Consider the following 243793-nt stretch of genomic DNA (forward strand, 5'->3'; position numbering starts at 1 on the left):
GAAACCAAAGAATGTTCAGATGTGCATAAACATCAACACTACAATTAAAGTTGTGCTGACTTGAACTTTGAAAGGTTAGACTTCCCACAATTATGTGTCAAAGCGCTGAACGACCGCTGCCACCAACTTCCTCCTGGCGACAAATTTCATTAACAAACCTGATGTATAAAGCAAATGCAGCCACAGTTCAAATGGAGGACATAAATTTTAGCCTGTGGGGTACAGGAGTCACATTACAACTAATCAACTGCACTCCCTCTATCCTTCTTCTGTTCAGATGAGTGAGGGGATATAAAGGAAATACAGTATGAAGCGTTATTTCTAATCACCATAAATTACAAGCATCCATCAGGTGAGGCTCAAATTAAAAACCTCATCTGACAAAGCAAGGGAAAAAAGCACAAGCTCAGTCATGAACCTGTTTGATTTAATAGAATCATATGTGGCCTCAAAACCAAAGTTCCACTAAGGACCAACCCAAGTGCCCTTTTGCATAAACATGTCAAACAGAGGGAAGGTGGTTCAAAATGGCAGTTTACAAACCACTTGTTGGCATCTTGGTGGCTGCACGCACTTCTTCTGTGGCCATTACTAAACAGAGGTGTACTCGTCAGTACAGTAAGATCCTTCTCTTGAACGTCACCTCTTTCTCAAAATGCAAAGATGGGGACAGAAAAATGACAAACTGTGCTCTTCAAAACAATAGTCTAGAAAGCATGACGTGACATGGTGGCTACGTCAATCTTTTGTGTACCGTCTACAGGTAAATACTTCACACTTAGAGGCATTCGCTTACATGTTAGTTTCTGTACTGCTGCCACATTTCTTGGAGAAATTTCTTGGAAAAATCCACCAATCTTCTCCAGAACAATTTAAAGCATACATTCACCTTAAAGAAATATATCCACCATGTATTATTTAATTAGAAATCGTACAAACTTAGTGACATTTACCACATTAAAAAGTGTAATTCCCAGCAAGGCATTTGAACAAATGACACAGCGCTGACATCACTTATTTATCGTAGCAGTGTCTCCTCTGGTGTCAACAAGAGCTCATCAGTCATGGCTACCTAAAAGTCTGATCATTGTCACCAGCCTTTGATTGGGCTGAAATGATCATATGTAAAAGCAAACACATCATTCATCAAATCTGTATTCATTAACAGAGTGGGTTTACAGCCACTCAGACAACCTACAGACAACCTACTCCCCTGCATCTTGATGTAGAGATCTGAATTAAAACAAGAAATTTAAAGTAAAAAACTGAACTCAGTGGTAGGTTAACCCACAGCTTCTTTCCAGCAGAGATTTTGACATGTCATAGTGGGGAATTCACTTCATTGATGGCTGGGTTCCCCTTGTGGGAAGGTTATGTAGTAGCACATGATGGCTCATTGACAAGGTTTCACTAGGTCATAACAAATGAACGCGACTGTCAATAATGTAATTTATCACACCTGTGCCACAACAAGTCAAAAGCAGAAAGTAAGAATGAAGGCCAAATAACCACAATGACGAATTGATAACTTTAGTTTTACCAGCCAGTCTTACCACAATGCTTGAAGTTAATTGTGTCTAATTTTTTTAAATTAGAAATTAACAAAAAAAAACGACTGAAACTCTACTAATCATTTCAGCAACAAATCATTTCCACGAAGCTCACAAATCCGGGACTGATGCGCCACAACATCCCGCATGCGCTCCTGTCTGTCAATCAAATCTGAGCAACTTTTGGAAGAAACCACTATCTCAGCGAGGGGTGTCTAAAACAGTCTATTTATTCTAAAGAAAATAAGACACATAATACAGGATGATTATATTATAAATACTTGTAGAAATAACAAACCAAAGGAAAAAATCTAACAAGAATAAATCCATTTTTTAGAGCTTTTGGGACACATTCTCTCATAGCTTTGGTGGGCATGAACGCTCTGATCACAAATGCACATTTTCCCTTGGATAAGAATTTTTTTTATTTTTTTTAATTTGATATGTTAAAAGACGGATTCTTAATCCAGACGTAAAAGTGTAAAATTAAGCTGCTCAGCATTTGCACAACCGAGTAAAGTCCTCACCTTTTCACAGCCACTCAACATGACAAAAAAAGAAATACAGAGGGAGTTCTGTAATTACAGCTTGATCTCTCAATGCTGAGTCTTTGTTTCCATGAAAATATAATTTATGAATATATGATCTCACATATAGAGGCAGGCATTCTTTTGCAACTATTCTATTGTGTGGGTTTTCTGTTTTGGGATTTCAACACACATGGAATTGTGAACCATAAATGAGCCACTATTATCTGAAACAAATTATAGAACAGTGTTCACAAAGACAAGGTTTTTGTTACTGACTGATATATATGTCCCCTTCACAACAGTCCAGGTTTCCAACTCCCAGGAAATGTCAAACACTTTATGAAATGGGCACAGCCTGAAAGTCAATATAGCCTACAGTATTGTGTGTGTGTGTGTATATAGTACACATATATTTACATATGTACATATTTACTGCTTACACACAATATCATATCATTGTGGATTTTAGTTCCTATGGTCCTATGGTTTGTGGAAAATAAACACCAATTGTGACATTTATTTGAGGGTAAATTATAACATATTAAGCGGCAGTTGATTACATTGACTGAAATAGTCAGCCCCCATTTACAGCCCAACTGATATTCAAAAGTCCTCATGATTCAGTTGTAGTGCTGTGGTGGCCCAGGTATTATGACCCACAGTTGCAAAATAAAACCAATTCAATTTGGGTGAATTTTAGGTATTATCATTTCACCACCAGAAATGAGGTATTAGGTGTTATTAATATTTCACCCTCCTGGGTCACCACCTGAGCCCCAATGTCCTTGCAGAACATCCAGATTTAAGACATGTACGGCATCACACCGAAAAGCCAATTTAGCCTTTTCAGGTCAACCTATGAAACTAATTAGTGTAATTGATCTAATTATTAGTGAAAGTGCACATATTTAACATTTGTAAAAATGTTTAAAAGTGGATGATTAAGAGTACTCTGAAACACCTCTATAAAACAAGGTAAAGAGAGAGTGCAATGGAACTTGTCCAATTAATCAAATAAGAGTGGCAATTAACTAAGTGAGTGCTTAAAGGCTGCAGTGAGAGGAGAGAGGACAATTGATTTTCTCTGAAAGTACTCATGGACACTCATTTTATTGGATATAAAGTATGAAGATGGTCAAGAGGCTGAATCCAGATATTCAATGCAATGGGCCTGTAGCTGAATTTAGAACTTTAAGGAATTATGGACTATGAAGAAAATATTGTTAGAACAAATCAAGAAGAAAACATATTCATGAACATAAAGACATCATCTTTTGCAAATAATATTTTGGCCTTGTACTAAACCTGTGGCAGGGGGTTTAAAGACAAGAAACACATTCAATCAGAGCGGCCTTGGAAGCAGCTCTGCCTAGATTAATTTTATTGAACAGATGGCATTTCAATTTTGAACTTTTGCACTGGTGCAAAAAAAGCTTTGGAGTGTCAGGCTGTTTTTCTCACATCACTGACAGAAGCTGCGCATCAGATGAAGGGGATGTGTGAAATAGCATTCCCAAGCATTTCTGTCTCCATGCTCAGGACACAAACACTCAGATGCAGACACGGTGCGGAGGCTGGACCATGCTGCTCCATCAGATGTTAAAACAAGAAAATATCAAAAGCAGGGAATTCAGCAGAAACTCTTCCCTGAATGTACCACCATTTCATCGTAATACGTTTTATTTCATGCAGCACAGATGTGTCTGGTTTTGTGAAGTTGCATGTGCTTATGTAAATGCGTAATATAATAAACATAGAGAGGCTAATCGTGGTGGACTTGTCATATCAAAAACAGGGAACCAGTCAGTTTTTTAATGACATTCTACCACCATCCGCTGATATTGCCCCACATTAGCAGCATCATGTTCTCAATTTTCCCCCAGTAGCATTGCTTGTCCTGGCAGCCAGCTTGCCCACGCAGGCACGAGTCGAGAGGACAACTGGAGAAAGATCACAGTTCAGGCTCAGTCAGATGGAAAATATGGAAATCGGGCGGTGGATGGACGGACCGCTGTGTGTTCCCCCTGTTTCAGCAAGCTGCCACAGTTTGACTGACAAACTGACTTTTTGAGAGGCCTGTGCCCATTCCAGTCAGAGTTTATTGAAGGTGATTTTGATCTCCTCCATGAGGCCACAGCAGTGGTGCTGCCATCTGTCACCTTGATTGCATGGCAGCCTCTCTAGGGGGAGCGCCATGGCTCCTGATCGTTTACAGATTGTGCTGCTTTCGCCTCCATAAGGGCCACATGCACAGGGCCAGATGGTGAGCATACACGCTTATTATGAGTCTTTATCTCTGTGCAGGAAGGAGTGGAACCATTAGGCCTCCCTCAGGATCTCCACTCCTCTCTACAGCCATGCTGTTCCTCCACAAATACAGTCCTCTTCTTCAGCTGTCACTGGCCTGCAACAATACACACACACGAACAAGCAAACACATCGTACACAGGACCGCTTGTCAAGAAAAAAAATAAACAGATCTACTCAGGGCATGTGAGGGTTACATTAGTACACCTGCACACATGCACACTAACACCTGTTTCTAATCCCAAATAATGGGGTAGGATGTCATGTGGCACTATGATAGGCAGGGATGGGTGTCGGTGACGTTTGTTGTTATGGTTACACAGTGACACGCAATCAGATCTGTCATTTGATGTGTGACATGTAAGACTATTGACATATGCTGTGAATGTCGCACCTCTACATAATATGCTGACAGCATCCGGCAGGATCATGGCAAAGGCTGTGAGGCCACATGGGCCTAGGATAAGAGCTTCTAAAGAGGTATTGTAAATTGTCATAATAAAATCATCAGTGCACTATGCAGTGCAAGAGAGTCGGGGTGCACAAATGTCCATTCATGCATGAGTCTGATTCAAGCAGATTCAGCCTGGTATGAGACATTGGCAGGAGGCTGTTGTCCCTATTCCTGACATATGTACTGCATGACCAGGAGGGTGAAGAGTATGTTCAGTATTAAAAACTGACATGTGTAACGTCACTACTCATTTGTCATGCTCCTTTTGTAGTCCAAAGTTCACTCACTTAAATTCAGTGTTTGGTAAACTGTGTGATTTTACAGTCAGGCAAAATGGAACTGATCATTATTCAGGCATTTACTTTGTAATGCCTTAATGAACGTAACTGAGCTTTCATGAGAGATAATATCCCAATTGATCACAGATTAACAAAGAGCATTTCAGTGCACATTTTAATGCAATAGGCTTAACTACTCAAAGCATGGCTTAATTTCTCTCAATTATGTTTAATCAAATGTTTGGAATGCTTCAGCAAAGATATGCTATTGAAGTGCGTAGCAAAGCGTGACCTAATGACTGAAGAAACACTTCATTGCATAAATAAAGTCTCAAAACCTTTACCATTCCATAGCCACTGAAAATTCCTCTAAATTACTGGTAGTTCATTAAAAGAGATGCCAGAGGAACACGAAGTATGCCCTCTATTGTCCTTTGCTGTCCCTGATTTTCTGTCCTGGAGCAATACGGCAATGTGCTGCACTTTTAGGACAACAGCCGGCTATCTGTGAGGGTGAGCCCCCTCGTCAGTCTCCAGCACGGTGCACAAACTGACATACTGTACGCCAGCCTGTGGTCATATTTCAGCTCAGAGCAAAGCGGAAATGCTCCATGGCCACAGACTGCGATATGACTTTGGTCAAACCAATGCAGCATTGTAAATAAAAAATCTATTGCATGTTAATTTAATACAAATATTGCAAAGATGTTGATCCACTACCTGCTACAAGTCCATACAAGAATGCTCTGTCTACAGAGACAGAGCATTCCATCAACTAAATGATCTCACCCAGCAATAATATCACCACATTAAACATGTACATAATCACTCATGAAAAGAGGTCAACAGGGCCTTTAGGGGGTGTACTGTTCAGGCTGGACTGCACCTGAACAGGACCCAACTGCAGATCAGTGGGGTATCACTGAAACTGCCACAAGCACCTGACCCTTCCAGGCCTGTCACCAATGGAAGGTGTCACCCAAAAAACAGCAGTTAAATTAACCTCTGCGGGCTCCAACCAAACGCAGCCTGCAGCATGCCAGCAAAGACTAACCCGACCCCTTTCAGGCTCTGCCCATTCCACTGAAGCACTGGTGAAACAACGTTGGGATGGCACAAGAGTGAAGTGAATATAACATCAAATCATTCTGTAAAGACGGAGAAAAAGTAAATGTCACATTCTTCACAATGCATCTCGATGATGTCTTAAATGGGATTTTATGACCAAACGTCCATGCTATTGAAGAGGCGTTGCCAGACCCCCATGGAAACATACCATTGGAGAACACCAGAGCTGAGTGACTTAGAGGAAGCTTCCCCTTGTTTGCGTTGGAATTAGCTCTGGGAGCACATACACACTTACACACCCATTTCAGCACACACTCACTCTCAGGCTTTTTCACCCTTCTGCATCAATCTGTTCCCAAGCTGTTCCCACATTTTGGTGAATTTCCCAGGCTTATTCCTTGGCAGCCATGGATACTGGGGCTGATTACTTTAGCGTGAACCCATCAAGTCTGCCCAGGTTGCAAGCGCAAAAACCAGCTACCTTGAGCTTCTTAAAGAGATAGTAATTTTGTAAGTGCAAAGTCATAAGAAACAACATTAGCATTAGTTTAACACAAAACCGGCAATCTCTTCCAAGACACCCCAGCCCCCACATTTGATCTTTAATGCAGAACAACCATCAGCAACAAATCCAAACCTCATTAAAGACTCTCAATTCAATATCTATTCTGGCACTAAGTCCAATGCAGATTTTCCTCCCTCTTTATGTCTCATAAATTACAGTTCTGGTGCACTGTGCAAATATTACCAAGCTGTAAGACAGCTGTGCCCCATTAAAATGTGTTATGGTTGCTGATTTCCTACAGCACATGGTCATCTCGCCAAATCTACAGTCAGTAATTAGAGGAGATGAAATGTTTAATTGTGCCTTAATTTTGATAAAATTTGTCTGTCAACCATCCTATAATCAGGCATTATGCTCACAAATCAATGTCAGCAGATTTAGGCAGGGAGACATCCACTAACTTGACAGACATGTCACCGGCCTGCTCTAACTGCCATGGAAAGAGGATGGTGTATTAATGCAGATCAGAGTACTGAGACAATAAAACAGAGGTCTTCATTTTACCATCACAGATAATAGAGGGCTTTCTATTACTGCCCAGACAAGGGCCTATACAGTTTGATTATGTACGTGTCTGTGCATATATATGAAAGAGTGGTGATAATCAGGTGAATACATAACGTAAAAAAAAAAAAAAAAACAATGGCTGTGCCTGTGAAGAGATAACAAGGTGGGAGCTTGTGGGTGATCTTGTCAACATCACAGGACAACAGGAAGAAATCATTCTCTGACAGATGGATGACAGGAGTGGGAGAAGGTCAGGATGGGAGGGAAACAAAGCCTTCCGCACTGACTGGGAAAGAGTGTTTGATTTCTCAGCGTAGTTTAGCACCCTTCAGCCAAAGCATGGCGCAGTCAGGCTGATCAGGGCTGTTTGTGGGGATACAGCAACTCAGGATGAAGCAGCAGAGATGACTATGTAAACGCTCTGAAAATTAGAAAAAAAAAGAGTGAAGTGATGGTATCTGACTGATAATACTAACACAACACTTCAGCCTTTGATGAGGATCAGTGGCTAGAATGTTGGGTGAATATTTAGCAGCTCAGTAAAAACTCTTTTTCTGTCTCATACTTTATAATGAAACCGTGCAAGTGTTTTTGTGGAATAGCCCTCAGTAAAGGACAGCAGCCGTTTTGCATATTTATGATCAATGTTTTCCCTGAGAGGCAACCCCCTCCCTTGGGGCATTATGGCTGATTATTGTCATTTCAATGCAGCCAGTTATTCACCAACATGCACAGCATAAAACACATTATTACAAAGGGCCATGACAGGAAATGAGATCTGGGGTAGGGCTCCAGGAGCAGCCCTTTCTAATCACAGTGGCCAACTGTCATCCTCTGCATCCACTCGTCTGCCATAGCTTTAACCACCAGTGTGGAAGGATTTCACTGCAAACTTTGGAGTGAATCTGCAGTGGTAGGACATCCTGCATAACATGTGGCACCCATGATAATTACGGCAGAATTAACACAGGCGGGTTTATGGCCCTTCTGCCGCCAGGAGATGGCTGCCAGATAGACACAGGCCTCGTGTTTGAGCAGCATACTTGGGTCCAGACGCCCACCCGTCTCCAACACTTCTCACTACAACAACTGTTCTGGAGGAGAGGACCACTTTCAGCAGAGCTGCCTGTCACAAGCCCTCTCATCCTCACAGCAAAGTCTGCATAAATTGAGAAAAGCTCTTGGAAAATGGCAAATTACAGACACAGTGGAGCCAAATGAATATTGTTAGTGGAAGACTTATACTCTGTATTTCAACCACCTGCTTCAAATGTTATCAGGGCCTTAAATGGATGTTTGTGCCAACTCAAGATGGATTATTTTGGTGCTTAGGAGGAAATTTTTTTAGTGTTTTCTCAAAAATAATATAATTGACATGTAATTAGAATAGATCCAACATTTAGATTACATATAGGGATACGTATATATACGTAAACATGCACACGCACATATTCATATATATACTGAATATATATACTGAACTTGATAGCTGGGCCATCAAAGGGCCATCAAAGCTTTTGTGTTCTCTCACTTCACATGGAAACGCCACTACTACAAGGGAGACAACATCAATGAAGAATAGCGAACCATCCTCTCGTCCTTGATTTCCTGGGTTTTTGTTCTGAGATTAAAGAAGAACATTTGTAATTTGCATTTAAAACATCATGATCAGAAATAATTACCCTCCTCCTTCTGTATTTCTTGCACAGCAAATGAATCAGATTACAGGCCTTGCTGAGCTCTGGCTTCTTATGGCCTTGTTGCACTGACAATATTTGAAGTTTCCTGCAGTAACTTCATTAGGCGTATTTTGTCCAGAATTAGTGGAGCGTGCTGAAAATTGCTAATGACAGATGTTTCTCCACACTGTCACACTCCTTGTGTCATTTGATTTGGAAAGCAACATACGGTGTTCTGCTCCATCAGTATGTCAGAGACTGTCTGCAAACAGCTGGTCATAACTCAGTTCAGTGAAAACCATTACTTTCCAATGAAGTGCTGGACACGTTCCAAATTGGGTTTTGGCATGGCCTCAGCTGCACCCGTGATGCAGTGCAGCCCTGTATCGCAGGTACACACGGAGCAGAGAAGGAGGGGTGAGGGGAGCAGGTGAAGAGGTTTTCTGTGATCCTTGTCTCTCTGCTCTCTAGCCTGGCAGGGGACTCAGATAGTGGATTACGTTTGTGAGAGCAGTTTGAGTGAATGAACAAAGACACGATTCAATTTTTATATCGCCCATGTGAGGCTTAATTCAGTGAGGCAAAAACTTCTTTGCATTTAAAGACAAAAGCGCATAACTGATACAGTAAAGTCTGTTAGGGTATAGATTCAGATCAGAAATTTCAGAATGTATTGTACAATTTCAAAAATGAGAGATCAAACAGTTATATCTTGTCTCTTTACTGGTGTCACATGAATTTTAATTTATCCTTTACATTCCTTCTAAAACAAATCTTTATTTTTATTTTTGCTGCTTTGCTTTGGAAGTGGCTCCACAATCTCCAGTCTTCCATTTAACAGTTCTGCCTTGAAGCATAAGACAGTCTGTTTATTTGCATCTAGATGAGCTCCTCGACATCTTTACTCAGAGTTTCCTGCTTCTTCTGCTAGTTCTTCAGTTTGCCATCAAGCTTCTGGTTTTCGACTGACAGCTTCATCTTCCTCCAGTTTTCTCCTTTTTGTCTCGGCTCTAAGTTTCTTTTCTTTCCAAAGTTCAAATTATGTACAGAACACGTTGAAGTTATTAAGGTTTTCACTCTTAGCCCTCTCTCCCTAAACTCTCTCTCTGGAGCATTTGCTGCAGCTGCTGCATATAAAGATTAATTGTGTCCTTATTTATCTAGTCTGATTTGATCTCAGCTGAGTGGTCCACCATGTCTCTTGTCTCTTGTCATGTTTCGTGACAAGCGTCTCTACAATCTCCAGTCTCCAGTTTTTGGCTTCTCTCTATGTCCTCATTTGACTATGAGCAGAAAAGCAAATATATATTTTTTCCAAATGTTTTATGTACCTGCTATGAAATGTAAAAAAAAATCAAAAAACAAAAACTTGAACATATTGGATATAGAGAAATATACAATTTATACACAAAATTTCACCATAATGTTTTGATCATTGCAATATTCATGCAATTAAAAGGTAAAGATCCTAGTCATTAGGCTACAAAGCTCTGGCCAGGAAGACTGTGCCAGAACATCTCACAGCTCAGCTGCTGCCTGCATACAACAGAAGTGTCATTGACACCTCACTCCATCTCTAAAGATAAGGCAGTTATGACGTTCTCTGTTCCCAGGCTTGTCGAGTCTCAGTGTTCGTCACAATTTGGCCCAAATAGTAAAGATCTCAGCAGCAAATCAGCACGCTGACAACATATGGTAAATTCATCAAAAATCATTCAGCTTTGAGCCATCTTTTTTTAATAAAAAAAAAAACGAGCGAAAAAAGTGCGTTTGCCTTTGAAATTTCTATTATAAAAAATAAAACATTTTAATGAGATGTGTTCTGAGGTAATGCCAAAGCATCAAATCCAACAATTCAGCGCAGCTCTTTGAATCTTGTGCATTAATTGGACATACATTTTTTTTATTTCTGAGTTACTGAGTTACAACACTTCTGTCACTTCCTGTTTGGGTTTAGGCAGAAATATTACTTGGTTAGGGTTCAACGACAATGGTGGTAAGGGCTAAAACACTTCACAATGCGACCGTTCCCTTCATGGACACCATTTTCATAATTCACATGCAATTACTCCCACGCATATTCTTTGAGTGTAGCAATGGGTGCACACCTGCCTGCATGAACAGAAGATTCACGGGCACGGGACAGTCAGATCAATCATGTTTATCTTTATGCATTTGGCAGACTTACAGGTAGGCAGTTTGAGTAAGGTAATGATTTGCACTACATGATTTTTGTATGTGGCAAAGAAAACTTGTGTCACTTGCATTTGCTTTCTCTTACTCTGTAGATGTCTACCACATCCAAAAGGCTTTAAGAAATCCCCTCAGAAAGACAGACCCCTTTGCTTTGTATTATGTTTATGCATTTTGCAGGCGCTTTTATCCAAAGCAACTTACACTGGTAGGCAGGTCAGGTAAGGGGGTCTTGCGTAAGGACCCCTACTAGAGGTAGTACCTTTCATGCAGGGAATTTGAACCCAGTTCTCCCTCATGAAAGGTGGCAATCTTACCACTACACTATCCCAGTCAGTGATTCATGCATTATACGTCACTGTCATTCTGGTCTTAGTGTTAAAAGAAACAAAAGCACCCAGGAGATTTTTGTTGCTAAGAACATGAAGCACTTCTATTTACTGTGGTAATTCTGTGACCTTTGGCTTATTCTGGTCTTTATGTGTCTTCACTGAGGGTATAACTGTGTAAATGTTCAATTGAGAAGCTGACAAAAGGGAACAGAATTGGATTAACGAAGACAAATGTGTGAACTCGGTTGTATGAATGTGGCCTTTTAGTCCCTTTGGATTGTGTTGCTGCTGCAAAGGCCTGTTCTCTCAATCATTGTAATAAGGCTGATCCCAGTCAGAGCTTTGACAGCTCAACGATGATCGTGTCCTCATTCTATTCTGCACAGGAGCAGACAAAGTGATTGGGTGAACAAACTGCAGCCCATCTATGAAAGCACCACAAACTGTATACACAAGTGGATTTGACCTGATATCAGTTACAGTGAAGTTTATATTATGCTCATTTCAGGTTAATTTCATGGCTTTGTTTTAGGGTCTAATTGAGTAGATTACAACATTTCTTATAACCTCCTGTCTCTTTAAAGCTTTGTCTTCGCAAAAAGCCTGTTCTGCTCTGATTGGTCAGCAGACCCAAGAAAAATTAGGCAAAAGAACACAGATTAAGTACCATCACCCTAATTCTGTGTATGTGGGTTTCTGATAGCCTTCTTTAAATTCAGCTGGTTGATTCCAAACTGCAGTAACAAAAAAATGACTAGATTACAAGAAAGAACTGTGATGACATCAGTGGATGTGTCATATCCAACAGGTTGGAAAGACAGAATGTACAAAGCCTTTTATTGATGATGCATCCTTGATTAAAATGATTTTGCTCAAAATTAGAGTAAATCATTCAAGAATGACTCAAGGACCAGAGCTTATTTGGCCAAGAACGAGGAAAGAGCTGTGTTTGGAGAGCTGTATTTGGCTATGCTAACACAAAAGCAAGCAAGAGCACTATATCATGAAAGGCAGTGTGACCACACAGTAGCTCATGCTCACATCTTATTCACGGGTTTCAAATCAGTCTAAGTTTCCACAGTTTCTAAGTGCTGCTAAGCATTACAATTATGACAAAGCTTTGCCAATCAAAGGTTATGGTAGCATTTGTCACATTTGCCTCTCTTTGTGCCAACTACAAGGATTTTCCTGTTACCAAGATGACATAGAAGTCTGCTTTGTTACACAGGACGGTCGTTGTTTGCTCTTTCTCAGATTATAGAAGTACTCTCCAGGTTTGATATAAATGATTTTACTGACATCTAAGCTAACATCTTTTTGAGCCATCATTGAAGATGATTATCTTGAGGCAAAGTGTTAAACCAGCGGGCTCAAGACCACAACACATAGTCTGGAGGCTAACAATCAATTATCTTATGAAGAGTTGTGGCCATGGCTCTGTGGTCGTCTCTGTGGTTAAACCAACAGATTAACAGTTTGATTGTAGAGAAACAGGTGTGTGTGAACAGGTAAATAAGAAACACATTGTAAAGCACTTTGAAGAACATAGATAATGTTTTGAAGGTGATATGATTGTGGAGCATTTACGAACTTGAATGTAATTTCATACATTTTGAGAAAATTAAGCTGCATTGCAGGGTGAAGGACTTTGCTAGCAAAAATTCAACTAATTCACTGTGATTTCATTTCTAGTTGCACAGAGGGCATATTAGACCTGTTGGACTTTGTAACTTTGCAGATTTTTTACATGCAAGAGATGATTATGAGAAACATCACACATTAAAACTTTCATTGTCATTTTTGTGTCTTGCCCTGGATGGCAATCACAGCATGTTCTGTGCATCTGTGCCAGCGACAGCTGTGGCTGAGCATCGCTGTTTATGCGTGGTAGGCATTTTAAAGCACTTTTAAAGCAAAAAGAAATCTATGTTGAACAAATGTGAAATTAAAAACACAAATCTTCAATGGTTTTCTAACATTCAAACAGATGTTTGAACTTTAAAGAAAAAGTTACAGCCCTGATCTGTGGTTGTCTGTTTGTCCAATTCGTGTGAATTTGATATGTCGTTAATGTCATGAATTCAATTACATCTGGTACAAACATACACATACACATAATTTAGTGGTTAAAGTTCGGAATCACTGCAAAAGTGTGTGGGTGATAAGTTGTTATGTATCATAAGCCACGCACATATTTCCATATTTCTGGATATTAAAAACTGGTAATATAAACGCCTAAATTTTAACTGAAACTCACAAATTTCTCATCCTTTCAAGCTCTTTTTACTTCTCTCATATGTATAGACACATACATAGTGACATAGCAGAGTTTCTAATGATACAATCCGGACCATTAGCTAACTGACAGCTCCTGCTTACAGTCAACCATGTGTTCAGTTGGAAAAATTATTATTTGCATATAGAGCTCCAAAATTAGATTTGATCACAAGTGGTAATTTCTCATGTATGTGAAGAGGCATTTTAATACCAGGTGTAAACTGCCGTGCTTAAAGCTGTCGATGTAAGATCACCCGAGCCTCTTTTATTCAGAATCTTTGCTTCAATGTGATTTCATAATGTTTTACAAACGCATTGTGCTGACTATTATTCAAAAGGATTCTAAAAATGTTTCCCATTTGGTCAGATTTAAATCTGAGTGTAATCTGATTTTTTTTCCTGATTTTTGTTTCTACATTGCTGTCACATAATTTCAGAGCTGACTTACCCGGTAACTTTAAAGATTCAACAACAACAATAGAAAAAAATTAAAAATTAGACAAAGTCTTTACTACAGATATCATATTGATCGGGGTGGACATGGATTTGAGTAGCATCAATTCCAGTGTTGATTTTCCGGCATTCACAATTCACATAATGTTAGAATCTGCCAGCTTTAACTATTTAAGTAGGCAGCCAGGACAGAATAATTAAAGTTTTCTGAGTGTCATCCATAAACCCCATGAGAAACAGTTATGGCCATTTTTATTTTGATGGCAACTGGATGCAATAGTTTATTGATAAGACATTTTTCTATGAAGTGTTATGCATTTATCGCTGGTAGTAGTCAGAAATGATTCTATCCAAATGAATATTAGTCTTATACTTGATTCAGATGGAATCTAATCATACCTACCACTCAGAAACGGATGTGAGACTAAATGCTTAAGGAGTAAATAATTCAGTTTTCTTTTATGGTGAGAGATTGTCTTTTTGCTCATGGAAACACGTATAATTCTTTTGTTTCAAATACAAGAAGCTTCAGTGATGTGCACAGTGGTGCTATCTCATCATCTCCACTGTCATTGTTATCAGACCATAAGCAGAACAGTCATACAGCACATCTTTAAGGACTGTTGTCCCATTAGGTTGCGAAGATGTCGCTACAAGGTTAAAACCCTTTTTTTCTTGTACTAATGTTGCTTCTGTGGAGAACAATAATGTGATGCTGTTTGGCCATGAAGAAGTGAAAACGCAACATTATTTGTGCTTTCATGGTCACATAAGCATTGAGCACACTACCCACAAAGCACGTTATGTCTCTGCTTTTAATGGGATGTTATTTATTTGAGTTGTAAAGAGGCATGTTTAATCGAGCTCTGCAGCGCAATACAGAAGCTCTCTTGCTTTATAGGTGCCATATCAAGGCAAAAGTGACAGCGTTAATAATGCGAACATAACTAATTACCTTTAATAAATGAGATGTTTTACCATTTTACTAAGCTGATCCTTGTCTTCAATTCCCTGACCCAAAACTGACAATTGTGTTAATTACATCTGATGAGGTTAGTTGACACAAATTTTTATTTAACTACATTACAGTGAAAGGAGGAAGACGTCGCCCTTGGAGTCATCAACTCAATCAACGCTAATGACTCTAATGCTTCTTTGAATTTAATACTTATCGCACCTAATTGAGGCTCAACCCACAAAAATCAGAGGGGAAAGATGGAGAGATACTGCATGGGCAAAATTCCTGCTGGAGTTTTTAGCGTTGTTCAACACTGTTGTGTCACAGAGGGGTTCAGGATATTCTTAAATAAGCCACAAAATCAAATCAGTTTGACAAAAATAAGTAGTCAGTGGTGACATTTTACGATTTGAGGAATGAAAGAGGAATCGTTTTTATCACACTTTTCTTTTTTATCTGTCCATTTATCTCTTGACCTTCATATTGTCTCCACTGATGTCTCTCATGCTCTTTAGCAGTTCAGATTTCCATGTTTAGCATCTCTCAAGTCACTCTAGCATGCTCTGAAGCTCTACTTTGATTTCACAAGGATCCTCCTCAAAACAAAAACTCACATTTATCTCTGTAATTGGCCTCAGCGATAAAGTGGATAATGGGGTTATTACTGCATTCTTTCTTTCAATTCTTCCCCTCAACCGCCCTTCTCTTTCTCTGTATTTCTCTAGCTTTTTTTTTCCTTTTCATAAAACTGTTGAGCTGGTAAGTTCATTGCAGAGGCACGTATGCACTCTGGAAAGGTAATCTAGAAGCCAGTTGAGCCATGACAAATAGGGACAGCTGGCCTAATTGAATCATTTGAGCTAAGACAGCTCAACTTGGTTATCCCCTCTGCAGCCCACACTGATATTAGTGGAGGAATCATTAGCCATGAAATCATGTCTGCTCTCTCTGACTGTATCCTTTATGACATGACAGCCAGCCCAGCCTGTCTCTTTTGCTCTCACACCAAGACGAGCCTTTATCATAAACAGGCAGAGATGGAGGCAACCAGGGTTGAATAGGATGTCTTTTTTTATTTCTGGATGCTTGTTCTTAATAGATTACTTCACAAGATACCATGTGTAGTGCATTGTGGTTACATCAAAGCATTAGATTTTAACAAACATTTGATTTCATCCTTAGGTCACGTTGCGATGTATTGTACTTCCCCAGGGTTCCAAATTTAAATCGATATCAAGCTTTTTAAGATATCTTCCTATCGTCCTTTTGTAAAACATTTTCTTGTCACACTTCACACCCCTTAATGAGACACAATTACATTCATTCCCGGAGACCATTTGTGAATAATGCAATCAGGTGTTCATGATGGGCTCCAGTGAAGGATTAGAGGGCCTCTCGGTGGAAGAAAAGAGGGATGCCACATGTTCTGAGACCCCTCCTGTCTCACAGCCTGTTTTCTGTGGTTCCTCTCCACAGGACCCCCCTTCATGCCAGGCAGTGCCATGGGCATCAATAGAGCTGCTGGGATGAAGAAGCCAGACAGACATCTCCACTGAGAGGGGGGTAAATAATTAGTGCGTGATTTCTTGTGATCATTTCAATTGAATACAAATTTTTTTTGATTTGTTTAAATAATAAAATATCCCAAAGAGCGCAAAAGGCTCTCTCTATTGTGTATTCATTATCCCCCTTTGGAGTATACTGATGCAGGACTTGAGTCAGAGTGACTATAGACTCAATGGATGGTCCATGTGCTCTGTATAATAATGGACATCCATCCCAGAGTGAGCATGCCTGGCTTAATGGAGCTCAGACTGGGGATACTGTGCAATGTTCAGGCCCATTTCCTTTTGACTCACATTCCAGTGGGGATGGCATGACCCCAATGAGACGCCTGCTTTCCCCAGGTGGCAGTGAGCGATGCTCTTCCATTGCAAAGGGGCAGGGGAGCGAAGAGACCCCTCTTTGCCCAGTGGGTTGGGCCGAAAAAAACAGACACCCACACAGGCTTGCACATCTCTTCCACACCCTCAGTTGTACACTTTACACCCACAGGGTCTCCAGCCTACTTTCAAGGAAATTTTGACACAAGCAATTATTTAGCGTTAGGGAGTGACAGGTCTATTCCAGGTTTCAACAGGCCCACAGAGGAGAAGCGGGCTGACAATTGTATAGAATTACCCTTCGGGGGTTGAGGCAGTGCCCCAGACTAAGTGAGCTGCATGTCTATCTGCCTCTCCTTTTCCCCCTCAGGGCTTTTTAGATGAGCACCCAGCCTCTCCCTGGATGTTTACACATCATTAAGGCTTTCCTGTCTCATCTCGGTTCCGTCCTTTACAGAGCAGGGCTGCAGTAGGTCCGAGGTGGAGGCAAAGACAGTTTCTGGTCAAGCGTGAGAGAGAGACAACAGGGCTGCAGAGGAGGCAGCAGAGCAGACAGTGAGAAAACACTTCAGTTTATGTCAGGAGGAGTCGCTTGTGTGCTGTTAGAAAGTTTTAAGAAAAATCTGCTGTCCAGACTTTCAAGCATGTTTTTGAGAAATAGTTTTTGTACTGTTAAGCCCAGACTTTTGCCATAGTCTTTTTCCTTTTCTCCGACACCATATCAGTATTAACCATATAAACTGCAGCATTTTCAAAGTATGCCAATCATATCAGGAATATTCATTATCAAAAAAAGTAAAGCAATTAACAATTGTCTGCATGCATCGGAAGAGCTTTTAAAAGAACTTTACAATTCTGACTTCAGAAAGAAAAAGCAGTAGCAAGAAAGTCTGGTGTGTGGCAGACACGTTAGACAACACTGGTAATGAAGCATTGGCAGAAAGTGATAATTATTTTAATTAATGATAATGGTTTTAATGATTCAACATTTTGGCTAATTGATTATGATTGATTGCACATTACTAAACAAGGAAAGTGAATCAGGGAGGTAATCAGGGAGATGACAGCACGGGTCAACACTACAGCGTGACGGAACATACACTACACATGCTAATCAGACCCAGAGAGACGAAGAGGGAGAGACGGGCAGATGGAGGAAGGGATGAAGAGGAGAGCAGAAAGAGGAATTAAACAGACTTACAGATAAAAAAAATCCACAGAATAGAAAGCATTATGATTATGAAAAGAGCTAGGAACCTGGTAAACTCTGACTTCTCACTGCATTTGATCACCAGCATCTAATAGTGCATCTCTGTCGGTAATTTCTGCAATCCAGTTACAGAGAGCAAAAAAAAAGGGAATAAACAGAGCTTTGTTGTGGATTCTAGGTGTGAACAAGTGCACACTTCCTTGTGCAAGAGGTATCAGTGACAATAGTGTCTCTTCACAGCTACTTGAAGCGTGTTTGTGTCAGGGAGGAGGCATCACATCGCCTGCATCCTCATTGTGCTAAAGAGAATCACCCCATGACCCAGCCAATGATTAACATTTGAGGATGGAGTTCCTCTCCTCTACTCCATCTCCTCTTCTGGTGCTTTTCTCCATCATGCAGACACTCCTCAGAGGATTTAGCTGCTTCTCAGACTCCCCACTCCATCTCCATCATCAGTTGCTATTGTTTAAGTCTCTAAGCACAGCCCACACAAGGGCCCATAACATGCAAATCTGTCCCCTTGATTTCACTTTGGAGAGATGGTGAGTGGAGTGGTGAAGTGTCCCGCCCTTTGACCCCTCCTCCTCTCTCTCTGTCTGTGGATGGCCTGGGTTTGAGTTTAATTAATGAAATGTATGATAATGTGATTTCTTTAATAGAATGACATAGTCTAATGGTGTTGTGTGATTATGATTAATATGGCACTTTGGTGGGAGAGAACATCAGCCAACAGCTAAATGAGGACCTTCACTCTCCAGTTGCAGTGCTGGACACATTTCAGCCCTGCTTTGGTCCTCTCAGAATGACGTATCGAGCTCAGCCTGTGGAATTTACCACATCTTGCACCTTACCTTGATGCTTCTTGGTGCTTTTTAAAGTATTAGTTTGGCATTTTTTGGTAAAAGTATTTGCAACTTATAAACACATAGATTCACATAGATTTAGTTAATTCAGTGAATGAGACCGTTCCCATTAGATGCACATGACTCATAACATCAGACTATCAACATTTGGAATTTCTTCTTCTTTTCAATTTCAAAAGCCTAAAGCCAATCAAATAGTCTGTACCCAAGTTCTGTAACTCACGCCACATGTGGTGACACATTAGAAACTCAGTCAAACAGGTGAATGTATCTGAGCAGCTGGCACTATTTACAAGTTTGATAAAGGCTATAAGGACATTGCACTATAAGGAAAAAGATAAACAGCTGGCACAAATATATTTTATGAAGCTGTGATGCTGTCTGTGAGATCACTACTCAAAGATAAAGTTCAAACAGTGTTTGCTAATGTAGAACAAGGATGACTTAAAAGTGCCTTAGGCTTGAACATCAGATCAATACAGATCTTACAGTGTAGTCATGAACCCAGCATTGTGACCTACATCACAGCTTTCCCCGGCTGGGCGTGCACCTTATAACCAACATAAATACATGTCACGGCAATACAGCCCACGACAACTGTGATTGCTCCCTTTGGCATGCTGTATTTACACAGCATACTACTTTATTTAGATATAATGCCCTGCTGAAAAAAATCAATTGTGTTAGGTTTGCTTTTATTTGTCATATCATAACCAGTTTTTGTACTTGCTGCTATATGCTGTTTTTTCAAAGCTCTGACACTCACTGTGTAGACTAAATCTGTTCAACTGTAGTACATAAAATCTCCGCTGACGTCTTCCATTTATTCTGTGTTGCAGTACTTTCAGTAACAGTGACTGTTGGTCAACACTTATCAGTCCCCCGTGAACCTGAGATACATCCAGAAGGCTACATTCTGTTTCCAGTATCCAATGACTGAAGTAACTGCAAATAAACCTTCCTGCCAATAAGGGGCTTTGGGGGTCTGAGCACTGGCTATTGCAAAGGTGTTAATGCTCTCTACAGTAAATGTCACTTTCATGAGATCTGTGTTGATCTGACAAGAACCATAAAGATTTGGGCTTAGTTTTCACATTATCACTTGCGTTAGATAGAAAGAAAGATAACCTCATATGAACACTAAAAAGACTAATGTCTCATCAACAGATCATTCATACTATATATCCTCTTGCAATGATCCCACGGTTCAAAGGTCACTATTTTCTCTTTCAAATCCGGACTAGTGAGGCGGCAGTCAAGCGTGGATCATATTATCCTTGAAGAGATTAATGTAGCTGGGTGTATGAAAAGGTAATGATGTGGACAAAGGGACACTTATTTTCTTTCTGATTTCTGTCAGGTATTTTCTTCACCTTCACATTCACATTCAGCCCAATTTGACCATATGGCAGGAAAACTTAAGGCTTTAGCTTTGCACTTCAGAAGTGACATTCATCTTTAGCACCTAATCGAACGTGATAAATCAAGATAAACACTCGTCTTTCAGGAACCTTCCATCACACCCACCTGTCTGAAGGTTGCTTGAAGGACACAAGTGAAGCCATTGCCTGGAAATACAGCAGGTTCAAAGGAAGTGAGTCTCCACAACCGTTTGTCACTCTGATATCTGGTAAATGTGATAATTAATACTGTAATTTCACTAAACCCACTCTGTGAGGTCTGTAATTAAAACTGATGTACCTACTTAGCACACCAAGCATCACAGGTGGGCCCAAATTAATCTGCAAATAGAGCTAAATTGCCTGTGCTTAGCATTTTTGTCAACGTCACTCACTTTGGGGGGAAATATCTGTAATTAATTCTGATATAACAAAGCCATAAATTTGAGGTTAAATGCAGCCTTGACAACAGACGCGATGACAGCAAGAGACCTCATCAAGACGTCCCAGATGGGATCCGAGACTCTGCTTTCTCCCAAGAACTTGGCCGAGTCTTCAACCGCTTGCCATAGTAAATACAAGACCAGAGATATTTCAGAGATAGACTCTTGTTTCTTTTTTCTACTTTCTCTCTCTTTTTGAGAAAAATGGAAATAAACTGCAGCGAAAGTCTGCTTCCAGGCTACAGAGTGGAAAACAAGATGATTTGTCCTGGATGGAAGCCAAATGAATGAATGCATTTTCATTTTGACCTGCAATGAGACAAAGCTGCATCCACACAAGTAATTACAGGCTTGCATAGTCATGCGAGTTTTTACTCTTTCCTAACATTTCAGTGGTACTTCAGATTTTACCATATGCATTAAAAAGGTTTTAAGAATTCCAAGTCACACCTGGTTCAAATCCTTTTAGGAACATAGTGACGAATAAATAGTAACTTACTCGAGAACAGATTTTTTTTGGATGTTTAGTGCCTTAAACAGATCAGTTCACTAAATTACCTCAGCAGCCAGAAACCTTTCCACATATAGAAAAACCTCAAATCATCATACACTACAAACCTATTCAATAAGCCTATGGATCGTTTGAAGTTGAGGTGAACTAAAACTAAATTCTTCTACTTTGAATGCACAATATGGGTCATTGTTTTATCCCGGATTTTTGTTTTGGTGTCAGACACAGCACGAGCTGCCACATGGCCATTACTGAGGGAAAAGATTACCAGATTAAACTGAATGGCAGTCAAATCAAAGAAATAATCACATATTTATGAATATTTAATATGGTCATGGCAAATAAGGCAAGTAATTAGAAGATTCCGAAAATTAGCAAATTGTTATTTCATGGTAATGAGAGATCTTCAGCTTTTTCTCATGAATAATTTATGAAAGAACCAAAAAGTTCAGCAGGGAAGAAAAGAAGAAGTCGCTTTGATAAGGCATGTGTGCACGTGTGCCGAGATGCAGAAATGCACAGATTTGCTTCACTTCCTATTGTTTTGTTCAGTTTGTCACTTGTTATTTATTAGGCTGGCGATGGCAGTTAAATGTTTAACGCAGCCGGCTGTGTGGTTGTTTTGGAAGAAGAGGTGATACTGGCATCACAATCAAACTCCTGTTCATGGCCACTTTGCTCAAATAGTAAAATAGCTTCTATCCAAACAGCAGTTGCCTACAAATGAGAAATCATAGGCAAAATGGTGAAATGGTACAAATGTGCCATCAGCAGTCAAACATTTACAAAATGACAGGATTTTAGTAGGAAATATAGAAGTGGGCAAACAGTGAAAATCCTGGTGTACAGGAGGGGGGGGGGGGGCGTCTCCTGCTAAAGGGGTTAAAATGAAGGTGGGGGAGAGGAGTGGGTGGGGCAGGAAGGGCAGCGAGTCAGAAAACAAGAGCAAAACAAATCTGTGATCTGGAACTCAGAGAGCAGCCACTCAAGAGGGATTAATGAGAAGTAGGAGGCTGTGAAATTATGTGGCCTTTGAGTGGGGAGAATGGCCCTAGCCGAGCATGGCCCTGAAATGAGGTGAGACAAACTTCACCTGATCCACAATTAATGGCATCATGCGGATGGGTGACACAGAGTCACATCAGGGATGGGAGGGAGGAGGAGGGGTACGGGCGAGAAGCACAATTCACTTTGTGGAAATTATCCCCCCTCCAAAAGGAGCAGTCATCAGAAACCGAGACTCAGTGAGGGGAGGAAAGGATTTTACACACCTGTCCTTTTAAAGAGGTAGTAGCAGGGAATTGTGGAAAGATTGATGCTTAACAAGGACAGACAGTGGCTGGGGATGGAGACAATTAACAGAAAGAAAAAACATAAACACTGGAGGAAAACGGGGTAGAGTTGATTGCACACGAGGTGTGAAGCAATAACAGGAGCACAAATGATTAAGTGGTGTTAGGGACTGGGAACACTTGTTTGCAAGGACAATCTTTGTGTGCTTTTGTTGTCTGCCGGCTGCCTTTATCTTTGTGTAACTCTCCATCTGATGAAATGTGTTTAAAGAGATGAATTGGGATCGGAGGAGCCGTCCTGACATGATTATGAGGGATTCATCTGCAGCCATCTGCCACCCTTATGAAGGGGGGGGGGGGGGGGGGGGGGGGGGTAGTAGAAAGGGAGGGAGGGATGTGCAGACCTTCTGTTAGGCAGCCCTGCCTCAGACCCACCATTACACAGGCCTCTGGCTGTCAGTTTAACATGGAGACTTGCTTTGTTGCTGTATGTGAAGGTGAGCTTTGGATCCAGTGGGGTCATTAAACTCTTTCTTTTCACGAAAGATTCAACAGTAACTTAAACCATGAGCTTTGATGTGTAGAGGCACGATAAGTGCTCACAGCCATGTATCATGAACTGAAATGTTATCCCTTTCATTATATTTTCCAGGTACCACTTGTATCAGCTATATTGCGGCTTGGAAATGGCACCTACAGACTACATCATGTTCACACACCAGTTGGAGGAGAGGGCACAGCAGATGGGTCCATTGCTCATCACAACGTCCACTTGTTCTAAAGGGAAAAGCGGGGGCCTCAGACAGCATGTCTTAAGTTGTGTAATAGGCTTTTAGTGTCACAAATGAAAGTCACACATTTGCTTTTTATTTTCTCAGGTTGTTTGCTTCTCCCCTGATTTTCTTTGGACTGAGAAATTTGCTCACACTGCTCAACACTGCGATAAAAATGGAATCCGAATAAAGGGTATATCATAAACCAACCTGTTCTTATATAGGAGAACAGAATTTTGGCCAAAACACAAGATCCATCACTTTTTCTATACAGTATTGTTTCTTAATGCTCCGTCTCTGATTTGTTACTGTAGTTTAAATGGCATCTTCCAATCAGTTTGATTTTGCCATCTATCTCTATAACATTAAGCTTTTACTGGTTTCTATCAGTACTTCGCTCCACATGAGAAAAATCAGGCAGGTCTCCTGTGTTTTAGCACTAACCCACTGTGTGACTGAGCCATCGCTTCATATCACAGGTCAACGTTACGGTGCTTAATTATGTGCCGGCTGCTTGGGGCCTCTAATAACCTGTCATTGAGGGGAATTTGAATGTCACACCATTTTGTTGGGCCCTAATGGCAGCAGGCAGATCCACTGATGAGCCGTTTTTGGACAATTACTGAGGATATTCAAATCACAGCTCTTGATATGTGGTGAGAAACCTAAAAGAGGTTTGACCAAGTGTGTACGCGCACGTCCACACTTGTTGTATCTTGACCCAGCAACCCACCTCTGTTGACCCATAAAGAAGCTGCTTCTGCTCTCCCCTGCTGCTACTGCTCAAACTGTTTCACTGTAGCCAGAAAGCTTTTATTATCCATCTAATCCAGATATCAGCGATTTCATCAAGCCGGGAAGATATGCATATCATGAATTATTTTGACACTGGGACCTTTTAATTTTCGCTGGCAATATTTCATCCCACCAATCAGTGCCTGGAGTGGTTGTCGCCGGGTGGACGTGGCAGTGTCAGAGGACGAGACTCCCCCCGGTGGATTCAAATCATCCGGGGGACAATAATGAGCTATGGCCACAATTACGAGCCGCCTGTGTGCGCATGCATCTCATCAAGACCCCCAAGCTGCTGCAGGAGGGGTGTGCAGAGATACACAATGCAGAAAATATACATCAGACCGTATAGATTCAATATAACAGATTTGACATGATTAAAAAAAAAGAAGAAAGACGAACTTAATACTAATTACAATCAGTGATGTTCAGTCAGGTGACATGATGGTAGGCAATTGGTCGAGAGCAATCAGTTTATCAACTACTTGCATTTTACTACTTGTAGGCTGTGTTTCAGAAGCATTTACAGCAGTTTTGCTGCATCTCTATTATTTGTCTTCTGCAGTCATTAATCAGATTACCATTGGTGGAAAATACTGGAGAACAGTTAACACTTTGCCACTTTATATGAGTACCTTCATTTTATGCCATTTTATAGGCCTCGTCTATGGCCATACAGTCTCACATTAACTTCTGTGCTATTGTGCATTATTAGCATTTCACACACAAAACCTATAATAGTTTTATAACATATACACATTTTCAACACTGTAGAAATTCATTGTTACATAAAAATACACTTGATTTAATGCTTTATAATCAAGTATTATCATTTTAGATGCTGTAACAGAACTACGCACCAGTCTGTTTGATACTTAATAGTCTCATTTATGGTGCATTTTGCTATTAATACTGTAGATTTAGACTGTAGATTGGATACAGAACATATACACATCTTAGCATTTTTATATCTCCTATGTGTATTGCATCACATCTGACATACATGCAAAATATTGGACCGCTTTGTAGTGTCATGTTTTGCAAAAGAAGATTTACTTTAAAGTATTTACTGGTGGTTAGCATTATCAGAGGTGATTTATCATTTTATAATGGCAGGAGTCGTTCTGTATTTTTGTATTTTTTCTTTTTAATTTAAGCAGATTTTCAAAGGTGTCAATTCAAATCTAAAGTTTATTCTCATTACTAATCCATAGCTGATCAATGTATGTATCAATACAGGCAACAGTCACACTTTAAACTAAAACATCAGCAGATGTGCCATATTTTAAAGATGTGACACTTCCATGAGGATTCAGCGACCTAATTCCCAACATTTGTATTGTCTCACACTCTTACAAAGACAACATATGAACCCACAGAGATGCACTACATTCCTATAGCGCACTGGGCCTGCAGGTGTGCCTGTGCTGTGCGCACTGTGCAATTTAATACTCTTCACCCAGCTCCCTGCAGAGCGGGTATTACGTGAGCAAATTGGATGCTCAAACAGTCAGTCCGTGACCTTCCCTCATCCTGGATGTTGACCCCCGTATAAAGAGAGACATTACATCTCGTTACACAACAACACGGCGCCCGCGCTTCGCTCCAGATAAAGAGAAATGTCTCAATTAAATCTTCACCGGGGCCCCCCGCTGAAGAGTTATCGCTGCCCCGGTAGCGCTGATCGCCACACTCACACATCCTCAAAAGTTATTTGACATAAATTGCCGGAGTCACATCATTTCCTGCCACACTCTGAGCGGGATTTACGGCTGATCCCATTGACTGGGAGCTGAACCTCCAATAAAACTCCTCAAGAGCCTGCGGGGCCGCGTGAGTCGCACCTATCTATACCCCCCCATCAGTCAGACCCTCCCTTCCGCGCGCAGATTAACCATGCAAATACGCACAGGTGGGAGGGTGATACCGACAACACATTTATGCACATGTATTCAGCTGGGCTGATAAGGGGAAGAGGACTATGCACAAGGCAGTCTGATTGTGTTTTATCAGATGGCGGATGTGAGAAAGGCAGGAATATAGAGGGGAGAGAAATTATCTGAAGCTTTGATTTGAATTTTAGGGGTGAGTGCTGCATGTGCTCTCTGGAGGATAGGTGCAAAAACTTCTGAGGGGAGCAATATCATTAGATAGCCACATACAAGCCCGTGAAGAAAATAATATGAAACTGGAAGTTGCGGAACATCAGTGCTCAGGCGCTGAGGAGAAAGGTGCGCACTATATTAAGCACTAAAAACAACCTTAAGGCTGCAGTAATCCCCTCAGATCTGACTGAGGTGAATAATGCGTGTTAAAGACTGCAGCCTGTTAACGACTATGACAGTTCTTCCTGAAGATCAAAACCACCAGATGGAAATGTAGTTTGAGCATGGGGCACTCAATAACCATCATGAGTCATCTAATTACAAACAAGTGTTTTTAATGACATGTGATGAGGATATGGAGAGGACCACACACACTTAGAACAAATAGAAAGTCTGCACACCCCCGTGTTTGACCACTGTGAATGTACACCTGGTAGTTTAAGTGTAAGGTGGTAATTTGAAGGTACATACTGCACAGTGTTTGCAGCAGACCAAAGGGAGAACTGAAACTCAAGTTTTAAAGTGTATCAATGCTCTCAGTGCTCCTATGACTGCACTGTCATGGGATTTAATTACTTTTATTAAGATGAATAAAAAGAAATCGGATAGCTAAGTTGGTCAAAGTGGCTTTTAAGGTGAGGCGCAGCCACCTACAAGACTTTGATAAGAGTTTAGCCTTTTTATTACTGTAGCAGTTAGAAAAAACATAATTTGTAATCTACAGCCAAATTAAACACTTTTTGCATTTTATTTTCGTATGTTGTGATTAGCATTGTGTATTTCTTGGTTTGTCTTTTACTGGCAACTGAGCACTGTCATGGGTGTTTTGGCTGGAGACCCGTGTGTTGATACCTGCTTGCATTACAAATACTAAGCTTCCTCTGAGTTGGTAATTAAGTTCAAAGCTTCACAACTGAAATAAAAAAAAAATTGGGATGTATTCAGCAGGTGGATCAAAACCTCCAGACCACTGACCAAATTGACTTTAAAGTGAGAATGTCGTAAAAACAAGTGTGTCTCTTCGATTTCAATCTGAACACTGAACGTACCAGAGGAACTAAAAGCCTAAATCTGAGCTTTCTCCAACAACCTCCCAGTGTGGCCACAGGTTTAGAACAGAAGTGGCCTCAGGAAATTTAGATGCGTTTTGTCAGCATTAACATTAAACATTATTTCTCGTCACTGTCCATCTGGATGATGCGGCAGATAAGTGAAGGCCCACTCTGCAGCTTGGCACAGCATTTTATTGGAGGCTCAGGAGCAGCATCAGCAGCATCAGTGGCTCCAGGGCTTCCAGCTGGGGGTGGCCGCTGCCTCTATCTGCCTACCAGCACCGCGGCTGGGGAAAGTGGTGGGCAGAACACGGGATTGCCCCAAGGAACCTCGCTTGTGCACCAGTACAGAAAACTGAATTTCGCCTCTCGCTCTCTGCTAGGAATGTTTGCTGCCCTCAGCAATCCAATTTGTCAAAGTGAGGACTGGATCTCCGATGTGAGGACACCGCGTGCCACAAAGATGAAATAGTCATGAATACACACAATACTGAGAACTGAAAGGTCAACACATATTACCGACATAAAAAAAGAAGAAAAAAGCGAGACAGACAAAAATACGCTAAAAATAAGACGCAGAAGACCAGATTAGTTTTAGTTGATCGTTATTTGCATTAACAGTGTATGGGATTCTACAGTTTTAAGATCTGCACACGTTATAATACATCTGCTTACAGTGGAAGTCTGTACACAAGAATTAACATTTTTGAGGACTTTGTGACTCTGTCAACCTTACATCTGTGACAAATGACTAACCATTAGCACAGAAGGACAGTTCTGACCAATTTTCAAGTATTTCTTTGCAGAATGAGCTAAGACACCAAATATTAAAAAGAAACGAAATTATGTAACAGAGACTAACTGTGACAATTGAAAAATAAGGTAGAAACTGTAATACTGCTGACAGTTGTTACTTTCAACAAACACCTTCTATATAAAAACGTTATTTTATAGGGTGCAGTTGAGCGATGACGGCATAAAATGTTAAAATTATTGCTTTTCCACACAGAATATCCACCAACGGTTCAGGCTCTTCTGTGCCATTCCCCTGTTTGACTTCAACCAAGTGTGACGTCTCTGCACCACCAAAGACTAAAAGGGGCCCGGTCAGCACTGTGTGTAATAACTGTTAATGACACATGTCAGAGTAATTAAACCTGGACTGAGTCTCAAAGTTGCAAATGCTAAAGAATTAGGAAATCCCCTCACTAAAAACATCGGCTGCTACAAAATCTCGTGATAATTTGTGACTTAAAATGCAAACCAGTATCAATAAAACTGAAAAAAAGATAAGAAACAGAAAAAAAAAAAATCCTTCAAGCCAGGTCTGAGATTTTTTTTGGGAATGAGGCACCATTTACAAAATGTACATAACACCCCCCCTACTGCTCATGTGACAGCATTAGTGAGTCCTCTGAATGTGTGAGTGTGCACCAACGTGAGCTTTGCTTTAAGGACACTATTGGCTAAACTGAAATTGAAACTGAACAAAAGCGCTTACGATAATGCAAAAACAGTGAAATTCCAGGTACCAATGGAAAATTCTTTGACGAGCAGGTATCTGACAGGTTTGTCTTCACCGTGCTTATCTGGGTTTCTTTCTTTTTTTTTCCCCTTTCTAAAACAGCAGAGGACCACAATGCTGATGTGAGATAGGCGGCTGAAAGCCCAAATTCTGTGCAATCAACACAAAGAGCTGTCAGTCAATTCACAGCCAACCACAGAGCTCACATTTGATTTCTCCTTCATTATTATTATCATTACATCATCACAGGAGCCCTGATATTTTGACAGAAACAACTAAACGCTTGGAGGGGATCGTGTGTGTTCTTTAACACAACAAGTCCAAAAGTTGCTCTTTCAAACCACAATTCAGTCTAACATTTATGAAGCAGCGGCTGAATGAGCTGCGCTCTCTCGCTGGTGTCTAATTTCTCCACCGTAGCTAGCTAAGCTGCTGCAAGGAAAGCACACGCATTACCATGATCGGAGCTTTCCAATCATTTGAATGAATTATGAATAAATAATTACAACAAAAAGTCCGAAAAGGCACACACAATAATCACAGATGTAGGCATCAGGCAGGATTGGCACAAAACAGTAACAGCATACTAAAGAAACTGAAGGGGGAGGGGGAAAAAGGGACACAGTCGGGAAATTAGAAGACGAAATATGTGTGCAGTAAAGAGACAATGATAGGGAATAGATGCAAGGAAACAAGCAACCAAAATCATGCACAAAAAAAGAATAAACTCCCAATTTTCGACCTCAGAACAGTCAAACTCGCCTGCCCCATGTCAACTCAGTCAACAAAGCCATACACATTTTCAGAAAGCTATTTGGTTCTGTTCGATATAAAGTCCTCTGGCTAGGTTTTTTAGATACATATGCAGTTAGTATATAGTTGTGCGCATACAGCCAGTGGTGGGTTTGTAGCTCAGTATATACAGAAGTTACAGTTACTGCAGGTTCCACTTGGCAGTCCAGCACTCGTAGCGCACATGTGGCCGGGCTCAGTGTGTTCTGGAGGGGGGGGCGGGGGGGGCAGTCTAGAGTAGTGAGGCAGGGCTTAGTCCAAGGACTAGGCTGAGAAGGGCTAAGGCTGCAGCCGGATGGTAACTTTGATGAAACGGGAAGCAAAAAGGGAGAGAGACACAGGAAGATGTCACCAGTAGAAAGAGCGTGAGAGGAAGTTGGCGGCCGTGCTGAGCCAGCCGATGCCGTCCGTGATAGATCCGACACGTGTGACAGCCTTGTCCTGCTCATCGGATGGACTCTCATCCTCAGGCAGGTAATCCGGGATGTCTGTGTTCTCCTCTACCAGCACTGCGGAGTCCTCCTGGAATGGTACCACCAGCTGTACCAAAGACAGGGGGGAAAATAAATAAATAAATAAATGAAAAAAATATATATATGCTGTTGGGTTTTTTTTTTTGTTTGTTTTTTAAAAGGTATGCATACATGTTATCTTCCCAAAACATTAACTCTTGAATGTAAAGCTTAGCTGTTTGACAGTGGAGTGGATTGTATATCAACTATTGAACTTAAGACACATGACTTGGCCAGGTCTGACCCCTGCTGGCCATAAGATATATCACAACTTATGTTACCTTTGTTTCTCTCATTTATTTAGCCAACATGCATTCAAATACCCTCTGCTTTAGGACTTCACATGTTGTTAAAACCAGGATTTGCAAATATTTTTTTTTGCCACTGTGGGATTTGGAGATTCTGCTTGACACTGGTAATTCTATGAAAACTTGGAACGAGGGGTGGCTACGTCTCTGGTGAAAGGCAACCAGCCTAGAGGCTGAGGCAGAGATGTGACTAGCTAATCGTGTCACTGTGAATGAGTCTCAGCCTCAGGCAGGGGGTTGCACTTCCTGTACACAGATATGCACAACATTCTGCAAGCGCACTGACCTATCATCTGACTTCTGGTGAGAAATTTATTTTATGTACAGCAGTTTGATGCAAATGCAAGTCCTTACCTCTCCTCCATCCTCCGTCCTCACCACCTGCTGAGCCTTCATTACTTTGGTGGAGTTAATTGCTGTTCCCAATGCCTGCGAGAGGACATTTTTTTTCATTTGTGTTAATAAGTGTGATCATGAAGTATATTGAGGAAATGCTATATGCTGCTTTTATTCATCAATTGGAAGTGCAGGAGAAGCCACAATGAGTGTATAATCCTATAGGTGTCCTGTTATGGACGGTTTACCAATTACTAAGGTTATGAAATCCAACAAATTCATGAAAATGCAAGTAGATTTTGCTCTTCTTTAGATATGAAAAAAAAAAGAAGAAAAAGGCTACCATAATTTCTTTGTCAGACCTTTAGCAGGGAGCAGATTATCCCAATTTTAATAACATCAAAAGCCATGAAAGTAATCCGTCAGAGCAGGCCATGATGAAACGCTGCTTATCCCACGAACTGAAAATAGGATCAAGGTGTTTTCTTTGTCCGGACAGATAGTTACCTCAGCCTTAAGGTCAGAACGGATCCTGACAACACATCGCTTAACAGCCATCTGGAAGGTGAAGCTGATGACTCCTCGAATCTTTAACAAGGCCTCCTCGCACAGGCTCCTCCGAGTCTGACAACAAAATGAAGGCAGGTGAAAGTCACGAGCAGACGTGTAAAGCAACAAAGCTCTTAGTTCAGGGGTGATTGCATCTTGAAAGCACACAATGTGTTTAAATTTACATGTGATGTCAAGTTTAAACAGAATATAAAGCACCACTGTCCACCACTGCATGTATGCTTTTGAAAAGCTCAGTTTATACATCGGTTATTTCCAGCTGCTACAGCCTCCTGAGGCTGTCTGTCTGCTGTAATGTAATCTGGCTGGGTGCAGGCTTCCAGCAGAGCAACACTCAGATTCAATCTCAACACCCTGCTGTTCAATGGCTGGCATTTACAACCTGAACCCTTCGCCCTCCTATCAGGTGCCAGATAGACACCCCAAAGATGCTTTGGCAACACTGTGATTATGACAGCAGTAAACACGCTGATCTAAAGGGAGACTTCTGCCCATCAACAGACACCCGGTGTGTGCGAGTATGACAGATGTGGACCAATATGGTGCAGAAAGTCCCGAACGTGCTCTGTGAACACTTACGGAGTCGTCCAGTCCATCAATGTGTAGCACTACAGTTTTGGCCTTCTTGTTGTTGGAGCCCAGGAAGAAATGGGCTTTGCGCCGGCAGGAGGAAGCAGCCGCTTCTGCCTTTTCGGCCTCTTCTTTACCAGCCGACTGCAAAATCTCGTATATCTCAGAGGCCAGCAGTTTGGTCTCCCCAGGCGATGCACTCCTTTTGGAGTAAGAGAAAGAAAAATTCAACGACAGAAAGAGACGCAGAGATGGAAAAATTGACATATAACCTTATATTTTGCCAATGTGACTCATGCACACATGGGTGGCAAGTGCCACTTAACTGAATGGAGTTATGTAATACTGTTTGTCTACGTTTTCAACGGTGCTGAATGTAGGCAAGACCGAATCTCATGCATAGTCCATTACCATTATACCCAATTTATTTATATTTTGCTTCCAATGATCCAGACTGTCTTGTAATATTTTAAATTGTTCTTGAGCTCAAGTTTTTCTTCTGTGGACATCGGCTGATTTTTCACTCATCCTCAGTCCAGTTGTTGCTCCTGACCATTTTCAGGGGATTGTGTTTCTTGTTTGTTAATCACTTAACACTGATTAATGAATCAATACTGATAAATAATCTAAAAAAAGGAACCTAACTCATAAGATGAACCAGTGTCGTGTCTACAGATAACAGACAACTTAAGAACCAATCCTAACTCTTATCTTTGAGCACTTTGTTACCAGCAGACTGCCACAAAGACACTGCCCTTGACAGCATCTTGACAGAGAACGGAACAAAAGGCAGCCAACATCCAAAGAAGAGCTTTGGGATGTCCTTCAGAAGCACGGAGAACTGTTCCTGAAGACTACTTAAAGAAGGACAAGAAAGCTTGTCTGAGAGGGTTCAGGCTGTGTTGAAGAATAAAGGTGCTCATACCAAATACTGACATTCAAGCTCATTAGAACTGTTTTTGTCTCATATACTCTATACTTATTGAAATGAGGGGAGGCTCAAGCATTTCTTGAAGAAACTACATGAGGTCAGTGGCAGCATTTGTGCATGGATTGATGATTTATAAGGGATACTGTGATACCCCCGCAGGCCACACTGCAGTATCTGTCACCAAGTCGTCACTCTTTCTATCGTCACGTCATGTGACATTGGCTGTCTGGCACAGCTGCCCTCCGGGAGCCCGTTGGTGCACAGACACCGCACAACGCTTTCCTAACGTAGCTCTACGGAAGCCTGTCAGCCATACATTAAATCAAACGCTCCATTCGGTCCAGTTGTCTATTTCACACTTTCCACACAGAAGAGGCAACAAGTTCTTAAAGTTCTTCAGATCTTAAGTAGTTGAGAGATTAGAAGTTAGATTCACGCCTGTTTGTGCAGCTATGCTAGACACTCCCCCTGAGCTATGTGTTCCCACTCTGCCCAGCTAAGGTCGACCTCTGACCAAAGTCAGAGAGACAGGACAGAGAACACGATGCAAGCCTCGTCTTATCGCCAAACTCGCACCAACTGAAGTGGCTGGTTTACCTCGGGGCCAGCTTTGCCAAAGACTCTCAGGTAAAACTAGCTACTTGGAGTATGATGTCTTCTTACAACATGACGTGGGTTACTAGAATGTGTGCATCATCATCTTTACACGCACGCACAAAAATCTTTCCAGATAGAAATGATTTGCAATGCTTGAAAAATTAAATAAATGCCCGTAAATATATGCAAAAGATGACAGAATACATTAAAATCTTTACCAAGCACAAACGACATTTCAAGTTTTTTTTGTGTCCTCCGCTAATTCGACTTTAACCAAATTTATCTTGACACAGCAAACGGAGGAAAGTCATCCTGCCTGGAAAATCTGCAGCTTTGCAAATGCTGCCAATGCAAAACCAAAAAAACAAAAAAAAAAACCTTGGTTATGGTTTTATGAAAAGAAAGTGCACTGTGAGCATGTGTGTGTGTGTGAGAGAGAGAGAGCGAGAGAGAGAGAGAGAGAGAGAGAGAGAGAGAGACGTGGCAACAAGAACTTGCTTCTGCATGACATTCTGCAAACTCAGCATCATGCCCAGTTCGCTCTTCATCTTCTCCCTGTTGGCTCGACATTCTGCCAGGTAACGCACGGCCTGCAAGGACAAGGGCAACTGTTATCTATCCAGCGCTAAAAGCCCACAGACGCTTCGTGATATCACAGCGGAGAGCTCTTTTAAAACAGATGCGCATGTGCAGCAGTAAATATATTACATAAGCACTACAAAAACACTTGCACCGGCTATGTGTTTACAGTTTCAGGTTTCTGTCGGGAGAGAGTATTACATAAAGCCACTTAAATGTGTGTTCGCAGTACAGAACAATGTACAGAACAAAAAAGGTGGTTGGGAGTGGAAGGGAGGAGAGCAGGCTTTGCGCTGTGTTCACTGTGCCTCACAACAGACAGCAGATGTCACCATTGCACAAATATGCAGCCATTTTAATGCCACCATGTGTGAAGTTGTGACTGGAGCACACACAGAGGTTAAAGAGATGGCCTTAGGGCTGTTGTGAAAACCCTGCTCTGACACCCCGAGACAGTAGGGGGGGCAAAAGACATGAATAGAAAACTAAACAGCACAGCCAATTAAGAATCCTAGATGATAACTAAAGGTAAGTTGAATCCAACAAGCTGCTGTAGATATTTCCAACCAGAAGGCAGTCATGTCTTTCTTTGTATGATGACAGAAAGCCATCAAACCACGGAGAATCCTTTATGCACTGGTTACCCTCTGTATGGCATAGCGGGTGTGAATGGACGCCGCTTACCAATAATGCGGAGTAGACGACTTGTGGGTTGGGGTGGTCAAAGAAAAGGATGAGACCTGGCAGACAGCCTTGGTCTTCAACTATGGCTCTTCGGTTTAAGGGGTCTGCAGCAAGATCCCGCAGCTGGTTCACCACCGTCAGTGCATCCACCTCCGCACTCATGGTGCCTCTTGTTTTGATGACATGCGCATCAAACCAACCTCCTTCTCTCTACTGAAAACACAAAGTTGGGATAAATCAGTGAATTTGCTTTGCACAATGAAATAATCAAGAGAGTTCATATATTATTATTATTACTATTATCATTAATTAACAGTTTAATTTTCTTAATTAAATGTCTAAGCTTAGATCTGTAAACTTGTAGCTTTTTCTGACCAGAGGCAAAAAAAAACATGATTAAAATGTGTAAAGATCGCATTCAACAGCAGTTACGATACTAAGTATCACTGACATTGAATAACTATTTAACTGTATGAGTCTAATGCTTTAGAACCCATTTATTGAATTTTTTCCAAGGTTTATATTATAACCAACCAATGACAAGTGGCCCTACAACATCTGACTGGTTAGTGACAAACGATTAGGTTACCGGTTTTATTGACAAACAGATAAACCTACAGATGTCAAATGAAAGCATATAGCTTAACATGCTTTGTTGGATTCTTCTCAGCTCGTGAGGTTCATGCAACGGTGTTACGACGTTCTCATCACATTCATTTTCCTAAATCGCAACACAAATGCTCATTTCTGCTAAACACACCTTCTACGACCCTCAACCTCACCTCAAATAAAGCCCTACACAGCCGATTCAGCAGCTAAGCTAAGCTAGCAATCGTTGCATGTCAATTATAGCATACCTTTACGTCGGTTTTCACGAAAACGACAAGTCAAACTCCGATCGTCTAAATCACAACGAATACAAAGCGACGTAAGAATAACCACTTATATCGCGATACGACCTTACAAACAAATGAAACGGAACAGTGTCACAAACGCTAGGCCTGTGCCTCCTTCCTCCCTGCGTTTCTTTAGCTAGCAGCTGTACATGGTGTTTGGGTTTTGTGGCACACGAATAGGTGCAGCTGTTTTGTGATCACGGACATCCCAGTGTTCCACCGGGATCTCGGCAATTTAGTGTGACATTCCTCCGTCGGGAAATGCAGGAAGGTATAACGAGCGTCCAAAGATTTTACGGCACCTGATTGGATATTATAGTTTGATTGACTATTATAATGACAAATCATCAGAGAGCTTTGGTTTTCCAGTCAATACTAGTTGGTTAATTGGGTCGTCACTCAATATAATGAACCAATGGGGTTGTTGCAAGGATGCAGCTCAACTTGGGTTATTCCTATAATCCAATTGGCTCCAAACGCATCCCAAAAGCTCTTCCCACACAAGTCTTCTCCTCTAGTAAATGTATGTCGGCTTTGCAAGGTGGTAAAACTCCAGAAAGTTGTCAATCAGTCGTCCGGTAAGTTATTTTCAGATACACACAGCCGACATTTGTTACAGAATGTAACTTTCTATCGTGTAGCGTTAGTCTGTCATAAATCACAGGTTGCTGGCGCAGAGTGTGTTTAAGACAAATCTCAATAGATCTGTCTGTGGTAAATTGGAGTTAGCCAGAACGCTATCGTTAGCATCAGTTACCCTCGTTGCCCGCTAACGCAAAGTCATAAAACTCGTTTAATTTAGCTGTATAAATACAGCAGCTTGTTTCGTATACGATTTCGGTTACAACTAAGAGCACGGGGACTGCGTCATTATTGCGGCTGTGTTGTTAAAACTTTGTTGCGTAAAAACTTTTACCCTCATGCTTATATTGACAGTGTAAGGATACACTTATGGTCAGAGGAAAATAAGGCGCTTCCTTCATCTTAGTGGGCCCCTGGCGTTTAAGAGCCGTTCAGTTGCAAAGTGTCAAAACAAACTAACTTTAATGATAACTGTAACGTCAAGAATTGCAATGGGCTGAATATTGGCTTTACATTGAAGTTTTGTTCTCTCTTTTTCCATTTTGACCTCTTTGACAGTTCTACTATGGGAGCTTATCTTCTGGAAACCTGGATGGACAAATTCTCTTTTCTTACTGGCTCAAATATTGACGGTTATGATGATAGTGGAGTGAGAACTGTGTTGCTTTTCTAAGTGAGCGTTGACCAACCAAAGCCTGATGTCACGTCCACGTTTTCTGTATTGTAGCTTTTCAACATGGGCTGATAGTGGAGTTTAAAAGCCTCTTGACTCTCTTTGTCTTGTGTTTAAAGGTAACTCAACCTGATTTTTTTTTTTGTTGTTGTTGTTTTTATTTCTTTCAGGTACCAATTAGTGATCATGTTGGTCTTGATGCATTTTACAATCAGTCCTTGTGAAACTCATGACCAGAAATGAGTGACGGTGCACGGATCGAAATGGACCTGGTATGTGATGACGGCCTGTCGATATTTTGCTGGTATTTTCACTCAGATGCATCCTGGGTGGAGTGTAATTGGCAGTTGTAGCAACATAAATCTCCTGGCAAATATTTCCTTTTTGCAGGCTTTTGGATCATCAAAGCCCTATGGGTCATCAAGAAGTATTGTAAGGAGAATAGCTTCGACTCTTCCCATTAAACCCTGTCCCAGAGTTCATTTCCAGGTAAGGCAGAGGCGCCTTTTCATCTTGTTTGTGTGAAACAAAAATCGAAAATCTTTGGATTTGTTGTGAATGTCTCCTGATTTTTCTCTCTTTCCATATCTCCTTACTGTTGAAGCTGTGCACCAACAAACTGCATGCGCCTCTTCAGTATTTGTTTACCTCTGCTCGTCTGGCTGTTTTCATTTGTGAACCATAAACAGAGAGTGAAGTCATACCAAATGATATTTGTCACATGAGCCGATCTCTGACTGTGTGAAAAGGATTGTCCACTCGGCTTTAAGGAGTTTTCAGCTCAGTGATTCATTTCGAAACTTTTGTCTTCAACACTGTGCTGTTTCTTCTCTTCTTTTCCTCTGTCTTCAGCTGCCCTCCTTAACAATGTGGACTGCAGTTTGTCTGCTTTAGGTCAGTTTGCTCAGCAACCTTCAACAACCTTGAGCTGGCTACAGACTCACTGAGCTACAACAACCTTTTATTAACAATCTTTAGGTCCTCTCTACACACTCTTTATCTGAGCTGCCCGTCTTTTATTTTTGTTTGTTTTGTTTGCATTTGATTTTTTTTTCATAGTTATTATATATTTTTTTCTAAACTAAACCTCTTTTTTTTCGTAATGACCCTTTTTCCAAAGAATTTGCACCTCCTCGCATATGCGGCCATTTGCAGGTGATTTTTAAACCCACATATCCAATTGAAAATAATAAAAAGACAATACATCAAGTGTTGAAACTGATGTTTTCCTGAAAAATTCTTGTTTTGAATGTGATGCCAGCAACACCTTAGATGCATTTTTCAGTTTAGCGCCCTGACTCTTTTACTGCAGAGTCGCGTTGTTGGGAGCAAAATGTAGTTTGGCATCGTGAAATAAGCAAAGAAATAAGCAAACTGTCATAATTTTTGTCCGGCGGAAAAAACATGCATTTGGGGATATTTCTTTGTTACATATTGTTTCTTCTTTCCATGGCAGAGCTGTAACTTCAATATGTGTATGCGGTGAAAGTAGTTTTTAGAAGAGCTCTCGAGGCCATTGGTTATTCCCACTCCTTTACTGGGATGCCCCCTTTTATACCCCAACCTGTTAATGACCCTAACGCGGTCATTTTGGAATTGCTGTGCTCAAATTCCAAGTTTCAGTTTCAACACTTGATTCGTTTGGGTCTTTCACAAATGTTTGCCTCGTGGTTTTGTTTCATTGTAGAGCCCCAGACTTTTTGGAAGCAGGGTCAAAGCGGTTGGAAATGTAGTGCTGTAACGTGTGCTGGTGTGAGTGTAGATAACTCCTGAGTGTATTTATCTGAACTTTTGTCCCAAATGTTTTACGTGCTTTTATTTTTTTTACTTCACTGCCAGCTTTACCCGTACTCCGAGGATGCTGGTGTCATTATCGGCACCAGGAGGCAGAACGGCCCGGTGGCCTCTCTGGCTGATGTTGCCTGGATCGACGGGGACGAAGAGGACGATGAAGACCACTTCGACAGACCCAGGTGAGTGCGTGGTAGTGATCTGTAAGAAACATCCTGCAGAGCAGAAGGTTTAAGGGTTGATGTGCCTCTGTGAGAAGTGTTTTAGTAACGCGTGACCTCGTTGTAACAGGGCACGGATCCCACCAGGGCTCATGTTTCGAGCCCACCAGCCTCGTCCTCAGAGAAAACCCTTAAGCCGTCAGAGGTCACTACCCAGCCTGCATCAGGAAGCCCCGGACCCGCAGGGGTCAACAATCGCCAACAATGAGGCCTTTCAGAAGATCAGTGCGCTAGAGACTGAACTTGCAAAACTCAGAGCTCAAATAGCTCAAATTGTCCTGACTCAAGAAAAAACTGCACAGTCGGGTACCTTTTTTTTTTTTTTTGGCATTTAGTTAATTCTTTGAGGGATTTGTTTGTCTTTTTGTTTCTCTGTAATACTGCATCTTCTCCTCTAGATGGCAGCAGAACGTCACATATTACAATGGCTTCTGAGCCTTTTCTTTCTTTTCCTTTTCGCAGCAGCTGCCACCACGGGGGCACCTCCTCCACCTCCTGGTAACCTGCCTCTTCCTCCTCCTCCTCCTCCTCCACCCCCACCACCACCCCCTCCCCCACCCCTGGGTCTACAGCGGACATTTTCAACCATCGATTTGATAAAAGCGCGCAGAGGAAAGACGGTTTTGGAATCGAGGCCAGCAGAAATCCCCAGCATGCTCGATGTCCTAAAGGACATAAACAAAGTAAAGCTGCGATCTGTGAAAAGGTTTGTCTCGGTTTTAGTGGTTATTGGTTATGGTGCATCACATGTTTTTGTAAGTCAGATGCAGCCGTGTCAAAGCTCTATGTGACCCTGTTCGTGTTTAACATCTCCTCTGACCTCACTGCACGCCGCTTACAGTTAACCTGTAATTATTATTATTTGTATATGTCAGAGTAGTGCAGCAGGGAACACTATCGTATCATCAAACTTCATAATCCTTGTTACGTTTGTAGTCGTCCGGTGGAAGATGACACCAGAGCAAAGTCCAAGGAGCCAGCAGACGCTGCAGCTCTCATCGCAGAGGCCCTGAAGCGCAAGTTCGCCCATCGCTATCGACAGAACAGCGGGCAGGACGACAAGGACGACTTCAGCCTTCCGGTCAAAGAAGTGAAACCTGTGACAGAAACACCACTGGTGAGAGATGTAGGATTCAGAGCTGGAGGGAGCGTGTTGGAGGAAAACACTCAACCTGCTGTGTTTTTTAGGGTTTTTGGCATGCAGTGTTTCTCATCTCCTTTCCTCTGTGATGTCTTCACAGTTTGGGCAGCACATGCTGAAAGCAACTGGAAAGAGAAGGATGCTCTGAGCAAGCGAACCTGAGCTTAAGGTCCAGATGTTGTGTGGACATTTTGAAGTGCCTCGTTGACCTTTTAAGTATCAGCAGTCTCTGTGGAACGACAAGGGATTTTAGCCCGATTCAGTCTGGCTGGGCCAAGTATCAGTCATCTCATATTGTTGCACGTGCTGATCATCCCGATCGCCTGTTATGCACTTTTATAACCTCTATCAGCTTTCTGTTTTGTTTAGTCTTTTAAGTTAATGTCAACGGTAGAGGATTACTAATGTTATTTCTTTCGATCATTCCTTAGATTTTCGTTTAACGCGTTGCACATTGCATGGGTGATCAGTTTTACGTCCCCATTTTTAAGGGTGTGTAAAGGCTGTGTAGTTTCTCTATCATGGAAGAAAGAACTGCTTTCTGACGTGGGGGATTTTGTGCTGTATTGTTTAAATACATATTTGACTTGTAGACTAATTTATGATTAGGTTTTGTTTATTTATGCTATAGTTGAAATAGATCGTTGAGCTTTTAACAGTAAATTATGACGAGTTGTCCGTTTTTGATTCCAGAGGTTGTCAGTCAAGGTTTTAAGAGTTGAAACCATCTTATTTGCTGGGCCTGTATTGACTTATACTGGTTAAAGTAAATGCCGTTTGAGTTGACGTTAGTCCTATGATTTGCCTTTGGGAGCCAAAGACCATCCAAAGATGACTTTGAAGGTTCTGCCTTGCTAAATAAATTTTTATTTTAAAACATGTTTTCCCCTTTTTATTTTTAATTAAATTTTATTTCCAATGGAATTTATTTTTTTATATAGAGAAACTGTATTGGAACTGATATAGGGTCCATTAGCAGTGTTTTCTTGTGCTATCGGTACTCACCTCTGCTCATAGACGTTTCCCCTGTCCTCTGCATTGACATCACGTTCAAACGAGAACAGCTGGCCCTACGGCATCCACAACCATCAGGATCCTAAAGGTGTAAGTTGTATTATAATGCCAGCAATCGTCACAATTTATTGGCTCTTTTTGGGCTCACTTGGAATTCTGAGTTGCATGAGATTTTAAGGCATTGTTCTGTTCAAAGTGATCGGCTGCACGTTTGTGGGATTTCTGCAGCTTCAAGTCAACACTATAAGGGAAAGTGGACTGGGTGTCAGTAATTGATTTCAATTTACAGTTCAAGATTTCTTAGTTGTCTCACGCAGAAATTTGTCAAAGCTCTTAATAAAATTGAAGTTTCTTCTGGCTCTTCTTTCTGGACTTGTTTTATTTGGATGTGAAGCAATGAGTTGAGTTGAAATGTGGCCCAGTTGGTTCGGTCAGTTGGTTTTACTTAATTAAAATGGAAATGTACTTAATAAATCCCTAAAGGGAAATTATCCTGCTATAGTGTAAAAAAAAAAAAAGTCATAAACATACAGTAGCACTGTTGGTGCTGACAGGAATGACCTCTTGCACGGCTCGTTGTTGAAGTGGAGCTGAGGAAGGCTCTGACTGAACACACTCCAGTGTTTTCCCACTACGTCATGTTGTAGATGTGCTGGGTGGTCCAGTGCGTTAAGTTTTCTTTTTTCCCCCCATTTGGGATGTTGGGAGTGACAAATATTTAAGTTTTAGGTCTCTATGCAAGCATTTTATAGAAAATAGCTTAAGGGTATTTATCAATATAAATTCTTTAGGGCCGCCTGTAATCAAAACAGGCCACAGAAAAATATTAACACTGAACTGAAATGATTTTGTTAAGTCACTTGGTTATACATTCGAGTCATGAAAGTCAACAACAGGTTTTATTATTCAAATTGTAACTGCAACAGGCATGTATCAAAAAAGGTCAATACAGCAAAGCCTTTACAAAACCTGGCTCCACACCGAAGTCTTCCCAAAAAATGGCTGTCGCAACAAATTGTAAACAGTTTTATCAACAGTCTTACAGCACTTACAGCAAAAATACAAATCAGCTAAAGTAAGAAAAGCACCTGTTATCGTTCAAAATGTCTCAACACAAAACACAATCTGTGCCACTATACAGAATCAAAAGAGAAACTAAACACGATGGAATGTTCAAATCCTCTCGCCTATTTTGTTTCCATACAAAAAAAAAAAGGAAAAAAACCAAGAAAGGACAGCTGGAGTTGTTCCTCACAACAACAAAAAAAGGCAAAGGGATTGGACAGTGCATTCAAAGACAAGCACACCATGCACTTGATGGGAACAGGAGTTGGTTTGGTCACTTAGCATAGTTTGTGCATAGTTATAAGGCATCAGTCAAGCAGTCCTTTAGGTTTCATGTGGCTGTGAGAGACATTCTGCGAAGAGGGAGTCTCCTTCAGTTGATCTGAGCCAACAGCAAAAAGAGCAACCTTGCATCGTCCTTAGTCACCTCCTCCCTCCCCCCCTCTTCCTCTAAACAGAGACTGGCAAAACCCTGAGCGAGTTGAGTTGCATGGAGTGGAGTTCCAGGCGAGGTGCATGCGACTTGACCAGCGTCCCAGTCTGGCAGGGAAGCTTCCAGAGCTCAACCAGGGCTGGATAATACCTTTAACGGGGTGTCGTCGAAGGAAGGTCATGGAGACGAAGCTGTACGTCCAACATCATCGTTATTTGGAGTGCAAGAACATGGTAGCACAGGTGGAGTCATTTATGGCATCTGGTGAGTTTGAGAAAGGTTCTGCTCATGGCTTTAACAGTGGGATGACAGTTCAAACGAGTGGTTCTTTACATCTGTGCTTCGAAGGCAAACCGTGGAGCCGACATGATTCACTTCAGTTCATGGGAAAGGTACAACAAACAAGGAGATGCGTAAACAGTCTTCATAGAGGCAGCAGAAGGACCGGGCTCGTCACATTTTTTTTTTCTTTTTCTTTTTACATGAGGAAGAATCTTCAGTACAAATGCAACATGTCATTACTCAAAAGTCTCAGGAGGGTCTCATATCATAATACTCCAGTTGTCTCAATCAACTCAGTTCAAATCATTCTTCAAATCTTTGTTTTCAAATGGCACTTCAAAATACCAGGAAAAAAAAGAAAGTCTTTTTCAGTTTTTATACTGCTTTCCCCTTAAGGTTCACCAACAAAACAAAAGTGGCGTGTTCAGTCAGTAATGCCAAAACTACAGTGGACAAATAAATAAAACGGAGCAAATAAAAGAAAAAAATACAGCAGTAGCCAAATGAGGTATCTATGTATTGCTCTATGCCAAAAAGAGGAATTAAAAATTAAATAAATTAAATAAAATCAGTGGTTTATCAAGATGGGAGGCCAAAGCAACAAAACATAAACAGGGTGTTAGGTGCAGGTGGGGCAGCGGCGGGACTGCAGACCAGTGGGTGCCCCACCCGGACCTCAGTGTGTGGTGCGGCCCTGAGGCCGGGGTCAGGAGGCTGAGGTGAAAGGGCACACAAGGAGTGTCAGGATTCTCTGCTTCCCTGAGGTATTTCTTTGGAGCTGGTTCCTCCTGTGGCAGCATCTCCTGTGTCTGCGCCGGGCCCTGGCTCCTCGGAGACGGGGGTTTGTTCCTGCAGCAGGCCGCCCCAGCTGGCTTTGTTCAGCCCCATGTGGCCTAGCATGGTCTGAGACAGACGTGTGTCGGAGAAACGGGCCCATTCTGCAAACAGCGGCTCCGCCACGTACGTCATGAAGCCTGAAAGAGGAGGGAAAGGTGTCACATCCAGGTTAAGTAACAAGCTACGAATAGCGAATTCGGTTCCCATACTTGCCTATTTGAATGTTGCCAACTGTGTTCCTCTCTCTGTCACAAAACGGACTGATGTCAAGTTTGTGCTTCTTCTCAATGTCTCCTTTATGAATCAGGCAAAATAATGAATTCATTTGTGAGCTATTATACAGCACAATATGTTCTGCACAGAACAAAAGAACGACTGGGGACAGGAAAAAAAAAAAGAAAGGCACAAAACAAGTTACAGAACAATGAAAAGAGCAAGCACCAAACAGACAGATAACCTTGTTGGAAGAACTCCTCTGTCACTTTCTCGCTCCACTGTTTGCTCAGCTCCCAGGGTCTGCAGGGGTTACAGATGTCCGCGCACTTCAGAGCCATCTACACACGAAGGGGGTAAAAACAAAACTGAAACTGTGGCCTGCTGGAGTCGAGCGATTTCACAGGAGATGAGGAAATAACCGACCTGCAGGATGAAGTGACGGTGACTGGCGTTGCTCAAGCACAGGTTGTCCTGGTCCAGGTGCATGCGAAACCTAGACAGGTAGTCGTTCTGCCTGCTGATGTCTGTGGCCAGGATTAAGGAGCCCAATTCCCTCTCCATGTTCAGACTGGGATGTCAAAGAGTAGAGTGCATTTAAATCAACAAAATGACCGTTTTAAGCATATAATGAGACATCTGTTCATGGTTTCTTCTTATAGCACAGCAGAGCTCTGTTAGTGTGCCAACTAGCATGGCGTGGAGCACAGTCTGACTTTCTTTGGTGCTCTAAACAACACTTGAGTGTCCAACTGACCTGTCCTCAGCAGGCAAATGGGAGAACAGTTCAGTCTCTCTGAAGAGACCCACTGCTGACTTCCAGTGGTGGTTTTCCAGAACTGAGGTATTCTGTTTGTTAGGAAAGGGAAAAAAAAGGGGAAATTAATTTAATATGCCACACGATGCCTTCCACTAAAGCAAGTTAGGCAGGCTACAAGGTGACTGTTGTCTTGTCTTACTCTATAGAGTGTGGCTAGATAGTGGTCAGTCTTGATGAGGAAAGGCTGGTTGACCCCAGGGTGGTCCAGGTCATGTGTGGCAGCTGCTAGGATTCCCAGTAGGATGTCAAAGGAGGTCAGAGACTTTGCAAGCTGCACTCGCAACGAGAGAATGGCACAACTCAAAATTAATGTTCCAAAAACACCTTCTTGAAAGCACTTGCACATTCATTCTAAAGCTCTGACCTATAGAAAAATATATTTGGTTTTAGATGTACTTTGGACACAAAAGCTGGGCACCATCAAACCCAAAACCTAATATCTAAATTCAAGTAAAAAGGGAAAGACTACACTGCAAGTTGTTTTAAGAGTCCTCATAAAGAGGGAAAAATAAAAGAACACAGAAACATTCCTCTGCACTTAGACATTCTGGCAGATCTTGTCCCCGCTGACAGCCAACGAAGTTAGAAACTTCAGCCCAGAAGAACCCAAATGTCTGGTCTGCATGACTCACCTTGGGCTCCTGCAGGTAGCAATACATGGCCTGTGTGACATCTGCAGCATGGACAGAGTTGTGATATGGGTTGTCGTTGTGGTAGTCCTCCTGAACCATGACTAAAAACCTCCAGAGTTTGACCATGTCCAGCTGGAAAAGCTCCACCAGGCCATACTGGTTCAGCAGGTGGAAAGTCAGGGTGATCAGGCTGTTCCCTGAGAGGGAATAATTTCACAATTAGAAACGATCACAGCGTCTGTTACGCTCCGTGCATTCGAGTTGCAGTTTTCAGTCTTCATTCATTTCACTGCAGCTAGTGTCTCGAAAACTTTTTAAGCACTTGTGATTTTCTCATGGGAGAAAAAGTGCAGAAAATAGAGAAGTCGGGAAGGTGCCAAGAACATATCTTGAGGCTGGAACACATTTGGATCGGTTGAAGCTACGCAAAGTGCAATTATATAAACATGTAGCAGCTCAAAAACATAAAGGAAAGCTGTTACTTTTGGCATTAAGCTAATGATAGAAACGCTGCTCTGTATGCGCTCCAGTGTTCTGCTCCTCTCAGTTATGGCTTCCACAGACACCGGCTGCATCAAAGACAAGCAGACCACAATCTTGAATGGAAGACTAAGTCACACACACACATTCCCACTGTCCCACAGTGGATTTATTGAATTGGTGTGGTTATACAAGGGCTCTAGTGGTTTAACGATTGTCATCCTCAGACCTCGTCACAGAATGCATCAATACCTTATGTTACACAAGTTAAAATGATCTGATGAAAACAGCGTTTCATCTTTAACTTCATGTTACTAATCCAGCTTTTTTTGCATGATATTTGTATGTGTATCATATTGTGGAAAATCCTAATAAACAGACACACTTATGAATTATCAACCGAAAACTGCGTCTTGTTGGATAACTACAAGGATCTCCACACCAAAACTCCACTTCAATCCAACCTCGATTCTCTTCGCTCCATCAGGTGTAACATGGTGGTTTCAGTGGAATAATTTGCTCTAAAACTAAGATGCATAGAATCAGCGATGTCCTACCAAGTCGGATGTAGTGACTGAGTCATGCAGTAAACCTCATATTGTGTGGAACATTTAAGAGACGACACCAGTGGGGACTTTTTGAAATGTAAAACAGAAAGACATCATTTATAGCATCGTACCTACCGTTTGTCAATTTATCAAAAAGAAAAATGTCAAAGTTCCAGGTGCCAACTTTTTCCAGCATGCACTACGAGAGAGGGAGAGGAGAAGCAGAGTTACAGATATGAAGTCTACAATAAAACAAACCGGGTTCACTTCGGAACATTTAATCATGGTGTTATTCTGTGCCTAGCGGCTGCCATACTCTGGCCTGTCCAGTGTAGTCTTCATCGAGGATGTGAAGAGGGATCTGCTGGGGGATTCCCCGCAGCAGGCGGGATGAGTGCAGGTACCTCTGGAAGCTGAGCAGTCTGTGGACCCTTCTTTCAGTACCAGAGCTGGCCGACGAGGCCCCACATCCCATCCGTGCTGCGTGTGCACACACACACACACACACAAATATCTTGTAAAAGATGCAACGCATGAAAAAGAGAACAATTCTGAGGCATGTTTATTTCAGAAGCCCATTAGGTTTGGAGAATCATTTGGCTGGGACAAGCTCGGTGGGGATCTGACACCAACACAGCGATATACAAACAGTCGCTGCTGACACAGCCGCCCCCTCATAAGCCTTTCGTCGGGGATCACACAGCAGACATGCTTTGTCAGTGGTCTCTCTCTCTCCACACACACACACACACACACACACACACACACACACAAGCACACTACAAAGGCACCGTGTCTGTATAAACTGTAGCTGCAATCCGGAAATACGTCAGCATGAGGTAGGATTACTTTTGGGTCAAATCATCAACACAGACTTTCATAGATTCTCTGTAGCCGTTTGATAGTTAAAAAAAATAAATAAATAAAAGAAAAATTTTCTTTCAGTATGAAAGAGGTCGTTTTAATCATCAACTTACTTACTAAGGCTTGACACAAGTCTCTGGTCAAGTTTTCCACAAAGACACACCTCAGCCTTTAGTGATTTGTGACACAGTGAACAAAAGCAGAGCATAAACACAACTCAGTCTTACAGACGAGGAACAAGCTGTGTGGAGCTATAGGTTTGCGTTGTTCTCCCTTTACAGTAGGATTTACATCTTATGTGACATCCCTGTTTTGTGTCATGATCAAAAAAAAATGTATATACTGGGAAAACAAATAAATTAATAAAATCGCGTGAGGTCTTAAAGGGATGTGCATTCATGTGCTGCACCTGGTCTGAATGGGCTGAGGCAGTTAGACTGTGATGCATACTCACTGTGAAGTGTTCGGAAGTCAATGCAAAGGTATGGGTGGGAGCTTCTTCGTTCCGGTTCAAATCCAACCTGACTTCTCACTCTCACATCTCCTGGAAGAAATCAACACTTATTTCCTCAAGATTCATACTAGACAAAAAGAAGTGTGTGAATGTTCTCAAACAAGCAGTACTTAAGAGTTACTTCGGATTATTTCTCCTGCTTTAAGTGCCACGAGGATGGGCTTTACCACATGACAACGCGCAGAGCAGGATGACAAGACCAATGCAAATAAAGTTCAAATTGCCTGACACCCTGCCCCAGCCCTTTTGAAGGAAGTCTCTTTTTTCTAAGAGCTTCTGTTCAGCAATTTGCAAAGAAAGCTGGAGAACTTAAGACTTCCTCAGCCCTTTTTTTATGATTTTACCATTTCATAAACTGTATCAAACTTGTGAGATACGTTATGCTTCCAGTGTTCATTGATAGACTGATCATTTTATTTTGGCCATTGCTGACACCCCTCTTGTTACAATCTACCTGGAAAGGGGGGGGGGTCAGTATACTCTGATTGGTCAAAACGAAGAAGTTCACAGCAGCCGTTCATTCTTTGAGGAACAGGGCAGACTGTACTTGATGAAGCATAGGCCCTTTAGTGTCTGCAGCAAAGTATTGCAGACCATGACCATCTTTATCAGTCTGTAGGGGGGTCATCTGGGGCAGCAGCATCGGAACCAGTGACAAAAAGAAACTGGACAAACTGATAGGGCTCGTGGCTCGAGATCTCGTCACACCCCTAGTAAACACTAAATGGAAACAAAATACTGATTGATTTTTGGTCAAAAGGTGCATCAAGACAAAGCAGTAACTGATAGTTGACAGAAATCCCTCACATTATGTCTCCGCTTTTCAAAAGAATTCAAATATAATCCCCGAAGAAAATCGAAGCAGGACGTAAACTTTCTGATATGGTAAAATCCCATCCCCTTTGGTACTCCCAGCAAACTGAAACAAGCTTAAAGCTGTATATTGAGATTACGATTTGATCCAGGCTTGGTCAGTATCATCACTGTGTGGGAACAGTCACACATGGCACTTCATGTGTGCGTCAGAATTCAAAGGCTAAGTCACACAGGCCATTTTATTTTATTTAACAGCTGTTTGAATACTACACAAGCTCCTATCGAAATACCAAAAACTAAGAATTACAAATCAAGGCACGATGATGGCAAACATTTTGAAAAGCTGTTTGTAAAGTTTTTGACATGAATGTGTAAAGTGTAACCGTGCAAAAAAATTAATAATAATGATAATAACAATAAAGCGTGACCAATGCATTCATTCCTGGGCTGCAAGCGGGAACCCACTTGTATATACATCTGTCACATTTCCAGATGCATGTGCTAGGGCTCAGCACGTGTGTGTGCGTGTGTACGACTCGTGTGTTTTTGAGTGTCACAGGGTCTATGTCTCCCTTACGGTGCATTAGTGCTGGCGCTCTGGGGTGGATGTAGGTCATGTCATTATAACTGATGTGGCCAAAGCTCTGAGTCCTGCTATTTGAAAGCACATCAGCATTAAGTTGGCAGACTGAAGCCTGGCCCCGGCAAACACCAGTCTGCATTAGCGTGCCTCTCCTCCTCACACTCCGTTTAATATAAACCCTACAGACACAGATGTTTTATGTCTGTGACGTACAAAACTGCCATCACACTTAGCCAAGTAAAATGATTAAAGCGCTAAAGCTCCTTCAGAGAGCTCCACAAAATACTGTTACTGTGACCAGACACACGTGGCAGTGTCTGGCTCACGTTCAAGCTGGGAAGAAAAATAAGAATAGCAGTTATATGAAACTTAGAATAAACAACTGAAGTTAGAAAAGTTCAATGCTCCCTTCCTACTGACTATATTTCACATCTGATATTCACAGGAATATTGATGTGATTTTACTCCATTTCCTTGATGCCTCTAGATAAAAACAACAGAACTATCGTATAAAGTGACAAAAGCTGCAGGCAAAAGCACATCGGTATTAAGGAGACAGACCTCAAGGGTATAATAAAGGCTCTAATCGCATCTATACCCAATGACCTTATTGATTAGGAAAAACACGGCCGATCCGGTCGCTCCCCAGACGCATCCGACTCCAGCTGACTGACAGAACTACGGGTCCTCCATCCTATCATCCATTTTCTAAACTGCTTAGTCTGTTTGGAGTCGCTGAGGTCAAATGGATACCCACACACACGCGGTATGTACACAAAGACACATGTACACAAACACAGAAGTACACTCCGCACACCCAATCTGACCAACGCCACAGATACACACAGTCTTAGCCTGTTGGGACTGAGAGATTAGAAAAAGGCCAGGAATTGAGTGGATTCAAAACGTGCACTTTGGTGTGCCTTCTAATCTCGACATGCCTCAATGCATTACCCATTCCACTGCTTTTTTTAAGTCACTGCATATTAGGAGGTGGACATGATGAGGGGGAAGATAAACCTTCTGATGTCTGATAAGCGTGTGTGTGTGTGTATCTACTGACACAGAGTGCATATGCACTGAGAGCAGGGAGACACTTACCTAGCATACGAATGTACAGCGCCGTCTGGTCGGAGCTGTCGTAGGAGATGGCCCCTCGTCTCTAAAAAGAAAGAGACACTTTCAACAGCTGTTCAAGGGTTTAAACAACATAATGTCATAATTATATCATTACAGCACCAGGATGAGGCCCCGTCACAGGTTGTTAATCGCAATTAGGCGTGTGCGCTCTAATAATCTCATGGATAAACAGTGCGACACTAGTAGCGAGTGGCGTAAGGCTGCTGCTGTTGGGTCTAATCTGTGTGTGCACGCGTGTTTGTGCGTAAACTGCTGTCGCACAGATAAGCATGTTCCAGCTCCATATCATCGGCCCGATACGGCACAGCTATCAGTCATGTGAGAAACGCATGTGCTGTGAGGACACAAACACGTACGAGCGCACACAAACGCACGCAGCGTTTCCAATAAAAGAAAAGTATTATATCAGATTCGAGATCCGACCCCACCCAAGAACTTTTCTGTGATGTTTACTTCCTGGCTAACAAGCACAGCTGGAGACGCAGAGAGATTAAAAAGTAGAGATTGAAAAAGAAAAATGACTTCCCTGTCCTGACTTCAGCACGTGAATATGTGAACGCATCTGAATTCTTATCTCGACTAAAGTGGAGGAAGTGACAACAACCAGTCAGCAATATTATTTTAACAATTTCATCATTAAAAAAAAAAAAAAATAAAAAAAAAAATCTAAACTCTTCCAAGCAAGATAACTGGGAACTCTAAATTTAAAACATTTGGCATCCGCAGCACAAAAAAAGACCTCTTCTAAAAAGCAGCTACAGGGAGAGAGTGGACTCCACCAAGTTTAATGGCCATCTGTTAACTGTTAACTCAATAAAAGATGATCTAAATCTAGATTTGGACATTTGATTTAGATGTTTTGCCGCTGTGACAGAGTCGGTCTCGGAAACACGAAAAGATGAACAACTCCCAACTGCCTTGGGAGGAAACTGTTCCACAAGCATGATGAATAAATGAGATTACACACCAGACTACTTTGCAAACAATGCAGTTGTGTTGGGATTCAGCTTATGGCTTCGATAATCTGAAAACTATGATAGACACGAACCAGGTTGTCAGTGTGACGGCATGGAAACATAGAAAGACATTAGGCATACTGTAGATGGTTTTTCTAATGGTCAAAGACCATTCAAATGGACTTCTGTAACGGTTGCTGTCATTCTTTAGAAAATATGCAAATATGCGCTTGCTTTGAATAAGTTCATACTGGCTCATCATGCACCAAGATCTAAAGCAATGCATTAAATGGGAGACCTTACAGTCACTTCTTTTTTTTGTGCTTGAGGGACATTTGGGTGTCCAAAGTCACAGTCTACTCAAAAACCTAAAAACCCAACGCTGGCATTTTGTTTTGGGTCCCTCATATTTGAAAGTAAAGCATTAGGCAAACTGTCTAATGCTTTACTTTCAAACCAGTAAAAAAAAAAAACACCGAAAAATGGAGCAACGGTGAAGTCCAGAGTTTATGGAGCCGATGTGCAACGAAAGCGAATGCTGTTAATAACCGTTAATAATGTTCGGCTCTCTGGTGGTGAAATAACATGCTCCAGGGGTTATTGAGAACTTCAGATCACAACAGAGGTGGACTCTGAAGAGGAGAGGGGTGGAATGAAGGCGAGCAGGTCACGCCGCACCCTAAAACGATCCGCTTAAACAGAAATAATGTGAAATAATGGCTATAAAAAGGAGCTGCTGCAGTCCGTCTGGGTGTTATTTTGACTTAATTGAGGTCTTAATAAATTGTGTCATTGTGTTCTGGCTGTGTCTGTACCCTACCTGCACTCAGGACCGAAAGGTTTGCAACAGAACCCAAATGTGGCAGCACATCATCTCAGACAGGAGTGCTGTCGGTGAATGAGAGCTGCGCCGCGTTAATCACCGTGCTCATTGCAAGCTTGTTGTTAGCCATTTGCTGTGTGCTAGCTATGTAGTCCGGAGTCATTTTGATGAAATGAGGCGACAGCCCCCTACATTGCCCCGCCAGTTGTTTTTCTCTAAAGAAAAACCCAATACAGACAAACATCCCTCCTTTTTTTTCCTTAAATGGTATATCTTTCTTTGACTAAGTAGAGGGAACAAGTGACCAAAATATAAAGGGACATTCCAGCAAAAATGATTACTTAATGTCTTCAACAATATTTAGTGCCAACTAGTGTCCCTGAGCAGGAGACAGCTGCAGCCTGAGTGTCACGAGCACAGTGGTAGCTGGAGCATGTTTGACTGTGGCAACTGCACATTTGCTCTGTCGACAGGCAGCTGCTCAGGGCTACGCTGAGGTGTTGGCTCACCTCACTATGCACTCAACATATCCTGGCCCCCCTCCAGGCAAACTCTCCGCTCTCCCCTTCTGGGGCTTCCCTTGTCTCAGGTTACCCATTCCGCAGGGAGTCTGCATAACAGGCAGGTTGGCTCACTGACCGACTTGCTACCAAACTGATGGGTCTCTCGTAGGATGACTGTTAACCCTGAGTTAATACTAGTTACCCTTCACTCAGTCAGCAAAGCTCTTAGAAATTCCTCTCTGGGAAATAAGTTTATAAACTGCTGGAAAACACCTCGGTCACACAGTAAACGGAAACAAAAATGTGTACAAGTGATAAATCTTGGAAGAGATGTCTTACAGGTCAACGCTTAATAAATCTGCCTTTGTTCTGGAATCATTTCATGACATCTGTTGTCTCACTCGTGTTTAAAAGTGTAAGTGTCTTTGTACTCTTTACTTAATATCCTTCAGATTACCATGAATCTACTTCACACACACACACACACACACCTAACAGCCACCAATCCAAAGCTAATATTTTACCAGCTAGCAAACAGCTTGACTCAGGGTGGGTAATGTGCAAAGCTGTATTTTAGTGTCAACAGTGCTCCGTGTTTACAGACGAGATCGGTGTTTAGTGTGAGTATTATAGATTGTGTGTATGTATGCATGGGCTGCATGTGTCTCTGTGTGTGTGTGTGTAAGGGGGTAGTATTAGCTATCACATGCGTGGGAACTGTATGCTGTTGGCTCTATGGCTGGGAATGAAGAGTGTCCAGCCCTACAAACACAAAACAAACTTTTTGGCCAGTGTTTGCTGGAAACACACACACAGATACACACACACACACAACAGTTGGCACTTATTGGCTTTGGCTCCCTTGCGAGTTGGTAAGAAGTAGGCAGCAGCGCACTTTGTCACTGTCACATTCCCTCTGTGAACAGAGGACAAAGTCACGCTTTATCCTTGAAATGGCCACCGGACAACACACGCCCTTGCCACACCCGCCGTTCTGTCATGGTCCAGCAAGAACTTACTATAAGCCACTATGTTCGCGTGTGTCATTTACGCTTCACAGACAAAAGTAATGAGATATGGAGGATGTCAAAAGCAAGACTCACTGTTACAGATGCGCAATCATTTATAAAAAATAAATTTTTAATAAATAAATAAATGCAATGGGGCGATTTGCTGATTTGCCGTCATTCTCTGCACTGATCTGAATCACCTGGAACACGAGGAACGTCATCCAGCGCTGGTTAAACACCTCCCCGACATCTGAAATGTCTCTGCCTGTTTTAGAATGCATTTCATGTGCATTTTGCATGTTTGCATCACTTTGCAGGTAAAAATCCTGTGTTGAAAGACACTTCTGGGTTATGCAAGGAAGGCTTTGGCATTTTTGTTGAGATTTAAAAAAAAAAAAAAAAAAAAAAAAAAAACAGGTTTTATGCAAAAACTCATGCGAGTTTAACGCTTTATAGAGCCATTTAACAGCAAAAGCCTGCTGTGGGCCAGATAAACACAGCGATTCTTAACTATGAAATGATGCAGGAAGTTTTTTGCTTTGGTTTGTTTTTGTTCTAGAAACCACCAACTCTGTTAGATTAAAAGGTATATCTACAGTAAATCTACACCCCTATCAGAGCCTCTGATCTATGACGCTTGCGGTTGTCATAGCAAACGCATCAAATGTAGTGGAAATACGACAAAAACAGATAAAACATCAGTGTTTTTGAAAGGAGACAAAAAAAAAAACTTGAGAGCATGTATCTTGATGTCTTGAGTGTGGATGAATAAAAAAAAACTCAGACATAACACAACCTTGTCACATTGTTTCGGGCCACCTTGGTCTGAAAGTGTTTAATTCAGTGAGTCGTTGATATCTTGCGGGGGACAGATATGTCAGGGTTCTAGCTCTGGTCAACTTAAACTCAGCTGAATCCACGATACAGCAAAGCATTCACTTGAACTGCTGTGAAGTTTTTAAAGTCTCAGTTGTTTCAGATGGCCTCGTGGCCCCAGGTTGGCCCAGGTGAATTCGGGCCGGGGACGAATCACTCCTGTACGCATATTTGCTCAACTACTCTCAGTTGGGTCTAGGCGCTCCGCACATGCACCAAAGTTTCTTTGTCTGACTTTTTGGAACAGTTAAAAGTCTAGTATTACAGCCGAGCTCCCGAAAAAGCTAACTGCGTCTGAAATGCTCTAATAAAACCCTGATTTCAGCATGTCTGTGCAGTGGATTCAGCTGTGCAGAACCACAGAGAGACTTAGAAATGCTATTACGTCTTGAACGTTTTTCCTCACTCAGTCCACAGCGTCGCTGTGTCAGACGTACTTCAGTTAATAATTCGATTCCGCTCCCATGCATGTGAAGTGGGACAAAGACTCAACAAAAACTGTCCCTGTAGCTCCACCCAGCTTTGCACGCAGCTATGCTGACTGACTCGTACGAACTACACAACACCCCCCCGCCTTTGGAAAAAAAAAACAAAAAAAAACAAATATCCTTTTAAAATGTCTCCTCTAAGGGATTATTTGAGGATTTTTATTTGGGATTACTTATAATCACCATCTTTGTCAGTTATGAAGTCACAAGCTAAAAAAGACAGGCTTTAACCCACACGAGTTGCCCATTTCTTTAAAAATGAATGCATGAATGACTTTAACAGTTAAATCCTGAATTGGCTGAGCGCTTAGCTGAAATAAAAGGGTCATCTGAGAAGCAACAGATACAGAAAATATCCTGAAAGTTTGTGTGCAAAAGGTGCATCAGACATATGTTTTCTTTTTTCTCTTTTTTTTTTTCAATGTTTATGCAGATTTGTCCTCCTGGCCAGAGCATTTTCATGCACCGATGAGATCATCCAATTTGAATGTGCTGCGATGACGTTATTTTAAAAACAGCAACATCCAGATCTTCTGGAAGAAAGACAAGTCACCATCATCTAATATCGTTACCACCATTATGAAAAAGCGATTATATGTGCACGGAATAAAGTGCAAGCCAATATGCTGTCATCCGTGGCGTTTTCTAGTCAAAATGAGCAACATATTCACAGTGATTAGAACTCAAATATCCTTTATGAGAGTCCACAAATTGAAAACCGTTCTCAGTGAAGATGCGCTTCTTCTCTGCTGCTGTTCTCATTGTCAAATCGAAGTGGCACAAACAGTGTTTTGATATGCAAACAATTATTTAAGGGATTGCCTGCGTCAACTCCTGCTTAAAGATGGGCGCGTTAACTCGGCTTGTGTATCAACAACCGTGATTAATAAATCTGCAAGAGAGAATGCAACATGTGCATTTCTGCTTGCAAAGTTTTGATCATTCATTTAAAAGTCGGTTTTCTGAATCTGGCCCCTGAGGTTGCACTTCGCAGTCTGAATGCAAGCTAAATTCTGCTTTGTTTGGAGTTTGCTGCAAGCGCAACAGCCCGCTCATTGTGCTGCCTGCAATTCCATGCGAGCTCGTTTACATATGGCTCCGGTTCTTATCTCAGCTCAGTCTCACTGCCTGAGGTCACAGCACTCAGGTTTCTGAGGTCAGGACCTAAAGTCGACATTCCTGGCAAAGTGCAGAGCCCAGAGGCTTCGGTGTTTGTCACCCTCTGACTCCTATAGTTCAGCAGATACTAACAATATCACAAAAGGTGCACAAATGTGGACTCAACGGACTTTGCAGGAATCTGGTGAGATTCTGACAGTGAATGTATGTGGACCCCCCCCTCCCGATATGGCTTTGAAAGCTTTTCAACAGTCGAGTGCACAGTGCCACATTCTCACACTTTCTTGATGTTCCTCACCTTCCAAACACAGGTGTAAAACTTGCCTTTACTGCGTTGTTACATTTTAAAAATCGGGTTTAATTGAGGAGAGACCTACTGCAGTCACTGTATCAGCTGGGGCAAAAGCAAATGATTTCCCAAAACCTTTCCTATAAAAACTGACATATCAGAAACCAAATAAAGAACACACACACACGCATGTAAATTCCCCAAGATAAAAGCAGCGAGACCCAGTGCGGTTTCATAAACTGAAAGCTTCCTTCTGAGTTATGACCTCTCGCAGCGCTCTGCTGTGTGGGACAGCACATTCCAGTAACTGAGTGTTAGGCCATAAACACAGGCAGGTTTGGAGTGACTGAGTGCCTTTGTGTGTTTGTACACCAGCCGCTGCATACACAAAAGCCCCAGATAGAGTCTACCTGTTGGAAGAGTGTTTTATGAGCCACTGTAACACACTCCAGCTGCAGTGAATTTTGAGAGACGGCAGCTGGTTAAGGAGAGGCCCGGGGGTGAACTGGCGCAATGCCTCAGCGAGCAAATGACAATGAAATTTGTAGCCGAACAACGCAGCATGCTTGTCGAACAGAGCTGCATCTGTAACCCATGTTTTTTGGGTTGGTTTTATTTTTTTACTAGCAGGGAAAGTATCATAAAACGATATAAGCTTTTGTTTACATGGTGCTTTCAAAGACCATTGTATGCATGCACTTTTAGCAGTGCTGCTCTATGAAATTAGGGGGGGTTACAAGGAGGTGGGCGCTTCATATTCTCACAGGCTGTCTCCCCTGTACAGGAATTTCATTCATTTCGAACATCATCCCCAGGCTCTAATTGCTTCTGGAGACCAGCTTAATGCTCCCCCATCCTTTCCTTGGAAGCTTTTGAGGAGGCCAAACAAAAGCCAGGTCACCAACCAGTGTGATCTGTCAGGGGTTTAAAACTCGCCACACTGGTTAATCGATTTTCCATTCCTGTAAAGGTTTATGCGTTTTCAGACCTGCACCACACATGATTCAGCCAGATCAGTTGACAGTGTGTCTCAAAGTGTATAGATGTGGGGAGCTGCATTCTTACGGCTGATTGCACTCTACGCTTCAGCATGAAAACATCACGGTCATGTGATAAGAGGGGCCCCTTATAGAGAGAAGCAGACATGCTGAGAAACATGGGGGTGGTGCATATGCTCCAGACATCAGACCAGATTTATTTGATTTACACAATGTACTAAATGCTGAACATTTCCCTAAATGATAGAATTTCCATGCCTTCCAGCTTACAAATGCACAATTTTTGGTAGCACAGGGGTTAAAGTTTTTGAGAAAGGTTGTGAAACACCCAGCTCAGAGTCTGAACAGCTCCTTTAGCATTCTTACCACATCCTGAAACAACGTCAATCTGAAGGCAGTTTAAATCAACACAGTAACTCCCACAGAAAGAGGCTCTGTACTGTATTCCCTTATCAGTTTGGTCAAAGAAGCATCCGCGGTGCGGCTGGAACAAGCACTCCCATCTCCCACCCTCATGCACAGGCTTATCGGCATCTCCCTGCCTAAACATTGCAAATCTGAAGGAGTCGATCTAAGATCAGTGGCTACTATACTTCTGATTGTATGACCGGCTGTTACGTAATAGATTGAGCCGACTGCAGATCAGGGTTTTCAGTCCGAGCTGCTTTCCTGCCATTATCACAAAAACCCACGTGATTGCACAGGCCTCATCAATACTGTGCTTTTTTCTTTTTTTTCCTTTCGGAAAAGTTGTAAACTTCCACACCAGCAGCGTGTTTTACTGGTAGCAAATCTTGATTGCCAAACACACGGCACAGATACCCTCACTTCAGGCATGTGCATCATCTCTAAATTGCGTGCAGCCATGCTGAGCGGTACTAATGCATGTGTGCTTTATAGTTCAAATGAGAACCACATGACTCTTTCCTTTGCCCTGCTCCTGGTCTGCTGCTCCTGGCCCTTTCAATTTGCACCAATCTAATCTGTCTCAGTCCGGTGTTTACTCTTCACTTTTTCCAAGAGGAACAAACATCCCTCACTGCACTCAAACAAGAATCCAACTCATCCCCCACCTCATTCTAGGACTTAAACAAGCTAAAAACAAAAAAGACATTGTAATGTCCATTTATTTGATGCCGTTTTCAACGCCTCTTCTCCAGCATATTTACACCCAGTCATGGGCATTCCACAACCACAGAGTGACATATTCTTTTGAGACTCAAATCGTGTCTTCAGTCCTCCTCTTTCATACTCTGTTTACAAGAGGAAATGTCTTCATCTGCGAGGGAAAGGGGAGGGGGGGCCCGAGGAGAAAGAGAAAGAGAGACTGGGTTTGTGAGTGAGCGGAACAAGATAGCCAGAGAAAGAAAAGAGACTGAGACTCCGGCCATCTGTGAGCCTGGAAATGAGCCAAACCACTGCCCACAGAGCCCAGGCACATGCCTAACTGCCTCATTCTGCAGTGGTAGTCCAGCTCTGCTTCCACAAACAACAGGCCTGTGGAACCACACACAAAAACACAGCAGCCACCAAGGACGACTGCATCCTTATGGTCGTAAATAAGGCCCAAAACACAATATTTGTAGAAGTGTAATTGCTCTGCGACAAAGGCTGAGTGACACTGCTGTATGCATGCCGGCGTCTTCACCCAATTCAGCCAGTGTGTGCAGAGACATGAGACAAAAGGCGACGTCAGAAGGCCTTTGTGTCACTGAGTTGTTGTCTATTTAATTTTTGCACTGAGCATAAAGAGCTGCACGCTTGTGATTAAAATGTCTCCACAAAGCCATCTAGCAGATGATTTTTGTTGCTTAACACTACAAAGTGCACCGTTCACTGCAAACAAACCAGTTTTTCATAGCAGAAAGGTGCAGGAACAACAGGACACCTCACACTGGCCGACTGAATAGGAAACAAAGATCCACTTGAGAGATTGATTAGTGAACAGGGACGAGACGCTACAGCTTTCTAGCCCAAAATCGTGCTAGGCTGGACCTTTTCCCGGGAACTCTCCCTTGGCTTCGACCCGAAAGGCAAGTTCCAGAGAGCACCACCGTGGCGAAAGTCTTCCTAACTGAGGAGTAGGAGGAGAAGTACTGAAAGTATGAATAAAGAAAAATGATGGCTGGACAATCTGAAAAGTGCCGTCCAGCCAACTCATCCAACATTTCGTGGCATCAGTTGAAAAGACACCCTAAAACCCCAAAGACAAAAGGCCATCGGGAGTGAGCCTTTGAATGCCAAGGCTATGCATTGGTTTTTGAGGGGCCTGCCTGTGAGGATGGGTAATAGGTTCAAAGCAGACACACATGGGTAGTTATGTGGAGCAGGGACCTGCACCAAACACTAATGGACATCAAACTGAAGAGGACACACACACAGTAACAGTCACTTAATACTTAGCTAAGTGTTGAAAGGTGCCTTTCAACACTCGATGGGACCAAAAGACACCAGGACACGCTTCGCCGTTTTTGTCCAAAAACGCAGAAGCAGTAGCAAGCACGACTTTAAACAGAGTAATGCGGAGTGGAAGAAGGTAACTGGAGGATGATTTTTGGTGCAACTTTTCTTTTGAGTGCATATTGCAGACACACATGTCACAGTCAGTTGAACTCGTGTGCCGGACAGCTCGGACACAAATGCTCAAAAATGACTCGATGTGGCCCAATGTTTTGGAGATGTACTACACAGTTTTTCTGCATCCATGAAAGTCTGTTAGAAATGTGACCTCACAACACGAAGAGCGATGCTGCTGCCCACATTTCATCTTTCACCGCAGAGTTGGTCAAATAAATAGAGGCAATGCCAACCCAGCGATATTTTCAAGAGAGTACAGGAAGTTCAAGTATGACTCAATGATTTGTGTTCTGTCAATGTGTCAATGGAAGTTAACATAAATAAGAGTCTTCTGACAAATCCCAGGAGTGTGTTGGTACAGTTAAAACATCATGTTCATGCTGGCTGAAGTGTAAACCACGAGGTCCTTTATCTGAAGGCAACATACACAAATACAAAGTTGGGAGATGGCTTGTTGTGTGTGTGTTTTAGCTCAAAGAGATAAGACTATGTCGAGTGCTTCTGTACAAGTGACCGCTCACCATGTGTGATAGGGCCTAAATACCCAGCAACCACCTGCAAGATTCCTGTGGATTATTCACGCGTTTGTTGAGAAGATGCTCGTTTTAAGATCTATTTTGGTCACCAAAGCCTCAAATACATCCAAGGAACTGATTCAAGGAATTCAGGAAGATTTAATCGTGTGAAATGTATTTACCTGAGACAGCTGCCTTGGATCAGGAGCCCCGAAGAGAGAAGAGCTGGAGCTGAAACTAATGGCTCCCCTCCGGCTGAGGACATGCTTGGGAACCGGCCTGTCCAGAGGCAAAACCGGCAGCTGATAACATACTTCCATTGAGTAGTCAGAGCAGGGTCCGGATCAAAAATGTAAAAAATAATAATAATAAATTAAAGGTAAAGATGCAACGCGAAAATAGGTGGCTGGTGAAATAGAAAATCCAAAATGCGAAAATATCTTTCAATACGGGGAAAACGATCTGAAACGAAGCTGCAAAGTATTTATGTTCATTATGAGCGACTCAAAACTTGTCCAGATTGCCTTCATCGATGCTGCGTCTCGTCTACCTCCACCGTTTCACCTCCTTTGGTGTCATTCTGTAAAGAAAAATTCATGCCGCTGTAGCACTGGCCCCTTTCCTTCTCATTTTGCTCAAATCCGGGCCCACGGACGACGAGATCTTCTTGCCATTCTCTGGGTCTTTATGAAATCGCTTCCTCATTTTCAAAGCAGAAAAAAACGTCCGCTGATTTGGGTTTCGTGGCGTTCACAGATCCGCGTATCACATACTCCGCTATGAAAACAAAAGGCACGATCGCTTCCAAAAAATGTCATCAACATATCATTTTCTATGCAACACCGGCGGATGGAGTGAGGCAGCTCCACGGTGTGAGACCTTCGCGGTCGTGGCCGGGAGGTTTGCTCTCATTCAGGCTTCAACCGGTGGCGAAATATAGTCAACATGTAGGGCTTTTCCGTTTTCATTCTGAAGCTGCATCATGAAGGAGCAGTTGTCTAATTCACCGCTGGTCGTAAAACACAAAGTGTCTAGCTCAGAGAGGGAAACCCCGACGTTCATCTCATTCACTGCGACTCCGGCTGCTCGACAGGAGACGTAATGGAACGCGAAACAAAACGACGAACCAATAAACGAAAAATAAACGACCTAACGTGCGTTTCTTTCCCTACAACTACCTGCCTATCGCCCTAAACATTAGCCTACTATATGCTTTACAGGCGCGCACCACCTGCCAGAGATGGTGCTGTTGGAGCGAGCAGGGGGGGTGTAAAAAAAAGGACGCCCTTGTCTACGATCGACCAATGGCGTAGAGGCAGCTGTTGTAAACTAAATGCTGATTGGACAAGGCGCTTGGTCGATATGCAACGACATATACGGTTGGCTGTGGAGCCAGGGCGATCCCTGGACCTATATATGAGCAGTCGTTTGCAGACGGCGTGGACTTTCTCAAGGGTATTCCTCCACAACGGGGCTTGCCCTGTAGCGGTCCACATCATTGTCTGTGATTACCTTCCTCCCATGACTCATACTACTTGTAAGCTGAGAGTTACCGGGAGTTTGAAAACACAGCACATGAAGCACTTCAAAACGTTGCATGTCTGTTAAGCCATGAAAATTTTCGCCATCTGGTGACATGTGGTGACTCAAGACATGTACATTTAGATGTAAAACTGACCCAGTTTGGCTCATTTTATTGTAACCGTCTGCATGCTCTGTTGCATATTATAAGAAGCAGCTGACTTGCTGCTTGAACTAAATGCCACCAGTATTGCACTAGCGGTTTCACATGCCATGCCCATGTGCTGGGGGACAGTGAGTGTGCCATGGCAACAGACAGGCCCAGTGCCAGTGCAAGCATAATCCCCTTGCTCTCCATTTCCCCACCATCAGACACTCCACCATGAGGCTCTGGATTTTTTTTTATCAGACAACTAAGCCAACGCTCAAATTATCATCATGGAGTTATGAAAAAAGCTGTAGCATCTGAGTAGCATCAAAGAGCAATAGCTGCTGTTATACATGCACACCTCAAAGGTAAATGCAGCATTTAAACTATCACCTCATCACACAAACTAGTGCTGCATCACAGATGCCTCCCAAAGTAATGAATATCTTTTTACTGAAAGAATTTTCAGCAGATTCGCTCAGAGGGAAAAGAGGATCAGCAAAACTTGAATTTAATATCCTCCTGAATTCCCCACAACTGTAGTTTGCTTGGTGAATCTGGTCTTTGCAAACCAGAAAGCCACGAGAAAGATACATTTATGTCACATTGTGAACACTGAAGGAGTAGAAGTATGTGGCAAAGCTTCCAAATATCTGCAACTCTAATTATTGCACACAGAGGACGGAGGAATATCTTCTGGCAGAGAATGCATTTAAATCCTGTTATGTCATTTCAACTCACATACCTTTCCTGCGTTGATACAGTGTCAATGACTAACGCTGAAATATCTTGTTCTTTAAGGCATCTGACGCAAACACTATGAGGGATGAGTTTTTACATGCAGAGTTTACAAACCTGTTGTTGCCTGACAACTGCTTGATCTGGCTTATGGCTTTGTCAGAGGCCCGTCACTTCTGTGCACACAGCAGCGAACATATAACACCCACAACTTTAGATATTCCTTATGGAAAACGATTTGGGTAGCATTTCCGTTAATTAATTTCTTCCTCAAGGTCTTTTTCTTTCTTTCTTTTTTTTTTTTTTTTTGTCACGCACAATACCCATAAATCACACTTCAACACGCATGGAGGCACACCTTCCAAGCAGGTGCGTTTAAGTGCTCTCGTAACAGTCTCTGGAGCTTTAGGAAGACAAGCGAGACGCATACCTGCTGATTCCCCTCAGGCTCGCAGGTGCAGTATGTGCTTGTGAGACCCCCTTATGCCCCACTCCCAAAGGCTCTACAGCATTACTGGAAACTCACTGGAGAGGGAATACAAGGCACCTTAATTGATTCACCATATCCTCTCTGACAACACTCTGAGCATTACAGGAGTCATCACCTTTTCCCTCATTAGCTATGCAGCAGTTTTACACCAATAGTTCTCCTTGATGCATACTTTTTAACAGTATCAAACGATCAAAAAAATATTTGAAAATTGCACAGCCTCTGTATTTCTATTATAATAAGCTTTTACTTTAAACTTTTGTATTAGATATAACAAAGACTTAAAGTGCTTTGTTGTTTGCATGTAGAGCCATCTTGTGGAGAAAAGAAGCCCTTACAATGGGATGCTGTACCACCAGTTACAATTCTATCTCAAGTATTCTTTATAACAGCAGGTTTTTGAGCTTGGTTTGTAATACGCAGGTATTAATATTAACACTAATATTATAAACTGTAGTACTGTAAGACATAACAATAGGCTTATATTCTAAAATATATTGACTTCAACACTTTCATATATGTTACCAAATACAAAAGGTCATCCAACCCTTTTCTCTGGACTAACACTTATAGAATAATGCATCAGAGGCTACATACTGCATTCTACATTAAACAAAGAAGTGTAGATGCATTCAGAACTCATTTCTAAGCATCACTATAGCGTCAGTGTTTCATAGTTTCATGTTTCAAGTGTACCATCTCTTGTTTCTGTCCACACTGCGCATAATATACTTAGAGAAAGATTTATGAATCATAAAATCTAAATGCCGTACATTCAGTGAGAAGGTGACGACTGCAGTGATGTCAATGTGCAGCTGTGTAACTGCTCAGCACAGCTTTCCCTCTTTCTGCCACTAGATGGCACCCTTTCACCGTGTTAAGGGCGGCGAAGCTTTATATGTTATGCTCCCTTGCTGGTTGGATAAATTGCAAAAAGTGGTCTTTTCTTTAATATTGACACAAACTTATGGATTGTGACACTGCAGCTTACCGTAAATTGGCACAACTGCACTGTAATTTCCTTGTTTTAATCTGCTCTTGCTTTCTCTTGTCATCACTTTAATGGTGTTCTGTAATAAAGGTGAAACACCTTAATAAATTATCTTGGCATAAGGTCTGTAAGAGGTGTCTTTGGTCAGAACAGATAAGTAATTTTATTTGTTATAAAAGACGAATGCCTCCAACTTTTTTCCACGGCAGAGCGCTGGCAATTTTCACATAACTGCATTTGTCAGCATCGAGAATCGGAGATGAGAACTTGTAGAAAGTAGCAGAGAGAATGTGGCTGGTGGTCTTTGTGTAGCTACAGGTAATCTACTATGTACCCAAGCTACAGAATTAACCATGAAGATACAAGAATTGCTTATTTGTTTGTTTACACCGCAGAAACGTGATGTCCTGAGGGCTATACGGGTTGTGGCCTAAATAAGAACATTTCAGCGATCAAGTTGCTTGTTAAAGATAACTTCAAACATCCACGACAGTGTGGAGGATATCAAAGTATTTGACACGTTTACTGCACCCTCAGTCTTAACCGCTTAATGCAAACAGCTCTCGGTATCAGAACACTCAGCCACCAGATGTTAAAACCACCCTACTTTGCTATACTCTGGAGTTAAGAAATGCACTTTTTGTAGTTTAGAGAGCATGAGGTTTAAGCAAGGCTGCCACAAGCTCGTGAATGCTGAGTGCATCTCAGCTTCCCATAACCACGAGCCGCAGCGGTGCTTGTTCGACTGACGTCACCTCCTACGTCATTGTGAGACAAAGTAACATAAATGTCCATGTGGAAATGAGCCTTTTTTGTTTTAGAATCAAGTGAATATATGTTAAATATGATGGTAACAGCGTACAAAGAGTGAGGGTTCGTGTCGTATCCCTCGAGCAAAACAGTCTGTGTATCCATCTGAACTTAGACTGGGTTTTCACAGAGGTGAGGTGGATCAATTCCTCTTTCATTATCTACGGACAATAGGATTGCAAGATTTATGTTTTATTAAATTGTAGTTGAATATGTTTCATTACATTCTATTTTTAAAAGAAAAAGCTGAGTTATCCTTACTGATATTGTATGACAGTGTGAACTGTGAGTTTAAACTATTGCTGTTGCTTTGATGCATCTTAAAATGCAAACTTGTGGGCAATGCAAACTTGGGCAGCTTGTCAAATACTTTCTGACTAAAAGTCACTGCAATATGGTAGAATAAAAGCATGTCAGTCATGTCAGAAAAAAAGGCATTTTCACCTTGACAACCACTGATGATGTACAACAAGAGGAGGATGGCAACAAGGGGTAAGAATTCTGAATATAACCAGTTAAACATTTTTCATCATTTATGTCAGAAGGAAAATCTTATGTTTAAATACTGTTCAACTGGAAATCACAAACAACAATGCAACTGTGAACTCGGTTCAGGATCTGCAAAAATCCTGAACACAAAAAGCTGTCAGTGCAAAAATGGAAAGAAAAAAAGACAAGAAAGCACATTGTATCCTAGTTACCTCTACTGTACCCAGGTCCCCATCTATTTTTCTTGAAATCAATGCATTAGCATAACGTCTCTTGAAACTCTTTTAGCCAGAATAACTGCTGCTCATAGACATATTTCATTATATACTCTCTTTCTTGGACATTGCACAGCTGGCGCTCTCCAGTGCATGTGTAAATATTGCTGCTGAACCTACCACAAGATAGTTGTTGCATATTTTCCAAATATTACATAATATGCATGTTTGACAATCCTACTCATTTTATAATTCATAAGCCTGCCCCATTTCTCTGTCATTAATGGTTTTGTTTGGACATTAAAATGAATGCGTACAGACAACCACGTATTAACTGATTATATTTATATTCCCATTGCTTTAGCTGAAACTCTTATGTTGAGTTATTGTTCCAAATCTAAGTAATGGCTCTTTGCTATATTAATAATCCCAATAAACATGTAACTAAAGAGTTAAATGCAATGCTCTCACATTAACCATAATTCAGCCCAAGTGTATGATATAAAGAATATGTGTATCCCTGCAGTTGTAGACTGTAACAGTCCACAGAGCACACTATCACCCAATATCACCACAATTATCGCCTCTATTTGAATCAACAGTTGTATTAACAACACACTGTACCCCACTGTGTTTAGAGTGCATATATGTATAGAATAAGAAGTCCTCTGAGTGTCTGTGTGAATGGAAGTTAAAGTTGGTTGAATAAAAACGGTTGATTATGGTTGATTCAACAACATGATCCTCTGTTACTCTTCCATTTGCATCCTTGTCAGCTGTGGAATTTATCTTTGTCCTCTATGTTAAATTCACCAACAAACAGTGGAGTTTACATCTTGTTAAATTGGCTGTCCTTAAATTTGGAGCACAGTTGATGCAATGATCTTCGCAGTGTATTTCTTCTCTGTGTCTGAGGTGGACATGTGTGAAACAAAAGGTTGTGGTTTGTTCTTTAGGTTGCTTGACATTTGCTCGATTCTATTTTTGATGAAGGTTGCTTAAGGTCTTAAAAGTCCACAAAACCTCTGTTGGCAACGTTACAATTCAACGGTCCTTCTTCTCGTGCATGATGTGCATAAATGACGAGTGCGTGCATAGCACACAGCTAGAAAGAGGAACTTGTACACCTATTATGAGAGATTAAGAAAAGTTTCAAGTATGGCCTCCCTCAGCCTCTGTATCTACTTGATGTCCTGAGATGAAGACTTTCACTTTAGAGGGTCAGTTCAGGGTATCCGCAGAGGAGTTGAGAAGCAAGTTTTGTAGAATTGCTTACAAAGGCTTTCTGAATCACAGGCGGTGACTGCTTACCATCTGACTTCCACCTAACTGAAATATTCATACAAGCGAACAGATGGCACCCTTTGCTCTACCTCCTTTTCTGGTCCCATAGACACTTTCATCTTGTCGAGATGTTTGCGTGTGGTTATATGCGAGTAAACCTCCTCTTGTGTATTTTGGAAGCGCCTGCAGACCTTTTTGCTTTACAAACCCGAAGCACCGTGTACCACCACTGAGCAAAGAGTTTCACACTGTGCTCTTTAAGCTGGCTACTTTCACCTTAGAAGCAGAAGTGGGCGGCATTCACGCTGGCCTTTCATCTCCAAGAAATCTCCATATTCCTCTTAATCTATCAATCTTTATTGGATTTTTGCCAACAGGCACTGCAATATTATGAGTCAAACGGTAATGGCTTTGAAATTATAAATTCACTTCAGTCACAAAAACATAACCCAGAACATCTCCTTAATTGATCTAATTTGAATTCACTTTCAGGCATCACCTAAATGGGGAGCATCAGAGCAGTCCTCGCCTGTTAATGAATATGTAATCATACTAGTTCAGCCTTTTTGAAAATTGATGATTAAAACTGAATAAAGTAGCGCTCCCATACACAAAAAAAGTTCATTTGTAAAAGCACTTAAACAGAGGAGAGGATTTGAGTGAAACACGCATGCCTATGGTTAATGGCAAAAATTAATGAGCGTGCTATTTGACATTTACATAGATTTACAAATCACAAGAGGCAGCAGCTTTCGATTTAAGAGCAGATATAAAGGTTTGGATTTATTTATTTATTTTCTTCTCACCTTTAAGACTTAAACTTGGCACGTTCTCGCAGCTGTGGCCCTAAACTTGCTTTCCGGTTTCATTTCATAGACTAATAAAAACAAAGCGAGGAAAAGGAGGAAAACTGGAGAGAGAGGGGGGGGGGGGGGGGGGGGGGGGGGGCATTCATTATTTTCAGCAACAACATCTGTCTGACATGTTTAAACATGACTCACTGACTCTGATGTGCCTGTGTGAAAAGCGCTGCATGCATTTTCATGTGGCCCTACTATAAAGGGAACAGAGGTGCAAGATGCAGATGTCATATTGTATGAGTCAGATTAAAATGACATATTTCGATACGCACACGGCTCAAAAACTAGCAGTTACTGTATGAGATTCCTGTATCATGCTTGTTTTGTTTCATTTTGTTTTGATTAGATTAGATTATGCAGCACGGTTATAAGCCATTTTACTGTCAAGCGAAATTATAATTTGTTTTCATCACTTTTAACAAGAACATGAGGCACTAAACTATCGCCTTCAAACACATTTTGAGTAGAGTGCTTGCTGGTGGGATTATTTCTGATTTCACATGCAGAGCAACAACGCTGAGTATGCACTACGTTTATTGACCAGGGCTCCGTTGTGATCATCGAGCGGGTTTCTGTCATCAAACTTTGTTCGTTCAGTAATAGAAAAGGAGATTTTCGTGTGCGTGTGTCTTAAACCAAAGTGTCCGCTTGATTGTACCGTGGAGAAGGACAAAGAATCATTCACATCAAGATTTGTGTAAAAGATCTCTCCTTCGAGCCGGATTCGAACCAGCGACCTAAGGATGTCCGTGCAACCACTACAGTCCTCCGCTCTACCAACTGAGCTATCGAAGGGAGGATACCCTGCGTTGTGTCATACATAGACTTGACGTTTCTCTCAGCTACCAACGGACAAGAAGTCGGACGAGAAGTCTATCCAATCAATCACTTCCACCGATGGTTTTAAAAATCACATTGGTTGTATACGCAGTCTAACGGCTTCACAATAGTATCTGATATCAGGCAGTTGTGGACGTGTAAAAAGAAGAGAAAAGCACTGATATAACGACTCTGCTGTCAGCGTCGTATACAGGACCTGGTTTAGGGTGATCAGAATACAAAAAAAGCAGTAATATGTCGCTGTTGTGCATTTTCACAAAACAGAAAAAGGTTTCATAAATCTCAAACAAGATTTTTATTCATCTACAGCCTCTTTAGAATAATTCCATCCAGATTTGAGGAGTGTAACTATTTTAGTTTCCATACAGGACCTAGTTTAGGGTGATCAAAATACAAAAAATGCAGTGAAATGGCCCTTTATGCCCATCCCATTTAATTCGCGAATCGGAAGCTGTGAATCGGATGCCAACTTCAGCGTCGTCACGAAAAAGTGAAATGAAGCGATTGTTTTACTGTATGTGAACATAATACTAGCTCTAAGTTAGCTTGTTTGTCAATTATGTAGCTAAATGTCCTGTTATCAGCTAACTCGGCTCTGGTATCTGTATAAATTCCCTTTTATCATCTTCTGTCACAACCGGGGAATTAGCTCAAACGGTAGAGCAGAGAGGAGGGACGAACAGTGATTGGTCAAAAGTAAGCCACAGGTAGGAAATGTGATTGGCCAATGTGGGCTTACTTTGGCGAAGTTGACCACATGCAAATGGCTACGAGATCGATTCCCGCATTTTCCAATCTAACATTTAATTTTTTTATTCTGAGACATGAAAAAGTGAGATAAAGCGACTGTTTTACTGTAAGTGAACATAAAACTACCTCCAAGTTATCTTGTTTGTCAATTGTGTAACTAAACATCTGTATAAATTCCCTTTTATCGTCTTCTTTCACAACCGGGGAATTAGCTCAAACGGTCGAGCAGAGAGGAGGGAGGAACCGTGATTGGTCAAAAGTAAGCCACAGGAAGGAAACGTGATTGGCTATTGTGGGCTTACTTTGGCGAAGTTGACGGGATACAGTGCCGGGGAATTAGCTCAAATGGTAGAGCGCTCGCTCTCCCTACTCATTAAATGTCCTGTATTAGCTAACTCGGCTTGTATTTGTATGAATTCCCCTTTTTCATCTTCTGTCACAACCGGGGAATTAGCTCAAACGGTCGAGCAGAGAGGAGGGAGGAACCGTGATTGGTCAAAAGTAAGCCACAGGAAGGAAACGTGATTGGCTATTGTGGGCTTACTTTGGCGAAGTTGACGGGATACAGTGCCGGGGAATTATCTCAAATGGTAGAGCGCTCGCTCTCCCTACTCACTAAATGTCCTGTATTAGCTAACTTGGCTTGTATTTGTGTGAATTCCCCTTTTTCATCTTCTGTCACAACCGGGGAATTAGTTGAAACGATAGAGCGGAGAGGAGGGAGGAACCGTGATTGGTCAAAAGTAAGCCACAGGTAGGAAACGTGATTGGCTAACGTGGGTTTCCTTTGGGTTTTTGTCGAAGTTGACGGGATACAGTGCCGCGGAATTAGCTCTAGTGCTAAAGCGCTCGCTCTCCCTACTCACTAAATGTCCTGTATTAGCTAACTCGGCTCTGGTATCTGTGTGAATTCCCTTTTTCATCTTCTGTCACAACCGGGGAATTGGCTCAAACGGTAGAGCGGAGAGGAGGGAAGAACCGCGATTGGTCAAAAGTAAGCCACAGGTGGGAAACGTGATTGGTCAAAAGTAAGCCACAGGTGGGAAACGTGATTGGTCAAAAGTAAGCCACAGGTGGGAAACGTGATTGGTCAAAAAGTAAGCCACAGGTGGGAAACGTGATTGGTCAAAGGGTGGGGGGGACGTGATTGGCTACCGCTGGGTTGCCTCTGGGAAGTTGACGAGTCGCATCACCGGGGGATTAGCTCAGATGGTAGAGCGCTCGCTTAGCATGCGAGAGGTAGCGGGATCGATGCCCGCATCCTCCAATTACTTTATTTTTATTTTTAAAAATATCGATTTATTTTAATTCTGTTATATATTTTGTTGTTGTTATATATTTACGCATGTACGTGTAATATGTATTTAAAGGGTAACGCGAAGATACATCACGCCGGATCGTAACCTGTGATGTTAGCGCCATCTTGTGAGAAATGGCCTCCTATTACCTCCTCTAAGATCGTTATTGCCTGGTCAGATACTGTTTTCTTTGGGTAAAGACGGTCAAATTAAGTGGAGAAAGGGAGGAGCTGGTGAAAGAATATGTACGTCTTCTGCATGAAAAGGCATTTTCGTTGCCTATATAAGTTGCAGAAGGAGGTGCAGAGGTAGCGGTGTCGATGCCCGCATTCTTCAAGCAAATATTTTCTTTTTTTTTTTAATTCTGTGTATCAATACTATTGCCTCTTCGTTTGGTCTCTTGTGTTAAATTTATCAGGGTAGACATAATCACACAAATACCATCCTGTTAGTGTTGGTTCGCCATTTATACACTTATTGTTACCTTAAAGGTATGTTTGACATGTATGACAAAAATTGTTAACAACACCAACGGTTGTTATATTGGGCTGGTTTTCTTTAACTTACATCGTACATCGGTAAAACTGAAACAAAAGTTGTTTTGTTTTTTTTTTCCAAATGTGTTTATTCCTGTATAACCACAGCAAGCTGAACTGTTGAAAGCTATTTGGGTCTTTCTTTAAAATGACCTTCCGGTCGCATTTTGTAGAACTTGCTAGCTGGCTTTGCCAAATGTTACAAAGGTACAAATCTACCATTTACATGGTTCATTAACATGATAAAGTGTGACATATACATTTTTGGTACATGTATGGTATACATGGTTTAACACATTTATTTAAGATAAGGTTTAACATCTGTCGACATACTATTGTTCAATGTTATCAACAGATAACATTGGGAAGGAAGCAGTTAATGAAATTAACATTTTATTGTAAGACACAAAAACTTACTTAAGTTCACATTTTTTGTAACCAGTGCATTCTTTTATCAGCCTCTCAATTTGGCACAGATAGAGTCTGTGGGCAGCTGTTCAGTGTTGCCTTGCTCAGTTTCAAATATGGGCAAGGTAAAAATGGCAACCATTGACGTGACAGCGGGAGTTTCTAAAAAAAGAACTGACACCAGTGAGATAGGACCTCACACTCTCTGGGACAAGCAGCAGGCCTACTCCTTATCCTGTTACTCCGGGCCCACCATTTTTTACTTTCAGAAGCTGACTTTCTGCTAAATTTTCAGTAAAACAGGTCGTACCTAATCAAGTTTTGTGGGAGTTTAAACTCTTTTGCCAGAAGCGATTACCATGGAGAACTTAGAGAAGCAGCTAATTTGTCCCATATGCCTGGAAATGTTTTCAAAGCCTGTTGTCATCCTACCCTGCCAGCACAACCTCTGCAGAAAATGTGCCAATGATGTTTTCACGGTAAGCAAAGAAAGATCTTTTATGGATTCCTGCAGAGATAAACATCTATATTGTTCTTCTATAACAGCATGTCCTGTCATTTGCACTTTTATTATTCTCATGTTCGACTGACTAACATTTTTGTTGGATTCAAAGTCCAATTTTCCCTGTTTGGTCACAAATGTATTCTCATTTTAGAATGTCTTTGTCAGAAAATCAACACAATGTTTGTCACAGTGAATAATAAACAGAGATGAGTCTATCCACGGCACTCCTGCCATCGCACTAAATTTAGGTTTTGAATTGTTTATCGCTCGCAGGCTTCAAACCCATACCTTCCAACGAGGAGTGGCTCATTGTCGTCCGGTGGCCGTTTCAGATGCCCGTCCTGCAGACACGAGGTGGTCCTGGACAGGCACGGCGTTTATGGCCTGCAGAGGAACCTGCTGGTTGAGAATATCATTGATATGTTCAAACAGGAGTCCAGTAGGTGAGACAGATCTGACGCAAATTTCATCTTTGTTGTCATAACTAAAAATGAAAGGAAACTGGCATTACATACACCTTACACTTTCATGTCCACCCACTGGCTTTGTGTATTCATCAAAGCCATCCTCAAGGGCATTGAATAGATATAGTAAATGAGTGTAAGGCTCACATGCTCCCAGTGACTATTGTCAACTAAGTGCCAGTGGCTTCTGAGTCAGATTGCTGGACTGGATCTTAGGATGGCTCTTGTAATAGTCATGTTCACAGATGATTTATCTAGTGGCTGACTGGAGCCAAAAGGCTTGTGTGACATAAAATACACTGCACTTCTACTCATGCACTTGATATACTCCCCCTCTAACTCAATCAAGACTTCGCTGCCTCGTTTTAGATAATCAAAATGAATTTTCTACGAACAACTGACCGATATTTTGAGTCATTCTCATGAGATGAAGCCACCTGCATAGTAAGTTTGAGCTATCCATGAATTATAGTGAGTTGCAGCGACTGAAAAATATCCCATAGACCTGCACCCATACCTGTACGGCATTCAGCGAAATGCTGATGTATTGATTTCCGTGCTGACAATGCATGTGTATAGCAAGGCAAGACGGATGGATCGTCAATAAACTGCCGAGGTGTGTAACGGTGGCATTATCAAATTGACGTTGCATGTCACATCAGTATGCGCTGAAAAGAAGGAAAGGCACAACTTTTTTTCCATTCCACCCCAACAGCAGCAAGCCAACCCCAGAGAGAAAGGAGGAAATGCCCATGTGCGATGTTCACGAGGGGGAAAAGATCAACATTTACTGTGTGACTCACGGGGTGCCAACGTGCTCCATGTGTAAGGTTTTCGGAACCCACAAAGACTGTGAGGTGGCACCCATCAGCAGCATTTACCAGACAAAGAAGGTGAGGCCCGACGTACTCGTGGAGTTCATGATCAATGTCGAAAAGAAGTGTTTTATGCAGTCATTATTCAAAAAGTAAACATGTTCTAGTTGGGTCGTATTTAGCGCTGAAAATCCCAGTTATAAGTCAGTGATCACCCTGCTATGCCTTTGTCCGTAGACCGAGCTGAGTGACGGGATTGCCATGATGGTTGGTAGCAACGACAGGATGCAAGGCTTCATTAGTCAGTTGGAGGAAGCCTGTCGAGCCATAGAGGTCAGTGTCCAACTGCTGCAGTGCCTGGCTGCTCACTCACACAGCAAGCCTCACTCTGAGCGTGCACTAAAGCACCCGTACAGACTTCCAAACCGGTGCAGCGTGTCCTTGTAATGGCCACTCTCTCGGCTTTTATCTGTATCAGTCTGTGATGTTAACAATGGCGCAGTCTGCTGTTCCCCTGGCTTTTTCTTTTTCTCTCATGTCGCTTCCACAAACTCGATTATTGCTCTACCTCAGCAGCATTGACAAAAAAAACAAAACAAGATGGCATAGTTGGTGGGGGTGGGGGACAGACAGCTTTCCTCTGGATCAGGTGCCACAGTTGGACGAAGTAGAGAGGAAGCTGGACTGGCTCCAGTTCCCCGTGTGACTCCCTCGGTGGCGTCTTTCAAGACAAACATGCAGAATGAGCTTCGCTGTCCCCCTGCACATATGGTAGCGCCGGAAAGAAGCAAGCCAGGCTACCCACAACATTTCTACATTACCTCATATTCCTGATTGTAAACCAAAAACAACACTCACCTGTTATTGTCTTTGCTTTTGAATATTCCAAACCCCGTTTAACTCTAGAAAGGATATTTGCACACATTTATCACCCCGAGCGCCACGGTGAATTTTTAATATGGATTGCCTTTCTGAATTATTTCTGAATTATTTCATTTGTTGCACGTGAAGGAGAACGGTCGGCGACAGAAGACTCTGGTGTGTGAGAAGTTTGACAAGTTGTACTCTATCCTGGAGGAGAAGAAAAGGGAGATGAGTCAGAAGGTGACAGCAGAGCAGGAAGAAAAGGTGAACTATATCCAGAGCCTGACAAAGAAATATGGAGACCATCTGGAGGAGAGCTGCAAGATTGTAGAGATGGGGATACAGACTATGGAGGAGCCAGAAATGGCTTTATTCCTTCAGGTCAGAGTCGATGCTAAATTGAGTCTGAAATCTTATTGTGGAGTTCGAAAATGAGCTTCACATTAATTGGCAGCAAATATGAATGTGTTTTGCATACAATTAATGAAATTGGTCTTTCTTTCAGAACACAAAGCCTCTCCTTAAAAAGTAAGTGCATTTTAATTTTCTTATTCTCCAACAATATTTATGAAAAAAACACAAATTTACACAAATTTTCCCCATTTAAACATGGACATAACGACATATAGACTGTCACACACACCTCTCCAGTTCAACCCTGTTAACAGCTGCCAGTGTTATCTTTCTTTTTTTTAAGGTGCCATTCTGTAGTTTTCAAAGACTTTGTTTGATATTCTTGTGAATGATTTAACAAACCTCCAGCTGCTCTCGCACATGGAAGCAGAAGCAGTAACGCAGACAGTTCACACCCGCCCTCTGCTAGCAGTCAAGATGAATTCTGGGAAATGCTGCTAATCGCTACCGTGCTCTTTGGCATCCTGAAAGAATTTGTGACATGTGTTGAAGATCGCAAATAGATCAATATATTTCAGAAGTGCCACCATGACTAAGTGAAAATGAAAATGATGGGGTTTTTTTTCTTTTTACCTGGTGCATCTAGGATTGAAGATGCATCGAGTACAGCACACTTGGATAAAGTTGAGCGTGGCTATGAGAATATGGATCATTACAAAGTCGAGTTCAAGAGAGAGGGAAATGCCCTGCGCAGCATCAACTTTGCCCAAGGTATAAAGGGACAGATAGAGGGATAATGGCAAAATTTGACTAAATGCACCGTTATTTTTGATAGTTCTCTGAGTTTCAGTTCCTGTCCTTCACTCCTTTTGCAGATGACGAAGACGAAGATGAAGAGGATGAGGAGGCAGGTGCTGAGGAGGGAGACGGGACACAGACTGTGTCTGCAGGTGCTGCAGTTTCAGCCGCCCCCGTCCAGCCACCTGCCCCCCAGCAGATAAGCTCCACCCCCAGCGCAACTAAGAGCGCCGCCTCCACCTAGTCATCACCCGGCAACCGACACCGAACACCTAAACCAGAGGCAGGAGAACTGTTGCTCCTTGATGTTGATTTCGGGTCAGTTGTGATGCATTTTTCACCCAGACTGGGGGAACTGTAAGAAATGTTTTAGGGAAAGCCCCAGTTGAGGAGGGTTCTTCTAAAAGACTGCAGTGGCAGTAGCGAGGATCGCTGCGTATTGATCGCTGTCATTTCTTTTTTTTATCCAATTAAATATGTATGTTTTGATTTTGGACATAATTGGGGACAGACAGACTGAGCGTCTTACAGCTGTTCCCAGAATTCAGATGTACTCGTGCATTTTTCATGTCGCTGACCTTTGGAGTCACACTGCTTAAACTTCATCATTAGACAGCATAAAAAAGCACCCCCCTCGTCATCATGTTTTCTTTTAATGACTAATAGAACTTTATGAATACAGCAGCAGATTTTAAAAAAAAAACGATCACGGTGACATTTAAAGTATTTCTCAAACCTTTGCTAAAATGGGTTGTATTCCTTGGTGTGAGACAGAGGTATATTTTCCTGTTAAAGACAAAAAAAACAAAAAATGTTGCCTTTTTGTGGCACATTTTGCGCATTACGTGGCATTAAAAGTGATTCTAACGATCACACTCTGTATACTTTTTCCTCCAGTTTTTGATGCATTAACAGAAATACAACTTTTTCATGTGGCTACATTTGCCACAACAGGTCTCCTAACATCCATTCGTGTGTGTTTCTTCTCCCTTCCTCTACATCTTTTCACTCCCTTATTCCCAAACCCTGTTTAACTCCAGAAATGATATTTGCACACATTTATCTTCCATGATAAATTATTAATATGGATTGCCTATCTGAATTTCCCATCATTCCCCTTTGTGTGTGAATATCTTAGTTCTCTCATTCATTTATTTCTATTAGCTATTCCAGCTGGAACCATTAGTGGCTTCTTATAGCTGGTTCAGCCAGAAAATTGTCTGTGGTGTGCTCATTCCACCACTACTGGATGATACACATTCATCCCACTAACTGTATACACATGAGAGTTTTAGTGGTCTCACCTTGTCATAACTTCCCTATCGAGAAAGTCCATCAATGACTCCCATCTAATCTTTGTGGAGCATCACTCAGTGAGATGGATCCTTTACAAATGGGCTCAGTGCAGCACGAGCCAAGCAGAATAGGATGACTCACTCCCACGACTCTCGTTCAGTACACCCTGACACTGTGGGTCAGAGATCACCGTACAGTAGTGTTTTTCACTCTCATTAGCCGATAGTGGTGCATCTTTTAGCTGCCTGTGGTTGCATCTTGCTGGTATAATGAGAGCAGCCTCTTGAGGATTAAGGTTACAGAAGTAAGGATGCTGTACGAATGTTCACCTGCGTGCAGGCGGTGTTAAAGAATGCTTGTTCACATCTTTAGCAAATTGTTGTCACAGCTTTTTTGTTTGTGTGCTTGTTAGAGAGGGGTTAATTGATAGCCTTGCCTGGGGAGCATTACCATGGTTATTCCATGTAGATTTAGCATTTTTAGAATCTATCAACCAGTGCTTATGTGGGGAGAGATGCCTTGAACGTTTGTGCTCTCTAACAAACTCTTTGTCTATTTTGTTTATTTGTATCTGTGCAAGATTATAGATGCAAATGCAAAAAAAAAACATTGGAAGGGTATTTTAGATCAGATTAGTTATTAGTTATCTTATTGGACTTAATGTTGCCTAATGTAAGGATATCAACAGAGAAGTGTAAGCATTGCTTTTAGGTTTTTATTAAAAAATATAGATATAAGACGTTCTGTTGCACAACAGAAAATGACTGGTTGCACATAAGTTTATTAACAAACATGAATATCATAAATACAGTGATTCAGAAGCTAAAACAAAATACCGATTTTTTTTTTTTTTTTTTTTTTTTTGTCAATGAAATTCATGTCTCAACCAAAAGTGTGTCATCTCAAATATGAAGAACGGCATAACTATACAGATTTGACACCAACATTGAAATGGCAAGGTACAATCGGCTCATATTCTAAGTCAAGCCCGTTTATGCTCCATAATTTGAGGTTAAAGCTAGAAACGATAGAGTGATACGGCAGCACTATGTTGCACAGAGCGTGTTTTTTTGTGCTGATGGTAAAAATGCAGAACAAAACGAGAAACAAGGGAACTGAGATCTTTGGTGGACTGGAAAGAGGTTTTCATTTTCCAAAGAGCTCCATCATTCTTCTGTTATTTTGCGCTTGCTGAGCCAGCTGTTCCGCTTTGGACATCTCCATCATCTCCCGGAGCAGGTGGAAGGTCAGATCTAGGGATATCGGCGGGTCCTCGGACCTTCTTCCCCTCTCCATCGAGTCGTCCCCGCGATCGCCGAAGCCGCTGATGAGCGCCCTGATGTTTCCAACTTTCCCCTGTAAAAGACGCCGCGTCAGCTGGAGTTGTAGCGCTCTGTTGTAGATGGCAGATGATGATCCGCCGGGATACATGGACGTTGATGGGAAAGAGTTAGAGTCCCCGTTTCCCAGTCGGATGAAATACTCCTCTCCAAGGCGCTCCAGAATGGGACCAGACTGCTGCTGCTGTTGGGAGTTTTGGGTTTGGGGAGCTGGGACGCGCAGGGAACCGCCAGGGCTCTCAATAGCCCGACATTCGTAGCGCGGTAAGAAGGCAACAAGCAGAATCACGGTGGTACCAAATAAATTGAGCTTCATGTCAGGATATCAACTGGAATCTGAGAACAAAAAGGAAAAAAATGTCAGATCAATATTTCAGTGTAAAAGATGCTGCGTAAAGAGGAATTTACGCACACAAAATTCGCATTGTAACAATATGGATAGGCTGTAACCATTACTGTTAGTTTGATCACAATTGTACATCTTCTGATTCATTATCACCTCTTACTGATAATACTGGGTCATCTGTGATTGGAATTAAATGGTGACTATCTGCGCTTAACAAAAACTCGGATTCGTGGCTCAGCACGGATGCAAGTTTAAGTATTATAGCCCTCTTCCGATATACTTGCTCCGTTATTGTTAAACAAGACCAGCACCTACAGAGAATGCTGTTTGCCGAAGACATAAATCCACTTATTGATCTCTAAACGCATTTCTCTGAAGGTTTGCATGGACCCGAACCAATTTTAGAATAAGAATAGTTCCAAAAAGATGAGAGCATGAAACATGATGCAGAAAGCATTAAGACAGACTCATGACTTGGGTTAAATAAATGAAGCTTTCCGTACCTTCAGTACAGGAAGTCCAGTACAGCCGTGTGTGTTTCCAGGTAGTTGGCGAGATGCCGCCCTCCTTCACTTCTTTGAAGAAACAAGTATATAATTACTTAAAGGGTAGATGCTGAATGGACTTATATAGCCACCCTCACCATAAGTGCCTCGCTCCAAACCGAGATTGAGTCTGCGCGTTCTTGCACGGGTGTAACGTGAATGGACGCCTCTGACAAAATGCTTTAGTTTAGACGAGATGAGTCATATGTGAGCGTGCAAGCTCGTGCACAAGCGACGACCTCTACGCTTTCAGAATAGGCCTATAGGTGCCACACCTGCCGGCATATTTCTCTTGAATGTGTTAGCTGGAAATTATTGAAGATGTCCTTTGGATTCTGAGAAGACGTCTATCTCAACTTAAGGGTAGTGCTGAGTCAAGATTTGGAATTTGGAAAATGCTTCTTATCTGCCTTTTGGTCACAGCATATTTTCGGAATTATGAGTCCAAAGTACAACAGGTACAGTTTGGTGCAATCAACACAACTGTCTTTATTTGTGAAAACTGCTCCATTGTAAAGCAGTTGCAAATTTGACCTGGGTTATACTGATCTGTTCTACTTTGAATGTGCATCTGCAAACACCTCATGCTCAGAGAGACGCATTGTCTCCCAGTGATTCATTACTGCTGCACGTACATACGTCACTACCTCTGCCGCGGCCAACTTGTTTCAGGGGGGCCAAACGCCAAGACACACTTATGAGACAGAGTTCAATCCAACATCAAACAAGCCACCAGAATGTTAAACAGTTCGATTTTTTTTTTTACTTCTGTCTGTTTCATTCTTGCTTCAATTACTGTCTGATTTCACGAAACAAGTCTTATTACTCATAGTGATGTGGATTCACATATGTTAATGAAACGCAAAAGTTGTCACTTTTCCACTTAAGCACAAATTGAGCATATTTGTTAAGTCACAGTTAACATTGAGAGATAACCCTTCCCATTATTTCTTAACAGTAAATCCATTTTATCCAGACGCTCCAGTGGTAGAAAAAGTAAGTTCCAGACTTACAATATATGCAGAGGTTAAGGGACTTAGTAGATTCTGTGCACTCAAGTAAAAACAACCAATTTGAGAGGAGAAAATTTGATTCAGTAAATGTAGTCATGGGGTACAAGGCTTTTTTCCCCTGAATAAGGGCTGTCTTCAAAACGTCACATATTATCTATAGGCATTTTAGTAGCTAAGAGCATAATTTGCAGTCAGTGTGAAAATATTTCTCCTGAGGCTTCTTCACTTTGTCGCTCTTCATCCTCTGTGCTCCTCCAGGGGAGGTGTCAGGTCCCATCATGAGAAACACATGTTGCCTGACACAAATAGAAAACACCACCAGATGAGAGAGTGACTGCTCGTGGTCAACTCATGTCACCTCATTTTCAAATCACTGTCCCCCGAACAGATCACTGCGAGAATATCTGTCTCCTGTGACGCCACACCGGAAACTTGGGCTTAAAATTTTGATCTTTTTGTTTCCTCAATTAGAGCGAGTAGCCTAGGTGATTATATTAGATAAAGCTTTAATAATCCTGGGACAATCCGGTGAAAATTGGGATGTTTCCACATAATGCAACCTTTCACTCCTGACACTCAGGTAGAAAGTAGGAGAATGTGTTATATCAGATTTCTACAGCAGAGACTGCAACCTGCTGCTGAGAAAGTGTAACCGAATTAATGCGTGAATAAACTCTCCACAGCTGCAGATTCATTAATCAACATTCTCCTCTCTACTTGTGGTCTCTTACAAGCAGGGGACGAGTGCTTTTTCACTTGAACAGAATTCCCTGACGAATTGAGCCGTGTTTTTCCTCACATTTCTGACGTTCTGTTTCATTTTGACTGACAAAATTTTAATGAACAAAGTCACTCTTACTGTTGAAGTGGGTATGTTCACTGGGACTGAGGATCCCAGGGCTCCACAGACCATCGTCTGACCTCAGTCCTCTAGCTCAGGTGTCCCTCCGGTTTATAGTCTAGTGATAAAACTGTTATGAAAAACATCTCTAATAGAAGTCAGAGCCTGGCCTTTCATTTTACAAAAAAGATGTCGAACATTTTACAGAAATGGCATTTTGTGTTTTAAAGTTCTCTACAAAACACGGAGCTCTCGGCCCACGAGTTATACTGTTTTATGAGTATTTAAAAGAATGATAATCTCCCGTCATGAGTTTCAGGCTAAACAGACTAAATTAAATATGTAAGAAGAAATCAGCTTGTCAATACCTCCTCTGGTTAACTTATGTTACAGGATTCAGAAGACAACTGTTCTGATATACAGCATGTTCTTAAAATCTTGAAATAATCGCAATCTTAGTCGACTATGGATACCCTTGTCATTTGCTTACAGCTTAGCAGCGTGCCATTAGAAGCAAACCTGTCCAAAGTGCAATCAAAAGGTTCATCTTGGCCATACCGGTCCAGAGTAAAATAATTCATGTAAAAACAATATTTTGGTGCTACATATACTATTCACCACAGTTTACAGTCTAATTTCAGCGTTTTAATGATCTCATATGAAAAGGCTTCTGCTTCAACTCAAATGAGGATAAAGCAGAAATAAACCTAAAAAGTTAAGATGAACATGGGAGTAGCTCCCAGATATTTGCATTTAAAAATATGGCTTCAATTTTGCAGGCAAAAAAAGATGAATGCATGGTTTTAACTACCATCCTGTGTAATAATATATAAAGTAGAACAGCTAAGATTCAATATTAGAGTGTGAATACTAGGTTCCTATTGGTTAAAGGGGTACTCATTATCAAATCTTTTCTATCTAATTTTATTTGCTAAATTTTAAATTAAACTGACTTTAAACAAAGGAAACTAAACAACATCTTTACTTGACTCCAAAAATCTGATTTTACAAAACCGTATGGATCTAACAACCTCTTTGTGCGTAACACTCTTCACACACCCATAAGTCTACAGTTGTTTCAAAATTCTCCTCAACCTCAGCAAATCACATGAAAACACCAACAAAACCAGCCATGTGTTGTTGCTGTCATTAATTTCGGCCACCGCAACCTTTTCTGTGTCACTCAGCCTGATGCAAGCCTCTTTGTCCCTGTGAAGACATAAATCTTTTAAAACAGGTCTCAAATAGATGGTTTCATTTTTATAAAGGGCTCAATAATTTTCCAGAACAGCTGGGCACTGTGGTTTTTAGCAAAGGTTAGCCAAACAGGGGTACATATTGCATTTGTACAGGACTATGTCTGCTGTGATAGTCGCCCTTTACAGCACCAGGATGGTGTCTGTGGAAAATGCCATGCGCTTCTTAAGAAGGGGGCATGTTGTAGAGAGCAACAGGGTGGCTTTATGTGTTAGTTTTTCATGAAAAGCAGCAGCTACAGTGTTATAAACACAAGTAAGAAAAAGAAAAAGAAAGAGAAAAAATATAGAATATCTCTAGCTTGATCTCCTAACCTGAATATGAGAAGCAGCATTATCATAGCAAATTTATATCAGTTAGATTACACATTCAAATCGGTTTTCTCTGCCCATTGAGAGGCTTTAAAAAAATAGTTTTCATGATATGGTGCAGAAAATGACAAATGAAATGGGGGTAAAATGTTTTCAGTGTCAAGTTACTTCATCGAGGTAAGGAAAGAAGCTTCCATTCTTCTCCTGGTATCTCCTTTACTTCAGTTCAGTTTGATCCGATTCAGTTTGATTACATTAGGTTTGATTCAGTTTGGTTTATATGGTGCCAGTTCCCAAACGTTTGCCATCTCAAGGCATTTTAAATGGAATAAACAAGTTGGATAGGAGTCAAAAGAAATTCAATAATGATTAAGAATCATAGGAATTCAAATCAATCCAAGTCAGCCCAGTGTGTTATAGTTAAATTCACACAATTAATAAAAAGCAAAACAACAACAACACTGAAAAAAAAAAAAACAGAGGAGAATAGGAAATGCTGGAAAGTTCCTTTCGGTTTCTGACTGAAAGTGACACTCAGTTATTGTATGGCATTCATGTGAATAAATGAGCAACCTGTGAAAACATCTTCTAGTTTTTATTTACTTTTGTCATATTTTAATTACAATTTGATTGTGAAGTTATACTTTATATAATACCATTGAATTAATATGATGGAAACAGTAACATTTAGCCTGAACATCTGTTTCACTACAACAGAAATACATCACAGCTTAGTGTAAGTTTGGTCTGATTCTCATTACGTGAGGTTGTCTTTTCTTAAGTCCTTATGAATCCCTCCAATTATATTTACTTAACCTAATCAAATTTTTCAGTGAGGCCATAGGAGGTAATTATTGGACTAATCTAACTGGACCCACGGCATAGAAATTCTGTGTAGCTTTGAGTGAGAAGCCATTCCCCATTATCCCATTCATCACTAATGCTGCATGTATATGTCACTGTTAAGAGTGATATAGACAGAATGAGATGTTCCCAGTAAAGCCTTCTTGGATCATTTATAGACTCCACCCTAATAATGCGCACTGAAGATCGTCGGTGCACTTCGGGAGCAAGTCCATTTTCTCTGCTTTATGCTTATTATTCAATATCTATAAAATAAGGTATTTTCAAAGGGGGTTTCTCTGTATCAGGAAAAACCAAATGTTCTGCTCCTGTGCACAGTTTGATGTGACTAAATGGTATTTCACTGGATTGAAACATGATTTATAAGAGCAGTGTTTTACTCCAAAGCACCAATTTGGCTGGAAATGTCTGATTTTTAGGATGCTTCGGTGTGATAAAAAAGAGGAGAAATCTAGGCCAACGCCATTCTAGCAAGACTACAACCCAGTTTTCTTCTTTTTGATAGTACAGTTTGTCCATAATTGTCTCTTTGGGCGATTCTTAATCTGAACATATATTGCTGATACTGCCTTGTACTGCCTTGTACCGAATCCTAAAGACTACAGTGGATTCATTTCTGATTATAATTCTGTCACCTCCTGAAAAGTGCAACCAGTGGCAGGTGCCATAGGGAATAATTGACAAAAATCACATTTATTGATTCTGACAGTTGAAATATGGAGCAAAGGGACAAAAGAAAGCCTGGGGGAAAAAATAACTATTCAAACAGCTTTATTTACTCTAAGTTTGGCTTGTCTGAGCATCAGCGACCTTAAGAATTCCTCTTCCCTTCAACACAGCGACCCCCGTTCCGTGTAACAATCAGACGTGCAAAGGCTGAAATAATGGAGCAGGGTTTCCTCCTGTCTTTTTGAATGTTTGTCACGTCTTAAAGCGATTTGAGGTTGGCTCAGAAATGTTTACATAAGGGCAAAAACAAAAACACAAAAAAAGAGTTGAGCAGACCGAGAAAGTTGCCAGTGTGCGGACTGAAATTTTCTGCCCTTTGGTTCTGTAAGATATGTTCAATGTCAAGTGGAGGGGTAATGAGTGGAATCCTCCACTATGGTTGAAGCGGTCTCTCTTTTTTTACTTCCTTCAACCAGGGGTCTTTTTGTAGGTACGATAAGTGATGGCTAAACGTGAGACTGTGTCATCATAGTTGGGCATCAATAAGTTTCTTCCTATGCTTTTGTCTTAAAGAGATCAAAGACGTGCTTTTGTCATTCTGAGTGGCTACTGCTTTGTCATGTTGACTGCAAGTTCTCAAATAGGCCTTGCCCCCGCTTACCAAACGTGCATAAGCAGGGGGTGTCCTGCTTCCTCTTCATGCCATGCGCATGAAAATCACGCTCGACATTTGCCTCTGAGCACATATTATAATATATCCACTTTAGTAGACAGGATCCAAGCCAGTGAAGACGCAGTGAAGTCTGCAGTGATTGTGAACTCATTGTTGTTTCTCAAAAAGTGCATTTAAAATAACATAATGAGGGTAAAATTACGGAGCAGAAAACTGGGTCAAAAAAATATTTTGAGACCTTTTGTGCCGATATAAAATGCAGTTTTGACTTTGGTGTTTATTACATTAGAGGAAATTGGGAGAGGATCTGTCCAACGATGACACATTATACATAACTAACTTCCTTATTTGAGCATTATTACCCTTGAGTAAGTCAAATGACTCATACTTTGTCTTCTTTTTTTCTGTTTATCTGGTTAAGAACAGAGGATGGCTGAGAGGTCTCTACAATTTGTTGGGAAGTGTTGCTCTTCTCTAATGGTTTGTGTAGGTGTCCCTACACAAGATGTTCCCTCTTTGGTTTCTCTCTGATCCTAAATTAGGTGCTAAGAGGCACAGATCACACAACGGCAGCGAGCCCAAACCAAAAAGGAAACAACCACACCACACAATAGCGTGCGGAAGGGGTTCATCCCCGCTTTGAGGAGAAGAGAAGAAAACAGAACTTTTTCACAGCACTGTGTTAAAACTGAACTCATGCAGAAGTATTGCTACAATTCAGTTGAAAATACGCTTTCACTTTTGATCCTATACAATGAATAATATGTTTTTAATAAATGTACTGTGGTCTTGAGAGTATTAACTGTGTCAGCGCATCATTGCCGGAGTGAACCTTGTTCTATGTGATTAATTCAATTGAGTGGCTGTAATTTAAAAGCTTCCAGAGCTCAGCATCAATCTACTGAACCAGTTGAATAAAACTAATGTAATGAATCAATCAACAGAGATACGCACATTAATCTGGAGCACGTCTGTCAGAAACCTTTCAACACTGGGCTTAACCCACCCGGGGAAAGGTGGAGAGAGGATATACTGTGAGGACCCATGTGATTAAAGACAGAGAAGACACAACAGTGGAAGACTGAGAAGAGGAAGGTGTAGGTAGAGCATGGCAGGCAGATGAACACGCAAGCTGGTTCTGTTTAGTAAATTCATCAGTGTGAGTGATTGGCTGACTGAAGTATGACATCGTTCCTTAGGATGAGCAACGCAGGGGCAACAGTGTGATGGGGGAGACATGCCAGGAACTGCACTGTCCTTCACTGCCCCCCCTTCTTATCCAGCGATGATGGGAGGTCATTCAAGCATGTAGAGTTATGGCACATCTCATATGAGAGTCTGTGGTACCGTTAACATAGACAGAAATACATTTTCACGCCGTAGGCACATAAAAATAAGGTAGGCAAGACGACGTCATGGAAAGATGTCCATCATAGATGTCCAGAAATCTGCTTCTCCACAGTCAGTGTCCAATGAACTCACAGATCAGCTATTCCCAATAATAATGACGAGAGTGTTGACGCCTTTTTAAAAACCGTAATAAGTCATTTTTTAAAATATTTTTAAACATTTTTAAATATTACCAAAAATGTCGATCTACTGAAAGTCTAATTCAGTTTTTGTGCAGACAGACTCCAAATTCATTGCAGTTTCCCCCTTTTTCCAGTCTTTGGGCTTAGCTATGCTTGCTAACTGTAAGGAGTAGATCCAAATTGACAGTGCTGATAGTGATTTTAATCCTACACACGTGACTCCTTGGCAAGACAGTGATTAAGTATAGTTCCCTCGTTGTATTATTATTGATATAAATTATTGATTTATTAATGATAATTATTGTTTGTAACTGCTTTGATTGAAGGTGTTCATATGGCACCGTTACATGTTTATACTCTAGAGTGAGTTTCACATTGAGTTCCATTTTTATCATTATGTAAAACTTATCTATATTTGAGTAGCATGTGCATTACCAGTGTCGTAATCTCCCTTGTTGACATATTTGAGACAATCATTACCTTGACAAAGAGCCAGAGGCAGTTGCTGATGCCTTGAATTTTTTGCTCAATTCTCTTTACTTTGTTAATTACATCTAAATGTACGTCGATACATTTAGAGGGAGCAGAAACCTGAAAATACATTGTAGACGCATTTCTGTCATCTTTTTTAGTGGGATAAGTAATTCTATTAAAAAAGTGTGAATTATTTAAGCACTCACAAAACTTAAATCATTTTAAAGACGTACTGTCTAACGCAGTCTTTCAGATAAAACAGGAGGAGACCAGCAGGGGATGATTAATATTTGTGCTTGCATCCTCATAAGTGTTAGCACTGCTGTCTGAGTCTAGAGGATGGTCTCCACAGAAAAGCAGCATGAGTTTCTTGTGGTCTTCTCTGAATATGCTGCTTTAGTTTAACTGTTGTCTCCACTTTAGCTGCCTCCACAGACTTTAGTGATATTCTGCTGAAGATTCGATGATGTAACAGTCAGTGGCCTGTTTTTGTTTTATTCTGTACAGAAAGAGTTCTGCAGCCCCTTTGTGATTTCTTCACTTTACAGTCTGCATCTCCCTGCTCAACCGCCTCTTAAAGGCTCTCTTTCTACAACTAGACTTGCTACTTTTGGCTCTTCTTAGTCAGCTTTTGCACCTTTGAAACCTCTGTGAGAACCTCTATCTTTGGATTTAGTAGTTTTAGTCTGCTTGCAAACACTGACCTCTGTGTGTGGTTTAAGCTGCCTTCCACATCCTGCCTCAACAACTAAATCTGGTCTTTGTTATAAGATTTATATATCACCCTCTTTCGAATCTTTGAAAAAGGCCTTTCGAGTGTCCAAACAACTGTATCTTTGCCATGCAGTATATCATTTTTACACATGTTAAAGCTAGCATTAATAGCTATCATTCAGTAAATCCCTGCTTCTGAGCAGCATTATAACTCATATCTTTACCTTTATTCCATAATGCCGCATAAACAACATGTTCATTTTTCTTTTTTTTTTTTAAATGAATCTCTCTGAAAATGAAGCGTTCCTCTCACTAACAAATTTATTCTATCATTGTGAGGACCGATAACAAAGTCGTCCCTTGAAAGATGACTTTCATCTGGCAGCATACATGGAGATTCCCAACAACCTTAGTTTGTGAGCTCCTCTTATACTTCCTGATATCATTCTGTGCCTATGTGGCCTAAACCCAATCTCTGTGTCTGAGATTACGGCCACATCTTCATCATCGCCTGGACAGAGAACATTCTGGTTTTTTTTAGATGTCTCAGTGCATGTTTTCTTTTTCATTCTCACTAATATTGGGCAGGATGCTGAAGGTAGCTAGAAGTTTTCACTCAAGCATTACAAGAACTTATAATTTGATTACCGAATTGCACTCTGACCACGGTTTTGTAATTAGATTGTTGTTTTTTTTCTTCACTCCTCTCAACCCCACCTGATGTGTCCAGCTCACTGGTCTGTGCATTTGACTCCCACACAGGCGATTGTCAACTCAGATGGGCTTCCCCAAGCTCCTTGACCCCCCTCAAACTTGGCGAGCATGACTTTCATTACCTGCAGTTATGTTTACATTAATTAAATAAAGGATTTGGATACTGGCATAACACCAGTCTTTCACTCCGTGCCAAGCTGGAAGACATTACCCTCCACAATGTTCTTTTCATCTTTTTTTTCTGAAAAAGTTAAGAATAAAAAAAGAAAAGAAGAAGAATGCAGTGGTTTGAAAATCATTTAGGCTTACATTCAAATTGAGATTAAAAATGAGAATAGTGATTTTTTTTTTCAAACACTTTGTCAACTAATTTTGAATGTGTTGTCAGCAGCAGTATTTAATAGAGTTTTCACAAGGGCAACAAAAGGCGAGAAGAAATGATCTAGTTAAGTGTCTCACAACCAATTGAATTAATTGGCCACTTGGCAGTCATATGCCTGGGGGGGGGGGGCAAAACTTAGTAGGCAAAACAGCTTTATGATAGCGTTTATCAACTTAAAATTACAAAGTATTTGGGGATTTGCTATTCTGCGGTACACAATATCATGAATAGATTCAGAGAATTTAGAGACGTCTCTGTAAACAGTGATAAGAATAAAAAAAACAAAACAATATTGACTTGTTTTGAACTTTGGGCCCTCAGGCAGCATTGCATTAAAAACAGACCGGATTCTTAAGTGGAAATCACTGCATGGCTCAGGAACACTTCTGAAAGCCATTGTCAATCAACACAGTTCGTAGTTTATCCACAGATGTTCTGGTTTTATTGACATTTATATACAGAATTCCAACTTTATTAGAAACAGGGTGGCATGTAGCTAAGTCATGCCTACAATAATGCATACTTACACCAATGAACCTGCCATGGGATGCAAGAACTGAGGCTAAACACATGCAGCAATCTGCCAAATTTAGCAAAGTGAATATTTTACTTGGCCTCAGGGTGGCCAACTTGGGCTGGCAATGACAACAGGGCATAAGGAACAGGAGCCTAACTAACCACAAGTAGAATGTACGTCGCCTTAAGTGATTCTCACAGCTGCATTGAAATGCTGCTTTGTTGCTCCCCTGCTCCCCGCTTGTGACAAAATGTATAGATTCCCAAAATGGATCTGTTATCTGTTTGAAGCCATGTGACATTGTCTCATCGTCTTTTTTTCTGAAGTACGTTTGGAGTCAAGGTCTTCGTGGTTGTTGCACAGCATAAATTCTCCGTCTGAAGTGTAAATTATCCACATATCTCTTCTCAAGGGAAGAATTTAAAAGAAAGTCAAATTCACATGGAGAATAGGCACAGGAGTTGTGATGTTTGCTTTCTCTTTGTGGTGCTTCTTCGAAGTAGGAGTGCAGAGGGTAGGCGTAAGACCCTCTTGAAGCTAAAACCTGTCATTTTTAGCTTTTTTTCAGCTTCCCGGTTGAATCCATAATGGTAATAGAACAGCAGGACCCCCACATTTCAAAACCTTGTATCTTGCCTCTGAGCCTGGGAAAGTGTGGAAAAAATAACAGAAACTCCCAATACAACTGAGTACCTGAGAGGCTGCAGCGTCAAAGGGGTTCAAGGCTTCTTTAAATGCTGCTGCAGTCTGGAATTGTGTTTATCCTACAGAACAAATTCCATCTGTGAAGGATGATGGAGGTGGAAATCTGCTCTGCATGCTAAGATCCCAAACTCCCCAGAAATGTTCATAGACGCTCATTGTTCAGGGATACAGATTTTGAGCTTCTTATGCCGGGTTTCTCGTCTTTATTCACAGGCGTTAGAAGTAGTTTCTAAAAGGCTTCTTTGCTGTACATTTGAGCTTTGTATGCTGAGGGTCGCAAGCTGCAGTTCGCAGGGGGATGATTGACAAAGATGCTGCTTCAGTTTGGTGGTTTTATGTGAAACAGAAAGTATACCTTCTTTCATTTCTTAGGTTTTACCCATCAGGGCAAATTAAAAAAAGCTCTGGCCCTTGAATTAGGTAAATACTACCTCAGAAGAACAACAATCCGTGAGATATTACATTGTGTCATTATTTATTTAACAAAAACTAAGCTAATTGTAAAAGCAGTGAATGACAAGCCAAACCCACCCTTACTGCTGCTAGTATAATTAAGAGGGTAAATAGCAGAGGTTCTGCTAATCAAATGCACTTCATTAATTGATCGTCAGCAAGTGTCTTCTACAAAATTAGAAGTTTGGGCTTTTTGCTAATCTGGAGCATTCAAGTGCGTTTTAACACAATGCCAAAGAGGAAAGACATCGACAATGATCTAAGACAAGCAACTGCTGCTTCCCATCAATCTGGACAGGATTATAATGTAATTTCCAAACATTTTCCATCAGTCCATCATTCTACAGAAAGATTATTCACGATTGGAAAACATTCAAGAGAGTTGGCAGTCTTCCCAGGAGGGGACATCAGAGCATGTGACACCAAGGGCAGACTGTGCTATGCTCAGAGCTACATCTCAGACTCTGCAGGCCACAGTCAGCATGTTAAATGTTTGTAACTGTACAAATAGAGAAAAAGACTGAACAAGTGTGGGTCGTCTGGAAAGGGCTCCGTGACTCTCACAAAAGAACATGGCAGCACGGCTTTAGTTTGAAAAGTTTCTGAACAAACTACAAAACTTCTGGACCTGGATGCCTTGCAGTTGGTCAGATTGACCAAGAACTTCTCTGCATCTGCCATCTCTGGGTCATACAACAGGACAGTAATCTGAAACACAGCAACAAATGTACAACAAACCTATTGAAATCAACCTGATGGAAAGGCTGAGGCAGGACCTTAAAAAGAGCTGTGCATAAATGAATCTCAACAAACTGAAACAAAAAAATTTAAAGAGAGTGTAAAATACCAACATTCCTCCAGAAAAATGTGAGGCACTCATAAACAGAAAACAAACATTTCAAGGTTTTACCAGTCAAAGGTGATTCTACAAGTTGTTGAATCATGGGGTGTACTTTAGTTTTTTTACATAGTGTAATATTTCACATGAGGTAAGGATCATGTAATTTTATTATGTTCAGATACAAAAAACCTCAGAAATGAAAGAGGGTTGCTTTATTTGTTACAACAGCTCATATGCCACAAGTCTTTTGAATGTCCATTTATGGCCAACACCCCTCTGACCAAATGCTTGTTCACTTCGTCCACACAGGACATCTGCTGTTGAGATTTCTGGACATTTGCTTTGCAAAGAGAATATCTGCAATCTAATATTAGTGATGACTAAACTTAAGGATTACATGTAATACTCATATTCCAGTGCCCTCTGGAGAAAAAAAGATTATATTCAATTTGCATATCAAAGAGAGCACACTGATGCCTGAGGGCCACAGCACAGACCAATGTTATCCATATCATTTATAGCTAAGGAGCTTCCCCTGGGATCGCAGTGCTGTTTGACCTCTGTCATGCTACAAGAGAGCACGGCTGGGTGAAGCTAGCATGCAATTACAGACTGTTGCATCATGTCGAGACAAACTGTTAAACGATGCGTGATCACCATTTTATCAAGGCACTGATCAGAAAACTTTTTGGAGAACAAAGCAAAGAGGCTGACAGGAGTCAGCTTGAGGTATACAGTCATGAGAGCAGGAGGAATACTTTATATCACCTTCACTGACGTCAACCAGATCGCACAGGATTGTTTAACATGCACACACAGACGCTGTGGTAGCAGTAAGTGACAGTGGCCCTGAGGTTGAGTGGACCAAGGTGACTTCTGCCCTTTAGCTAATGAGCACCTCACGTCTGGCACATTCAACAACATTGACTGATCTAATGAGTTGTTCTGTTGAATGGCGCAGAAACAAAGGTACTACTCCCTGGTGGATTTCTTGGGATCTATTCAGGGTGCAATGCTTTGCGCTGAAAATGTCATTCAAATGAGTGCACATCATTAGTGCGACAGCATCCCCTTCTGCAGATGCAGATGGCTGTCAGGTGAATTGGCAAGTAATGGGCTGATGCATTGTCCAGTTGGAAAGATAGAAATGGAAATCAGTCGGTAAAAACGATGTTACCAAAGTCATACATGGCAGCCTCAAAGTAACTATAGTTCTTCTTTCCAGATACACTTTTTGTCACTGAATCCTGACTTGAATCTCTCACTCAGCACTTTCCAATTGGCATTCACACATGATTGAGAGTTCAAAAGGAAGACAAAAAGTCTCCTCAAATGCTCCATAACTTGCAACCTACAAGGGAGGTACCAGCATTTCCACTGCATCCTCACGCATCTTTCAAGAGGCCTGTTGTTACTGGTCATATTTTATATGAAAGCATTATTCATAAAATGAAGTTTTTTTTTAATTCCCTTTGGTTCATTGCCATTGGATCAGTTTCCATTAATTTGAATAGCACTTAGGGACCAAAAGCTGTCTTTGATGGGCTTACCATTAGGGCTGCTTGTGCTCTTATTTTCCCACTCATGATCAGTAGTCATTACATTACTCTGAAATAACAGTGCTATTTTAATAGAAAAACACTTTTTTATCTTCTTTTTTTGCACATATTGTTTCCCCTTCTACATCTTTTCTTTAGTGAAAATTTCCCCACAGGGATTAGTGACTCTTTGCATTCATTAAGCTTAGGATCATTCTAATTATGCGCCAATGTGAACCTACGGACTAATTAACGGGAGATCGATATAGGCCCTGGATGCCCCTCACATAGGGGCCCAGTGCTCAGCCCCCTCATTACCGGGGCTGCGCTGAGGCGTCAAAGAAGATTTCTCAGCTTCCACTTGGAGGGGCTCGATGACACATTAGGCTGGTTTGGCAAAAAGTTGGTGTTTTGCTCATCTCTCTCTTCCTGGAAGTGTTGGGGAAGCTGAGATTATATTATAAACATGAGAAAAATACCACAGGCTGTTTGAGAAGATGACAAGCTATTTAAAGGCACCTCACAAGTCATGAAGCCCAGTGGAGACATAACATGATTATGACGTGAAAGAATGGGAGGACCTGTGACAGCACAGATTAAACCTTAAGGAGTCTGCATCTGGTTGCTAGGTGAAGACGTCAAAAGAATACCTCAGCCACAAGGACACAGGTGTATTTGTTTTCTTGTAGCTGCAGCAGATTCACCACATGGACTTAAGATGTGGCATCAACAATCACATGTAACCTTTGCCAAAAAAACATATAGGTATATTTTAAATTATTCAGTATGTCAATGTGATAATTTTTTCTTTACTTTTTTAATCAATAAAATAGTCTTAGTGCGACGGTGTGAAATAGAAGTGATAACAGGTTAGGATTTTGTTGGGCAGAAACACAATGTTGTCTTTAGTCCTGGAAAGTGGACCCAGCCTTCTGGCTTTTGTCTTTGATGGGAAAGGGTACAACTGGCTTTCAGTCCCACGTCAAATTGCTCTGCACGAGTCTCTGGTATTTGTCAGCTCCTCCTCTAACTGGAAGTGATGGAAACATGACACCGGCGTGGAGTTATCAAAATTCACACTGGGTGCTCCTTTCCTAATTTATTATGAAAGTATACTCCCAATATTTTCTTTATGTTGTTCTACTTCCTGTGTTGGTTCAACGCTAGTCCCTCTAATTGTCTTGATTGCTCCCACCTGTGTCCAGTCACCATTCAAGCCTGGTGTGTCTACAGTCTTGTCTTCCTCTTTTCCCTTTGTCAGTTCATCTGTTTTCCTAGCCTGTTGATATGCATTGGTATATATCTAAGAGATTGGCTTTGTGTTCATTTTGTCAGATTTTTTTTAGTTTTTACTTTTGGCCCTTCCACACCAGAGTTTATGTCCACAGATTTGCCTTTCCTAGTGCCTTCTTTTAAAAATGACATACTATGGAAAAATCTTTTTTCTATTCTTAAGAGCATATATCAGGGTGTCTGAAGTCACCAGCAAGTATAACCCCCCCAAAAACACAACCTTTGATGTTTTTTATAGTGTCTCTTTGTTTGAAGGTTCTTTTTTTAGGAGCCAATCCGATTTTCCTTTCAAATTACATCACTCACTAAGTTCACACCACCGCTTTTGCTAAACCTGTTTGTATGAAGCCAGCATAGCATAAAAATGTTCGGTTTTAAGCTTGACTCTTACATAGAAAAGTATCTGACAAATAATTTGCTGTGGTTTTCTTTGATTATTTTTTTGTTTAGCAGTAGCTACTGCTAACGGCGTAGATCATGAACATGACATACACCAATGTTTAAGAGGTTTTTGCGCTTACATTTTCAAAGATTAACATTATTGTTACCACATTACTTTGTTGACTGAAACTTTTTAGTTGAATGGTTACATTCTGTAATTTCCGACAACCTGCAGCTGTGTGGATAAGGTGTGTTTACAGCACAACACCGATCTTCTCCCCGCTCTTGCTGCTAGAGTGAATGCTGTACACAGCTCTTGGTGTGTTGCCATTACCAGTATGTTTCTGAAAAAGATGTAGGCCTCCAAGTACAATTATCTAATGATGTTAATATATTCAAAATGTTGAAACATGGTAATTAATGATACACGTGCATTTCTATGAGCAGAGTAGCTGCTGACCTCACCAAAACGATAGGGTTTATCACTTGCTTAAGCTCCACCCCTGAAAACAGACCGTTAACAGAGAGGAAATAAAACAGGGCTGAGACAAGAGGTCCTGTGCTTAAACCAAGAGGTACTTTGATAAGGTACTTTTGAGTAAGACCTCGAAAATAGTGTCAAATTGTAAAAAATTGGCATAAAAAGGCATAACACGTCATCTGTAAAGCTAACCTCTAACAATGACAACTATGATAGGAGTTGGCCAGGATCTTTAAATAAGTCCCTTCCAACCTGAATCAAAGATCCCTGGGTTTCGTGAGGTTTTCACAACACACATTTTGTCAAAATTAGATTTGCACTGTTGATTGTCTAAAGTGGGAGGACACAGTGCATCAAACACAGCTGTTAATACACGGAGGAGCAATGGTTGTCACATGGACAAGAGCTTATGTACTTTTTTCTTAAAATGGCATGAAATAAAATAACTTGTGAAACAACACAGCCTGTGTGATGTATTTTCGATTACATGACATGGCTCATGTTCAAATATAATCTCAGAGAGGAGGCTGAAAGCGGATGCAGCGTCCTCAATCAAACATCATTCAGTGCAGACACCGTCCATGGCCAAACTGGAGTGCATTTATAGGAAAATGTCAAAAGTGGAGCCACAACAAATTCCACCAGAGATGAAACAGTTCAGTGAAACTGTGCGCACCACTTTACTCTGCATTGATTTCTAGCCTTGAAAATGTGAAATACCCCAGTGTGGATGAGGAGCTTGCTCACCTTCAAGCAGTACAGCAGCTTTTTTTTTTTTTTTACAAATAAAAGTATTCAAGGCTTTAAGGAATAAAATTTGGAAACCACTGCTTTAAATGTTTATCAATACTTGCACTCTTTTCTCATCACCGTGAAATCCACACATACTGACATTTTTCCAGGATCATGCTGGGATGTTAAGCCAAACTATGGTCTTTTCCCAAGCTAATCAAGCTGCATTTGTGCATAAACCTAACCAGAGAGGGAGAATAAAGCTTAAAAACAAACTCAAACTGTCTCAAGACGGGCATGAACTCCAGTATCTCAAACAAGGTTCCTGGAATTTATTCCAGCATCACACTTCCAATATCTTCAGTGGGCCTTGCTGCTGGTTACAGGGCACAAACACTTTCTGCATATTGCAGATGTTCAGAAGCATTGAGACTGAAAGGGTGAAATGTTACATTTTATTAAGGTGATTAGGACTGTGTATTGTATTTACTGCATGAAACAACACAGTAGGAACACACAAACTAAAGTATCAAATGCAGTTAGTGTGTCTTCTAAACGATGTTCGTCATTGTCGTACATCAACATCTGCCGTGGCACCACCTCGTGAAATGCTGTCGTACTTTCTTAGCTCCTTGGGTGTCTGTTCATTAGTCCGGATGAATTCACTATCACACCTTTTCTTTGACCTGCTGTTGTTCTCTGAGGTCAAGGAAAAGTGTTGAGAAAACAATTTTTCATAAACTTTATTATTTCAGTGCAACCAGCGACCAACAGATTAATTAATCGCTGAAATTAATGAGGCCAGAGCAGGCAATAACAAAACATTAACAAATACAGAGGGTCAAAGCAAACCCACAGTGGCACACAAGGTAAATGACTTTTCCAATTGAGAAAGGAATAAGATTTTTTTCTCTTTCGGACAAGAAGGCTGCTAATAGACTGGAGGGAAAGTTAGGAGGAGACTGAACACTTAGTGGGTTGTGGGCTGCATTATGTTATGAATCAATTAGACCCCAAATCATTTAGCTTCAGGGCTGTCAAGAACTTATTCAAATGATGAGAACGAGGTAGCCAGCAGATGTTACCAGTATAGCTTCCATCAGAAAAGATCTCTGTCCGTTCAGCATTGTCGAAGTGAGCTCTTTGAAGCACTTGGCACATATGGATGAGGAATACATCAGGCAGAGGATGTCACTCCAGCAGTGATGTGAGACGACAACTCCCAAAAGCTGTTAAGCTGAAAGGGATGAAAAAGGAGGGAAAATAGAATTTTCATAAAAATCCTTATTTAAAGAGTTAGTAATTGTTTAGGATTGATGTGTGGACCGAAGCTCTGTCTAAACTGTATTGTTTCCCAAACTGAGGCCAAATCTTAATAGTATTAAGGAGTATTGGCTGCTTTGGAGGCTCCTGTGGGAAGCTGGGAGTAAATTAGAGAGTGCAGCGAGCTTTCTGAAGACAATACATCAGTGTGAAGCCTATGAGTAGTTTTGAGAAGGTTTATTCTTGACCATTGTAGCAAGGTTTAATTGTAATGGTGGATGTTGATAAACAATAAATATAAAGCAAGCACGACTCTCCTTCAACAAGCAGATTTATTTTTCCAGATTAAAGTATTGATCAAGTATCATACAGATGGGGATGTGTTGGAAAACATATACCATATGAATTTCGCTATATTGCTCATCTTTATCAAGATGATAGAACTTGTGAAAGATCAGGAGAGGAGAACAGCTGGATAAATATTATTTTTCACTTTTATCCTGCAGTTATTTAAGATTTTTAGGAAATTTGCCATCTCCAAATGTCATTAATTGAAATTTAGTTTACAGCCCGATAGCCGACAACATCATTCCAAAATAGACAATAATGTGAGGAGGAAGTACTAGAGTGTACTAGAGTGTGCCATCTGGTGCTTTAAAATCTATCCGTGTTGCACACATTGTCAGCACAGAAAGTGATGCAGCTCAGCAGTTCCAGTGTTTCATCTACACAGCTTGCCTTCAGGCACAGTACTGAGTCACCTAGGAGTCAAATCAACCCATTATTACACCAAAACATGTAATAGATCTGCTGGTTTTTTCCTCAGCAACACATCAAGTGGTTTACCTCACCTAAATTGTGATGCTTTCCTTAAACTAACCTTGTAGTTTTTGTGCCCAAACCTAACCAAACAGCAACTGACCAGAAAAATGTTTAATGAAAGTAAAAGTTGGCAAGAACAGGAAGTTTTCAAGTTTTCAGTCCCAGATACAGCTGAGCACACGCCCACCTTCATACCCACCGTACCACCCAGATACTGATGTTTTCAGCCATTGGTCTTTGGTCAAAGTTAGATGAAGTTAAAAGGTAATGGGCCACAAAACAGGACTTGTGTTGCATCAAATTTGGTGGACTTGCAGTTAAGCATTTACTAAAATAGGTTCAGGTGCCTTAGTCTTAACTGACCAACCGTGAAAAGGCTGTTATTCACAAATTTAGAAACATTTCGTACGAAATTGACTTGATAATAAAGATGAGAAGGCTTCCTGTGTGTTCTGCAGAGATCATCCAAAGGTTCACTATGTTGACCCCACAGCTTCGGAGTACTTACTGATAAATTAGGGATATTTTCATGTTGATATTAAAAAAGACAGCTGCATATCCTCTACTCAAGAGGCCACTGGGATGCATCTGTGGAGGCAACTGTGGAGTAGGTCAGGTCAGTATTCACTGTATACCTTTTCAAAATTGATTTTGAAATAAAGCTAAATTCATGTTAAGTTAAAAACAGGTACTTCTCTTCAGTTTATTGAAGGCCTTTTCTATACCGGATGACACTAATACTTTAACAGTTTATCTTCCTTCTTTGACGTAATTTGAATTCATATGACTGCATACAAATGTTAAGACCATCAAAAATGTGTCACAAGCTAAAAAAGCTGGAAAAGGAGAGGAAGAGATTTGTAAATAACTTCTAATCGTTATTCTGACGAACTTGAGACGAGTTGGAGGCTTACCGTGGCTCCAAATAGCACAGAGTATAACCAATGATGTCATTGCGATAAGCCCCCACAGTGCAGCTGAAGACCAAACTGAGGGACGACCTCTGTAAGTTGCCGTGACACAAGGCACTACCCGGCCCCGTCTTCTTCCAGCATCCAGCATGGAGCCACTAAAACACACACACACACTCACTCACACGTACACACGCGTAATGCTGCTGCTTACGTGGTCACACCGCCTCTCTCACACGCAGACCCACAGTCGTAATGTGGTTGGAATGATATCTCAAGGACTCTCCATGTCATGCTGTGTCTAGGAAGTCATCCAGGTTTTAGGGAGCTGGACTGTTTCACTCGTGTCAACCAGACAGAGAGGATAGGGGTGCAATTCCAAAGCTCTGTCTCTTGGTCACCTGCAAATAGTACACCTGCTGCGTCGTGGTTCCAGAGAGCTGAGTAACATCACAAACAGAAAGAGGTGCAAACACATACCTTCTGCCCTCTTTTTCCATGTTTTAAATGAAGAGATGCTTCAACATAAGCCCAAGTTAATGTCCATTTTGCCTGCAATACATGAAAAAGGAGATGATGTAGTTGATCTTCTGGCCTCTCAGAGAGAGAGAGATGCCACGTGGCGTAGGCGGTAGTTTGGGAGCAGCAGGTAGCTGTGAGGCACTGCTCATTGCCAAATGGTATTTCTGTCCCAACCACAGCAGATCAATAAAAGCTCTGACCTCAACTGTCAGGCAACTAAACTCAGTTCGTGAGGGGACACTCAGCTCCTCAACTGGCCTGAAAACAGGAATCACAGGGTGTCATTTATAAGATCACCTAAAATAATCATCTGGATTTTTTTTTCTTTTTAATTTGCTTTGTATGAGCAGTCTAGGGTGAACATAACAGATTCCCGATATAGAAACGTCATGAAGCTGTTATTCGCCGTGATATTTTACACACTTATACATCAACATCTTCACTTTATGTGCTGCTGTGACACGTGGAATCTGAAAATACCCCTCGCCGTGCTCAGTCGCCTCTTTAATTTTCCCTGTAGAAGAGCAGACGTCACCTTGGAAAACATAAAAATACAGCATCTTCTTTAAAGGCAGAACAGGCAGAAAAATATTTCTCCCAGTCTTGACAAAATACACAAAAATACCTTCTCTGTCCTCAAGCCAAGTAGGTCAAAGAATTGTATGTAATAACTCAATGACTAAAAATATACAAACAAACTGTCAGCAGCTAATCATGTCTGATTTATTCCAGGATGGTGCTGATGAGATTATTTTGTGCTCCTGTGTCTCGGCCTCCAGCGTTCCCTTCTCCCCTTTGATGCTAACAGGTCAACTTTCTGTTAGAAGGAGAAGGAGGTTTCACGCCTGAGGCAAATTTTTGCATAATTACATTTTCTTTCTTCTCTCATGCTATAGGTGAATCTTGGTGGCTAACAGGCAGAAAACCCCTATCAATTTTTTCTTGATAACTTTTCCCTAGAAGAGCACTACAGTTGTGACACATGAAACATAGCATGTAAAGCTCAGAATAAAATGGACAAATGGAATATTCTAACTGGTCATCCGTTCAATACACAGTGTTACAACGTACAGCAGAATGGGCTCTGTGGCTGTTTGAATAATGCAAACCACTAATCCTGTTAAGGGTTTGTCCCTGCTTGGTGAACCATTCACCGGTTGTAGTCATTCATAAAAATCAGAAATGTGCAAAGCCGCTTAAAGTCTTTATTTATATCTCAGTCATTCTGTTACGTGGCAGGGTGTCTTTCATAATGACGATAGACGATGATGATCAAGTGCTATTGCCTGGATTTCAGATGCTTCTGGTTGTCCTTTCTTTTACAGAGAAAAACATGTAAGGATTTACATATTTTGCATTCGCACCCTGTATCAACATTTCCTATATGATATCAATAAAGGAGTATATTCAGATATGGAAGCTGTAGCAGTTGATTTATGGACACATGACAGAGGAAGATGAAGCCAGAAATATGTGAATAGATCAGAATAGAAGTTAAATAAAAATAAAATAAATAGGAATAAAATTAATTTTATTCTTATTCTGTGTATTTCACAGTTATTAAACCAAGAAGTGTCTAGAGATGTATGAACTGTTCTGCAGTGAAGACATGATTACCCTGTTGTGACAGTGAGGATTAAACTACACATGAATCTCATCGAATAGAAAATAACATATAAAAGAAATCCAGTATGCATGGTGCAGTTAAAGGCAGAGGGTCTAATACCTGTTTTTCTGTATTTTCTGGCAATATAAATGTTGTAAAAATGGTCCCTTTTCAATTGGTAATTCCGACGGCATTTCTCACTTTTTGTCATTTTTAAAAACCAAACAATCCACTGATTAATGAAGATTACAAGTTGCAAATTAGGGCTGCATCAAGGATGAAAGTCATCATTAGTTAAAGTCCTATATAAATAAGTTCAAATGAGCTCGGCATCAACCAGCATTAACATGTTGCTTTTTCATTAATGCATCATCATCAGACTCTATGTTATATCATAACGATTACATGGAACATTCAGTATTTCACTTTTAATAGCCTATTTAAAAGTGCATTTTCTTAATTATGCATATGTCAAAAGCCATTTATCTTGCTTACTGCCCATGTACTTTTGCTGTTTAAAAGACCTGAATCCCTTCTCCACTCCGGTACATTACATTTGCATTAACACCCCAGGAAGCCCAGGCGGGATTCACTCACTTGCATAATGTCAGCCCCCCTTTTAAATTATCATATGTCTTCTTTTTTTTTTGGCATACTGGAAGAAATTATGGCTCAAACTAACGCTTAAAAAAATAAAAAATAAGAAGTCCGAACTTGCAAGGGTTTGCACTTGAAAGCGGTAATGTGTTATGAAAAGATTTTTTTTCCGGGTCTTATGCTCTAAGCACATTTAAAAGCTTTGGAGATGCTGAAAGTGGGAATGTCTTTGCTTCGTGGTCTCAGCTCATAGAGAACTTTATCCAGCCTGTGCTGTGTATCCTCTCTTATAAAAATAAAAAAAAAAGAGCACCATGGAAAAGTAATCCTGTTTGGCTGAATTCACCCCGGATCACAAGTCAGCAAGAAGTGACACCAGCAGCCTGCTAACAAGTAGACTATCTTTAAATTGGGCGATTTTAGATGATATATGTCCACATCACTGAGGACCTTATAGCCCTCACTAAATCACGCCCGGGACTTTGGGACACTAATTACGCTTTTCCTCTTCACATCTCCAAACACAGCATCACTTGTGACCTTATCTCTCTGCCTATCAAAATGTTAGCATTCACATGGCAAGCGCAGCGATGAATGTAATTACTGGAGCCCAAAATAATAACACTGTAACACTGTCGTCTTTGAGCAAACCAGTAGCCAGTCAACTGTTGCAGAACCTCATTCGTCTTCCTCCAAATTAGAGAAGAGGAGGATAAAAATAGAGTCATTACAGACCCGGGTCTATAGGAGAAACCCGTACACAAGGCAACAGAGAAAGGGATGTGTCATTAATAATTCAGGGGATTTAAAATCTCAAGAAAACAAATTCAGCAGTCCTATTATAAAGTTTATCACAGCTCCAGAACTTTGAAATGATGTGCAGGCATTACAGGAATCACAGCACTGAAACTTACAAAAGAGAAAATGCCAATAAAGAGTTTCATACATTACTTCACTCTTTAAATAAAGTATTCTTGAGTGAAGAATCCATATTTCCAACAGGCTTCGTAACTGCACGGTACGTATTTTCAACAGGCAGTAGTTTCCACTGACAAATTATTCTGAGAACTTGTTCAATTATTTAGCTTTCCTTCTTTCACACTCGGCACAGGGAAGTGAAATATTCTGAAACCTTGTCTTTTAAGTTTGCAGACCGTTTCAATGATAAGATGAAGGAAAGAAAATGCAGTGCCATTATGCATGTTATGAAATCAAAAATACATGCATCTCCATTTACAAATGGTGAATACTAAGGTTTAACACTCATTTCCTGGTCTTCAAAACAGTCGCTCAGCCCACCCAGCGGCTGTTCTTGAGCTTTCAGTGGAATGCTTTTTCATCTGTATGTTTTGGCACCTTCTGTTTCCAATGTCAAGAATGATCCATCATAGACAAAGAGTCCTCAAAGAGCTTCGAGAGAGAAAAGGAGTTATTATGCAAGAGCATGACCTTCATCGGGTACGTAGGCAGATTTGTGAAGACGTGAATGTGTGCCCATATATGTGTATGTAACTAGATAACTTGGCTTCTGAGTTCTTTGCTTAGGTTACGATATATATATATATATATTTCTGTTTTCTTAGGGATGGGAGAGAGATTTTTGTTTGTCTGTCAACACAAATACTACCAAGCTGAATCTCATGGAACTTGACAGCAAAGCTGATCATTGGCAAAGAAAGAATCATAGAAACCTTGATGCAGACCCAGATAAAGTTCCTTAGCATGGTGTGGGTTTTTGGGCTCTCATATCAATATAATTTGCTTCAAATCCCAGTACGTTTCCGAGTACTGGAGGTGCTCTTTAAAGTTCAAGCAGGACATGAACTCCAACTGCTGATAAACATTATATGTGATTCAAATGTGCAAACAGAAATCACTGTAATGATGTTTTAGAAGACAACACTGCATTTGTCTTTTGTGCAAAACTGCACCGCCTGCAGAAACATTTTGCTGGACCACCTTTGGCTTTGGCACACGTTTGATCAGTTTATGTCAGGACGAATCAATCCATGACATCTTGGAATATGCCCGTGTTAATAGAAATATCTATTGATGGAAAAACCTAGTCAATCAGTATATTCGAGGTTGCTGCTGACTTATAATTTCCAGCTAATTACATTGCTGAACCTAACAAACTAATGCATCCATAGATCATAACTGTCCCCAGAGGTTTGAACAGCAGACACAAGGGATGATTTGTACAGCACCTCATCTGCTGCTCCTCTTACCCTGATGTACCCATCACTTTGGCACAGAGTAAATCTGGACTCATCAAACCCTATGACGTTTTTCCATTGCTCCATAGTCCAATCTTTATGCTCTACAGAAAATTGAAGCCTTTTAAACCCTCCCCCCCTTTTGCTCCTTCTCATTGACGTGTAGTTTTCTTAAAGCTACACAGCTGTTTCTTCCCAATATCGGGAAAATATTGAGTACTTTTTGCACTACTTTCACTTTTACACAGGCACGAGTTTTACTTTTGATTTAATTCCAATAAACATTTAGGTGGCATCCAATCACAATCACTGAAGATTTTCTTCCAACCACATTTCCTCCACACAAGTGCTGTTTCACCACCATCCTTCCAGGTTTTATTAACGTTTCGAACAGTTCCTCGCACAATTTGAGTCGGCACATCGTTTTGCTTGGCTGTTTTGTTTCCCAGATGCGGACAAACAATTTTTTTAACAAATTAACATCTTTTTCAGCACCAAAGGATGTGCTTTCAAAGATGGTGATTGAAGGAGCGAGACGCTAGTCACTGCATCAATTTGGTCAGTCAGCTGAAGCACATTTGGTTCCTTCATTTCCTTCCAAGCTCACATAGTTTCTTTTTTTCTTACCTATAGTCCACATGAAGCAGCCAGCAGATTACTCTCTGCTTTTGCACCGTAACATATATGTTTCCAGTGAAAACAACCAGCTCGCCCTGATTGGTCAGCTTTAACGGGCCGAGCAGACAATCACTCATTTTCCTACATCTTTATAATCATATATTTACTTATTTATTTTCTGACCAGAAATAATTCTGATCCACTCTCAAGTCATGATGGTGCCAACATCTGGATGTAGTCCTTGTGATCTGTGTGCTTGTCGTTTTTTTTAAAAAAATTCTACGATTCAATAAATATCAGTATCTAAAGGAAGTTCTTTGTCTCCAATTAACTTTCAAGCATCAGTCTCCAGCTATATCTGCATGTTAACTATGTAAAAAGAAAAAGAAAAGAGACGATGCAGTCAAATGCTGAACTTGAAGTTTCAAACAGCAGCTCATCAACCAGTGGATGACCTCACAATGTCATGGGGAAGGATGGTGGAAGTGTTTCATTCAGGGTAAAATTATTTTAGCCTACACCTCTGAGTGCAGGATGAGTCATCAGCATTTTATATTGGTTTTTGTTTTTTTTTCAGGAAAACACAATCTCTGAAATACCATTCTGAACACTGTCAAAACAAGTTTTTGTCATTCTTGGGTCAGATACTGACGTGTTTCACATGACATGTGACAGCAGAAACACTTAAATGTGTTAAAACGTTAAATTTGGCACAGATTTGAGCCGACACACGAGATGGTTTGGGCAACGGCGAGAACTTTCAGAAAAAATCCTCAGCAGGTGATCAGATGAAGCATCTCTCTATCCTTGTCTATCACAAGCAAACTTTTTTAATCATCATCAGCTGCCACCCCAGGAAACTGATTGTTCTACGCTTTAGCAGGTCGTTGTGGAGGTCGTTGGACCAGTTCAACTCACAGTATGAGACATTTTATGTGTGTTAACATTAATGGCTACCTGTAAAGAGTCTAAAATGACATTGACACAGATGGCAACATAAATATCATCTTGTTTCCAGTTGGCCTCATTAATAGGGGCAAAGGCCTTTATCCTGCAAATGAAAACAAAGCTCAATACACTAATGTAATGTTTCCACGCCTGTCTCCTTACATTAATATACATTTTTCTGGACTATCACTCATGCAAACTGCACATATCCTCATGTATGTAATGCTATGAACATTTGCTCAGCCCTGCATAAATTGAACTGCTCCGTCACTTAAAACCTAATCTTTTATGGCAGTTCTGGCTTATATCCTAATGTCTCTATGCTTCTAACTCATATTTATATCTTTTTGTTTGCAGTACTCACCTCAGCCTTCTTTTTTCTTTCAAACATTTGTGTCACTGTGCTTGTTATGTTAATTTGCATTATTAAGAAGCATTGTGGATGATTTTCTAAGTATATTTCTATTAATATGATTTCTAAACATTTACATTTGCTTTACTTGTTTCTTTGGTCTCACATTAATGCTGCATGCGTTCAGTTTCATTGGGCCCGTGCTCAAAGAAATAAAACAACACCGCCCTCTTGTGGCCGTAACCAGCAACACAGCTTGTCAGCAGTGACCCGGAAGTAGATTCCTGTGGGGTTATTTTTCTAGTTCACACGTGTGGAGTGGAGGCTTCGGGACTGACCAACATGGCTGCGTGCAGTGTGGAAGAGTTGTTGGCAAAAGCCGAGCAAGAAGAGGCTGAACAACTGAAAAGCATCACCGTCCAGAAAGACCTGGACCTGGACTTTGACATCGGGAACCTGCTCGCTTGTGACAAAAACCGCATCGAGTCCCGGGACTTCAGAGAGAAGAAGAAGGAGGACTTCCTTCGATCGTTAGCGCGTGACAACACGCAGCTTCTCATCAATGAAATGTGGAAGCAACCCACGGAGAGAGTCGAGGAGGCGATAGTAGCCAAACTGCCGGAGCCCACGACGCGGCTGCCCAGAGAGAAGCCTCCTCCGAGGCCCAGACCTCCAACTAAGTGGGAGCAGTTCGCCAAGCTGAAGGGAATTCAGAAGAAAAAGAAGACCAATCTGGTTTGGGATGAAACAGCGAAGGAGTGGAGGAGGCGTTGGGGCTACCAAAGAGCCAAGGATAACACCAAGGACTGGCTGGTCGAGGTGCCAGAGACCGCGGACCCGAACGAGGATCAATTCGCCAAACGCGTCAAAGCTAAGAAGGAGAGAGTGGCCAAAAACGAGTTCAACAGGCTGAAAAACATCGCCAGAGCTCAGAAAGTCAAAGTCCCCGGCATGGGTCTGCTCCCCAAAGCCCAGCAGTCCAAAGACGAGCTGACCAAAGCCGTGAGCGTGGCCAAAACCTCCACGGCATCTGTGGGGAGGTTCCAGGACCGTCTGCCCAAAGAGAAACCCCCCAAGAACACGGGCAAGAAGAGGAAGTTTGAGCCGCTCATCGGGGACTTCGCCAACGAGAGGCAGAAGCAGCTGGAGCTTCTGAAAAACATCAACAGCAAGAAGCCCAAGTTGGACATCACGAAGGCGGTGAATACACAGATGAGAGAGGACGACAGAGAGGAGGCTGCGGCCAGGCGGAAGAAAGGAGCGGGGAAGAAGGGACGCAAAGGCAACACGGCAGGGAGACCCAAAGGGAAGGGAGGGAAGGGGAAAGGTAAAGGAGGAAAAGCTGCAGGAGGGAAGAAGAAGGGCAAACCTGGGAAGCACTGAGGACTTTGGTGTCCTGCTGCGCCTGTGTGTGCCCTGGCATCAGAGTCGGACTCCACATCCCTGAAGCATTTTGAACTGATCATTTAACTGTGACTGACAGGTGTGATGATGTGACAGCCCAGGACCCCCTGCAGTGTCCCCCCCCCCCCCCCCCCCCCCCCCATATGAAAACAAACTGAACTGTAAAATGATGCCTGCGTCCATGGAAGCTGGGGAAAAAATGGTGTGTTTAATATGAATGTAAATCACTTGGAAAAATACTCTTTAATATTGCAGCAACAATGTAAATCCCACCAGCCGTGACAGATGCTGCTGAATATATGACATTTTTCTATTATTAAAAAGCAGAATTTGCAGCTATTTTGAGGTTTGTACTCATGTTTTGGTCAGATTAAAGCAAACTTCCACCAAAAAACACCTGGCGCAGCTTGTCAAACGTGAGGACATGCTGCTTTTTTTTCTGTCACTTGTAAACTGAACATATTTGGGTTTTAAGCAGGTGATCAGGCTAAATAAGCCTTTTGGGAAAAATTGTATTAGCTATCTTCTGACCATTTCTGGACTAAATGATAAATCGTTGAGCTGTTTATGTAAAAATATCTCTTGCGTCCTTTTTATATCTAAAGTCTAAGTGATAAAGCCTCCCTATCATCACACATTCAAACCAACTTAAGAAATATTTACACACACACTCTATGAAGGTTATGTTAGTTTTGCATTAGAAACATAAATTGTGTATGATTGCAAAATTGGCTTTATAAGCCTTATAAAATGTTTTATTTAATCCATACTTGATCGAATCTTCTATCTAGTTTTTTAGCTTCTTGTTCCTTTCGCGTGGAAAAAGATTAAGATTGTTTTTAAAGTTTGATGCTTTGTAAGGTTAGTTTTCAGGGTCCAAGTGAGATCCTCAACACCTGGTGTACAAACAGAAAAAGAGCTCCCACTTTCCTAAAATTCAACGAACGGCGATGCGAGCCTCACATTTTCTAAAGAGAAAGACAAAAAGCCAAATGAATAGGAATATTTCTATTAAATCAAATTAACACCAATTGAGAATATTATTTTGAAATTGAGGAACTAAATAAAACATGGAGCGAATTTCCACACTATTATTAAATGGCAACTCCGTTGTTTCAACATAACAGGATGAACATAATCTGTAAGGGTTGATTCAACAGATTCACCTGGATAACAATTAAATTGGGTTGATTCAACTAATTTTACACAAATTATGCTGTTTTGGGTCCAATTTCATCCATTTGACAAGACCGATGGAAGTGACATGGACAAAGTTCTTGTTCATACGGGAAGATTAAGCTTTTGAGTGTTATTTTTGACACGAGCCGTATTTATTAAGCCGATATGACAGAATCACTCAGTGCCGAGAAAAAAAGTCCCAGTTGTATAGAAAATTAATTTCCAGCTTTATATTCATTCAGCAAGTTCACTTTTTTTTGAGTGTAGTGAAGAAGATGCACTGACAGGAGAGGAGAACCGAAAACGTATGAGTCAGTCCATTAAAGAATAGTTATAAACTAAGAAAAAGCAGTGAATAGGTACAAATTTACAGTGTTTTTTGGGATATCGTGGTCATAAGGTAGGTCAGAATGATATTATCCATCACTCCACCCATACCAACTCTCAGTGTGGCCTTCGGCTTCAAGTCCCCCGCCCAGTTATATGGGATGTTTCTGGCCTCCTGGGTTGGACAGGTATGATCATTTGGTTCTGAGATGCAGCTTGCTGGTTGGAAATGAATAACTGGGGACTGGGCCCCTCAGGCACTAGGCTGTCCTGTCCCCAGGGACCCTTGACTGAGGTGGACCCCTCATTTAAACCTATCAATCTACTACAAAACTACTGAAATGAGGGAATAAGTAAGTAAATGATTACAAACCAGGCACATGGTAGGTTAATAGCACATCAATGGCCCGAAATAAGATTCAAACAGTCCACACTAAAGTCATTTTTCTGGTCAGAATTGGATTGAACTGTAGAAAGGGTCCAGGCTGACATGTCAGTGGTAAACACACGAATGTCTAATCTATGGAATGCTAATGAAAGACTGTATCAAATTAGATATTGCATTGTACATCAGTTTTATGATATGTCCATCGCTGTATTTCATCCTTAGCAAGGAGCAGACTGATAGGAGTTATTCATCTAAAGCACATGTGAGGAAGAGTTGTTTCAGATGGGATGGAGACCTGTAGACTTTGAGGAGACAGCAACTGAAAGCAAAGCTCTTGTTTGCAACAACGTCCCATAAATGAAGAATGAAAATATTTACACAAAAATAAAAGTATAAATAACGTAAAGTCAACATTTGACAAGTAACATGGAAAAGAAAACAGAAAAACTCATCATACAAAATGTCAGTCTGAAGGTTAAAACTGTCTCAAAGAGAAAAATAATAAATCAATGCTGTTTTCCCCATCCTTTGTTAATAAATCTATTTTCACGAACACATATGGTGATCCAGTCTTTTAAGTGCATATAACAAAAATTATCTTTTGCTGGGGTTAGCTCTGTTGATGCCTTCAACTGGTAAGTGATGGCCTCCCTACCTTCTCATAAAGGCTACACTGATGGCTTGTAAAACTGTCACCTGCAGTTAGTTTTAACAACTTGTGTAGCACAAGATGAAGCAGCCTGAGGAAGTCAACATGCATGTGAATTACATCTGCATACAAATGTAGACAATGCAGTCTGTGGCCTGTGCTTTATTAAGAAATTAAGAAAAGTGTTTGCTCTCATTGCTGTTTTTTTGCTATTTGTTGTCTCATGAGCTGGAATTAGAATGGATTTCAAGGGGGTTTGTGTAAATTAATCATCAACATACTCCATTAAATGTGTTCATTGTTCAATTCTAGCCACTTTCCTACAACCCTGATGATCAAAAACACCACACGAGTATGAAACTACCACCGCCGTGCTTCACTGTGGGCTTTTTGTTCTTTAGATTGAAGGTGGAAAGGTGTTGGGTTGGTGTCACATGCTGCAGTAAACTTGAGGGCCGAAAGTCCAGTTTTAGTCCAATCTGACCACCAATACCTTCCTCCAAGTGTTTGGGGAATCTCGCAGATGCCTTTAGTTGAACTCCAAATACATCTTTTTGTTTTTCTTTCTTTACACGATGGCCCCTCTTCCATAAAGCTCATCTTTGAGAGTTTACAGCTTGTTGAGAGACTGTCCTCCTTCCCAAAAATCTGTCTGTGTGCGGCTACGTTGTGATTTGTTGCGTTTACATGTAACCTCAGCAACAAGCTAAATATCATCCATGATACTTAAAAAAATTTAGCTGAGGAAGTGTTTGATCCTTTCATGTCTAACTTTCCTCGTAACCTATGTTACATGGCTCTAAATTGTATTAACAGTTAAATGCTTAAACTCTGGGCTGCTCAACCCTCCACACGCTATTTTCTTCCTAGAAGTGAGCGTCAGAGAGATTTTCTAAGAGGCTTAGCGCCGGTGTTGGGTTATGTAAAGGTTTTGCTTCTGTGTTTGTGTCTAGACTGTAGGCATCACATTAGGAGGGGTGGCAAGTGTAACAGATAGCTCACAAAGCCAGCATTTGCCCCTTCAGTATGTTTGGGCACAACTTAAACCAACAAAGGACACCTTGAGGGAGCTGAGAGTGCTCTTCAGCTGGTTGTATTTTGTTCTCTGCAGGCATGCATTCTCACATTCTGCCTATTTAAAAAGACACTGCCTTACAGCGAGTGGGAGTGTTTTGCAGACCTGTTGCAGCAACGGTTCATGAGGTTAATTGGTTGTCTCATCCATTTACAAAGTGTATCTTTTTTTGGATGCAACACAGATTCCCTTCTTGCTCAGTTCCCCAAGCTAATCCTGACAGGACCTTATTTCCCGTTGATGTTGATTGCACTTAATCTGGAAAATTAAAAATGTACATTTGTCAAAGGGAAAAAAACAAAGATGAAAAATCACTCTGCATGCAGGCATCGTCACCTTGTGCTAACGGCCATCTCTGGTGGCTGCAGGCTTATTCGCTTCGGATATGATTGTCCAGCTGAGTGACTGCACTTGCGTAATTGATGGATGCTTTTTAATCGCTGACACAAGCCCACAGCCAAGCTCCATCACACCAGAATGGGAGAGGGGAGATGGTGGGGTTTCAATCACCATCTGCTGAGCTGTCCACCGCCATGTCCAAAGCCCATTCATCTTTGTCTCTGCTCACCCAGGCCACTAGAAACTGGGCCACAGTCAATAACTCTAAATCAATCAAGTCCTTTTGATGAGATAAGATTATGAATTGTTATTTACGTCAGGACAAGCTGTGGCAGTGGCCTCTAAACTTCTCCTGCACTGTGAGCAGATGGTCAAAGAACAATAGATGCTGGCACGAGGACCGGGGTGGTCAAGCATGATGAATCAACTTTTTATTCCACTGCTGAGCCAGAATATTGAAAATACATTTGTGTCAGCGAATATTTGATCTTTAAACCAAATAAAATCTATCCATTATCATAAACTTTCTGTAATGAACTAAGGTTTTGAATGTCACTGTGCATGCTTGTGTGTGTGTGCGTCATTCTCTGGGAAGGACGTGCTGAGCTCCAGTAAGTGCTGCAGTGGATTAGTCAGCTGCATTTATCTGAAGGTAGTGCAGGGACATCGCAGGAGCAGGAGTCTCTGCTAGTGTCTGATCTTCAATATGCAGCGCATCTACATGCACGGCAATGAGCACTTTGAAGTCTTCACCACTGTCCTTGCTCCACAAGGTGAGTGGAATCATATCTGCAGTGAAGAGTGGTTTGGCATGACATTATTTACATTGTTAGTGAGGGGAAGACCAGTCCAAGGCTTATTCTCTGTTGTTTGGTCATTCACTAAACGATGCAGTTGCAGGGATGCTTGTTCACATCCACTGATGTGTAGGTGTTGTCGTGCATAGTTGTAACCACGGCAGTTGTTAAAACTAACCTTTTTTTTGCTGATTCATTTTCATTCTCTGTGGTCAACAGGGAGGTGTCGATACAGAGCAGAAGCTGAGAAGGCAAGTTTACGTTTCATCTAGAGATGTGTTTAATTCATTTAGTCTCACAAACACCTTAAACAGACAGAAGAACTAGAAAAAAAGCCATGTAAGTCTTACATATGATGAATATGAGCGTGACATTGATGTCATGTAAAGTAATCCAATGTTCTACAGCTTCATTATGCATTCAAATGATCTAATTTCTCTGACAAACATGGGCCACGTTTAGGAGAGACCGATAATGAAGAGTAGTCCCAGATTTAGAGTTTCTATTTCACTGCACACCAGGTAATCTCTTTGACTTGACAAGTAATCCTCTCCATTCATGCAGTCCAATCTGTAGACTGCAACAAGAACTAAGACACTTACTGTTGTTGTTGTTACAAAAGAGGCTTATGTGTCAAGCCACATCTAATTCAAATTTAAAGCAAAATTTCAGCTGGCATCTGACAGTTTTCAAATACACAGCCCGTGTTGAAAATGACTGTAACTCTCCCTCTGTCCACTAGATGGTAGTGGTGCACAGCTACAGGCCTCACTGGCCTGACGAACTGGAGCTGTCCCCGGGTGACGTCATCCTTGTTCTGTCCAAACATGAGGAGGAGAGGTGGTTTGGGCGGCTGCAGGATGGGCAGCGGGGCTACTTCCCCGCCTCATGTGTGATGGAGCTGAGCCAGGTTGGTTGGCAGCACTGTGCTCAGTGATGCAGCATGAGAGGACTGCTGTGCTGCTGCTCACCCTGTGAGGGTAGATCTACTGTTCTGTTCGTCCTGCTTAAACACATTACTTTCTTGATTGAATCAAGATGTTGTAAGCCTGTGTGTGAATTCTTTGAGTAGGACACTCGAAATAGAGAAAAACTTTGTTGCATATTTGGGAAATATATTTATGCAAAGGGTAATCCTCTGAATCTTAAAAGTTCAGTTTAATCATGTGTTCAGGTTATGAATAGTTGTATAATTTTTGTTGTCACTCTGGTGTGAGCTCTCCAAAGTCAAACTCCAGTTTGTTTTCATGCATCTCATTGAAGGAGATGCTAAAGACTACTAATACACGTTTGAATTAACTGCTGGAACTAAAGATTTTCATAGATTCTCATTTTCTTCTTTTAGGATTTGTCTGAAAATTTCATGAGCTTCTAGTAAATATCTATGCAGAAATATAGAATATTCTAAACTATTTTTAAAATGGAGAGCACATTTCCATTTCAGTTATGCCTGCAGAAAGAAAGAACTGACAGAAAAACTGAATAAACTGTGATCAAATGTGGGGACAACGCAGTAGAGCTCATAGACCAAAGCACCAGAGGCGGTGTACCTGATATTTCAGGACATCTGTGGTATAGGGTTATTTTTAGCTCAAACACATCATGTCTGCATTCTCAGGCGAATCCGCCTCCTAAAGGCCTACGAAGGAGTATTTCTCTGAGGACCACAGCCGGGTACGGTGAAGGCAGCAGACATGGAAAGTAAGTGTAAACACAAACAAAAGCCATAAGAACAATCACATGCACCCCCCCCATCAAGCCTGCACATCATGGACACACGCTCAGAATCTGGCAGATGTTCGCCACATCCCCCATCTCCAAATCCTGTCCCAGTACTTTCCTCCCAGTGCCCCTGAACAGGTGGCTTCTCTCATCCCTCATTAGATAACAAAGCACACTGATTACCAAGCTCCCTAAACACACACAGACACGCACATAAATGTGTATATATATTTTTATATATATACACATTTATATATATATATATATATATATATATACATTATATATATATATATATATATATACACACATTTTTATATATATACACACATTTATATATATATATATATATATATATAATCTCACTTAGATTATCTAATTTCTTTCTGAAAGGGGGATGAAAATGAGCAAAAAAATTTTGAGGGTTATAGTTTTCAGGTGTAAATATCTTCTAATCATAACAGTCAGTTATAACAAATGCGAGGGATGCCTCATTTGTGTGAGAGTGGTGGACGTAAATATTTTCTATATATTACACTTCATAGCCTGTCACAGAACACACTTGTGCACAAACGCTGAAATAAACACACGTCACACACCCTCTAAACACCGAGCATGTCTTGTCTGCTAGCAGTGGAATTTAGGTCATAAGGAATAAACAGGGTCTTTGTGTTTGTTATTTCCTCTTTGTCCCCCAGTGTACACATTCTGCTGGCCCCCAGGACGGGGAGTAGAGGAGGAGGAGGAGGAGGGGTGGGGCTGGACCAAGGCCAGGTTGAGCCCGAGGGCCCCTTCCTGGTGCGGAGGCCCCAGAACTCTCTGCCCCAGCCTGTGCCCTCCCACCCTCAGACACACAGATCTCCAAGTTTGCTTCACAGGATCTTGTCCAAGTGCCGGAAAAAGAGTGAATGCCAGGGAGCCACCAATGGGGCCTTCGAGGGCGACTAACAAGCGCTTTTCTTTGTACTGGGAGGCTAAGCGGAGTTCACTTTGTGGGATGTGCGTTGGGGATTAGCTTGGCGAGCAGATGAGCTTATGAAACATTCAAATATACATATTGACTATCCAGATGTGGCCCTGTACTAATGCCACATCAGGTGTTCTTGACTTGGCTACACTACACCAGCAAGAGGTTAAAATACTGAAATTAAACAACCCTGTTGGCAGCTGGGTTGCCTTGCCGTTGATGTACAGCGTATGTTGTGATATTACTGATGAGGAAGGTGGTAACAGGTTGCTCTTTTCTGGCCAATTTTCCAGCATGCCATCAAATGCCAGCCTTAAGCTTTGGATAATACACAAATACAGTATAGAAGTTACATAGAAACACTTACCAGTTAGTGGCAACCAGTGCGGTAGCAGGTTACCCCTCATTATGTGATTATGAGTCTTTTTCTGTAGCGTTGATGCTGTCTCTTTATCATGTGATTTGTCTAATGTACATATGTAGCCGCATAACATGCAAGTCATTATGATGATGATAAAATCAGCGAACCCTTTCAGGCTAACATCTTTTTATTTGCCTCAGCATACTCTTCTATACATCAACCGCTCTTAATGTTTCTTTGAACACTTTGGGCCTCTCTCTTATATAACAGTCCTGGAGGACAAAAAGGAAGTATGATCGAGGCCTGCTCAAAGCCTCGCCAAAAGGAGCAGGGATTGTGTCAGTTGTCCCGGCAACACCAAAGCAGCTCTCAGAAGTTGCTTGTCTTCTTCGGTGGTGCCTCTCTGCATTCCCCTGTGGTTACATCTCTATAGGGCGGGCTGTGTGTTACCTTCTTCTAGTGGATGCAAACAGCAAAACCCAATCCTAACCTTGGCCTTGACACCCATTGGGGAGCCCTCCTCCCTCCGCTGTTTGATATTCACTGTTGTATAATCCTTTGTTATAAAGACAGTAGGAGGCAGTCACTCTGGGGCCTGTGTTTGGGAGGCACGTCTTGCACAGGAAAGGGTGTAATTGTTACAAAGGGAGACGGCTCCTCCGAGAACACTGATTCATGAGGAGAATATCTGAGCTAGCCTTTCCGTTACTGTTACTTAAATTAGACTTGTGACTTTCCCTTTCGGAGCCCTGCGTGTTTACCTTTGAAATTGGACCATTGACCAAGATTACAGTGACAAACAATGACAGAATATAAACGTAGAAATATTTCTACTTTCTTTGATGAGAGTCACAGAATAACTGGATGAACAAGAAGTGTTAGAAAGTAAAAGATTTCTCCTGCTTTCTTTTTTCTAGTGTGATTTAAGTCAGATAATCCCACATGAGGTGCAGTTACAACTTCAGTCATCCACTATTGATGTTGCTACAAAACATGGCAAATCCAAATAATTTTAAGCCTGACCTGCCTCACAGGGGCTGACATGCAACAGTGGAAACAGTGACCTATTTAAGATGGAAAGGCCAGGGTCCAATTCTAACACCCACGCACGCACACACACACTTTTTAGGGCTGTGGACTCTCCCGCCTAAAAACTCCTATCCCTGCTGCGCTGTGTTGGGTGTTTTCTGGGGGGTGGGGGAGATGAGAGGGGGAAGGAGGAGGGGCAACGGGGTGCCTGCCAGATGACTGCTCCGTCAGCCCTATAATGGGCTGCCATCTGTTGTCTAGCATACACAAAGCCAAACAGTGTGCGTGTGGGAGTGTGTGCTTGGAGAATGAAGTCTGTGGAGCTTTTTGTCATATGCCTGAAGGCTCTGTTTTATATCTTTAGTGTACAAAGTTATGACAAAAATGGGCACACACACCTTACTTTGTCTAATCCTTGTAGATAGATTAGAGGTGTAGTGGGAAAAGTGCAATGTTGATATATTGCATAAATCAGACAATACAAACTGTATATTTCTATGAAACAAGCTTATTCCCAGAGTCAAAAATGCTTCCCCTAAAATTATACAGGAAGCATAAGGTTGAAGGCCTGCTGCCAATAACCAATTAAGAGGCAAAAGGTTCCTGACATCTTTCAACTATATGTTTTGGTCGCCCAAGAACAAAAGGCCTTCTTACCCACGAATGAGAGCAAAGAGAGGACAGATTGATTAAGTGGACATGGCGTGCTCTTGGCGACTGCGTGTTTATGCGTACATTGTTTTCATGCACGCGCGCTGCTGCTCCATCATAAGGCAGGTCGTCACGTTCTTTGCCTCCCTCCATTTGGGGGGGCAATTGAGTGAATGGGCCTTTAAAACCAACAGCCTAAAGGACAAAAGAGCCCGGGGGCATTAAGTCATGGGTGAGTGGGCCCCTTTAGGGCCAGCAGCTGACCCTGTGGAGAGGCTTCTTGTTCTGGTGGAGGGGGCTCGTGTCCCCGGACCCCAGGCCAAGTTAACAGCATGACCAACATATACATTCACGTATGATAGGGGAATCAGGTTAAATACGTCGATCAGCTGTCAAACCTAGCCCTCACCTGCTTGACTGTCAACTCCACGGTCGGAAAAGCAACACGATGAGATTAAAGATAGGGGATCCCAATGTCTATTTTCCCAGTGAAAACGGCATTCAGGAAAATTGGCTTTTTGGCAAGAACTCAGGATGTTGCCATGCCTGCTGTGAGCATGTCAGAAAAACTAAAGATCATCAGAAATCTTTATTATGTGGGAAACGCTATGTACAAATTTGTACTGGGGGACTTGGCAGCGGAAGAAAGATGTGGAAAAATGCACACAACACAGGAATGTCAAAACGCCAAAGAAGTCATGCAATAGACGCATTTATTTTTTCCAAATCAAGTACATGGTTACAAAGACAGCTGGCAGGATTTCTATGGTACCTTGGTTATGACTTCAACTAAAATTGGTACATAAAATAGCACAAAGGTTACACCTGTGAATCACTTTGTAAATGAAAGCAAAGTCCAGCATCTTGTGTATTGCTCATACATAACTACAGCAGTATATGACAGCTGCTACTATCCTGTATATGTACTTAATTCCCTCAAAACCTATGATGTTACATGGCCAAGTGTTGTTAACATTCAACATATCTTCTCAGACTTAACAAATGGAATGTACAAACCCAACTCAAACCAACAAACAGAACATACAACACAAATATGTACAGATTAGACAGACCTCAGCCACCAGATTCAAATAGAAATGACTTTTACTGATGTTAATCAACTGTCTGTACCAAATTCTTCTGATCTTTCCCTCTTGATCTCCCTGACAAGATTCCCTTCTTATTCTCACTCGAAGGCCTAAAGCAGGATAATCCAGATTGTAACTAATACTGGATCAACTAATGCAGATAATACAAGACGACTGTTTATAGCTGTAGTGCGGATTATAGAAAATGCTTCAGAATGGTTAAAAAGTGTCACAAATCAGGCTGTTAACATGGAAGACATGGAAGTGCAATATATTTCCTTTTCAGTCGCACCCAAATTCACATGTATTTACATTGTACTGTATGCATTTTGCTACAATGCAGAGAGACAAATAAACGGGTGTGCAGGTAATGATTCGGGGTCTTGTTCTAGGGATTTTCAGCAGGATACAAGGAGATACTGGCTGCTCTTGTGTTTTTACCCAGAGCCACCTGTCTGTTATTGCAAGGTTTTTATGAAGTGTGCTTTAAATACACACTTCTGCAGCAGAACAAGAGAATATAATATGTTAAAAATCAAGCAGCACGGTCTTCATGTCAGCGCTCAAAACAAAAGGGAAACACTCATCTTAAACACACTCACCCACACAAGAGCTACATCATGAGAATGAACAAAGAAACGTTTAAATTCAAATGAGTAAAAAGTGCAATTTGTCTATGATTAGAGGTCGGAGATGGAGTCTTGCTACCTAATAGCGAGGAATACATTTGAATTAGATGAATAAAAAAAAAAAGAATAAAAAAAAAAAAAAAGAAATCCTATCTATATGTTACAAGATCACACATACAACTACAAAATGATTATTTGTCTGATCGGGAAGAGAAATTAGAATTAAATTAGTGGCAGTGCATGTTCTTCTAACGTGGCGAAATGAAACTAATTGGTTTGACCGATCCTGACTTTGAAGGAGAAAAGACAATAAAATTCTTCAATAATTTCTCTTAAAAGTTTTCTTTTTAAAGAAATAAATAAATTAGTAGACATTAAATAAATAAAACCTACAACCTTCATGTAAAAACTATACCCTTCTCAACCAAATGCTGATGTTTGTGTCGGTGTCAGCCGTGACACATCTGGCCAAAGTTTGAAAATTTTAAAAATTCATGGTGTCCGATTTATATTAATATCTAAGCTTTCGAGCTGTCAGAAAATAAATAAAACAAACAAATAAACATTGATGTACCCTTCCACGTTTGAGGTTCTTTCACACGTACATTGCAATGAAATACATTCAACTGACGTCTCCGCGGACTCAGTGGCCTTGGAAAGGAGACGGCGTGTTGTAAAACAGATACCATCACGAGTGCCCGTCCAGTTTGCCCTTAAAAACACTGCTCCTTTCGCAAGGAAAAAACAACAAAATTCAACTCAGTAGTGCAATACTGACAGCGTCTTATTTCCATCCTCAAAACTTCACATCACCTTGGATAAGCTTCTTGGCAACACTTAGAAATAAAACCCCACAAAGTTGCGTGTTGATTCTATAATTCATATCTAATGGTAAACATTATGTTCTGTACTGGACGAGATCTCTTAAAAAACAAACAAACAAACAAACAAAAAAAAAACAGTTCATGGGTGTCTTATAAAATCCTACAAATGCAACATGTGTGTGTGTTTTTTTTATCTGATCATGCCAATGGGGCAGTTTAGTAAAAGAAGCTGGATGAGTTACTGTGACTAGTGTGTTTCATGTCATTTAAACAATATATTAATGTTATAACAGTCAGAAGCAGCCCCCTGCAAGCGATACACACCATTTGCACAGCCACTGTGCGTCCAGGCCGATTCTTGGGACCGGTCCTGAAAACGAGTTGTGTGTGTTCAAAATAGAGAAGAACTTGGAGTGAGTGACCTATAAATGCATTAAAAACGATACCAGCAGCCGTGCTTCTTTGCAGACGTCCTTGGCAGTTTTGTTTCTGTATCAAAAGATTCACTGGATTGTCTCTTACAGGACTCAGTGGAGGTTGTAGTTGTTGGACAGATGTAGTGCTTCTTGCGTAGCTGGGGGGGGGGGGCTTTAAAGCACAAGAGCCCTCGAGGTAGCGCCAGATGACGGGTAGGGATTCAGGTACTGACGGGCCTGTTCTGTCATGATCAGCTGGTCCTCAGTCTTCCCATAAACCACTGCTTCCCACTCACTCACCTGCAGAGAAAGTGATCAGCGGCTAAGAAGTCTGCAAAAGCTAACATCATTCATCGACTCTGTGCTTTATACCGTATGCTCCCATTTACATTTAATCATGAACTTGATGGCAGATTCTCCATGCATCCTGTTTTATTTCATACATGACACATGGAATATAAGTGAACTCAAAAGCTTCACACATTTCATGCAGGTTTGTTTTGTTTAACTCACCTGTGCAGTGGCAGGTTTTGGTGCTTTCTGGGAGGAATTAAACCTCTTCATTTGGGGGCCTGTAAAGTGGTGAGGATGAATATGGACTCCCAACGAGGACTCCTCTTTGTCACAAGTCACAGGACGGCTTTCCTCGTCTCGCTCAGTGATTGGGGTGACCAGCAAGGAGCTTGTAAGTAGACTCTCCTCCGACACCTGTAACATTAGATGAATGATGTAACTTATGACGAAGGAGTATTTCTATTTCAAAAGCAAGCAAGAACTTTTTAAAATAGATATTTACAGTATACATGTATACTGCTAAAATCAGCCAGAGTAATCACACTAAAGCTTATAATATTCTGAATACAACAATTTTATACAACCGCACACCTACTTGGATTACGTGGACGTCTCTCACAATTTGCAAGAGTATGTTATGTCAAACAACTTCCGAGCCCTGATTTCAGATGTGAGCCAGCTCAGTGCACCAATGCAAAACTGCATCACCATGACCAGATAGTTCCTCTTCTTTTAAAATTTGAGAATGAAGTGTCAAACAGTTTCCCCGTTTGATTTTTCAGACCACAGGACAGTTTTCCACTTTTCCTCACTTCAGGCCTGGGACAGGCAGGAATGACCTCCTGAAACATTCTTTGTTACACCAGAGCTGAAGGAACCTCTGACTGAACACACTTTGATGTTTGATCGCTGTATTGTTTTAGAGGGTATGAAGTATTTTACTTTTTAAAATTTTTTAAAAATAACTTCAATCAAACAAAACAGCTTAAACACATCAAACATTTCACGCCTAACCAACCCTGAGTACTGTTTTAACCGTTGTGCAGCGCTGTTGTGTACAGAATAGGAAGCTGTGATTTGAGGTGTTGTCACGGTAACTTACCTGTGCAATGTTGAGCTGCTCTTGGAAAAGTTGGGCATCGAGGTTGTCTTTGATCCAAGGGTCTAGCACAAGAGACTTACGCACTTTTCTAGCTGGCCCATCCATCTAAATGTAGAAATCCAAGATTTGTTGTCAGTGTTAAATCCACACAGGTTTGTATCCATTTAATTTTAAGAGTGTAAAAAGAAAAAAACTTTTTCCCACAGATAACAAAATAGCTAACAGGTTTTGGAGTTATACGTACATTATATTTCCATGCTCTGTGTTCTGGATGGAAATCTGCTTTGTTGAAGATGTCTGCCCCAGTTTCCTGCTTCAGAACTTCTCGAATGTCCTCTTCTAGGAAGGCCAAAGGCTGTGGCTGCAGAACACAGCAGGATTAGCTTTAAAGTCAGCTGTTCACAGAAGAAAACGATAAAATAAAATTGACAACTTTACCTCCATCTTTAGAGGCCCGTGCATTTTCTCCTGGGCAGCCAAAGCATTTTTGAAGGGAGTTGGTGTCCTCGGGGTTGGAATTGTAATATTTTTTAGGAATTTTGGGGTCCTGGAACTACACAGTTAACATTGTCATTCCAATAAATTTCTCTACACAATGAGATTTCCAGCTTAATCTAACTGATTATTCATTTACCCGTCGTTCTCTTTCTGGTGCTTAGGTGTGGTTTCTTTGTGGAGGGGCGTGTTGAGGAGGCACCTTTGAGCACACACAGGAGTTGAGGTGAGGGTAGGATCATCCAGATTCAGATGCTCTGTCCCAGATATGTTACAGAACTGGAACGGCAGACAGACATGTGGCACTATGAGATAAAGGTTCTAATTAAAGGTGTATAACGAAAGAAAAGCAGGTTTCATTTACCCGCGACGGAGTGAATGGCTGTGACTTTGTGGGCGTTTTCTTGGGCGAGTTGGAGATATTCTCCAAGAAGGATGAGCAAGTCCTGTCACACAACGGTTCTCCCCTCTCTCTCCTCTTCCTCCCAGTAGACGTCTGGGTGGGTTTTGATGAGTTGATGGGTGTCAGGGAGGCGACACCTCCCAAACCAAACGGAGCACAGTTCCTGTCATGGCCTGAAATAGCAGTGGGAGTGTTGACCGCATAGCCCATTGGATTGTAAGCCGTCTTCTCTTGAAGCAGCGGGGTGTAGCCGGCCTGGTTGTGCCTGGGCGGCGACGCCGTCTCTGACATATCAAAGCTGGCTACATCGCTCCAAGCAGCGGGGTCCTGCAGAGCAAAAGACATCTACAGTAGATCTTTAATACATTCATGATGTGTCATCAAGAAATTCAGACTGGTTTGCTTCCATTTGTTACTCACTGAGTCAATGAGCTCCATTGTTTCGGCAAACTCTGGGATGGTCTGCAGGCTGGAGAGCACGGTGTTGGCCTCTGCCGCCAGGAATTTGCTCGGAGAGACAGGAAGCTGTGTTGGAGCTCCCGGCGGGATCCCCGGACCGCTCCAAGGTCCTATCTCAGCACGCTCCTCCAGGCTGCTGCTACTTGTGGTCAACGTGTCATCGGACACGCTGTCTGACCAGGCTGGGTACGGCTCCACGCTCTGAGGGACAGCAGAGAGGACGCTGCTGTTAGATGGCGTCCGGTGTTGTGACGATGGGAGCAAAATTATTTTTCCTTTGCATCATCATCTAATTATCTGTGGTTGGTTTGTAAATGGTCCAATGGGAAGTCACTGAGGAATGGGGGAATAAATGAATGCGGTGAATGGAGTAAGAAAAGAATGTCAGTGGGGACAGAATCACAGAAGAAACAGAAAGCAGAAAGCAGGGTTTCGACCAAGCTGCTTGATGAATGAGGGTGTGTTTGAGGAAGACTGGAGGGGAAAAGGGAGCAGCTTGATGTCTGAAACGGCAGTAACAGCAGGAAGTGGGGTGACTACTACGCACAGCTTCAGGCTAGTCTGAGTAAGTAGCGAGATGTGGAAAGTAGTTACTATAGCAACAATACAGCAGATGAAGCTACAGGTAGGCATCTTTGTGTGCCATTCTTGTTTTCACGTGTATACACTGCAAAAAGTTCATTGTGTAAAGTCATAATTTCCATCTTTTCCATCAAAGAGACTGGATTTAATTATCTTTATTCAAATCAGATGAAGCAACAGACAAGAAAAGTCATAATTGTACTCATCTGTCATTTTTCTTTGATTTCTTTATGCTCAGAAAATCTATATAATTTAGAATGAAATGAGCCTTTTTACAGTGTATGTAAGCTACAAACTCACACAGCCTATGCTGACTAGTTATGCTAACACACATTCAGAGTGTGTTCTTACACATGAACCTCTGCACTGCACTTGTCGCTGGACTTCACTCTCTGCTGACATTAGCAGTAGCTCAAGCTCCTTAATTCTTTGCTCTCTGTCAGGATCATCCAGGCAGGATGGCTGGAATAAACAACGTCCGAGAGGAGAGGTCGAGAGGAAACAAGGAATGGTAGGAGGAGAGATAAGAAAATTAGGAAAAGGAGACAAAAACACAACAAATTTACACATATTACACATATATGATTTAATGTTAGGTGAAAATAACAGGACAGTCAAGTATTTGATTTGCTTGATTTGTTAGCAATCACACGAATAAATACAGATAGTTTAGGAAAAAAAAAGAAAGTGGAAAGTTTTTTCTACCAGCAGGCACAGGAATATGAACACAAATACTCACTGATATGAAGCTTGAATTTTCAGGGAGATTGTCCATCATGTGTCCACTGTGAGGACCATACGCATAACCAGCCATCTGCAGGACAGAGCATCACATAGGTAAACAATGAAGACGTACAAATAAGAGGATTTAGAGTACAAGGTGAAGAACACAGACTAAAAGTGGACCTGGTTGGGTCCTGCCACAGGCAGAGGACTGTGGTCACAGTGCTGGGGCTCTGTTGGAGTTGGGGGACAAGGTTTGTTGTGACGCCTCTTCACACTAGCAGCAGAAGTGAAATTCTTGCAGCCGTCTTGCAGGTAACCTTCGTGCTCCACCTTTCTCCTCATGGTGGAATTCCAATGGTTCTTGATGGAGTTGTCGGTCCTGTTGGGGGGGGGCATGCAGAATGATCATTTTAAGCACATTGATGGTTGAAAGCAGATGTTTACGTGTGACGTCACATTACCGTCCGGGAAGAAGCTTAGAGATCTCTGCCCAGCGGTTGCCGAGGCGCTTGTGCGCTTCGTAGATGATTCGATCCTCCTCCTGAGTCCATGAGGACTTCTTCACCTCTGGGTTCAGGTGGTTGTGCCACCGTTCACGGCACTGCTTTCCAATCCTTCCCTGGAGGTGCTTCGCGATAACTGACCAGCGCTTGGGGCCATACTTGTGGACCAGGTCGATCACCTGCGCAGACATCGGTTTGGGGGGTATTTAGAGCTGCTGAGGTGTTTATGTTTTTACTGAAAACGTCAGGAAATTCAAATCCTTGCGCTTCTGCATATTCCACTTCTGTTCTCTATGATTCGAACCGATTCATTCAAACTACAAGCTTGTTTAAGAATGTCACGAGCTGAAAAGGGAGAACAGTGTTCAGAAAACCTCGAGTGAGGCAGCAACAGAGCTTGTTTGGCCGTTTGTGTCAAGGCAGAAAAATGTTATGATGTCATTCTTGGCGAGCCCAGCTACTATTGATAGTTTTGTTTATCTGTAATGATGCCAAAGTTCTGAGTGAATGAGACACGATTCTTGACATTGCCCAGCAATACTGATTCATTTAAGGAATGCAATACTCATCTAAGAGCTAAGAGCGATATTGGTCTCACTGTGTCAAAGACAGGGCTGTGCATTAACCACTGCCTTGGAAAGTCTGCGTTTTATTAGGAATGACATAGTGGAGCACTTGCTTTAAATAAAAAAGCCAAGGAGAAAAAACTACTTTTCGGCGGGGAGTAAGCTTGCACGGCCGTGTTTAGTCTGAGTGAAAAAGCTACATTGCATGTTGTGACATGTGTGTTTGTGTAGTGTTTTTTTTCCGAACAGAGCATGCTGGCCTCTTCCCTCCCAACAGCTTTGCTCTTTCCCCAGTATCATCTTCCTCTTTAGTCATCCCTCTTTCAGTCCAGAACAGAAACCCCCAGCTCCTCTTACCTTCTGATCCTCCTCTTTTGTCCAGGGTCCTTTCACTAGCTCAGGATTCAGCACCTTCTGCCAGCGGTGCTGACACTGACCATCTGTCCTCCCCTGTGATAGAGACACACAAAGTGCAACACCTCATCACACCACACCACCAGCCACATTTACTTCTGATTGCTTTAAATAAGTGTCGCTTTCTAGTTACAGCTACTCGCAGCAGGAAAGAGGTTGAGCAACAGGGCATGAATAAGACTCCATTAGTAGGAGAAGCAACTGGTTTTGATGAAGAGGTACGCCAACACTTACTGGAAAAAAGTTAGCGATCAATTTCCAGGATTCTGTTCCATGCTGCTCAACAAGCTTTTTCAGCTTTTCATCCTGAAGAAAAGAGGAGGCAGACAGAATGTGATGCTTCCTTGCAAAACATTTTCAGACTTTGCCTTTTAATTGCACAACTGACTAAAATAAGGCAGATTATAGGATTCCTTAAGTCATGTGAATCACAAACATTGAAACGTGTCGAAATTACATTAGGTACAACATCTCAGTTTCAGTCTCTCAAGTGACCTACAAATTCTCAGTCCAGAGCTCATGTGCATCTCTACAAAACTTACCTCGTCTCGTGACCACTTTATTTTGCACAAGGTCTTTTTATCTTTGACCTTCTCTTTACTTTCTGGATCTGTGGAGTGCAGCTCTTCATCCTCATCGGTGCTATAAATACACGAGGTGGAAGAAAGCAAATCAGATTGATATCCGAGAAGTCAAATAAGCACCCTGGAAGATGAAAGAATGTTAAGTCCTTGCTATAACTGCTGCTGAAAGAAGTGTAATTCCTGCTAACGGCTTTAGCTGCCAGCGGCTTTATCTGACAAGCTTGTAGGGGTGAAAAGACTTAGAGAAACATCAGCAAATACTGCATGTATTCAGTCAACTCACTGGGTGCTGCGGACTGTCTCTGCCGATGTTACGCCAAAAAGAAGTAGGACGAGACCATAAAGGAAAGACTGAAACGTTGACGGCAATTACAAGATGCTTTCGCACATCCGAATAGGAAATAGTGATTCAAGGATCTTTGTTCTGGTCAATAGTGCTATAAAATCTGAGAGACCTAAAAAAATAGTGCAACGCTGACTGTCAACATCATCCCACTTAGAAATAAACAATCATAGTGCAGGAAATGCTCAGTAATAAGCTTATAGGCAAAGAAAAAAACAAAAAAAAAATAGGTAGGATGAAGGGTGGAGTATTGTATATATACAAGTAAAATCAATTACCATAATTAAAGTAACCACATGGAACCTAGAGAAACCCAATATAAAAATCCCTGATACCGTTGAATTTGGCAGGAATCACCGTGCACCGTCTTTGTGGCAGCAGAGACTTTAATAAAGAGAGGACGAACTGCACTCCCAAGCTGCTCCTAAGAGCTGGTACGCATCGCAGACCTTTACAACTACACACATGCATGCAAAGTAATGGCTTTCCTCTTGTATCAGTATGTGGATGAAAGGTGTTCCTCAGTGTGGAAACCTGGATCTGGCAACTGAACTCAAATGTGGTTTGAGTCACTCGTTCAGAGCAAAGAGAAATGTGCCCGAGTGTGGACCTATGGCTGAGCAGGAAGGAGGGGGTGTAAGGTGACTGGAGGAAAGGGGGGATCCTACATCAACAGACTCTTTCTCTTGCAGAGGTGTATGAGGGTGAGTGTGTCGTGGGCTGGGGTGTGGTCAGGGGAATTGCAAAGCCCTAACGGTCCAGTTGTTCAAAAAGTCAAACAGGAGCCACACTTACTTACACAAGCCCCGTTAATTTAGCTCAGCGTGGTAATCATTCACCTATTAACCTCGGAAATGTTAAGACGCAAAAATCAGACCCCACCATACTGAGAATTCACAGTCAGTGCAAAGTGAATATGTCAATCATAAGAAGTTAGGGTGAAATTGTTAGACTCAAGATGTAGATTCAACAGGACAAAAGCAAAACCGGGACAAAAAGCTCACAAGGAGGGTTGTGATGGAGATCACACATAATGTGCTTGTTCAAGTTGTTATAAGACGCTATAAACAGCTTGAAATTACATATTAATGTTGCCTGGGGTTTAAAGTTGTACATGTGGACAAATCTATCTACACAGCATGTCCACACACAAACACACACACATATTTATATACATTATAAAAATAGCCGTTTCTGAATACACATGATCTATATCTACAGTGGTACTCGGGACTTGGGGGGGGGGGCGAAGACTTAAGACTTCTAAGTACTTTTCTTTTTTGCAGTAACACAGGATTCAGAGAAGAAAAAAAAATCAGGTGGTGAAAAATGTAATTTATCAATATATAATTACAGCACACGTTTTTCCTTGTGTAGCTTTTTGTCTTCATTTTTTTCAGATACTTGTTTTTCAAAGAAACAACTCTAGCAAATCATTTAAGCAGGGAAAAAATGCGCTGTTTTTGAAGCCCAATCCAACCTGTCATGGTCAGGTTGTGCGCTTTCAGATTTTCTGTTGCAGATCTGGGGTTTGACCATGACCTACCATGCAAAGATAAAACTAAATAAGACTAAAACGACAGCGATACTGAAGCCAGGGTTCCAAACACCCGTCGTTCTGTCCATGGTATATGCATTTTAACCTCAAATATTACACTACTCATCCTTATTTTCAAGATACTCCGTAATCACATAACTTCTGTATGAGCTTTTCTTCGGCTACCTTTGGTAAATCTCCTAAATTGACCTCGCTGCAGAATAACTGCAGGTGCACATCCAACGCACGGCATGAAAACACATCAAGTTAACACCCCCCTGCAAGACACCTATACAAAATCTATTTCGCGTCATTTTATGAACGCGTTTGAGTACCAGTAAAACAAACAGATGGCAAGTGAGCCGCGTACTGACACATTACTCTGTCGTTGTCATTGCTGGCACCTACCTGCGCGATTTCACGTTGTCCATAACAGCCGGTAGGACGGTTGAACCTTTTCAAAGACGAACCTGTGTTTGTCAGCTCTCTAAAATTGCACATTAATAGATGTCTATCCATAGAAATCGTTGTTAGTCACTGCCGGTTTCTTCTGAGATGCGATAGTGTTCGGATAGCCAGAGAGCTAACTTAACTTAGCGAACACCAATAACATTACACTCTCTGGGCAAAAGCCCCTCTCACTGCCGATAACATCTTTCAAAATAAATGCGTCACCGTGTCCTCTTCTGATACGTGTCTCCTAAAACGCAGTGTTGCAGGATATGAAGTCAGTCATAAGATAGAACTGTTAGTGTGCTTCTTCAGTTAATTGCAGCCAGTGCCATTTCTATCATAATGTTTGCCCTCTGTACTTCTGTATAGCGTTATGATTTTTGTCCATCCCGCCGATTCTCGCGCCCAGCCCACTGCGCAGGCGGCCTTGCCTCTGATTGGCCAGAAAGGGGGCTGTGTAAAAAGGAGCCAGTACTCGAAACTGATAGGTCAGAACTGAGGAAAGGTTCATGACTGATTGGTTGAATTGTCGCAAGCCTTTCTTTCATTGGCTGATAATTTTAAGGAGGCGGGTGTTGAATTAGACAACTGTACTGTCACCTTCTGCAGCAGAAAGGAGCTTTTCATAAAGACCGTGGTGGTTCAAAGTGGGGTGTGGGGATTTTCGGGGCCCTTAAGGGGGCTTTTCAGGGGGTTCCAAGCAATGCCATGTTTTCATAAGCTCAAAGGAGTTACTACTAGGCTGCATCATCTCCAATAAGTTTGTGTTACATTTACATACATAACTCTTTAAGACATGATTTTTAATGGAATATTTCCTTTACAAGACATAACAAGTCTACATTAGAGTGCACTGTGTGAGTGTGTAACTTTAATATGACTTCATAGGGTCTATGTATTTGTCTGGATAATTTGACACATTATTGTGGTGTCTAGAAATATACATAAACTTCTGCATCATATTTGCAATTTATTTAGGAACACAAATGCTGGACCTTTACATAAAATTAAACAAACAAATAGAATAAGATAAATATAATAAAGAATTCCTTCAGCTTAGTCCTACAGGTTGCTTTGCAACTGTGTTTCGCTGCCATCTTGTGGACAAAACTCGAAATGACCTGCATAATGGATGTTGGTTTCCACAGAAATTAAATGGAGGTGGGGGGTCTCCATCTTAACTTTTCTATAAGAAGCATGATAAAAATGTAACAAACACGTTTGTAACGGCTAATTTGGTGGTGGAGTTTGAGGTGAGACTGTGTCTGTTTGGATTTTGATGACGTCTTTGACTTAAAAGAATAAATGTACTACGTGTAAGCGCTTAATGGTCAGATCCTAATTTGTATTCATTATTCTTATTTAGTCACAATCATGAATCCTTTTTTCAACAAGTATTTTATTGATAATGATAATTAATGCAGGATTACACATTTCGACAGTATCATTTATAGTTATTGATTTGTTTATTTTTTCCCCGACGGTTCTCAATGAAAAACATGGATATTAGCTTTTTACCAGTAGGTGACACTGTTTTACCCTTTGACTTTTCAATGTTGTCATTTCAGTGTGTAAAAGTGCTAAGCAAGCTACTACAAGATCGGAAATGACTTAATATCCCAAGAAAAATAAAAGCACCAATTATTTCTAAGCGCATTACCAAGATGTTGTCACATCAAATAGGCATGCAACGGAAAGGAAACCCATTTTAAACTGCTTGACTTTAATTTGCTTGTACATGTAAACTTTTAATAATTAAACAATATTGTGCAAAGCAAGAAAATTAGTCTTTGTTAAGGTTTGATTACAGAATGAACAAATGCCCAGTACTCCAGACTTCCAACAGCTTAATGTTTTCAGACCTCAAGCTCTAATTGAGCCTAAAAACCAAAGAAGCCCTGATGGCATATGGCATCTAAAGTTTTGGTCATTTGATTAACATCAAATCTGTCTGTGAGGACCAAATCTTTACACCACTAAATGACAATATTGCTTCAAATCATGACATTTAAACAGGATGTGCAGTTTCACTTGATCTTGGTGTCCAGTCATTTGAAGGGGACCCAGGGTAATTATATTAGATCTCATGGTGTGTGTTGCTTAAGGATGGTGGATCTTGCCTTTGAAGTACACTGGAACTTTAAACAAAACAATCATCAGAAGCCAAAGTCTTTGGCAAATGGGTAACAAACAAGTCAACATTTTGAAGCGAGGGCCCAGTCATAGTATATACAGCAATCCCAAGAAGAATTTGTGGAGTGAAATAAAGATCAGAGTAATAGCAAAGAGGCCTTCCGGTCCCAAAAGACCTACACATCAGAAGTGGAGTGAGAGATGAAAAAATTTTTTTTTTAAAGGATTTAAGTCTGCATTAATGCTTGAAAAGACAGAAAATTGATCAAATTGACTGTCATCTTTCTAACACAATGCCTAACATCTTTTGTCACTTGTTCGGTTAATTTCCATCCAAGAGGAACCCATACGTCACAAAAAAACATCGCTATAAATCAATATTTAGCTTTTGTATGAATAATCCTGGGATTAGCTATAGCTTTAAGGGATCTTTAATGTTGTTATGAAACTCAGTTGAATCATGTTCACGTTGTTTTAAAAAATCACCCTGTGTGAAATGAAACTCGGTTTGTGTTCTTTTATTTTGAAAGTCCACAGCGGAAGTACATTTGTGCATTTTGTTTCGTTTTGCAGCGTTCGTCGCTGTGTGGTCCCGTGACAAATTTCATTGGAACTTTCTACGTCCAGGAAAGACTGATGTTTCCTGCTTCTCACATTTGTTAGACTCTCATGAGCGGCGACAAAACAAACTTTTAGTTTCTCAAGTCAAACGCGTAAATGCCGGCTGTGTTGGTAATTTAAATGCTGCCGAGCGAAAACATTCCTCCTGGAACAGCGAAGGTAGATGGACACTACCATCAAAATACTGTAAGGTACGTGATGTTCACGTTCAACAGGCACCTTGTTCTGATTTTGCTAACGTGCCGCTGGCTAGCTGTTTCGGAGAAACAGGTTTTAGTGTAATGCTCACTAACATAACGTTATTTTTTATTAATGTTAGAGCGAGAACTTCAAGCTATTACATAACGGCAACTTTTACCATGTGAAGATAACGTAGAAGAATGTTTTACCCGACCTAAAATTGCTGTTGACTCAAAAAAATAACCGTTAAGTTAGCTTATTTGCTGCTTAGCTCTCACAATGATGTGAAACGTACGTGTTATTCTGAACACATGTTGATTTATTTATTATTTATTATGCACATGGTGGCTTGTTAGAGCTTGTTAAACCTCGAGTTTCGTGCTTGTCATCAAAGTGTGTGTGTGCGTGTGTGTGGCCAGCTCCTCCCTCCTCTGGCTAATTTTTTTTCCTCCCCTGCTCTCGCCTGGAGAAGCTGAGTCTTTTCCTGTAATACACGTGATGCGTGTTTAGATTTAAAAGTTGTATCTTTCATAGTACCCACGCAGCTTCAGGTGAAAGCCATTCTTAGCTAGCCAAACGGTTCTGCCACAGAAAAGCGGAAGTAGCTGAGGCCTTTTGACGTGTTCGAGGATAATCAAAAATGTTATACACATAATTGTCTTCTGACTGTGGGTATCATGTGTCAAACTAAACAAAATGTCACAATGAAGCCCCTGCACGGAAGCTCATTTAGCTGCGTGGGATGCCCAGTGACAGGGAAGTTTTCCTCACTGTTCTGATGCTGTTACATAAAATTGAAATATGCAGTTAGATGATTGATGCTTCTCATAATAAACTGGCTCTCCACTGGTACTGTTTTTATTTAACTGTGATGTAGAGATTCCCTGTTGATCAATTTGCAATGACTTGAGGAAGCTCGCAACGGGTTTCTTGATGTAAGCAGGTGGCCGTGGGGGCACATATAAGATAGAAATATGTTTAATAGCCTCCCTATTAAGAACTGTACGTCTTTGATGACTGCTGCTTTAGTTCAGAAATGATAACCAGCGTTAATTAATCCTTAACGCACTAGGCAATATTTGGCAACTTGCATTTGAAAAACACCTTCATATTCAGCCTGTAAATACTCCATAACTGTGCACAACCGTGGGTTTTATGAAGAAGAGACGTTGTACACCTATTTATAGTTATCAGTGGGTCAAAGTGACATTAGAAAACCTCCAGCAAATATTAGAAATGGTTACCTATGCTAAATCAAAACTAAATTATTGTGTTCGTAAAATCTGTTTCATGGAAGGTTATTTTCCAATCGGCCTGCCATGATTGAGATCTTTTTTTTAATACAGGGTTTCTTGTGTTTTTACAACAAATACATCCAGTCAGTAGGAACTGGCCTGATGTGATTAGTGGCTGCTCCACTGGAGCGTCTTTCATTGTGTGTACTCATATTCTGAAGCTGATTTTATGGGCGCACAAACCGATTCAGACTTGTTTCTAAGAAGAATTTAATATGCGGCCCCTTTGTGTCAATTAGTTGTCTAGAAAGTGTAAGGTTAGAGTAAGGATTAGATGAAAGACTGAGGGTGGCTGCATGTATCAGGGTTGACTTGAGTTCATGCCCGTCAAGCCTCCCCAGCTGCACTTCCTCAACCAGAGATCCGTCTGTTGCATTTTAATTAGATGCTACCATATCAGAACAGTATTAATAGCCATTCGTTTTTTTCTCTTTAGATATAAACAAAACAAGTAAGACTAGAATACCAAAGATTTTTATTTATAAATATAGATTTTAAAAAACAAAGGAATTGGTTGATTTAAAGGTTGAAATTTATGATGTGTATGTGATTCCACTCCTGTTCCTGCCGTGGAGACGCTCACAACAGATTCATGGGTGATTATCTCCCCAAACCTTTTTCAGCATGCATGCTCACTGCTCTGTTTAGATGAAGACACAAGCCTCACTGAGCTTTCATGTCAGATTTCCGATTCTAGTGTCACTTCTGCTTTGTTTTCTCACTTAAGCTCCTTGACATGTGTGACATGTAGCCACACGCACAGAAAAACCATTCAGCATCCCCATAGGATATTCGCTGGCAAGGATGTGTGTTAGAGCTAAACAGGAAGAAAGCTATTTTTGATCCCACATCTTCGCCCAGCCTATTTGTGCCTGTCAGCACAAGTTAGCTCATCTTGTGGTGTCAGTGCAGAGCATGCTGGGCCAAAACTGCACTTATGGGAATGCAGTGAATGCTATCTGCTTCCTTTTTTACACTCATTCTCATTATCAATCACAGTAACAAACTTGACAGGGTCTGTTTATGGGTGCGGTGCCCTGCAGCATTCCATCGGACTGTAGGAGCAGCAGTGTCGGCTCAATATGTGAGTTGCACAAGATGGTTGAAGGTTATCTCCCTCTTCAACAAAAGCATTTGTGGAATGTTAAAACGCGAGTCTTACCCAGTGATGTTCAAAGGCATTTAACCATGAAAACAGGAGCAGATGTGAGATCGCTCTGGGAAGTGCCCAGCCATTTGTAGTGTGTACCAGCCCCAGTTGTATAAACTAAAAAAGGACCCTGTTCAGTGGCTCCAGGGCTTCTCTGAATTAAATTTTCTGTATTTTTTAAAAGAAAATTGCTCAAATCATTGTGGTCTCCAGAAGCAGACATGAAAAATAGTTACCTTATACTCCATGAGAATGTTATGGGCTTTTCATACGACTTTAGTGGAATGAAAACGTGTATATTCCAAGCTTAGTTTGAACCAAATGTTCAACAGTTGCTTGATGGTTTCTTTGTGTTTTGCCTTTGTGAATGGGGCTGAAAGTGAAACTCAAACAAAGTGTAAACGTAGTAACAAAAGAAAAGAAAGGGCCGTGGATGTGAAGTCCACGAAGATCTCTCCGATTGCACACGTGCATTTTAAAGAAGGTTTCTCTTTTTACCGTTGCCTCACCCCGGCGTGAGCAGAATAGCATATCCTTTCAGGATGCATTCGGGATCAATATGCAGACAGAGAAAGTTGACGCAGAGCAGGTTTCCCATGTGTTCTGAGCAAACAGCAGGGAGATTGTTCAGATAAAAACTATTAAAAAAAACTAGGCTGACCTCACAAGCATCAAACAATGGACAAGTCAGAGCAGCAGACAAAGACCTTTGTTGTTAAACAGACATTACATAACTCATAGTGAAGGATACGGTTTGGTGTGCACGGTTTTGTTAGAACACACTGCTGGATATTTAAGGTACACATGATAGTTTAAAATGATCCCCCAGTTAAATGCAGGAGATGATTTCCATTAGAACTGGATGTAATTGTCCATCCTCCTCACAGTCAGTGGACTTGACTCTATACAGTTGTCAGGGGAAAGCGTTTATCCACCCCTCAGCAATGAGTTTTATATATGTCTAACCTTTTGTGTGACTCCAGCTTTAAAGACAGTGTATTTAGAAATACCCTCCTACTGACTGCAGCAGGCGAGAATGTCACAGACTCTGCAGGTGTGAAAGCTAGTGTGTGACTGAGTGAGGGCAACCGCAAGTGTACATATGCGTAGGAGGGTACATGGATACAGACTCATATCGCTCATGTAAGCTGTATGGAAAAGCACTGTGACCAGCAAAGCAAAACGTAGACAACAAGAAGTGACTTAAATGAGCTTATTTGGTGACCGTGAGGATGCATATATTGAGGGTAAGGAGCGAGTTAACTGGTAGCCCTGTAGGAGGGAGCCTGCCTGCTGTCACGTTGCAGCTCACTGACCCATCTGTTGCTAACAGTGTACTCTCACGACAAGGTTTCATCCTGAAGTGGTTTTAAATGCTAGAACACTTAACATTTTCATCGTGTTGAAGAGAGTTGACATTTTGTCAGAATTACTTTTTTTTTTTTTTTTTTTTTTTTTTACTGTTCATTTCAATCCTGAGAACAAAAGAACATCTAATTTCGACCAACACGTTGACCTAAAACACACTGAGAACCCTCTTACTAAAGTGCAGTTGTGATGTAGTTAAATGACAGCAACATGTTCTCAGTTGAGAATTTCAACCCCTTCAAGCTTGGACAACTTCAAAGACAGTAGAAAGTTGGATTAAGTGATATTAAAAAGAAAAAGGCAGGTAGCAGCTGTTGCTTACCGTTGCTAATGAACAAATCAGTACATTAGGCTGCAGTACTGCTCGCACCAAAGAAATATTGTAAAAAGAACAAACAATGTTACTGATAAATACAAATACAAAAGGATAAACACTGTCCCTATACCATTTAACAGTTACGATTTGTAAACGTACCAAAACCCAATTCTAGTTGAACTGAAGAAGAGATGTCTGGGATGCAGAGCAAAGACAAAATTGAAAGTAAAGAAGATTAAGTTCAAACCACTTCACCCCCTGATCCTCATGAGAAATGTGAACTCACTGGGGGGAAAGTATGGAGCCCTGATGATGAAAAAGTGGGAATATGGGAAAGGTAGTATTATTTGTTTCACTGAGACATAGCTACACAGTAAAGGAAAATGTGTTGCAGTGCTTGCTAACAACAGATTATGTAACCCTGGACATTCCACTAAAAAGGAACATCTCTGTTCCCCGGCTGTTTGTATTGTCAATCGTGAGAGTTCACCTGTGTCCATGCTGTGAATGAAATCATCAGTTTGTTGTTGTTGCCAAGCAACAAAAGCAGCACCCACATCTATTCTTGGTGATCTCTGAAGACTTTTTATTATATTAATTTTCTTTACCCGTCTATTGAAATAATTCATACTGAAGCAACATAATTTCCTTTTAGGAATTGGTACACACCTAGTGTTACACTTCCAGTATATTCTTTCATTTAGCTGTACAGATATTTATATATAGCCCTCCACCGGCCTGTTTGTTTAAAAGGTGTATGGAGCATATCGGATTGCAACGTGAAGCACAACAAGGCTGAAATGTGGTGAGATCTGAAGAACGTCAGTTTCACTTCCTCAATAACTGAGTGGTCTCTGCTCTCTTTTTCTTATGCTGCAGTGAATCAGCATGGAGTTTGGCCAGTTGTGTACTTGAAGCCTTATCCTGGAGGACTTATTACGTTCTTATTTTGCACCTTTGAATGCCAACTGACCCTAAGATGGAGGAGCAATCCAGGTTCCCGAATGTTAGCATACCCTGCCACAACGAGCAGCGGGACAAGAAGAAGCGTTACACCGTGCGTACATCCTTTCTGCTGTGCTTTAACGTGTATAACTTTTACTGCTCTGACAATGGAATTACATTTTGATCTCAACCTCTCGTTGCCTTTTTTTCAGGTTTACAAAGTCATGGTCTCTGTTGGACAGCAGGAATGGTTTGTGTTCAGGCGATATGCAGAGTTTGATAAGCTCTACAACACAGTGAGTGGGGAAACAACACCTTTTTAGTTTTACATACATGTAGGGCAGCCATAATTCTGTGTGTGTGCTGATAATCATGTTGTTGTTTATTGTAATTACAGACTTGAACCTCTATCTTGTCTTTTATTACAGTTAAGAAAGCAGTTTCCATCTATGAACTTGAAAATTCCAGCAAAGAGGATATTTGGGGACAATTTTGACCCAGGTAAGTGTTTGCTGCATCCTATCACACGGCGCCATGCCCACAAAGAAGGAAGCCTTGATGTTAATCCATACTGATCCGCGCTGCTTGCTTAATCTTTACTCACATTTGCATCTTTTCAATAGAGTTCATCAAGCAAAGAAGAGCAGGGTTGCATGAGTTCATTAAGCGAATTGTCTCTCATCCTCAGCTTTCCAACCAGTAAGTTGTGTTTTTGTTCTCACTGCCATTATTTTATCTTGCATAAGTTTGGTCTTTTTTTTTTTTGTGTTTTTCTTTTTGAAACGTGAATCAAAATGAAACATGTTTTCTTCTTGTTCCTTGCTTCTTCTCCTTTAAACTTTTGTAGTCCAGATGTGAGAACTTTCCTTGTGATGGACAAAATGCAACACTTTTCAGATGCCTCTGAGGATGAAGATGACAAAGTGAGTAGCTGGTGTCCAGTATTATGCAAAAGTTCTGCTCGATGTTTCCTTTTTACATGATTTTGTAACTTTGCACTTTGTCAGTGGATATGGTGAACAGTTTTTGTCACATCCAAGTCAGACAATCTAAGTATGCATGTTAATGATGCATCCATATGTTAGAAATAATTCATAATGTAGCAAATAACTGTTTACTTTGGCCTTTAGTTATGTTTTCTGTTACTCATCTGGATAATGTTTCTCTGCTGTTAAACAGAACAGCTCTACCTCCAGAAACATTAACTTGGGACCCTCTGGAAATCCACAGTATGTTCACTGCTTAAAGCATTGTAGTATTAAGTAGACATTAACATTTTATTAACAGTTTATGAAGTAGTCGCATTGGTTCAAATGAAAATATCTTCTTTTTATTACAGAGCCAAGCCTACAGACTTTGACTTCTTAAAAGTTATAGGAAAAGGGAGTTTTGGGAAGGTATGTAAACGCAGCGCAACACCAGAAAGTACACTTGCTTTTTCTTCATCCCAAGCATCTCTATAATCGTTTCATGACAAAGAAAGCAGTTTAACATGTATTTACTGATTCTATGGGTAATGTAGTTTTCTTAGAGCCGCGTGGGCTATGTTTAGAAACATTTTGAAATGCGTCTGTGTTGTTTTCTGTTGGGGAGGAAACAACAAGTTTTAGTTCTGCATGCGTTGGCCTTTCCATGTAGGAAGTGAGAACCAAATCGGGAATTACTGTGGTAACGGTGTTGATGCAATGTTTCACATGCTTTGCTTTCCCTGCGATACAGGTTTTCCTTGCGAAACGAAAACATGACGGAAAGTATTATGCAGTTAAAGTCTTACAGAAAAAGGTCATTCTCAACAGAAAAGAGGTAAATTTGCTATGACCATAATCCATATTTTGGAAAGCAGATGTGTATGATAATGCTCCCTCTAAATTATTCCTCCAATCAGCAAAAACACATCATGGCAGAGCGCAACGTGCTGCTGAAGAATGTGAAACACCCTTTTCTGGTCGGACTCCATTATTCCTTCCAGACCACAGACAAGTTATACTTTGTCCTGGATTTCATCAATGGAGGAGAAGTGAGTTGTTTAAGTTTCGGTATCACGCAGAAATGACTCGTGCCTCTCAGCTGCCTAACGAAGCATCGCACTTTAGAATTACTTTTGAATAAAAATAATCTCAGAGTTGATCTTTTGCTGTCAAAGACAGCTGCACGTGTGAGAATCTTTATTCGAGGTTATGGCATTACTCAGAGTGAAGATTGGCTCTTGAGTGTGACTTCCTCTGTGGATCAAATGCCGATTAGACTTTTTAAAGCTGCCATGTGTGACTGTGTTAGAATGACTAACTACAATCTGTTTCCCAGTAAATCTGCCTATTTACATCCTGAGCAAAATGACTACAGACGAAAATGTAATCAGATTACCGTTGACATCTTTTGGTTGGTGTATTCATAATTTAATCTCTTAGATTATCATTATTGATACTACTTTATGTGGCTACAGATTGTTTTTTTTTTTGTTTTTTTTTAAACTCGCCGGGACATTTTCATTTCAGCTTTTCTTCCATCTTCAAAAAGAACGGACCTTTCCGGAGCCCAGAGCAAAGTTCTACATCGCAGAAATGGCGAGTGCACTGGGATACCTGCATTCTCTCTACATTGTTTACAGGTGTGCTGGTGGTTGATTAAACTGGGACTGAGGGTAATAAAATGCTATTTGATGGATGTGTCTCGTCAGATAACCGGATCCCGAACACGCCACTGTTCTAAAAATGGAAAAATGAATATTACACATTGATACCATCTATCTTGAAAGCATCAAATCGAAGCTATTTTTACTTAGTGCATGTGATGCATGCACGCTTCAATTACATGAAATTGGGTTTTGGTTACCGATTTCAAACGATTCACTTTTTTTTTCTTTTTTTTTTTTACAGAGACTTGAAGCCAGAAAATATCCTTCTTGACCACGAGGTGAGTGTTGAAGTGTGTTCCTATTTTTCAGTTTAACCCTAAATATACCAAAGTGGCACAGCTCCAGCTTTCATCTGTTAGACATTTTGTGAACAAGATGATATTGTTTTGTTTTTTCTTCTTCTTCTTCTTGTATTTGGATGACGTTCACATCACTGGCTAAAGGTCTATTTGAGCACACCATAACATACAGCATGCTGCGCAGCACGTTTCCTTGTCTTCCGGTCAGATCTGTACCACTAGTGCTATTTCCATTTCCAGCTGCACAGAATGCGCATGATTTGATTACATCTTAGTAATGACTGTCCTGCCTAGTCTTGTTGAAGAAGTAAGGCAACGGTGAATGGGACCGACTGAGCTATGTTGCAGCCAACATTCCTGGCAACAATAGAAGCCTCAGTGCCTGAGGATAATGAGCTGCTTGTGTGGCACATGTTATCTAAAAACATCTATGTCCTCTCTTTAAAAGGGGCACATCGTGCTGACGGACTTTGGGTTGTGCAAGGAAGGCATTTCCCAGACAGATACCACCTCTACATTTTGTGGAACTCCTGAGGTATGGGTACTTCTGTGTCTGCGAGAGTTGTCCAAACAAGTCCTGTATTTGGTGTCAGAACATAGCAATCACTGAAAGCTTTGCAGAAATGGTTTTGTTAAAGATTTTACAAGCATGTTCTAACTTGCTATCCTGCTGTGAAAAATGCAGTTTATGAAGAAGAAGTGAACTTTGTGTTATTTATTCTGTTTGTCTGCTTCTTGTGAACAGTACTTAGCTCCAGAGGTCCTCAGGAAGCAGCCATATGATAATACAGTGGACTGGTGGTGTCTGGGATCAGTGCTGTATGAAATGCTCTTTGGCTTGGTGAGTTTTATTCACTTTCCCTTAAATGACTCAAACGGGAAATATGTTGCTAAATCTTGGCGCTAAATCTTGCTCATCCACCTGCATGCTTTCTCTACTAATTCCACGTCCTAGCCGCCATTCTATAGCAGGGACACGCATGAGATGTATGACAACATTCTCCACAAACCGCTGGCGATGCGTCCAGGTGCTTCCAGCACAGCCTGGTCTCTGCTCCAAGGCCTGCTGGAGAAAGACGGCACACACAGACTGGGCTCCAGCGATGACTTTGTAAGTCTCCTCATTGAATGCACCTTCTAGGTACTGAAGATTTTTTTTGTTTTCTTACTTTTGAGCTCCCTCTGGTGGCTCATCTAATGACACCATGTAATTCCTGCTAAAACATCAGAAATGAACTACGTTTTGAATTCTATGTTGATTTGTCTTTTATTTCAGAATGAGATCAGAGCACACAGCTTCTTTTCTTCCATCAACTGGGATGATCTAGAACAGAAGAAGATCCCCCCACCCTTCAAACCCAATGTGGTAAATATTTACTGTCCTGTTCAGTCATTAGATCCAACTTCTTACTTACTTTTTCATCAAAACTCCACCTGATGTTGAAGACTTAATTCACATTACTTCTTAGGACTACATCTATTTAGAGGGAATTATGTTCTTGTGTTGAATTCGAATTCTATTTATACTATACCTTAATAATAACAATTGTTAAAGGGCTTTTAAGGTTTTAATTCATAGTACTTTGCTGATCCTTTGTGACTGATGAAAGTTAAGATTCTTGCCTTTCTTATAGCTCCACTGAAAAAAGCCAAAAAGCAGTGTAAAAGTGATAAAAGGTTATGGAAACCATTTCCTTAGAAACATATGCTATTGTAACCAGTTGATAGGTTACAACTGTAATGTATTATGCAATTCATTACAATTAAAATGGTCATCTTTCTGTCCCACCAGTTCAACATTACAGATGATGATCTATATGAACAGCTTCCACTTATTAGCTAATGTGTGATTTTCTAATGGCAGCTTCTGTTAGAGGACATATTTTTGCCCTTTTTGTTTTTGCCTTTCTAAAGCACACTGCAGAGATGCGTTTTAATGAGTTTATGTCATCAAACTTACAAACACGAATAGACAAATGTGCATTTTATTTTTTTTTTTAATTTAAGAATCCAATCATGACCTATAGCTTTATTCCCTTCCCTCATGTTTTCACAGAGCTCTGGCTGTGATTTCTCAAACTTCGATCCTGAGTTCACCGAGGAGATGGTCCCCAATTCTGTCTGCTGGGCTCAAGAACATTCCATTGTCAACGCCAGTGTTATGGAGGCTGATGACGCCTTTGTAGGCTTCTCTTATGCCCCACCTTCTGATGATTCTTTCCTATGAAACACTCCCAATGAGGTCTTCAGTTGCCTTAACCATTGTAATATTTTTCAATTAAAGGGAAAAGTTTGTACGATGGATTAACTTGTTCTATGAAGCCAAAGCAAGCAGCAAAGATACTGCACTTAAAACAGATTTCGATGGGAAGAAAGTCTCTATATTTTACCTGTTTGTATTTATATAAATATATATAACAGAAGCTATTTTTAGAATTAAGGACAGCTGCTCTTTAAATAATGTAATTTCTGGTCCTTTCTGAAATGAGCCTTTACAAAGCCTTAAATTTATTCCAGAAATAAAATGTTTAAGCAGTCGTCTAAAAACTTGAACAGTTCACTGGACTTAAAATGGCACCATTTTGTTTGTCCTGTAATTCCTGTAAAAATAAACTCACATACCATTCTTTTTAACAAAGCTGGATGTAGGCATTACTTGAGAGACCGCTGAATAAAGCATTTTGGTTTATAGGTCACAAAAAGAGAATGTCTTCTACTTATTCGATTACTTTTCTTTACAAATTTTGATTAATTTTTTTTTCCATTCGATTATTTTGTGTTTTTATTTTGCTGTTCGCGTTAACACAACCTGTTCATATTAAATTAGAAATCCATGACGCTTGTCTTCAACTGGCACTTAAGTAGGTCTGTACTTCTGCACTATAATAAAACAAAAAGTCTAAGGAAAGAAGCGGGACAATGTGTGTAATCTTTTTTTTTTTAAACGTACAATTAGCTTTTGCTCAGAGTTGTCACCATGGCAACCAGTTTTAAGTTAGCGCGCGGCAAATCAGAAGATTTCAGCTGTCATAGTATCCAGCAAAGTAACAACTTTCGAAAGACAATGGCCGACGTTTTGTCGTTGAAAGAGTCGGTTTTGGTCTATTTAGACAGAAGCGGTGGTCTCAAGAAACTGACCGACGACTGCAAACCTCTCAACGGTACTCTACGCTAGTTTTGTGTGCTTTACAGGTAACATTACCCCCCCCCCCTAACCACAGAAAAGCGAGGCTTTGAAATTCGCTTATATTCGCTCCATGTTTCCAGACCCCCAGCGGACCGAGGCCGTCTACAGGTTCTGTATCAATGTTAATCCCTCTGATTTAATGGAGGTGGATCCTGTGCTGGGTGACTGTGTTCTGCACGACCCCCTCAGAGCAACCGTACTGTTTCAGTCAGTAAGTGAAAACCGTAAGCTAACCTAAACGAAATGTTACGTAGCTGAAATTTTTACTGTAAAGTTAACAACATTCACTCGTTTCCTCATTTAGGTTTGCTTCCTGGCAATAAAGACACTTTCACTTACTGAAAAAGTACATACGGAGAGTCAGGTATGAATAAACCGTCTGTTAAACTGTGGTTATGAATGGCTTTGTGTTTAGCTTGACAGACATTTTTACTTTAACAGTAATGTGGCATTATTAATGAGGCAGGACCTCCCCCCATTCTTATAATTAAGCTTTCCTTAATTTGTCTAAATGTATGGCATGAAATAGACCTGTTGCAGTCTAGATACCTATACCAGACAAACCTGGATCATAAGCTTTCACTGTAACATTATCTCTCCTTTTTATTTTTCATTTGAGGTGAATGTCACTCTGCACTTTACACACCTGCCTCCATTCCCTGAGTACACATTGGACCTTTGTAGTTTTCCTCGAGTGTATGGCCCCATGAGGCCTGTCTCCATGGAGGGCTTAGTCATTGCCATGACGAGGGTCACAAAGTACACCCAAGGGGCGAGATTCCTCTGTATTAATGATGAATGCCCCTTCTCTACAGGTATAGTGCATGGAAGGTATTTTGAATTCATATTTAATGTTTCTCTTGTCTTGTAGTAGTTGTAACAGTAAAGATACTCCACGGTCAGTAGGGTTTGTTCACAGACTTGTGGTATTAAGTTGGATTCATATTTCATTCCGTTTTCTTGATGCTGGCTCCAGGGTTCCACCACATCCGGGTCCACACACCCGGAGCCACAGAGTCAGCCACCATAAGAAACGACTTCAGCTGCATGGTGTGCGACTCCCAGCTCAAAGAGGACGTGAAGTTCAGAGTTCTGGGAGGTGAGAGTCAGTATGTTTGCATGCCACTAGAACAAAAACCCCAACAAATTATTCAGTTAGTCCAACCAAAGTCTTTTAAAAGCCTGAGGAGAAGAGGGCAGCCACATCAAAGAATGACCACAGGGCGTTGTGTGCATCATGTTGTAGAAACAGCTCAAGAGTAATTTAATACAGACCAATTCCCATAAACAACTGCTCTCATTCACTTGTTTTTCTGATTCTTGTGTCAAACGGCTAAACACAGCAGAAATTATAACTCAATAGCACCTCATTAAAACTACCTGTGGCTGCTGAACGCATTTTGAGACAGTAAAAATCCTGATTTGAAAACCACAACGTCATCTGTAAAAATTTCCCGTTCAAGTAATTTAAAGGCAACGTCTGTGCTTGGTACGCTACGTTTGCATGTACGACGATTATGCATAGTTAGGGTTTTTTTTGTGAATCCTTCCTGTGGTCTTTTTGGAAACAGACAAACAGCTGGTGGAACTAATCCATGTTAAAGCCCTGGATGTTCTAAGAGGCCATCAGCAAAGCTCGCTGAGATACCAATCTGTCACCCTGTTTCTAAGAGGTAAGTCTGCAAGTCTACAACGTATACAGGTTGTATTTTCCCATCTGTAAACTGCCCAGTATACTGAATCATGGAGAAAAACAATCAAATTATGAGGAACTTTAGAAGTTCTCCTCTGATCTGGTGTTGCAAACCAAATTTTGTGTTTCTTGGCGTCTTATTCAAGATAATAGCTGCATAACACGTGAAATGAATCCTTTCCTGTGAAATGTCTGAAATAACAACATTGAATGAGAATGAGCTTTTCTTCTTCTCAAACTCAGACATTCACTTAAGAGTTCCGGTAATACAGCATTTTTAATTTTACCACACATGCTTATATCCAGCATTGAATGTCTATTTATTTGTTTATTTATTTATTTTTGTAACAGGTTTTTGGCAAGGAATCTTCTTGGAATAGCATAGTGTTGACAGTATATTGCATGACAACCAAAACTCGCAGATGAATTGCACTGATATTCGAGGAGGCTGCTCTGCAGCTGACCCTGCTCAGTGAAACGCTTGACCTTCTCTTTTTGGGCAAAAAAAAAAAAAAAAAGTCAAATTAAAAGGCTTGGGGTACATTTGCAAACCAAAAAGAACTAGTGTGCTGTAGATGGATTCCCTCCAACTGTAAAAGTGCGATATTTGTTTGTTCAATTGGATTCTCATCCATTATATTCACCCCTAATCCTGAAAAATGTGCTTACAATAGCTTATATTTACAGTCACGTCTGCTGAGGACAGCCATTAATTTTCTGTGGTTTTCTAAATGAGGCTCAATTTGCAACACAAACTTAGTGCAGGAGAGTTCAAATAAATAGATTTTCTGCAGACAGCTACGTGCAGTGCCTCATGGTAGGATATTAAGTGTTTCTGTCCCCTCTAATAACATTGTCCCGCCACTACCCCTGAGAGCTTACCAAATCTTTGCACCAGGATTAACATTTTCTGTTGACCCAGTCCTGTGAAGGAACTCAATACAGGAGGTTCCCGTTACTAAACATATATGTTAATAAGTGCAAGGAACACTCATTAGCTGGCTGTGTAATTCGCACACAGAGAAATCTTTGTTCCGAGGGCTTCACTCTGTTTCTTTTGGCAGAGGTTTTTAGTGGCATGCATGTTTCTTCAATAATCACCAGGCAACAGGGAACAACCTCTCTTATTGCTTTGTTTCCCTTACTCACACAGATGAGCTGTGTAACTCGATGAGAATCGGCCGGCTCTACAGGGTGGTGGGCATTCCTGCACATGTGCACCAGTGGCCCAGTATTACCTGGAGCATTGAGGCAAGCAGCGTCCGACTGTGGGAGCCAAAGTGTACGGCAGAATCAACACACATTATCACATATTGAATCCTGCTTCAGATCTTTAGATATCTCCACTGTTGGCAAGATGAAACCAGACGGACCGTAAATCTTGACCTTTTCATGTTAAAAAGAGAATACACCCTCTTTCATGTTCCAGGTTTTTGATATGAGGACGGTTAAAAAACAAGGTCTTAAAATGAATTAAGTACAACCTCATGAGCAACACATGATTTGTTACACTGAGTCATTATTCATTTTACAAATAGTTTTTTGGAAAAACTATGTACACCCCATGATTCCAGCAGCAATCACAAAGTAATTGATTTCTGTATGATGTCATCAGTCCCTCACACCGCTGTGGAGGAATTTGGGCCCACTCATCTTTCCGCTGTTACTTCAGTGCAGTGAGAATTTGTTTTTGCACAGCTCTCTTAGGGTCCCACCACAGAATTTCAATCAGTTTAAGGTCTGGACTTTCACTGGACCATTGAAACACCTCGACTCTTTTCTTTTTCAGCCATTCTGTTGTAAATGTGCTGCCGTGTTTGGGATCATCAAAAGCTTTAGCTTAGGTTCACATGGGAGTTCATGCCTGACTCTGTGAATTGAGCTGTCGTGAAGTTTAACAATCAACGTGCTAAGTTAGGCCTGTAGAGTCTAAGATGTAACTGTTGTTTTTTCAGTTTCTCTGACTTGCATGGTCTGACTTTGGGGGGAACATCTACTCCTGGGAAGACTGGCAACTGTCTCAAGTGCTTCACTTTTTCAGGTTAAAAAGGAGTAAGCGTTCTCACTGCAGAATGATGAGCCCTTGGCTTAGTTTATTTCTTTTTGAATTAATGACTCGGTGTAATTTGTCAAGAGTTGGCGTTCATGTGAGGTTGCATTTATCTCATTTTCAAACCTGGTAAGAACCTTTTTTAAATATGTCCTGATAAATAAAACCTTGGAATTGAAATAAGTACTTTTTTTTTCACATGACTGTTAAATTAGGTATTGTTTGCACATTAATAAATACATCACACCTCTACTTACAGGTTGCCATAAAGTCAGTGCCAGATTCCTTGAGCTGTTGAATTGCATGTCCTCTTCTCCCTGGAGGTTCTCAGCTATTGTGGCTCACTGCTTTGGGTTGGATGTGGCTCCTCCAGGCTTACACAACACACTCAAGCTTAGTGTGCTGCTCAGCTTGGTGCAGTCTAAAACAGATGCTAATGACACGTTTCATAACTTGGATCTCCTTGCTGTCACAACAGACACAGTCATAATAGACAGGTAAAGGAGTGTTTAGCAATCTGAATTAGAAAACTTGACACATATTAATTAGACCCCTTAGATATCAAGCTTTACTTTAACCCCCCTTATTATCTCTTTGTGCTAGACTAATGGCATACAGCTTGAGTTTGGCGTGTCGTGGGGTCAGGCATCAGGCCTCGGGAGAGATGTTTGCATCTCTGTCCCGGGATGAACATGGAGCAGGTGCTGCTAACATCCATGCTGGTTCTGCCTTGCTTGCCACTGGGGGCATTTGCATGTTGGGAGACCTCAGCTGTTACAGAAAGGAGAAGTTGGATTACATTCAGTCAGGTATAGTACTAAAGTGGGTTGTTAAAAGGCTTCAGTCAGGTATAAAATACTTTCTGCCTTTAAAAAAAAAAGTGATATTTCATCAGCTGTCTTTATTTTTCCCAGTTCTGGAGAGCCACTCTGTGTCTGTGTTCATCCCAGGGAAGAAGTACGGCGAGGATGCTGACCAGCAGCTTTCCGTTCCAGTGGAGTGCAGCTTCTGGGCTCTGTCAGACTCCTCTCAGCGGTCTGGGAGGGCGGACTCTGCTGTACTGGGAACTGCAGTGAGTCCTGTCACAGCATTATATCTGTTAAACATGGACAATTAAGCAATACCAGGTCTGAATTAAGATTTTATGGGAAATATGTCTCTGGAACTTGACCATGTGTTTTATCCTATAACACCATTACTAGGAGAAAAATACCTTTATTTTGCTCAGATTATGTTTGTAGGTAGTAGAGACGTAAAAGGAAATTGAAACAATTTAGTTTTCTTGCCTGGACTAATACTGTCTCGGCTCCACAGTAGAGCCCCCCGAGTATAATCATTGCATTGTTTCTTTATAATGCAGGGAAGAGGCAGACAATAAAGTAACCACTCAAATGGTGGTTTCAGAGACACTTTAGGTCAAAGGTTAATTAGATTTATGATCTAAAAGAGGATTGTAAGAATGTACGCAGTAAACAGCACTAGAGACCTCTGATTTTCAGTTTGTTATGAGCAGGAAATGGGTCCAGTACCACTTCAGCTTGCAGAAGCCTTTGGCCTCGTCATTCATTGTGGTGAAAGGGTGGGAGAGCAGGCCCTCCTTGCCCAGACTGTCCACACCCTTCAGCAGGCAGTACAGCCTGGAAAATGCCACTACGCATCTTGCTGGGAGTTTTCTACTCAAGATTACCAGGAGGTTTACAGATTCCTTTACATTTCTTTTTTTTTTTCTTTATTCAAAATAAACTCTCAATGATCTCTTATCACGCAGCTGGTGGCTTACGCTCAGGGTTTGGAAGTGGAGCTTAGCCCTGAAGCAGAGAAATTAATCCATGGTTACTACATGGCAAGCCGTCGAGCTCGAACACAATGTCAGGGTGTCAAGATGTCTGTGGCCTCCATAAAACTACTGTAAGCATTCAATGTCTGAATTTCTGGCATCACAGCCCAGCCCGAAGATTACAATACAGGTGTAATACCAATGTCGGCCACTAGATGGCAAGCTAACTTAAACCCTGTGCTTAGATATTTTTCACTGAATTATGACAACTGTTTACAAATTTCCTCCACTGTGGTGACACTTTAATGTGGAACTAAAACTATGAAAATAAATCGTTTTCAGTAAGAAGGCAGGATGAAACAAGTCAGGTTAAAGCAACAATAAATCTAAACATTTATACAGGCAGTATCAGCTTTGATTCATCCACTTTATTCACTTTTGTGGCACGCCGTTGCAGGATCTCTTTGGCAGAGGCCCACTGCAAGTTGTGCCTCAGAACTCGAGTCCTGGAGGAAGATGCTGTGATAGCGGTACTCCTCTGTGAGAACTCAGTCACAGTAAAGCATGGTAGAATTTTTTATTTATAAGACCAGTACTTAAAAGAAAAATAGCTTGTTTTAAAACATACCCATGTGAAGTTTTATCAATTTATTTAATGCGATTGAGTGCCTTTCCAAATACCCCGTTTACTTATGTGATGCTTATTAAATGCATTTCAAATACTGCCAGATACACTATTTTTAAATTCTACATTTATAAGCACCATTAATCACAATTCTGCTTCTTTTTCATGGGACATTGGTCTCTTCCTACAGGAGCCTCCGCTCTCATTATTCCACCCAATGCAACGTTTCCTTGCGATGTGGGAGATGTGGATGGTCTGCAGAGGAGAGACGCTGCCATGGATGAGCTCCACCAAAGCATCTTACGTTTCATCTACAGCTACGCACCAGGAGCAGATACATACATCACAGAGGAGTAATACCTCCTCTGTAAAGGTTAAACCAAGGTAAGCACCCCAATACAGGTCTAGACTGAAATCAAAACCATTTAAAAACAAAAAAAACAAATTTACATTTGAAGAAGAGGTGATTTAAAAAAAAAAAAAAAATGGGGGGGTTCCCATTAAAGATGTAAATGTTATTTTGTTATCTTCTGATGCGTGTCAGACAAACTGAAGATCAAAGTACTTGTATAGTTTAAGTTTTATTCGTGAAGGATTTGTGTCACGTATAAAAAAATAAAACCAGACTGAATTCTGACTCAATCTTAATGACAAAAAACACATTCAAAAGACTGAGGAGGAAAACTGTTTTATTACAAAAGTAGTAATGCAGATACAATATCCATGATTAAATCTGTCACATGATGTAGACCGATAAAAATCTGACCTTAACGTCAGTGAAACGGCAGCTTTAACGCAAGTTACACAGATCCTTATTTAGTACTTACCTTTCAAGTGAGAGCTGACCAATCAGCTGGCTCCCTGCCAATATAAAACATACAGTAACTAATCAGTTCAAATTAAATTACCACTCATTTGTACAGTAATACAAGCTAACTTTTAGTTCAGTTGGTCACAGTTTCAGCAGCCCATTTTGGTCTGATGGGTAAACGGCGAAAGAGTGAACTCATCATTACAACCTGAATCCAAAATACTGAGCACATGAGATCACTGGCTTTACTCACCAGCTTAGATGAAGCACCCAGATGTAGAGGTTAATGAAACTGCCACCACCTATCACAGAAAATAAACAATTTTAGATGCAGCAGTTTGATCGAATTAAACTGCAAGTCTGTAGAAAGTCTGTTTAACTTAGCAAAAGCAAAGGTTGCAGCTGGTAATTCAGACGTCACAATCTCACCACTCAATTGTCTGACGGGTAAACGGCAAAAATGTGAACTCATCACTATTCCAGCTGCAAACGCTGCTCAAATTTTTGAAAAATAATCCATGACTCAACACAGTAAGTAAGTCATGTATAACTTCTGCCACAGAGCAAATCTTTTAAATAAAATATATAATTTACCAGTTGCCAAACGCAAATCACAGAAATACTCTAATAATATTTCTCTAGTCTACAGGGTAAAAAGCTCTGTTGTTTTTAAGTTTGGTCACTCACCTTCAGAACATCTTGGGACCACATGAGAAGTGAAGCAGCTGAAGGAGGAGTAAAAGATTGCAATGAATTTAATTTGTTTTTAAAAAAAGTTTCTATATACAGCAGATATTCTGTTGCAAGGCAAGATGTGCTTTGTGATAGGCCGGCATTTCAGTTAGTCACAGGTTCACCATCTCATTGTCTGATGGGTAAACGGCAATAAGTGAACTCATCACTGTTCCAGCATGGAATTGGATTACATGTCAAATGGCCAAATAATGCTGCACTCACCTTAAAGAGCCACAAAATGAGGAGATCTGTCATCTATTTTGTAGAGGTGGTGTGGCATCTGAAATCATGAGAATAAACTGAGTACAAAAGTACAACATATTTAAAATGAAGTTTTCAACCCAACCTGACACGACCTTCCCTTTGGACATAAAGGCCTCCCTCCTCCTCCCACCCCCAAGATCAATGCAGTTTGTCACTCCAAGTTTTCCACACCTTATAACTAATTGCTTTCGGGAGCAGTGTACTATTGATTGTGAGCTCGGATGAATAAAATGTACTGAATGAGAAGCCAATATAGCGAGGACAGATGACTGATCACTTAAAGGTCAAAAGCCACAGCCGAACACAGCTTGGGAGCATGGCGAGTATCGCGGGTCTGAGGACAGGTTCAACAGCAGGTCACAACCTCTGCCATGACCTTAGGTCCTCTGTGAGGGTCATGATGGCTTTTCCCCCAGTGAAATAAAGGGAGCAGGATGAGTCCCAGGCCAGCGGGTCTTTAGTTGACCTTTGGTCAAAACCAGATACAGACAACTGCTCAAAGCTGAGCGACACCGAGGGGAGTTTTCCCCCTTTAATCGTCAGACAGAATGATTTATTGCTGTACTTCAGGGATAAGACGTGTCTAAACCAAACATGTCCGTCTATGTACTGGGTGCGGTAGTAAATAAATAAAAATTATAAACGTAAATATATGAACTTATAAGCATGACTTGTGATTAAATGGCTAAATGTATTGACCAAATAGAGCTCCTGGTTAGCTAAACCTTAAGTCAGGTTCCATGAAACCCACGTGTCTACGAGGCCAAAATTAATTCTTTAAGTCACTATACTGCCGTGCTCTGATCGACATGTTAGTTAAAACGGTAATATGAACACATAGCACCTTACCCTTTAGTGTTTAAACCAAGGTGGGGAGATGGCACAGTGAGAGAAAAGACGGCACACTCACGTGGCAGACATGCTAACTAGCACTAGCTAACAACAGATTCAAAAGCTAACTCCGCTGTTAAGAAACAAGGTGACCAGTTGCCGCATTTTCAAACTATGAACACACACACAAAAAAGTTTTTGTGCTTACCTATGAAACGAATTGAAAACGTGGCAAAGTCAGAAGGAGTTGTAAGCACAGCTGCACACCACGGCAGTCTCCACGTAAAGAGAGAGAGCTTCCGGTCTGTCCTCCGCTTTATGCGCGTCAGAGCTGCGCGTTGCAGCTCACGAGGTCCACGGCAATGAAAAAAAAAAGTGAGCGCCGATAACTTTAGACTTTGTAATGCTTCTATTTAAACTGCACCAAAAATGTCTAGCTTGTGCATTTTCTAAACAAAAGCGCACTTTGTCAAGAATTTATTTTCAATACCGGAAATTCTGGTAACATGTATTTACAAGAACACACTTACTGTTCAAACACCCCTATTGAAAGCGCGGTGCTTTGCCCTTAGCTTAGTAAAATAGAATCAGATTGTTCCCTCCTGCAGACATCATGTTTGACTTTAGTTTCTCCTGCAGTGCCTGATTTAAAATATTAAATGACACCATAAATTGTAGCCTTCAAAATATTCCAACCTTTTATAAGACTACATCTGCGCTATTGCTTTATTTGTTCTACTTTTATCTCTCTCTGTGTTGTTGTTGGGTTTTTTTATGCTTGTTATTGATATTTAACGTTTGACCTTTTGGATTTCTAATTCCATGCTGGATTTCCGTGTTCCCTCAGTCAGGTGCAAAATAACTTTCAGTTATTAGACTTATCAGCACCGGATTATTTTCCGTAAGAAGTACCAGTATTAGTGTAGTAGTAGTAATAATCGTGATAATAATACACTAGGTCTAAGCTGATTAACTTTTTTACGTATTTATTTGTTCAGATAAGTTTCATACATTTTCGTTAAAACCGTTGGAGATTTTCTCTTTTTTTCCCCATCGTCAAGTAATTTATTCACAAACACATTTACAACCATGCATGTAAAAAAAAAAAAAAAAAGAAGAAGGAACACGAGATGAAGAGCCTCCATTGTCGACCCTCTGACAGACCACTTCACATGACAGATGTTTAGTTATTCACACATGCATTTAGTGCAAATGTCTCAAGTCAAAGTGCACGCTCAAGCATGACGGGCTCGTCGCCCCCCCACCCTGGAATTTCTGCTAATATCATACCTGGGGCGTGTGTGGAGCTGCACAATGCGAACAGGATGAGCCAAAAACATCAACAGAGAAACGCGAAACATGCTTATTTTTTAAAAATTTATACAATAAAATTCAGGTCATATATTAATTTACAACGTCCTCTCGTGGGCAGGGCCTTCGTGAGATATTTGTTGTTCTGCAATCAGAAGGCGCGTGCTGCTCCCGCATTAAAGCGCGCGGCCTCGTGTAAACATGGCAGGTATCGAACAGCTAATTGGAGCTACTTGGAGGTGGAGGATGATGGGCCTTGGTTCTCTGACTCCGAAGGATTGTTCAGGAACTGTCCGCTTGCTCCGACATACAATCTGGATCGCATTGGCCATTTCTGTAAAAAACAAAACAAATTGTTAATTATTTAGCTTATTTTTTTTGCCCCAAATGCTCAAAAGGACACTTTGCAGGTTTTGTAAAAGTTTTAAAACGGTTTAAAATAAAAAAAAACTATTATTATTTTGTCTTTTTAAAGCAGCGATAAATTGTACAGAATTAGTCTATTCAGTTTGTTGTTGATTTTTCTTTACAGTAAATTATCATTAAATAATTAAAAGCAATTATTCTCATTTTATGATGATTCGCACTGACCTTTACTGGGTGCAGGTAGCCTTCGCCTTTCAGGGAGTTTAACGCCTCTGTTTGTTTTGTGCTCTCTCCCTCCTCGGTGCCTTCCTCTTGTAGAGTTCGAGTCAAATGGGCAATATAGGTGGTGGCCAGTATCAACACGTCGAGTTTGGACAGCTTGGTATCCGGCGGCACAGACGGCAAAGTCCTTTGGAGTTCCAGGAACGCGTTTCTCAGGGTTTGCACCCGGCTCCTCTCGCGCGCTGCATTAGCAGCTGCCGGGCGTCCTCTCCCGCCGAGCCCGCCGGTTTGGAGCACCTTGGCGCGGTGGAGCTCGTGGCGGCGGTCGTCCGGACTGGGGCTGGAGCTCGGGCTGGAAGACGGGCTGTCATCCATCAGCGCCCCGGAGCAATTACCGCTGTCCATTCGGAGCGACTGACCTCCAACCATAGGGATGCACTTAAAAACCTGAAGATTTATAGATGAAAAAACACATCTTGAAAGATTGAATTTTAAACAGGCCAACTGATCTCATACTATTTTATTTATTTAAACTCAAGTTGCAATGAGGATTGTTTATTATATCGTTTTATTATTCTGTATTTAATGTAACTTTCAACTTACAGTCTGTTATTAAAGGAATTGCTTTTATTTATCACTTTGACTTAATGCCTGTGGTCAGCAGCTCATTAATGAAAATGGATTCTGTCAATGCAGCAAGTTAAACATAAGACACATTTCAAGTCTCCAGCTCATAAACTGACAAACAAAACTGGGAAAAGGACCAAAGGACGCGCAGCCAGCTGTTCACAGCTGTGCTGACATCCACATATGTGCCGGTTACCTCTGGTGTTTCTCTTGAAAAGCGACATGAAGGCGACCCAACGAGGGCTTCCTCTGGATGGAGAATCCGTTCGTCGGCGTCAGGTCCCGCTTCGCGTGCAGCGTGTCCTTCGCGCGTCTGTTAAAACGGTGCGCTGCGGCCCCCGCGCGCGCGCATCCAACTCCTCACCTGTGTGCGCAAAAGTCTCAGGAGTCCCTTCATTTATTGGACGCGCAAAGCGATGGACGCGTATTTCACTCCAACGTGATTAATCGCTCGGCCCATAACACTCCCCCACAGCCGAGCGGACCGCTCTTTGCCCCCAACTTATTTCAGTGTGAGAGCGGCAGAGGCTCGCTTTTCAACGCCAGAGGCAAAGCTCTCTTTCGCTCTCCCGACTCCGATGGCCGTATCCCTCTCTAATTGGCTGCGAACCTGACACTGCAGCCCATTTTTCCGCGCGAGCCTATCAAAAAAGTTTGCAACGGGGGAGACATTTGGTCAAAAGTGCCACCAAAAGGGAGAGCTCGCCGTGGTCAGAAATAAAGGCGAGCGAACAGCCATTTGTAACAGACCGTGAAGACAAACTGACAAGTGTAACATGATATGCAAAACATTTTTGACGAATTGCCAGGGCGTGTTGAAGAGCAAGCTCAATGGAGCAGCTAATAAATAATCTCCAGCGCTGCAATCAACAGGCAGGCATTTAGGAAATTCTTGCGAGACTCCCAAATTAATCACTCTGATTCCAGGGCTCCAAACGGAGATGTCGGCGAATTAATGAAAGGGATTATTCACAATATGCATATTCTCTGTTCTCTGCGAACATTGTTTTTGTAAGGATGGAGTAACGGTGCTGCTCGGGGCCACTAATTACAAGGCGAAGTTAGAGGAGGTTAAGCAAGCTTGTTTCCTTAATTATCCCGCATCTTTCAGGGGTTACACACCCACGTGGCTCCTACAGGACTCATTCAAACGCTGACAGTAAAAACATCCGCATTGTTCCCGCGTTGCCTGCTGCACAAACGGGACCGGCTCATTCATCACGGTTGTATGAGGAGAGGCGCGTGCTGCTGTGCTTTGGATATCGTGAAGACTTGTAATAATAGGGCAGAATGATCATTTAGATTGTGCCACTCTGCGTCTCGCAGTCCACTCGTTTTACTCGACACATTCGGGAGAAAAATGGCATACGTCATAGAAAATGTCAGACTCTCTGCTAGGAGCGCTTTGAATTGTTACAGATGATTTATTTCTACAGAAACATAAACAAAACAAAAAAAAAATCTAGATCAGAGATAAACCAGCTGTGGAAGTGAGAGGAAAACAATGCTGTTTTACGCATTACTTTCTTTAGATCATCCTCAGACGAATAGTTCAGTAACAGGATCGTTCAAATCAAATGTCATGTTAAATATATATATTTGTAGCACTGTGATCAAAGATACTGCAGTGACGTCTGCAGCTATGGACACCACAGCTGATTGATGGCAGTCTGTCCTGCTGGACATGCAAAAATAATAGATCCACAGCCACAGTGACCAAGGTGTTAAAGCAAGGCAGCGGCCTCTGGCTGACTTAAGGACGCTTCTGCAGACTGTTGGCTCCTCTTATGCATTCATTTGACTGCAGATGAGCGATGACATGGTCGAATGACAGGGTCCACTCATAGGAATCTTCCATTTTGGTGTCCTAAGAGATCGGAGAGGAGAACTCCAGTTATTCTTTTAAACAAAATTGATAAATGTCATTTATGAACAGCACAAAGAAACACCGTCAAGGTCAGTTATCAAAGAAGAGGGCAGAAGGATGGACATTAGAATAAAACGAAGATAAAAGTGTATGTAAGATAGAACAAGTCACCCAAACAACTTCACTTCTGCACAAAGCTGTTATTATCATCGATAATTTGCGTTTTCTTACAGCACATCAGTTCTGTGTGACAGCTCTTTAGTCGTAAAGCTACAACATCTAACATTCTTCAATGAGTCACTTAACTAAGAAAACAGAGCTGAGCTGTAAACTGTCTTTATAGTGGGATACTGGACCTGAGAGACGGCTGTTGCTTCCACTTCTGCGTGTAATAGGGGCTGTAGATGTGACCAGGATGCGGACCCTGACCCGTGTTAAAGTCATCTGGAACATAAACAAAGTCAGAAACGCAGGAGGTGCGCGCAGGGAAAAAAAAAGGGCGACTAATGACAAAAATCCGTTCCGCGGAGAAATGAAAGGCAACCATCTCAGAGCGATTTGTTTTTCTACTTTATACTGAAGAACAACAACGTCACGGATTAAAGAGGTGGCTGCATACAAATGATAGCTCTCTGTGGAGTTAATGTGGGCAACAACATTCAAGTTGATTAAATAAAAGTACAGCGTGCAGTGACTTACTGCTTAAAGGGACGGTGATCAGCGGTTCAAGCAGCACGCGCCTCTTGTGTCTTTTCTTCTTGGCCTCTTTAGATGCTTTCCAGTTAATAATGAACTGCCTGGTTAACTCGTTAATTTCCCTTCCATCGAGAGTCTCTAAGGATAAATGAAGTATTTGAATAAACACACATGTAAAAGGAACAGTGGATATTTCTTGCACTTTGTTTTACTCAAATATGAACCCAAGCGAGAGCATCATATTATATATTATATATATATGATATTTTACCAATGCTTTTGCACACAGTGATCAGGTGGTCTCTGTACTTTGATCTTTTACACACAGGATTCCCACTCAAATCCACGCGGATCAGCCGCGGCCAGAGGCCGAGCACATCCTCCAACTCCTGCAAAGACACGCAAAAAAAAACAACAAAAAAACCGAGAAACATCAACTTTGACCTGTTGTGTTTTAACCGCCACTGGTTCACACGGCAGCGTTGTGTTTCTTTCTCAGTAACTAAACAAGAAATAACTAACTGTGCCGTGAACATACACAGTGCGCATTTACCACTAATCAGAGTCCGACATAAGGGAAGCCTTCAAAGACGTGGTTTAAGGGAAGGTTAATGTGAAGTACAAGGCCAATAGAAGGCATAAACAACACATCAGTCTGTTTTAATAAACAGTGTCGCCGGTGTCATGTAACTACGAGTTTTCTCCTGGGGCGGAGTGAGGCTGGCTCCTCCAGCGAGTTGCCTGGAGTTGTATGTTTATCTAAAGGCACATTAATCCAAGCCTGGAAATATGAATACTCTCTGGACACGCTCTGATTGTTCATTGCCTTCCTGTCTTGGCCAAAGCGCTTCCACTTTTCCAGCTCGAGCTGCAATCAGTTCAGAGGGGACCCCTGAGCACCACGCGCTCCCAGGCTTTGATAAATGATCGTGTCAGGGCCGTCACTCAGAAGGCCCTCACTGAAGACGAGCCCAGCGCCAAATTGCCCCCCACGCGGGGGCGTGGAGAGCAGCATGGGCCGGATACTCACTGAGCTTGGCTGGCTTTCTCGCCTGGACTAATGATGGGCCAGTTATGAACCTGTATTTGACCAGAGCTTCGATTCCTCTGTCCTCTCTGCCCCGCGCGCGGATAACAGCCTCCGAAGATGCTGCCCATTTGTCACCCCGACTGACTGCCTGTCATAATCTATTTCAAAAATCCATAATGTTTCCCCTGGATTCCAACCGAATGGTGCCGAAGAAGAAATTGATCCTTCAGAGAGCTGTCTTTGCGGAATCAATAGTGGCAGACGGGTTGTATAAATTATAGAAGATATCCCCTAAAAATGACACGTGCGTAACAATTACCTGCATCATCTGTCTCGAAAGAAAATGATTTGAGTTGAGGAGGTGGCCGCAGCAACGAAGAAGTCAATTATCAAGTGCTTTAAACGTGATGTAAAAATAAAGCTATCATCCTTTTCAGGTCATAAATCAATTCACACAAAAGGCAGCTTGAACCATGAGAGGTTGGCGAGCTCAAATCCCGTCTCCACAACAGATGAATCTTACATTAAGTGATCTGCTGCTGGTTTAGGATATCAAACTGAGGATTCTGAGGGAGTGAGGGAAAAAAAACAACCTCCCAAGGAAAGAGAGAAACTTGTGCTTGCTTAAAGCTGTCAGTGAGACAAGTCTCAGGGGAACGGCTCGCTGATTTGTTGAATAATTCTGACCCCGCGTGCGCGTCGTGGAGACTGGGAACCTCTGGCAGGATTTGTGGGATTTGGTTCTTTTACAGCCCCGTTCTCCATGTCATTTCACACGCCACTGCAGACAGCCACAGCGCAATGTTAATGACGACCCGATCGGCTAATGGATGGCCTGTTGGTTTTAATATGACGTGTCGTGCATGGCTCCAGTGATGTGGTCGGATTGGCTGTGACCGCACAGTAAATGGGATCGGTTTCTTCTTCTTCTGTCTTCGGTGGAAGCTGAGTCCTAAAAAAAAAAAAAACGCATGCTCACCTCAATGCGGTGCAATTTATTATCGGCAGCAGAAAGATGTCGGAGCTCCTTCAGCACCGACAGGTCCCTGATATCATCAATGTTGTTTCTGTTAATATTCAGGACACAAAGAGATTCCTGCGCAAAGAATTCATATCAATGAAGAGAGAGAGGAGTTCATGTTACAGACAGTCATGACACATTACAAACACAATAACAGACACGTGCTTTTGTGGCCAAATAAAAAAGTATCGAACCTGACAGTTAAGTCATGTTTCTGATACAGACACAGAACACATTATAATGAAATGAGTGGAAATATGCACCCAGAAACCATCGACATAATCACATTTGTCAGAGCTTTTCTTTGTGATAACAGCCTCCCAGAGGAGCACATTACTTTGCTTGTGATCCAGTTGCATTATGCATCGAAATGAGTTTTCACCAAACCATCCCGGTGCTGCTAAACATGCACCATAATGGTGCATTTATACAAAAAGCTGGAACGTTTTGAATCTACATGGCAATTTCTTTAATTTCTCCAAACAAGCAGGGCGCTTGAAGCTTTTAGGCGTGTTTACCCTCGGCCCGGGTCAGTAAACAAAGTCAACCGACCAAACTGAGTTGTCTGACCACGGGGAGCAACAGAGGCCTCTTTGACATGATCAAACTGCATAATACCGCGTTTATATTGATCAAACACGTCTGAGGAGTCGGAGAATTCTTAAGCTGGATGTGATTACCCACCAGAGGATTCACCACTCATATCTTTGATTAAGAAAAGGAAGAATTAAGGGAAATAAAAAAAAAATTATTTTCCTTTGATGTTTTGATTCCTTAAAGATGCTCCACCAAATGAAGGAGGACCACATTGCTCAGGTGTGCAGAATGTTTTTTTTTTTCTTGAGCTATTTCTGTACTGAACAGTGTGAAAAATAGGTCATACAGCGAGTGAGAGGAGAGTCCTGGAGTCAAAGAGCAACTTCTCCCCCGGCGCCAGCCTTTGATTCTCCAAATGAAGCTCCTTGAGCTCACGAAGCTGGTCCAAACCCTCTACCACTGCGATTTTGTTTCCACTCAGATACCTACAGAGCAGAAAAACCACACACACACGTTCCTTAAACATCCAGCAATTAACACACCACAGAAAACCAAATAGGCTACTCACAGTTTGGAGAGTTTGGGCAGATTGTCGAGATTATCGATGTGAGTGATGTTGTTCTTCTGCATGTACAGATGGGTGAGGTTGGAGGCAAAGCCAAGGTTGCAAATGTATGTGATTTGATTATCATACAGGTAAAGAACCGAGAGGTTACTGCAGATGGAAATATCTCCCTGAAAGAGATCATTTTTAAAAAAAAGGGGAAACTTAAAAGAAGCATTTGTAAACAAACAGTGAAAGAGCACGAGCTACTCACAATGCCTTCAATATTCTTGCTGGAAAGGTGCAGGTGGGTGAGGGTCTTGAGATACTCCGGTAACGAGAGGCCCCTTTTCTTCTTGAAGTGCTTTCTGGATTTAGCGATCAGCTCCACGGTCAGATGGACCATGATGGCTCGTCACAGACTCTGCCTCAGAGAGAGAATCTTTTTCAGCTGAAGCCAAGCATTCAGTCCAAAGCAGCGACCTGGGCTGAAAGCTCGTGGCACAGATGTTACTGGAAATAATGCGCAGACAAATTCCTTTGAACAGGCATATAACTTCAACATTTATGGGAAAAATAATAATAAAAAGACAGACCTTAATTTGGCTAAAACAATCAATTTGTAATTTAAATTATTTGAGGAGGGGGTAAAGAAAAAACACAGAGTTTCTGTTGTAATCACTGCAGTCTGAGCTTCCTCTGCTTCCTTATATTCAGATCCCCAAGGGGTCTTTTGTATGAGCTTGACCAGACAAGTATTACATTTTGCACTTTGACTTCTTATACAGAATTTTTGAAAAAATAGACTCGATCATATATCACCTCTGTACCTGGTAAATAAACAGCTGTCAGTGTGCACAGAGAGGTACCTGAACTAGCTCAAGGGCCAACAAAGTCCAGTCGGGCACTCGTCTGATCCCAGAAACACGATATGTATTCCAGAAAGAGACAAAAAGCAAGCAAAAAGAGACACCAAAATCAAGTCAAATTAGAAGCAATAGATGTCAATGAAGAGATGTAAAAAGAGACCAGCGTGAAACAATTAAAGGTAAAGAGACAAAAAAAAAAGAATTAGACACATTTAGACACAAAGAATTACCACAGAGATACAAAATGGCAACAAAAAAACACCCAAACGGATACAAAAGGGAACAAAAAAAACATGATCATCAAGAAGCAGAGACAAATATTCTGGTCTTATAAAACAAATCACAACAAAGGGACAAATTATAGTTAAGCAATAAATGCCCAAAATGAGACAAAAGGCACAAAACACATAATTTCTACGAAAGAAAAAAAACTGTACAATATACACCAATAAAAAATCATATCTGATTTGTGGTTGATTTGTGTTTCTTTTAATGTGAGTGTCTGGCACGAGTGAGGGCACGTGGAAGGGATGGGTTGCGAGTGTTTGCTGAGGGCAAAAAAGGAGTGACAGCAGGTCTTTTCCACACTTGATCTTAAGGTATCAGGCCGAGGTTATAGAGGAGAAGAGACACTGATCGATCATCCGGAGCAGAACTATGGACAGAAGCAGTCGACTAACTGAATTATTACACCCCCGGGACTTTGGTTTCCAGGGACATGGGGAAAGCAGTTTATCACTGTCAAATAAAGTGCGACACTCATAGCTGTCCGGTTGCAGTACTGTACGTGAATGATGGGAATTACACAACGAAGTTAGTGAAAAAGGAAAGGTGACAATGAGGTCCAGAGTTGCAAAAAAGTTATTAAGCCGAAGTGAGTTACAAAAGCGCCTGCACCATCTCAATATATTTAAACGAAATGCAGACCTAGCTTAGCCTTTAGCTGTCGCAGCATTAACGTTTAGCTCGTAGTTCCTCCATTAAGTGGCGAATTTGGACGTGTGTAAAAATGTCAAATTGTTTTTTTTTTCCATACCTGTCGTCGCCACCAACAATTTCGAAGACGCCCACCAAAGTCAACGTCTCGAAGAAGTTGTAAGCAATTTGTGAGTTGAGCTGTTTTGTTTGAGATCGTCGTGAGGTCGCCATGGAAACCACGGAAAGCGACCGCGTTGGCCACTGAATCTCAAAGGTCACCGAATTTGGTGAAACACCGACAAAGCGGAAGTAAAAGAGCTAATAAAACGGACAAGCTGTTACAATGCACATTACTTATCTGCTTTGTTTGCAACTCAGCGGTATTAAATTCGAAATTAAATGAAAGCATGATGAATGGTAAGACAGACATTATTTATTTTTACGAAACTGAATAAACATAATTCGGTTGAATTATTCTAGTAATCGCCTGTGTGTGTGTCTGGGTGGGTTGGGATCGCCATATTTAAGTAATTAAAGGGAGTCTGCCATGGGTATATTTGACACATAAACCTATTATTTTTTCCAATGTACATTCAGACTTTACGCCGTTAATATTCTCTGACTTTCCACATGACGGTGATTGTCTTTTAAGACAACATACCAAGTGGGGACCCCACCACATCCAGTGACCCCTGCATTGTTAATCTACATCATGTCACGACCTGAGTTTCCTGTGCGGGAGTGCCTTGCCTCCACTTATGCAGACGCATATGGTGGGGAGGAAGTGTGGTACCTCCGTATTTTTTGAGCTGGTTCAACTTTCACGCACGGCACCCTACTTGTGGGCTTAACGCCTGACAAATCAATCAATCCAAGATCTTAGCTGGGCCATTTAAACAGAGATGTAGGGCCAGTGTGTGTCAATAAGTCAGTCACTGCTATTAATCGGTCTGATAAATCTACTGCTCTCTCAGCAGTCAAATCACCCACGTGTTCCCTCCTTGTAATAAAGGGGATACACTTTGGAGCTGGAAAACTGTGAAATGTTTTTCTAAAAAAGGGGTTAAAAAATAGTGGCAGTGGACTTTTGGCTGCCCACAATTTGACATGATGAGAATTTGCATATATTTTTGTATTACATCTTTAGTCATGCATACAAATGTCCATCTGGTGATAATCACTATTTACATATCCAACGAGTTCAATATGTTTCACTGATTCAAAAATCACCATGAAAGACCTAACATTGAGCAAAACTATTTAGAAGTGCATATTTTAAATACTTCCTCAGCCCTCAGACAGTCATCCATGTAATACATTTAAATATTTGGCAAAAAACGAGGAATTCAGTAGACTGTGCGGAAATCCTTATTCAACTATTTTAAGATTCCTAAATTACATTAAAAGATAACCTAATAAGATTCTTCTTCCTATTCTTCTATAATGAAAACCCTCAGGTTTGAAGACATGGCTTAAATAATGGTTAAGGAAAATCATTATAAGAAGTGGTGCCAAAGCTTGTGCATATGAGGAAAAACAGGCACCTCCACAGTCCCGCTGGGATTCTCTCCTCTGCAATACATGACAGTAAAAATATACATCGAGCCATTACAATACCATAAAAACAAGACGTGAGACAAACCCAGGCCAAAGCAGCTGTCAGTTTAAAAAAAAAAAAAAAGAGAAAGGCAGACTTGGCGAGGGTCTGCCTCGATGCAGAGCAGGTACGTGGGGTGAATAGATTCCTGTGTGCACGGCCTCGGTCTCTGCACTGCATCACTGCCACACCACAACCTGCCGAGCTCAACACGCCGCCAGAGTGTGTGTCAGCGAGAGCCAAACTGTGCGGGGAGTGACTCCGCAGAGACGTCCCACACAAGGCAGTCGATTCCCGCTGAGCCTGTGCAGAAGCTTGGGTTTGTTGTTCCATTATGTAATGCTATGACAGGCTACACTCAAGTGACTGACCGGTGCTGCGTTTGTGTTAAATGTGACCAGTGTGTGACTTGAATTAGCCGCAGAGGGTTGTGTGCACAAAAGACGTTTAAATTAGCAGCCAAACCGCGAAAGGGCAAAAGTCTGCCTTGCTTTGGGCACTGAGAACCTACGGTATGTGTATTAGACTGAGTATCTTTAGAGAAATATCCACCTAATCCAATTTACTCTTTGCTACACCATCTAAACTTTGTTGCATTGCATCAGAATAAAATGCATAGAATTTTGTTTAAAATGTATGAAATACCCACACACGGTGCTTTTTGATTTTTATTTTTCTTGCACGTATTACTGCATTTATGACCCACTTCTAGGATAAAAAGAAAAGGGAAAAAAAAAAATCACTCCAAAAGAGATGCTACTCTGAGCAGTTAGACATACACCTAAAACCCTAAAAGAGGAGCTGGGCATGCACAAGAAAAAACGCTTCCAGGTGAAATCCAATCTGCTTCGTGTGTTCGGCTTTAATTGGCAGATGTGTTGATTTGATTGAAGAGTTTGTCCTTGATGACTTGAGACATCAGCCCATGAATTGCCTCTATGGTCGTCTTGCAGCTACAACAAACCAGAACAGAAAGGGGAGATTAGCGCTTGCAGCAGAAGAACAGGCGACGCTCACAGAGATCTGACTTCTACATCAGTGAAGACGAGATTTTTCCTATAAGCAGTTTCTTACACGTGTGCTTCATTTGAATGCTGCATATTCAAATGGACAAACAAAACTAAATAAAATATGAGAACGATGCCAGATTTTTTAAGCTAGAAATCTCATAGCTTGTAAATCCAAAAGGTCTTAAAAGGCATAAGAGTGCAGATAAATCGAAAGTGTTTGCAATAAATTCAGAACCCAATTGACGCAAAAATCAACAATGAACCGTTTGGATAATTGACTTTCAATTGCAAAGAAGATAATACATTGTCACATTGTGCCAAAAACGCTTGGACAATGGCAGACATTTAAAAAGCTTTGGCTCATCCATGAAACCTCAGTAAAGACATGCAATACAGTTATAATTCATTAACACAGGAATTAATGTACTTGTCAACAAATCAATTTAGTGGGCAAATATGTTACATCACAACCTGACAAAATGTGAGCTGAATTTTGTACCATCAGCCACTTTTTTTAGAGCATCTAATAGAATATATGTAATAATATAAATATACACAAAGGAAACAAGAGTCCAAAAATAAATGGAATTTATTTCTAACATCAAGAACAAAAAACATCCACCTGTCTCGTGTCGCTTTGGCCAGTTTGTCCTCAGACTTCCTGTCGTGTGTGTCCAAGCCGAGCATGAAGCTGCCTCTACCCAGCTGGGCCTCCGACTGCTCCAGCTTCTCCGACAGGTCAAACACCTGGCCTGTGGTGTAGTCCGAGTTCTGACCGACGCACACACAGAGGAAACAATTCACGCGCAATTCGCCAACAAAAACTATTTCAAGATTTTCCAACCCCCCCAAATGATCTTTTTTTTTTTTTTTTTCCCGCAGAACGGCAACAAATCTGCCTCAATGAGCCGTACGGACACTTTGCGAGCTGTGGTGAATGAAAAGAAGTCAGTGGAGTTTGCTTAAGGTGAGGCTGTGTTTATTGTAGAAAAGGTAATTAAAACACAATGACACGAGGGGCCTCCGACTAGAGTGACAGTGTAGCAACTGACAAAGCTCGTCACCCACGGAGCAGCTCGTTCTTGACATCTAGTCAATTCATCTTCATCCTGAATGCCAAAAAGCTAACTGTTTGGATAAGCCTGATGTTTATTTAGACTTTTGAGTCAAACTCCCGACAGAGCAACTGAGACCACAACGCAAATTCACACGAGGGGGCTTTCAATCTTTAGAATGAACTGCAGGGGAAAGGAGCATCTCACTGGCGTCCAGTCCAACTTTAGTACTAATCTTCTTTAGTTAAAACGTTCACATACAGCTTATTATTAGAGTCAATAAACAAGGAGGCTGAGCTAATAAGCAGCAATTAATCACAACATCACAGGCGGGTGACCATGTGTCTAAATGAGTTATAGTGTAATAATTAACCATACATCAAACTGTCAAACAATTAGTGAACATTCAGATTTTTGAAGTTGCTTACATACCGTGAGGAGGCTCGAGGAACTCAAGGTATTAACCCAATACTTATTCCAAAGGAGTTCGAGGAGCTTTCTATCGAGGGAGGACTTAAAGTATGTTACCTCCAAGGCGTAATACCTAAATGGGATAAAATCAAAGAAAAAAAACTTGAGCCACAATTAAAGGGTAAATATAAGTATTCAATAACACTGTAATATCTAGAAATACTCACTGTTTACAGTGCACACCGAAGTCTTCTATCTTGTTCAGGGGGATTGTCTGATATTCAGACGGTCCCTCATCTGGAGGTTTGTAACCCTGAAAATCCAGAGAGGAAAAGTAAAAAAAAAAAAAGAGCTTTTTCTTTTCTTTTTAAACATTAATTTATAAACACAAGACAGTCAGGCAATTACAGGATCTGCATTATACTGTATGACAAATATATATTTAAGTAAAACCTGAATTTAAAAACTAATATATAAAAATCATCCACAAAGTTTATATTAATAACAAAATTTAAAATGTACATAAAAACACAAAGCTCTCTCTTGGTTCTACCTTTGGGTACGTTCTAAAGGCACCGAGGTTGACTTTCCCTGCAGAAATAGTGCGAGTGGGGTCGATCTGCAGGAAGCAAGATACAGTAGAACAGGAAAACAATGTCAGAGGTCAAACAATTCTCCAGGGACTACTCAAATATGGCCACCAAGAGCCTTTTGCTGTGGCTGTCAGAGCGCTGAAACGACACACTTAATTACTCGCCGCCCCTGGCATCCAAGCACCGCTGAACCAAATGAAGCGTAAATCGCATATATGGTTGCAATAGCAAAATATTCATCAGCACAACACAGAAAACTACAACTCATACATCATTCACCTTCTCAGTTGTGTCTACATAAATGTGTATTATACTTAAAATATATATATATATTTTTTGTTTATCCTTTAAAAACAGCTGGAAATTAGAAATCTTGGTAAATATTGATTTTGTCTTACCACAACAGCCACAAAAGGCTCCTGAAACTGCTGGTTGAGCATCTGAGTGCTGACATCAATGCCTGAGAGCCAGCACCCATAGCCTGGGTGACTGTGGTACCAGCCAATAGCATTCTCCAGCCGGCCAACCTGCCAGATTAAAAATAATATGCAATTATTTTTCTCCTTCTGTGACTATATTACTTAAGTCTGAACAGAAACAAAAGGCGAATTATCAGAAAATACATCTTCCTTTGTAAAAATCATTTGAGCCTCACTGCAATTCATTAAAAGATAACAGAGCAAGATGTTTGAGGCCAGGGTGGGACACAAGAAAGTTAGAGCACTGAACTTTATATGTGTCGTTAAATTTCAATAAAATGACAAAAGGTTTATGTATGAAACAGATCTTGATTAAAAAAAACAAAACAACCTACTTCTATGCATCTTTAAGACCAACAAGCTAATTGTTGTTTTTGGGAAATAGGAGACAAAGATACCCACTCCTGTTTACAGCTATGGTAGAGCAGCTCAGCCAGTTTTAGATTCCTAGGAATCATTATCACAGATAAGCTGTGGTGGGAAACCAGCGTCTCTGTCATGGTGAAGAAGGCTCAGAAATTATTTTTAATTCTTAAAGAAACCAAACAGAGGCTAAACTCTCCCCAACACTCCTTGTTGTCTTTTCCAAATGAGCAACAGAAAGCATTTGCACTGGAAACATCACAAATGAAAGCAGGACGGCCTGAGACAGAAAAGGCGGGCGGTTGCTTTAAAAGATTAGTGTCCATCTAGCGAGTAACGGTGGCATCGGTGAGGTGAGTCGTCAGAACTCAAGACTCCAGCCGCAGCGTGTTGACAACGCAGTCAGGTAAGCTGTACCACCAGACTTAGGAACAGGTTATTTCCCTGGGCTGTGAGACTATTGAATTTTTTCTCACCAGTCCACTGTGAAATCTGTCTGACTTATCCACTCTGTTACAAGTTTGTTTTATCATTGCATAAAGACGCATAAAGACGGTTCAAATAAATCTACGACACCCTCCCAACATAATAAAATAAAAGTACTTTTTTTTAATGTCTCCATCAAAAAACAGGAGAAAAGAATCAAAGAAATGTTACTGCTGTGCTGTCCACAACATCCACAGAAAAGTGTTGATAGTGAACAGTGACAATGTGGATGTAGAGCTTTGTTTCTCCTTTGCCTACAGTGTGTATGAGTGGAAGTCAGTCCTACCTGTTTGGCATTTTCAATGTAGGCAGCCATGTATTCATATGCTGCCGCCTGGGCGTTCACTCTGGTTTCCGTCCCTTCCACGGGCAAAGCAAAGCTGTCCATAATGTTCATGGTTTCACCATCCACCTTCCCCAGCATGAGACCCATCACCTCCAGGTTTCCACCAGACCTGGCATGCATTACCATCTTCAACAAGGCCAAAGCTGAGATTTTGCAGTACTTGAAGTAGTGGTGACTATGGGGTTGGGATAAAAAAACAACAACATGGATCTGTAACTCTATCAAACAAGTTAATAGATACACACATGTAAACAAACGCCACATACATACAGTTTGCTCTACTGCTGTTGACAAACAGAACGTTAGGCTAGTTTTTAGTCGAGCATTAACCGACACAACAAACTATACACAAAATGTTAGCTCGACAAACACTTAAGTCCCTTAAAACGAAAGACTTCATCACGTTTGAACCTACTCCTTTGTCCATGGCTTCGCAGCGAGGATTTCTTGTTGTTGCTTTTTGTCATATTTGTAAATTTCATCGATGCTCTGAACTTCCTGCATGCTGTTTGATAGCTCCCATGTTTTCTGAGCCGTACTGCTCCCGGCCATGGTTAATTAGAGAAGCGAAAACGACAAAAGAGTCGTCACAGTCCCAATGTTTGCACAAATAAACGAAGAAAATGGATATTTCTGCTAAGATATTCAGGGCCCAACGTCTGCTCGCTCAGGAAGCCATGACAGTGAACGATACCAATACACGAAAATGGAACCAAAAAGGCCGTTTGTCTTACTGTTATAAAAACCCACAGTTTATATATCACTAATATGACATAAATGATTTTATAACATTAAACTAAAAAAATAGAGAACAATACATTAAGACTCGATGCAAGTCTTGGCGTGCTTATTACGCTTATTAAAGTATAAGCACCCCTCTGACATATGGTTTAGTCCTAGAAGACATCAACTGACTGCAAGGAACGCACTGACATCTAGTGGTGTTTTGTCAGAAAGGCGGGCATGTCAGCGAGGGCTTTCACTCACATGTCCGGGGCTCTGCTTTTATTTAGGGCTGGTTATCTCACGAATCGACTGATTTGGAGCTGATACTCATTAATCCACCTAAAACAGTCACGGGAAAGCTCGCAAGCAAGGCTCAACGGGCTAACAGTCAAGGCCAGTTAAAACTTGATCGCTAACGTTTGTTGTTGGGAAACTTTTTCCTTACAGGGGCACATATATCGATGAAAGATTTTCTAAACTGACAAGTGTCAACTTGTCAATTTTGAAGACTAATTCTTAATTTATGTCTAAAACTTTGCCTTTAGCTTCATGTTAGCAGAGTTATTTAGCCTCCAGGGACAACTTTTGTGTCATGGTTGTCCCTAGCAACGTATGATGCTTTGTGCATTGCGCGGTAGAAAACAGCATTTGTCAGGGGTTGGGGTTTTAAGTCGGAATAATGTATATCAAAATGACATGTATGTGTTCTGTAGGCACACTTACAAATGCGCTTTGATCTCAAGAACACGTGTTTACATGATCAATTGTGTACAGATCCAGATCTAGTGGTTCCTGTTGGTTGTTCGTATACGAAGACGTTTCTTTGGGAGCCTGAAGCGGAAACTTGCCTGAATATGTCGCCAGTGAATGTTGTCATACCATCTACTCAGGAAAACAAAGGTATGTAGAATAGCAGTGCGTTGAAATCAACTTCGCCATTAAGTAAATCAGTGAATGTTTTTGTGTGAATCCTCTCCACAGTGAGAAAGCGGTGATGAACAAAACAGACCAGTCTAATATGCCTTCAGCATCAGCAGCATACGGAATAACCCCCAATGGAAACAGAGGTAGTGTACGTTTCTGCCACTGAACAGGCTTCATTCTTTGAGTGTTAAGACAGCCTGCTATATTTTTTTCAGGTTCAGGCTTAACTTCATTCCTGGGAATCGATTATGAAAAGAAGAAGCAGAAAATGCTACAGGAGCTGCATGGAGATGACAAAGATTTTGCTGCCAAGGTCTGGTCAAATGCTAAAGTAAATACTAAAATATCTATTTGTTTCACTGTGTAGCCTCTCCTCTTGCGTTTTGCTGACTCACTTATCTGTCCTTTCTTGTCATATTCATCCCTTAGAAAAAGGATCTTAAAACTCATGAGCCTCATCTGCAGCACCGGGGACTTTCTTTACCTATATATGAAAGGGTATCAGAGAAGGTGCGTATGTTTCGTGTGCACGGTTACATGTTACAGAGCAGGTTTGGTTTCAGTTCATGCTGATATCAGCTGTTCATTGTAGTGCAGTGTTTTGTGTTTCAAGGCAACTGCTTTTATGTAAGAGGGATAACAGGCTTACTGACAAAGTGCATGAAGGGTTTCAAGGGCATGCCAGTTGTTTCATTTCCTAGTCTTTTTAGAAATACCGTCAAAATAAAGTAAAGATCCACCATTTTACAGGAATGTCAGGGAAGTGCAATGCTCTTTGAAGTCTGTGCATAGTGCACCATTTCATCCATGTAAACTGTTAAGAGTACGGTTTGACATAATTGACCTAAAATGCAAACTGCAACCACAGCAATGGAAACATAAGTGGAGCTTTGGCAAAGAGAAATAGTTGGTTGCTTCAGCGGCGTGATTCAACGTGTTTTTTGTCACAGGAAAGATTGAGAGAAGAGAGGAAAAAAGAATACAACCTCTTCCTCCAGGAGCAAGCTCATTTCAGGAAGTTAAAGAGTGGAACACCTCAAGTCACGTCTAAGGTAAAGTCTAAATAAACACCTACAGATTCTTTGGTGAATTTATACTGGCACTTAGTGGTTGAAATTAAAGGTATTCTCAACTGTTACACCCCTGAGTCACAAAGTAAATTGTTCTCATGTTGAAAGTTTTATTGCTTTATCACTTTCAGCCTGAACAAGTTCGGATGTCAGATGCCATGAACGTAACTTCTCAAGGCCCTCCTCTGTCCTTCCTCAATGCCCACATTAACATGCCGCCTCCTCCTGTGGAGCACCCTGTATCCAGGAGAGATATAGCCACTCTGACTGAGGTAGGAGATAATGGTAGACACTCAGGGACTTGGAATCCAGGCTCTCGGAGGCGGAGGAGATGGGAAATCCATAGGCCGAGAGAGCCCCACAGCTCTGATGAGGAGCTGCACACAGATGAGGATGAGGAGTTTGAACTCAGATGCAGGAGGAGGCAAAACAGATGGGCTCAAAAGCCTGGGTACAAAGAAGAGAAGAGAGCCCAAGAACACAGAGTACACAGGTATAACTTTAATTCCAAAGAGTGATTTTGAACTACGTGTATGTTCATTGATTACGGCAGAAAGGAGTTTAGGTTTTGAGAGCTTTTCTGCTGGGTTCACCTGTCTGGCATATTTTAAATTTTTTTTTTGCAGTGCTTTTCAGGACATAAAGGAGGTGGAGGCCCCTGTTGTTCATGATAGGATCCAGAAGTCAGAGTGAGAAATATTCATTTTCATGTACAGTGATCTTACTCCCACCATATAAAGGGAATAAGACAATAGCCATAACATGGTTTTTCTGTGACTGTGTCCTGGTTGAGTGACCCTGTTTCCATTTCATTCTCACGGCCTCATGCCATTAAGTCTACTGTGACATAATCTGTCAATATATGCATGGAGAGAGGAGCATTGGCTCTGTTCCAGGCAAACAATTACGCAGCCCAGCTCTGTCAGAGGAGCTGGATCAATCGAAGCACGAGGCTTCGCTCCCTGTCTCTGAGTTATAGACCAGAAATCTCTGCAGGCAATTGCGAGGAGCTCTGTGATGTGAAATAATAGCTGGGTGTGGCTCAGAGGGGATGCTGTCTGTAACTGCCTGATTCTCGTGGAGTGGCTCACTTTGTTTTTGTGTCTGTGCTCCGTAGTAAACAAATGGCAGACGGCATGAGGACGACTACAAGATCTACGGCTGAGCTTGCAACTGGGCTCATGATTGGTAAAATCCCCTCTAACTGACCGGAGCTTTTAGTGATTTATTTACCCATCAGCTTTACTTGTTGGATTACTGATGGAATTTATTCACTTAAAAATTGTTTCAGATTTGCAGGTGACAGCACTTGTGAGTGTTTGGCTCTCTTTTGTGATGCAGGAGCACCCGAAGAACTGAGGGTCACGCAGATGAGGAAAGAACGCTATAAGCAGGAGTTGCTGAATCAAATGGCTGAGCAAAAGAGAAATAAAATGATGTGAGTATTTGATTACTAAATCATCATTTTAACCAGACATGTTTTGTCAAAATGGGATGATTTGCAACAGCCTTTTGTTCTTAGGGAGAAGACTCTGGAGCTGAGGGTTGCTGCCTCTGGATCCACAGACCCTGAGAAAGGGGTAGCCCAGAAGCACTAAAATAAAGAGATAAAAAATTCAGTTTTGTGAAACAAATAAGATGTGTTTCTAAATATCTCATCTTACCATAATGCAGTCATAACATGTGCCACTGTGCCATCATGAGCAGCAGCTTAATGTTTGCTTAGTATTGGCTGCCCGATTCATTTTGACTGATCTCTCCCACACAACACATCTTTTTTTCTCTTTTTCCAGCCTGACCGAATAAAGCAGCTCAGGGCTGCACATCAGCAGAGTGACAGCGTGAGACGGGATGCTCCTCACAAGTCTCGAATAGATCTGGCAGCTGTAGGGAAATATCCAAATCTAACGCCTAGAGATGGCAAACCCCATGAGGACACACAGCAGAGAGTCCTTCCAGGAAAGTCCCAGATACATAAAAGGAAGACCTGGGCACCTGGGTCTGGAATAGCAGGAACTCAAGGTGTCCCACCATTGGATTTTTTCAGTGAGGACTACCATAAGGATTTCACTAGCTTGCAAGGAGAAGTGACCCTCCTAAGGTAGCTCACAGTGGCTTTGTGTTCCCATACATGAATAGAATAAATAGAACTGTTCTATAATTTCTCAGTGTTTCCTGAATTTTTTTAGGGATGATGACCTTGATGCTCCTGTACCTCCATTTGCACATAACATTCATAAGACTCCATATGATGCAGCCTATTACAACTATGGAGCCAGGAATCCATTAGATCGTCATCCTCCTCAAAATCACAGTACAGTATTACAACTGCTTCCAATTAAAAATGTTCATTTTCAACCAGCAACACTGCTGTGTGTAACCGGCAATTCTGTGGTCTTTGTAGGATGAAAACTTTTTGTTATGCAGTCATTTTATAACCAAATCAGGGACTTGGAGGCATTGATATATCAGTTCATGAACCTAATTTCACAGCAGAAATGATTTCAAGACTGAGGGATATGCAGTTTATTGAAAACAGATGGTCTCACTTCATCCAGCCAGCCTGTTTGATTTGTTTTCTTTTCATTTTCACACAACTTCCCCATTTCTGCTCTGGTCTAAGGTTTCAAAATGTAAATGTTGGAAAGAAAAGCTGTCAGACTGTCATAGCACGCAGTAACTGAATTGCATTTTTGGGACTTTCCTCTTCAGATGGTCTGTCTGGGGGAGCCCAGCGATTTGGGAATTTCGAGATTCTCCATCAAAAAACACCTTCTTTCAGAGCTAATAGCTACACTGAGTAAGTGTTAATCTGTGTCTCTCAAGTCTCTCTGCCTTGGAAATAAATTTGTAATGAGGACCACCTTCTATTATTATATGTTAGAAGCAGAATTTAAAAGAAATCTTTTTCCAGAAGAGTCCCCTCACATGTGCCTCTTTGTGATTTGTCACTCTTCGCTTCTAGTACGTACCCCATGGCCATCGAGGGGCTTCATGCAGACAAGTCCAAGCAGAGGAGAGAGAGTCTACTGAACTACCAGGAAGCTCTAAGACACCAGGTTCATCTCCATAAACCTATGTTTTACATACCACGGTATAGGCGGTATCAGAGAGCAGAAACAGAACAAAAACAAAATGCCTTTATTTTGCCCAGATCGAAGAAAGAAAGGAACGTAAAAGAAGAGAAAAAGAGGAGAGAGAGCGACTTGATGCTAAGATTGAGGCTGAGATGATGGCGTACAACCCGTGGGGGAGATGTGGAGGAGGGGCTCCGATTAAAGACCAAAATGGAAACCTTGTTAGTAAGTTGGATTTGACTTTTTAGCCTGCTAAATCGGAGATAGTTTTAAGATGCGCCACATTAAATACAAATTCAGTAGAACATTTCTTAAGGAGTTGTTTATCTGATTACAGGTGACCTGAATCAAATGCACAGGAGTAATTTGTCCACTGTAGGAGCTGAAGCCAGATCTCCCCTCTCCCATCGACTCTCAGGTAGTCTTCCCGCTTCCACACTGAGGCAAACTGGGTCTTTGCATCCAGTGTATTTCAGTGGAATGCACATTTTTGTGCTTTTTGTAGAAGTTATTCTTGCTTGTGGGACACTAGTTTGTGTCTTTTCCAATCCTGCTGCAGGTTACAGTGATCAGTCATCTCCACGGCAGTTCCACAAACAGGACAGGTACAAAGAAGATCTGAAGCAACAGGTAGGTCAGCAAGCCCCAGTAGTCTCGATGTTGAGGAAAGGAAGCGAATAAAAGTTTTATTGGTTAAAGCCATTTGTACTTTGTGAATAAACTCCAACTTTACATTTCAAACAGATAGAAGAAAACAAGAGAAAGCATGCAGAGGAGAGAGAACGTATTAGGATTGCGGATGAGAAGGAAGAGCAAAGGCTGGCGAGGGAGAGGACTCGCATACAGCAGGAATATGAGGAGGAGCAAAGGAAGAAAAAAAAGACAGAGGTGAGTGGTTCATGTCTTTGCTTAAGAGTACTTCATTATTCATTCTTCCTGTAATGGGGTTTCCTCACTCTGGACTGTACAATGAGAAATGAGAAACAACCTTTCTTTACTCTTTGCAGAATAAACAGAAAAATCCAATTCAGATCTCCGAACCCAAAACACACCGCAAGCAGAAGGTAAAGAGCGCAAAGCTGCAAAAAGAGATGTTGCCTCAGAGTGACAGGACAAGAGAGAAAGAAAGCTCACAGTTGATTTATCAGGTATGGTGAACCCTGAAAGACATGTCTGTTGTAGTTTGGGGTTTTCCTGAACAGCTTCTCAAACAATGTGACTGTGCTCTTTATTTTACAGAGAGCGCCATCTCCTCCCATCCCAACGTTACAGAAGAAACAGGAAAATCTTGTGTCATCAAAGTCTTCTTCTGCTTTGAGCAAACTCTCTTCCAGGACTGTAAGTCACTGAATGAAGCATACCAATATTTCCACATGTAAGCCTAAAACTTTCTCTAAAATGAATGGAACACAATGTTCTCAGGAGCGCTCGGCACCACGCGATCAACCAGCCCCTGCGAAAATGCCACCTCTGCACGGTAAGATTGTTTTAAATGCCTGGCTGCGTGGATTATCATAAATGACCACTTTTTGCACGCATGGCTTCCGTCACTTCCCCTGCATTTTTCAGAGGGTCAGCGGGAAGTGATCAAAGAGCTGTCAGCCCTCCGCACATTTCTGAGAAAAGAGCAGAGAAAACTGGGGCTTCAGCAGGGACTGACAGGTCCACCAGAGGCTTATAACTCTCCCTCTAACAGGTGAGAAACAGCAGAAAGAACTCCATTCTGAGCTCTTTCAGAAAATCCTCCTGTTCCTTTTGTTCAGCTGCAGTGATGAATTAAGTAGGGGTTGTTTGTTCGATTGTATTACAGTAAACATGTGGTAACTTTTAATCTTTTCAACCTATCTTGTAAACCACGCAACCATCTAATGTGTAAGTATGCTTGACTGTGTATTAGTTTTCTGCAAATCACTGAATTTAATGCCTTAAACGTCGGGGCAGCTTATTTAAAACTTTCTCTGGAAACAAGGCCAAAGTATTTGCATGCTCGCGCCAGATATTGGGCCTTGTATGAAGCTGAGATTGGTGTTATATCTACCGTCAGCAACTGTAAACCTTTTTGCACGTGGAAATGCTGGCAAATTTTCAAAGACACCTGTGCAATATTCAAGGTAGTTGCTGAGTTGTTGTTTTTTTTCCCTTTTCCTCTCGCACAGGCGACGACCCAGAGTGGGTGCTTTTGAATCTGCAAAAGAGGAAGCTGTCCAGCCATCAGCCAGGAGTCCTCCTCCTGTTGCTGCACATGTTGATAAGCAAAACATAAGGGAGTTGAACCAGCTTAAATACAGAGGTACTGAAAGTCACCATTCGCGATAAGTCAGATCCGGATTCACTGCAAGAAATAATGTCCTTAATCAGCTCTCTGTGCATTCTCTATGCTTAAATGTATCATTTTCTGTATGATCCACCGCTAGTAATACAATATACTGTATCTTTTCGTAACCACTGTTTTATTTTAGTGGAAGAAAATACTGCTCATCAGGGCTAACTTTGCATGCAACCCACTGTGATTCCTTATGACTACCTTGGTCTGGTTTTGATGCAAAGAAGAGGGATCCAGCCAGAAATAGCTAGATGTTTCAGTCTTTCTGCAGCTTTATCGGTCCCCGTCTCCTTCTGGGCTTGCTGAGGCTTAAATTTCATGAGATCATGCAAGGCATCTATCAGTGACATGCGATTTGGCTGTGCTAACCGTGAGTAAAGTCCAAGTGACCGTGGAAATGGCTTTGGATGAGTTCCCAGACTGAGTTAATGCACGGGTCTGAGGAACACTCACGACTTCAGATTGTAAAATGAGCAGAAAAGCATGAAAGGCTAGCGGTGAATCAAGCAAATCACTAACCAAACTTCCATTTTTAGATAAGTTCTCCATCTGAAAGCTACATTAGATCACTGTTGTCAGGCATTGATGGTGTCTGTTGAGAAGGATGTAGCCAAGCTCTGAGGATACCAAGTCACTGGCAAACTGCTTATTTAGACAGAAATGGAAAATGGAGACTGCCAAGAAAGTGAGGAGGGAGCAATTAGAAATGATCCATCAATACTGTAAGTGACCTCTGTATCAGTGTTTACCTTTTTGCATTCTGACTTTGTTACTGCTGCTGTTGGAAACTGCATCATTTGAAAAACAAAGCCACGTGACTGACGCTGTAGGGCATATACTGTATGAGATACATCTTGCCTTTATTTGTCGAACACAGCATCTCGTGAGGAGGACTGTGCCATGTTCCCTAACCCTCTCACTGACGCTCAAAGTCTGGACATCCAACAGCAAGCACCTCTACGTGAACAACAGTGTCACATCCGTCCCGTGAATAGACAGGAAGCCAATGGTCCGTGAGCATTCGAACATCACTTTCTTCTCAAACTCATGTGCTCTTTATCTCAAAGTTCTGTCACTCTCTTTAGACGTTTTAGACCATCAGCTACACCAGTATCATCCTGTAAGTGGTCACCCCATTATGATTTTATCAAATTATTCTGACAGAGAGTCTGTCCAGGATGTCTTAATCTTTCTGTCTCTGTCTCTATTTGTGTCTTCTCTCAGTGGAAGAAACCTGGGTGCTTCATCCCCAGAGATCCCTCGCTGCCATCTGAGGCTGATTTTATTGGTGAGACTGGCTGAGCATAATCTCTTTGTAAACACTGCCTATTCCCCTTTCTCTTCCTTTTTGTGCCTACATCAACGTGGAAACAAAACACATGCAGATTTGTTCTTTTCCAAAGCACTGGTGGTTTTTTTCATAAAGGTGACGGGGTTTGGAAGGTCCGCCACTGACACCTTCCTACAGCAGTCGGTGTGCCAGGCATATGCAGCTCTTTGTCTCTGTGCCAGGTTAACTGAGCCAAACGCCAGCTTACGTCTCTGTGCTGCAGCTGGAACCAGTAAAGGGAGCATGGTGCCCACGCCAGCTGCAGGGCGGTGATAGCGCAGTGCCAGGCACTGGGAATGAAGGCAGTAGAGAAAAGGCCTGAGGCAGAAAAGAGGGCTTTTAGATATTTTAGACTCCTTTCACTGGTACATTTCACTGAATTGACTTTTTCTTTTCACCATTTTGAAATTACATTAGCTAAATTAACTTTTGGTTCACTAATTCAGCTTATTAAATACACTTGTTCTGACAAAAATGATTTTGTGGCTTTGTGACAGATGTCAACAGTGGTGATTCGTGTGAAGGGTGGATTTACCAGGAGGGACCACCTCAGCCCTCGAGGGAGCACCTAGAGATGGCAGCGCCACGGAGGAGACTCGTCCGTGAAGTAAAGTCCTGATCGGTTTGCTTCAGGTCAAAAAAAGATTTGTCGCTGATCTCCTTCTATTTTAAACAGGAGGTAACTGACTGCAGGTATCGGAGCGGGAGACACAGCCAGTCTACGATGCCATTTACAGTCAGGGCCCCAAACCACCACCACGGCATTGTACAAGACTCTAAACGCTGGTGGTCACAACCACAGATCAGGTGAGTGGACGCAGTTCAATGAGCTGCTCATAAAACCCACCATGGTTTTGTTTGGATGCTGTCAGATTATATACCTGTCACACATGAATTAAGAGCTTCAATAAGCTGCATGCTATATTTAAGTTGAATTTTATGCAGGATGTGCTTATTATCTTCTTATTATCTTACAGGCAGTTTTTCCTACAAAGCGTTGTTTTATTTATTTATCAAGTTTTGATCATAGCCATAGAAATGATGCCCACAACAATTTATGCATAATCTGAAGGTTAAGCACCCTTAAAGATAGGATAGTCTTAAGAAATGTAGGATGAATGATGGATCAAGTCCCTATACTTTTCAAAAGGGCTGTCTTGTGATGAAGTGGATGCCCTGTCTCTGCGCTCTGCCCTGGGGAGGTGCGTCTCCGTGGAGACTGTTGCCACAGAGCCCTGGCTGCGGCCCGAAACACCAGACACTGTAAAACACTCGGGTTGTAGAGAGAAGCCAAACAGCAGGATGGATGCTCCAACCCTGATGAGACAACACGTCATATAGCTCCCTAAAGCTGGTCTCAACGGATGGGAATTTTAAACCCTAGACTTACTGTTTCTGTAGCTGCAGGTGATGGTTCTCCTGAGAGCAGACGCCCTTGTTCAGATACATTTTATAACTCACTGTGTAACACTGTTTGGTTTTACTGCACAGCGTCTGTCAGACTGGACATGACCAGCTTTTCTTTGCAGTTTAGAATATACTTTACTCCATTTAGCATTTGAAAATGTAAGGTGCAAATCTGTGAATGTATGCATTTTTACACATCTTAATGTAGTTATATGTTGTCCTTGCTGATCATTAATGTAAGCAATGCTATAACTCAGTGATTCTGCATTTCAAATCAACCAAGTTCAAAAACTTTATTGACCTAGAACCTGATTAGAATGCCAGATGATGTATCGTACAGAAAGTTGTACATAATCTTTTGCAACATAGAAAACTTTACATTGCTGTATCATATACATTTTGTTTTCTACATCCATGAGCAGGAATGCATCCCATTCATACTTAAAGCACAGCTAACGTTTGTCATTTTCTCTATACATTATAACCTTCCCCAAAACCAAAGAAAAAAAAAAAGGAAAACATTAAATATATTATTAACTTTTGATTTTGTACACAAGAGTGAAAACTAAAGTCACATGAAAACAAAGACAGACTAGTGACTCAAAAGCAGCTAGCATCAGTTTGCTCTGTTGTCTTCCAGTTCCAGAAGGCCGGTCATCATCTAACCCTGTTAAAAACCTAAGAACATATAAAATGGAATAATTTAAACCCTTCACTTTCCACAGTCTTGTTTAATTACAAATCATACTGTGTAGGACAATCTCCAGGAGGTGGTGCAGTCAAATAAATTATCACAAAAGTAAATCTCCAGTGCATTCAAAACCGATATCAAGTGCAGCAAATCCAGAGGGAAAAAAAAAAATAATCCAAACAAAAATAAACAAAATCTAGTGTTATAAGATTATATTACACAGCGGCAGATCTGTACAACTAGTTCAATCCAAGAGGCTATCAATACTAATGTTAGCCATCTGCAGTGCAGAGATAGAATCATAATTATCCATGTGTGACAAGTGTCACATTTCATAGTTGCTGAATATGTCGTTTTGCACGTCGTTGAAAACCATTCATTCTTCACTTTTTTGAATATACAGTAAGAAGCACACACGTTTTGAAATATATTTGTTCTGATAAGACCAGAGATATGGGTAATTGTCAGTTGTTGATCAGTAGTTTTATCCAGTGGAAGCAACGCTACACCTGGTGCAAGACATTGTTTTTATTATGATATCAAGTACTTCGTCTGGGCTTTTTGTGTGTGATACGTGGGTGTGTGTTTGTGTGGTGGCAGGGTTAAGGGTGCGGGTGGGTGTTAACAGGCAGCTGGTCAATGATCAGCCATTTAAGTCAAGAGTTCGGCGTAAAAGACGCACGGAGGGCCCTGAGGCGGCGCAGCACAGCCCCACAGATCTGTGGCGGAGGCCTCAGTGGAGGCTTTGTGTTCCGGGCTGTTTGTGGCGCAGCATCACTGAGCCTCCTCCCCAGCCTCCTCCCCCATCTCTGGGTCCGTCTCTGGCTCAACGTGTCCCTGCTCAGAGTCTGGTTCGGCCTCCGGCTCAGGCAGCTGTGCGATGTGAAAGACGAGGCCGATGCGCAGGTAGAACTTCCTCAGAACAGCTCGGAGCTCAGGGATCAGGTCAAACTGCATGATCTCACACAGGAGAGGGTAGTATCTGGATGCATGAGCCTTGAACTGAAAGACAAAGTGGGATGTAGGAAGACAGAGACAGAATGAGACATTATACGCCGCTTAATTGGCACACTTTAAAACCGCTGCTTCGTCCACTGTTTTTGCTCAATGTTCCTGTAAACGTATCACAGGCATCATGGGGCGTCTCGGCCTCTTACCCTTTCATCGCTGATCTTTAGCACCTTGGTGAGGAAAAGCAGCAGCAGGTTGGTCCAGGCTTCTCTGTGGCTTTCTGAGGTCAGAGCCAAGAAGTACGCTACAGCTTCACTGCACACACTACACAAAAGAGAACCCATCAGAAATGCACATGAACACAACAAGAGAACACAAAACAGAACAAACTTGCAAGTTAAGAAAACAAATGTTCTAAAACTGCTCCTGATTGCTTCGTTCTGTAACAAACAGGATCTGCTTCTCTGCCTCCCTTGTCAAATGGAAAGTTGCTGACGAAGATCACTGTTGATCAGTGACCACTAGTTAAAGCTGACTGAGCTTTTGGTGGAAATGGCTTTTCTTCACAGCTTTTATGTGAGGAAAACTGATGCAACCCTTTGACCTTCTTCTCTGACCCTCCAGCCTCTTCTGACATCAGCTCCATCTGTTAAGAATTCATCCTCCTTTTCTCTGCCTCCTTCCCTCCATTGACACTCGCAGCTCGCTGGTATTACAGCCTCCGAGGACCAAACTGCCTCTAAAATCCGTTTTGGATCCTGCACTGATCAAACGTAGGCTCAGCTAAGCACAGATGCAGTTATGTGCATTTTAAAAATAAATGTGCGCCTGTATTGCCTCTGGATGGCGGGCGCTTTTTGAGAAGGAGAAAAAGAACACAGTGACAAATAGTGGCACCTCTGTCTCATCCATCATCCTCTGCTCTCGCACCTGCAACTATTCTCATCTTCGTGCTCATAAAAAATCCAAGTAGAAGAGACAGATTCTGTTTTGTTTTGAACTTCACCATAAACGGAGGAAGATGAGGCAGGGGGAGAAATGGGGTTGACGACCATTTTGTGAACCAGTGTGCTGATTCCTTTGCATCTAGAAAGCTCCTCTTCTATTTCAAAGTGCTGCCGAGCAAAGTGCTGTCGTTCATGCTGTGCCTTTCCCAAAAGTAATCTACTGTGGTTGCTGACATCTAAACAACATCTCGCCCTCCTACTCGCACACATAACCCTGTAAATGATGGATGACTGCTTGGCTCTGGACACATGCAGATACATGCACACAGAGATTGAAATAACATAATTATCAGCCATTATTAAAATGGTAAATGCGGCAAAAAGATCACTGTGGTACCAGTGAATCCAGCACCAACGGTAAATGATCTGTACAAAGTTTCAACACCACATAGGTTGTGGATTCTGTCAAAATAAGAGAGCACTGCTATGCATGTGCACGAGCAATTTAACATACTGTAACAGAGCCCCATTACTGGGATGAACAGGGGGAGGGCAAATCAAAAACCATCACAAACACGGTGTTTTCAGCCTGTATAAGGAGTCTACTCTGCTTTTCTGAAAGAGCGGGTGCCATTCTCAGATCTACAGATTGCTCGAAAGGTTCAGCAGATGCACTGGCAAAGCCTTCCACTAGTGATACAAAATGTGCTCCTCACTTGAGTAATCGTCTCTGGACCTCCTCCCAGGCATCCTGGCGGCTCTCATCTGTGTACATACGGAACAGGATTCGCAGCCCACATGCCAGACTGCTGGTCTCCTGCTTCAACAAGTTGGGCTTCGACTTTCCTTTGAAACCTTCAATGAGCACAAGTTAAAGCCATTTTAATTCATTTTCTTCTGCTCCAGTGAGTTATCTATAAATGTCACAAAAAGAACAACTTGCAGTCAGTGTTTTTTCCTCCTACCTGCTTTCCACAGTAAGGTCCTTTGCTCGTTGTTGGAGTTGAAGGCCTTTGCAAAGCAGTGGGACTCCAGCAGGCAGTCCAGCAGCTTAAAAAGCTGCTCTGAGGTCAGGTAGCGATACATGCCCTGGTCCTGGGTCTCCACTGGGACATCAGCTGCACACACAGCATCCCGCTTCAAAACGACAAAAATGACAGATTATTACAAAGACTTAAAAAACAAAAACATTTCCACAAAGAAAACAAAAACTATTGGGCCCGTCTGTTTGTACCTGAGCGGCAGCAAAGTTCTCAGCATCTTCCTTCTTGCTGGTGGCAGGGAAGAACACGATGTTATCGATCGTCTGGATCAGCTCCAGCTGCACAACGCACTTTATCAGCAAAGCTGAGAACAAACGCTGCTCCTGGATCTCTGTGGAACGCGCAGGCAAACGTTCGTCAGAAAGCAGAAGGGGCAAAAACAGCAGCAGTCGCTCTTTGAGTGAAGCTGCAGACTTACTCGTTGGGGTCCGGCTCCTGGAGATGTCCTCGGACATGCCCGACGCCGAGCTGTGCTGACTCTGCCGACGGTTCTCCATGGCAACGGTGCTGATGGAATGCTGGTCATCAGAGCGGGACTGAATGTCCACAGACTTCTGGGAAATTGAGTCCTGAGAGAACAGTAGGCAGAGTTACTCTTTTACATCTAAAATTGCCCAGGAATAGTACATTACTTAAAAATATGATAGCTTTGTTAAAGAAGCCAGACAAACACGTCTCAAAGCAATAAAATTCTAATAATCAACTGAAAAAATACAGCCAGTTATTACCTGAAGTTATTTAGCAAACCCATGCATACAAATACTGTATTTCCTCACCAGCTGTTTCTCAGACAGACTATGTGTTGAATAGTGTTCTCCTTCTGCTCCTGCTGGTCTCCATGTCAGCAACCTTAAACATAGGTGAAAAAGTTTTTCCATAAACCACAATCGGTCTTGTACAGGATGACAAATAACAATACTTTCATTTTCATGGTGACTGTAGAGTCTTGTCTTTGAATACACGATAAACATGACAGCAAAGCTTAAATACAAGAAACAAATTCCATACTTTTTAAAGACGGTCTAGAAGCCAACCAAATTCAAAAGCTCCCGTTCTGCCTTTTAAGAAGAAGCAGTCGTATATAATCAGAGTTGCAGCTTACGCATGTGGGATTGTGGTCTTGAAGATGTCCAGCATGCAGTTACACGTCTTGTCCCAAGTCTCTGGGGAGAACTTCTCCCCGTTCAGAATGACCACGTTCTCTAGACAGTTGGTGCCTGAGCGGGCAAGCTGCTCATTATCTACACGTGAAAAAGTGGAGGCAGAGGACGGGAAGGTAGAGACGAGGAAAGGAGTGACAGAAAAAAAGTTAAGCTGCATCGACATGTCAAGTCTATAGAGATTTTTCCTGATCTATTCTACCAAAAAAAAAAAGCTCGAAAAGACTAAACAAAGTTACTTATCATTTGCTGGAACAACTTCTTTTATAACCTGGACAGATTGGATAATTCCCCTAACAGATAATACACACAAATACAAAAACACCCCCCCCAGGCGCGTTACTCACCTTGCTGCACACACCAGTAGAGTTGAGCCAGGATATCGTCCAACAGGAGGCCATTCAGGGACTCGAAGTACTGGGTGAAGACGTCACAGATGGCATAAAGTGCATGGTTGCATGTGGTGGTCATCCACTCTGCTTTCTGAGGGTGAAACACGACCTCAGTGAGAACACAGTGAGAACCGCAGACTGCAGGATTAAAGATCGAATTCTGACATTTTCCAGCATCTGTCTGAGCTGCTGAAACAGAGCAGATGAGGATAAAAGACGTGTCGCGTACCTCAGTCTGCTGCTCAGGCAGCTTCATGTTGTCAAAGATCCTGAAGACGATTCTGAACAGGTCTTGCCACCAGTGTTTTTCAAAAGTGTGCCCGTAGGTCTTCATCACTTCAAACATCACTGTGAGCCCCCTGGGAAACACACACAAGCACAGTTCTCATTCCTGATGCTACAGACGACAGCAGATACACGTGTTATAGCTTTCTAACCCACAGAAATCTATCTGCTTAGTTCTTTTTGTCTATACTGTTATAGCTATTTATTTAGCTTAAACATGGGGTCATGGGGTGTAAATAAAAATCAACATACAACAAAATCCTCAAAGCCCAGGCATAATAGCCTAAAGGTGAACCCCACCTACCTGGTCCTGACATCCAGTTTACACCTGTTGATGATGCAGGAGAGCTCAAAGAGTATTGGGAACCATCCTCGCACCCACACACGGTCCTCAGGCGCTACATTCATGTCATCACTGGTGTAATCTTTGAAGGCCTGCCAAATACAAATAAGAAATATGAGCCATGCTCACCGCCTAACAGTTTCTCCTTCTGGAGGGAATTAATCCTCCTACACAAACATTTATTTCCATGCATAGTGCAAGAGCTGCTGATATGAAACAGACTGTCAACAGATGTCAATTCATCTTATGTCTGCAAGTATGTCTGCATCTAAAGGTAACAATGTCTGCTTTGTTCCTGATTCTATCATAGCTTTATCTTACTTTTTGTTTCTTCCATAAAGTTTTATTCACACAAGTCGGTACATTTTTCATCATAACTATGGACAATGTATGGGACCCAGTGCAGTAAGAAATCAAAGTGTTGAATAAGAGGTAAGGTGGGATATTGACCTGCGGCCTCTCTGAGACGTATTTTGCGCAGTGTCGGATGAGGCGGATGGCTTCCATGCTGGTGTCTGGGAATGAGGCATTGCAGGCAAACTCTGATAGACACTTGACAGCGTCCTGGAAGGAGTCGATTGTAGCTGCAAAGTGCTTTTCGAATACATTCGCTGGGGGAGACAGACAGAGGGAGATTAAGGTGGAAACGCATAAGAGGTGAGTGAAGGGAGATAAAGATGGACGAAGAGAAAACAGGGTGTGAAATTAAAATTAAATAATAATTCGCCATCTGTTGGCCACAAGATGAATCAAACCATTCGCACAAAATAAAAGGCGTAAACCGTGAGTGTTGGACTTACTGACGATATGGCCGGTGGTCTGAAAGGCCAGCTCCACGATGCTCTCGTCCTGGTCAGAAGCAGCCAGGTGGAAGACGGAGAAGATGTTCTTCCATCCTGAACGGATGTTCGCCGCCTGGGAGTTTACCATCTGGGCTATACAGCGTACCACCATGTCCCTGATAGTGGGAGACCTGAACAGGAGACGAGAGATGATTGGATTGGGGTGAAAGCAAAAAAAAAAAAAAGGGTAAGAGGAGTCAAAAGCAGCGCACCAAATAAAGAAGGAAAACGAAAATGAAGAAAGGGAGAGGAGGGAAGAAAGTAGGAAGCAAATGAGCCAAATCAATTACAGCAAATTAATCTCTTTATTGATGTCAGCGAGCTCTAAAAGCTCTCAATAACTTCCTCTGTCCCTTTTTTCAGGCAGAATGGTTATTCTAGCATTGGCTTGTGCCGGCAAAGCTGTTTTGTTTTTTTTACAGCAATTGTTGCTGTAGAGAAGAGCTTTCCTAATTGCTCAGCTGTTATGAATGAGAGAAAAGCTCTGCCTGCACTTATCATTACACACACACACACACACACACACAGCAACAGGAGTGAGTCTAATGGACACACTGCGCTGCAGGGTTAACATGGCTGCCAGCCATCTCCTCCCTGCTGAATCTCTCAGCCTGCTCAGTCTGTGGGTGGATTCATACTCGCTTCGAACTCCCATTTCATGTCAATGAAAAGCGTGCCGCAGTGAAACAGCTTGCCTTTTGGACATGCTCCACGCGGACATAACCATAGCAGCGGCTATAAACTATAGCAATTTGAATTAAATTAAAGCCAGATTCAAACTAAACAATAAAAAGGGAGGTTTTGATGTGAATTCACGTCAAGGGAAATGAAAAGAGACTGAAATGGGTCAGCTGAAATGCTTGTATGTGATTGAGGAAACGGTAAGAACACTCAGTCATTGCTATTGGGAGAAAGAAAGAGAAAGATAGGGAGAAAAAAAGAAGTATGGAGGCGAGGCACAGAGCTGCTACACAGGCTACAGAGAGGACTGCATGTGGTTCTCTACCTGTTCTTCTTCATGATGTGCTCGAAAGGCCTCAAGAAGTCCTTCTGGAATCTGAAGTTAGCCAGCTCTCCTTTCTCCAAGAATTTCATGGACAGTTGCCTGAGAGAGTCCACTGCGAAAATTGCTACATCTTCATTGGGATTACAGCCAACCTAAACAGAGATACAGCATTCAGTATGTTGCTACGACCACGTTTCGATGAAACGCAGCTGTCCGAGGTCATTGTGCTTCTTTAGAATAACCGGAAAGAGAAAAACATGCATCAGAGACACCGTTCACCCTGTAGCACATAAAAAAAAAAGATTAACTTTTGAACATGATGAAAGGATGTAGAAGGACTTTCAGGATTTTGTATTAAACTGGTGGAACCCGGAATGGTCCCGGTGAAAGGCATATCCTTGAATATCAGCAGTTTATTTTAAAAGAAACTAACATCATGCTGTAAAGCAGACAGCACAATCCCTTCCTGCACACTTGTGTGAGCTGGAAAAGATCCAGAGAAAAAGAGAGCAGCAACTTCACAGCCTTTGGGGACCATCTGCTTCTCCAACATAAAGGAAACTATTCGACTAAATAAGTAAATGAAATGAAATGACAAAAAGATGGCAAAAAGTCACCTCGGGGCACTTTTCACAGAGAGGAACCGAACAATTCCCCAGAGCAAACAATGCAGAGATAAAATCAGTTTCAGATTTGTTTGGACTACGACATCATTTTAATTTTTGACACTGCACCACCACAAAAGCCAAATCACGTTCAGACTTTAAGCTTTAATTCAAGGTTAAACTAAATTATCATGTAAAAAGATTTAGCGAATTCATTTAGTGAATTCATTGATACGCGGGTTTGAATCCTTCGCAGGCTCTTTCCTTGTTCAGCAAACTAAATGACGCTCTTAGTTCCATCAGTCCAAAGAATGCTTTTCCAGTACAGGTCTGGCTTTTTAAGGATCATTTAAGTGATGGACAACATGGCCTTTTTATGTTACAGAATGTACAGAACTCTTGATCTGGCCTCTCCTAAAGGTCAGTTTATGATTGTTCTTTAGATGGCAAAGACTATAAAAGTGACCTATGTGTCAGTCAGACCTCTAAAGCTCTAGTTGGCGGTGGGGATTCTCTGCTTGTACTTCAAACACAGGCAACCGAGTGTGTGGCTCCATCAGTCCTCGCCCACCTTGTTAAAGTGATCTCCGATGACCTCCCAGATCCTGGACCACTGCAGCCTGATGCGGCCCATGTTGTAGTAGGAGATCTCGACGATTTTTTGCAGGCTGAACATACGTGGGTGTGTAGGGGAGGCCAGCTCATCCATGGACACAGCACACAGCCAGCGCACGAAATCCACTGACGAATGGACAAAAGACGATGAGCAAAGAAAAGTGCTTTTGAAGAAGAACATGTGAGTCACGGCATTCAAAAATAGCTACAAATGCAGCCGTCCTTGGAGCGATACGCTTAACACAGAGTGTAGCTGGATCGACGAGACTCACCTATTGCATTCCCATCCAGTCTGGTGGAGCCTGTGAATATCCTAAGGGAGAAAAAGATGTGACAGCGCTCATTTCAAAGGCCACATTAGAGAATGTGAACTAACAGTGACGGTTACTGCAAATTAAGTTCAGAGCAACCGAGGTGGAACGAGCAAGTACAGCTCAGAGCTCACTACAGTACCTGTCCACAGCCACCACAACACTCTGAGAGCTGGTCTCTCCGATGGATTCCTGAATGCTGGCAATCTGCTTACGGTCAACCGTCCCTCCAACTACACAGCAAAGCACAGAGGATTTAGACGTCTACGTCGACACTGAATTCATTTCTGACCTTGCTCTACAGTCAAGGCACTAGTACAACGACAGAAATAAATAAATGAGTGATGCGTCTGAATCTGACCTAGACCCAGATACTCGTCGCTGCTCTGCTCCTTCGTGCTTGCGATGAAGCCCTCTTTGCCGCGCACCGTCCCTGAGATGTAGCGCGCCTTCACCCCTGTGCCAATCAGCTGAGCCAGCTCCAACTGACTGATGCACTTCAGGATCTGAGAAGAAGCAAAACCATGGGATAGTTAAAGAATCACACATGTCAAAAGAGACACGGCTGGACACAGTCGGAAAGAGTAGCAAGGAGAGGACTGCTCCCGAATTTCACCGGTTGCTGTTAAAGTAATAAAAGGACTCTTACAGTAACTAAAGCACATTACGGATGAACTCCTTTCAAAAGGGCATAAAGCTAAGGAGAGATCTTTTACATATATTTCTACAAAAATCTCCCTCTTTTGTGGTTTTAAAATGACAAAAAAAAAGGGTCAATAGGAAAGGGTAAGATGTGCAGAAAGCTGAGCACTAAACAGCCCCTAAGACAAGTTTCACAGCTCATGACACATTGCAGCGCCTTTCAACTCCCGTTCGGAGGATTTCTGTTCATCATCCCTGCAAAGCGTTTCTCGTTAGAGAATATTCTTGCTATTATCAGAACAATCACCAGTTTTCTCTGCATTGTGGATTTTGAAGGTGCAGACTCCTGGATGCCGACTTTTCTGCTGATACAGGCAAGGATTTCTTCTCTATGGAAGTCATATTTGAGCCGATGTCACAGCACAGTAGAACAGTACACCGCAACTACAAAGTCTGCTAAATCTTATGTAAAGTTGTCTTTAATCCTTTATTGCATACTCTCATACTGCCTTTGAAATTTGCATATTCTGATCTTTACTGACAATGCATTGCCCAAAGAAGCTAATGAAAATCTGAGGCCTTGCGTACAAATCTCTTTAGCGTGTTCTTCCCTTTTTCTTTGACTCTGAAACACTTAACGCTCTTAATGCTTTTTGAAGATCAGTTCACCCTCTACCCACCCATTTAACTATTCACACATTCAGTCAAAGTGAACCCTTTAAGTGATGTGATGACAGAGACAAGATGAGCCAAGAAAACTCTGTTTTAAACGGACAGAAAAGAGCAAACCTCATGCCAGGAGTTGCCCAGGTAGTTGCCATCAGTGTGAGCCACAGTGATGAGGGTCTTGATGGTGTCAATGTTCTTCTGCTTCATTTCTGAAATGCCAGAGCTGGCCGTCAGCAGGGTGAACCTTGCCAGAGCCTGAACATATGCGTCCCTCTCCAGCTGTTGGAGACACAGACAACAAACCGCTGGGTCTAAATGCTGCCAGGTGAGAAATACAGTAAGACCCTGATCCTGCAGGTCGCGCTGAAGTACCTGTATGGAGAAGATGCACGCTATCCTGATGGCACAGCGGATTCCTTCAAGACACAGCGAGGCCACTTCAGTGTCGTCACAGTCCTGAAGACCCACGCTGAAAGCAGCCAGGAAGGGAGTCCATGCCAGCTGAGGAACACCAACAAGGATGAGGTTTCAGGTTTGTGCCCATCAGTGTGTGCAGTGCAGCACGTGTGTGCGTCTTACCTTGAACATGGGCCTGACGTGCTCCAGATGTGTGGCGCTGGTGAAGGGGGCCTGAACGTGGCTGACGGCCTCCATCAGAGCTTTGGCCGTCTTGGCCATCTGCTCCATCTCCACGTTGTACAGCAGACGCCTCTGCTTCTCGCTGGCCACACCTGCACAGCAGTCAGACAGTTAAACAGTTAAAGCTCTTTTTCATCTACATCTAAAAGCCTGTTCATCACGTTTCTGGGACAATCCGCTCACTTTGCTTGTTAGATTTCATGGTGAGCTCTTTCGTCTCCTTCATGGCAATCTTCTTCCCTGCGATCTCATCATATATGGCTGAAAGATATTCCTCCGGTAGGTCTTTGCTGTCATTGATGCCCCGGTTCATCTTTATGTATTGCTCTTTTGTCATTTTATTCTTCACCTGTGCAGGTAACAATGTGGATACAGATCAAAAGCCGCTTGAATGGACTGATATCTAAAGAAATGACTGCAGTTAAAAACACATTCCCCAAAGGCTGCTGCCACATGGAGGTGGACTTCTTACCTGTGGACTGTGAAGGTCTGTTGTCAACATAATGATCGAGTAGGCAAGGACATAAGCGGTGTCGGCACTAGCAAAGAGGGTTTGCCTGGCAAATTAAAGGGAGGAGGAGGGTAGGGAAAAGGACAAAGTTAAGCCTTTCAGCAGCCTGTTGTATACTGGTCACACAGAATCCGATTCATTTTTATTCACGGATGGAATGTTCTGTGAGAGACTGCAGCTTACCCCTGATTGCATTCAAGATATCTCGCTGCAAATTTCTCCATGAGCCGATCTATCTTCTGGGCCTCACCGGGGAGCCGAAAGCCCTCCAGGAACATCCTCAGCGCGGAAACAAAGTCTTTGCCCTGGAAATCCATTTGATCGACGTAGGCGTACATCACCTCTTTATTGAAACGGTCATTGTCCCCGAGGAATTCTCCCACTTGAGTCTGAAATGGAATAAGACAGAGGTCAGTCTGTTGTGCAATTTAACAAGATGGACAAGAAAACTCTGTGTTGTTTACCCCTTATGTGTCAAATTTAGCTGGAATTGGATTAGATGCTACGTTTGCACATTTACCGCCTGTGTATCCCGCCGCAGCTAAGGACCCTTGTTTCTATCCAAATGTTCCCAATGATCTGAAGGATGTCCAATCAAGAAAGAGAGTTCTCCTCATTTAAGTCAGCACTTAATGCTGCATGGACTGGATATTAGAGTTGTTAGAAGGCTGTATAATTCTTGGTGGAGAGATATTATATGATTGTATGGCTTATTGGCAGCGTGGCTACCTAAAGTACAAGGAGGAGAGTAAAAAATAGTCCATTTGGACAGGCCGGTTGTTTATTTGCCAAGCACTTTGCTGCTGCTTGATATTTGCTAATAATCTCAAGGACTCCAAGATAAATCCAATAAAAGTGAGTGAAGCAAATGACCTGCCAAAACCAAAAAGGGTAAGAGCAGACTGCGAGATTTCAGAATTAATCAATTTAAGAAATACTTTTTTTTTTTTTTTTTTTTAAACTTAAGTAAAACACATTACTTTAATCTAATAAGTTTCTGGACTTCTCCACGATCTTGATAGTGGTTTAAGGAATCTACATTTGTTCTTTCTATTTCCACTTAGTCTGTTATAAACAAAAAGCACTCGTTTAGCAACAAAATCATATTACCGTCCATCACAGAAAGTTTATCCCTGTCAGTAAGTAATGACCAAATATTTGTTTTTTTGATGATGATTTATGTGCAAAAACTAAGAGTTTTAATTATTTCTCTTTTCTATCCATTTTGGAGGATTTTGAGTAAGTGTTTCTCTTGCATTACAAGAGCAAAGTCCTCCATGTGGCCTTAGAAAAGCGACAACAACAAAAACATCGGCCCAATAAATCTCTGTCCAAGTGTCCTTCTGTGATTCGCCAATCACACCAGCCTTGCCTGAGAGTGCAGCCTCGACTTTGAGGAATGAAAAAAAAGAAAAAAAAATGGTTTTAGGTGTTTAGACAGAAAAAACAAAAAAAATATGAAGCTTAGAACTCGCGGGAATATTTTCCATGTGAGATTTTGAAGTCATCCAAAAGCGACCAGATTTTTAAATTCCAGCATATATTGTGATGTGTATTCAGTTACTGACGACATCAGCACCAATCCCAGAAAGTTTTGTATTCGCACTCGGTTTTTAGCTGAGAAACTGAAGAAAATCCAGGTTGTTACCGAATCGAGCCTCTCCTCCTGGTGCAAGAACTGAGCCAGGTCCTCCGGTGTTGTACCCAGCATGCCTTGCTCTTGAAGGTACTGGATTCCTCTCTTTGGTTTCTTATTGAACCTGTTTAATACCAGAAGACACAAAACTCAACTTCGCTGCATTCATATCACAGCGTCAGCAGGATAGAAACGATTCATTTATGTATGTGCAGCAGAAACTCACAGGTCAATGCCCTGCTCGATGATCTCCTTCTGCTGTTTGAGGACTTCAAACTGCTCAGGGTTGTCTGTGCCTGACATCTGTGTGCTGTAGCTTCCGATGCCAGACGAGGCTGTGGAGTCCAGCGAGTTAATACTCCCATAGCGATTGATGGTCTCCGGGGCCTTGGTCTCTGTGCTCTCCTGCTCTGATGGTTTTTCTTGGCCTGGTGAACAAAAGCACAAGATAAGACAAACTAGAAGTGGTGACACGGGTGGGGATAAAGCAAGTATTCTACGGTTGTTGTACAAAACAGCCTCTAAAACCATGCTGAAAGCGAAATTCTTTGGCACTGGTAAAACCTCAGCTTGGAGGCTTAAAAAAAAAGAGCTAAAAGCTGGTATGAAGGGAAATAAACTTCAGTAATTGAAAGGAAACTGCAAAACAGAGGAAAAGGAGCCTTGGGCCTTCTTAATGACAGTTGTTGGCAGGGTGGGAAAAACGGGCACACAACCACAGCCTAATGAATTCCAGAAACACACACTTACACACAGTCACACAGAGCAGGTGCAGTGCAGGGCAAGATATTATAAAAGGGAGGTTATCTAAAACACTTCAGGCAATCAAAAGAGGGAAGAGGCAGGATCTTTGAGGTCAAGAGAAGTGGTTTATTAAGCAGAGTGTGAGGGAGATTCACTGCTGCTGCGGCTGCTGGAGCAAGTCCCCCTATAACCTTGGCTGTGTTGGAGCAAAGCATCCGATTACCCATCGGAAACTCTTTAAAACATTCAGTGTAGCCTCGCAGTAATGCAAGCCCGCAGTGCGATTCCCATCCTGCACAGAGCCGAGTGACGAAGGAAGAGGAACAGAGAACAACGGCAGGAAAATGAACAAGAAATATGAGCGGTTTTGTTGGGAAAATATTCTAAATGCTTCACACCTTTCACCAATATTGCTCACTGCATCTGTTATTAGTTGAACCCATTAAGACCTGTAAGTGAGCCTGTACCGTAGCCGAGAAGGCATCTCGGGTCCTAAAAGGTAAGTGCATCCAAACATGGTTCAAGTTTCAGTCTACGGGTGTAAGTGTGTCATACAAAAAAACCAACAAAGTTATACGATGCAACACACATACGAAAACTGCCTAAAGCTACAGACAAAACGGGCTTAAAACGAGCAATTTTAAATCACAGCAACAGGTTCTAGTAAACACTCAAAACTGCTCTACCGTTACCTGTTCGTGCTTTGAAGTCATTCGGAAAGAGAAGAAATGACACAAAGAAATGTTGAAAGAGTAATAAGACATAGCTGATTTTGCAAGTTCTAATCAGATTGCTCACTTCTATGTAAGTGAAAGGAAATCTCCAACAGACAGCAGAGCAAATTCCACCTCTAAATTTCAATATGAGCTGCTGCCTGTATACTAACGAGTTTTCATGAGTTTTGGCTGAGTAATGTCCCTCTGATTCAACATAGCTGCCTCTGCTGCTTAGCTTTGACATCTCAGCCTGAGGCTGGCCTGTGGGTAGTTCCAGGGACTCATGGAATATCTTTCCAGGCCTTTCAAAGTTGCGCTTCATCTTAGTTTGAGCTGCTCCTTTAGCCAACAATACACATCTTTCCTTGTGCATAAGACCCTGAAGCCAGTTTCTCACAGAAGATATGCTCCACATATCATAGATGGGCTCAGTTTAAGGTAGCACTCTTTTTTCTTCTTTTTTTTTTTAGGGTATAAACCTTCTGGATAAGCCTCTCTGTGCTGGACTCTGGAAGCGGCATCTCACAGCCGCCTCTGGCTGTAGCCAAGCTGGTGAACACTTGCCTTCCTTCTTGGAGCTGCAGCTTTCCCCGATGAATGCAAACCATCAATGCTACAACTGACTGCAACAACACTGATGGACACGAGCTTTATCAAAAACTTCACTTACCCTCAGGGATGAACTGAGACCAAACTAGATAGATCACAGCAAAGACTACTTGTAACACTGACTGTGAACATTTACTTCTCACACTACTGGGAAAAAGCAGCCATCTCTGTCTTTAGGAGGAAAACATTTTTAAGCATGTATCATCCTCATTTAGGCTTTTAATGAGCATTTCAACACACTTCTGATAGACCAGTTCCACTATAGGATTGTGTGTTGATATTCACAGCAGCACTGTGGTATATAGTGATGGGCATCAGTCTCTGCACTGTAACCAAACCTTCAAATCCTCTTTAGGATTTAAGAGATTTGCCCATCCATCCATGCATCCCTCCTCAAACCTGCTTCATGCTTCCAGTAGCTCCCAGGACAGCAGAGATGCCACGGCCTCACTGCCTCAAGCAACTTCCTGCAGCTCCTCCTGGGAAAGTCCCAGCACCCTCACAGAAGAGCAACGGAAACAAATAGACCCTACAGTGGACTGACCCCCCATCTTCCTCCCAGCTACACATGATCTCTACGGGTAGGTTTCAAAGGAGCATCTTAATTTGGTGCCTGACTCACATAAACCAGCTCCACTCAATGTGAAAGAGCAGCAGTTTTAATCAGAGTTCGTCCCAGATTTATAAAATTCCCTCCAAGTCAACAAAACTCAACTCTACTATTGTCTTTTTCTTCTGTCTATCACTCAAAGTCTGTTACCAAAGTCTGTTACCATAAGTACAATGAGGATAGCTTAGGTTGGCTGATGTATATAAAAAAATGTAGTTTTCACTGAATCGGCGACTCACCGAGGCTGGTCTGGGAGTTGGGGTTGACGTATTGGTCTTTACTCCATTCTACCATACATTTCAGGATGGACACTAGACATTCCAGGCCTTTCTTTCTCAGAGTCAGCTCCTACACAGCGATATGAGAAATATCATTCCAATGATTAGGACAGTCTTATTTGGTAAGAATAACTGTAAAACATCAAAAACAGCCACATCCAATTAAATCAATAGGGAAAAAGAGAAAAACGATCACCTGTTGAGGTGTTGTACCGAGTTCATGGCCCCCCCGGCCCTGCGCAATTTTTGAGAGGTCGTTGACCAACCGTTCAAATATATTAGCAGCATTCAAGTCACAATCATAATTGACATAGATGTCCACCACACTCTGGGCATCTGAAAGAGGCAGACGAGACACCGGCAGTTCAGTGTAAACCAAGGCATAACCTGAACAACTGCATAGTTTTCCCAAATGATGCTTAAAACAGCCGTGATGTGATTATGTACCGTTAGATTTAGATATTTCATCAATTAGAAAGAGAAAAGTCAATCAGTCAATTTTAAAAAGCTCTCATCAGCTTTAAAGAAATGAAAACAGAGCAAACCTGCACATATTCTAGTGAGGGTTTGGATGACCATCCACTTGTGGTCATACGAGCTTGTGGACGTCTCCAGGATATACAGGAAAATCTCTTTGAAGAACACCTGCAGAGAGAGTTTTTTTGCCAATGTAAGCAGCAGCCGTACAAAAGGAGTAGCCATGAGGGGGGAAAAAAGGAGCTAGTGTGTTGCAAACTGACAACACATACAGTAGCCATGTGACCTGGCTTAGTTGGATGCAGTGTGAGCAATGCACCACGTGTCCAGTGTGTCAGCTGCTCGCTGCTCTGAGAAATTGTGGCAATAAATTGTGTCAATATCATACTAGATGTGGTGTTCGATATGTTACAATCAGAAAGAAGATGTTTAACAACCTACGGACATGTTGCCAAAGACACTGGTTAAGTAGAAAACCAGCAATTAATTTGCCCTCATAGTGCTAATCAATAAAACAATCTGTCATTTGCATTTTTTGCTGGAGCAGTAATAAAAAGTGCTACATACAGTATTTTTTTTTTTATAAGAAAGTGACTCAGAATGTGCTCGACCAAATGACCAAGTAAAGGGTTTAAATCCTTCATTAAAAATAATAAATGAAATATCCAACATCTAAGCATCAATATTTAGCAACTTTTGCATTCCTGTCATCACAAGTGTACCAAACTACATGATATCCTGTTAATCTGGAGTTCATTGCATATCTAAAATATAAAGCAAGGCTTTGTCTTTTCATTTTTATTTACTTTCTTATCTGTTCATCCCATCGTAGTCTCATAGCCTGAGGCTGTCAGGGATGAAATCGTTACTTTTTTTATTATTTCGGACTGGCAGTGAAAATATAAAAAATAAAAAAAAACAGTATTCAGAAGCAAAAATGTTACCTCAATTTGCATCTTGAGGTGCGTCTTGAAGTGAGACAGCAGAGTCAGGAAAATGGAGAGGGAGAGCTCAAAGACTTCAGGCACAGAGGAAACACCGTTCTTGGACAAGGCCACACACAGGTACTGCTTGATGGCGTTTATGAACATCTCATTGGTCTTAAAAATGGGCCCGGCGTTCTGCAGGATGGACAGCAGCAGTTGGAGGGACAAAACCTTCGATCGCAGCTCATGGGACCTGAGACAGAGAGAGAAGAGGAAAACATTTTGTTTAAAAGCTTTTTAGTAATACTTTAAAAAAAAAAATAATTTTTTTTAATTATTTGTGTGATATTAAGGGAAAAGATTGAATTATCACAATTACATCCATGTTAGATAATTGGGAAGGAGAGTAAATTAGAGCACAATAAAAGACAATGACTACATTTCTTTTGCAGACCATCTGCTAAAAACTCTTTAAACAAATTCTCCCTATTTGATGGACCTTAAAGAAGACATAACGAAAAGAAAAAAGAGTGTGTTCAAACTTAGCTTAACCCCGTTACTTCATTTGGGGTCACCTTGTTCTGAAAATCTCAAATTCAGAGAGCTTTTTCCAGCTGCATCAGATGCCATAGATCAGCCTCAGCGGATATAAGAGTCCAGAGGATAAACTTTATATTTGAGAACAATTTTCCAGCAGCGGTTACGCTTTTTGTAGCACTGTTTTACCAACCCATGCCAGTTCAACACACAACTCACGACAAGATTATGTATTAAAGAGGGATTGGTACCAACCTTCCATGGCCAAACCAGGGAAATTAAAGTGTATTAGAAGAAATTCAGCTATACGATTCTTAAGCAGTGAGCAATGTTAGCATGCTAGTTAGAAATGAATGTGTGCTAGCATGAATTAGCACACGAAAGCTAAGTACAGTATGCCTGCTCTCTCACAGTATAACATGCTTTGACATGCTTTTGTAAAAAAAACAATGAAATAAAAAAAGGCTTTATATATGTTCTTTAAGATTTCCTACATTATATTTAGCAATAAGAAAAATAATGAGTCTCACTAAAAAACAAGTACCTATTGTCAGCTATTGTCCTTCAAGCAGAGTTACACCACAAAGAAAGTGTGGTGCACAGTTTGACACCACATCAAGCTGTAATTCTCCATCAGAGAGTTAAAAATCTTCAGCAGCCTTCAAAGCAACGCTGGGGCGACTAAATCAAAGTGTCTCCGCTCACGCAGCCTCAGCTTGTCTGAACTGTTTTTCTACCGTCGCAGGGAGGAAGAACTGAAATTCACAACATGATGCATTCTGCTACTTTATATGCCGCGTTTGGCTGCTCGTCTGCAATGCTTTCCCACTTTGTCGGCTTGCCATCCTTGGGAAGAAAACAACAATGTGCCCTAACTCTCTGTGCAAGGGCAATAAAATGTGAGTATTTATTTCTAAAAGGTTTGTGAAAATCTGAAGCTTTAACAGAGGAGGTGCAGAAAGATTATCAAGAAGAGGCTAGTTTAGTTCAGTGAACGAAAACGTATTTTGTTTTATCTGAACTATTGCTATTCAAACTGAAATGGAGTGAACTGAAAAGAATTAATATGTATTACTGTATGTATCTGGAGTTTGTTAAGCATCAAATGTACATTACTGTGTTTCCTAATGCAAACAGAAATGCAGGGAGACTCAATATCATGAGTATCTGAAAAATCAGGAGGTTTTCATGTAGCTCAGATCAGAGTGATGTACTTGCATGTAATACAAATACAACTTTCAAACTTTTTGTTTGAATTGAAGAGTTGACCACCCCGACAGTCAAATCCATTTTGACAAATAGCAAAGACGCTCTTCTGTTGTTTTAGTCTAAGTGGATGATCTCTTAGTAAGTGCTGGATTATTCCAGAGTTAAACGGACAAGACTTAACAAGTTCAGACTCATCCCATTTTATCTTTCATCCTTAGTCAAGCCTTCAGCACAGAAGTACACGGTTCCAGGAAGCCATTGAGACCGAATGTGTCAATTCTGATCCTCCATGAGGATCCAAATTCATTTGTGATAGTTCAGTTGACATTTTTGCAACCGCTCCATTTGTGTGTTGTGTTGTGTGAGTGCGACAGATAGCTAAACATCCGGCAGAACAGCTTTGTTTGGATGGTAAAAGGTTTCTGTCCGACACTGACAGAGCACATTAGGGCTGAGGTAATTGACATGGCCTTCATCAGGCACACAACACAACACACTTCTCTGTTGATTTTCCATCACAGCAACTTAAAAGCTATTTCAGAACAGATTTAAGATTATTTTTCTGTGGCATCAAAATGAAGATTAAACAGATTAGAAAATAGAAAACATATATCAAAGTCCCCAAACAGATACCGTGAAATGAGTCCTGAACAGAAACCAGATGCAGGAAATCAAGTTACGCAAAAGGTGCAGCTATCAGGACAAGCCGGTCGACCACATTTCATCTAACGAAGGCATGATCAGAGGAAATAAGTCATCATCTCTGTATTTCTTGTGCTTTAAAAAAAAAAAAAGGGAAGAGTTAAAAGGGTTTCTGGGCCTTATGAAATCAGGATGTGATTCAGAAAACGCTGCGTGATGCCTCATTGTCTCCTTTTTCACCAATTATCAAAACACGTCTGCTATCGCTGGAGCGATCCCCTAACCAAACTATGACTCATATCTATTCTCGTACAGAAAAAGCAGAGGCAAAGCACAGCTCCATTAGAAGAGGAATATCAAACAACTGATCTATGTTAAAAAAAAATTTAAAAAAAGGAAGAAAAACCAGACGTTTTAGAAAGTAGGATCAACTATTGAGCCATTTGGAAATAACAGCTGGAAAGCCCCAAAGTGACCAAACTAGTGTGAACCGACACACCAACGGACAATCCAAGACAAGCAATTTAACAAGACCAATCTTTTAAAGAAGTCTTAATCTCAAACAAAACTTACTTGGGATCAGGTGGCCCATCTGACAGCGGCTTCATTGACAGCTTGCAGAGAGAGCGAAAGACAAGAAAAGCGTCTTTCTGGAGGATGTGGGAGAATTTAGCTCCTGGTGGCTGGCCTGGCGCTGCCCCCGATTCCTGAAGAACCAAGAAAACAAAAAGAAGTGCACGGTTAGAAACAGCCTCTTTCGCTGACCTCGAAACCTCTCGACTACTTAGCATTAACAGTGTGTGATTATAAGCCTCCAGATCTATTAGATTTGCTTGACTGTGATCACAGAGAAGTGCAATCAAGCATAACTGCAGAAGTCATATTGAGCTGCAGGAGAAAAAAAAAAAAGTGGTTAGATAAGAATTTAAAAGAAACGTATTCAATTTAATTAGAAACACTGGTTTCAGTGCTTCTTATAGCGCATGTGATCAAAGTTTATTTCATTATTTTGTCTCGACTAAATCGAGGCCTTTATTTTTCCTCACAACGCGCACTCAGGAAACAAAATCATACCGAAAAGCATTCGTTCAAACCTTAGATGATTTGCTGTAGATCTAAAATCGTTTTGCAGCTGCATCAGATAAATCTTTTGACTGAAACATGCAGCAGGAAAGGAAGTCGACGACGTTTCCTCAGCCCTGCTCCGCGCCTCACCTGAGTGTCAGTGGACGAGACGGACAGTCTGTCGTCGGGCAGGGAGGGCGTGAAGCTCGCAGAAATAGGCGTGCCGGGGATGCCGTTGGCGTGGATGTGCTCGCTGTCGCTCCCCATTGTGCCCTCATCCCCCAGGGAGCTCTGGGTGCCCTCCGTCACCCCTTCAGCCGGCTCAGACTCTGCTGGCTCGCCCTCGTTGCCGGACTCCTTGGCGTCGGAGCAGAGGTTCGCGGGGTCCAGGCAGTGCCCTGTGGTCAAAATGTGGCGGTGAGGAGTCGGCTTATCAGTGGACACTGAACCACTTTCACATGTCCTCTACCAGGACGGGCTGTTATGCGACCAGCGAAGCAACTTTAAAATCTTAGATCTGGTACAAAGACAGGAAATGACAGCGGGCTAACAGAAAACAGCATGTTTACGAGAACCTAAAGGAACTCTGGGGTTACGAGAGGATACTAGATTGCATCTCTGCTCGTCTTCCTCTCCAACCTTTAAAGCCTGCTTTTCAAAACACCGCCCAAGGGTAAAAGTGTGTTAGTAAAAGAGGGCAAAGCTCCATTTCTTTTGAGTGGGCAAGCTGATAAAGCCTTTTTTGCTGCAAGAGAAAAAAATAATGGATTTTTAAAAAACTTTTGCACACAAAGACAGAGAGTTGAGCCTCCTTTTTTTTTGTCAGCATCTGAGGGGAGTTACGATAGCCTGACATGACCTAAAAATCACTGTCCAAAGAACTCATTTAATAAATTGGTGCTGCAGCTTGAAAGCACAGTTTGCCTGGCATCAGAGGTTCACCTTGCATGGCGTGCTTCCCCAAAAGCATTTAAGAAAGGATTTGGAGGAAAAATAACGCGTGCAGCAGAGTCCCTAAGCTGAGCTGAAACTGCTCTGTCACTAAAGTTGAAATAGTTAGCTTTGCATTAGATAAGTCGAACTCCGAAAGCAGGAGCCGATTTGCAGGTATTTGGTGCGGAAGTGACAACTTCAGGGTCTCCTGCTCGGGCAGAGATGAGAGCAAACTGAAATGTGCTTTCAGGAGCTGCCTCGCATAAAGAGCAGAGGGGAAGTTGGCTGTGCCATTTAAACTTTGAGCCGTTCCCTTAGTTCACCTTTCTCTGAGTGCAAGTAGCTGCGGCCTTTTAAAGGAGATAAGTATCGTCATTGCAGCATAGAGGAAATGTCTCACCTCCTGCAACAGTATTGACCACCTCCTGGAGAATGCTCTGGACTATTTCCTGGGCTTTTTCCTCATAGTTTGGGCCTTCCTCATCCTCCTCATCACCAGCTCCTTCATGCTCCTGGGCTGATGCATCTAAGCAACACATGTTCAGATGCAGTGTTTGTAGGGCTGAATGTAGTTAATTGATACAAATAAGCCAAAGATTCTAATACAAAAAACAAACTGATGAGTTCCTAATTTAAAAAACAAAAAAAATCTATCTTTGTGCACGGTGATGGTAAAAAGAAGGATGACACAGACTTACTCTGTGCTGCGGCGGTGGCTTGGTCTGCCTCAGTCTGTTCATTTTCAGCCACGCAGAAATCAGAACCATTCTCTGGATCTGGGTTCTCGTACACGGGCCCCTGTTCTCCTTGCTCCTCCTGCTCCCCAGCCACAGACCTCCTGCTGGACTCCGGGGCCGGCGTCGAAGGGGTTGACGGCGTTGATGGGATGGTGATGCTGGGAGTCGGAGGACTCACGGGCCCGTTGGCCTCTCGGCTCAGAGCCTTGGCGGGCGGGTGAGCGTGAGTCTGGAGATGGGGGGAGTCTGGCTCAGCGTGCTGGGTGACTGGGGAGTGCTGCCGGTGGCGCTCCCTTTCCAGCTGTTTTGCTTCCTGTAGCTGAGGCGGGGGAAGAACATGCACACATACCCAAAAGTAAAAGAGACGGAACGGCAAAAAGCATCCACAGAGAGCAGGCACATGCAACACACACATACACACATAGAGAGAAAAAAAAATAGGTTAAGGAAATGTAAACAAACTCATCAGCATTTACAAGTTTGATTAAAGTGGCCTCTTTCCCTGTGGACACACTGAGCCCACAGCTGAGCCTCAACACTTCTACACGTCAGAGCAAAAGAGACTATTGGAGTTTGTAGATCTTTAAAACATCAGGTGTGTCAGCATAGATCAGCTGTGAGGTCGTATGGAAATGTACATGAATATGCACTGAGAAGTAGGACATGCTACTGAAAGAGCAATGAGACAAACTTTGTGAAATCAATTCATGCTGGTTGGTGTGTGTGTTGGGTCTATTTTAGTCTGCTGGTGGCAGAAAGCATTTCTGGTGGAAAAATGGCTCACGCAGCCATGCCCTAGCTGATGTGTCATGGCTGACATGTGTTACGGCTCCTTCAAAAAGAGGGAGCGATGGAAAGAGTTGGCGTGCTTTAGCTTGGTAGGTCACGAGCCAAAAGTGGGTCACAAGACATTTGCACACGGTTACGATCTCATGGATTTTTGTTTCATATACTGGCGAATGCTGCAATATTTCAGATGTTAGACTGCCTCCTGAACGTGGTAACATTTGGCTTCGAGGAGGAAGTGTTATTTCAACCTTTTATTTCAGTGAGGAAACAATCATCTGCACAGTTAGACACGTCACCAGCTCACAGCAAACACCAACACAGGTCCCAAAAAAACAGAAATAAATACAAGCAGTGAAAATTCTCTCAGCCAGGCTAAAATAACAACAGCCCATGGTGCACTTTAGATCAGCAGGGAATAAAAGGTTAAAGAGAAACAAATCAAAGAGGTAGATTTGAATGACTCAGACAGCTGAAAGGGGCATGACTTACAAAGTACAGTATGAGCAGAGTGACACATTTATAAAAACAATGGTTATATTTCTATCTGAAGCAGACTGGAATCAAGAGTGCAAATCTGCCACAAGCAAAGAGACAAATGGTCACTATGAATCCATTTCATCAATACCAGAATTAAGTTTTTCTAGCTGCAGGATGGTTATGCAAGTCTCATTTCATGCATCTCACGTCATCGTTTTATAAAAAACAATTAAGTCTTGTTTTGCAAAGCCCGCTTCCATCGAAAGCTGTTCCGTTCTAATTAAGAAAGCCGCCGCTGTTGTCACCTCTCAATGTAACCAAATAAAGTCAATGACACAGCCTAAATAAAACGATTAGCATTGAATTCGAGCGACAACAGGGCAAGACAAACACGCCTCGAATGGAGGGGACAGGCGAGGCGGCCTGAACTAAGCTCAATATTCAAATGCCACCTCGGTCGGATAGTGAGGGCTGTGTGTGCGAGTAAGACAAACACTGCGTGCGATCATACCACGCTGAGCTGCAGCTGAGGACACAGCTACACAGAAAGTGGGTCTTCCTGTGCAGCATCGCAGTACGACAGGGGCCAACACAACAATAACAACACTGCCTCAAAGTCTGCTTTGTCTCTCCATCTCCAACCCTGTCATATTTTCTCTGTCTGTCTGATTCATTACCGGGCGCTCATTGTGCCACAAAGAGACAGAAAACATTTACAAAACACATTTACCACGCCCAGGTGCCATTAAAAACCAAAAGATGTTGCAGGAAAAAGCGAGACGGTTTGTAGGCAAGTCAACAGAAGCCACAGCAAGCACACGGTGGAAGAAGTACACAGCAGACGTGCCCCTGTGCAGTGCAGGAGCAAAGGAAGAGAACGGATGAGTGCATGGATGGATGAGGAAAAAAGCTTAATGCGCAAACACAGATACAGAGAGAGGAGTTGAAGAGGTCTGATCAGGCAATGTCACGGCAGTCCTGCACGCTTTACCTGGCGGTCACGCTTTCTGGAGGCCAGAGACCAAGATAGCTTGTGATTTGTAAGCTATGTGTCCAAAAGGAAGGGAGGGAGGCAGGTGAGGAGGGGGAAAGTGTCATTCAAAAAAGAAAAAGATGACATTAGAGCAAGCTTTTTTTTTTGAAGGCAACACCTAAAATGTCCTTCTGGACACAGCAAACTGCAGACTTTTGTTAGATGAGGAACAGGTGGTTTAAAAGACCAATCAACAAAACTTTTCCCCCCACAGGATTCAACGTCACTAAGTCCCAATCCAAGCCGATTCCCCACTTGAATAGCTGTGCTTGTTGCCAAATTGATTGATGGATTGATTTGTTTTCATGTTTAAAGCCACTACTTATTTGATGCTGAAAACGATTGTCAGTGCAGAGTTCCCTCAGGCAGTGGCTGAAGAGAGGAGCTTCTCTCTCCGCCTAAGATCTGTGTGTTCACATAAACAGAACTCTGCGTGTGTGTGTTTCAGTGTGGTCAGAAGGGTGGACATACTGCTTGATTCTCCATGCGTGCAAAGATGACGTTTAGCATCTGCGTGAGCGTGGCTTTTGCTGTGGTCTGGTTGATGAGGTTCTTGCTGGCCAGGTAGATGTTGTAACAGGTGCGGACAGCCTGCAGCACGGTTCCCTCGTGGATTTCTATGTGCTGAGAGGTCACGGCTGTCAAGAGAGCCTGGAGGACAGAGAGGGGGAAAAAACAGGTGTCCGATGAATTGCACCCGGTGTAGACTGGCACTTTTTGGCCAAATTAATAGTCATACTATGACTTATGAGTTAGGAAAACACCAAGTCTAGTCCTAGTCTAAATTTTACAACAATGGCACAAAAAACCCCCAATGTTTTCTTCTAAAAGTATGTCCCGGTGTTGCTGGCTGTCGAAGCCAGTGGACAACACAATGAAGCAAGTGAGGTGTCAGTTAACAGCGAAGTATCCTGGTTTTAGTCATAAATCTCAGCTTCAAGCAAACCGGACGGCTGCTGGCTACAAGAAGACGCAACAACTGTCTGTGAGAAGATGAGAAACCATTTCTCAGGTTTCAACTGTCAATTGTTTTTAAATCAAGAAAATATTGTTCACAGGATTAATGGGAAGCGTTAAAGCCGAGTTCCCTCAGTTTTGTGATTTCTGGTTCATTTCACTCAACTGTACCCGCTGTGGTCGTGACGCTTGATGCATGATTTATACCGTGTCTTTTGTTCTTGGAACAGTCTACAAGCAGCCTTGAGTCCATGTTGCACCATCATCTCATATCTAAAGTGCTGTTGATTTTATGCGCGTTCACCCTTTGAGTGCTTTCTTTCACATTGCTGCCTTATCTTTTATGACTCAAAGCCTCTTTGAATGCCTGACTCACAAGTCTTCAGTTTATTTTGTTGGCCTTCTTCAGATTTCCATTTCTTATCTTATCGTCTGTGCCATACACACAACTTTCAAACAGAATATTGTTATCTTGGTTTCAAGTTTAAAGGGAATTTTCGGAGTTTTATTCACTTATTTAGGTAAAGTCGTGTTTCAAATACGAATAGTTCTTTTGCTTTTTTTGTCAGTCTCAGATGAAGAAACGCTTTCCTGAGCTCGAAAGGGTTTCTTTTATCGGTTAGAGACACATGATGATTAACCTCGTGATTCATTGCAGTAATTGCTATTGTTATATACTCTGTATAGCTGTGGCTGTGGTCACATGACCATTTAATGGCTGTGTTTCAGTGCTCTTCATACCCAGAGGAAAACTATTAGAATCAAAATGTGTTGGTTACTCCATTTGAAATGAAGGACTTTGAAACACTAAAGTATCTGAGTAATGAGGTGTGATAGTAATTCAGAGGACAAGGACAGCAGCCAACCTTAATAATCTGTAGCTGCACGCCCTCATCGGTCTGCGGTCCTTGGAAGCAAGCACAGATGGTCTCGATGATCCTGTCAATGAGCTTCTTGCCCGGAGCTGTGCTGTCCGGGGCGCTGCCGGTCAGGTGACCATACGCTATCAGCTTCTATAAGTCAGACACATACAAGCAACTTGTGATGCCAGAAAGCATGACCGGTTACATTTATTGTTGGCGCAGAAAAAAAGTTTATTCTGTTTTTTGTTTTTTTTTCTTTTCAGCTTTGCCTCCAGTGCGCTTCCACATTGAAACACTCATCCAAACAGTTGGAGCACTGCGGTCTGACTTGTCCCGTCACTGACCTGTAAACAGTCGAGCGAGGTGATGACGATGCGGGGACATTTGGACTGACATGCCAGCTCAAACGGCAAGAAGTACTTGTCAGCTTCGATGAAGTTGGTCTTTGATTTGATTGGCGGTAAAGTGCTGGAGCCCGATTTGCCATCTCCACTGGGTGGACTAGAGGGAGAGGACAGCACGAAAAGAGATGGAGACTATGAAATAAACACTGTGATCCCTCGGCCCGGTCTGTCAAACTGGGGAAAAGAAGAGTTGAAAAATCATTGTGACACGCTCGTGCTTCCCTTGACATCCAGACATGACTAACGGTGCGGAAAACAGTAAATGTAAGGGATGGTGTTTTTCACCATGCAGAACAACCTCTCTTTGCTCCACAGCTGGAATCGGGCTTTAAAACACGCTAACCCTTAAAAAGCATAAACATCTGCATCTTGCTCCTCGGAAAAAAAAAACAGAAGTGACAAAATCTTATAAAGCTACTCTACTGAATTCAATTTATTGCCTGGCTGCTTCAAATTCTCACTTGATCTGCCTGAGAGAGACAGAAGTAATCCCAGAGGTTTGTAATTCAGGCTCAGACTTTGCCACGTGTTCATGCTGACAAAGCACCTCCCGGCCAACTACTAGTTCATAAAAATGATACAGCTGTATTTTTTTTTTCCTGAATTTTTCAAGGCCAGAGACACAGACATAAAATATGCACCATCGCTCTCAGCATCCGTGTCTCCACAGCTTCCCCAAGCAGTACTACCACACCCAGTCTGCACTGGCTGGAATAAGAGAAAAACAGAGAAAGGGCGGGAGGGAGGCAGACAGATAGCAAAGGAGGGGGTGTGAATTGTTTATGTCTTGGCAATGAGAAAAGATGACTTCAGCTCTTTTAAAGGGGCGACCTCACACAATACAGCAGAGCACAATCAAAGAGAGAAATAAAGGATGAGCTGATGTAGGCCTCGTAAAGAAAGGGGAGGGGGGAAATATTATGAAGTGGGCTACGTGGAATTAGAAGAGGAAACAGAGTAGCATGAATTAGACAGAGATCAAGAGATTGTAGAGGAAAAGACACAAATGGAGGCTCGGAGAGCCAAGCAGGGGAAGAGAACAAAAGAAATATGACAAGAACAACTTCACAGAAAGAGGAATCAGGGTTTAATTAACACAAAACAACATTAAAAAACATTTTTCAGTCTGACAACGAGGCACGAATCCACATCTCGCTGCTCCTATCATGGGTGATCCAATTGAACACAGCAACCTGTTACTCGTGTGGGAGAAAACAACAACGCTGTGTAGCACAAATACGTCAAGTCTCAATATCGTGGACCTTAATTAAAGACTAAAGGTGTCCTCAGCTGCATCCTGGAACTGTCAGGGTGTGCTACCTACTCTTTTTCTTCCTTTTGTCAGATAGATAAAGGTGTCAGAAACAAATCAGCCGACGGAAAACCGCATGTCAGTTCACTATGGCCTATATGATGCTGTAATAAAACCCTGACCTTATAACTACAGCATCATCTGACGAAATCATCATTTAAGTAACTTAAAGACTACGTCGGTACAGTTATTACGGATATACATACATACATTGTACGATGATCTCCCACAAACGAGTGCAAAGCAGCAGAATATCTTTAATGTTTAACCTGTTTGTCTACAGAACAAATGTTTTCTAAATTAATCCATAAAATCTACTTTATCAATAAAGGGGTTTTAAGCAGTGACATCACACATTTTGTGGGAGGTGCTTCCCCACCTCGCCATTGAGATTTCAAGGAAATATTCACTTTTATGACCTTACCTGCAACCATGACTGCACAAAGAGAATTCATTAAATATGAATTATGACTGCAGGAAAAACAAAAACTGCATTTGTATTCAAAAGTGGAAAAACTAGACTTTTGCATATATAACAAGAAAAATAAGTGAGAGCATGGGAGCCTCTGCAGCATTTGTATGAGCTAGGTGTGGCTGCAGACTGGCTCCATCTTTGATCTTTAAGTCCCAGCCTTAACGGTCACATTTTTTGATGAAATTGGGGGAAACTGGTAAATTGAACGGCGAGCATGGAGAGAAATAATGAAGAGAAACTGCATGTGAGAGGGGAAACGGTGGGATGCAGAAATGGAAGAGGGGGAAATGAATGCGGGAGAAGAAAGAACGGGAGCGAGGAGGGGTGGCTCTCATGCTACGTCACATTCCAAAGCCCTTGTTACTTGGCAGCCCATTCTCCGGCACGCTACAAACTAACCCGACAGTCGAAAAAGAAAAAGAGAAAAAAAAAAAGTTCAGCAATGGGCAGGGCATCGTGAAAAAAAGTCATTAATGAAAACGCAAGGGGGCTGTTGGAAACAGGCCAGGCAGAGGCACGAACAAAAACACACAGGCGGCCGTGCGTATGCGCGAGCACACAAAACACACACACAGTTCTAATCCCCTTTACTAGCCGGCACACAGGAGAAAGCAACAGAGAGGCCTCCGAGCCATGAATTTTACAGTGCCTCAACTAGCACAGAGAAACAAAAACCCATTAAATGACCCTCGCTGACAGGATTGCCTTACATAATTCATCAGTGGCTTACCTTAATTTTTCTGATTCCTCCTTGATTTCCTCTGAAAGAGAGAAAAAGAGAAAGCGGGGGACATGTTAAGTTCGAGCCTTGGAGAATGTTAATCCTGCTAAAATTCACCAGGAGAAGCTGGACATGTAGGGGGTAGATTTACTGGCAGCACAAAGAATTTCTCTTATCTATCAAGAATGGCTTCCAGAGAATTTACTGGAACACAAAAAACAACAACTCCTAAACGCACAACACTGTTTACGCAGATCCCATTAAAAGGTGTTATTCAGATCTTTTCTTTTTTGCATGAATGCCCTTTTGTCGCCAAGGTGACAGCCTTGTTTACTTCCCAACAGCAAGCAGTGAGGAGCCTGGTTAATGCATTGCCTCAGATCCAGCACAGCCACAAAACTGGAATCATTATTCACTCTGCACTGCGCCCGAGAGCCAACATTTGTGTTTATTTCACAGATTTCCAGGCATGAAAGCAGTTGTATGAACTTACTGAGCGCCGACATAGAAGACACAGAGGGAGGGCTGAGAGTGAGAGGAAGAGACAGAAATAGAGCTACAGAGAGCTGAAGAGCGGCTGATTGGTTCTAGACATTAAAGGGAGCCCTTCAACGAGGAAAGCTTTCTAAAGCACCGTTACAACTGGCAGCATCCTCGCAGAATTACACCTGCCCACGATAGTTAGGAAAAACCCCAGTCATGCGGTGACAGCTCAGTTATTTCACTGCTTCAAGGCTACGAGCACTTTTAAAGAAACCCATTTGGAACGAATATTTAGCGCCGAACCCTCCGTGGATTTCAATCAGAACTGGTTTCAACCGTGTTTTCTGAAACGAAAGAGAAGAAGTAGAAGCAAAGTGTCGTTTCTGATTTGAAATGGTCTTGATGCTCTTTTATACCTCCGCTGAATGCGTGCAGTCAAAGCAGGACTCGTGTGAAACTGTTCGGCGTCCCTGCAGCTCCACATCCGACACGAATCATCTCATCAGGGTCGTTTTCCTGAGACGGACTGAACGGGGTTTTGACTTGTTGGTTATCCATCTATCCAGTTCTGTGCTGGGACCTCCGTGTCATTCAATACCCAACAAATATGAAGGAAATGATCGGGCTGCGTAGGCATTCTTGATTAATTGGTCAACATAATGTCATATTTTTCATTGATTAGTCCCAAACTTCAACCTTAAACATATGGAAACCGACAAAGAAAACAAACCATCCACAGATTCCACAAAAATGACATGTCATTTTCGGTTAAATGACATGTAATTAGAAATAATGGGGCTGCGGCAATTCTTTTCAATGCTTTGATCATTTTCTGTTTGGCCAGCAAAAAAAAAAAGAAGCTTTAGCTGGCATTCAAATGTCGTGCTTCTTCAAATAATTGATGCCTCTGCCTAATATCAACCAGTCACTCCATAATCATCATATAATTACGGGTGTTTCTAAATATGTGTAATTAATTATGCAAATTCAGTTATACCTTCTGTCGGCTGGTGTTGAGCACTCTTTATGCTTTCACTGGTCTAGTGCCACAGGGAGCAGGTTCAGTTTTCCACGGAGGAAGTGAAGTTTCATCAAATTATATTCATTGGACTTATTTAAAACCCAAAACGCATCAACTTCCCTGGCAGAGGAAAACAAGAGGCTGAAAAGTTGAACAAGAAGATGAAACGATAGATAAACTTGCCCTTTTTCATTTATAATTATCTTTAATTAATTATTTTTAATTATCGCTCTATTGGCCCAACATTTAATCAAATGGCAATAATCAGTTGAAGGGATATTGAAATTTTCCAGCACTTCTGGTACACGGCCTGGAATCTGAAACCTAAAATGTAGCTGCCACAGCAGGATGGAGAAGCAACATTCAAAAGAAAAATCAATTTCGTGATTTAAATCAGTGTTTAAGGGGTGTCGGCCGTCGAAACGATCGGAGAGATGGGAGACACAAATGTGAAAATGGAGGGGTGCAGAATCAGATGTGTCGAGAGATACCAGGCGGAAAAATGCCTCTGCGGAGGCCAAATGTGATAGTTAAAGTCACTAAATACATGATCACGGTGACTTTACCAGTCTTGCTTTTACTTTCTGAGCTGGAGGACTACAACCATATGTGCGTACTTATGGTGCTCATTAAAGCCATGACAATACTGGGCTTCCAATGACGGTGACTGATTGCAGCTGGAAACTTAATGCAAACATAAAAAGAGTTGGTTTGACAGCAGTTATCGGATTTAGCAGCACACGCTACAATGGGAAACTTCAAGGAGCTCAGTGCAGATCCCAGAGAAACGACAGTAGATTGACACGTCGGGTGACATTACTTCTTAAATAATTTCTAAAGAAGTGCAGGCTCCAAGATGAGGGGTCTTTGGGAGTTGTAGACCTGGAAAAGGACCCAAACGGTTAGGCTGAGCTCCTGAGATTCCCACAGCAAAAGGGAACAATCAGCAAAGATAAATCTTTTTTATTTCCACGCGCTATCTCCTTTCACTTTAGCAAGAGTGCTACACGAAGCCAAATGTGATAGAACTGGACCCTTGAGAACAGTGTAACATCACCTAAGAAAAAGAGCCGTCTGACAGCCCTCCTCCTGCCTTGCTTATTGATTGTGTAACTGCAAGTCCACAGTTCACGATATGAAGATTACAGCCGGACTGCAGTGAAATTACAAACTCTGACGCCAATCTAATCCGTTCTCAATATTAGCTTTATGTTGTGATTGCTGAAGCCGTTATTAGATTTCTTCATCCTCATATAAGAAGACGGGCAGTGTGCCCGAGCAGACAGTTTGATTGGAGGGACGGACATTTTCATACCGAACGTCCAATAAAATTAGCTTGGAGGGTTAGAGACATGAATGAAAACTTCCCTCCCTGTGATTTGAACCCTGAAACCACAGCAACAGTCGGGGTGCCGATGGTGAAAATAATCAGCAGAACATGACAATCAAGGCCTTCTGATACCACTGATGACCTCTGATGATACAATATACCAATTGAAAACTTTGGATCATGAAAATAATGAAGCTCCCCTTAAATATATATACATAGTTCTTCCTTGTTCGGTTTTCTTTAGATATAAGCCGTCACAACACAGATAATGCAGTCCTTTGTCACTTATTTACTCGGCCTGCTTCTTCCCTTGCCTTCACTGTGAAGCAGTCAGCTAAATACTGCTGACCTTAAACGCACCGTTATCTGCCTTGGTAGCAGCAACAGCACCATCAGTTCACTGAGGTGGAGAAAACCTCCTCCGTGGCACAGGGTGACAGTAATGTGGATGAAACCGTGTGGGTCGCCACTCTCAATCTCATCAGTGGATGAAACTGGAACTTGAGAAAAACACGGTTGGGAAAGAAAGCCCTGTGTGTTCGTAAAAAGAAACCCATTATATTCCTTCCTGCACGCCGTTTATTCTCCCGTTGCGTAGAAAATCCTGAAATGACTTCATTCGTACTGGAAACGTGCGGAGAAAAATAACAACACCTTCTATCCTGTTGGCTCATCGCTGTGCTGATGTTTCAGCAGGTGAGCAGGTGTATTACAGCATATGGCTTCTGAAGATGAGCTGCTAGTACATGGATTAAGCCCAACTGTCCGTGCAGGCTTGCTAACCCCCCCACTCATGACTGGTCAGCAGTCCAGATACTTTTACTCCATATATCTTAAGCCTGACACTTGTGTGCTCCACTTAAGTCGTTTCAAGCGGTCAAAAGTAAAGGGAGGTTTCTAATGGCTGGCAAAAGTACAAAATCAACACTTCCACTTCAGTCAGGTACTTCCCTGCTGCTATAGCAACTGTGGCACCTATAACATGAACAGCCTATTGATGGGGAAACTGAAAACTTCCTGAATTTCAGAAAACATCCCCTTCTGCCACCCCAGCTCCAGTCTGTGGACTGTTCTGCCAACCATCTGAGCATGATTTATTTAAAAAAATATATAATAATGATAATCTTATTACCTCTTATTACCACACATATTACTGCAACTCTCTGTGTACACTGAAGACAACAGTGTACAAATATCTCTGTATATCATAGCGTCAGTGGCAGACTCATTAAAGAAAGCATATTAACCAGAGTCCCTCAGCACAAACAAAGGCTGATATACGACCCCAACAAAACAGCACAGTCTGAGAAACATACATGAGATGATGACGTCAGTTCAGCCTGAGGTCAGCTCACACAGAACAATTCATGTCAACATAACGAAGCTACAGTACCGCACACATGCGTGGAAAGAGCATTGGACTGCGTAGCACATGTGGAATTACTGTATGATATAAAGACATATATTAAAGACAAGGCATACGTAAGGACGACTGAAAGCCGATGAGAAGTATAACCATTATTGTGAGAAATAGGGCACAGCAGCTTCAGGTGACTTAGATGTGAGGGTACGAACAGAACTGCATCAGCATCGCACTCAGTCGCTGAACCTGACAGCGAGCCGTGACTAGTTTCTGCCGAGCTTTATATAATATGTGTTCAAAAGGGGGCTTATCAGTGAGCCCCTTCAATCACACTTAGACTGAGCTACTGCGAAAAGCTGATCAGGGCTTAGATATCAACCAGACAACAGGGTAGTCAGTCTCTTAAGATGCAAATTGGCAGCTGCGTTAGATAAGGCTGCTGATGAATCAGCAAGGGTAGAATTTGGGGACCCTGAGCCAAAGGTTAGATGTTGGATTGTAGCAGAGTTAGAAGTTAAAACCCCCATGAGAAACTCTCAGCAAAGACTGCATGAAAAAAGTTCCAAGTCTTGTACAGTTCCAAGACTCAAAATTCCCTATAGCTCAAATTGTGACTTTGGCTTTCTCTACCTCCACACGATCCATCGTTTGAAAATAAAACCTCCATTAAGGCAATCCAACAGTCACTTGAGACAGCATGGCAAAATAACTCGCCATCACTCTTCCAACTGCTGCCATTAGATGCTGGAAAAGTAGTTTGATGTGCAAGCACCCTGCCTGAGCACCGTGACGAAGCATTCCTGTGCCGGGAGCAGCAGAGAAATGTGCAGGGAGTGTCCGTAACGGGTACGCGTCGCGATGACCAATAAAGCTGGAATCGCAGGCCCCGTGCACTTCTGGGGTGTGTTTGGGTTCGGTGGAATGTGTGTTGCGCAACAGCACATAAAGCAAATGTGCCGCCATCAGTCGCTTCTAATGCATGCACATAACGCTGAGGAGAAAAGGAGGCATCATGCACGTAAGAGGCAGATGCCGTGAAAAACAATAAGCTTGAGAGTGGGATATGAGATGGAGCTGCACACTTAAACTTAGATTATCCTCCTTTACCAGGTAGCTTAGAGTTCTAGCAATGCAAATCTTTTCATGTTTACAACTGCTGCGGCCGGAAGCCAAAAGCAGGTCTACGGTACATCAAAATAATTAGCAGCTTAAACACTTCATTTTGTGAAGATGTGCTTGACAACTAATTAAGGAAAATGTAGCCTCCTACACCAGAGTGATCACATAGTGTCTTGCAGTGGCTGCTATGGTATTTTTCGTACACCTGTGGAAAGAAATCCAACTGCGAGCCATTTTTGCTAAATGTTGACGAGACTGAGGGAAAGCAACCAGCGTTTCAACCCAAGGGGTTCTCTGCTTGTTCTGCCAAAAGCTGGCAATTTCATTTGTAATATGAAGCTGCTGTTAATTTACGCATACAGCCAAGCCGGTCCTTTCTCAAAACGTATTAGAAGAAAAAGCTTTAACCTTGTATTAACCTGTTAGAGGCCCTTTAAGGTACCAAAAGAGATCCTTTCCTCAGTTCGGCTGTATCATCACACACAGAAGTCTGTGATAGTGTGTACAGCAGGTAGAGCCGTGCAATGACAGGCTGCTCTCATCTGGCCCAATATTCTTGCAGACTTAAACCTGTGGGTCAACCCTAATTCAATAAGCAGCTGTTCTGCCAACAGGGTTTTCAACCCACAGTACACGGTGTACACGGCACATGCACAAAAAACTAAAATATCTCACGAGAACTTTAACATTTCGTCGATTAAGATGCAACAGCGGCTGCACACGGATGCTAAACTGATAGTAGGGAGCCAGATAAACAGACAGCTCCCTGGAGATGCTCTGCAACACGTCACGAGAACAGCAGCAAGACAACAGCCTGCTGGGATTGTACAGCGAGCTCAGACACAGCATGAGGACAGAAAAGGGAGAAGGAGAACAGGGACAAGAACAAGGGTGGCCTGAGAAAGCCCTCTTTACATACCCGTCTTTCATCGGTTCTATGATTTTTTGTCCGTGCACAATGTGAGCATTTGTTCTCCTGTTACAAGGTTACTACCAAGGAAAAGTACGCTAGGTCTCATTTTCTCCTCTACCTCAGAAAGCAGAGAAGAAATAAAGAGGGAAGGAGAGAGAGCAGGAAAATGGAAATGACTTCAATGCATGCTAATGATTTCCTGTCCTTTGCTTGGGTGAAAAAACCTGCAATGTGACCATGCAAATCTCTTTTCTCCCGCAATCTCTACACAGACGCACACAAACGGGAGAGGTTGGAGGTGATTCTGTGACTCATCACCTTAGAGATGACCTGTAGATTGATAAAGAGCAACTCGCCTCCTACAGCACCATTTCCATTTCAAAGAGTTCAGAGCGCACCAGCATCTGGCATAGTTCCCCTGCTATATGCCATATGCTAGAATTCACTTTTACATTTACCTTTAAACAATAACGGTGACAGTGACCGTCTTCAGGCTCAGAGATAAGGAGGGACAAAGTACAAGCCTAACAGAGACGTGACAGCCACCAAACCCATCAAATGGACATAAAATTGCTGCTTTATGACGGCTTAAGGTGTAAAAAGCAAGGTTTTATATCCATTCAGGGTCTAATATGCACTCCTACGCTTTGAACATGATGATCTCTTTTGTGTACTCATAAATATAGCAACAGTGTTGCGAGAAACAGTTCATGAAAAGATAATGTGCACAAACATAATAATAAAGATCACACGAGGAACTAAAACTGAGTAATCAGACAATGAACTTGTGTGTGTGTGTGTGTGTGTGTGTGCGTCCACACCCAACTTCTACTAAGAAACAAATACAGGACAGCTGCGACCACCGAGGAGAGCCTGAATGAAATCAGACCTGAGACGTTTCCATTGTCCGGGATGAAAGGAAAGGTTGCACGACTGTAATTACATTTGTTGGGAAGAAGGCGACACTGTCAGAGGTTATCGAGGCTGACTAATCGCCTGCAAGTGTGTGAGTGTGTCCCACCAACCCCCCGCCCCACTCGCACTTGCATAAGGCCTGGTCTAATCACTACTCTCGCTCCCGTGGTTGAATCAGGGCTCTAATTTTCAAGCCAAAAAGTCCTAAAGCGCATTGCCTCCACAAGGCCCTGATTGGTCAGCTGCTGCTTTTGTTATTGAAATGAATTTGTTTTTAATAATTCCACTCCGGACAAATGCTTTGTTACGTTTGCCCTTTCTGTTCCGTTTATATGATAACTCCCATTATTAGACTGTGCTGCACCTGCTGCAGATAAATAGGAAGTTAATGGAAGATAAATACAGAATGGGTAGTGTTAACAGCAGCCTCTTCAACTCATCTGGCCAGAACTACCTTTTCTGATCCTACCTGCCGTCTTTGAACAGCCTTTTGAGGCGAGCCACAGCAGAGTGTGTGTTCACTCAGGCGCTGTCAGCCTTTTAACGCTGCAAGAAGGAACCATCCTTTTAAAATCTACAACTGATGTGACAAGTACTTTTCCTTTTCATTCCAGCCAGAAACTGGTATCTACCAAGCTAGGCTAGCCAGCATTGACAGGAGAGCCTAATTAGCTACTAAAAATTACTTTCCATTCTTGTTATTTATAGACCAGCTCTGTATGCGCCACACATCTGTCATCGCTTTACACTTAATGGAAAGGAAGGGAATATAATCATGGCGAAATCAAATAACTACTCTGCCAAGACCCAGAGCAACACCGGGAACTCCTGGTACCTTGGTGCTTTAAATGCAAGAAGCCACTAAATCCAAACAGTCACAATTTGGCGTGCACCTGAGAGGCTTTTGTTACATGACCCGTCTCTCCATACATCTGTTTCCTGTCCATCTCTACAATGACAGTAAACTCGACATACAGTATGTTACATGCAAGAAAAAAAACACAGTAACGGCTGCTCAGCTAGCTTCCTCACTGAGCTCTTTATATGTGCTTTCAGTTGGCTGTAGAGTGCAGGTGTGGCCATTTATGGTAAGTCTGTGATGGACGCTCACATTATTGCTCCATGGCCATTTAACATTTAAGGCTTTCTAAGACCAAAAAAAAAAATGCAACAATGCAGAATCACTCCAATCTGCATCAAGATGCGTCTTGGAATCAAGAAATGTTCCAGCTACCAGTGGCTTGAAGCGCGCCACTTGCGTGGTTGCAAAGATCAGTCTGATTGTACTGAAGTCTATGGGGAAATTCTTTAAAAGGAGGAAAAAAAACATCCAAGCCTTAAATTACGCTTGTTTAAGCAAAACAGATAACTGTTGACTGACACGCTGCTACCCAATGAGTGTGAGCCATTTGTGGGTATAATCAGACCCAGCTTTAAAACAACAGAACACAAACCAATAGGATGATGCAACAATGGCAGCATCCATCTTCTGTATGCAGTCTATCTTGTCTATTTATTTTGGTTCTCTTTGTAAGATATTTCATCTCTCGAAAACCAAATATTCTGACTTTTTGGCATAAAAACTTTTTCCTTTACGAGTGCCATTGCCTCCTCTCTCACAGGCTTACTGTACAAAAGCTCTTATCCCTCCCTCCCTAAATACAGATGATAGATCAATACAAGAAATCATAGCAGAGTACAAGATGAAACAGAAACCGAAAGAGATTTCTCATTCCATTTGTGGTATAATTCATTTATCACCTTTTTTCTCTGAGCGAGCCATCAGTTGAGAGAAATAATGTATTACGTACGGAGGGATCAGTGTATGAAAACAAATCTTTTAAAAAAGAAAAAAAGTGTGAGGCGGGGTAAAAAAAAAAAAAAAAAAAGTCCAGTCTCTTTCGTCTAAACTTTTTCTAAAGCACAGACAGAAGCCTTATTTATGCTTTCAGAGCAAGAACTGGCTCCACTGCTCATTATCTGAGCAGCAGTCAACCACGGGAGTTAGAAAAAGCTTAAGTGCCTGCACTTAGTCAAGAATGGAGAAATGAGACAGAACTCGGCAACTGGGCCTCTCGTTTCTTTATTTCCTTCACAGCAAACAAATCGACTGAGGAAGGACCTTATTTCTAAATATTTTCAGGAGAGTCCTGGTATGAGGGATGTTTTCGAAAGTTTGTCGAGCACACAAGTCTGTCAAGTTCCTATTATACTGCAAAAAAGCAAAAACCTCCAACGCTCGCCCCCACAGCAGCCCGCCGCTCGGGTCTTTGAGGCATCATGGTCAACACCTCAATTAACGACAGGACCATTTCTAACCTGGTGCTTATCGTGGGTGAGCATATGTTGGCTATAAAGAAGCTTATCATGATGGAGCATGTGTTCACTTTCTTAATGGTCAGAGATACATTTGTCCCATCGGCTTCCCTGCCAACTCTGTGGCGACGGTCCTCCATGCAGGCGGTGTCCTTGAGTTCTGTGCAAAAGAACAGCTCATACGCTCTTGTTGACTTAATCTGTTCACGGCTTTAATTCAAGGTTTTTTTGTCCACGGACGGGGGGAAATATTTGGCCAGTGATGCAACAAATGTAGCAGCACATGTAAAACAATGTGGTTGGTGGTTGTTCATTCTGAAAGAAAGCTTACAGTTGAGCAAAAACCCAATGTTTAAAAGGGAGATATTTCCTAAACGCTGATTATAGATTAAATGCATTGATACATTTCTGTATGTTGAAGAAAAGGGATGTAAACAACTAACTGGTCGCGGTGCAGAACTCCTGTGCTGTGATGACTTCAGTGGATACGTCTGGAAGGCAATGCATGTGTGATGTAATGTGACTGAGCACTTTTGATATCCAGTTGCTATTCAGTTCAATTCACACTTAATTACAGAGTCATGGTCTAAAATGAAAAGGTTATGATAAGATGAAGATGATTTTAGCTCATGATTGAGCAGTTTTTGAACCGTCAATCTCACAGACTGCACCATTAACCAAAGGTTTTGTGATCTTTTGTAGCCACTCCTCAGTGAATTGTGGCGTAAGACGGTGTTTAAACAGCGTTCACTGATTTTCGGGGTGGATCTGAAATTACGGAAATCGGTGAGTAAGACAAATAAAAGCCGACCATGCCCATAACGCTGTAATGTCGTAAACAGACCAACTACAATGCATTAGCCTTTAGCCTAGCTATGCGTTTGACTACTAACCAAGCAACTGTTTATGGAAATGCATCTTCCCCGGATGCCAGAATCTAAAGAACATAAGCTGTTTTACTGGTGAGGATCACTGAGAAAAAGAAAGATGGGGTTCATTTGACAAAGAGAAAAGTTGTAGCTATTAAAAGGCCTACACATTGGCTGAAAGAATCATATGAAAGTATGGTTAACTGCAGAGGAAACCCAGAAATCTCACACTGCAGTTGTTACATGATTGTATGTGCTCATGGTGACTGGAGTAATAAACATGATGATTTTGTCATATAGCATTTTTACATCAAAAATAGCGTGCTTAAAAAGCTTTTTTTTAAAAACAAACAAACAAAAAAAAAAACATGGATAGATATGGTAAAACAAGCCAATTAAAGCCTTTCCCCATTGTGTGTTGTAGCAGGTTCATTTCCTCTCTGAGGGCTAAAATTTACCGGTCCAGAGGACCTCTACCTCCCAGAGAACAGGCGTGTCTCAACATGAATGGATGGCATCAGGCTTCATCCTTCAAGCTGTGTTTCTGATCATCATAAATCTCTGAAATCATCAGGCCAGTTTACTACTTTTAACAGCCCTACGGAGAGAGACAGCGGTCATTCAATCTCGTCTCTTTGGCCATCGGTTTTTACTGTCAGTTTCAGAACCTCCACATGAGATGTTATGGTCAGTAAACTTGCGTTTCCTTAAAGAAATTGTCAGCTGAGCCCGTTTTTGTTGATCAGACTGCACAATCCTATTAGCGTGAAATTAGCATGAATGTGTGGGTGCTGTGTTCCCACTGAGTGGAGCTGGAGCTGATTTAAATCTGAATCTACTGCATTCATTTGATGAATGCTGATTAACATTTTACACCTGCACTCAATAGCCAGAAGTTAGCAGCTTTTTTTGGTCATTTTTTAAAAAAAGGGCCATATGAGGATCTCTGCCAACACCCACCTCATTTTTCACCCAACAGCCTTACAAACTTTCACCGGCCACAGTTGGGATTAATGGATCTTTGTGTGTGGATTGACTCCTCCCCTCTCCCACGAGCGCTACATTAGCCCAGAAAAATCCAGAAAATCCTCGGCAGGGTGTTCTCACCTTGTGAATGTGTTCCTTACTAAATCCACAGCTGAGAAAAGAATATCTAATATCTGCAGTGTGAGTTTGTAATTTCCTGTCAAAGCAGTTTGGTTTGATTAAAACAACCCCCACTCTGTATCCCCCCCTTAGTGCAGTTCACACAAGCTGGTCTGAAATCTGGCTAGTTGTTTAAATAAAATATCATTTCTTATGGGTTTTTTTGGAGCATATTATCAATTCAAAGATTAACACAATATTACATTTGTCTATACTCACTAGTATCTTAATAAACAGTTTATCCATTTGTATATTAGCATTAGTTGTGGCACAACAATAGCAGTAATAGCATGGCCAATTAATAGAATCTGGTGTCACAACACCAACCACGTGACTGGCCTCTAAATTTAAAATAAAACGCCTTTAAACGCAGCGGAGCTGTTTCCAGTGGCTGCCTCCAGAATCTGAACAAACCATACATTAAACAAGTTGTTTAGGTTGCTCTGACCCCTTCAGCTGACCCTCGGATCTTAAACCCCTACAGGGAGAGATAATGAGCAGCGTGCTCAGTGGGACTCAACTCCTCAGGTGACTTTCTGCTTGGAAACAAATTCTCTCTCGCCTTTGTGTGGTAGCTTGTGCCCAGTCCCCCCAACTTAAGACTGCTACAACAACAGAATGCTTGTTGTTCGGCAGCAGCGAAGCTGGTTCATTAACCCAGCCCGTCCTCTCAAGTCAGAGCCAGTGCGACCATGCATGTCCAGCTTAGAAGACATGCATGCGACGGCTTAGAAGAACTCATGTGCAGATGCAGCGCGTGGAGCCTTGCTCCTCTCAAAGAAGCCGCCTGAGAGATCCAAAGATAATCCGACCCGGTTACTGATGCAGTTTGGAGTGTGTGAGAAGCTAAGATGATATACTTCTTGTGAAAGTGCAGAGTGACATTTTGATAAGGGAGAAAGGTCAGTGTGGAAGCTATGCTGGTGCACAGCCGAGGAAAGGCAGCGTAAATAAAGCTTTTCAGCTAACCCGCCCCCCCCCCCCCCATACCTTGTTTTGTAGACAGAAGATGTTACACACAAACTGTCTTTTAAACAGCAACCATTTACAGCAGGAAGACTTTCAGTGACAGCAAAGATGAGACTGACAAAGGAACTCTCCAAGAGATGTCTCAAAGTCCCAGAAGCTGGAGGGGATTATGTAAGTCACTCAGTATACTGGGTCACCCAGTTGTTTTTTGATATGCACTACTGTACCACTGCAACGCTCATTGCAGAGATTCTCATTCGCTAGATTCCTTGTGTGGCTCTGCTCCACTTAAATCATTTTCGCACTTGACTGATGCTATGTGGCAACACGAGAACACTGCTACCAGTGACTTTTAATCAGCAAAAAAAAAAAAAGAGACAAAGAGGCAGATGGGAACAATGAAGCCATCAAGTAAAAATATGAGGCTGCTGCACTAACAGTGAAAAACAAACAACAGTTAAGATGCTGTGAAACAGTCAGCGGCCATGATAAATTTACAGGTTTATGCCATTAATCGCATACATATAATACATGAATCGTTGTTTTCCTTCTCACAGTTCTAATCCCTTCAGAGTGAGTAGCTAATTTACAAGCAACGCAAAAAACAATGTCACCCGACAGTATCATCAATTCAAATTCTTATCCTCTGATCCCCAAGTTAAAACAAACCATTCGAGCAGATCACAAATCACTGGAAAAGCACTATGCAAATGATACATTTTCCCTTTTAAACACAGGCTAAACTCAGGCAAATCTCTGGCACTCGACATTTTCTGTAGCTGCACTGACAATAAGGAACAATAAGGAATACCTTGTGTGTGTGGGTGGGTCGGTTTAACAAAACATCAGAGCAAAACTTGGCAAACATGAATGGTGTGTTTAGCCTTGCAGGCCATTGCAAAGCACAACTGCTGGGCACGACAATAATGGCTGTACTGTCAGGACAGGTGGGATGTTTGGCTGCTCCATAACATGGGCTCTTTGTTTCTCTGGCAGAGTCATATTACTTAGGCTGCTGTAGAAAAAGAAACCCTAGCTTGTTCCAAGACACAGACTGCATGAGCCTTGCATGTGAAAAAAACAAAACAACGGTTGCCATAAAATAAAGGGCAAGTGCTTTATAATGCGAGGTTATTGGGAGTTGCCTTTTGCCTAAATTGTTTGAAATGTAATTCTTAGTATAAACAGTCAATCGCAAGAACAGATTTTGTGAAAATACACCTGCCAACAAACAGTTTCATGAAGCTACCTAATGCGCTTTACGTTTAAAACGGAAGTTTCAGAGGCGTACATATCAAAATAAAAGCCGAGCTTATAAGACAGCACCTGCACAGACCTTGATATTAAGAAAAAAAACATTTCTAAGAGCACCAGTGTTTTATATTACATCTACATATATTAAATATATATCCAAATTAATAAAACCGCCATGTTTGGTGCTTACGTTAATATCGGGTGTTTTTTTTTTTTTAAATGTAACTTTATTTTTTTTAGATATGACCGGAAATCGCGGATTATTTCCGACTGCTGTCATAAGTTCTAGTATAAAGGTGCAACTGTCAACTGTGACTCGAGGTTACTCGCTAACCAAGCTTCTCGACAAGCCCAGCGATGTAACAAAAACGAGGAAGGTCCCGAATAATCAGTGATTAAGCTGGTAAATGAATAATAAATGCAATAAAAGGACAAAGACTGCCCCTGGTGACCGGGCTGATACGCGGCGACCGTGTTCCAGGAAGAGACGCAAACACCTCACCTTTGAGGAGTTAAACGTGTCAAATGAGGCGGTTTAAAAAGAATACAGTTTGAAGTTGACGAGCGTGCGGGGTGTATATACATGTGCAAGCATGGTGTTGAAGGAAGACACAGCCTTTAATAACTTATTTTCCCGGGGATGTTCGGCCTGTCCTCACGTCGCTACTTGTTTCGCAGCATCGGCTCGGTGTTGCAAGCACCCATCCCCTGCACCATTTCCGTGTTTTACACGGAATCATTTCCACGAGCCCGTGCCACGTCAATAATACACATTTTTGTCAACTCTCATATAAAGCAACACGGCTACCCCACAAGAGCAGACGGCTTGTGATCAGTAGAAAACACAATATCTTGGCGAACACTGCGACATTGTTGCAGGACACCCGGTTAATAAGTGAAAGGGCGCATGACGTGTCTAAATCAATGAGTCCAAGGCAGGAACATTGTGATGCTAAAACAAACGAACTTACCCAATGCTACCTCGCAGGCTTTGCGCAACTGGGAATGGTGAGCCTTTTTCACCTCTTTGTCGGCCAAGATCTTTTCCAAAGCTCGTGTAAGGAACATGTTTTTCGTCTTTTTGCCCTCATACATGTCGCACCCGGAATTTGAAGCGAGGTGTTCCCTGGTCCCAAAGGGGGCTGCAGCCGCCTCGAATGGAGATGTAGTCCGTTACAGATGTCAGCTGCAGAGTCCCCTAACTGACAAACATAAATAAACACAGAAGGTGGGGTAAATCCCTCAGATTGCCATTAACGACCTGCCTCCTGCGCCATGTTGGAGAGAGGAAACGACGTCACGTACGTTAGAGAAGACGGCCGCAGTGAGGCAGCAGGGAGAGGGATGTGAGAGCTCTCACAGATCCACCTAAAAACGGAGCATTTAAACCCATGCGGGGGAGAAAAAAAATCTGCCATGGCACAATATAAATCAGCTTCAGCTATTGCACAGGACTTAACTCTGTTTTCATGTGTATTTGGATTTTAAATTTGTTATCATGGCATCTCAATGAATCATGTTTTTAAAGTATTTCTCGGGGAAACATTTGGAGCTGTTTGACACGTTGATGATGTAAATAAGCTCAAACCACCGCCGAGCTTAAACATCAGACCTGAAACTGACCATATCTCGGAGCCAAAAAATGCACTTCCACCAGAAGATCCTTCTCCAGCTCTGTAGGTGCACATCTAAAAGGACTGATTGCACATGCTTATTATCAGGTCAGAGTGAGATTTCAAAACTCCAGAAAAAGTTGCAATTTTTACCAAGTGCAGCCAAAATTGTAAATTGGAGAGACATCAAATTAACTTTATGGTCACATGTGTAAACTGAACCTGTTCTCGAAGAGTTCCTGTTTTCTGGACTAATACAACAGCCATGAAGCATAACAACTGCTGGCATCTTAGCAGCAGTTGCATTGTTATCACAAATACAGTCAGACACATCTCAAGGGAGCTCTGAAGTAGAAAATGTTTTGTGGAGGTAAATCCTACCCTTTCTTTACTTTCTTTGAAACAATAATTGTACACTTTTACACAGAATCTTGAACAGTAATTGGCGGGACTGTTTTCCAGAGATGTGGGGCTGAGTTATATGACTTAGACTCAAATCAGACTCCAACCACACAGACTTGACTGAATCAAAGGATTCACAATTCTTTAGCAGCAATGAATTGTGATTTTATTCAAACTTGAGACCTTACACCAAGCTCAGAGTTTATTATTCAAAAGCGCAACACAAATCTGTTCAAGGCGGAGTCTGTTTCATTCAGTCGACAAAGCCCCAAGATCCCCAACAGTATCCAGTCAAGTTACCGGAGACAGAATTCGGATTTTTAAATTCAGTCCAATACTCCTCTGTTGTACAGTGGCATCACATTTGGTGAAGAGCATATTTGGACTTGAAACCCAAAGTTAGGAACTTGGGACTTGACTTGAGAGTTTGTCTTGATTTGGGAGGATGCAGACCTGCAAAGAAACAACTCAGTCCTGACATTGCTGTTATCTTTGTATTTGATCAATCCAATATGATATTTCAGAATTGTCAGGCCACATGAAAAATCTCCACAAAGCTTTATGAAAGATGAACAGACTGATTCATCTGTTTTGATAGCTTTTCTTGTTTCACCTGATCATCACTTTGCTTATTGCCTCATTCCACCTGTAACTACCTGTATGTTTAATAGCACCACACTGCCCCTTACAGCCTTGAGTAACATTTAGCAGAGTCCAAGCCCAAACGCATCTGGAAAATCTGGCGGTTTGACAACACCGATTTAGCAGTTGTGGGCGGCATAGTTCACTTTCACTTTGGACTATCTCACATGTCGATTCCACTGTTTTCTGAATCCATAAACAAGAGCCGAGCGGAAGAATCATCCGCCTGGCTGTGAGGTAAAGTTAAAAATGGAGATAGAAAGGGGTTTGTGAGTTAGCCTTTAAAATGTCACTTGTCTTAAATGTTTAATATCAAACATGGCCACAGACTTGTGTTCAAAACAGTTACGGAACAAAAATGAGGGCTAAAATTATGACACGTGACCTTATTCCTGAGAACTGGGAATGACTTATTTCTAATGATGCCAGTTGTTGCAGGAGACCAAAATAAATAACCCAAGTATAGCATAAAAAGTGGAGTAGATGGAAAGGTGGAAAAAATGTTTAAAAAAACCCCAAAACATCTACTGTTATAAAACATTTATTCAAGTCAGAATTAATGCATTTATGAAAATCTCATATCAAGTACATAACCTATCACAAGTAAACATTTCTGACACCATCATTAATCCATACCTGAGTAATGAAACAGTAAGCTACAGAGGGGACAAGTTATTCTGTCTACATTCCACTCTGAACCGAATGAAAGAGAAAAAAATAAACCATTCTAACGAAATATCTATTTAAATGTCATGTAGTAGCATATTATGCATAAGAGCTTTGCAGTAATAAAGGCATTCATATGTCGTATCATGGCTGAACGGCTAAACTGGCACTTGGTAAGATTGAGTTCACAAAGAAGTAAGTAAAGAAAAAAAGACTGAAGACGAAGTTTTGAAAAATCAAAAACAGTCCCAAACAGCTTATCTTTGTAACACATTTTTTGGAAGACATTAAAATATTTGCTATTTCTTTACAGAAAAAAAAAGTGCAGCTGTATCTTAGCAAGTGCTTACATGACCACCATTCTCTGTAGAATAAAAATAAAAGTATGTAAACAGCCTGAACCCACCACTATCATTTCTTATCAGAAATGGAAGAATAATGTGAACAAACCTTCAGAAAGAAAAACTCAATCCTATTCACCCTCTGACTGTCCTTTTCAGCTCTTCACCCGATAACATCAGAAAGGAATATGAAGTCCCACAAGATAACAGCGTGAGCTGCTGGGTAACTCGGCTCATATATATGGAAATCTGTCCCTTTTGGTGTCACACTTCTTCAGCAGACCTGATGCGATGGCTTTCACAGCTCTCATGGTCTCAGTGCAGGTGGGGTTGATCAGCGATTCAGGCAGGAGGAAACCAAAGTATCCTGTATCCCTCAGCTCAAATGCAAAGGCATAGGGGATCCCATTCCTGTAGGCCCAGTCGATAGAGCTACCAGAGGTAACGTCTGTGAGAGTGAAAAACCCCCCAAAACAATTAAAAAACAAGGGAAGAAAAAGCTTTGAAGCGTAATTCTTGTACAATAAGCAGGTCTGGTTTGAAGCAAGATTCAATCATTCAGTGTAGGATGAGAAAACTTGCATTTCTTGCCACTTTCTAACATGAATAGGAACTAATTCACTTGTTTGCATGGGGTATGAAACAGCCACACAAAAATTTGACAGCTGTGATTCGATAACTTCGCTTCTTCTGGAAAAGCTGGAGGAACACAATGAAAGGGAAACTCACAAAGAGTCGTGGAAGCAGGTCCATATCTGTACCGCACTCCGTAGGCCGAATACAAAGCTGACACTGCGTTTTGAGCTGCTGCTTCCTGCAGTGTGAAATCACAAACACATCTGTGACATATACCTGAATGACTTCATGAAGATCAGACATGAGATGAAACCAAAGCTCCGGCACATGGATCTGAATAAACGTATTTGTTAATCATACACCGGTGGATGTCTTACCACACAGTCGAAGTTGGGGATTGTGGCATACTTGTAGGAGTACGGGTAAAGCAGCATTTGTGCATATGCGTGGATGGATATGTATGCTTTCATGCGCTTCTTATGCTTGCGGAGGAACTTGGCGACGGCTTTGACTTCCGGTTCAGATTCAGGGAAGGGCCCACAATAGGTGTCGTCGCATGGATGAGAGGAGGCCCCCTCATCTGCGGAAGGAAACAGAGAGCAGAGGCTACTTTCACAGCGTCTCTTCACACTGGAACGCATCCAACGGCAGATTGGGATTCACAAATCAATATTTGTGAAACTGGATATGAAAGAAGGAAATCACTGTGACAGCAGCAACAGGACGTGTAAAGAGACAAAATTATATTTATAAGATATTTAATTTTTTTTCAAACCCTTCTTTTTGTTCAGTCAGATCATACTATCACAAGGCCCAAGGCTGAGAATTGTGTTTGTATTATGTATTGATATTGTGTATTATGTCAAGATTGGACTGCTGGTATTGGCAGTGGCTCAATGACCACTTAAAGCACTTCTAGTCTCAAAGATGTCTCCCTCCACAATTAGGCATCTTGTAGAAGAAATATCTGAAGTAGGGTGAGCATCCTGATTATTGAAACTTGACTTGAAGTGGTTCCCTTTTTTTCTGAGCAGTTATTGCCCAGTTTACAGTCACATCAGAAATATATTCATAAATTCTTAGGCTCACATAATTTCCAAACAATACGTGTTCCTCTCCTTACCCTTTTGTCCAAGAATAGAACAGCACCGTGTTTTACAGTTAAAAACCACAAGAGAAAAGTATTTGCGGACCCTTTAGGATGTCTGCGTCCTCACTCACACTGGGTTCTTTGAAGAACAGTTCTTCATTAGACACACAGATGTGTAACTGCGAGTTAACCGTATGTTCTCTTGTGGAGATTTCAGACATCCTTTAATCTTACCGTTACTCATCTCCTATTAACCTCTACATGTCTATGCTATGGAGTGATGAAGATTCGGAGGATATCCCACACTCACCACCAACTACTTGTGTCTCCATACTCTTTATCCATAGTTTATAAATTACCCTGCCAATTTGCGGGCTGTGTGGTTTGGCTGATTATTCTTATATTTCAAAAACACTCACCGCACCATTTCACCTTCCAGTTTCTGTTAGCGTCCACTCCTCTGCAGTGGAATTTATGGATTTTTGACCGAGTCTTTCTCCAGAACCGATCCTGCAGGAAAAATGAAGGCACTTTCTGTCAAACTCAGCGACTTTTCTGATGTCACCAAAATAATCTGTCTGGAACTCATCCTGGTCACACTAGCTTTGAGTGGGTTCATAATCAAAAATAGCTATGGAAATGATAGTTCGGTGTTATTTCTCATCATGCATTGTTTCCTCAGAAGCAGATATACACAAAGACAAGACCTGCGCATTTTCAATTTTCTCTCTCTGCTATATTTTTTTCCATTATCCAAACATTTTTCATTTACAGCTTTGAAAATGTCTCAAAATCTGTGGGCAGAAATAACCAAGATACTGTCAGAGAATGTCAAAAACCAGCTTCATCTCCCCTTCAGAAAGAAAGAAAAAAAAGTTAGAGAAAAAGCCACAGCACCGTGTTCCAGCTGAAACGATACCCATCCACATTGAAGACGGGCATGATGTAGAAGTTGAGCTGGTTGAGGAGTCGTGTCATCACAGAATCATACTGGTATGAGCCGATGGCCTGTAATTATGAAATAGTGTAATTATGCGGCATACCAAACTGGCAAAGACAAGTTCAGGTTATATAATACAGTTACATTTATTGTATTTTTTTGTTTTTAGTATATGTAATCTTATACTGTTGTATGAATGCAGCTGTACAGCAGGTTAATACTTTGTCTATAAATGGGGATTGGAGTTAGGTTGTCTAGGCACTGGGCTAATACAGCTTATACCTACTGTTTAATCAGACCTAGGCCAAGGTTATTGTGCTTAGGTCATAAACAAAGGTATTAGTCTGACCTCCAGTGGCCTGCCTAAATTACTACAGCACAGTCAATATACATTCCAGCTCTGATCATGATTTACCTTTGTCATTGGTCAAATATTTTCTCTTCTGTATCTATCATTTTTTATGTCTGTTTCTGATTTCCTTCTGTTATTTGCTTTTCACTCCCTCCCCGCTGCCTGCTACTATCTCCTTCTTTTCTGATGGATTATGGAGATCTGCTATTCGTGAATACTTCGGCCCAGCATTTGAAAAAATTGGATACTGGGTATCACTGTGCTCTGTGTTTTATGACTGATTGCAGCTATCGTGTACATTCCTGTACTTCGTATGCTACAGCAAATTGTCCGTCTCTATCTGACTGCAGACTGGCTGATTTTTTTGTTTTTTTTATCTATAAATGCATTCTTGGACTTCTTCCTGATGCAGGTTCCAAAACTGGATTGGGTAAAAAGGCCTTTAAATTTTCTGCCCCTGCTACCTGGAATAATGTGCAAAAGGATTTAAAACTGTCATTTCTTACAACTGTGGGGGAATTCAAGTCCATTTTAAAGGACAGAGACATAAGCTCACTTGGCTCCTGTAATTGCCCTAATGTTTAATGCCTTGTCTGGTATCTTTGGTCTTGTTGTGTGTTGTTTGTTTTACGCCACAGTCTCGGCTAGGTCCCTCTTGGAAAATAAGTTTTAATCTCAGGTTTTTTTTCCTGGGCAATTAAAGGATACTACTACAAGACCTTAACAAAAACCGAAGGCGTGGTTTGCCCCTTTTTGGATTTCACCACTTTGTGTCTCTTGTCTTGTTCATTCTCTTGCTTGTGACCCAGACATCAATCTCAGCAAAACATCATGAATGATGTCTCAATCTCTAAAATGCATCTGGGGGAAGTCTGGTGAAGAAGTTCTGATGAAGGAACCATGGAAAGATGCATCTGTTGCAGACCACATATCTAACTGACATCAGTTTTAAGTGAATGCTCCAAAGTAAGAAAATTAAATTTAGTCAATAGCCGGTAACCTTAACTTCTCTCCCCTCGTGTCTCTTCCTCATCTCTTTTGTTCCTATCTCAGGTGGGAGGGAATGTAGCGTTAGCAGAGGAGGTGAACGAGGACTCCAGAATGCATATGTTCAGAAATTAAAAGTGGTACTTCAACGCTAAAAAATGCTTTTTAGAATCGCATAACAAAGCATTTTCTTATTCCCTTTGTTTTTGAAAGGTTTCTCAGTACTAGTCGTACATTTTGAAAGTACCCATCAACTGACATACCTGCATCTCAAGGAGAAGGAATTGTTTAAAATAATCCTTAGAATTTTCTGAAAGACTTTTCTTTCATTCCGTTAACTTTCTGCCCCTCGTGCACTGTGTTGCAAAGCCCACTCATCTGGAATATAACGAGTATAAAATGAGCTATTAAAAGTGCTTGCAGTCAGTGTCTGGCTCTGGTTTGGCCCTCACTTCAGAGGGTATTAACTGAGGCTAAAATGGCGGGATGGAACTTGTGTAAATATCTGGGCCAACATCTAAACTATAAAGGACATTCTTAAGTATTTGCATAACTGTGTATGACAAGTTGAGCAGATGCTTGTATTTTTGTGAAAGACCCTATCTATATCACCAATTTTGTACTGCAGGGAAACCATTCAGGTGACCAGCAAGATGTTTGTTCCTGTTAAAGCGTATCTCACGCATGCAATGGTATGGTACTATAAAACAGGACTACCTCTTTGACAAACCACTGGCAGAAGGCAGGTCCTATCCACTCCCTGGCGTGAACGCCACAGTCGATCCACACGGCTTTCTTCTGTGGACGACTTCTCTTTCCTAGCTGACAGGACACAAACACCGTCAGTTTTAGAACAGGACAAGAATGTGTTCCTCGTGTCCTCTTTCCTACCTGAAGCACATAAAGACGTCTTCCTTCATACGACTTCCCGATGGAGAACATAGATATCAGGTCGGGATGGGTTCTGTTCATCTCAAACATCCAGTTCTGGATCTTAGGGGTAGAAAATAATTAGGACAGTGGCTATCGTCAACAGACGTGTCTGTGCAGGTACACAGAGATGCATGAGACAGTGATGCAGAGGACAAATCTCGCAGGATTTAAGATTTGTCCTCTGAGCGCTGCTGCTTCATAGGGCCTGACGTATTTATGAACAGACACCCTGATCAGCCTGAGTAAATAAGCACATAAAGGCTGCGAATTGTCTTGGGTGGAGTCTCTGTCTTTGTGTATGAGACAGCAAGGCTTGAAAGACACCTGTGCAAGGGAGTCATCTATAATTGGAGAGCAGCTTTTGGGGGATCTTTGCTTATTGTGCTTATTGTGCTTTACATTCAACAGCAGAAGAGCAGGAAGCTGGTGGGCTTTACATTTACCTCTTCCAGAGAGTGGTAAACCTCATAGTCATACTGGGACTCTGACCTCCGCTTGCGAGAGGAGCGATAACCCGTCTGCTTTTCAATTTCTTTCTGCAGATTGGAGATAAATACCCTGTGTGAAGAAGAGACATGGAGACGGACAAACATGATGCATATGATAGCAAACCTCATTTGAACATTAAGGTAGAGTCAATGACCATACAAAGAGACATGTATGTTCAAGTGCCCAACCTCTGGTGAAATGGCCTTTTTCTGATCCTTTTATCTGATGTAAACCTATTAGTAAAGCCTGTAATTACAATTTTAAAAGAAACTCAACCTCTTTTTAAATCCCTCTATTTCAAATGTTGGATGTTTTCACAGCGGCTTTCAGCGAATGTCGTCAAGACAACTTTGTTGACTTAATTTGACTTGTACTCTACCTAAATGTGCAGGCAAAACATTTACAATTTCTTTTTTCAAACAGTTAGTTTCAGATTTCTGTTTAATATCGTTCAATTTGAGGTGAATAGAATAAAGTGTTGGGATGAGGTATGAAAAGGTGGATTAGATAATCTGGGTTTGATGTTGACTCCTTCGTAACACTAATCCAAACCAGTTTTCCGCATCAGCCCTCGAGATGTTTGACAGCAGAAAAACTAAAGTTCACACCTTAATTACAGTATTATGATTCTTATCTGTGTAATGACTCATCTCATGTCTGATCCGACCCTTTTCTTCTTCACTCCAAACCCCAAACACACACAGATTGATGTCATATTTTGCCAGGAGTCACGAATACAGACTGAACTACACTTGTCCCTCCTCCACTGTCTTTCATTACACTTTTCTGTGCATGCCAGCAGTTCACTAACTATAAAATAGTTTTGATGCTCCATTCCCTAAAATGATCCATTACCCATCAAAGGTTGTCAACTGCGGAGTAAAACTTTGTTGAAAAATCCAAAGTGAGTCCACACAAAGCCTCCTCTCCTCCTCAGGGCTGAGGTTTCTCCCTTAGGACTGAGGACAATAAAAGTCTTTCGAGCTGTGGTTGCTTTGATAAAAACTCCATCATTTCAACGCTAATTTTCATGAGGGATGGTGTAGACAGATGAAAGAGTTGCTTTGTGGAGCAGATAGGAAGAAGGGCTCTGATGTTCTGTTTGACTGTGTTCGCATGCGTCCCAGCTTTGAGGCAGCATGAAAGCTTTTCGAAGCCAAGTTACGGCCAACTCGGCATGTGAAAATCATATTTCATGTCTAGGGAAAGCTGGATCATTGCAACAGCTGTTGGGAAGCAGATGCGTGTCAGGTGGAAACTCTTCGGATGATGTAATGTATGAGAGTAAGTATGCACTTACCTATAATCAATTCTTTCCTGCTTCAAGCGTGCATGCAAACCCTGTGTGTCATTGCGTTTCACATGAACGTCCACGGTGGCATTTTGGTGGATTAGAGAAGCACGGTTGGGCTGCCAAAAGTCCACCTGAAGCAGCACAGTTAATATGTTAGATTAAAGGTTACAGTGAGACACAGGTAGGAGTGATAAAGCTCCTCGGTATATCCTATCACATCCTGCTGCCACTGTGAAAATGGTCAAACGACTAAAGTAATCAAATAGAAATGTCAGATATGGTTCAACAGCAACAAAAAATAATCAACATTAAATATCTGATGTTTCAAAATACTTCATGACTTTACGAAAAGGTGATTCATAGCAAGTCGATACTGATCCATACAAAAGACCTGCTTATTGATTTGGAACATTGCCAACAGTGCTCTCATGCAGACACACCACAAATTTAATGAACAAATCATAATTAAGGCAAAGCTACCACAGAATGATGAGAACTATAAAATCTCTTAAGTAGACTCCCTCGGGATATGTGAATCGAATTTAAACTCTGACGTTACCGAATCTAAGGCATAAATCAGGACATCTGACAACATCGAGCACCAGTAACATATGTGTGCTTTTTTTTAGCTCTGATGTGAATAATGCATACCACACGGCACCGCAAAGAAAAAACTACAATCACTTTGAGGCTTAGTAAGAAGATGCAAGGAGAGACGAGCATTTGTAGATGCACTGTTCTGAACGGCTGCTTTTTCTCATGGATTTCTGCACTCGTGTCATAAGATGCCCTAAGTTGATAAATAACTTCTGATTAACATACACAAAATTTTATGTACATACTTTGTCGAGAAGACAACCCATAACGTGCACTCTACATATGATTACTAGAATATGTAACCTCAGTAAGCTAAAATCGTTTAAACAAAAGATAGTAATGAGCTGAATCAGTGGGGTAATGACCTGATGATAATGGGTAACTATAGACAGATGTTTTCATTGTATTACAAACATGAGGAGCTAGCAGTTAAAATCACATCTCACAAGTCAAAATGTGGCAACTTTTCATCATATCATAATGCTTCTGATGCTTCAAACGTTTCCCTTTGTTTCAAAGTAATATTGCAAAGGTGTTTCATGTGATTTTCTACTCGCAAACACTGACTTCAATAGTAACACGGTATTAATGTTAAGTAACTGACTTGGATAATATCTTATCATCAAGAGTAAAACTGTTTGAAATAGCCTCACACAGTTGGCGATAATGAATAAATCTGCTTAGGTACAACTGAGACAGCTGAACATTCCTCCAGTAAGTGATGAAGTGAATCTGGGAATGTTAATGACTCTACAGCAGTAATGGGATCAAACCCAATAACAATCTCTGATGAATGACTACTCCTTAGCTTTCTTCTTTCTTGTGTGACCTTGAATTTGCAAAAAACGAACCTGTGAGTCTGAGTTATCAGGATGGGATTGTTGGAGGCTCTACGCACCAACTCATACAGACGGCCCACTGGACAAACGCGCTGTCCAGCCAAATAAACATAGACGTCATGTGATAACATGATAAAATAACAGAGATGGCGAGTAACCGAAGAAAGAAGAAGTGAGCAAAGAAAGCCTTTTTCAGAGGAGGAGGCGCCAATCTGCAAATGACACACGTAAGGAATACTGTAAATCCACAGCTTCAGCGTTTGCATACGTTAAACGTCCTCAGCTGGCTTTCATTTGTTGCATGGGGGCAGACACATGCAGGCTGGCACACATGCTTGTTAATGTGTCAATTGGTTTAATAGTTTACAGAATGCATACCAGATTAATTTGACTTTGTTTGGAGCCGGATCGAAAAGCCTCAGCTGGAATGTTTGGTGCCCTCGAGTATAAACGACTCTCTACTGCTGCACTTTTATGGTGTTTCCAAATGGTTAAGTACCCCAAATGTTTGAGCACCGCTTCTCTGTTAGCAAAACAAATCCAAAACACATATGCCAGAAGGGCACTTAAACATGCCTCATCAGATTATACGACTTCTCAAGTTAACAGTTTATAGCTCTATTTACGAGCCCTGAAGATGCAGTATTTGTCTGCTTTATAAAGTTTTTGTTTATGCATCTGTTTATGCAGGGTAGCTATGAATAATTGAATTTGTGTTGTTTTTCTTTGATCTGGTACTGGTGTGGGCAAAACAGGAAAGAAAAAAGTTATAGTTCAGTAAAATGAGGCTGGCTTTTCATGAGGGCAGATGGGGTGACGCTGCATCTCAGTGTTTCGGAGTCAAGTAAATGAAAACAAGTTGGTCAAAGTAGGTGAAATAAAAGAAAATGTCTGTCTGTCTCTTATTTTTGAGCCAAAACAAATAAACTGATCCGCAAACAACCTTTGCGGAAACATTCTTTCGAGAAAGAGGTGCGCGTGAACTTAATAAAGGAAAGATCTTCGACTTTTATTTTCAAAAACATGTGTGGCTCGGTTTAAATGCGATCAACATTTCTCTGCTGCAGCTGACAGGAAACAAGGAAGTGACAGCGCTTTCCTGAAGAAAAAGTGTTGAATCGGTTTCAAAGATGTGGACCAGGGTTAGCTTTAACAAAACATCTATGCACCCAAAAAGGCCATCACTGGTTTAATTAAAGCCACTGGAAGCTTCTATTTGGTTCAGTTTAATGACCTTTCAACAACAACAACAAAAAAAAGTCTCCCTCACTATATTCTTTTACCCCTAAAATTCAGCAGGGTTTCAAATTTGAGTTTGAATGCAAGTCTTAAAAAAAGGTGCAGATTAATCCAAGCTCAGGGTGCATGGTCACTTAATTTTGGCAGAGCACATCTGATGAGGCTAGAGTGACAAAAAAGACGGGAACAGAGGTGAGCTGGAAGCATACAATGCTTTTGTCTGTGAGCAGCCAATGATGTCCAACCCATCAACCCGTCACAAAGAACGCAATATAAAACAGTTTCATAGTTTCGTGACAAGTCTTTGCATTTGCAATGAGAGCTAAGGATGCATGGGACAATGAATCAAGACACTATTATAACTGACATGCCCCACAAGTAAATGAACACTCAGTGCAGTCAGTGCAGAACAGCAGGCAACTAATCTATTAGCATAAAACAGGTTCCACCAGGAGCACAACAACTGACACCATGAGGGCAGTGGATTGTTGAATTTGAAGTGGCGCTCGGCTCCTGAGGGAACATTTGGGTTGAGAAGTAGAAAATAACCTGCAGAGGAAACCTGAATCAAGGAGAATTGTCCTTTGTAACGTGGGCTTCAAGCAATAAAGCGACAACTCTGTGCAGGTTGCAATACCAATCGGTCGGTTAGATTACGGATGTCTTTGCAAAGTATTGGTGCTGCGGTGATATGCTACTCTAAAAACTGTCCTTACATTTAAAGAAAAATTAAATGTGATAGACGGATATTCTATTACCCTTTGTAAATAGCTTGTAACATTTTGGTATATACTGTAAACCTGCATTAACTTTGCAGTTAGATGAATTCCCTCTGTCATCTAATCATAAATGGAGAAATACACCGTTAAAATAAAGTAGTGTCTATAGTATCTCACACAGTTAAATAAATGTCAGTTTACAGTAAAATTGTTTGCAATGCAGGGTCATGTCTCCGGATTCCCCTTAAACATCTGCGTATAGTTTCTGTAGCTGATGCTTTCTTTAATCTGATTTCAATTACACCAAACTGACCTTTACTTCTGTCAAAAACACGCAACTTTCCCAGCACCGGAGCATTTTTATTGGGAACGATCCACCCACCGCGAGGTATTTGGAGCAGCAGCGGTAAAAGCTTTCATGGGGGTCGAAAAGTTAGGGCAAAATAAAACGATTTTTTGTAAATTAAAACAAACAAAAAGAAAAATCTGTTGTTCTGTTTGTGATCGCTCTGACACTTGATTCACCTGCATTCTTTAGTGTACAGCATTTGACGTCACTCTTAGCCAGAAGCTGAAAACTTTGACTCTGGCACACTGGAGGCATGGCAGCGTGACAAAGTTACTGAGAACACACGTCCGCAGCTGTCCAAACAGAAGCTGCTGCTGCCTCAGTTGGTTGTGCAGGACCATGTTCGAGCTCGTGCATCGAGCTCAGGCCAAATCCTGATCAGAGGCTTGTCATAAACATTTACTGAAGTCCTCTTTTGACCTTGACCGTCTTCTCCCTGTTTACTGAAGCTGTACAGATAACTTACACACTGTGTGCACAAAAAGCAAAAACCAAGGCCAAAGGGGCAGATTTTCTTTGAATACTGATGTCAAAATGTCCTCCGAAACCCTCCTTGAATGTTTCAAATACTTGACTTTTTTCGTGTTTTTTTAATCAACTACCTGTTGAGCTGTTTTTTTTTCTGCAAGAATGACTTAATTCTTTTTACTGAAACTGTTGTGGAGATAGTAGCCACATATTGACTCAGCTGATTTGTACAATTACTTTTCCCTATGATTAATAGCAGATAATAATTCCTTCCAGGAATGATTTAAGAACCTTGTTTTGCAGACCAGTAAGATAAACCGCAAGATACTGATAAAATCTGACAAAAAACACACACAGTCTTCTTTTCTGAAAAGATACAATTACAAGCCTTCATGTTGCACAGCTGTTAAGCCCCTGCTCACCTACAAGAAAGGAAATGGCTTGTTAAACAGACTTTTGAATTTGATCTGTAATTTCTGGAAATGTTCCCAGGAGTTACAAACATAACAGATCTATAAATCAGTTGTTCTCTCGAGTGGGAAAAGAAGTTCTTTTATTTGTTGAAAAAAATGTCTCCACGTCTTTCATAATGCAGTTCATGCTTCACAAACAATCGGTGTATTAGCAAACTGAAACACTGTTGCTGCTGACACCGATGGATAATTGTTTCCAAATGAGTTTGGGAATGGAGGAGAGGTCTTTCGTGTCCTCTGGGGGTTCCCACCTAATTTTAGTATCTGTGAAACACATGTTCGAAGAGTTTGTGAATTGTCAAGCACCCAAGCACTCGGGAATATTATGAAAAACTCCACCCCCCTACGTGTTCCTCTTGGGGTTTCTCTTTGAAACGGTTACCGAGTGTAATCACACAAGGAATGTGTACTGACTGTGACAGATGTCTGTTTTGTCTTTCACTGTCCCTACAGCATGTTCTCATCACCCCCCCACCAACATCAAGACTCCACTGCTGGTGGGGTCTGCCATCCAAGCAACATAGAACAACATCTTAGGGTCATACAGTGCATTGGCAAGGTTGAATAATAGCAGACACTAGAATTTTAACAGACAATTGGAAACCAACATAATAGAATATGTTTCTGACAAAAGATGAGAGAAGAACGTTCAACAAAAATCGCTCTGATTTGGATCACGCATGAATAAACAGCAACACCTCATATGAAAGAAAGTCAGCATGAATGTATTAGGTGTGAGGGGGATACAAAAGAATCGCTGACCTGCATCTGTCCCAGAATTTTCTTGAGGGCTCCGACCTCCTCGTAATTACTTGGCGTGATCCTGAAGACTTGATCGCTGTGGAAACAACACAACTCTTCTAAGTGTCGGGTTACGACTGGAATCAAAATGCCCCGGAGGGTTTTTTGCAGCACTTAAGTCCACTTTGATCCACTATGAGTGCCCTTCATTTCAAAAACATCTGGAGCACGGAGTCGGGGGATGAAACTGTCTTTTGTGCCAACTCAAGGTGACACTTATAACAGTAGATGTAAGATGGTGAAATGGGTGGTTCCGCTTTCAAAGTCCTATAGATGACAGGGTCAACATCATTACATCATTATAGGATTATATTTCCAGCTCTGCAGGTAGCACCTGGAACAGGTTTCTGTCAGATACAGTAGCAGCAGCTGTTTACAATTTCATGCTGCAACTCCAAACATCCACTAATGTGATTATATGTCAAACATCTACGGCAAATATTATGTGTCTTTTTCTTATCTTGAATGTATAAACAAACATGATTTAGTTCAATAAGTTTGCCAAGCTCCAGATTCAACTTAATGCATTGTTTTCCATCCTGTGAATCTGTATTGTCAGGTAGAAACAAAGCTTCTTTATTCAGAGGCACCATAAAGGGAAAGGCGAGACCATCCACAGTGTGTTTGGTTATATAAAACCATAGATAATTGTTTGATGGCAAATTTTATCCTGTGGAAATGTTTGGGTAAGATGAAGCTTGAAACGAAACTCAGATGAAAAATCAGGGGGCTTTTTGCTGATTCTGAGGGCTTTATTCAGTTTCTCTAAAACAAGAATGAAGAATTATTTCCTTTTTGTCAATGGCAGAAAAAAGAGGACTGATCTGAAACAGAATGCATCCGTTAAATTAGATATAATTCACTCAAAAAATGAATAAATCAAACCTCACCAGGTAAATTGAAACAAAAATCATAAGAAGAGACGCTTGAGACTGTTTAACTCTTAACTGTCTTGCCTGGCAGCAAAACAAAGGTGCTTTCTCTCCTCATCATGAGTCTGATGTCGTGTTGCTTTCATGCTGCAAATGAGACTTTTCTGGGACTGACCTTAAAGCTGACATGCTGGCAATAATTCATTATGTATTGCACGGTTACCTGCCACGTTATACATGTATCCACTGTCTTGTTGAGCATCTTCCTTTAACGTAACTTCCTTTGCTTCTTTTCAAATAGCTTTTTTATAGTCTGTAACACAGGAAGCTGGGCCCCATTAAACAAAGGTGGCACTGGGCTGTTCTGAAGTTCAGGGAACAAAAGGGTCGAGGTGTCCCACATGAGTGGCTGCCTCGTTTCACTGACCAAAGCACACTGCGATAAAATACCCCATTTCCATGGCGGCAGATCAAATAGAAGATGGACAATGACTAGAATTTGGGTTACATAGCCTACCTATTGTCAATCAAGCTTTAAGTAACTGGACTTCAGGGCTGTGCTCTACAGTCTGAAACTAACCATTTCTTTAACTGTTATGATAAGATGACAGACTGTTTTTGTTTCCATGTTGGCCCTCTCAAAGGCATTTTGCTTTGTAACCACCCACTGAAGGGATTTTTTAGATAAAGCTGTCTTTAACATGTCAGTCTGCTGATTCTCACTGCAGAATGCTCCACTGTGATTGTTTTTAAGACACTCTGGTGCTTAGAGGCTAACTCTCAGTCATGTTTTGATACTTTATCATACAGGAGTGCACTCAGTATTTCTTCATTCAGAATTTACTAACATCAAGATACTTGTTTTTTAATAAATTATAAGACATTATTTGAAAATGATTGTTAGTTGTGATGAACATCCACATATCAGGCCTGTGTACGGTGTTGCCTTTACAGACCTTTTTCCTAAAATCGGAGAAAGTGTGGAGTGGTTTTTGGAGTAAAACCAAAATTAATGCAGTTTGAAAGAGAAAAGGAGGGAGTTTCCAGCAGTGATGGTCTCCATCTTCCCCTGCCAAACTACATAAAAGGGTCTTTTGAACAGACCATAAATATCTTTACATGCCCTGCTTTCTACATGTTTACTCAGATTACTCTACAGGTGGATGCAGCTGAGGTCCCCAGACTGCAGAATTTCACATCCAAGGGCAAATTTTGAACTCTTTTAGATCTGAAGTGGGATAGTTTACTCCTCATCCAGCCACATAAGCTGTCAAGACAAGACCTCTGACAAAGAAATCACAAAAAAAGTGGCTTTTTTGTAATCATACAAACACAAGGCCACACAAAGAGAGCTTAGGGCAGCTGCATTCAATTTCTGAAACGTTGAGACCGCAATTGACTCAAGCATCCACTGTGTTGCCCATGTGAAACTAAATATGACAGATACAGTCTTATCCAAATGCCATCAGACAACAAGAGTCTGGAGTCTGAAGAAAATATCAACTGAAAGCATGATATTATGTCTTGGAAAGAAATCTGTCCATAAAACGATGGAGATGTTGTGTACAAAGACTTTCTTTGTTAAGCCTCCCCAGTCAACATGAGATAAAAGTCTACAGACTACTTGTGATAAGCGCTTGTTCCTGTGCTTTTCCTCTAATCTCATCCCGTCTTTCTCTAGAAGTTCCAGAAATGAATGAGGGGGTCACTCACCCGGCGTAGCGGTTGTTGTAGAGATACGCTCCGACGGGACATAGCAAGTAACTGCAGATTATCACACGCGCCAGTAAGACGGAGGCGCGAAAAGCTCTCTTGTGGTCAAGAGTCATCCTTGACCCGCACGTCACAGACGGAAGATAGTTTTCAGGATGCAGGTCAACTACAAAGAGACACTTAACGGACTCTAGGTCCAGCGCACCATCAGCACATCGGCGAAGTCATCGTGTCGCGTTGCACTCTTGGGTAGTTCTGCACAGAAGGTGCGCAAAGTGGATCAGCTGGCACCAATGGAAACATGTACCACCCCTGTTGGACCTCTGGAGGGTTTTGCAGGGTAGCAGCTCTTTTTAAAGCGAGGAGGACCTGAGTCACGTGGGCTGGAAGTCTGTAACTAGACCTCTTTGTGGCGCGCCTTGTGCGCTCAGGGGAAAATGTGCGCACTCTTAGAATTGCAATTCGCGGCTCTCTTTACATTTGAGGTGATGCATAAGGAGGTGACAGACGTGCGTTTCATGTAACCAGAACAACAGGTTTTTTTTTCTAGTGCCATCTGCAAATCTGGAGACACTGAGAGTTTTCATATCACTGCTGAGTGCTGGTCCACACGAATAACGCAGATATCAGTATGACTCTTTCAAAGGTGCCCAGCACACTGCTAGTATTATTTTCTAGAGTGTACTTCTGTCATATACTGACATTACGAAGAATTCTGCTATTGTGCCATCTTTTAGTGCACCTTTTCCTGTAATTTCACAAGTCTAAATGACATGCAGTCAGTGGTGGAGAAAACAATAGGATACCCTTGTCCATGTGGATTTTAAGTGTCCACTGCGCTTCTGAATCTTGTATTTTTGGAGTGTCATTACAAGCTACCAGCTCTGTCAGTGCCTTGGCGGGGATCCACCAGGAATTCCTCTTCGGTAATGTAGACTGCTCTTCCTTTTGTTCCAGGCTTTTCGTGCCTCCGTTTGATCCTCCACTTATCACCCAACACAGTGATTAAATGTCTAAGTCAACCGCCAGCCTCTTTCTTTTGTGACTACCCGGCAGCAGCACATTTTTCACATGCTTCTCTCCAGTGTCAACAGTGTGCCACCTGTTTTATGCCAATTACTGTACAACAGGACCCTGAACATACCCAGCTAACATTTGGCGCTCCCCTCCCCACCATTCCGAAAATTTGCACCACTGATACTCAAATTCAGCATAGGAATAAATATCCCAAATTTGAGAATAAAAACCAGATTCTCTCTAAGAAAGTTAGCTTTTTGTCTGCTTTCAGACATCAGTTAATCATGCTTCAGTTTCCTAAAAGTAGATTTAGAATTTTTCTTTTGGCTCTGTTGCTAAAGAGCTTTGCATTTAAGAAAATCTAAATGAAGTCCTGTAGATATTTGGTATCAGCCTGCTGTGCCACCCTGTTGGCTTATAGGTTTACTGTGATAGATATCAAGATATATCATGTGAGAACGTTTCATTTCATGACAACTGCCATCAATCTGAACTTTCACTGAGGACATGATTCAGCAGTCCAGAACAACAGGAGGCACAATCTGTATTTTTATGAGCCCTTTATATCTGTGACTCAACTTGAGTTTCAATGTTTTAACTCTGAGGCGAAACTTCAAAATTATTCAGAGAGTGAATTGATTTAAATGTCATTGAAGAAAACCCTCCAAGTGAAAAGTTTAACCAAACCTTAAATTGAATGTACTTTGGTTTAAAGTGGGTGGTTTTTCATTACATAAAACCATGAAGGTGAAGTGTGTCTCAGCAGCTCGACAGCTGCACACAGAGGCATATTCATAAAATACTTGCTTTGCCTTCCATGTATATCATGTTTGGGGACTTGAAGGGAGAGTGAAAAACTCTGGCACATTAAGGTTGTTACATTGGCTGGTCATTTAAGCGTAACATGTTGGGTACGGTGATGTACGGCACCGCCTGGAGTCAGTTGAATGTTGTTTTTAGAGCTCGGGCCTGCATTCCTGAGTGTGTGGCACTGCTCTGAGTTTTGGGCTGTGGTCTGCAGGGAGGATCAAGAACCAAGCATCTTTTTTAGAGCTAAGTGTTCATTTCAATAATCTTACAGTGGCACCCAAGGCCAGTAAATCACCATTTTCCTCCCTGAGACTCAGACCGAGCTGAGGGGTGTGAAAGGGCTCTTTGACAGGCTTGCAGTCAGACAACAAGGTTGGCGCTGGTTTTGGAGTGGATGAGTGGGGTCTGGTTAAACTATGGGGCCTCTGCAGGATCCGACAGATCGAAGTTGACCCTGACCGGAGCTGTGAATGCATATCTTTGACCCTGAGGAGAAACGTGAACTAGAGGCTTTGGCATGGGTTAAAGATGGATCAAAGCCTGGAGAGGCCGCTCAAAGAGGTCCATCAGGCAGCCAGAAAAATTAGTCACCCACACATTGAATGAAGAATTTTGAAGATGACAATGACAAGAACTTTCAGTAAATAAATAAATCTGCTGTCTGCAAAACAGAGTGCTCCAGTAATCATCATGAGACAGAAACATGGATGAAAGTTCGGCTCTCACATCTGCAGCCCACAGACTTCCATCTTTGATTACAAAGCATGGAGACTTGCTTACAGTAATAAAAATCAGGGTGCATTACAGGGGGCCTTGGCAGCTGCCTATGCCAGAAGTTTTCTCTCGGTTGTTTGGACCATTGAACAAAACTGTCTATATCCATCGTAGCATGTGTTTGTGATCCTGATTAACCAACACAGATTTCTCCCTTGACTGATTTTCAGGAGAACTGAGAGGTTGAATTGTTCAGTTTTCAAGAGAAAACACCTGAAGAATAGAATTGATTGTGCTTCAATGTTATTTTTGTCTTCCTGCACTATCATACAACCTTTCATGTATATCTGACAAGCATCGGAAGCTTCCTAAAAAGTTCAAGTTCAAATTTATACACTTTAGGTTTACCTTTTTAGATGTAATGTGGAGGGAAAAAGGGGGTTGTATGAACATTCAGTGTCCTTGGAAATCTTATTTACAGCTAAATTCCCCAAGAAGATCAAATTATGGGGCCAGACTAAAGAAGCACTATGCAAAAAAGAGACAGTGTGTAACTTAAATTTGCTGCAAACTGGACAGACTTAGAGATGGCATTTGCTTAATATTAACAATGTAACACAGAGTGAGTGACAAATCTTAAACTGTGTTTTACATTGCAGAGTCTCGATAAAATTAAGTTAGTTGGATTTAAATATTTACTCCACTTCAGCAAAACTTTAATTCTCCCTATGATTATTTGTTTCATTTGGTGAATTCTGGGAAAAGATGGGTCTGTATGGAAAATGTCAATTGAAGAAAATGAACGTAGGGATTTTTAGATTTACATGGAGCAAAGTTATTCCATGTTTCATCTCAGCATCATTTCACTGTTAGTATAATTTGGTAATTGCGTTTAGGTTCTGCAACACATAAAAAAAGATGGGATTAGAGCAATTTAGAGAGTTGAGGTTAAAAATAGTTGTTTTATGAAACAGGCAATGTTAACAGGTGACTGCAATCACAACTCGGTACGACAACAGCACCACGAAAGGCTGAATGTTTTAGGAGCAAAAATGCTTTCAGTGGGGCAATGACTCAAGCCTAAATTAGACAACCCATGATCTGAGATTCCTTAAACTGATCTGCATCAAAACTGTCATTCATCAACAGCTGACACAACCATATGGGCAAGGAATTGCTTTGGTAAAGCTTTGTAAAGTCCTACAATATGGAGTTTCATTCACAAATGCTTGATACTTGGTACTTGAGGCATTGAATATATAGGAAATGATGAATACAGAAGATTTTATAGTGAAATTTGTCTTTCAACAGGACAAAGACCTGCAGCACAGTGACTAGAGGAAAAAGGATGGACTGTTCTAATCTACCCGGTGATGAATCCTGATCTGAATCCAATTGAAAACAA

The 243793-nt window shown here is 41.6% G+C and overlaps 15 protein-coding genes, 1 long non-coding RNA gene and 2 other non-coding genes across 29 annotated transcripts; 7 read left to right on the plus strand and 11 right to left on the minus strand.

The window, feature by feature from the left end:
* Positions 1-28066: 28066 nt before the first annotated feature.
* armc1 (armadillo repeat containing 1) lies at positions 28067-36014 on the minus strand. The gene is made up of 7 exons (XM_072378150.1): positions 35740-36014; positions 34883-35095; positions 34118-34209; positions 32101-32293; positions 31459-31575; positions 30970-31044; positions 28067-30335 (listed from the first exon to the last, which is right to left on the minus strand). The coding sequence occupies exons 2-7, from the start codon at positions 35042-35044 to the stop codon at positions 30144-30146; spliced, it is 831 nt and encodes a 276-aa protein (XP_072234251.1). The 5' UTR covers positions 35045-35095; positions 35740-36014; the 3' UTR covers positions 28067-30143.
* A 240-nt stretch (positions 36015-36254) lies between these two features.
* On the plus strand, positions 36255-41557 carry mtfr1 (mitochondrial fission regulator 1). Of its 2 annotated transcripts, none has more exons than XM_072378739.1 (8): positions 36255-36356; positions 37204-37305; positions 37424-37522; positions 38873-39006; positions 39116-39351; positions 39508-39751; positions 39982-40162; positions 40287-41557. In XM_072378739.1, exons 2-8 carry the CDS (start codon positions 37273-37275, stop codon positions 40332-40334), a joined length of 975 nt encoding a protein of 324 aa, XP_072234840.1. In that variant the 5' UTR covers positions 36255-36356; positions 37204-37272; the 3' UTR covers positions 40335-41557. The 2 variants fall into 2 exon arrangements, with proteins under 2 accessions (XP_072234840.1, XP_072234841.1); XM_072378740.1 differs by having other exon boundaries at positions 39511-39751.
* Positions 41558-42080: 523 nt separating this feature from the next.
* pde7a (phosphodiesterase 7A) lies at positions 42081-61828 on the minus strand. Of its 2 annotated transcripts, none has more exons than XM_072378909.1 (12): positions 60764-61828; positions 50389-50449; positions 47829-47915; positions 46827-46990; positions 46646-46709; positions 45483-45679; positions 44990-45121; positions 44788-44879; positions 44457-44601; positions 44275-44371; positions 44031-44111; positions 42081-43954 (listed from the first exon to the last, which is right to left on the minus strand). In XM_072378909.1, the coding sequence occupies exons 1-12, from the start codon at positions 60899-60901 to the stop codon at positions 43722-43724; spliced, it is 1491 nt and encodes a 496-aa protein (XP_072235010.1). In that variant the 5' UTR covers positions 60902-61828; the 3' UTR covers positions 42081-43721. The 2 variants fall into 2 exon arrangements, with proteins under 2 accessions (XP_072235010.1, XP_072235009.1); XM_072378908.1 differs by having other exon boundaries at positions 47829-47918.
* Positions 61829-68836: 7008 nt separating this feature from the next.
* On the minus strand, positions 68837-68922 carry trnay-gua (transfer RNA tyrosine (anticodon GUA)). Its single transcript is given in 2 exon segments — positions 68837-68872; positions 68886-68922. It is a non-coding gene; the product is annotated as a tRNA-Tyr (tRNA).
* A 1989-nt stretch (positions 68923-70911) lies between these two features.
* trnaa-agc (transfer RNA alanine (anticodon AGC)) lies at positions 70912-70984 on the plus strand. Its single transcript has one exon. It is a non-coding gene; the product is annotated as a tRNA-Ala (tRNA).
* Positions 70985-72069: 1085 nt separating this feature from the next.
* trim55b (tripartite motif containing 55b) lies at positions 72070-76736 on the plus strand. The gene is made up of 8 exons (XM_072378245.1): positions 72070-72438; positions 72738-72907; positions 73644-73821; positions 73981-74076; positions 74755-74988; positions 75113-75135; positions 75608-75732; positions 75837-76736. The coding sequence occupies exons 1-8, from the start codon at positions 72319-72321 to the stop codon at positions 76001-76003; spliced, it is 1113 nt and encodes a 370-aa protein (XP_072234346.1). The 5' UTR covers positions 72070-72318; the 3' UTR covers positions 76004-76736.
* A 1025-nt stretch (positions 76737-77761) lies between these two features.
* Positions 77762-79465, minus strand: crhb (corticotropin releasing hormone b). The gene is made up of 2 exons (XM_072378357.1): positions 79245-79465; positions 77762-78731 (listed from the first exon to the last, which is right to left on the minus strand). Exon 2 carries the CDS (start codon positions 78709-78711, stop codon positions 78202-78204), a length of 510 nt encoding a protein of 169 aa, XP_072234458.1. The 5' UTR covers positions 78712-78731; positions 79245-79465; the 3' UTR covers positions 77762-78201.
* A 26345-nt stretch (positions 79466-105810) lies between these two features.
* rrs1 (ribosome biogenesis regulator 1 homolog) lies at positions 105811-107699 on the plus strand. The gene has a single exon (XM_072378618.1). It carries the CDS (start codon positions 105869-105871, stop codon positions 106907-106909), a length of 1041 nt encoding a protein of 346 aa, XP_072234719.1. The 5' UTR covers positions 105811-105868; the 3' UTR covers positions 106910-107699.
* Positions 107700-119050: 11351 nt separating this feature from the next.
* Positions 119051-128201, minus strand: mybl1 (v-myb avian myeloblastosis viral oncogene homolog-like 1). 2 transcript variants are annotated; one of them, XM_072378833.1, is made up of 16 exons: positions 127788-128201; positions 125458-125557; positions 125150-125221; positions 124859-124951; positions 123894-124114; positions 123613-123811; positions 123446-123520; positions 123058-123168; positions 122086-122325; positions 121627-121992; positions 121402-121541; positions 121206-121320; positions 121012-121128; positions 120768-120872; positions 119885-120079; positions 119051-119671 (listed from the first exon to the last, which is right to left on the minus strand). In XM_072378833.1, exons 1-16 carry the CDS (start codon positions 127808-127810, stop codon positions 119546-119548), a joined length of 2298 nt encoding a protein of 765 aa, XP_072234934.1. In that variant the 5' UTR covers positions 127811-128201; the 3' UTR covers positions 119051-119545. The 2 variants fall into 2 exon arrangements, with proteins under 2 accessions (XP_072234934.1, XP_072234933.1); XM_072378832.1 differs by having other exon boundaries at positions 121627-122010.
* Positions 128202-130548: 2347 nt separating this feature from the next.
* sgk3 (serum/glucocorticoid regulated kinase family member 3) lies at positions 130549-141685 on the plus strand. 4 transcript variants are annotated; one of them, XM_072378478.1, is made up of 17 exons: positions 130552-130777; positions 135775-135952; positions 136053-136136; positions 136269-136341; positions 136464-136539; positions 136688-136763; positions 137020-137069; positions 137180-137237; positions 137560-137643; positions 137726-137857; positions 138336-138448; positions 138717-138753; positions 139223-139309; positions 139520-139615; positions 139730-139885; positions 140051-140140; positions 140831-141685. In XM_072378478.1, exons 2-17 carry the CDS (start codon positions 135857-135859, stop codon positions 140999-141001), a joined length of 1479 nt encoding a protein of 492 aa, XP_072234579.1. In that variant the 5' UTR covers positions 130552-130777; positions 135775-135856; the 3' UTR covers positions 141002-141685. The 4 variants fall into 4 exon arrangements, with proteins under 4 accessions (XP_072234582.1, XP_072234579.1, XP_072234581.1 ...); XM_072378480.1 differs by having other exon boundaries at positions 130552-130772; XM_072378479.1 differs by lacking the exon at positions 130552-130777 and adding an exon at positions 133042-133145.
* Positions 141686-141838: 153 nt separating this feature from the next.
* On the plus strand, positions 141839-148480 carry mcmdc2 (minichromosome maintenance domain containing 2). Its single transcript, XM_072378887.1, has 14 exons — positions 141839-141935; positions 142042-142172; positions 142266-142325; positions 142581-142776; positions 142938-143060; positions 143533-143634; positions 144808-144936; positions 145964-146201; positions 146308-146513; positions 146619-146776; positions 147218-147397; positions 147473-147612; positions 147939-148048; positions 148297-148480. Exons 1-14 carry the CDS (start codon positions 141839-141841, stop codon positions 148461-148463), a joined length of 2037 nt encoding a protein of 678 aa, XP_072234988.1. The 3' UTR covers positions 148464-148480.
* A 310-nt stretch (positions 148481-148790) lies between these two features.
* LOC140284878 (uncharacterized) lies at positions 148791-151076 on the minus strand. 2 transcript variants are annotated; one of them, XR_011910227.1, is made up of 4 exons: positions 150956-151076; positions 149875-149932; positions 149171-149642; positions 148791-148967 (listed from the first exon to the last, which is right to left on the minus strand). It is a non-coding gene; the product is annotated as an uncharacterized lncRNA (long non-coding RNA). The 2 variants fall into 2 exon arrangements; XR_011910226.1 differs by having other exon boundaries at positions 149171-149932.
* A 725-nt stretch (positions 151077-151801) lies between these two features.
* On the minus strand, positions 151802-153111 carry tcf24 (transcription factor 24). Its single transcript, XM_072378565.1, has 2 exons — positions 152650-153111; positions 151802-152392 (listed from the first exon to the last, which is right to left on the minus strand). The coding sequence occupies exons 1-2, from the start codon at positions 153073-153075 to the stop codon at positions 152288-152290; spliced, it is 531 nt and encodes a 176-aa protein (XP_072234666.1). The 5' UTR covers positions 153076-153111; the 3' UTR covers positions 151802-152287.
* A 1578-nt stretch (positions 153112-154689) lies between these two features.
* Positions 154690-161062, minus strand: ppp1r42 (protein phosphatase 1, regulatory subunit 42). Of its 2 annotated transcripts, XM_072378353.1 has the most exons (10): positions 160874-161062; positions 159838-159880; positions 159243-159392; positions 158993-159159; positions 158771-158909; positions 157846-157962; positions 156108-156225; positions 155840-155974; positions 155497-155584; positions 154690-155140 (listed from the first exon to the last, which is right to left on the minus strand). In XM_072378353.1, the coding sequence occupies exons 3-10, from the start codon at positions 159372-159374 to the stop codon at positions 155059-155061; spliced, it is 978 nt and encodes a 325-aa protein (XP_072234454.1). In that variant the 5' UTR covers positions 159375-159392; positions 159838-159880; positions 160874-161062; the 3' UTR covers positions 154690-155058. The 2 variants fall into 2 exon arrangements, with proteins under 2 accessions (XP_072234454.1, XP_072234455.1); XM_072378354.1 differs by lacking the exons at positions 159838-159880; positions 160874-161062 and having other exon boundaries at positions 159243-159424.
* Positions 161063-163007: 1945 nt separating this feature from the next.
* On the minus strand, positions 163008-167781 carry cops5 (COP9 signalosome subunit 5). Its single transcript, XM_072378570.1, has 8 exons — positions 167511-167781; positions 167036-167270; positions 165820-165948; positions 165382-165447; positions 165056-165141; positions 164850-164961; positions 163985-164133; positions 163008-163305 (listed from the first exon to the last, which is right to left on the minus strand). The coding sequence occupies exons 1-8, from the start codon at positions 167645-167647 to the stop codon at positions 163215-163217; spliced, it is 1005 nt and encodes a 334-aa protein (XP_072234671.1). The 5' UTR covers positions 167648-167781; the 3' UTR covers positions 163008-163214.
* Positions 167782-168815: 1034 nt separating this feature from the next.
* LOC140284385 (centrosome and spindle pole associated protein 1) lies at positions 168816-178129 on the plus strand. The gene is given in 29 exon segments (XM_072378261.1): positions 168816-168888; positions 168961-169058; positions 169175-169255; positions 169696-169797; positions 169947-170308; positions 170442-170504; positions 170933-171003; positions 171157-171253; positions 171338-171395; positions 171609-171916; positions 172005-172129; positions 172507-172615; positions 172781-172874; positions 172970-173117; positions 173230-173310; positions 173452-173522; positions 173637-173780; positions 173900-174040; positions 174132-174230; positions 174315-174369; positions 174462-174588; positions 175049-175203; positions 176093-176224; positions 176301-176335; positions 176440-176503; positions 177043-177143; positions 177222-177281; positions 177283-177352; positions 177696-178129. Coding segments are annotated over 29 exon segments (3315 nt in total). The 3' UTR covers positions 177887-178129.
* Positions 178130-178231: 102 nt separating this feature from the next.
* Positions 178232-222769, minus strand: arfgef1 (ADP-ribosylation factor guanine nucleotide-exchange factor 1 (brefeldin A-inhibited)). Of its 3 annotated transcripts, XM_072378475.1 has the most exons (39): positions 222424-222769; positions 207764-207794; positions 205187-205343; positions 204846-204992; positions 203494-203673; positions 200685-201042; positions 200387-200512; positions 199204-199451; positions 198562-198695; positions 195619-195853; positions 194743-194842; positions 194394-194533; positions 194159-194267; positions 191467-191668; positions 191253-191364; positions 189788-189993; positions 189566-189650; positions 189277-189442; positions 189034-189185; positions 188827-188955; positions 188575-188733; positions 187505-187649; positions 187286-187376; positions 187105-187145; positions 186789-186958; positions 185613-185764; positions 184565-184737; positions 184215-184375; positions 183726-183856; positions 183366-183495; positions 183092-183227; positions 182687-182825; positions 182361-182433; positions 182003-182153; positions 181776-181915; positions 181507-181678; positions 181258-181396; positions 179801-179918; positions 178232-179645 (listed from the first exon to the last, which is right to left on the minus strand). In XM_072378475.1, the coding sequence occupies exons 1-39, from the start codon at positions 222545-222547 to the stop codon at positions 179418-179420; spliced, it is 5790 nt and encodes a 1929-aa protein (XP_072234576.1). In that variant the 5' UTR covers positions 222548-222769; the 3' UTR covers positions 178232-179417. The 3 variants fall into 3 exon arrangements, with proteins under 3 accessions (XP_072234576.1, XP_072234577.1, XP_072234578.1); XM_072378476.1 differs by lacking the exons at positions 203494-203673; positions 204846-204992; positions 205187-205343 and having other exon boundaries at positions 222424-222534; XM_072378477.1 differs by lacking the exons at positions 203494-203673; positions 204846-204992; positions 205187-205343; positions 207764-207794; positions 222424-222769 and adding an exon at positions 202981-202999.
* Positions 222770-225035: 2266 nt separating this feature from the next.
* cpa6 (carboxypeptidase A6) lies at positions 225036-240162 on the minus strand. Of its 2 annotated transcripts, none has more exons than XM_072378873.1 (11): positions 239848-240162; positions 237224-237299; positions 231784-231908; positions 230438-230552; positions 229953-230048; positions 229779-229883; positions 227680-227790; positions 227202-227292; positions 226070-226272; positions 225846-225930; positions 225036-225564 (listed from the first exon to the last, which is right to left on the minus strand). In XM_072378873.1, the coding sequence occupies exons 1-11, from the start codon at positions 239961-239963 to the stop codon at positions 225350-225352; spliced, it is 1338 nt and encodes a 445-aa protein (XP_072234974.1). In that variant the 5' UTR covers positions 239964-240162; the 3' UTR covers positions 225036-225349. The 2 variants fall into 2 exon arrangements, with proteins under 2 accessions (XP_072234974.1, XP_072234973.1); XM_072378872.1 differs by having other exon boundaries at positions 229953-230054.
* Between the last annotated feature and the right edge of the window lie 3631 nt (positions 240163-243793).

The sequence above is a fragment of the Leuresthes tenuis genome, unplaced genomic scaffold, assembly GCF_036924035.1.
Source record: "Leuresthes tenuis unplaced genomic scaffold, fLeuTen1.0.hap1 SCAF_24, whole genome shotgun sequence".
NCBI classification, from domain to species: domain Eukaryota; kingdom Metazoa; phylum Chordata; class Actinopteri; order Atheriniformes; family Atherinopsidae; genus Leuresthes; species Leuresthes tenuis.

Bases quoted from the DNA above. Each gene is read 5' to 3' on its own strand.
- cpa6 (XM_072378872.1), bottom strand. From the start codon at position 239,963: ATGACTCTTGACCACAAGAGAGCTTTTCGCGCCTCCGTCTTACTGGCG. The intron at 237,300-239,847 runs GTGAGTGACCCC...TTGTTTCCACAG, and splicing joins TACAACAACCGCTACGCCGG to CGATCAAGTCTTCAGGATCA. The intron at 230,055-230,437 runs GTAAATGTAAAG...TCTACCCCTAAG, and splicing joins TTTACCACTCTCTGGAAGAG to ATCCAGAACTGGATGTTTGA.
- cops5 (XM_072378570.1), bottom strand. From the start codon at position 167,647: ATGGCCGGGAGCAGTACGGCTCAGAAAACATGGGAGCTATCAAACAGC. The intron at 167,271-167,510 runs GTAGGTTCAAAC...CCAACCCCATAG, and splicing joins GCGAAGCCATGGACAAAGGA to TCACCACTACTTCAAGTACT. The intron at 165,142-165,381 runs GTAGAACCAAGA...CTGGATTTTCAG, and splicing joins CCTTTAGAACGTACCCAAAG to GGTTACAAACCTCCAGATGA.
- mcmdc2 (XM_072378887.1), top strand. From the start codon at position 141,839: ATGGCCGACGTTTTGTCGTTGAAAGAGTCGGTTTTGGTCTATTTAGAC. The intron at 142,777-142,937 runs GTATAGTGCATG...TGCTGGCTCCAG, and splicing joins TGAATGCCCCTTCTCTACAG to GGTTCCACCACATCCGGGTC. The intron at 146,777-147,217 runs GTGAGTCCTGTC...TGTTATGAGCAG, and splicing joins CTGCTGTACTGGGAACTGCA to GAAATGGGTCCAGTACCACT.
- armc1 (XM_072378150.1), bottom strand. From the start codon at position 35,044: ATGAGTGCGGAGGTGGATGCACTGACGGTGGTGAACCAGCTGCGGGAT. The intron at 34,210-34,882 runs GTAAGCGGCGTC...TTGTCCTTGCAG, and splicing joins TCGTCTACTCCGCATTATTG to GCCGTGCGTTACCTGGCAGA. The intron at 31,045-31,458 runs GTAACTATCTGT...GTCCTCTCGCAG, and splicing joins GTTCTGACCTTAAGGCTGAG to GCATTGGGAACAGCAATTAA.
- mtfr1 (XM_072378739.1), top strand. From the start codon at position 37,273: ATGAGTGACGGTGCACGGATCGAAATGGACCTG. The intron at 39,352-39,507 runs GTACCTTTTTTT...TCCTTTTCGCAG, and splicing joins AGAAAAAACTGCACAGTCGG to CAGCTGCCACCACGGGGGCA. The intron at 40,163-40,286 runs GTGAGAGATGTA...ATGTCTTCACAG, and splicing joins CTGTGACAGAAACACCACTG to TTTGGGCAGCACATGCTGAA.
- ppp1r42 (XM_072378353.1), bottom strand. From the start codon at position 159,374: ATGGTCCATCTGACCGTGGAGCTGATCGCTAAATCCAGAAAGCACTTC. The intron at 159,160-159,242 runs GTGAGTAGCTCG...GATCTCTTTCAG, and splicing joins GCAAGAATATTGAAGGCATT to GGAGATATTTCCATCTGCAG. The intron at 155,585-155,839 runs GTAAGTCACTGC...TTTATGTTCCAG, and splicing joins GATCACCGTCCCTTTAAGCA to ATGACTTTAACACGGGTCAG.
- sgk3 (XM_072378478.1), top strand. From the start codon at position 135,857: ATGCCAACTGACCCTAAGATGGAGGAGCAATCCAGGTTCCCGAATGTT. The intron at 136,342-136,463 runs GTAAGTGTTTGC...TCTTTTCAATAG, and splicing joins TGGGGACAATTTTGACCCAG to AGTTCATCAAGCAAAGAAGA. The intron at 137,238-137,559 runs GTATGTAAACGC...CCTGCGATACAG, and splicing joins GAAAAGGGAGTTTTGGGAAG to GTTTTCCTTGCGAAACGAAA.
- arfgef1 (XM_072378475.1), bottom strand. From the start codon at position 222,547: ATGTATGAGGGCAAAAAGACGAAAAACATGTTCCTTACACGAGCTTTG. The intron at 183,228-183,365 runs GTACGCGACACG...TTTCACCCTCAG, and splicing joins TGCCTGAGCAGCAGACTGAG to AAAGCAGAGTGGATGACCAC. The intron at 179,919-181,257 runs GTGAGGAGCACA...TCTTTTGTGTAG, and splicing joins GTCCAGAGACGATTACTCAA to TGTGTGCAGTGAAGCTGTAG.
- trim55b (XM_072378245.1), top strand. From the start codon at position 72,319: ATGGAGAACTTAGAGAAGCAGCTAATTTGTCCCATATGCCTGGAAATG. The intron at 73,822-73,980 runs GTGAGGCCCGAC...CTTTGTCCGTAG, and splicing joins GCATTTACCAGACAAAGAAG to ACCGAGCTGAGTGACGGGAT. The intron at 75,733-75,836 runs GTATAAAGGGAC...CTCCTTTTGCAG, and splicing joins CAGCATCAACTTTGCCCAAG to ATGACGAAGACGAAGATGAA.
- tcf24 (XM_072378565.1), bottom strand. From the start codon at position 153,075: ATGGTTGGAGGTCAGTCGCTCCGAATGGACAGCGGTAATTGCTCCGGG. The intron at 152,393-152,649 runs GTCAGTGCGAAT...TGTTTTTTACAG, and splicing joins GCTACCTGCACCCAGTAAAG to AAATGGCCAATGCGATCCAG.
- pde7a (XM_072378908.1), bottom strand. From the start codon at position 60,901: ATGGAAGTATGTTATCAGCTGCCGGTTTTGCCTCTGGACAGGCCGGTT. The intron at 45,680-46,645 runs GTAGGTACGATG...ATTCCCTCTCAG, and splicing joins TTTTGATAAATTGACAAACG to GGAACAGCCTGATCACCCTG. The intron at 44,372-44,456 runs GTCGGTTATTTC...CTTCGTGTGTAG, and splicing joins ACCGTCACTTCATCCTGCAG to ATGGCTCTGAAGTGCGCGGA.
- rrs1 (XM_072378618.1), top strand. From the start codon at position 105,869: ATGGCTGCGTGCAGTGTGGAAGAGTTGTTGGCAAAAGCCGAGCAAGAA.
- crhb (XM_072378357.1), bottom strand. From the start codon at position 78,711: ATGAAGCTCAATTTATTTGGTACCACCGTGATTCTGCTTGTTGCCTTC.
- mybl1 (XM_072378832.1), bottom strand. From the start codon at position 127,810: ATGGACAACGTGAAATCGCGCAG. The intron at 125,222-125,457 runs GTAAGTTTTGTA...TCTTTTCTTCAG, and splicing joins TAAAGTGGTCACGAGACGAG to GATGAAAAGCTGAAAAAGCT. The intron at 122,326-123,057 runs GTAAGAACACAC...GCTGTCCCTCAG, and splicing joins TGCAGTGCAGAGGTTCATGT to AGCGTGGAGCCGTACCCAGC.